General features: G+C 41.0%; 2 protein-coding genes and 1 long non-coding RNA gene across 6 annotated transcripts; 1 reads left to right on the plus strand and 2 right to left on the minus strand.

Moving 5' to 3' along the window:
* SCGN (secretagogin, EF-hand calcium binding protein) lies at positions 3,377-28,032 on the minus strand. Its single transcript, XM_021389149.1, has 11 exons — positions 27,894-28,032; positions 27,463-27,533; positions 20,267-20,359; positions 19,868-19,957; positions 19,066-19,122; positions 18,441-18,518; positions 9,084-9,139; positions 8,432-8,477; positions 8,262-8,321; positions 7,599-7,667; positions 3,377-5,950 (listed from the first exon to the last, which is right to left on the minus strand). The coding sequence occupies exons 1-11, from the start codon at positions 27,964-27,966 to the stop codon at positions 5,822-5,824; spliced, it is 822 nt and encodes a 273-aa protein (XP_021244824.1). The 5' UTR covers positions 27,967-28,032; the 3' UTR covers positions 3,377-5,821.
* On the minus strand, positions 31,581-209,365 carry CARMIL1 (capping protein regulator and myosin 1 linker 1). 4 transcript variants are annotated; one of them, XM_021385948.1, is made up of 39 exons: positions 209,213-209,365; positions 208,789-208,929; positions 205,583-205,680; positions 136,599-136,649; positions 133,068-133,127; positions 130,688-130,809; positions 128,380-128,477; positions 127,947-128,017; positions 127,734-127,807; positions 122,865-122,940; positions 120,246-120,334; positions 116,533-116,627; positions 112,225-112,311; positions 108,588-108,691; positions 106,668-106,745; positions 106,489-106,565; positions 105,392-105,496; positions 100,603-100,672; positions 96,096-96,177; positions 94,755-94,854; positions 94,612-94,666; positions 88,353-88,525; positions 86,314-86,382; positions 81,444-81,537; positions 79,229-79,327; positions 76,195-76,323; positions 75,829-75,960; positions 71,835-72,010; positions 69,965-70,052; positions 66,258-66,407; positions 51,683-51,749; positions 51,162-51,358; positions 48,731-48,837; positions 46,658-47,087; positions 43,378-43,456; positions 40,564-40,797; positions 37,403-37,537; positions 35,092-35,238; positions 31,581-32,637 (listed from the first exon to the last, which is right to left on the minus strand). In XM_021385948.1, exons 2-39 carry the CDS (start codon positions 208,826-208,828, stop codon positions 32,501-32,503), a joined length of 4,275 nt encoding a protein of 1,424 aa, XP_021241623.1. In that variant the 5' UTR covers positions 208,829-208,929; positions 209,213-209,365; the 3' UTR covers positions 31,581-32,500. The 4 variants fall into 4 exon arrangements, with proteins under 4 accessions (XP_021241623.1, XP_021241622.1, XP_021241626.1 ...); XM_021385947.1 differs by lacking the exon at positions 209,213-209,365 and having other exon boundaries at positions 208,789-209,121; XM_021385951.1 differs by lacking the exons at positions 208,789-208,929; positions 209,213-209,365 and adding an exon at positions 189,458-189,538.
* Positions 213,107-214,412, plus strand: LOC110392984. Its single transcript, XR_002434713.1, has 3 exons — positions 213,107-213,365; positions 213,468-213,622; positions 214,340-214,412. It is a non-coding gene; the product is annotated as an uncharacterized LOC110392984 (long non-coding RNA).

Genomic DNA, 230,048 nt, shown 5'->3' on the forward strand with positions numbered 1-230,048 from the left:
TTGCAGGTTTGGTGCCAGATTACAGCTGGCACCAAAGACTGATATATCTGAAAGCAATTAGCAAGGAAACTTCCTTGTCAACAGGCAGGGACAGTGAGGTGCTGCCATTTATTTACCCATGCTGTGTGTGCTATGGTGCCAAACATTTTCCCTGGGGAGAGACATCTGCTCTGCTACTCCCATTGCCCATGCAAGCTTTCCTGTACTGCAGCAGGGCAGGGAAAAGCTTTTTGAGAGAGCATCAGATTTGGCTTTTACATCTGGGACCAGGCAGAATCTCTCTGCAGGTGTCCCTTTGTGTTAGGCATAAAGTTCCCTTATTTTCTCTCGTAATGGTTGTAACTGGCACTTTTTTTTCCCTCCTTTTCCCAATCTCAAGTGTTCCTTGACATGAGAGGCAGTTCCTTCCCCTGTGGGATTAATGAAAATGTATGTGCAACTAACGGCCAAAAAATGGGGGCTTTTCCTTGTCAGTCAGGGTAGCCCTCATGCAAAAATGACAATCACAGTTGCTCTACCCCATGTAATTACCCAGCAAAGCCCGGTTTAATGTTTCACTACATAATGGCAACGTTCTGTTTCAAATCAGATTAATGTAAGGGTTACCCAGCCATTCTAAGAGATAATAGCTGTAATTAAGGTGTTTCTCATGATTGGTTACCATTGTAACGTGGTGGATGATTTCATGATCATCTTGTTGGCTGCATTAGCCACAATTATTTTCATTAATATTGACACTTTTCTTTTGCCATACAAACAGAAAAGCAGACGGATCAAAATATTGTGCTGGCTTCCTCTGCTCTGAGCCCTTCTTTTGGGCCTATGCTTAATTTGAGTAGGGAGAAAATGCAGTTTCCATAAGTCATGTGGGCAGCTTCACCTATTTTGTTTAAAGCCATGTGGTGAGAACAAAGGTAGAGAATTCTTTCACTGAAAAATGGAAAATAGAGCACCGATGAAACTTAAGCATTATGCTTTGTAAACACCTGATCTGGTTCCAGCTACAGCGTCAGTGATGTGAGACTGCTGAAGCGTGTTTCAGGCTGGGGAATGAGGCGAGTGTGTATGTTGGGGTTTGTTATTCTGGGGAAAAATTGCACAGACCGTGGGACAAGATGGAATGTGAGTAATCTGCGACTGCGAGACTGGTCTGTGAAATCATGCATCTCCAATGGCAGAGCTCCACGGGGGTGGCTTGGCAGGCAGTTTGTTGAGGTTCAGTGACATGAGAAAAGATTGTATCTCTATAACATCATTTCCAGGGAAATCAATGGAATTAAGTGAGGGATGGATTTGAATTTAAAAGCCCAATAAATGGTCATTTTCCCCAGTACGAGTTCTACACAGTCAGCTGAAGGTGTCAGAGACAGCATCCCCTGACTAAGTTGTCATGACAAGTCATCCGGAACGAAACTGCATCAGGTGCTGAAAATGAGAAGTGTCAAGGTGCGCAGGGAGCGTGACAGGAGACCAGGGCACGATCACCAATACTTCACAGCTGAAGGGAGGCAAGGGAACTGCCAGGCAACACCAAGGAAATTCAAAATTTGATTTCCAGGTCTCGCTGTTCACCAATTAAACAAGCAAGTGGAGAAAAAAAATATTAAAATGACAGATTTGGGAGTTCTGTGCGCATTGACCGCTGTGCTTGTCTCAGCTAAATGTCTCTTGGAAATATACCCATTAAATATGATGATATAAGTCAGTTAAAATTGATCTCAGTGAATTTGCATACTATGAAGAAATAGAAAACTGTGAATCCCTTAAACATGAAGAAGAGAAAAACATGAAAATACCAAGGGAAAAAATCTTGGCAAGCACTTGCGCTCACTTTCATTTATTAAATTCTACTTGCCAAGAAGCAAGCTCCCAGATATTATGAAACGGCAGAATTTTGTTGGCAGAGGAGGTACAGATTAAACAGCACAAAACCTTCCTTGTGTATCTTCAGTATATTTACAGCGCTGCAGGCATCATGGCCTGTAGATGCTTTTGGTTTTGTCGGCAATATGTTTTAATATAATTAATGCAAATGTAACCATTCAAAAGTGAAAAAGTATCTCATATTTTTGTGCATAAGGGAATCCACACAGCACATAAAAGTATTTTTGAATTTACAAATTGGCCACTAGCTATGTTTCATCAAAATGCATTACCTGCCCATGTATTACTTCAGAAGAGAACAATCACCGGTTACCATAGCCAAGCCAGAGGCAGGAGGGTCTTACAGATCATTCATTATTGAAGTGAAAATAATAATTAAAAAAGAAAAAAAAACATTCATAAAAGCAATAAATACTTTTTTTTTCTCCACGGGAAGCTCCAAATGACTTCCTCCTGAGATAACATTGACTTTTAGGGGCTAGACGGTTACAAGGCTATGGCTTGTTAATGATTGCCCTGCTGACCTTTGTAGCATGGGCTCCAGTCCCACCGCACTGCTGACATTATGTGTGGTTTATGGGGGACCTGCAGCTCACTGGGACGTGGCTCTCCCCACGGTCTTTGCAAACAGGGCAGCGCATAGTCCTGATCCTTCATCCCCACTCTGGACACAAACAGCAGCCTTATGGGAATGCAGAGCTACATCAGCTTACATAAGAAGTGTTCCTGAGGTCTTCATGTGAGCTTTTTGTCTACCATCCCCAGCTACTTTTGTTCAAGTTCTATAAAATGTTCTTGTAAATTCACTTATTTCAGGCACTTATTTTGCAGAATCACAGAATTGTAGAGGTTGGAAGGGACTTCAAGAGATCGAGTTCAACCTCTCTGCTAATAAAGCAGGTTCCCTAGGGCAGGTTACACAGGTAGGCATCCAGATGGGTCTTGAATATCTCCACAGGAGACTCCACAGCCTCTCTGGGCAACCTGTTCCAGCGCTCCGTCACCCTTACCATAAAGAAGTTCTTCTGCATGTTTGTACATAGCTTCCTACATTCAAGATTTAGGCCATTACTCCTTGTCCTGTTGCTACACACCACTGAGAAGAACCTGGCCTCATCCATTTGCCTCCCACCTCCCCTAAAGCTAACAAAACTAGTTGCATAAACTTACAGAGGAGGCTTTCTGCAGACTCAGAACTAAAAAAAATTCCCCAAAATTTGTACAAACAAAGCAAAATACATTGTACATTGTGACAACAGCATAAAAAATTCATTGCCACTTAGTGCCTGCTGAGAACACAATTGGCTCTGGACCCTGTGAAAAGCATAAGATTTCAGCAAAGACGCAGTGCTATGTACTGAGGTCACTCCAAAAGTAATGCCTCCTATTTATTTCTACGGAAATTATAACAGAGATAAAGAGCACAATAACACTAGTTGATAAAGCAAATTCTCAGCTACAAAACACTCTTTTTTCAACATAGTCACAACCAATAGCTATGCATTTTTGTCAGCAATATTCCTGTGTGAACATTCATGGGACATGCCCGGTGCAGACTTTGCGATATTTCAATGTTGCCACTATCATTTCCAAGGCACTGAAGCCAATATTCAGCTCCATACACAGTTCACTGGTCATAACCCACTGATTTGTGTGGATGAGCTGATTAAATGCTTTTCATTTCCTGTTGTGACAGCTGTTGTGACACTAGTCTTCATCAGCATTCAGAGTTGTATACATGAACATTCAGTGCTTGTAGACAGTCTTTTAGAGACTCTTTTCTTCTTAGATTAAAATTTGCAACATTTTTGATGAGGCAGGGCAGGATACTCTACAACTTATATTTTAATAAGAGAGAAATAGTTCTACTGATATAAATGGGATTAAACAGATGTGAAGCAAAGTGGACCCTTTATAACTGAAAAATGTAGATAACATAAGGATCATACAAGCAGAGGTATACTGTAGGGGATAGTGCAGAAATTGCTCCACTGTCTAAATTAATACGAACTGTTGTTCAAGAAAATGGAAATAACGATGAGATCAATATAAGGGAGGAGAGGAGAGAGAAAATGAAGAACATACTTAAAGGCATAGTTGTTTAACCTGGTAAGTCGCATCCCTTTTGAGGTGGGACAGAAGGATGTTTGGTAATGTGACCCACCAAATTCGTAGCAAGTTGTTGAGGATGCTGCTAACACACATCTGATAAGCAGTGGTGCATGGGATTTTTTCCTTTTAGCTTCCTCTCTGTTGTTGTGTGCTTCTAAACACAGCTCTTTCCTCAGAGGAATACAAGACTCAGGGAGTAAAGGTGCATCCCTGATGGCTTGTGGAGCTCTTGCTCAAGGTTTTTCTGAACCACTGAGAACTGCTGTTATTGCAGCTGTGATTTGAGTTGCTGAGATAAAAAACTGGTTAGGAGCTTAAAGCCCTAGTTCAGTGCTGTGTTTAAATGCACTTAGCACTTTGCCTATGAACTTATCATCGGTGTAAGTGGAAAATGAGCATCGCCCAAAAGTTGTGAATGTTCTATACTGCTGTATTGAATCAGCATCTCTATATGTGTTCTCTGAAGGCAATTTCTGACTAGTTTTTATAAAGCAGACTATAGAAGTAGTGCTTCATTACACTGTTGTGTGCGGAGAACAACTGGAAAGAAACTTGTAGCATCAAGTATGGGACTCTCCCCTGCAGAAGACATAAATGCTGAAATGTGGAAGCTTTGCTGACAAACGTTCCTCAGAATCCCTCTTTGGAAATGAAGAAAGGATTACTTGGGCATGATAGTGGAGGTGTGGCACTTACTGAAAGTGCAGTAAAATACTTTGGAACATGGAGGTAATTAGCACAAATGATGGTGATGCCGTTGAGCTTCAAGACATTAATGGCCTGGGAGTAATGGGAGGCTTTAAGTTCAATAAAACCTGCATCATTTTGCTAACTCCTATGGATTTTAAAAAATACACATGTGCTTGTGAGCTTTTCTTTCATTAGGTTTCTGTCCTTTCAAGTTTTCAATTTATGGAAACTTAGTTTATGACTTCGGTTTGGATTAAAAGAAGGGCTTCCTCCAGAAGTGACGTTTCTCTGTGGCTTCACCCTCCAGGCAATATTAATTTATGTTATGTGTGGTTTCCCCATGGAAAGAATTTACTATGTTTCATTTGCTGACAGAATTAAAAACCACAGCTGATAGGCATCATAAAGCCTCTTGCTATTTGATGGTTTTTATATGAAATGGCTACCATATATGGTCTGTCTGTCTGCAGCAGATGGCTTTCCACGAGTAACACATAAACTCCAATCCTACAGATTTGCTGTAACTGCCATTTTTTTTTATTTCTGCACAAATACACCCATCCAATATTTCAACTGCACAAACAAAGCTCAATACTCACCAAAGTAATGGCTTCACACAGAAGGCAATCATCAGAATCACTGAGCAGCAGCAGCCCACGAGCATCAACACAGGGAGATGCTTGTGTCTGCTCTAGCAGATGGGCAGGGCACTGTTTCACTGTTTCACGGGGGTAGGAGTAGGCAAGCAGCCCTTTTTCTGAGCAAATAGTGTGCTTGTGGGCAGAGACAGTGCTGAGGGGACCCACAAGCAGTGGCACCTATTGAACACCACCCATCAACACTTGTCACTGAATCACACAGTCACAGAATCACAGAACGACTGAGGTGGGCAGAGACCTCTGTGGGCATTTGGTCCAACTCCTGCTCCAGCAGGGTCACCCTGAGTAAGGTGCCCAGGTCCATGGCCAGGTGGCTTCTGGAGATCTCCAAGGTATTTACATACACTGATAAGACTGTCTGCCCCTTCATACAAATGCCCCCCTGTCCACCACCCACTTGCTCACATAGCACAGGCACACTACCAGGAGCAGCAGGCAACCTCACTAGGGAAACACAGCCACAAGCACCACCACAGCTATGGGTTCATTTTGAGCCCAAGACACAAGGCCAGTTCTGATTTTTGAATTTTCCCATCCCTGTTCACATCGCAGTGGTTGAGCAGAATCTGACGGAATTTGTCCAGGTCCACCCCACTGATGCTGGGCTGCAGGGAAAAGAGAAAACATTGCTGAGAGGGAAGCAGCTCTGGATTTCAGCATCTCTGTAAAGCAGCAGTCAGTGCAGCAGCAGGAAATGCCCAATAGGGTGAGTAACCAAGGGGCTGGACCCCACATCAGCTCATAAGAGCGGGGAACAAGGAAGGCGGAAATGAGATCCCATAAAAACAGAAGGGGTACGGTTAGGTGGATGTCTCATAAGGAAATGTAAGATAGCTTTTTCCCTTAGTCAGGTTGCTCAGTTTCTGATATGTATCAAACAAAAGTCTGCAGAAAGGTCTGGAACTGTGCTTTCATCCAGTTTCCTCTCTCAAACCTGCTGCACAAAGAGTATATGCCATTTCTGTCAGCAAGCTACCACTTCACAAGCTAGTCAGCAACTTAAAAATACCTTTAGCATGTCAAATGAATGTTAAATACATGTTTTACAGGCCTCTTTGCCTCTGTCTACTCTGCAAAGTGGATGTCGGAGTATAGGCATCCCTGCATAGGGTCACTTCACGGGGAATTGCAATGACTCAGGTGTGGGTGAAGCCAAAAGCTGGACTATTTGTGTCTTGGACTGTATCTGGAAACTCAAGGTAATCCAAAACAAGCAGACTCTGCTGTTGTAACTGACACATCGGCACAGTATTCTTGACTAGAGAAAATGCTCAAGTGACTTTCAAGTGTAACCCTGTGATGATGTAATGAACTATGAGATCATGCTGGCAAGGACATTATCCACAGCAAAAAAAGAGAAAAAAGAAGAATCTCTGATGAGCAATCCATGTCAATAAAGTTACAGTCATGAAATCACTGAGGAGGCAGAATTTAAGAATTTAAGCAACTGTTCTATGACATAGAAGCCTTTGTACTACTCTTACCTCCTCCTAGATATGAGTTGCCCTGTACTCTGTGCACAGCTGTTCTTCCAACTGGAAGACAGGATCATGGGGAGAGATGGTTGCTCTGAGCTGAAGAGGATTTCTGTAGCATAGGCAGCTCTGAGTAGTCCCGTGCTGAAGCTTCAGCCACTCACCCCGTGATCACCAAGGCATGCTGAGGACTGTCTTCCTCTAAAGCTGACTTTGTGGCCTTATAAAACCACAACCATTAAGGATCCCATGCATGAACTTCCTGATGTTCAAGCTTGGTGATGCTCTGAGAATCTTTGGTCTGTGCTGTTATCAGCTGGTGCTGAAGACACTCAGCTCTGATCATGGCTTTGCACTCAAATATGTGAAAAGGCAGAGGCACTTATCTCTCTTCCAGCTTAATCAACACCTCACCTTTCAGCTATTTTAACCTAAATACTAATTCAATAGGGGAAAAAATGTATGTGTGTGGGTAGACCAGGTGGTGACTAAATGTTTGTGATGCTATAACATCCGCCCAGCTCCAAGTATGAGATAGAATGGACTTAAGTACAGCTGCTGACTCAAGTTGTATTAATTTGTCAGGTAGAATTTCTGTGATAAGGTGAAATGCTCCACGGTGTCTATGCTGAGGCAATGACATTCTTTTCTGTCTGTGATCGAAGTTAAATTTGACTCTATGTTCCCACTCTTGCTCTGCTTACATATCTTTACCAGAATAAGGACTTTCTTCTTGGACATATAGGGTATTAATAAAAATTAAAAAACGTGAAGATACCTTGACCAGTTCCATCATGTCTTTGACAAACCCATCCACTTCTGGGCCTTCAAGTGCTCCCGTTTTACTCTGAAAGATGGAAGAAACATCAAAAGCCTCCAGTAAGTCAAAGACACAGCAATATTTGCTAGTCAGCAGATCCACCTGGTCACTGAGCCCAATAGCACTACAATCCTTTCCTTTTTCCCAGACCATCTCTTCCCCTTAAGTGGCAGTAATGTCTCCCACTGTTTTGTGAGGCTTGCTAGTCACCACACCACCTCATCATGTGAATGACAGAAATGGCACCAGACTGCTGTTTTCCAACGAGTGCTTGGGCAGTTCTGTCCATCCTGGGCCAGATTTAGAATAACTCTCGGTTCAGCACTAGAAGGGGTTGCATTTCTCAGGGTGATGATGTAGGTCCCAAACTGCTGGAAAACTATAGCTAAAGGCACCATCCTCTCTACAGTCCATGTGTCTACTATAGAAAGATATTGATGATGCAGCAGTACTGGCCATGACAATGGAAAAGTGAAAATGTATCCTTTGCCATGAGGTCCCTGAGCACTGCCCACCTCTGCCTCCCCTTCACATGGGCACGTCTGGCCCATGGGCTCTGGCACTGGCATATATTTAATCTGTGTCATGCAGAGACCACAAAGGAATGCTGCTGGCACTCACAACATCGTAGTGTGCAAAGATTTTCTCAAAATCTCTCCTCCTTTCCTCTGTGCTGCAAGCCTGCATGCAGGGAGAGCAAGTGAATGAAAAAAGAAAAAAAGTAGATTCAGGTTTTAGCCTAGGTTATCTTATCTGAGAGGAATGGGAGGAATGCATCAAGAAATACTTACATCCATTTTAAATTGAAGAAGGAAATTTTCCTGGAGGGCCAGAATCCTGAAGAGAGAGATTTAAATTAAGATCTTGCCACTTCGCCATCTACACGCATACTGTTCTGAACTATCCCAGTTTGTAAAGGGTGCTGTGCTGCCTTACAGGAAATAGTAATCTACCACTGTTTTCCTCACGAACCATTGTTGGCTGGAAAAGGAAAGGATGAAGTAATGCTGGCCTGAGTGCTGAGGCCTCTCATCCCCCAAACCAGTCTTTTAAGGAAGTTGTACCCATGTGATTAAAGTCCCACCGGAATGCACATGCATTATATATACAGACATGCTCTCCATCTGTATATAGGGTCAGAAAAGCGGCAGAAATTAAACCACCAATTTCATCTATAAGCATCTTCCCCTTGTGTCTCCAAATCCTCTCCTTCTGACATGGCTAAACCCATTGGCAGTGCCACCTTGACTCCTCAGCCATATCCTCACAGAATATTACAGTGGGAACCACGCATTAGAGACCCAGGATGCCTACATCAGAGTGCCTGATTTAATTAAGGATTCAAATGCATGTCTCCAGAGAGATATCATTGTTGAAAGTCATCACTTTGCCTGGATGTGTCACTGCAAGCTGAAAAACTTCATCAATATCATCGAAGCCTACCTTGCAAGGTCATTCAGGTCCAGACGTCCATCCTTGTTTTTGTCAAAGATTTTCATCTAAAAGTCAGAAAGATAGGGTTGCCATGAAATAGATAGGCAGATGAGGAGAAGACATATAAAAAAGGCTGGCAGACATTTTGCTGTGCCCTGTGACCCGGTAAGCAAGTGTACAGCAATGTCCTCCCTGTGTTGGCTTTCTTTCAGTGAGAGGCAAAGCAGCCAAACACCGACGTGATGAAGACAGGTCTCTGGCAGACAACTTAGGCACCTAAATACTGTCCCTGGAAAAAAACACTGAAGCTTCCAAACACTTCCAGCCCAGCTCTGTTGTTATCGTTGACTGTCAGTGTGGCTGCTCTGTGGCTGAGGTGCAAGTGTCATCTCCTGATAGACACTCAGATCAGGTCTGGATGCTGCTAGAGCTGGTAGGCTTGCTTGGCTGGATCAAAGCCTGCCATCAGGAAGTGACAGGACTGGGAAGATTCAGGCTGCAGGCACTGAAAGGTTAATCTGCATGAATGCTAAAGCTATCCTTTCCTGAATGGTATCCATTTCTTAATGTGATCTTTTTGGTGATTCACCACCAGATATTATCTATTCATTTAATGGATTTAGCGCGTTGTTTCTCTACAATGCACAAATAAGAGTCAGTTACAGGGGAAGAGTTTAATGGGTTGCAAAAATGAATGCCTTCAGGATCAAAGTTCTTGAAAAAATGTATTCTATATTGCAGTGGGGGGAAAAATCAATTTTTTACTAAGATGGATTACCATTCTTTGTCACATCCTCAGCAAAAGAACATGCATTAATTGTGCTTGCATGAACCTCATCCACTTATTCAGTGGCTACAAGCAGCTGCTGCCTGCTGGAGCAGACAGATGTCAATCCCCAACCCTGTCAGCTCAGAAGGAGAGGACATGCTGTGACACTCTGACCTGGTGGGAGCTCCAGGATGAGTGAGTCCATAGCACATCCTGAGGACTGCCCAGCATGAAACAGGGGCCTGACACTTGTGTGAGCAGAGGTGAGGTCTGGGAGCTGCTGTCTCTTGGGGTACCCACATGTAAATATGATGCCTTTTTTGTGCCCTCTCCTGTCCCGTGCTCTGATACCTGCGCTGAGGACTGTGAGTCTGTAGTAGCCCTTTGCTGTACTGGTTGTAGATAAGATTCTGCAACAGGACCTTATTGCATTAATTCTTCTGCGACTTACGTTATTGAGGTCTGGGTGGGAATTTTGAAGAGCACTCAGCATGGGCCCACTTTTCCTCCCATGGAGAGAAAGTGTAAAGCCTGTATGGATGACTGAAGTTTCATATTGAGATCACTGCAAAAATCATGCCCTGAAGTGAATGCAGATGTTGGCCACAACAGGACAAGACTGAAGGTAGGGTTAGGAGCTGGAGCTGCTCGTGCTGTGCCACCAAGGGGAGAAATGTCCTTGCAATGATAGCTTCCCAATGCCATCAGAGAAAAAAAAGGCTGAGCTTACAGTTCTTTGCTGATAAAGAAGTTATTCTGCAGGTGATAGAACATGGTTTCTTTTTCAGTGAAACAAATCTTATCCCCTTTATTGTAAAAAAAAAAAAAAGAGTAAATAAGCATCCTAGCGTAGCTATTTTTTTTCTTGTGACTCCCAAGTGCCCCACTGCCCTGCATCTTCTGTATGTAGTGGGCACAATGTATTTTCATGGTTTCAAAAGTCTCAAATACCTGTGAGAGGCTGAAGAGCTTTGTGCACCCTTAATGAAGCAGGCTAGATTAGAGGTAATGGTTTAGCTGTGAACACCTTTCTGTTTCATTATCAATTTTCTGACCCAGTGGTTTTCAACTTTATCCATTCCCGAACCCTTTTCTATTTTCCATCAGCAGTGCAGACCTCATTAAAACAAATTTAACTGTAAAGATAATGCATTCTTCAGTGGAACATTTAATGAAAAGCAACATCCACAGTCAGTTTTGCTCTATCTTTGAGCTTAACATTATACTTTCAGTGGTTTACTACATCTACTTATATCTAATCAGCTCCCCTATCTCTCTCACTCAGCTCTGCTTTTGCAGTACCGACAGAAAATCTTTGCATTTTAAAATTCTGTGGTTTTTTGTGTGTTTTTTTTTTTCCTGCAACAAGTATCCTGGAAAAAAAAAATCAAACCTCTGTGATTTTTTGATTTCCCATACCAGTCAACAGAGAGAAAATAAAGTCTTCCCGAAAGAGCTAGGCTGGGCTAATTCTTGCCTCTTGAATTCCACATCAAAGATGGAAAACATGTAGTGAAGATGGAATAGCGTTCTCTGAATTAGTTCAGGTACCACAGCTAATAAGATAGACCTAATCCTATTATTTGGACAACTGTAGCTCATGCATACACACTACATGGCAATCTCGAGATAGAAAAGCCTGGGGAAATGTTTATTAATTAAGCTTTCAAATTTCAAGCACACAATTGTTTGATCTGATCTGCTTGATTGTGTACATAAGTATTTAAAGAATGAGAGAGGGTACCCATCCCACATGATGAGACATACATAATGGGAGAAGTAGATATTTGATATTGTTATGAGATTGTTTCTAATTTAAACTTTTGCCTTTACACACCATCTTGATATGTTAAACTTGATGGATTTTTAGTTTACACACTTGGAAGGTATATTTATGCTGCCAGGCTGATACGGAACATCTCAATGTGGTTAAGGATGAGGTCTGGCATGTTTAAATAGCACACGATTTTATTAAAAGCTTTGTTGCATCCAGCAGTATGCTTTATAAAATGATGCATTTGTCTTACTGTCAAGCTACCCAGTGTTTTAAAGTGTTTGCACAAATTAATTCACCGACATTTTAATGGCCGCACACCAGGGAAGTCTTAGTTCTGTTTGTCTGAATTTAATGCGTGTACTCTGAGGCAGACAGAGCATAACTTAGAGCTGGTTTTGCAAAACAAGAGTTGTTACAGCTTACGTTTTAAATGCAAACTCAAAACAGCCATTGGCTTTGAATTCAGCAAAGGAAATATCTCTGCATTCTCAATCAGGTGTGGTAGAGAAGGCCAGTGAAACACCAAGATATGACAAACACACCCATGCTTTGAAGAGACCTGTGAGATTATAAATTGGAATTATTTTCTGTGACAGAGATGAGGAGAGAAGTAAATAACCAAAATAAATAGGTCTGTGATCAGCAGAATTACTAGGGTCTGCTTTTAAATGTTTTTCTGTCCCTTCTCTGATGTGTAATAAAGTGTGTCATCCCTGGGGGAAACATGGAGTTGCTTCCTGCCTGCCCAGCTGCCCTCACAAAATGTATGTCTGGACCATTTATATCATGTCAGCTACAACTAAAATAGCTGAGGAGTACAGCAGATACTGAGGGTATATAAACAACGACATAGGCCCAAGCAGGGGACTGCATATGGCTTGTTTCTGTGGGTAGGCCGGGGCCGACAGGCTTTTGCATAGCCCAGGGCAGCGACAACCTCTCTGAGCAACCTGTGCCAGTGCCTCACCACCCTTACTGTAAAAAATGCCTTCCTTATATCCAATCTAATATTCCCCTCTTCCACCCAGTACAAAACAACTTGCTGGCCCTGTGGCCAGCAAGTCACCCTTGGGACAGAAGTTCAGTTCTCTGCCCCACCAGGTGATAGTGCCTGTGTAACCTAGGCAAGTCATTTAAGAGTCCTTTGGTTCCTAAAAGACCAAACTATTACCTGCTGGGATTTTTGAAAGCTGACAGGCACCTGCATTCCACAAATTTTGTTCTTAAGAAGTGAAGTTTGAGCTGAAATGCAATTTTCTGCTTCTGCTGGCTTATGTCACAGCAAGTGTGGTGCAAAACTGGAGTTGACAGAACCACTGGGATTAAGTCTAGCACAGACAGACAGACAGACTTTTGCAGCCAAAGACATAGCCACTCTGAGCCTCTAGCGTTGTCCTTGCAGAGAGGACAGCCAGCAACTACAAAAGCACCAGAAGTCATAGAATTATAGAATAATTTGAATTGGAAAGGACCCTTAAAGGTCACCTGGTCTGTTGTCAGACTCTCCTGCAATGAACAGGGACAGCTACAGCTACATCAGGTTGCTCAGAGCCCCATCCAGCCTGACCTTGAATGTCTCCATGGACGGGGCATCCACCACCTTCCTGGGCAACCTGTGCCAGTACCTCACCACCCTTATTGTAAAAAATGTCTTCCTTATATCCAACCTAAACTTCCCCTGTTCCCCCCAGTGCAAAACAAAGGTAGAGCATGATTAATTCCTATGGACACAGACCACCTTCATGGAAAAGTAAGCTTGTTTCCCTTTGTGCTGAGAAAACCTAGAGCCCTCTCCTAGCCAGCTGCAGTTCATGTGTGGGGTCAGTGACTGCTTGAGATATGCAGCTCTATACCCAGAAATTCTGATGATAAGCACAGTTAAACCATGACAGTGTTACAGCTGGGAAGACTGCTGTACTGACTTCTCTGGAGAAAAGATTCATCCTCAGCCATATTCATATACTAATTTCCTTCAAACTTCATGACCAATGTCTGTTGCATTACTATTCACTGCACTTACGTTACTGCTTCCCCAGAAATTCAGTTTGTGGTGGGCAGAGTGTATTCTACTTCACAGTTTCGACCTTTTACATTTTGCCAAAATATAATAATGCTCAAATTAAAGGAGTTTTTTTTGCCGAGTCTGATATTACCAATATAAGGCAAGGCAAAAAGTGAATACTGGTGTCCTATAAGTGACTGTTACAGTGGTACATATAATATAATCTGCTGAAGTTTGCCTCAGGATTGAGCTTTCCCTGCAGGTGGCTTGCAGACGTTGAGATTACAAACCAGAAGTAGCATGCTGCTATCTGAGAAGCTACGAACCATCAGTGGTTCTGCGAACAAGGTAATCATACATGACAAAATGCAAGAGCTGAGTGAGAATTTTGTTACTGCAGAAGACAAGAGATCAATACTTAACTTCATCAGAAATTATGGTGACATCCATTTTAGACTCAGGCAGTTACAACATTCTGCTGAAGTACACTGCTATGTGCACACACATGCATAGAAGCTGTCACTCACGACAAAATACTGGCAAATGCAAGGATGAGCTGGGTATTTGTGGGCAGAAACTTCCCCAGGATCATGGGGAAGGTTGTTAGTGCTATGTAATCCCTCCATCCACTTTTTTGTGATGAAGTAGTATTGCGACATGTTTTCATTTCTCCATTTGTGTTGCTTTAAGAAGGCAGAATACTCTCATCATGCTGTTAAAAACCTCCACTTTGAACTATGCCCAGCTTGTCTCCCACAGAACAGTACCTCTGGGACATCTTCTCATTGCTCAGAGTGGCTCAGAGCAATATAAAGATCTGTTTCTGCCTCTGAGCACCTGCTCCCTGCCCACAGCAATCAGTCTAGAAGTTTGTGGTTTGTCTCTCCAAGAAGAAGACAAACACACAAACAATTTCCAAGGTTCAAGATTCAGAACATCACATCACTATCTTCTCATGCAAGCGCATGTGTGTAAGTAAACATTAATACACATTTAATGACTATTAATACGAGCATATATACATATGCAGGCACAAAAACTAAAACAAATCCTCCAAAGGGGCTTCCACAGCACAGAACTGCTGCTTTAATTCCCTCATCAATAGTCTTGAGCACTCGAATGTTCTTTTCACAGCTTTCCCCAGTGACTTGGAGACTGCTAAAATTTGACTTAACGAACTCATGGGGATTGTGCAATTCCAACATGCTCCCTACCTCATTTCTTCCCAGTGTTCATCACTCATTCATCCCCAATCTAAATCAGTGTTCTCTGAAGAAAGGATGTCAAGGTCATAAGGAAACAAGATAGTCTGCATACAGATGGCTTCTGAGCAATCCCATAAATACTTCTAAAAGGAATGCTGTATCCCTGTTTCCAGCTTCCTCAGTTGTTATTTATTCATTGATTGATTGATTTTGTATGCTGTATGATCATTCATAACAGCATAAGCAAACTGGAAGTAGTTGGCATTCCCTGGCCATTTACCTCCAATAAGGTAAAGCTGCAAATATCCAGCAAAGAATTGTAAGATTTTATTTTTTCATGCCTGGGCTATCTTCTTTAAAATGATAGTTTCTGTCTTTTCTCCTTTATCCCTGTTTCCAAAAAGCTCTAGGGCCCACTCAGTGTATCAGTATCTGCTTAAGAAGTATGCAGCTTCATACTCCAGCTGTGGAGTGCATGAAGAAGAGGGCAGAGATCTGTAAATGCCTGTGGAGACAGATGGGATTACAGCACCTTGGTACATAGCTTCTTTCAACCAAATGTTGTTACAGAGGCACGTGAAGGCCCTGAGCAGGATGGGTGGGCCACTATCAGAGACCTTGTAGCTGTGCACAGCAGAAACAAGTCCGTGTCCAAAAGACCTTGTGCTCTAAATAAGGGTAGAAGCAAAGATACGGGGAAAGAAATAGAACTATTTCCATTTCTGCAGTAAAGCATTTATTTACTGCATAAAGCAGTAAACCATCACTGCTGCTGGTTACTAAAGATGCAATAGAAAGCCTGTAAGAGCCTCAGGAATGAAATGTAAAATCCCTATTTTTGCAGCAAAGTATTTCATGGTTGCTCTCACCCTGTTTTCCCAGGCAGTCGGGATGGTGGCAGAGTCCCACCAGGACTCCCCTGCTCCATATGGAAAGAAGGGAGAGAAAGCAGAGCTCTCTCATTGCTCTGGACCTTGGCATCACACCTTAAATCTCGGTAGTTCAAGTCACTTCTTCTCTCTCTTTTTTTTTTAATAGTTTTTCCCCTTTTTAATGCACTGATAAAACAGAAGAGTGCATCTTTCTTCCCTCCCTGCAGTTTTGCACTACTGCTTCAGGCAAATTCCCATGCAATCTGTGGAGTGCAGCCACTTCTACATAGGTGTTGTCTATGTGGGACCTCTTTGCCATGATGCACAGAGTGCATATCCTCCATTCTAGTACAGGATATTGCAACATCTTATGTTATGATTTCACATCCTACCTTAGCTCTTGGGATCAGGTGTGTTTGTAAGCATCCCAATCTTGAGTTTATACCAAAGAATCATAAAGAAAAACAAATCATCTGCCATGGCACCCGATGGAACAGCATGGAGCTGTGATGGGAGCGGGTCAGATTGAATATTAGGAAAAAGTTCTTCACCAGAGGTCAGTGGGCATGGAACAGGCTCCCCAGGTCAGTGGGCATGGCCCCAAATGCCGGAGTTCAAGAAGTGCCTGGACATCACTCTCAGATACGTGGTCCATTTGTTAGTGGTCCTGTGAGGAGCCAGGAGTTGGACTTGACAAAGCCTATGGGTCCCTTCCAAATTGGGATATTCAACAATTCTATGATTCTCATTTTCTAACAACTTCTGTGATCCTTTTGGCATTGTGGCTTTGCAAACTTCTGTCCTCATGGGTCAGATTTGCATTTCAGGCCACAGATTGCCCAATATAGGAATCATCCTCTTTCCCAGATAAAAACTTCTTCTGCAGCATAGAGACTAAACTACTTCTTCAAAGACACAAAGCCAATCAGTAAAAACCAGGAGAATAGAAACCAGACCTCCTGGCTGTCAGCCCTGTGCTGCATTACCACATCACATTTCTTCCCAACCACACTATTATCTAGCTTCACTGGGGTGGCAGAAATCATAGATCCTTTTTGGGAAATTATTGGAAAGCGAAAAAGTTGGATGAAATGAGCTGCATAATACCTACAAGCTTCAGACTGCGTGTTCCCCAGAGGCACTAGGTCAGAGATGAGCCGCTGGCTAAGGGAACCTTAATGGAGCAGCCTAAAAGCTGTTTGCTACCTGCAAACATTGCTGGAAAGATTTTGTTCTGGCTGCAGCTTCTGGGTTTTTATTGTTTTCAAGCTCTTCCAGATGGAAAATAACTTCTGTAGACTGTTTTCCTCTCCCTTAACTGTCCTATAAACATGAAAAGATGCACACTCTTTTGTACACCATTAGGTACAGTTTCTCGCTTTGCTCTAAAGGGTCACATTTTTAGTCACAGATGCTACATGCATACATAACGTGGTATTGCAAAATACATGGGAAGCTCCTCATTTGCTTGCATACCAAGCTCTACTATAGGTGAAAACACAGATTTTGTGCCAAGGAGCAAGATAGTTCCATCTGAAAATCATTTAGAAAATTGCAGTGGTAGTCTCCTGGTGGAAGTGAAATGATAGCCTCGATAATGACATCAGAAATGGGCTTTTTTTTTCCTTTCTTGTTTTCAGATGGTTAGATATAATAAGTTGTTCTGAAACCCAGGTGACCGATGCTAAACTTACACCAAATATTATGTTGCTAATGATTTCAGGATAAAAGCTGCATTGTGAGAAGGCAGGGGGAGAATCAAAGCCTATGAGCCTTGAGATTCCCAGCCTTTCAGGGAAGCAGCAGGGAGCCAGCAGGGCTCTCTGGGTTTTGCAGAGCAGAAGTGACAGGTGCCAGCATCTCTGAGGAGCAAAAGGATTTGCTAAGAGGGAACGAAGGAGAAAGCTGGATGGAGTCCTGGCTGAGCCTGAAGAAGAACGCACCTCACCTATTGATTTGGACAGGTTTAGGGCTCAGTTTGCTGTGGCACAAAGTCAGGCTGCTTTCTCATAATAAACAATTCAAACCAAAAATGCTGTTCACAGCTGATGTCCAACGCAGTGCAAAGTAGCAGCAGCAGTGTGAGCTGTCTAGCTTCCCTCAGAGAACTCTTGGAGAAGAAACACCTTTCAAATGCTGAGACAGTGAAGGAGGTTTTTAGGCAGTATGTCATGGTTTTGTGATTTTCGGTTATTGGTATTCCACATCATAGCATCATGTAGTGGATGTACCTGGTTCTCAGAAGAGAAGGACTACTACAGTCCCCACAGTACTTTTCTCTTCTGTTACCATTTTCCAGCCGGAGGGAAAAGATAAAAGCTCGCAGTATAAAAACTTGCAGATCACGAGACCTTGTCCCTTTTTTCTGCCGTCTCTCGTCTTGGCAGCACCTCGCTCTCCAGCCGTCTTATCATTGGTAGTAGAGTAAGGCCTACCTTGATTTTGGGACATTCCTCTCTCTCTTTATTGGATTTATCAGCTTAAATTGTATTTATATTGTATTATAGTGTGTTGTCTTGCATTCTGATATCTTGTTTAGTAAATTAGTTTGTTTCTCCTCAGATTGTTGCCGCAGTTCTTTGCTCTCAGGGCCATCTCCTTACCCATTTCCCCTTTTCCCTTTTCCCGGGGCGTGGGCCCGTGGATCCCCTGTCCCCTTTGTCATGGAACCGGGCCGAATGCCCGTAAACCGTTGACAGCAGTACTATAATCTAAACAATACTATCGCTCTCTTTGCTTACCATTGTATCAGTATACTCTTCCAGCTTTGCTTCAGCAACCACCTTGTTATGCTGCAAGAAGAGATCTCGCAGGAAATCCTGTAGCCAGGAAAGAGTCAAATGTTACTCTTTAGAGTAAATTCAAGAAGAAACAGTAAGAAATTAGATCCAAATTCAGCAGTCACGTGAATCTAATTTCACATTCCCAATTAGTATTCAGGCCTTCAATTTCACCTAAAGTTCACATTTTGCGAATTGAAACATATTTTTGCAAACAAATCAGAAAATAATCAAATTGTCCCCAAGCAGCCATACCAGAATCAGCTGTAATGGAATAGTTCAACCACAAAATAGACAAGAGCTAAGTCCCGCAGTATTTGCTAACTGATCTCAGATCAAAATAGGCAGGGCAATGGGGCAGCGGGACAGCAGGGGGGATGGCAGAGCTTCCTCCCACCCACTGTGGTCCCTGCAGATATGCCAGAAGGCTGGAGGGTGCCCAGCCCTTAAATTGACTGTGAATGAGCTAGAAGTGTCATTTGTCATCATGCAAAAAGGCAGCAAATTGGTAAAGGTGATGGACAGGCTCCTGTTGACATCTGTGAGCTGTAGATCAAACTCAAAGAGACTGGTTAGAGCAACTTACTTTGAGCTCTCCAGCTGAAATAAATCCACTGCTATCAGCATCATAACTGCGCCAGATCTGGATGGGGATAGATTGATATGACTGTAAATGTTGCCATTAATCACCCGCACAGGAGATAAATCATAAAGATCTGAGTCAGGACTTCCCTAATGAGCTAGCTGCTGTGTTATCCAGCATTTAATTAATTGTAGACAAAATAAAATAAACTTTCCACACAATAGCATTTACTCTCATTTGGATGCTGTATGTGTGACATGCTGCAATCATACATTTAATGCAGACATGCATTCTATAAAAGGAAGAAAAGACTGAGAAACTGGGCCACATTTCTTACCTAATTTGTACATGCAGCTTCTCAAAGTGGTTATTGCCCTGAGTGCAGGCCAGTATGCAGTTGGCCATTGATCTACAGAAGCCCTGAGCTTGGATGTGAAATAAAAAGAACTGCAAGCAGTCCTAGAAAAGTCAAAACTTTCATCTGAAGCAATTTGCAGAGAAAAAAAGGAGTTTGTATTTTACAACTGTCCCTGTGCCCATCCTGACAAAGGTGAGTTTCTCGGTGTCCCTGAATAGGGCAGGGATGTGTCTGCGTGCCTTCACAGCCCAGGCTAGCTCATCAGCTCAGGGCTGTGCTTAAATGGTGGCTGGTCAGCCTTCCTGGTCTGTGCTGTGCTGGGTGAGCCACAGCTGCAGCTCACAGCAGGGCTGGATTTATCAGTGGTATAGAAAGGTAGGTGCTACAGAAAGGGTTTGGGGAAATCAGTGTGCAAGGGAATGGGCAAGGGAAGGCAGAGATACAGACCCGCATGAACTCCACACTGTTGTCCAGGGGAGTCTCCCGTCGGAAAAGCAGCAGGAAGTTTTCATCATCTGGCAAGATCATATTTGCAAGCTGAAAAACACACATACCAACTCCAGAATCATATCTGCAAACTGAAACAAAACCATGTGGGAAGGGAAGGGAAGGGAAGGGAAGGGAAGGGAGCTTGGATGGCTGCAGACACATATGGGAAATATCAGCTTGGCATGTAGCTGCCATGGAATGAACTCCAGACCAACAGATCTGGTGAATGTAGTCCTCCATGACTACACCTCATCCCCTCTCAGTCTCTATCTCCCATAACTGCCAAGTCTGCTCTAGGTCCCCATCCTCCTTATATCCATAAACAAATAAACAAAAAACTGGGTTGAGGAAAGATACCTCCTGGATTTGCAAGCGGCCATCTGCGGCAACATCATAAGCAGACATGAACTGCTCCTTCATCCTCTGAACTTCTTCTTCTGTGATGGTGTCCTGCCATGGGGAAAACAGCACACACATGAAAATTTCTGAGGGCAGTAGGAGAGTGCCCGGAGGAAGTCTCCCTCACAGATAAACACCAGGAAAATTGCATCCTTACAGCCAAGGGCTAGTGCTTCTAAAGGACCACAAATGCACTGTCTTAGATGAACTTTTGGTAGTTAGTAAGGCCAATGCGTAACTTTGCAGCAACTGAGCTATTGGTTGGAAGAGCAGTGTCTGGAGACTCTAAATATTTCAGTGATGCCTTCCTCTTTAACCAATAGTTGGCACTGGGAACTGTACTACTGGGGCTTGGTTTTGCTTGAGTTTGTATCACAGCAGTTCTGATGCTGCCCATTGTCATTGCTCATTGGTGTTTGAAAACAGCACGTGGAGACCTGGGTGTGCTTCATGCCCTAGAACCTTCCAGACAGTGCCCATATGCAATATGAGCCAGGCACCAACACCATTCCCAGCTGCTCTCAAACATTTTGGCTGCAGTGCATTCACATAGCCAGTGACTGGGCTGCAGGAGCACACCAGAATGTCATAGATGAGGTAATCAAAAAGAAAGTGAGATATCACATCTTCTGATTAATGTCACTAAACTAAAACCTGTTTCTGTCCAAGCTTTGTTGCCAGATTTTCCCACATGTTTAGAAGTGACTGATATTTTCCAAAAGCCTTAATTTGATGCCAGTAGTAACAGAAAAAAAAGTTATTTACAGATAGGAGAGTCAGATAGCATTATAATTTGGTTTGCCTTCACCTTACTTCAGAGCAGATTCAGAGCTCATGAGCACTTGCCTCTATGCAGTCATTATGGGCTCATACAAAAGTCTTTCATAGCACAGTATAATAAAAATCATAAATAGCATGGACCAAGCAGAGGATCCTATGATGAAACTAGGGGAGAAAGAGTTTAATTTATAAGCGTCAAGTCCCAATGACTGTGAGGGGACTCTGCTTAGAGCAAGTGAACCCTTGTCACTCTCAACAGGGATGTGCCGAATGATGGGACGTGGGGATCTGGGTGTGAGAATGGGAGGAGAGGGGCACCCATGAAGCTCTTCGTGGGCTGCATCTCTGGGGTGCATCCTTGGGGTGCAGTATAGCAGGGGAGGTGCCCCCAAGGTCCATCCCCTCAGCATTATCACTTGCTCTTGTGCTAGTTAAATTGCCTCCTGACTGCACCTTGACACTACCAGATGCTGCCCAGGCATTAGGCAAGCCTATCAGCTGCTGACTTCAATAGGCTTGCAAAGTACTCTGAAATTATCCTCCTCCAGGCCTATTAGGACAAGTTATTTCGGAAACTATAATCAGAGCTGATATTTGGAAAAATGTTCTGCAGAGTTCCGACTAGTCATTTGTTGAATACTCAGCTTTTGTCAGCTTTTAACCACTACTTCATGTAACTTTACACGGCCAGAACACTGTTATTTGCATGAGAATAAGACTGCCTTGTTTTCTTTTTTAACTGACTCAAGCTATGGGATACATCAAGTGAAAAACATAAAGCTGGAATGTATAAAGACATCTCCAAGGGGTCACACTACAGTGTGATTTTTCACATGGACAATCTATCTCTGCACATAAATATGTCACTTATGAAACAGAAAAGCCAGTGACAACTGCTAAGAAATTTTACTTTCAAAGAGTAAAATGGAACTAAACGATGCTGCACAAACTGGCTTTCCCAAGATGCACACTCAAGGCAAAATTATCTATTTCCTTCCTTCCTTCCTTCCTTCCTTCCTTCCTTCCTTCCTTCCTTCCTTCCTTCCTTCCTTCCTTCCTTCCTTCCTTCCTTCCTTCCTTCCCTCCCTCCCTCCCTCCCTCCTCTGTAATTATTAACTCGCTCTCCAACTAAAGGTTGAGGCAAGCAGGAAAACCTAAGCCAAACACAGTCTGGTTGCACATGCCTCAAGCTCGCACTCCATTTATTCAGTCCTCTATGGATTATAAGAGTATAAGGAAAAAGTCCAGCTGTGAGCACACCATTCTGCTCTGAGAAGCAGCTGTGCCATTGTTGAGCACAGACCTTTTCCTGCCTGTCTCAAGCAGCAGCTCCATTTTAAGCCTCCCTCCCTCCTTCCAAAGGCTTACAGAACTTTCAGAAGTGTTCATTGCGTGGACTAAGATCTTGCAAGATTTTTAGCAGTTAGATAAAATGCTTTTGTGAAAATTCAAGCAAATGCTGTTTTATTCGTGGGGAGGCTTTTCACTGAATGCAAGCTTCCATTCCCGATTTTCCCTGCTGCATGCACCCCCATGAGTTTCTGGAGGTGCTGACTTTGTCCATAGGTATCTCAGGGTCAAGCAGTAAATTTCTTATTATGGATGCTCTTCCATAGAGTTTTACAGAGAAAGGCTTCTATAATTCAAGTTGCCGTAACAAATGAATTTTCTGCTTTCTCCTTCCAGTTTTCATCTTTGTTTTGGTGGAAACCCGTTAGAAATATTTTGCATCACAAAGGTAATTTGGTTTTTAATCCTGATTGTAATAAAGGAAAGAGCATGTTAATTTTTTTTTATCTGTGTAGCATTTAATTTCTTGGTCATGGTTGGTTGTGACTTCTTGGAAACCCGGATGTAATCTGCCTTCTTCGTTAATCTGTATCTTACACACTGCTGTACTCTTGCCCCACGATTTCTGATGAAATTTTTGCTCCTTCAGGGATCCATGTGCTTGGCAGCAGCTTTTCTTGATGAAAATACAGCCACGAGTCATCTGTTTCAGGGAGAAAAAAGCAAATGCACGGAGTTCTGCGGAGACTTCACCACCTGATGAAAGGGAAAGTCTCATTTCATCCCTGCTGAGCAACGCAGCCTTGCCATACACTGATATTTTTTTTCCCCTTCTTGACATGATTTTTGGAATGCAGACACCACATTGATAACGGTGTAACAAGCAAGAAGAAATGAAACATGAGTGCTATAGCCTGTTTCTTGAAAAAAAAAATGAAGCTTATCTGAAAATGCCTGCTTGAACACATGTTTCCCTTAACAATGTTTCAGCCCACTTTGATAGAAGGGCGAAAGGTCTTAGAGATATCAAGTTCCTACAAGATCTGTGAAAATAAATTACAGCTGCCAAGAATGCCTGACAATTAGTACCATGCCAAAAGGCACACAGTAACAAAGGAAGGCCAGCAAAGACCAGATGAGACATCAGAAACACACACTTTGATTTCAGGAGAACTTCTTTTTGCCAAATATTTCTTCTCTAAATCTGATAGCATTAAAATGTATCCCTAGGAATGCTTTCCCTCCATCCATGCTGCCCACGGGGCCACTCTGCCCACACGGGCACAGGATTTCCCTGCAGCTCCTGTGCCAGCCCTGCCCACTGAACTGCAAAGCTAGTGCTGGAGGGTTTGGCCCTGTGCTTTGGCTCGGGTTTAATGCAGTCCTGCACGCTACGGTAGATGAGCCCTTATACCATCATCCCTTGCAGGCTTTCACTGTTGCTTTTTAACTCATTTATTTTGTTGTAGCTCTCATCAGCACATATGTGGGAAACACTTTTTTCACACAGAAGACACCAGTGTTGAACTAATTGTAGCCCTTCCCTGTGCCATCACATTTCTGTGGTTCGGCTTTGGGTGCGACCCTGGAGGTGTTCAAGGAATGTATAGACGTTGTGTTGAGGGACATGGTTTAGTGGGGTTATACTGGTGGTGGGTGGATGTTTGGACTGGATGATCTTGTAGGTCTTTTCCAACCTTGGTGATTCTATGATTCTATGATTCTTTGTTCTGCCCTTTCCACCAGGCTGAACGTTTTTTGACGTGCCTTTGGGCAAAGAAAACACATCTCTTTCACCTGTAATTGCCGTAGGTGCACTGAGCTTGCCATGATAGGTACTTCCAGTGCTTGCAGTGCTCTGCCTTAATGTGCAGCCTCTCAGCACAGTGGTAGCCTGCTTTGGCCAATATTTTGGTGATCAAACTTTGTTTGAGCACCTAGCTGTTGCATTCCTGACCATACTGTCTAACCACTAAGCTAAAGACATAATTTAGACAGAAAATACATCACGGAGGCAAGGCTGAAATGCAACAGAGGCCGCTCATCTTCCTTGGAAGCAGAAATCAAAGGCAAATCCTTTACGGCTGTTCAGCTGAGCTTCTGGAGATTAACTGCAGTCCCCTCCAGCCATAACCACCCAGGTGGTTTGAGGGAGCGGGGAGGTATTAGCAGCAAGGCTAATACCTGTCTTACCCAAACACATTTACACTTCAAAGATTTTCACACACGGCCTCTTACACACATACAGTTGGGTGAGGGCAACAAACTACTGTCTGAATGGCTGCTGTTCCCAAACCTCCGCCTAATTTTACTTGAATTGAAACTAAATGAAATGTCTTTCTGTAAAACAACACTGCAAGTGCAATGGTAACAGACAGTTCCTTTTGTATCTGCACAGATATCACTGATCTTGCAGAAAATTTCAGTGAAAGACCAATGCAGTGTAACAGGTTTACAGATGGAAAGGGGTCCGTAATGTAGAAGAAAGAAGTTTATGAGCAAGTAGGAGCACAGTGGCTAGAGAGAAGTCATGGCAGTGATAACCTCAGATGTAGGATGGGAGCAGCTCACAACTTTTCGTGGTGTTGGGCTGAATTGCCCCAGTCCTGCCCCATATACACCATACCATCAGCCCACTTCTTCACAGAAGCCCCTCCAGCTGATGGAGAAGTGACACCAACCGCAGCCCAGCGGTGTCATAAAAACACCGTATTTCACTGAAGCCTTCTGTATATGCAATGCACACCTGGAAGGCAAACGCATTCTCTTAGAACTGCCCCTTGCTGGGGGGAGGGAGATCCAGAAAGCAGCACCTGGGATCTGGGTCCGTTTATTATAAAGTTGAAAGGCATTGGCACAACTCAGGTCTACCTCAACATTTTCTCTTCCCCTGCTGTTTCCCTATGGAGGCATTGCCTCAGCCTCCCTTGCTGGATGGCGTTCCACGTTTCCATCCCCACGAAATCTGACTCCCAGTTTGCTGTGGCCCCGCTGTGCTTTGTTTTCCCAGCTGCTCCCATCCCGTCCCCTGGCATTTAGTGTCAGCTGGGGATGCTGCGGAGCTGCTGGAAAGAAAAACAGAGCTGAAGGACTACAGTGGTCATTAACTGAAATAACAGCTTAGGGAGCGCAGGCTGGAAAAATATAATTATGAGGCCATTTGCTATTCAAGCAGAGACAACTTCCAGAGCTGATAACATTATTTATCACTCATAGAGCACTTCAGACGCAGCCACTAATTAATCCTTGAGACACATCTGGAAGTCCCGCCAGCACACATTATTGTACAGGCATGTCAAGAGCCCAGAGAAGAAACAAGTGTCAAAGGGAGCACTGAAGGCAGTGGTGCTCAATGCCAGCTCCCTGCTTGCGTCACCACTGCCATTATCCCGCTGTGGGGCGGTGAAAAGCGCTGCAAAGGGGACCCTTCACCCCTCCTGCACTGATCGCAAGCTTGTACCAAAAAAAGCACGTGAAAAAAAGAGAGAAATGGCTCCAAACTGTTGCACAAACACAGTGTACAAAGAGGACAGGGAAGTTTGCTCTGCCTGGTGCTGCAGGTGATCTCACCCTCAGGGAGCAGGCTGCTCTGGTGCTGCCAGTCCCTGAGGGCTGGCTGTTTCTTCAGTCCTTTTGTGTTAAGCTTTTCCCCTTTATGGCCAAACCAAGAGAGCAGAAGCCAGCAAGGTGCGAGCTAGGTGAGCGTGCTGGTTTGGGCTGGAGTTATCTGAGTGTGGCTTTTTTTGGCAGTTGGTGGCACTGTTCTTAACAGTTTGGGACAGTTTGCTATGAGTGTAGCCCCATGCTGTACATATACGTGTGCCGACACCTAGCACAGTATAACGAGTTCATGCTGATAGCAGCAAAGCTACAAAACTTGCTCTAATGTACTGGGTTTGCACCCAGCTGGGGTGGGATTGATGCCAAAATCCCATGTGGGATGGGCAAGAAAAGAGTGGCTGTGGGATTGAGCAGGGATGGAGATTCCTCTGTACCTCTGCCCACAGTCTGATATTCCTGTCCAAACACAGCACAAGCTTTCCTACATAGCATAGAATCACAGGATGGCTTGGGCTGGAAGGACCTCAAAGCCCACCCAGCCCCACCCCCTGCCATGGGCAGGGCTGCCCCCCACCAGCTCAGGCTGCCCAGGACCCCATCCAACCTGGCCTTGAGCGCCTCCAGGGATGGGGCACCACAGCTTCTCTGGGCAGCCATGCCAGGGCCTCACCACTCTCTGAGCAAAGAATTTCTTCCTAACTTCTCACCTAAATCTCCCATTTTTACTTTAAAACCATACCCCATTGTCTTATCACTATTTGGCCATTTCCTGCAGAGCAGCCTTTCTGTATTCCTAGTGACTCTTGGTGCTTATCTTGGAATCTTACTTGATTTTCTTTAAACTGCTTTTATGCGCCGAGCCCTTCATGTAACCATACACATTCTAGAGAAACATTCCTGCAGAAACCGCCGGTGTTTCATTCCAAGTTCACTTTCAAAATAACCAAAAACTTGCTTGAAATAGGGATGCACAGAATCTTTTTCATGGTAGCCCGAGAGATCCAAGGCTCCTCATCACCTTGTGAGTGCAACTTTGATTTTGCATTAGATGCTCCTGAATTTATGCTTTTTGTTAGCCACCTTTCCCCTTTTCACTGATCACTCTTTGCATAAGGGAATTGTTTCATCTGTTTCCTTTCTTTCCCTATGGAAGATGCTTCCTCCTTTCCTCTTACCTCCTTTCCTCTTAGGCTGCGGGCTGCAGAGTGAAAACCAGAAACTCAAGAGCCAAGTGTTGACCTTATAAGCAACATCATCAACTCCTATAGGGCTTCTAGCCACTTTCAGCTATACAGAAATATTCTCCTAAGCATTATTTCAAATTAATGACCTCACAGCAACAGCAGATGTCAGACCGGCACCAAATGTTCGAGCAGCTGGTGCTATTGCACTTGTTGCCACACCTGCCTCATGCACCTGGTTGCTAGGAGCTCTGTGATCAGGCACCGACAGGGAAACAATAAATACACATATTTCCAACATAACAACCTTTTAACTTGGACTCTGTGCAGAGAGGTACTTACGTCTGGCCTCAGTTTCTCCAGGAGGTGATGGAAAAAGTTGTCAAGCTCCTTCCCTTCGATGTAGCCGTTGTCTAAATGCAAGCAGGACATCGAGAACGGGTGTTACGGGCTGAGTGCGGGGGCTGCAGGGGCCCTGCCCACCTACTCTGGCAGCCCAAAACTCAAACCCCCGACCGCGATTTGCTTCGTTTCCAGGGGGTGGTGGGCGCGGCGCTTTCCATACAGAAAACTTTTCAGGAAAAAAACAGCGGGGAACTCAAGAGAAGGAATGGGAAAGGCTTAGGGGCGAAATGAGGCTTTCGGACGACGGGGAAGAAGAAGAAAGCCGCGAAACACCGGCAAGACCCCGTCCCCCCTCATGCGGGAACCACCCGCACGTGCTCCCAGCAGGCAGCGCTGGCCCCGTACCCCCACGCGTGCCCCCCACTTGCCGTCGGCGTCGAAGCGGCGCCAGGCTCCCAGGAAGGCGGCCGCGTCCGGGCGCCGCGCCTCGCCGCTCTCCATGGTGCTGCCGCCGGCGGCACGGCCCGCGTTGCCCCGCGCAAAAGCCGCGCAGTCCCCGCGCACGCACTGCAGCCCGCCCGCCCGCCGCCACGGCTTTGAGAACGGCAGCTCCGCCCCGGGGGCGGCCCCGTGGGGACCGGGGGGAGGTCGAGGGCCCACGCGTGGCCCCGTCCCACCCCCTGCTGCCGCACCAGGGCGTCGGTGCGCGGGTATCGGCAGGAGGTGCTGCTCAGGGAGGGGGCAGTGCTCGGGACAGACGGGAAACTTCCGAGGAATGCTGTTTAGGGAGGAAAAAAGTTTGCTAAAACTTGTGACCCTCCTCTTTGGTTTGTGAAAACGAGGCAGCAGCAGGCAGCAGGCTCCCACCTGCTCCTCTACGCCAACCAAGAGGGTTCCCGTGCTGGAACAAAACACTACAGTATGGAGCTAGCTGGAGAACCACAGCCTCAGCCTCCTGCAGTACAATGCAAAAAGAACAGTGATGCTGGGGTCTGAGTGCCGATACAGCAAGGCTGGTGTTCGTACCCCACATGGGCCCACTTGGGGCTGCACTGTCTGTTTGGGCCCCTTTCTACAAGAAGGACACTGAGGCCCCAGAGCATGTCCAGGAAGGGGAAGCAAAGCTGTGAGGGGACTACAGCACAGGTCTTACGGGGAGTGGCTGAGGGAGCTGGGGCTGTTCAGTCTGGAGAAGAGGTAGTGATTAGACAGTGGCACAGGCTGCCCAGGGAGTGGTGGAGTCACCATCCCTGGAGGTGTCCAGGAAACGTAGATGTGGCACTGAGGGACAAGGTTAGAGAGATTTTTCCAGGTTGATTTTGGTTCAAACTCTGGTCCCGAGCTGCCAGAGTTCAAGGAGCATTTGAATACAGATCTCAGATGTAGGGTTTGAATTTTGGGCCAGGAGCTGGACTTGATGATTGATGAGCTTCAGTGCAGCCATCTTCACCTCCACTGGAAAGACACCGGGAGGTTTGTCATATACAAAGGGGAAAAAAGAAACAGAGGCCATGATCTCTTGCTCCACATGCATTGGTTATGCCTTTGCTCCCCCCAAAACCTGCCTCCAACATACCCCATAGATACTGGGGGGACACTGCAATGGGCTTAGATGACAACTAAGGATGGGGAATATCCAGTCTGGTTCCTTAATAGCATGAGCAAGTACTCAAACGTCCTTCTGAAACATCAGCAGGTCCTTCTCAATACAGACAGCACAGAAACGGTTTACAGCGTCATCAATTTAACAAAGCAGTCTCAATTAAACTCCATTTAAGATGAAATTAGGCATGGTAAACATGGGTTTAGGCTCCTCCAGATGCCTTAAGTTACTCAGCAAAACACAAATTAAAAAACAACAGGGCTCAAAGTGAGCTATACCGGCTCAGCAGGGCACTGAGCAGGGTGCAGTGAACCTGGGGAGCTCATTGAACTCAGGATCCATTGCTATGAGTATCAGAGCAGTGAGAGGAACATGCAGCTTGTGTGGCCAACACAGGCATTGCTCTGCCATGTGGGGATAAATAGGGATTAAAGGAAGGCAGTGTTCTAAGAAGTGGGGAATGCCCCTGATGAGCTTCAGCCCTGGCTTTGCACTGTGCAGGAATGCATGAGGTAGGAAATCTCAAGCCCTCATTTTGGAAAGCTGAAAATAGAAAGAAAATAAAAGACAATTGAATTCTTTTTGTTCATAGCATTATAGAGTTTTAAAGTTACATATCTTGAAAAACACACCACTATTCCGTTATTACAATTTTTTTTTTAAGTTCAGAAATGGCTTTAATCTAATAATATTTGACAGGATGATGTTTCCCATTAAGCCTTAGCGATGGCAGACCATTAGTTCAGATGTTTCTTTTATTGGTTTATTTTCAGATTACGGCAATTACACATCAAAGAATAAGAAATGTCTCTCTTTGTCTTCCGTGTGAACCTGGGTCAATAAAACAGGTTTAAAATAGTAGAAACGCTATTTCCCAGTAAACTCGTTTCCTTCATGACTCACGATGCTCCTGAAAAATGCAAACATCAATCCCAACATTTTGACTATAGGCAAATTCTGGGAACAGGGAGGGACGGCGCCCAGGAGCTGCGGGGTGAGTGGGGTGGGCAGCGAGCCCCAGAGCCAGCGAGGGGTCTGTGAGCACCACAGCAAGGGGGAATGAGGAGGAGCAGATGAAAGACAGGCTGAAGGGGAGACAAAGTCAAAATAACAGTTTATAACCCCCTCCTCCAATTTACATAGAAATCAATGCAGAGATAACGCTGTCTGATGCAGAAAAGAAGCATACGCTTATTTATTTCTTCCAACCATATTCTCAGCTAGGTACAAGCTGCTTATTAGGGCAGATCCCAAACCCCATCTTCCAGCACTGGTGCTGCCCCCCATCCCCCCCTCTGCCCGCAGATCCCATGTTGCTGTGTCACACAAGGTGCTGCCATGGGTATTCCCATCCCACCAAAGCTTGTTTTTTTCCCAGCTTTCCCTGTGCAGCCCCCCCATGTTGAGAGGCATCACCACTCCGTCCACTTCCCACTGTGGACAGTGGTTGGCATGGGAGGGGCCGCCAACGCTTCTCGCTGCCAGAAAGGAGGGTTGGGAGACAGCCCTCCCCATGGGATTTCTAGGTCCCTGAGTTTAGGAAAGAGAACCTAAGAGATTTCCCAAAGGAAAAGCCTCCCAGTAGAACAGAATCATTAAGGTTGAAAAAGACCTCTAAGTTCATATAGTTCAACCAACAACCCAGCCCCACCATGTCCACTAACCCTGCCCCTCAGTGCTGCATCCACACGGCTCCTGAGCACCTCCGGGGACGGTGACCCCACCACCTCTCTGGGCAGCCTGTGCCACTGCCTCACTGCTCTTTATGAGAAGAAATACTTCCTAATACCCGACCTGAACCAGCATTGCATCTAAAGGAATTTCTTGCCCACCTCCCCTCCGGGCCCCTTCACAAGCACTGCCCTGCAGATCACAATTAGACCTACATTTTGCATTTCTTCACTCAGTTTAGATGCTGTTTTTGGGCCCTTTGGTGCACAAACTGTACTGAGGAACTCCCAGAGGGTGTCCAGTACCAGCAGGCATCAACCCAAGAGCTCCACCACCGGCACTACTCAGTGCCCCCTTTCACAGCCCCAGCAGGACAAACTGGGCACCCCCAGCAAGCTCCAGTGGGAGAAGCACGCAGCAGCTAGAAGTGAGAACCTTATTATTAGTAGTAGCATTAATGCCACAAACCTTGCTGTTCAACAAGTTCTCTTAAATTCATGAAGCCAGCAAATCAGGCAACCCTTCCTGAGTACTGACACTTCACTTACACAAAATAGCCTTGTTCACTTTGTACGTGAGTAACAATTGAAGCAGGCTGGGTTGCTTATCTTTTCTAACATAACCCCAATTTCTCCTCCGCCCATTTGTACTTTTTTCCTCACTGATGTCCAATAAATAAAGAACGTACATATGTGTGATATGTGTTACTTTTCACCACAAGCAGGAAAGGAGGACAAGGCTTTTGTCTCAGCTGCACGCTTGGTCTATCTCACACTACGCTATCGTTCAACGAGGAGAAGCTGTCAGACCAGAACCAGTGCTATAAAAACGAGGAGCTCAATTTCAGTTGTAAAATCATTTTTATTGTTACAAATATACATATGAATAAAATCCCTTCAACCTGTAACGTAAGTGGATGCCTGCGAAATCTGCGCCCCTTCCCCCCAAAAGCAGAAATGTTTTTACAGATGTCAAACTATTGTTCTCGTAGAATTACACGTTGAAAGGAAGCTAATATGCAGACAGAACCGAAGAAGGTCTCTAGAAAACACCAATATTAATAAAATTTCCATTGCCCTCATTCCAACCAACTATATACATTAACATATGAACGTGGAAGCATAACAAGATTATACGTCATTCAGATCCTTCTCCGTTGTGCTTTTTGACAGTACACAAATGTAAGCGCTGGAGCTTTATGTACAGTACAAGAACAGGAAGAAAGAAGCTCCCTATGGGAGAATGTAAAAACCATACCCAAGCATTTAATATATATATATAATCTATACAAATTATTTTATTAGTGTGCTCTTAATATAATTACAATGTGCAATTGCATACCGCAAGAGTATATTTATAGGTAAGTCACGTGCAGATTTGACACATTTACATTCAGCAGTACAACACATTACCTGCTGTACAGTGTACTAGCGTAAGACAGTGTCCAGTTAATTTGCTTTGCTTTCCGAATGCCCTAATGCAGGGCATCCTTTGTAGCTGCTTCGGAGGAAATTCAAGTAGAATACATGAAAGGATCGCTGGCTTTAGCAAAGGCGTGGGAAGGAATGTCTGAACGGGACAGAACAGAAATGAAGGACCAAATCAACGCCGACTGATTGTACTGAGAATTGCGTTTGGAAGATCAGCTTTTCTGCATGGGGATGTACCTGTGGTGAAAGAGCAGCCGGCTGCAAGGGCTGTTGATTGCCGTACCCTGACCGTTATAAAAGCTCTCACACTACAAAGCACTCGGACTGATCGCTAAACAAAAATAAAATCTTTATCTGCCTCTTCGCCAGAGTCACTGGACTTGCTTCCCTGATGGCCGTCTTTACTTAAGGACCTCTGCTTCAGCTCCTGGAACTCGTGGGACTGGTGCCCAGGGCTTCTTTTGGCAGCTGTACAAAACACAGAAATGGGTCTTAGTAACGACTGCAGAAAGGAGAGAAGGAAAAACGTCATTCCCGCTTAGGGCACCTGCTCCCACTCCCACGGTATTCGCTTGAACTGGTGAGAGTAGCACAGATCCATGAATCCTTCAACCCAAAAGAAGGCAAGAGACAGGGAGAGAAGAAAAAACTGGAGCAAACTCTATGGCAGTGCTGGCTGATACGCAGACAAACCTGAAATATGAAACTCAGTACACCTCAGTGCGACACAGACGTACGTTACAGTTAGAAACGGCCTGGAAGCTTCCTCCTCATCACATCGCATCACGAGCAAACAGAGGACCTGGATTACAGATGACACCCTCCTGACTGCGCGGGTGCCTTGGCAGGACCCTCCACAGAGCAGCAGTGCACAGCCCAAACCCTTCTCCCCAAACAGACACCGAGCCCAGCCTGCACCCCTCTCAGCTGGGAGCATGGCTGTGTGTCTCAGCAGGAGAGAAATCAGAAGGACGGCCCTGCCTCTGTTTGTCTAAAAGCAAGCAGCACCCGCTCTGTTTGCCCAGCACAATTATTCTGAGGAAGGCCAGAGTTTTCCCCTAAACCTATAAACTTTGAAACGAAATGGAAAAAAAGGTTTTAAAACGTTGTTAAGACCTCTGATCGGGTAAGTGGTCTAAAATTTCTATGGAAACAAGAGTTTTATTATGCACAACAATAGGAGCGAGGTTATGCAAGGGTTGATGTCTACAGAAACCTCATGCTTCCAGTCAAAACACACCTCTACACAGATGGCAAACCTCTAGCGTGTCTTTGCTGTACCTTGTCCCCTGGATTAGGCCATGGGGCCACCCAGGTGTGCCAGAAAGCTCTGTCTGGCTTTATTTGGCACAGTCTTCAATCCAGTTCTGCATCTCTGCCATGGTGAGAGCAGAAGGGACACAGCCAGCACTCATCCTATAGGACCCACATCTTGTGTACACGGCACACTTCTGACCCAAGCAGTCCTCCTGATTCCAAAATACCTTTTTCCTCATGTGTGCTAGCCAAAACATGGGATGAAATAAGAGCCAGCAATTACACAACCATTGCTTTCTTATCCCTGCTTTGCAAACCGGAAGAGAAGAGAATAGAATTTTGATAAACTTTTTTTTAAAGCTATTTAACTTGACAATTTTAAGATACCCATAATTCCATTAAAAAAAAAGTAAAACAACATAAAATAACAAGTTAAGTATTTCTGCCTTCCCAAACACCACTGCTTTTCAAAGAAAAAGGTGCCCTGTGGTTCTGAATCATTCTTGATAATTATACCTGCAAATAATTACATGGCTGTTGTTTGAGCTTCCATTCACTCTTCAAATGAAACCCAGAACACATGCTTGAAGCAGCTGTTTGCATTTATGGCCTAATAAAACAAGATGGGGAGTTTGCCCCCAGAATGCCTGAAAAATACACTTAAGTTCATGCACCTCAGGTAGAGCCCTCATGAAACCACACCGAGGCGACTTGCAGAGATCTGCAGCAGCATCTCAGCTTTTGAAACTTATTTTATTGGAGAGCTACCTCAGAATTAACCAAAATAATTTGATTACGATGGTGAAAAGAGGTTCCAAATTTGAGTGGGCTAAGCTTGATTCCACAGTGTTATCAGAAAATCAGAAAATCTGGGTTGAGGATAAAGAGGGGCAGATGGGATGGTTCTTTCCTTTTCCTCAACAGGATAGAATGAGTGATGGGAAACATACAGAAGGAATACATGATGTCTTATAAATCGAAGAACTATGAGTAAATGCAATTGCATAAGATACTCAAATACCTCGCTAAAAGGCTGCAGAAGAAAAGCCATTTTGAATCATTGTTTAAACAAGCTAGTTATGAGGTACAGAGAAGCATGGAAACACAAACCATGTGGGAACAGGAGCTTTTACGTTTTAAAAACACATAATTCAACCAACTATTTTTATAGTTTACTGAATGAGTTCACTGTAAGTCCAAGCTGCTTTTCAAGAGGTGCAGCACAGTGCTGAGTTTGGGTTCTTCTGGTTTTTATTTTTATTTATGCCAGCTGAGAACAAAATGCTGTATCAACATAAGCTGATTCTTCCTGTTCTCAAATGGTTGTGAGACAGTACTGAAGCTGGCACTAACAATACTCAGGCTGAAATTTGTTTTGAAATACTTTAGTGCATAGAGACACAGACTGGCTCGGGTTGGTTGGAATGGACCTTAAAACCTACCCAGTTCCAGCTCCCTGCTGTGGGGCAGGGCTGCCACCCACTAGATCAGGCTGCCCAGGGGTGCAGAAAGATGATGAGTGTCCCACGGGACTTCCACCCCCTCACACTTCACTGACAGAGCAGCACCTTTTCAAGGCTTCTTTGCTAATGCAGCATCCTAGTGATTGTTAGTGCCAGCTGTTGAGCACCATCCAGATGAAAAATGAAATTGGAAACTGCTAACCAGGAGTTGGCTGAGCCTTCCTCGGCCCAAGCACACTGCCTTCCTCTTCTGCACTGGCACAGCACTGCCCCGAAGCAGCTCCCCCTCCTCCGGGTGGCTTGGAACAGTCATGGTCTGCAGCTCTTTTTTGACCATCTCCTGTTTGCTCTAGCAGGGAAACGGATCCATTTATACTCCGTAGCATATGGAGGCCCATATATAGAAAGCATTAAGTAGCATAAATAATTTTAATTTTTTATCCCTTCTAATCAATCATTCAAAGGGCAGCAATCAATACGCCAGATGCTCGCTTAAATCTAGTCTGGATATTTGTGTATGTTGGTAACTGCAGCCTGACCTCACAGATAGTCTGTGCAAAGAAGTGCATTTGGACATTGCCCCATGCAGTACAGTTAAACTCAGTAGCAAAGTAATTTTATTATTAAGTATCATCTAATTTGCAGCTTTCTTTTGCAGTAGCTATGATTTTGTTTATGAACTTAGGCAGATTTGCAGTGGTTTACCAGTTGCAGAAATAAATTGAGCATGCTAGTCTGAAAGGAAGCAGAATGCAAGGAAGGAGGAATGACAGAAAGTAGAACTGTAATAAAGAGAAAAGTTAACTTGACAAAGAATAAAAACCAAAAGAGACAGAATTTAGACTTTTCCAAACACCTCTATGCAAAGCATAGCAGCTATGTAAGGATCCAGAAACACAATGTTAGCCATTCCAAGCTATTATTTATAAAGTTCTCATAATGCAGCAGCAACTAGGATACTGTCTCAGCTTGGATGAGTCTTCGGCGTAGGCTAAATGTAAGTGAGCAAAGAGAGAGGAAGGCAGCATCCAGCCTCTTTTCTATAAGGATTTGTATACTGAGCCAATATATTTTTAAAATAAAGTGACTCCCTCCTCATATATAACCACCATGAACTACAGAAACTTGTCAAATCTCTGCTGCATTAGAGGTTGCTGTAGTTCAGAAGGATTGTAGTTACAATCCTGTATTTCCCACTTCTCCAGTGTCTCCTCTCATGTCAAGGAGACTTAGAAGAGCTAGAGCACAGCAATGGTGAGGCCAACCTCATGCAAAACGTGTCTGCAACAAGTCCCATTACACTGGGTATCTCCAGGTATGTAGCAGCAAGTTCTGTCTGGTAAAAAGCTGGCCAGGAAACAAGGGCTCTAGGACATGCATTTATCAGACAGCAACTGAAAGAGTCAAGTGTGGTAAGAGCCTTTGATTGCAACAGTTCTCAGCATGATGGCACCAGTTAAGTAAGCCTGGTCTCAGAGCTGTGGCTCAGTTCACTGGTCTCATCACAGGTTCTGATGGGACTAAAGGCAGGAATAAAACCAGGTTCCTCCCATCAGTGGCTAACAGTGGACTCTGTGGGCCACACAACAGCTCTTTTGTCACAACCCAGTGTGATATATCTGCTCTGATACATCTGCCCCAACCCATCCTGCAGGAAAGTGCTGGCAGAGTGTGAATGTGCACCCCTTTGTCCCATAGCTTATGTGATTTTTCCAGTCTGGATGTGATGGGAATCACCCTGAGATGGAAATGTAACTATTTTTTCTCACGGAGAGTCCAAAGGATGGAGGTCTCACCCTCAGATTTCAACATTATCTTTGTGCCAGCAAACACCGTGCTGAACAATATTTCTGTGGCTATTTCTCCACGTCCCACACTTTAGAAGGAAGCCTTAGCTCTTTTGAGAGCCAACCGTGGGGCAAGGAAATGCATCAGCAAAAGCAGAAATCCAGAGCACACATGAAAAGCAGCAAAGAGATGCCAGTAGTCTATTATTGTGGGTTAAAAGTACCAAGTCCTGCCTTGACACACAACAACATATCGCCCAAGCGTGAGGTGAGCCCAGTCGCATGCACTGATGTCACAGAAAATAGGAATACACAGAGCAAAAGGCTGGCTGCAAGGAACAGTCATGGCTGCTCCCCTGGAACTTTACTGACCAACAGAGCTGCATTTCACATTGTTATCTGTCACCCACACCAACCAGCACCTTGAATCAGACCAAACAAAAACATAACATACGTAATACAAACATCCCTTAATTGTTCAGCTACATGATTAGTAACAAGAAATTCATCTTCTTCACTTGGTTTGATGAAATGAAGAAAATGAAGACCACCAACCCATGGGTGGAGGAGTGAGAAGAGGTGACCAGATACACTCTCCTTCCTCTTGTTTCCTCAAAATGAATCATCCTCTTCCCTTCCAAGAGGAAACAGATCAGGGAACAGTGACACATTGATTCCTAGTAGGTGAAAGGCATGCTGGACCAACAGTTACACCAACACTCCTACCTTCTTGAGAAAATGATCTGACTGTGGGGCTGCTCTGACCATCCTTTTCTTTATCAGAAGGAACTTTCTTCAGCACAGGAGGAAGCAAGGCAACTTTTGGGGAGCTGGGGCCAGAGGGAGACTCTGGAGCATCCTCTGTGGGGAATCATGAACAAAAGGTGAGAGGTTATATTTGCACTGTAGCTCACAGAAAGGCCACCTTCTTTGGGACCAAAGTTCAACCCAACGTAAAACAAAGAAACAGAATCTGTATCAGAAAAAGAAGGAATTGGGTATTTACATTATGTTAAGAGAACAAATGATGGCCCTCAGTCCAAGTGAAAGAATCTTAATAGCCAAAATATCAATTTCAGCATTTTTAATGGGTGTTACTGCAGAAGCACAAATAGAAAACTGAACTTCATGCAAGACATAAGTATGCCATTTGTAAATAACAGCTAAAATTTTTTTGGATGGATTTTTGGAAATATTTGTTCAACTCATGTTTTTATAGTTCTTAAACATAATGAACCAATGAAGTTAGATGCCCTGTTTCACAGTTATAAGGCATAAAAGTGAATCAGGTAAAAAAATTCATAAATCATCTACAGAACTCTATACTTCCAGGAATAAATTGAGAGTACATGGCACGATAGTATCTGTAAAGGTTTTGCTTTTTTTTTTTTTTTATCTTTAGAAAACACTGACTGCTAGACTCTTAGGTTATCTGGAATTTAAATTCAAATCCATACTTTAAACCATCTGGATATTTTGTTTCTCTAAAAGGTTGGATAGATGTTATATATAGCAAATGGACTACCATTTTCACAGTCCTCACAAGAACACCTTTTCAGCCTTAAACCAGACAGCTTTCATTTGGACGGCAGGCAAGTACAGCTATAATGGGTTACCTAAACTACTTGTACATTTGCTTCCCAAACACTGGCATATGTCTCCAGCAGAGCAGCTAGGAAGTTATATTAGCGTTGACAGAAAAGGAACTCACATTATCAAGTTCCCCCCCCCATGAGGACAGGCTGAGAGAACTGGGGCTCTTCAGCCTGGAGAAGAGAAGGCTCTGGGGGGACCTTATAGCAGCCTTCCAGTACCTGAAGCTGGGGAGGGACTTTCTATAAGGGCATGTAGCGACAGGACCAGGGGGAACGGTTTTAAACTGGAAGAGCATAGATTCCGACTAGATATTAAGAAATTCCTTACTGTGAGGGTGGTGAGACACTGGAACAGGTTGCCCAGTGAGGTTGTGGATGCCCCCTCTCTGGAAGCATTCAAGGCCAGGCTGGATGGGACTGTGAGCAACCTGGTCTAGAGGGAGGTGTCCCTGCCTATAGCAGGGGAGTTGGAACTAGGTGATCTTAAAGGTCCCTTCCAACCCAAACCATTCTATGATTCTATTCTATAATTCTATAAGTAACATATATTATAAATTTGGAACACAAATTAATTCAGCCGCATATTAGAAATTAATAGGAATCTATCGCACTGTTAACACAAATTGGTCACCACAAAGGAGTCAATCTTGTTAATTTCAGCAAATGAAAGTGATGACCTTCCAAATGCAACTCAGTCTGAATGGGTGCAGTAATTCTCAAGACCTCCACATGCCTGTGAGGCCATTTGCGTTGGGAAGCTTGGTATCAACGTCAAGCTCTGTGCATGAGCACTGTGCTTGGCAAACACATCTGTGTGTTTTTGAACTAAAACTGATAACTCTTGTGCTTTACCAAGGAATCACTTTCAGTCTTTGACAATTTTAAGACATCTGAGCTGTGCTCTGTTGCCCTCGGATTACTTAGCAAAAATTTGCTACCATTATTTTGGTCATATCACCATAAACAACAGAAGGAGGAAGAAAGCAAATAGGATTATTGCTTGGCTTCCTCATCACATCACCTGTGTGACCCTAGCTAGCAAGTCAATATAAGTACTATGAAAGAAATAAGATTGCAGCAGAGAAGATGCTGCTTTTGCTACCACCTGAGGAGCTGGCCTATTACTAGCAAATATTAATTGCTCTCTGTAGTAAGCCTGCAGTAGGCTCCTCTCTGCAGGAAATATGAGCTTGTAGAAACAGATAGCTTAGGTCTGTTTGATACAAAACATTTTGAGATAACATGCTGCCTATTTTATAGATTAAGCATCATGAAATAAGCCATGCTTTCCTACTGTATTCATCTTTACAAGTATTTCACCCAACCCTTCTACAATCATTTTTGAAATGACCAATAAAACAAAGCCATCTGCAACCTGAAGGTGATTCTGTACTCAAACAACACTGCACCCACTAGCTTGCAGAGACAGGCTAAGTAATGTCAGGTACATATTTAAGGCAAAGAAGAGGCTTTAACATCCATTTGCTCCCTATCCCCCCTCAGACATATCATCTTTCTCAGGTCATTGGTAAGTATGGGAAAAGCCTAGAGGCAGTTCTCACATTCTTCAACCAACAGCAATAAGTTCCATTTGCTACAGCCACTAGGAGAGTCAGTAACTAGCATTTAATTCCTCTCAACTGCAATGGTTGTGCTTTGGGAAGAGGGATTTGTGTCATCAGCCTATTAAATAGCAGTGTATAGAAGATCTGCTTCATGATACTGAAAATATTCAGGTAATAGCTGGGTGGGAGGCTGGGACAGAGCAGAATTTAATAAATAGCCATTCAGCTGGCAGTCTAGCAGGGCTGTAAGATCACAGCTACAATTAATTCCAATCAAAAATAATAAGGAAAGAATCACAGGCAAAATGAGGGAAAAGAGAAACAGTTGTTTAGACTAATTATTAAGAATAACAGGCATTTGCTCAGGGAGCTAAGAGCCAAAAAACCCCAAGGGCTTCAGTATTTAGAGTCCGGTGCTCAGAGAAAATAGTATTGCCAGCACAATTACAACAGGTTTTCATTCTGAAGCAGATCTCTGAGCTCTCCTAAGAGAGCAGGCTAACTCAGAACAGCTCTGTCAGTGTCTCCATTGCTTCTCCTCAGATTTTACCGTCACAGGGCTAAACCATTTTAAATAATTGCATTTGAATTAGGGCAGAGGGAGATGGAAAAGAAGGAAGCGAGTCAAGAGCACATGACTGAAGAATCCATCTCCAATGTGTGGGCCCTGGGTGTCTCCTTCATGGCCCACACAAACTCCACTCAGAAGCACCCAGCAGCTCCTCACCGGTGCGAGAGGCAGAGCGTGGTTTCTGTGGCACCGTGGGCCGTCCTGCCAGGCTGGGCTTCGTTGACTGCAGCGGGGGTTTGGGGCTGGTTGGTGTATTGGAAGAACTTCTTGCCTTTGCCGCAGCTTCTGCCTTTGGTTCAGCTTTTGCATTTTTTTCAGATGATGCTGAGATAGAGTCACCTTTATTGGAGGCAAACCGACTCTCTGGAAGGGTCTGCGGGAGTTTAGGCACTAAAAAAAACAGACACAAATTATAGTCTCATGCAACATGGAAGGTTCAGTGTACATGTGCGCTTCGATAGAAAATACCTTTACTAGTTCACATACACAAAGAGCTGTGCAGTGCTGGTACGGTGACTCCTGGTATTTTGTTTAAAATCACCACAAGAGCAGCACCTAAACCCACCAATTCTTACATGTGCTAACATAATTCAATTGCCTCATAGGTGATGACATCTCCTGTCCTATTAATACATTTGGGTCGATGGCTGGCTGGACCTCATTCTCCCTTTATCATTCCGGGAGCAGATGGCATGGCCTACCTGCTGAGGAAGCAGCAATGGATCAGTAGAAAAGGCAGCCTTTGGCTGATTTGTGCCTCTACAGACAAAAGGTCGGCTGTCCAAAATCAGCAGAGAAATCCTGGCCCAGAAAATAAATCTGGAACGCGTGGTCAGCAGGCTACATCTTGTTATTTGTTGCTTTTAGCAAGCTCTAAAGAGATTCTGAAGCTCAGAGGAGATGAAAGAATTCTTTAGTTAATATTTTGATTGATTTAACAACACTGTGTATGGATTACGGTTTCTATGCATTAGCAAGTTTATCAACATATTATCCCAAACAAAGATCAAAGTATTTATGCATAAAACTACATTTACTTCCAGGGCATAAACCAGTTCTATTCAGCTATGCCAGCTGGTAGAAAGCCCGCTAGACATTAAGTTGCAAGTGAGCAAAATGCTTGCCCTACTTTCCTACTTTGAGGAGGATGAAAGCTTGTATGTAGCAGGTATAACGATAATCCTGAAACTTGTATGCTAGCTTGAGACATTCAACAATCATCACATCTTTATTCTCAGGAACAAAATGACAGACTAACTGAAATGCCTTGGTACCTGGCAAAGCTACAATCAGCTCAGACTTGACCTACCTACCTGCTATTCCCATTCAGAAATCCTGCTTCTTTACGGGAGTGTTGAGCACAGCCATTTCAAAGGCAGTGGGAGGGGAGTGTTGGATATAGTTTGTTGCAAGTCAATGTCCAATACATTTTTCCAGCCTACAAAGATGTTTTTCAGCCCATCTGGAGTTAAACTCTGGCTAACCAGAGGAGCTGTGTGCTTGCATACATATTTGTGTGAGCATGTGACAGGGAGAGACTGTGTCTGCAAGCATGCAATAGACCTCAGTGCTGTGAGCAAAACAGCAGGACTCTTTCTCCACCTGTGTCTGTATGCATACAAAAGAGCAGATAATAGCCAAGTGTGAAGCAAAGAATAAGAAAAAAATCACCTTATTTTCCTTCTGAATCTATCTATAGTTTTCGTGTAGCATCATCCAGCGATTTTTCCATTAACTTTCTTTCTTTTGCCTTCCTAACCTCAGGCCTGCTAATACTATTAGAACCCAGTAAGTGAAAATAAATTAACCCAAAACAAAGGCAAACTGTAGCTGCAATACTGAAAAGCAGCCTCAGGGAGCTCTCAAGAAAGAGTGACTAAGAAAGAACTGACAGTTGGAGGACAGAAGGAAGGGGCATGCACAGTGCAGTGAGGTGGGGTGAAATGTGCCTTATACAAAGACAAGGACCAGAGAAAAATTGGGGTCAGACATCCACAGCTATGATAATATCCCAAGTATAGGTGATTCTGGCTCCTCTGATTTGTTTGACAGTATCAGGAGACACAGACAGTATGAACAGTACTTCTCAAAAGACAAGCAGGCTGACCTAAGGTCACTGATTTATAGTTTGCTTTAACATGCTATGCATAAGCTGTCTTTTAAAACCAGCTTTAGAAAGGGAGAAATATTCATAATTGATTTCTGAAGTGCTCAACCAAGCTGCCCAATTTTGGATTTAGATTTCAGCCAGTCTGTGTGCCCAGCAATCAGGCTCTCCTCTTGCACCAAGATGCAGGTATTTAGGCACTGCCATTTCAAGACTACAGTTGGACAAGGGCCTTCAGCCAGTGCAAAGCAAGACTAGCCACAGAGTGAAATGGTGCTGTAAGTGCTGAGTTTATGTTATTTTGTGCATGTGAGCTGTGCCCTAGGGCCTCTACAACTCTGCAGACTGCCCTAGCTTCGTTCATGCCAGCTAAAGCCTGGGAAGAGCTAGTGTCCATTGCCTGTGAGAAGTCTCTTCTAAGAGCCCTACATGAGTGGTTACCTACACTGACTACTATTACCCTTGCAAACCAGTCATGCTGAAGCCTACAGATGTATTCGGGAGTTTCAATTCTATGTGTGAAGACATTTTTGCTGGCTCCTGGTTTCAGCTTCAGCTTTGGCATCTCCACTGCAAATCAGGACTCTTTCAAAGGAGTCCTAGGAACATCCTGAGTCCTTCCCCTTCTTTGGGATGTGTAGCACAAGTGTAATGCAACTAACAACGCAGACCTTGAGCTGGCTTCATGAGAAGCGTTGTCAAACACGGTATAAATGCAAACTTGTTTCTAATGCTGTTCACTCACCGTAACTTCACATTTTGCTTAAGCAATCGTTAGGTGCACAGTTTGGAGAGGGAAGCGTGACTCTGAGTTTAGATGTTTTGCATGTTCTAGAGTTTATATCAAGAGCCTCACACTGTACCTGTACCACTTCCATCCAGTCGTTCTGAGCTCACTGCTGTATCAGAAGGCTCCTTGGAAGGTGTGTCATTCCCAAGTTTCTGCAAGAATGAGAAAAACTCTCATGTTAATAATAGACTGGTATTCAATATAACTCTATGCTTCTGTTATGAAAAAGTGTTGATTCAAAAACTATGAGGCAGAGAAAGTAGCGTTAGTATCGTTCACTGGATGCACTTCCTTATTTCTCTTTCATGTCCTGGAAGTCCAGGGTGGGAAGTAAACTGCTGAGTTGATCACAAATATATACCTGCGTCTGGCAAAGCTGCAAAGACACCCTGCCTTCTACGTGACAGATCTGCTAATGTACAGAGGTCAAAACGGAGTGGTCAGCTAGAGGAGTTGAAACTAAGAAAGTCTTTTCCCCAAAGTCTGCTCCATATTTTAAAAATTACACCTCCAGGTTTAAAAGAAAAAGTCTTTTTCTGAAGATCTGTATTTTGAATTTAAGACCGCTGGATGGATTTCATGCTCCTCCACATACAAAGAAACCCTGTATATTTTAGATAAGCTTGCAACTCCAGAAGCAGCAGCACAATATTTAGCTGCTGTATTACATTTAAGAGCGCTTTAGGACAATATGGAAACTAATTTCACTGAAGTCCTTCTTCCCTCCAGATACAGGACTGCTAGGGAAATATTACCATGTAGCGAGGCCAAGTACAAAAGCAGGGTTGGCATTTAGTGTGATACGTAAAGGTGCAGTTAGGATGTCAGCATGTTTGGCTAGCTACCATACACACACTACAAACTGCTTGCAGTCCTGAGACAATACTAAACACTTCGTGCTAAGATGTACTCTGAGAAGCTGTCTGTCATTTCAGGTAAATGCAGACAAATTTACCACGTAGATAAATAATGACCAGGCTCTACTTTTAGAATTAATGTGCTTAGTAATTCTTAGTATTTAGTATTTCTCCTGGGAAATACTGACGTTGGGTGCAACGGTGAGTGAATAAATAGGTTGCAAATGAGCTTGATCTGCTTGTAGGCTTTGCTCGACTTATTTAAAAATTCAGTCTGTAAACACTAGATGGAGCTAAAAGACCTTGTTAGGTATGCGTAGCAGTAACACTAATTGCACATATTTATCTAGCAATTCTCACATTGTATTCTAAGCAAAAGAAAACAAAAAAGCATTTACCATCTTTCCCTCTACTGTGCACCTGCTCATCACTTGTATCTGTAACAAGACTGCAGGAGGGTATGAATAAAATAGTAAATACCTTCTGGCTTTGTTTTCACGTAAAATAGCTCAGAATATAAGCAGCCATCTGTAACTTAAAGGAAAATATAATCTTCTATCATGCTAGAATTCTGATAAATTTGAAGATATTGGGGAAGTTGGTGCCATATCCCCCCTACATAATTTAACAGTAATGGGATTCTTTCTTCTGTGGCTCAACCATCAAAATACTTTGTTTTTCAGCTTCATGAATGTCATGAATAAAAGTGCAAAACTGAACCATTTGCTATTGCAGTCTAGGATGAAGTATGCAAAAAATTCTTTTGAACAGTAGTTCAATTTGGTATGGTCTGGACAACATTAAGAAGCAAGCCAGTGCCCTGCTGTGTGTAAGCTTCAGCTTTCTTGTCATTACAAAAAAAAGAGACATCAACTTCTAAAAAACAACAAAAATAAGATCAATAACATCTTTTTAAAAAAACAATTCCGAATCAATTATCTTAAAAGTTTCTTTTTTTTTTCTTTTTAATATTCTTACATCAACAACAAGAAGAGAGCAGGAAACCAATGACAAACCTGAAAGGGGCATTTTTTTTTTCCAAACTGAAAAAAAAAAAGCAAAATGTGAAAAACATAGTAATACTGGGAAAAGGTAACAGCTTTCCTTTTTGAGAGAGGAAATTTGGGTTTTTGATCAATGATAGGAAAGCTAGTCAATGGAAGCAGATGCAGACTCATAGACTACTTCAAATGCATCATCCCAGATGTGACCAACTTCAGATAACAGGTGTTAAGAAATTGAAGAGCACCAAGCACGCGCTTCCTGCAATTGTAAAAATTTATATTAGCTGAAGTAAATCTGTTTTATGTTGCGGCAGACTCTAACACTTACAGTCATACAGGATTTTAATTAACTTGGTGTCTTAGAAATCAATTCGACTGTTCATGGGCACTACTCAGCACCAGTTAGAGAGGTGGGAATCGGTCATTTCTTTAGAGACATCATTTTTATGCTGTGGGTCACTTTAAAAAGCCATAGGCTTCTGGTTTAACTTGAATTTGCTTATTACAAGACCAGAGGGTTCGCAGCAGTAGTTCAGCCATCACAGCAATTACTGCAAGAGTGAGAAGAAAGGGAAAAATGACAATTGAATGCCTTACTCAGACACAGCAAGACAACTGGGAAGCATTTTAAAAGGATGAAAAAGAGGGCAAAGCTTATACATGAGCTTTGCCATAAAATAACACCTTCCAAGTTGTGGCAGGGTAATAGTGGGGAGTAGTGGTAGGGAGTGGATAGCACATGAGTACCTCGCATGCTGAAGAATAAGAGAGGAATATGCATTACTGATCCTTTGGTAATTTTAGAACGTGCCAACTGCACCTGGGAAGAAGCAGGGACAGACAGTAGGGAAGTTCAATGGGAAATGGGCATCAGGTAAAACAGTTTGGCACAAAAAGCTTTGGAGCAACATGAGGATATTTGCACATGAAGATAACTGGGAGCCCTTTTTTTAAAAAAAAAAAAAAAAAAGATTTTTTTTTTGAGAGTTAGTATTTGAAATACAGAAATCCAAGTCATGAAAATAAATTGAAGGGCACACACAGTGAACAGCCTTTCCTAGCTTTATACAAAGCATGCCTCTGTTATACATGAACAAATCACAGATCACATAGAGTAAAGACAGACTGTGCTAGTTTGGGTGCTAGTTGCCCCCCAAATTACTCTGTAATTCTTGCAAACAAGTATGTGTCCTCTTCTGCTCTTGCGTTGGCCTGACATCAAGTGCGATAGCTGATGCTGTCTCCCCAGCATGAGAAGAAAAAGTGCAGGCTTAAGGGCATGTCTTGTCTTCTATACGTGCAGCCTGGTCCTTGGCCAGGGCATTCACGTTCAACCACTACAACACAGAGCAATTCTTTTGCAGAAGAACTCTGCAATCCCTGGTAGAAAGTAGGAATGATATGACAAGCCCCAGTCCCTGTATCCCCTCCACTGAAGACACCTATTTTCCGTTCATTTTTTACAACTCAAGAGAAATCAAATTGCCCTCACCTTCTGAGCAGAGGCTGCTCTCTTCTCCTGCTTGGCTTTCATTTCTGCAAGAAGTCCACTGCCCATCACCTGGACGCCATACCTCCGGCCTCCTTGAGGGCTTCCTTTGCTGTCACCTCTCTCAGCCTTTGTAGCATCATCTGGCTGCATCTCCTCCAGCGAGTCTGGTGTCTTTAACTCCTCAGATCCTGTACCACCATTCTGCTCTGCAGCTTTTAGCTCCTTCTTACTTGTGTCCACCACTTGACTTTTTAGTGCAACTTTGGGTGAAGAGGGCTCCTCAGCCACCACGACAGTCTGAGGACGTTCAGATTTGGAGCCTCTTGATTTGATTAAGTTAAGGAAGCCACTCTTCCTTGAGTCCCTTTTCTTCTTCTCATCACCTGCTTCACTGGTCTCACTGCTCTCTGAACTTTTAGTCGAAGGTCTCCTAATAAAAGACATGGACATTTTAATCTCTTCCCTTCCCTATCTGTTCTCAATAGTACAAAATGACTTCTCCTGGGCAGAGCCAACCTTTTATATGATCCATACATTGCCTGAGGCTCAGTCTAAATTAAAACCTGATTAACATTAGTCATACTGTCCTTACAATTCCTGGACTGGCCTTAGGCATGGAACAACGAAAAGCAGCAGCCATTTCATCTGCACTGTGCACCTGTTTCCAACACCAGTGAGATCCTGCTCCAGCAGAGCTTGCCGAATCTGTTTCAATCTACCTACTGTAATAAGGAGGATAACTGATCCAAGCACACAACTTGCAGAGGTTTGGGGGAGGAACAAATAACTAATTGGCACAACCATCTTCTCTTAGAAAGGAACATGGAGACATTACCTTTATTAAGCAGAGGCTCATCCTCAAAAACAACACCCAACAAAACTTAAAAACAAAAAGCAAAAATAAGCAAACATACAAAAAAATACAACCAAAAACCCCACCTGCTGTTAAGATTTTCACAGACATCTTACAGGTAGAGTATTCATGCCTAAGGGATAGCTGAGTGCATAGTATTTCTGCATACAAGCACCCCAGCTGGAAAGACCCATCGATGAAGCAAATGGAGACAGCTCACGAGAGCAAAGATCCATGAACCAAGCACATGGCCAGGGATGAGCACACAAGGATAGTGAGAGATCATGGAGACATCTGAAATGAGTGGCTAGGGGAGCCTGAGGGAAGCACGGGGGAACACTGTAGCCCGCCAGTACCCTGAACTTAACCTGGTTAATCCATTGTTTCTAGCTACCATGATTTTACCAGTACATATAGAATATCACACATGACTTCACATGTCACTACGCATCTTTATACCATGCCGATTTTAAAACATTTGCTTTTCCTGACACAGTTATCACCTACCATTTCCCTTAATGGATGTCACAGACAGTACAGAAAAGGTCATTCCAAGTTGCCCAGAGTTTGCCTTACCATTCTCATTTAGTTATATAAACATTTTTGTGTGTATGTAAATGCAACCATGGATTAGTGCATGAACTTCTAGCTGCATGGTTCTGTAAGCATACAACCAACTACAAAGAATTATATAAGCTATTTTCTTCCCCTCTATACAAAGCTAAAGGAGATGTGTATTTCAGACAAATTTATAGCCTAAATCGGAAAATTTAAACTGCTTGAAAATATTTTTAACATATATCTACTGTTATCTATCACAATCCTGTTTGTGCCCGATCAGTCCTGACTACACAGACACACCTGTATATGTACTATTGGCACTGAAGGGAAGAGCCTCAACCAATACACTGCTTTGCTTTAGTTCTAATGGGCTCTGACAGGTAACACTGAGTCAGCTAAGTTATAAACATACCCACTAGTCAGTAATCCACACCGAATGGTATACTGAGGCAACTAATTTCAAAGTAGTCACTTTTAAGGGAGAATAACTGAATTCACAGTATCTTAGACAACTGAGGTATTTTCTGACTTTGCCTGGATATTGGGAACAGAATTCAAATACAACTTTGAGTAGACTTGATAATTTCCAAGCTACCAGTATGGATTTTAAAAAAAGAAATTAATTAAATTCAACAACAAACCACACGAAGTGAACTTACTTTGAATCCATTTTTGTGACTTTCTTTGTGAAAAATTCATCCACACCTTCATCTACTCTTCCCATAAGGCCATTCTGTTCCCCATCTGGAGGCACTCCAGCAGACACCTGACAGATGAAAATCTCTCTATAACATAAAATAACCTACATGTTTTTGTTTAAATGATAATTAAGACATTATTAAAGTTGTGTGCACCAACCAAACCTCAGTGCAAAGGAAGCACCACCAAAATGTCCATGTTACTGAGGCCAGTTGATGCACTACATCAAACGCAAAGCAACAGTGGCAAACTGGATATCACAGCTGGATACTGCATGAGGTCAGGAATTGAATGCCTTGGGCTTTTGAGAGTAGAGCACGCATTCAGATAGAAACAAAACAAGCAGCTAAGAAAAAATTAATCCTGATCTGTGCATTTACAGTGGTCACCTGCAGAGAAAGTGCTTTCAACAACTATCTGTTACCCTGTTGTTTTCCCTCTCTCTAAATGCTCATTTCAATATAAACCCTAACAGAACTTGAAATCTTTCCTCTGCCCACCCGCCCCAAGTTAAAAGTTTACATTTACCCTTTTGGCTTCCAGGGTAGGATATCTCACAAAGAACAAATAATCTTTCCAGCAAAGCCAGAGAAGTACACCTACAATCATCTGAGATCCACTAAATTAAAAAACTGAATGGCAACAGGAAACGAAGAATCCCTCAACCATTTGTTCTGGCTGGACATGAAGTCTGAAAGTTTTGGCTACGAAAATCGCAACTTGTAAAGTGAAAAACAAAATTGACTGAAACCTCTGATCCATGTCAATCAGTGTGGATCTGAGATTGTGCCTTTTGCATCTCAAGCGCTTCTCCAAACTACTGCTTTCTGTAGCAGCAAAGTGGCAAAAACAACAGCAAATCAATTCTGCAAACAACGACAGTGTCTGCTTGTGATTTTAGTCTTGAAAACTTGGCTGTTTCATTTTTTGGAAGCATGAAGCAAACATCTTAAGTCTTTTGAATTTTTGTTTAGACTTGCTATTAAGGTCAGAACTAGCGAGGAATTAAATGGTCCATAAAAAAGGCAGAGACAAATGATACTAAGTTTAAAAAGTTCCTTTCAATTTCTGCAACTAATTAAACTCCTTTTTCCTAACTAATTCAATGCAGAGGAGCATTCTGAGAACATTGCATTGTCATGGAAAGTAGCACTTCCTTGTTACAAGAAGTAAGCTTTTTCTTTCTGTTGAGCAAGTCATTTTATGTTCTGGTTGCCAACCTACCAGCAGAGCACTTGCCCTCCCATGACCCTACTCCTTTCCCCATCCCTATGTTGATGGCACAGGAAGCACTGAGTAAGTTCAGATGAGATGCAAGTTTAGCAATTGGGAAAACATGTGCGTTCTGCAGAGTTGGAATCGGAAGAAGTAAACACAGATGTGTTTTCCCTACAATGCCAAGCCCAGTCTGTCCTCCTGCTACCTCCATCTTTCCCTGTAAAGCACAAGGGAGTGGAAAGTTGGCTTGGATATCCCCCCCTGCTTGAAGGTTTCACCACTTCCAAGTGGTGCGAAAAAGTTGCCTGATGAGGTCTTTCCCAGCATTAAGGAGATTTTCAAGGATCCTCTCCTCTGACACTCCCCAAGGCAGAGAGGAGGCCGCAGACATTCATTACTAGGCAACATAATTCAGAGAAACAACAGCAGCCCCTTGATAAGGGTTATTTTATCACCTCAGCTCTGCTCTGTTGCCATGAGATAGCTCTGTAACTCCTTCAGATCTGTCCTTACATTCCCTGAGGATATACCATCAGAGAAATAAATCTTCATTGATGTGGTATGCCAAGGAAATGCAACTGTGGGAACCCCACACATGTATACTTGGGTTCACACCAATGTATTTTATAGACAGATAGTGCTCTGTTTTGCTTTTCTAAGGCAGGCTCCAGCATGAAAAGCAGATCTGTGACTATGCAGATTTGCTGGCTCAAACATCATCTTTAGTTAGGGAGCTGTGGGAAGCTGGGTGTCACAGGGTAGCACCTCTGAGAGCTGACAGAAATAGGAATTCATGCCAAGTTACCAAGTCCTAAAGCAGCCAGAAAAAAAGGTTTAAGACTTAACGAATCCTTGCAGTATAGCTGAAAAGTCTCATGGCATTTTCTGTGTTCCCAGCAAAAGGTGCATGTGCTATCAGAAAATGCTTCCACTGAAAACAAAAGCAAATAAGAAAAGGATAAAATCTATCCTGGTTTTGGGTTGCTTCAAACAAGACAAAAAGCTTGTAATAGGGATTGTACACTTAAATATGTGAATATCAGAAGAAAAATCAAGAAGTTGGTCATAGCCTTTAAAACTTCAACATTCATCTTCATTTCTTTCCAAGACCTGATTCATGGCAAAAAACAATCAACAGACAACATCATGAGCAAGACTTCAATATAGACTTACTGCTGCTTGGCTGGGCTGCTGTTTTTTATTCCTTTTGGGCCTTAACTTTGTGAAGTGTTCAAGTTTTCTCCCTTCTTCTGATGGCAACTCTGAAATGAATCCAGAAGTTCGTTTGTCTGGCCTGCTAGAAGGAAATGGTGGGTCTTCTATATGGATAGGTACTTCTTCCAGTGCTTTATCTAGATCAAATTCCATTTCTAAGAGAAATCAAAACTTTCTAATTAGATTTAACATGCTATTAAAAAAATAAAAAGACAATGCCATTCCTCTCTTTTGTGGATAACAGTTACAAATGCGTACACAGAATGTATTCAGCCACAACACGTTTGTGAGCAGACAGAGCATTATGTGCAGACATTTACTACCAAACACACTAGAAGATTCCCAGAACAAAGCAAACAACATGGGCCTCAAATGCAATCCAGAGGGAGGGATGGTCTTCTGTGCGTTTGAATAAAGAACCACCTAGAAGAATCTCAGCAAGCAAAGAAGCAAAAATGGGTTATGAAATTCTCACTTACCAAAAGCTCTGGACACTGGCCGGAGCATTCTACTGTGAATACTTTTCCTTTTCGATTTAGGAGTCATCTATCAATATAAAATAAAAGCAAAGAACTTCAGTGGATATAAGAAATGACAATGAACAGTTTTTCCTTTCCACACAGCAAATCTGTTCTCAAGATCTGATTGGGTTCAATATCAGGAAGGAAACGCTTTTTTTCCTCCCCTTCTCAAACATCCGTAACATTTTCTAAATTAGCATTACATTGAGCTGACTTCAAAAGTGAACCAGGGAGGCAGTTATTCTTCACATTAAAATCTCAGATTGTAAACAGGATGATTATTTGACTTGTTCAAGCACTAACTCATTGATCATCAACTGTAAAAACAAGGTAATTATTAATACCTCACCTTTGCATTCAGGATCATGAGGCACAGACAAATGAAGTAATTACTGTGTCCTCTATTGCATGGTTCATGACAACACCATCAGGGATGGTTCTCTTACTTGTTTTGGCTTTTATTTTCTATATGAAATATACCAAATATACCTCCTCAGTTAGCACCATACTACTGAGAATGATTAAAGTGCCTGTGCCTCTAGATACCATCACAGAGCACACCAAGCTTCCCCAGGAAAATACAGTGTGGAGCACATAGCCCTTCTTCAAAATACCAGAAATACCATGCTAGTGTTAGCAATATCTCCACTAACCACATGACTTCCCTGGACTTTAGATATACTAAGGTATAGAGTTATCTTGGTGTACATTCAAGGTATTTACTAAAAAGTACATGCTGTTACTCTTCTCACCTTCACATTACCAGAAATAAACGAATGTGTTGCCTTCAGAGCACAAATGCCCAGACTTCAGACCTGTTTTTGTTATTTCTGGAAGAAAGTTGTTCTTATTTTCTTGCCTGAATTCTTCCAAAAGTCTGCAAGGCAAGACTTTTTTTTTGCTACAGGAAAGTGTGTGTCATCAATTTTGAGCCTCTTAACATAGCTCAACATTGTAAGAGTTTTGAAAGAAAGTCTAAGCTGCATGTTTTTTAAGGAGTTAGTTTAAAATGACACGGCTCTTGAAAAGATGGGCCTTCTTTGTGGTAGTCAGTCATATGTGCTGGCTTTAGAGACATCTGTTCACTTCTACTTATTTTCCAGTCCTGCAGAATTGGCACCACATCTGGGGTACCAGTCAGGAAGCTGGATTTTGTTATGGCTCGTAACTCATAAACAGAATTGATAATCAAGTTTAGTTTGATCAGTTTTATGAGAGCCAGAAAAGGAATAGCTGGCTTTAAAACTTCAGACATCATGAACTGTTTAAGTATTTATTAGTTTTTCTTTAAGGAAAGTTCAGTGCCTACACTCACATATACTGAATTTATATTCCCACCTGAAGTAGTTAGGTGGATTATTAAGTCACTACTCACATGCTCAGGTTTATGACAAATTTTTAGAAACACGAAAGGTATTACTGGTCTTCTTAAGGTCAGAAAGGGCCACCAGACTACAGAGTGGGCAGTGATAGCACTGCTCGGGCAACAGAGCTGTGCTTTTACTGCCACAAACATCACTCGGAAAAAAAAGACACCTTCAGCTGGAGCAGGTTTCCAAGTCCGTATTTGACAAACATAAAAATAAAAACCATTTCATGATTAGACAGGAAATAGGTTGCCAACTGAGCAGACTTAACATGGTATTAATGAGAAGGCAAAGTGCTACTGCATCAAAGGGTCAGGCACTACTCTGAGAGCTACCAGTGAACCAAAAGCAAGGTTTACCCCATGATTCTGTACTAAGTGCCTGGAGAGGTGCAGAACTTTTTCAGCCAAAACTGCAGTGCGTTGTCCAAGGGCTAGGCAGCTGGATGGCCTCTGAAGGATGCACCTCAGCAGCTGCTTCTCTAGACCAAGAGAAGATCATGAGCTGCTCTCATCCAAACCTGGAATAGCCGAAGACATCTGCACCTCATGTAGTGATGAGCTGAAGTACCTCAGCATTCAGGGGGCAGCAATTAAAGTCACTATGAGCTGCTTTTCCAGCTGCAGCCTATTTCTCATGTTAACGTGTATTTGCATGTATTTTGGCCCACTTGCCACTTTTTCTGGTGGTGCAACTGGAAATTGCATCAGGATAATGCAGCAATTCATAAGCTCAAGAAGGTCAAAAAAGAAGACAGGGAACAAGGCTAATGGGAAGCTTCTGATAGCTCAGTAACTGCACAGCCAGTGGCCAGAGCTCTCTCGGATGAACACAGACAAACTGAGAGCGCTGCACTGCCCCAGGGCAGCAACAGAAAAAGCATGGGGCAAGTTTTGTGCACAGTGACTTGAACACTCCAAGATATTCCTCACAGCCAGGAATAAGATCATAGAATCACAGAATTGTAGAATCATAGAAGGGCTTGGGTTGGAAAAGATCCCAAGGATTATCAAGCTCCAACTCCCCTGCCACAGGCAGTGCCATGACCTCCAGATCTTGTACTAGACCAGGTTGCCCAGGGCCCCATCCAACCTGGTCTTGAACACCTCCAGGGACAGAGCACCCACAACCTCTTTGGGCAGCCTGTTCCAGCACCTCACCTCTCTCTCTATAAAGAACTTTCCCCTGACATCCAATCTAAACCTTCTCTCCTTGAGCTTAAAACCATTCCCCCTTGTCCTATCACTATCTACCCGAGTAAAAAGTTGATTCCCCTTCTTTTTGTAATCCCCTTTTAAATATTGCAAGGTTGCAATGAGGTCTCCTAGCAGCCTTCTCTTCTCCAGGTTGAAGAAGTCTAGCTCCCTCAGCCTATCTTCACAGAGGAGGTGCTCCAGCCCTCTGATCATCTTTGTGGATGATTTAATCTTCCTTCCCAGATAAGAAAATGCCCCCAGATGACCCTGCAGAACTTGAGCTGATGATCATACCTCAGTCTCTGGATCAGTGCTGGAACTTCCTACCAGCTTGGCAAGATCCATCAGCAGCTTGGTTGCTGGGGATAAAGGCAGAGGGATAGAGATGCCTCCCATTGGCTTTAACAGCGTGAATAACAGCTCTACATACACTTTTATTGGAAAACCTTCTGTTTTCCAGCCTGTTTAGAAAGTGCACAGATGAAAGGCTCCTTGCCAAGTGATCTTTCTAGATTGCATGCAGAGCAAAATGGGTCAGAGCATTAATTTAAGTAGGCCATTGTGCTCTTTCTACAAAATATTAGACTTAATCTCAGCTTAATATCTCAGTTGCTGTGCAGCATGCTACATCAGCACAGCACATATCACTACCAGAGGAGCTGGCTGAACTCTCAGGGAAAGATCTCTGCCCTCTCATCACTGAGGGAATCCCCTCAGGTTTGGCAGATGCACACCCTGTGCCTTCAGCCCCACAAACACAGCTCATATTTCCTGACTCACATTTCAGTCGTGTGTCTTTTACAGGGGGGCAGCTGTGGTATCAACCTCCTACCCCCAACTTCATCCACACCTTCCAGTGATTTTCTGTAAGAGCAGACCATCTCATTTTTCCTTGTTTCACCAGCTTTTCTGTAAGCAGGCCGTAGGCTGCCTGACAGAACAGCTAAAAAGATGCATATTCTCTGTTTCTTGGAAGATCTTGTGGAAGTCTGCATGCACTCATGCCACAGTACTCTCTGGAGATGGCTCCATGGAAGTACCCCTCAGCTGTACACAGGGGCCAGCAAGTCTCCACCATAATCTCAAATAAAGGCCAGGTTAGAGCTAGGCCGTCTAATGTGTCCAAGCTACATTTCAGCTCCCAGGTTCTCTTCTTAGGTTTCCTCTTCTGACTTCCTTCCTCAGAAAAATAGCTGAGTGATATATTACCAAACACGAACACCAGTATCTTTGGAATTAAAAACCAACAACTAAAATCACATTTTAAATTCTTGAACCTTTGTTTCCAATGCTAGAAAACAACATGCCTTTAGCAACATGGTCTTAGGCACTCTATGTTCTTTGACTACACAGATAATGGAAATTACTCTCGCTGCTCAGGAATGCACTCATTTCCATTTTTCTCCCTTCGTCCTCCAGAATCATTTATATTCAATCCTTTTAGACACAGGGATGCTCCATTCATTTTCTTTTCAAAAGATTTAAAACAAATTAATGAACAACTTCCTTCTCCCTCTTGATAACCAGCTCCCCAACCTGTCTCCCTGCATCCCTCCTTCCTGCAAATCTACACATGGAATTTCAGCTCTCAGAATGCATTAAGGGTGACAGTGGGTGAAAAGAGCATTCAAAAGCTCAAAGTGATTCAGTCAGACAAGGAAAACACAACTGGCCAAACTCAGAGATAACCCATGACATGTCTTCCACCTGGAACTTGCTATGTCAAGAAAACTCTCACTCAAGCTCATTTGTAAGCCATTGTTCCATCAAGCTGTGTGATGCCTGAATGTAAAACCCAAGCGATAGACTTTGTTTCTGAGCAGTAACAATGGTGCTTAAATCTCATCAGCACTCTGCTTTGGTTTAGTCTCAAAGCCAAGGAATGCTTTAAACTCAGACACTGTGCTAGCTGAACCTTCCTGTAAAATCAGATCTCATCTCTGAACTGCTGTCTATTTCTCTCTGTAAGTGCAGATGGATGACACTAGAGTCTCCCAGGAGACTAATACAGCAATACAGAGGCAAATGGAGCACAAAAATGCAAACAGGTAGGCCAGAAACAGCAGAGCTAAAAAAATACTTACACTTGTACAGCAGAGAGTCTCCATGCAGCAAAAAAGAAAGAAAAAAAGAATATGAATGGGGAAGACAAAGCAATAGCAGTTCTCAGGAAAGGAGGCAAAACCAGAAGTTACCAAAATAAAGAAAAACTAAAGCCAAAACACTTAAAAGTCTCAGCAGGAAAGGTGACATGCAAGAATGAGGTAAAAATCTTTTGCATTTCAAGGTGCTACACATTTTGTGTTTCCAGTGGGTAATCAGAGAAGGACATGGTCTTTCTTAATTCATCTATATTGGGACAAATTCAGATGTTTGTTTCCAGTGTATGGCACTCACCAATGGTGCCAACCTGCCGTCTTACTGTACTGTGTTTTTTTTCAATTTGCTGGCACCAGTGGTGAGAGAGAAGTGTAATTCTGCTATTTCCTAGTCTGAAGGAGGCTTCTGAATTACAGGACTGTAGCTTGCTGTGGAAAGCAGGAGAGCATAGAAAACAAAGTAAAGCCCCTCTTGAAAGAATGGAAAGGGATGTAAATCTGTTCTCTTAAGGTTTTAACAGTCCTCCTAATAAAGAGATCCAAAGAAACCGTATTTCTCCTTTCTGTAAGAAGGTTTAGAGGTGAAGACCTTTCAAGCACTTTTGGCACAGCAAAACGATGCTACGCCATTAATAAGGCATGACCTTTCCTCTCTGCTTCAAAATTTATAAAGAATAAAAAGCACAGCCATCGTGAAATGAAGCAATCCCATACGGCGTCTCTTGGGCAGCAGATTACTCATCCAGTCACGCACCTCAATTTAGAGTAAGACAAAATAATTGTTAGAAGTGTGACTTTGTGTTCAAGCTGAATAAGACTGCAGATATTTGTACAGTGGTTGTGGTAAAAGACAATATACATGGTATAGTTTAAAGTACTCTGCAAGGACAATTTGCATTTTTAAATGGATATTGCACTGGCGTTTAATTATCAGCACTGAGAACAGACTGCTCATAACATGACGTTCATCATTTATTTGTTTTGGGGGCACTAAGGTTAATTATAAGGTCAATTATTCAATGCTTTGATATTTTCAGCAATAACCATCTACTTGCCACAATTCATGCTTCTGAGCTTAACTGAAGCTAAAAGTTTTAAAGATTGGATGGCAATCTTTGAATAGCATGAGCAACATTCTTGCACACTGCTCCAGTGAAAGGACTTTCTCCCCACCATCCTCAGAGTTTTATTTTTATTTTCTCTTACCATCAGAAAATCTACACAGGAGTTCTCAGCTAACGGTGATTCAGGCAAATCTCCTCATGATTCCCGTTTTCATATGCTGTCCTCTCTCATTTTTATTTCCCTGTCAGAACCAACCTCTGAACGTCAAGTCTTGTCAGAAATGACTGTATCAAGATAGCCCCCTATTAAGATGGGGAGATATTTGTTTAAAGAATCAAAAAGAGGAATATCTTAATAGGGAGATATCTTGATAGGTTGGAACTAGTGAATATTCTAAAGACTCTGCATGGAAAGCAAAAATATTTGAGTAGACAGACATTTAGCTCTGAAACTAGAGTTTCTTCTCTAAAAGAAACTTATAGATGAGATCAGTCACAATTACCAAAGAGAGGATGACTAAACTCAAAGGCTGGTCTACACAGAGCTAGCACATAAATGGGATACATCATTGTAATGATGCTGGTTGCTCAGACAGCCCTGGGGCAGCTCACAAGCCTAGGAGAGAAGAAACATCAGGAAAGAAAAGGAAGACATCTGCCTTGCAAAACAGAACTGCTCGCCCATGGGTGAGGAATTAAAAGCTGGCTTGCAACAAGAGAGAAGATTCTGCAAGTGCTCAGAGCACGTAGGCACAAACTTACCCTGGAATAAATAAATACTACGGTATTGGAAATGACCCACAGCTAAAACGCACAAGATGTTTGGATCAGCTCTGAATGAAACTACCCTGTTGTTTCAATCACTTTGTCTTCCTATTTTGCTCATTATTTTTATTTTTCTTTAAAATATGTTCAAAGTCTGTTTGTTGTTTCATCAGTCTGTATGCTTTTGGTTTCAGATTCAATCTGAATTCGAATCCTGGCATCACTTCTGGCCTCAAAAATTCACAGTAACTTAATCTTTACTCCCACGAAGTAAGGCCTTACTGCAGAGAGATACTCTCCATTTTGCAATGAAGCTTTAACTGACCCAAGTAACAGCAGAAGAAAGAATCTATTTACCTCTAAATTTTCCTCTAGTCTGAAAGAGAGATGTTTTTAAAGTATGATAAATTTATGAATAGGATTATGTGACACAATTGTGTACGACAGCAGGGATTAGATTTGATGACTCAGAAGCTCTCTTCTATACTTTTGGCACTAGGTACACTTGATTTTCTTTTTTAACTTCTGAAGCAACTAGATTGTTGAAATCAATCTCCTTTTTGATGACAAAATATAACAAAGTCTAAAGGTACTCTGTAACTGCCTTCCTTAGCACTGACTCTCTATTCTCCTCCTGTGAGGCAGGTCCTTTATCCCCACAGTACAAAGTATCAATCTTGACAAGCAGAAAATCACAAGCTTCCTGTTTCAGATTAAATGAGAACCACAAAGCACTCTCAGTAAGGCAGAATTGTCCATATACTATTTTTGTGTGAAATCTAGATTTCAGAGTAAACAAACCTGCTGCATACAGCACAGACAGGCAGTCAAGTAACCTGGACCAAGTTAATAATTTGAGACACTGGAAGAATCAAAAAGCAGAACCTATATAAAGCACTTCTCAACTCCTCCTCTAGAAAGTCAACTTGCCAGATATTAACTGAATCAAGAAGCATTAAGACTGCAGGCGCTGTAGGAGCAGCACCATCAGAGCTTATTCTCAAGCTGTTTGCAACTGCCCCTCTGCCAAGGGTCTAGATTTCACCTAGATCTTCCAAAGGATCTCTTGTAACCTGCTATGGCAAATACCGAGCAGGTTATTTAAAATAGAGGCTATGGAAAGATGAGTTCTGGATCTATGTGTGCTGAACCTAGATGGATCCCACAGCTGTGTTAGTGATTACCCAGGTGTCTCCTAACCCACCTGTGTGGGATGTGACTTTGCCCTCACAGCCTTTCCCCAAAGTAGGCGAGTGAGTGCTACGTGATCCCTGCTGCTGGCAGTACAGGGAAAGTGAACCCAGTGAGGGACAGTCCCCACATCTTTCTAGGCCTGTTGGGCTGGATGTGTGCCACCAGTGTGTACAGCTTTCAGGAGGCAGCTGGGGTTGCCTACACGGCTCAGCTTGTGGCCTCCACATCCAAATCTTTGCTAGCAGCGGTGAATGGTGAGATGGAGCAGGCAAGGGTGTTTCCATCTATGGGCTGCACTGCTAACGTGGGAGAGACCTTTGTCTGCCACAGATCAACCTCTCAGAAGGAATGTCCCTCTTAAAACCACAGCAGTAGAGTTAAAATCTCAGGTTTCAGTGAGTGCTTGGAACTCTCCTGTAACTGCAACTTTTTCGTCACATGTGAAAAAAAATGATGGGAATTCAGAATCAGCAAGATAGCTACTGCCACAAAAGACAAAACTACACAACCTCCTTTCCAGCCCCAATACAAATCTGGGTCTGCTGAGACAAAACATAGCACCAGTATTATGGGAAGACAAGCAAACAGAAAAGTGCCACAATGCAAATAGCATCTCCAGCAGCTGCACTTCATGATTCTCATTTTAACCTAAGCAGAAAACAGTCTCCAATTTTACTTTTATTTATAACCACACACGTAGTGCTGTTACTAGAAGCAGCTCATCATATTCTTCATTGAGCTGATATTGCAGCAATAATGCACCCTAAATTGTGAGAAACAGCTCTGGTTTCTGACTCACAAATCTCAGTTAGTTTAAGAAAAATATACTATATAGCAATTATCCATCACCTCCTTACACTCAACGAGACTAAGAAATGGCACTGAAAGCCCGTAATTTTTTAAGTTGTTTTAGATGAGAACACATAACCCCCTCATGAGCCTGAAGGAGACTGGACTGTGGTCTGCACATGTAATAGGCATTGAATAACCACAGACAGGGACCTCTAAGGGATGTCAGAACACTGCAAAACTATACGTAAATGAGCCTGGGAAAAGAACGGTGAAAAATATTTGCAATTAATGTAATCATAATACTAATGGTTAGCCAACCATATAAGCATGCAACTTGCACAAAAACAAGGTATTCCCCGATTCTGAAGAATGATCACACCAGCTTCCTTTGTGTCTTGCTCACTCAGGCATAGTGTTGTATGTTTAGGGCTTAGGGAGCAAGCTCAGCCTGTGCTGTGTGCCTCCTGATGATGTTTTCATAAACTGTCCTAGATGGGGGTGAGTCAGAAATATTGCTAGTCAATAATCTACCCACTGAGGTAGATCTGCTCACATGCTTATGATGGAGCCTCTTCAGAAGATGAGAATACTCTCATATGCCATTATGCCAATTTCTAGCATCCTACACAGTATTGTATTCGCTATAAATAAACGGCCCTTTTCTGCTAATGTATACAAGAAAGAAGCCAAGGTGTCACCACCAATTCCATCTGGCATTCATCCAGGCTGCTGCCTTCATCTGTTGCTGCTCACTTCTGCCAGTCAGGTTTGTGCTGTGCACTCAGGCAAGGGTCTAATCACCCCGTAAACCAACCTAGGAGAGGAATCCTCTGGAAAAAGACCCATTTTAAGCTGAATCAAAACTCCTACACCCAGTTTGCAGTGTGGCTGCATAAACTCTAGTGAGAGTGTGTAGGTGGAGGCTGGAAGGAAATGCCCTGTAGTATTAGCACACACATACATACACATGTCTTCTCTGTATATTTCTCCTTCCACCAGTGAAACCAACCGGAGGGATCTTTGCTGTTCTAATTTGCTCTAATTCCAATTTATATTGTATTTTGGGTGGTGCTTTGTGAGTTTTCTTCAAAGCAAACAAACAAAAAAAACAAAACAAAACACAAACATGAATTCTGGTGAGAGAGTAAAATTTCTCACTTTTTTTCTGAAAACAATGTGATCTATACATACAAAATCTATGGGTTCCTAGCTCACATGCTAAATCTTTGACAGTGGCTAGTTAGCACATTCCCAGGAAAAAATACATGCCACCTCTCTACAAGTGTTCTGTTATTTCTGCAAATTATCATTTCCACTGTACAGGTGAAAACTACTATTCAAAAAAAACTAAACCATTGATATATTGTGCATGGATTATTATTTTTTTTTTTTGGCAGTGGCAGTGGTGTTTTTCTCCATTCAAGTCATAGCACCATCTCTATGGTTAAAAATAGAAATAGATGAGAAATGGCTAAGATTGAATATTCATCACAGGCATTCCTTTCCTATTAGCTACGTGCATTTTGGCAAATACACAGTTCACCATCCAATCTTACATCATACCAATCTTACAGTGAGATGCTTTAAAGAAGATTTATAATCAGACTTGTGACTTACAGCATACAATTCCTCTACATCTTTCAGACAATTTCCTATCATAGTCCTGTATAATGCAAAAAAGTGACCTCTGCTTTGCTCTAGAAGTGATGCTTACTATATGTTTGTTACTGACTGCAGTAATAACAATATAGTGCTGAAATCGATATTTTGAAGACAACAAATACACAGAATTGTAATAAAAAAAACTATTTCTCTTGAATATTTTCTTTGAGTAGTGGCTTAGCTCTGGTGATCTCCTTTTAGTATTCTGGAAGCCAAACATCCGTCTGGAATCTCAAATGATGGAGATACAGCAAACAAACAGGTACTGGTCTGTTTTAAAGCCTGTCTACATACTCTCAAGCTCTTGAGAATAAAACAAACAAACAAGCACCTTTAAAATGCAACTGTTAAACACAGTCTAACAAACATGCACCACTTCCTTTTCATGAGGAATTATGCACCATAACGCAAAGAACTAACGGCTATAAAAGAATAAAGTACAAACAGAAGTGTTACACCCAACTAAATCAATTATTATCTAGCTTAACAGTAACAAGTACCAAGACGCATGATTTTCAACTTCAGTAAAAAAGGGTATTTTATTTAAAATTAGTTTTAAATGCGTGCATTAGTTTAAAACGTCACTTGTCATAGTCTGAAAAAAAGTCCTCATTTATTAAGTTAATTCTCAGTTGAGTCTAAGCTTTGAAAAGCAGGCCATGGGTTTTTCTATGATCTGAGAAAAGGAATGAATTTTTTGCATAGACTTGGCATGCAAGTAAAATGGAGTGCAACTTTTATCTAATGACTTTTTTTTTTTTTAACCATCCATGTTTACATTTAATTAAAGCTGCAACTAAGACAGGCTGTAGATTAGGGAAGCAGTTTAAATGTACTGCGGTGCTGGGAAATCAGGAGCCCTCAGGTCAGTAACATTCAAGCTATCATGTCCCACACCAGACCACTCAATCACTCTCCGCGTTCTTCTCAACTCCTTTAACAGATGAGCAAATTCTGGTACAACTAACAAATTTTTCATATCATGGCCTCTCTGGACACAGTCGAAGGCTAGATGTGAATCAAATTCCACACTGAAGCTAATAAGCTTTAATTGCACAGTTACTGTATAGTACTGGATATGTCCTGGTTTTGACAACAAAAAAATACTAGAAATAACATTGAAAAGTCATTTTTCCCCCCCCAGTGCTGCATTTTAAAGGCACATTTTAATGTTTTACTCAGTCTTGTCAGTTAACAGACATCAAATTTACAAGTGGACGGATGGCAACTCTCTGCTCTGGCATGCAAACCCCTACCAGCTGCAGCCACTCTCCACCTTGCTTGAGAGAATACAGACAGGCTGTAAAACAGACCACTACTGGTTTGTTTGCTTCCTCTCCATCATTTGAGGTTTCAGACTGGAATTCTGGCAGTCCAGCTTCTATAAAAAAACATCTTCCCATCTTCCACTTTCGAAGAGCGTATAAGAACAAATAGCTCCTAAGCATTTTATTCCAAATACATCTACCTTGCTCACAATTATTCACCTAGTTACAGTGCTATACTATCTCTCTGTAACTATCGGACAAGCCAAGAATAAAAATTGAACACAGAAACAGATTTTCCCCAAATTGTTCAAATACAGCTTCAAGAGGGGCCGCTGCATAAAAACAGGCTGTTGCATACATTGCCTTAGTCAGAAAACTGTTCCTCAAAAATCTTGCTGAAGAAAAAAAGAACAGGCTTGCTGAAAATATCAGGCTTGCACATGAATCCAATTTTGCAAATGGAAAAACTGCACCTCCCCCAAAAAGGTGGTCCAAGCTCAGTGCCTCCCTCTGACAAGCCCCAAATCTCTTCTTGCTTAGACATTTTGACCAATAACTGGAGGAAACTGGCAGACATTTATGGAAAAGAAACTCTGTAGAATAGGAGAGTTTTCCCTTTCATCCCAGTGACACGATCAGTTTCATTGCATGTTCAATAATCTTTTGTTAATATGTGCACAAACATGCAGAGCAGCAAGCTGCAATTCAAGGTTTCACATTCGAGGTTTGCAGGATACACAGCCAGGTGCATCATCTACTCACACAGCAAAGAGGTGTTTAGGGATTTCCAGTGGCCAAACAAGGCGGTGTTCTGGACTAATGCCACTGTGGAACGCAGGACCTAAATAGCTATTTCTCATTTAAGATTAAAAACAATCAAAGGAAATTAGGTTCATAATTCTAGTTCATTAAACCATATGCTTCTCTTTCTATTGAAGTTTTCCAGCAGCATATCCGTTTCCTGTGCTGACCAGCTCACAAAGCATTCACTATTCCAAAGGGTTGCTCATCTCCATGCAAACGTCTGTATGACACTTAAAGGCTGCCACAATCCTAGTGAATTTCTCTTAGCCAGTATCTGAAATCCAAACGACTTTCCCAGCGCTAAAATACATTACACTGAAAGTGTTATTTTCCTGGGTGGAGTTAGTAACTTCATGTTAAAAAAAAAAATCTTAAGATTTCAAGAATTCTTAAGATGCTTTCACTAGCAAGAAGAGCACTATCTCAGTAAAAATCCCTTGGGGCTCTCTATTTATCTATGTGTTTTTACAATACCAACCAATATCACTTGCATCTAGGATGCAAAAAGCAGCTCTCAAAAACAGATTGCAGATTTTAATAAATGGATTTTTTAGCAGTGACTAAGATCACTGCCTTGTGTTTATTTGATTCCTCTTTCTCTCCAGAAATTAGGGATTGATGAGAATCAGGGTCACAAAGGTGTTTGAATCCCTGTGCAAGATGAGAATGTGAATGAAGAGATATAATCACTTCTCAAGGTAAGTACAGTTAGCATCAAATGCATCTTATTGAGTATAAGCATCATCACATTTCCATTATTTTAATATGGCCAAAGTGAAAGATAACAACACAGCAATATGATCCCTTCATATAACCATGGTGAGATGAGGTAGACAAGAGCTACTTTTGAAATTTTCAGCATTATTATTTTTTTTTTTACATGCTGCAAGAATAAATGTAAAGGGGGATGGTGGGGGTGAAAATTAGTGCTTAGTTTATTTTTCCTTATATGAAGTCAGCAAGACCAACTTAACAGTACAGAGTTCAGAAGCTACATATTTTACTAGAATGTTTCCCTCCCACAGGATTTCGGACTCCAAATGATAACTGAATGTTAGCTGCAGAAAGCTTATGGAACTTGATAGTACCAGTGATGAGCCAGATGATGCAGTCAACAACAACATGCCTCACAGGGATTTGCGATGTTCAGACAAATATTGCATCAAATCAGATCTTGGTAAGGTAGGAGATTTGGAAGGGAGAGAAAACTATTTTAAGCTTGTTCCAACATTGGTGAGCTTTTGTTGTATAGCTAAGTGAATCCAACAGACAGCTGCTGTGAAAAGGAGCGATCTCGCCGCTCCTTCCCTTCCCTGTACTTGTCTGAATCTGCAGGTAATTCGTGCAGAGAGGTAAATCAACAGACTTGATTTCACCTACAGAAAGATGCTACCACTTTTGTCTGCCATTTTACGTTCCTGTGAATGCACACAGCCAAGGAGCCAGATAGGAGGGCAGAGGAGAAAGACCATCACTTGCAGCAGTAACACCTACTAGACTAAGAAATAATGCAGAAATGCTCCCTCCCTCAAGTTCCTATTCACAATAGAATTCCATCATAGACCAATCTGAGTGGAGGGGAATGTGAAGTTGAAAACAGTTAGCAACCCATTTATTTGGAATTCTCTGGGTTTGCATCTTGTAAATGACAACACAGAGATATCTTTATATTACAGGTCACACATGGGATTTTATAAGGACTTCAATGATCTGTGTTCAGCATTCTTGCTAAATCCCATACTCCTAACTCAATTACTTTTGAATAGCTTGCCCTGTAGGATCATTTGCAGCCCAGACTTGAGGTTTTAGGAATTCCTCCACAGGTACAAAAAATGAGTTAAAAACATTTGCTTCTGTTCATGACCAATAATCTAAGTTTTACAGGCAGAAGCCATTTTTGTCATGGCTCAGAGGAATTCACCTCAAGTAGAAGGAAGACAAAAGCAGAAATCAGCATGTTGTCAGGAGGAGATAACATGGTCCAATTTATTCCTGCAACAGAACCTCTGTGAAACAGTGGCCTGTGAGAGACATTTATTACATTAGTGTTATTATAGCACTGCAAGCAAGACAATGACTCTTGTATATAGGTACTAGGCAAGTGGCAGTGGAAAAAAGGAAAAGCTTTTCCTTTGCTTGGCAAATACATAACTCTGACAAAACGTATGCAAGCTAACATCTTTTTTTTTTTTTTCCTCCCTAAAAGTCAGCTCTTACCTTCTACTTCCTAATACCATGAAATAGCCAAAAGGCACTGTGAAATACACTTTTCTTCCAGTAATCTGTATGTCTAAGCAAGCGGGCCATGGAAATGTGTCTTACCATACAGGTGTCCAGGTCCTCCAAACGTTCTATCTCTGTTAACTCTTCAACCGTGATGATAGAGCGTTTAGTTGGTTTTTCCTCAGCTAACTCAATTTCCAGTGATTCCTGCTGTGGAAGTGGTTTGCCACGTCTGGTCAAATGGTCAGCCTGGATCAAAATGGTCAGTCAGGATAAAGACAGGAACACATTAATCAAACTTAACACAAATAAAAACAAATCAGAAAGTCTGGGGAATTCAAGTGACCACAGATCCTAGAAGACCACTGACAAATGCAAAGTTTCCTTGTGTATATTAATCTTCACACAGTTTTGTGGTTTTTTGGGGGGCAGATGGAAAAACCCTTCCTTTACACATTGTAAGAAGGAAGTGAGAAAGTTCAACAAAAAAAAAGGTCAAATAAGACATCATACATCATACTTCTGACTTATAATAGCATTAAAAGGTTTCCTCAAAATTTGTCTGCTGTCTTTAGTTATAAAGAAAGTAAAGGGGTGGAAGAGCAGGTTTGTCTTGGATAATTTTTTAAAAATTGAATAATACAAAGACATGTACAATATCAGTTAACATCAAAACTGTAAGTATACTCGTAAAAAAGAGAGGCAAAGTAATTTGTTCTACACATAATGTATATTGTGCAAAGAAAGTTACTTCCTATTGGATAAAGATGAGTTTGTCATGGGACAGGGATGACAGCTGTTAAGAGACTGGTGACCGCAACCCAATTACAGTCTTCATTAGCAAGAGAGGACGATCCCAACCAGGAGTACACATTCCTACCCCAAGCAATGAGTATCTTTGAATAGAATGCTAAAGCCAAGGCAAATTATTAATGGCTTGATGGCAAATGATCAATATCCAAGTGCTAGCGGTAGAGAAGATGGAAAAAAAAAAAAGACTGAATAGCAGGAATTCTTTCATGATTATTAAATGTCCAAACTGCTATGCTTCCCTCTTCAAAAAATGAGACAGCTCTGCTAAAGAAAAAAAAAAAAAATCACAGAATGACTTAGATTGGAAGGGACATTAAAGCTCATCCAGCCCCCAACCAGCTCAGGCTGCCCAGGGCCCCAGCCAACCTGGCGTTGGACACCTCCAATGATGGGGCACCCACAGCTTCTCTGGGCAGCTTGTTCCAGAGATTATTAACAGACCTTGAATTTTATTTTTTTTTTAAAGTATCAGAGAGAAAAACAACAATAAAATGCCTTGTCAGACCTGAATAGCAGAAGTTGTTACTAAGAATACAGAGAATAATAGCATATATTATAATATATATTAATATAATAATAAGCCACTCCGGATTGTGCAATAACTATAAAATGTTTCCCAGTTCTGCTGGTAACTAGAGATTACTGAATAACATCTACTAAGAGCAAGAGTCTGAACATCAGCTGCTCCAAGTAAGTTGGTCATAGAAGCTTTAAACACAACAGCAAGGGAGAACTGTAGTCCACTGTTTAGCATCAGCAGAACTGCAGACAACCAGTGGGCTGTAGTTCTCTTAAACATCAAAAAGGGTAAATGGACGACCTGAGTAAATTATAGCACATTTAGTATAGAGTCTGTCTAGGCAAAAATAATTGAAGAGCTGTTAAGAATTTGCCTTTAATCAGTCTAAAATCTCTGGAATGATAACACGCTAATCATCATCAATTTAGGCAAATAGAAGTATTGTCAAATAAGGCTTCTTTCTCCAATTTATTTCAAATGCAACTCTGTCGATGTCACATACACAGACATTTGCAAGTGGCTGAATTAGCACTACATGGTACTCCAATTTAAGGAGTTAGTACAGAGCTGTACCAGTTCATTTAATCTTTGCTTTATTAAGAAGTAACTTAGCTCTCAAAGTACAGATGTCAATTGAAGATTAACACTAACAATTTCCACAGGCATTGGAGCATTTTTGAGTTCCATACTCTTCACTGTTGTCAAAGGAACTACCTGAAATAATCTGTAGACAGCAGAAATATGGGAGAATGCTAAACATAAGAAGGGCTTGTTAACAATGCAGGCCAAAATTTGTCACACTGTAAACCAATTCAAATCAAACTTACAGGTCCTTAAGAACAAAGAGAACTGGCCATTAGTTACGGACACAACCCTGACATTCAGCAACAAGTGCCCAGAAGCCACTGTTGCAGGGGAAATCTACAAAACCAACCTAGAAAATCTGCTCCCAAGCCCTCCCTTATACTGCAGTAGCACTTAGGCAGCTGCCATGGGAGCAGCTCTTTAAGAGCGGTGAGACACTGGAACAGACTGTCCAGTGAGGTGGTGGAGTCACCATCCCTGGAGGTATACAAGAAACGTGGAGATACAGCACTGAGAGACAGGGATTAGTGGTCATGGTGGTAATGGGTTGATGGATGGATTTGGTGATCTCACAGGTGTATTCCAACCTTACTGATTCTATGATTTTTAGAATGAGCTATCACTGAAATTCAGATAAAAAGAAGAAAATCCTATGGCTTTGACTGTACAAATTTGAGGAGAAAAGAATATCAGGCAAAAATAATTTAACTCTAGTGTTGGTTAAATACCATGTTGGAATAGTCTGTTCAATTCTGTATTTTGTAAGAGGCTGTTGAACAGCTGGAGAAAGTGTGGAAAGTTGTTGCTGAAGGGATTCTAAGGTTGGAGAAAATGACTTACTGTGCAAGAGTCAGGCTATGCCCAAGTTGTGCAATACCACGGGACAGATTCAGCCCAGAGCTCATGCCAGCTGAGCCTGCTCCAGAACCACCTAGAGCTAACGAGCATGCCACTCACACAGCAGTCTGATGCAGTTACATAGCTCCTGAGACCAGAGACCATGCCTTTACACAACGCTGCTCTGTGTCATGGAGACACACCCTTAAATAACTCAGTCTTTTACTTTATGTTTAAAAAACTGTTTAAGAAAAGAGTGATTTAATTTCTGTGTATGAGGACCATTGTAGAAAAGAAATAAAAAGGAATACACAGTTCTCTAACTATGTGGAGAAAAGCATCTGAAAAACTCATGACTGAAAGCTGAAGCCAGAGAAATTTCAATCAGGAGAATGACTACACAGTAGCTTCCTAAAAAAACAGCACTGGATTCTCCTTACAGAAGCCCGCTGCATAAGAAATCAAAATGTTTTTTTTTCTGTGGATGAAGTTGCTTATTTCTTCCTGATAAAGCAAATACGTTTATCACAGATAACAGTGCCTCCTGACAGCTCAATACCTTCAAATAACTCTCAGAGTGTTTCCTTTCCTACATTTCTATTCCTTTCTCTTCAAGCTTGATACCTACATTTCTAAAGTAATCTCAAGATGCATTCATTTAGGAAACAAGGTCTCAGCAATCTCCCTCTAAAAAACGAGATCTCATCTCTCATTTCACAAGCAACCAATCCCTATCATCTTGCCAGGACAGCTATGGGCACTTAACTGAAAGTAAAAATGCCTTTGGAATGTAAATTTGATCTTTAGATCTGATAATATTGCAAAAAGTAATATGGCAAATATGTAACACACTCTCTTTTGATGTTGTTTCCCTCTTAAAGCAAAGAAGCAAGAATCATATGGTAATTTTTGAAATTATGTCAGTGATAACAGTGAAAATACGATCTACTTCAAAATTTAACTGTGCCAAGGAGAAACTGAGTAAGTCATGAAAGTAATAGCACCGTTAAGATACTTGATATAGTCAGATATCAACCACAGAAATACTCACCAGTTTGTGATGGCAGTGGGAAAGTGCATCCAGAATTTCATCTACAACTCGGTCAGACAGGAAAGAAGCCACTGTCAGCTTTACTTCGCTGTGTAAGGATTAGAAATGAGACAAAATTTTAATTCATACTGGATAATTTTGTCGTTATTACACGTTGAACAGTGCAATGATTATCCCCTGTGCCGTCACTTTATTTGAAATAAAACATCAGAGGGTGTGAGGATACATGACTGCAGGTTTCAGAAATAAACTTATGAATCACGCAATAAACACAAGAGCCTCTGTACCATATTTAACCTGCTTCCAACATTTTTCTAACGACTGGAATGAAAACATCTGGGTAAGAGCTGAATAAAAACCACATGTAAAATGCAGTAAGGAACACTCCACCACTGATCAGAGAAACACAAATGTCAGATGTACAGAAGTAAGAGAGCGTTGCCTGTTTTATACTACTGCACTGAACAATTACAATCTGTTCACTCATTTCCTCAGCACCTTTCGTACTTGTCACTTGAAGGGCAATTGTACAATGCTGGTTTTACAGTCTTTGCCATCCTTATTTCCTTACACATTGCTTCCTCTTTTGTTTTAAGTAACCACCTTCTGTCTCATGAGTTTCATGTCAGCCATTCCTATTACGCTGACATACATAGGATACCAGCACATCGGCACACTTGACTGAGGTTTCACTTGTAACTTCCCATCAAGGAAATGCACGCCTTGAATTGCTCCCTTGGGATCCCCTCTTTGGACAGAGGGAGACTCCCAAGGGAGCAAGAGAGGTGTAATGGTGACCAAGCCACAGTGAGGAGAGAATGAGAGTGGAGATCTTCCTCCGTAATCTTAACATCAATTTTAAATAATATAAGGTAGGAAGGGTTATTGTGTGACATCCTTGCCTCACTGAGGATCCCAGCTTTTAGAGGTAGAAAGGGAAGAGGGATAGGGCACTATTACTGTCTTTGGCCTGATTTGTTTGATAGGATTAAAGTGAAGAAAAATCACTCCCAGAGCGGTTTTAAACACTCTGAAGGCATAGCTGAAGTATTTAACACCTGTTCCTGCCAATTTTCCTGCACCAGCAAAACTAAACTCAAAGTCTTACTGTTTTTAAAAATAAGCATCTCTTCCTCTTCTGCAAACATATCAGCATCACAATGCAAATTGACATGCTTTTCCATCAGATAGAAAGGATTTCTCAGCCAAATGATGGCAATTGTGAAGCTCAAAGTGCAGGCTAACCATGCTACGAGGCACAAATACATACACTGGTATACATTTAACGTGAAAATAAATATGCATTAGAGAGTCAAGTAAAAGCCTCCTCTCTCAGGAATTAGAAGCTGTTTAAGGTAACGCTGCTCCAGGTTTGCGGTTTGAATACCCAAGTTTCTGTTTTCAGTTATGTCTGTCTGCTCTGCACAAATCCCACACAAAAGCTTTAAAGTGATTGCCACAGCTACAGGGCAAGACCAAATGTAGCAACAGGCAAAGCACTGTCAATACCGAAAGTAAACAAGTGCAATTTTCTTCTATTACAGTAATTAAGTGCTACCTGAGGACATCAATAAGTTAAAAAATATACCAGTCATGAAAATGTTATTTGTGCACTGTAAACCCAAGTCTTATTACAGAAAACTGAAACACATACATTAATGGTTAAGTTAATGTCCCTATAGATTCCAAATATTTGAATTTCCTGAACTATGTTCACTGGACCCATAGAACAATTTCCTGCTCTTTGAATGACTTAATACAGTTTCTTGTAAGTCATCAAAGCATTCAAAAAATCTTCTACTACACAAACACACACAAAATACAGTCCTTTCTAAACCCTATAACTGATTTTGTTAGCCTTTTCAAATACCTGATTTTATTGAGGATATCAATTCCAGACTGTTCCAAAAGGACATTTTTCACAAAAGTGCGTGGGATGGAAATCTTCTCAGTGCTAGCTTCAATCAGGTCTTCACGGATATGTGCTTTCTTCATTACATTTGGGCAAAGATTTTCTGCTGCATCCACCATGGATTCAAGGAGAGTCTGCAGCACAGTAAGCAAAAGCTAATGTCAGGTATGGAGACTTTGATTAAGTCATAGATCATACCATTATTTTGTTGCATATAATAATTTTAGAATAGCAATTTTTACAATTTTTCTTCCTACACTCTAATCCATTTTGCAATCCAGCTGCAACATAAAAGGCTTTTTACAAAATTAAGCTTAGGAAAAACAACATACAATGGAAACAAGACCATGTAATTCTTCAACCCCTTCAACTTTTTTAAAGTAAGGCCTCACCTACCGATAAAACCAATTTCAGATTTTATTTATTTATTTATTTATTTTTAGAAAAATCTTTCATATGTTCCTCAATGAAGCTGTGTTATGAAGCATCTTTCAACTTTATTGGATTTATCGACCTACCTGTGCTTGTTAGAAAAGGTAATTCTGGTTTAAATCCAATTTTATAAACCATACATCCAGCTCCAACTGGAAGGTACAAAGAGTCCTCACTACACAGAATGATAAAATCATAAAGATTGGAAAAGACGTCTAAGATCACCAATCCAACCATCAGCCCACCCCCACCATGCCCGCTAACCATGTCCCTCAGTGCCACATCCACTCATTTCTTGAACACCTCCAGGGACGGTGACTCCATCACCTCCCTGGGCAGCCTGTGCCAATGCCCAACCATTCATTTGGAGAAGAAATTTTTCCTGTTATCCAACCTGAAAAGATGCAGGTGCACTACAGGTGCAGGTGGAGGCCTCACAGTCCCTGACTTAATCATCCACATATGAATTCATGTCATAAAAAAAAACGAAAGAAAGCAGTAAAGTTCTCATGCACATGTTAGGATGCGATACAAAAACACTACAAGTGTTCTTATCAGTTAAACAAACATCTTTCCTCTGAATACTTTCCACTTTGCAGCCAAAAGGGTTATGTAACACCACAGAAGGTATAAAACAGTCAGAGTCACTTGTAAGACTAAAACTTAAGTTCATACTGTTTTATCTGCATGCATATGTACCTTGTGTACAGTAAAACAGATTCTATGTATAAATGCTAAGCAGTATCTTTTGACCAGACTAGAAACTATCCTTTGTTCACGTTCGCTCCTGTATCCACCTTGCTCAATTTCTAATCCCAGCAGTTCAGAAAAACTGTTTGGTATCTTCTGAGGGCTGTTAAACCATCAGTTAATTTTTCATCATATACATTTGGGGTACTATGTAAGCCCCTTGAAAACTCTACTTATTTCTGTTTTCTCTTCAACCTTATTCCACAGGTTAAGTGACCTCAGACTGAGCTCCATTTTATCGGAGCTTTTCTCTTTGCATAATCCTACCATAACTAGCCATTTTCATGTGTAGATACTAAGAAACAAAGAAATTATTGCATGATAATTTTAGCAATCCAAAAAGGCGCCTTTCAGTCTGTAGGTCTTAAATGACAGATTCTTAAGAGCAGATACATAAAACTGCTGTGCAGTCCTAAAGCAGTCAAAAGGTACTGGGAGGTCTGATCTCTACATTTAACACACAGATGTAAGAGACAACTACCATTAGAGCCAACGTGGAGGTTGGCTTCAGGTTCCCAAGCTCTCTGCACACTCAAGATTCATCTCAGAAGAGATGACTTCTCTGAAGAGAAACAGTTTAAGCACTCATTCTGTCTTTACAAAACAATCTTGTCTTGCTTAAGAACCACTTGTCTTGCGTACAGGTTTCTCTCTGGCTTTTGCTGACTGAATAAACCATCTGTGGGTTCTGTACGTCAAGAGTGACACCAGCAGGAGAAGATAAATGTAAGAGTGATGCTACAATTTCTTCCTTGGCCAAACTCAACTCACTCTATGATGGTGCCTTTTCTTATTCTACTTCTCCCCTCACTTCTCTTCCATTCTTAAAGATAAAAACACCTCTTATTTATGTGAGAAGTGCTTCTTGACAATCCATTTCCAAACACACTTTTCCATAACAAAGCTAGCTGGTTTATATGGAAGCTAAAAATTAAAGCACCATTTACAGCACATACGACATTTTTACTCCTCAATATTAAAAAAATAACTGTACTTATGTGAGCTCCCTTATTTAGCTTCCACATAATGCTCTGAATTGGCCTGAACAAATGAAAAGAAAATCCTAATCCACGTTCAACTTTTTTGCACCACATAAAGCTCTTAGCATCACCACATGGTTTAAAAGAAAACCTTTTAGCCTTGAGTGTAAAATTAATACAAATAGGCGTTACTTTATAGAAAGGGCATTATGACCTTAGAGTTTTTGTAAGGCACATAAACTCTGATGTAGAAGATGTAAGAATAAATGAGAAAAGCTTAGAATGGTAGTGCTAAAGTGCCTTTTGCTGTAAATGCGTAATAACAAACAAAAGACCCATCAAATTAATCTTATGCCAGGAACTATAAATAACACTCCAAATACTAGAGAGTACTTTTTTTTTTTTTCCTTCTATAAGGCTCTCTGAAATGCATAGGACTTAAGTGTGTAAGATGTATGCAAAGGGCAGACCTCTTAACATCTGTCCCAGTAACAGCCTAGAAGTTACACCGGGAAGAATCCTGTGGTTAAATCGCTTTCATGTCTGCAGAAATCAAAGATGGGAAAGAATCTTCACCTTATTTCATACAGTAGAGGAAGGGGAAAAAATGCTACAAATTCAGCGCCATTTTCTTCCTCACTAACTTTTTAATTTATAAAAAGTAATTAGTAATGTGGTATTATTACTGTTCTTCATTACATTCCCACTGACTAAAGCCTTTTCATGTTGATTCAATTGAACTGTCCTATCTGCACTTTTGGATTCTTCAATAATCTAAATAAAGCAAAACACAGGGAAGTAGCTTAGTCAAACATAAGTACCTTTGAACTGTCTCAGAACCTTGCTTTTAAATTTATCAGCTTCCAGAAGATGCTGTAAGTTCCTCAAATTGCTCCAACCTACCTTCTTGTTGGATAGACGCCTTTCCGCATGCTGTATAAATGACTCTTCTTTATTTGTTACACAGTAAGACATAACATAACTGAACATAGAGGTTACTGCAGAAGTGCTGCCTGAACTTAGATGGGAATATTTACAGATCAACTACATCTATTTCAAGAACAGAAGTTTGACAGAAGCTTGTGAAAGGATTTCCTGTGAAGCTGCCTGTTGGAATTCTTGAGGCACTTTCAATACACACAAGTTATCCAAACTCAACAGTTTAAGCAGAAATTCTGCACCAGGTTCAAGGTAGTCATTGGGATAAAAATTCTGCAGTGGAGCCTACAGAAAAAAAGGCTTTCATTCCAGTGGAATACCTTAAATAGAGAGTACTTTTCTCCACGGCATAAGACTTTCTAGGGTGCTTTAGAGACACCTTTATTAAAGGCGTAAGGAGCAATCAATAAGTCTTCCCCTCCTAGAAGATTCCCAGAAGAGACACATGGTGTTTGTAGTCTTTTCATAGAATTATAGAATGGCTTGGGTTGGAAAGGACCTCAAGGATCATCAAGTTCCAAACCCCTACCACAGGCAGTGCTGCCAGCTGCTAGATCAAGAACTAGATCGGCTTTCATCAGGGAAATTCCATTTGATATAAACACTATATGCTCCTTCTGCTGTTGCAAACACTAAAGTAATTTTTTCATTCCAGCTGGGCAAGTAGCCAGATAATAAAGCACAAAGTTGTAAGAAACTAATAAGGAAAAGATAACTTGCGCACAAATATACTGAGAAGTTAAAAAACCACCCATAACTGTGTGGCTTATTTGCATTTTTAAATATCAACAGAAGACTCAAACATTAATTACTTCTGCATATGAGAGATGATAAAACAGCCACCCACAGACCTTAAGCTGCTCATCCACAACCCTTGTGACTTCTCCAGCCATGGATTCAAGGGTCTCTTGGATTGGATTGGAGAGTGAACCATTTGCTCCTGCCCAAGCAGCTCCACCAAGGTGGTACAGATTTGGTAAAAGCTGTAAGACAGAAAGAATACCTTCAGAAAGTAGGCCCTTTACCATCTGTCTTCAAATGTGAACAAACAGCAGGAAACCTCTCCACTAAATCAAAGTCTTTAAAAATATTAGCTGATCATCTAAAGAAAATACTAACTTGTGACACATTGTTACTATAACCTCCCAAAAGAAGAAGGTTGCAAGCACACACTGAGCTGCTCTCCCAGTATTATCAATTTGCTGAGAAAGGCTTACTGTTTTGGAATTCTTGGCATCTCGCATAAGCCTTTCTGCAGATTTGACATCTTCCTGTACAGCATCCACACCACAGTTTCTTAAAGAGTTGAGATGGTCTTGCACTTTAACACATATTCTGTCAATCATCTACTTGAACAAAGGAAAGAAAAAAGACAAAACATCAGGATGCTGCTCAAATGCAAATTGAAATCAGTCCAGGTAGCAAATCAATACTATCATGATGAGATTTGCAGCGAACATGTAAAGATCTGGAAATGCACGAACACTGCTCAGAGGTATGTCAATGCTACAGAAAGAAAGCACTGTGACTCTTAAAGACACACCCAAACACCAGGAAAATAACAAAACTTTGCCATTAAAAAATATTTTATTTAACATATTTCTCCCATAGTTAACTCTGGGATAACTACAAATAATGAAGAAGTTACCCATTTTAGGTTTTGTTTTGCTTTTTGGAGCAGCTTTAATACTGAAATTCTTTCTATATCTAAGCCTTTGCTTTGATGGTCTGTGAATTGTTAAGATGTTCAGACACTCAAAGAAAGCTCTGTCACAGTCCATTCAATAAACATCAGAGATTTCCCCTACCTAAGCAAAATAGCATTGTGTAGGCTTTGGGGGATTTCTTTCACAATGTAAATATTCCTAGTTGCAAGGGAACTATAAATGCCAAGGCAGAAGCTTCCATCAGATCTGTCACAGTGGGATAAAATGAACTTCATCTGCACTGATATCACATTTCATTCAACATGCTGCTAGGCTGAGGCAGATGGTTTATCTGTATCCTTACAAGGACCATGGAAAGGCTAACATATTGTCAGTTTCGATTAAGAAACACATAGAAGAGGCATATAATAGTTAAAAGTATTTACTGGCCTGAATAGTATTCAGTAGAACTGTCTAATTGAAATTTCAAAGCAACATCCGAGTGCATGTGTTATCAACATATCAAGCCTCAAGTTCTAACATCTTATATCATTATCAATGAGAACTGAAATAATTTCACAGCATGCTCCTTTTCTGCTCTACATGACTCTTCCTCTTGAAAGGGTTTTGGGTGTTTTTTTGTAGAAGGACAAAAAGCTAATTAATTATCAGACAGTGGAAGGTCTCACTGGGACATCTGGACTGAAAAAAATATATACATCCTGGGAATAATAATGTATTTCCATGATAGTAACTGAAGGATCTTTTCTAGCTCTCTTTTAAAACTGTTTTCAAAATCCATCCCTACAATGCACAATTTAATATAGAAATGAGTATTTTTTCTCTACTTTTGAAATAATAATACATTTCATTTACTGAAACTTGATAAGCATATGATTGTTGGAAGGAAAGCACAACTAAAATCACCAACATATAAAAAGATGTAAATTTAATTCATACAGAAATTATTAACACAGGATAAAAGGTGGCATTGGAACCCATAAATGTCTAAAATAAAACAACATTGCTCTTGCAGCTTTCAGTGCCCGTACATCTCCAAGTACCATTTTCTCTGCTGAGAGATTATAATAGAATTCCAGCCTGCAAATCAAATTTTGTCCCATTAACTTTTAATGATGCACGTAGAAAAAAGCTACTTGGAATTTAAATTCACTGAAAAAATGCAGACAACACAGAGAAATGTTATTGACTCAGCTGAAGAGCAAAACAAGTATTCCCCTCCTGTCTGCTGGAGTCTTCCATTTGAATGGGAACAGAACTAGTGCAAACACGCAAATAAATTTAAAACAAAGGCTGCGACAAGTTTTATTTTGTTTACGTCACCTTGCTTTAGTGGTGTACTGGAGCTGAAAACAGCCCTGGGGAGTACTGGCAAGAAATGCACTAGAACAAGAGAGAATGGTGAGCAACAACAGAAAATTCTGGTAGACCTTTCAAGAGAAGAGAAAAACAAAAACAAAAAAACATACTCCCCTACCAAAAGACCATGTTGCATTTCAGCAAACTTAGGTACTGAAGCTTCCCAGCTTTGAGCAGTATTTTGGACTGCATTAGGTCACCTTTTCAGCAGTCCACAATTTAGAGCAAAGAAGACTTCCACCTTCCACTGCTCCCTACATCTACGTAAAGCCTCCCATGATGATTGAAATTCTGAATGTCTAAGGTAGATGATGACTTGCTTTCTGGTAGTATCAAAGGGCACACTTACGTGGTAGCTCAGTGCTGTGTAGAGATACCAGAACTCAGACATCAGATGGTGACAGAGCCTTATGACGATACTTGTCACATTGACAAGAGCTTGCTGAAACAGTCAGACTTTTGACCACAAATTAATTAAACTGTTCTCGGTTCCAACAGAAGCTCACTTGGAGATACCTAGGGTCTTTCTTACTGTTCTTAAGACCTACCTCTACCAAAAAAATGTTGGTTTTTTTTTTTCCAAAAATAGCATCACTGATCTTTCTTATTTCCCACAAGGCACATTCTGCTTTAAGCTATTCTGACGGAAGAGCAAGAGAATTCTGTCTCCAACCAGATTTTAAAACCAGAGTGTCACGGTTTTATGATTTTCAGTTATTGGTATTCCACATCATAACATCGTGTAGTGAATGTACCTGGTTCTCAGAAGAGAAGGACTACTACATTCCCCAGGGAACTTTGCTCCTCTGTTACCATTTCCAGTCAGAGGGAAAGATAAAAATTTGCAGATGACAAGACCTTGTGTTCTTTCCGCCCGTCTCTCATCCTGGCAGCATCTCGCTCCCCAGCCGTCTTATCGTTGGTATTAGAGTAAGGCCTACCTTGATTTTTGGACATTCTCTCTCATTGTATTGGATTTATCAGCTTAAATTGTAATTATATTGTATTATAGTGTGTTGTTTGGCATTCCGATATCTTATTTAGTAAATTAGTTTGTTTCTCCTCAGATTGTTGCCACTGTTTTGTTTTTAGGCCCATCTCCCTACCCTTTTTCCTTTCCTGGGGTGTGGGTTCGTGGGTCCCCCGCCCCATTCATCACAGAACCGGGCCAAACGCCTGTAAATCATTGACACAGAGAAGTACCAATTAGGAACAAAGTACTCACCTGCTGAGTGGTACTAGTAACAATGCCTTGCTGCAACCGGTATGCTTGCTCCTGTAAGTACTTTCTGGTCTCATGATTTCGAAGCAAGTAGTTTTCTATCTAAAAAAGCAAAGCTAGATTAGGAAACTGATTTGCCTCTCTACATTGTTATTCGCTTTCAATATTGCCACTGTATCTAAAAGGAAAAATTGCTTTAGTATAGTTTTGTTTGTTATCTACAAACCTTATTTTGTGTGTCTCAATGCTGGACAATCACTTTGGCAGATATCCATTCAGTCAGTAGTGAAATACTAAAAATTGTGTTTTTTCCCAGTGTTTTCTGAGTTATTCATGTCCTTTGAAGAATTTAGTAACTTTTGTTGACAAAAGGAGTAGATACAGGTCTGAGAAATAGCTAAAGGGAATCTATCCTTACAGTTGTAGAGACCGTGACAAGAAAGCTAATTCTCTTAGATTCATTTGGCTCACGGCAAAAAGGTGGATTTAAACAGCAGCGTGGATTCAAGAGAAGTTATGTAAAAGTGCATAACTGATACAGGAGCCTCAGTTCAAAAGTTACATTTGCTAACCAGTCCACAAGTGCTATTCAGAAAAAAGTGATTTCTAACCACAGCTACTGGTCACAGCCCACTGCAGCTGTCACCAGCAGTTACTACCTACCCTCAGTCAGCTTAATAGAATATGGAATAACCCCCTAACTTGGCTCAGCCAATCTTAGTCAAGTCCATAACCCCACTAGTAAACTGCTTAAGTAACCTCTCAGTCTGCATCAGCAGCAAGAACTCAAACAGTGACCATGTCCCTTGATTAGGCCCTCAGGAGTAAAGCAGGGTTTATTCAGTTCATCCACACTGTAAGTAAAGCATGCTGTAGAGACAGTGGTGCATCTGGTGCTGGACCAGGGCCAGGAGCACCCTCGTGTTCGAGCTCAGGTGCACTGAAGCTTGTGGGCCCTCCTGAGATGCCAAGAAACCAGTTCAGGTGTCCCTTCATTGTGCTCCACAGCACAGTTTGTGTGGTGTTCCTGCATGCACAGAATTAGCAGCCTTCACAGCACCACTCCAGAAACTTTCACCTTCCTTTTTTTTTTTTTTTTTTGCAAGAGAACTGCCTGATATTGTATAAACAAAGCTTGAACAACACAAGTTTAAACAAACTGAGGGCGAGTGTTAGCAACTTTGAAATTAATAAAAGTACTCTTTGAACATAATGCCTAATTAGCATGTAGAATTAATGATATTTTTTCAGAGATGCATTTATCATTTCAGATATGAACTTATCTACAATTACATTAAACAAGATGTAAGAAAAACAACCTCCTGCATGATCCAGACTTTTTAAAGCAAAATTTAGATCATTTACATGCATCAAAGAAAAAGGGGCTAACTACCAGCACTTCCCTTTGAAAATCTCTTTAATGAACACTTCTTTACTAATAAGGATCATAGCAATTGCTTTTTAATCATAACTCTCTGTAATATCTATTCATATGGATTCTATGATTCTACCCTGGTGGAAGGAAAACTACTCATTAAAAGACTTGTGAAGCATGTGTTTTCCAATAGAGCAGAAGGCTTATTTAGAGCTTGAAAAATTTACTGTATTAAAACTCATCCGGGAGTTGTATAGCCCATGCAAGTGGAACAGATACAGATACTGTCAACATCATCTACATCCAAAACAACATGGTGCAGTTGTTCATTTATGGCAACACAGTGTGTTAACTTTATATGTATGGTATAAAACACAGGCAGTAAATGTTTTTATCCTCCCCCAAATTTAAGAGCATTCTTTGTCTTGTAGAATGCTGATGACACTTTTTGTGCCACAGCAGAAAAAATGCCTACCACTAATCCTGTGCACAAGAAAATACAAACAAACAGATCTGCAAAAAAAAAACCAACAAATCCATGAGTTGTAGACTCTCCTTTCCACACTTAGATCCAAAGAAATGAAAAGTCCAGATTGCACTGGTTTGGTTATGACTTTTTTATACTATGCCATTGCATTCCACCACCCTTCATTCCAATCACACTGGAATAGGAAGCTTTACGTGCCCTTGCAGCACTTGATTATCACATATATGCCCATGCAACTCAAACATTCAATGAAACTAGTCAAGAATTCTTATTCACTCATGCACAAAATCATGGTCACACTTAAAAAAACATTTTTTATTGGTTTTATTTCTGTAAGTGGTTGGTATGGGCAATACCTTCTGCAGCGCCTCTTCTGTTTTCTCAGGGTTTGTTTTGAGTGCTTGGGAAGCATCGTTCATAGGTATAGGCATGAATCTCAAAGTAAAATTCCTAAAGAAAAATTATATATATATATTTATTAGTAAAACTCAATCTAATTACTGTATCTCTTCATTGAGAATAAATTAGAAGGGAGAGAGAAGATGCATCTAGCCTGTCTGTAGAAGGTATAAAGAGAGCATTTTGAAATTTTTAAGTGAACTAACTGGAGACAAGCATGCTCCTTCTTCCTGCTATGCTTTGACACTAAATAGAGGTGGAGATTTCAAAAAACACAAAACACAGTTAAATGATCAATGCCCAGTGGCTGTCAATTAAAGGCCACGCTGTTCTTTGTGCCTTTGCCCACAAGGTTGGATTACTTTTTCCAATATCAAAACAGAACAGAGTTTCAGTGCCTACCGGCAATTCTATTAGATCTAAATCTAAATGGAAATACTCAGTGACAGATAAGACAGTGACCAGGAGACTGGGTTTTGAAAATTCAGTATTTAATAGCTTCTTATGTTTATAACAATTTGAAGACGCTGAATTATTAATAAAAGCTGACAGAACAAGTGTGGCATCTCCACACTGATCTATGCAAACAATTACTCCCTGCATTTTGCTTATTTGTTTGCAAAATATTTCCATAGCGACATCCATCTGCTGCAATACAAGAATAGAGTTAGAATTTTATCTCAAGTCAAAATTGCATTTAAACCTCTAAGAACATAACTTGGCTAGCATTACACAGTTAAATTTAAAATGTTATATGCGGTGGTATCACCACACACCTTTAGATTTCAATAAAGGTGTTGAAAAGTGTAGGAAGTTCTCAAAAACCATCAAAGAAATTATTCTGCCTATTTTCAATTAGCCTTCTTTTTCTGCAAACATCTCTTCCTCCTCCTTCAGCTGTCTGCAAACATCCTGCTAACCATCTGTTTCTATTCCATTCAGAGCTCCATAAATATGTTCAGAGTCCTCTATTTACGAGCACCTTACAGTTGACAGTTTCAGCTGAGCCTAATTCATTGACTTCACCAGATCCAGCCCTCAGTAAACGCACTAATTCAAACAGTAGATAATAGAATAGAATCATAGAATATGACAAGGTGGAAGAGACCCACAAGAATCACCAAGCCCAGGTTCTGGCTGGGCACAGGAACACCCAAATTCAAACCCTATGTCTGAAAGCAGTGTCCAAACACTCCTTGAACTCCAGCAGCTTGGGGCTGTGCCCACTGCCCTGGGCAGCCTCTTCCATGCCCACTGCCCTCTGGTGCAGAATCCTTCCCTAACCCCCAGCTGCCGCCCCTCCCCCCGACACAGCTCCATGCCATTCCCTCAGGCCCTGTCGCTGTCCCCAGAGAGCAGAGCTCAGTGCTGCCCCTCCGCTCCCTGTGAGGAGCTGCAGCCGCCATGAGGCCTCCCCTCAGACTCCTGAAGTATTTCAGGGGCTAAGATCTTGTGCGTTCAAACACATCTTCAGCACTCACAATGTTTACACCAGTCCTCCCTGCTGTCTGCCCCAGCAGGGCCAAGCTCGGCATTACAGTGGGGTGGGTGTCTGCCGCCAGTCTGCAACATGGGTATCTTAATTACTGTGAAACTCCAATATTCTTTCATTTCCTATTCCACATGAAACACAATTCCCTGAAGGACAGTGCTCTTTTTAGTTGCCCATCCTACTGATTCCTCATTGATACAACCCAATATTTCATACTGCATGCCTGTGCAAGGCTTCCGCTTCTCTTCCACACTGTTAACACACAGTGTATGGCATCAGCAGCAGTTACTCACATGTACCAGCAAGAGAGCAGCTGTGTGGTACTTTGCTGCTTGCCCAGGTCAGCCCACAACAAATGTCAGAGAGAGGTAATTACAGAACTTGCCGATTGCCTGACTACTCCCTGGCAGGTGGGGTATGTATTTAGTTAAAAAAAAAAAAAACAAAAACCAAAGGTAGATTTCCAAGAATCTCTGCAGCTGTTTGACATTTAATACATCACATTAATTGAAATCTATAATTGCTAGCTCTCATTCCAGTAATTATATGCTAAATTCAATTTGTCAAAGGCTTAGCGCTCTGTCCATCTCCCTCATGCACTGAAAAGGGGGAAATGAAAGACAAGGAGATTTCATGGTCACACAGTCAGAGAGGTAGAACATTCAAAGACCACTACTCAAGGAAGGCTCCATAACGGGTTTCCATTGCAGACAGCAGTGTACTGGAATGCTAGCCTATCTGCATCTGAAAATTAAGCAGCTCTTAGGGACAAATATCAAGAATTTAAAGCTTGATTTCAATTTCAATCATTACAGTAGTGTTTAACCTCATGCCCCATTGCTCTACTTTCCAGAATACTGCTCCATTCTTCTTTTTTTTTTTTAATATTCCATTTTTCTCATAATTGAGTACATTTCTCTATCAACTCAATAATCCAGCAACATCATAACACACCAATGCTCTCAGCAAAACGTCTATACATTTCGGAGAGGCACTTAGAGATCAGAGAGAATCTCTCAAACTCCTCTCTCTTCCTTTACATACAATAGTCATGTTTATATTACAATAGTCATGTATGTCAACACATTACTTCTCCTACAGTAACTTTTGCTCCATTCATGACATACACTCACTGCTGCAGAATGATTTTACTCTTTTTGTCTTAATGGCAACAAGATCCAGTACCTGAAGGAGCCTACAGGAAAGCTGGGGAGGGACTTCTTATAAGGGCATGTAGTGACAGGACAAGGGGAAATGGCCTTAAACTGGAAGAGGGTAGATTTAGACAGATATGAGGAAGAAATTCTTTACTGTGAGAGTGGTGAAACACTGGAACAGGTTGCCCAGCGAGGCTGTGAATGCCCCCACCCTGGAGACGTTCACGACCAGGCTGGATGGGGCTTTGAGCAACCTGGTCTAGAGGGAGGTGTCCCTGCCTATAGCAGAGGATTGCAACTAGACAATCTTAAAGGTCCCTTCCAACCCAAACCACTCTATGATTCTAAGACAATCTGTTTTGCAGGCTTGGGTATGTGATCTTTGCATTACTGGATTTCACATCTCCTGAACTGACACCTTTAGAAGACTACAGAAATCCTGTCCAGCACTTCACATCAGCTGGCGGGGATACCCCTGTGGAAACACTGTTATTGACCAAGCTTCTGGATTTCCTTTGTAGGAATAACATCTTCACAAAACTTTAAGCATATGAAGAAAAGATGGGAGGAGGAGGAAAAAAACACCAATATTCAGATTACTTCAGCCTGTTTTAAAAGTTTGTTACAATCCCTCCCAGTCCTCAGCCTCATCACACTATGAGAGCCTAGCTTCCTTCTCTTTTGTGGATTAGTATGTGATTATTTTTGATAAGAACAAAATCAAAACAACACACAACACACTCCCAAGCACCTTCAGTATATTTCACCAAATCTTGAGCAACAGTTATTTCCTATGGAATATTTGTGGTCTTACGTATACATAAAACATACGGTGAAGGATATTCTGAACATATCTTTAAGACAGATTGTTTAAAGGCTAAGTCTTTTCGGCCAGCACTGACAGTCAAGATTAAACTTCTGTTGCTTGTGACTCAGTTTGGGTTATTATGAATGATTTTAATAATTTTAAAATGTCAGAGGAGACGTAAAGTGACCTTAGCTTCCAAGCTAAATAAATGAGAAGTCACCTCAACAAAGTGCAATGTCACAAAATTAGATGCAACTTTTCTTTTTTCCCTGCCTGATTTCTCCTTTCTTATTTACTTATCCACACATGTCAGACCAGAAAAGTAAAGCTGATGCTAACAAGAAAATAAGCATACGTTCTTTTCTACTAGACTTTCTCATGAATGTGTATGCTGTTGCTTTCTGAAAGACAAATGCCTGCAAGCTGACAAATAACCTTTGCAAATTATTATGCGTTATTATCAATGAAATCACTCCAAGATAATTTGCTTAATTATACACTATTTATATAATTTTCCCCATCAGTGCAATCAAATTCATTTTGAAACAAAGTATATGAACAACAACAGTTTCATAAACCAAGTAACTTTATAAGCTCTGTATAGTTATGACTAAGGGTAAAGACACTCCCCATTATTAGTTATACTGTTTTTCAAGACACCTTGCCAGAAATTAGCAATAATATATTAGCATCACCATCTAAAGAGACCATTTGTTCTTGTCGGAGGGATTGACGATGTGAAACAGCTGCAACTGCTAAATTTAAATCCGTAATTTTTCCCTCTTAAGTAATACACATATTAAAAAAATATGATGGAGATTGAGAGATATGAAAGTCATTTATCACCTATCATTGGTAGCTGCTTCAACTATGAGTGAGCTCAGAGAAGCAAGAGGACCCAGACCACAGCGACTACACTGAACAAGGGTGATTCCAGAGATCATCGCCATTAGTTTCAACTTGCTTGGAGAAAGAAAAAAAGTCAGACCACTAAGGCATGCGTCAGTAATTTTCTGTTATTATATACAGCTTCTCTCATTAAGGAGAATGGAATTTATGCATGCTGTGAGGACAAGAATAAAGAAAAGGGAAAATATTCTCAAAAGCAGAAATTTGATGTCTAGAGCAGAACTCAATGGTCTTAATACTGACAGCAGAATATTCATGAAAGAGCCACAGAGTTTTTTCCCATTTTTTGAAGGGCGTGAAGTCACAAATTCTCCTTTAGACTAAGCACCCCACTACTTAAAATTGAGATCATTCAACATCTCCCAAATGATACCAACTGCAGTGAACTTCAGCAGCTCCTATCGATCAGGATCTAAGTGCTTGGCCTTCTTTATCAGTCATTCAGTTGCTTGAGAACTTACTTTTCCAGTGCCACAGCTATGTCCTGGAAGCCCTGAGCAGTGATGTTATTCTTGTCCCATATTACAGTTCTGAGAGGGAAAAAAAAAATTAAACTAGTATCACAGGCAATCCAAATAAATCTACACTGAAATTTTGCATATTGAAATAATGCAGTTGTATGACCAAAGCAGCACAGTGGTTGCAACATTTTAAAAAACTGTCTTTAGCCATTATGCTAGAAACTTAACATGACTAAAGCGAGGGACAAAGATATTACAAAACCCCTTTCTTCCAAGAGGTGCTATATTTTCCATTATTAATATCTGAATATAACTTTCCTAAAATGCTGTTAATAGAAAGATTTGAATATCAGATTTCTGCATCAAACCAAACTGACTTCTCTGCATGTTCAAGGAAACTGCAGTAAGCAAACAATCTATATTCCAGACAGGCTATATCGCTAAAGTTACAAAAAAGATATATAAATAAAATAAAAAATAAAGAATAAAAAATTCATGCTGATTGGTCATCAAAATTTTCAGGCTATTTTACATTCAATTCTCTACCTGGTTATTGCACAGTTCCTATGATTCCACATGCAACATAACTGCCAATATATGCCATTAGGTTAGGTGCATAAATTGCAGCTCTTTTAAATATGCAATTGTGATAAGAGTGATAAAGTCTCCCCCCATCTCCTCCCCTAGTTTAGGCCACTCAAGCAGACTGCCTGCCAATTTGTGAACACATGTTCAAAGATCTCATTAGCAGTCAGAAGAGACAGTCATGCAGATAAATCTTGCTTGTGCAAGTGCACTACTTGTAGCTGTTCTTTAAAAAAATAAAAAAAGAACAACAAAGAAGAACAAAACAAAGACTTTTGGTGTTCAGAAAAAAATTGTAGATGCAGGATTTCACAGGTAGTAACACCCTTCTGCTAAAGCAGAATGACTCCTTTACCCCTTGTTTTTTAGAAGATGGAAAGACAGAAGTAAGGAAGAGAGGAAGGCAAATTGCACATCTACACTCCAGAGAACAAAAATGTTTAGTGTCAAATTTTTGATACTTTTGTCACTGGAACAAGCGTTTATATTTCTATCAGGATGTGATTCAATAATATTTTAAGCACAGCCAGTTACCATCATATTATCCAGTTTGCTATCACACCACAGACTGTCAGCTATGACAGTCGGTGTACTGTATCACAGTATCAGTCTGCAATCCTGAATGCCCTCAAGGTTTTATTTCTTTAGGGACTGGTGGCCATTTCAGGTTAAAACATTCCAGAAACCCCAGTCACCTCTCCATTATGTCCTTGACACATTGGGAACAGCACAGCAAATGCTTGCTATTTATTTATTTTTTCATCTGAGCAGAACAGGCAGGACTGTTCTGGGGTACTTCTTATCCTCCAGGAAACAAATGTTTGGAGGCCAATCACAAAGTGGTCTCTTCAGATAAACAATACACTGTGAAAAGTTCATTTGCACGGTCTGACGAGGAGGAGTGAGTATTGATTTTCCTGATTATGGTGGCATATTTAGAGGTTCTCAATCAAGATTTGTGTTAATTGAAGGTTTACTGTTTGCTAATCGCATTCAGGATAGAAAAAATGTGATACTCCGAAACCATCAGTGCCAGCCATGTCCTAAAATACAGCGAAGCTGGCAGGTGGATGAATATGCAGAGAAGAGATGCCAAGGTCCATCAGCACTAAAAGTGGGAGGAGAGGGAAAGTAGGGATGGTCCATGCTGCTACTCATTCTAAATTCCACATGCTCTTGATTCTCCTACAAAGCAATACTATAGAAAGCAAGGGATCGTTTATTTTTATTTCCCACACGAGCATCAGATTTTTTTTTTTTTTATCAGTTTCAGTTCTGGATATGTTTTTGTAGAGAGAATCTCTTTTTTTTTTTTTTTGAGAAGTTTTCCAAATGGAGACTCTCTTACTTGGCTTTCCCAAGAGTAATCCTAGAGAGAAACAGCTTAAGAATAAGCCAACAACTGCAGTATTATTAAACTACTTCATCTTTTACTGCAAATACGTTTCTCTTACCTGAGCTTTGTGTTTATCTGTAGGGCTTTTGCCAGCATCTTTGCTCCCATATCACCCATGGCATTTCCACTAATATCCACTTTTGTAAGAGAAGTATTGCTGCCCAAAGCATTAATAATGATGGTGACCTCAGTCTTCAGCTTGGAATCTGCGAGGGACAATGACTGCAGAGGCTACGGAGGATAGAAAAGGCACAGATAACAGCAACTGATAAAGCATGCACATCCACAAAAGAAGGTCCCAAAATTCTTGGAGATGACACTGAGCATCAAAGAATGATTTCCATCTTTGCTGCACATGCTGTAACGCATGGTAAAGTAGAAGCTGGAAACTTACTGCACAGGTGTCAAAGACACACACAGATTAAGTTGTGATACCCTGAAAAAAACATTAAGAAACAATGACTCTTATTTTCTGTGTCCTGTTAAGTACTGAATATGGTGAGAAACTGAATAGGGGCAAGAAAGCAACAACCAGCTTCACAAGACAACCTCTGGTGAGATTTACTTAACCAGCACGCATCCCTGCCAGCGAGAAATAAAAATATCACTGACCTCACTCAGACTGGGAACTTTACACCAAAGGCAAATTAAGGTCTGAGACATCATTAAAACAAAAACAGTTCACTTAAACTGTTGTATTATTGTTACTTCAACTTTAGGAATTGATTTTGCCTATCTGCATATCTTCAACTAAGAGCATAAGACATCTAGGAGGGAAGCCACAGAAAAGTGTAACAGGTCTGAAATTAAAAGCACTAAGAAGAGGATCTACTAACATGAGTAGGTCAGTGGACATTATTCACAGCTATGTTTTGACAATTGTGACTGCAAAATATTTATGCAGCTTTTTATTTACAAACACACATTGTTCACCTGAAACAAGTTACCGAGCTCCTGCAAATTCCACAATAAGCCTTAAGAAAAAAAGCTTGTAATACTTGGCTCCGGGGAGACCTCACTGTGGCTTTCCAATACTTGAAGGGAGGGGGTACGACTGTTGACATGGGTGAATAGTGACAGGACAAGGAGGAATGGTTTTAAACTGAGACAGGGGAGATTTAGGTTAGATATTAGGAGGAAGTTTTTCACTCAGAGGGTGGTGACGCACTGAAACACGTTGCCCAAGGAGATTGTGGATACCCCATCCCTGAAGGCATTCAAGGCCAGGCTGGACGTGGCTCTAGGCAGCCTGTCTTGTGGCTGGCAATGCTACATCACAGGGGGGTTGAAACTAGATGATCTTTGAGGTCCTTTTCAACCCAGGCCATTTTATGATTCTATGATTCATAAGTAGAGTCTTTCCTCCAATCTTAGTGTCCAGTACTCAAGAGCCGGAGCCTAAGAACTGCAATCTATCCAGCGTTATGTCTCATGCATGATTGCAGCTGCTAAAATTGTAATTTGTCTTTGCTGATGTATGGTAACTCCACAAAACACTTTCCTCTGCTCAAGCATAAGCTCATACAGAGAAGTGCACTCTGTCACTACACACCTGCTTAAGCATTTATCAGAGGATGAATTTTAGTAGCCTAGAATCTCCAAATTACTAACATGAGAAAATCAGCACCTCATGAGGATGAGTTATGGCACTAAATTAGATGCCTAAGGCTTGGATTAATGTAAATACAGATATACACCTTCCAGGATCCAAGGTGCTTGCATGGTACCTGCTATACAATAGGACTCTTGCTTCCAGACACTGCTGGATTACAGTGATAACCAAAAAGCTTTCAACAATAAGAAATGCATTTATAAGTGAGGAAATACATACAAATTTGGAGGCACAGCAGGTTTATAATTAGAAAGTTTAAGAGTAACACAAGCCACATGCTGGTTTTATTTTATATTGACGATATTAAATTACTATGTTAATGCCCTTAATAGGTCTACGTTCCCCTGTTTTACTACATTACATACCCTAAAGAACATTAACAGCATATTAGAAAAGTATTTTAGAGTTTTTGGCACCAATTTGAGAAGACCTCCTGTGAGAGATTCACAGAAAAGCAGCACCACACAGCACTCAGACATGCATTAAGTTTGTGAAAGAGAAATTTCTTCAGCTTCTCATGCGTTGCTTTAGAAAGGGTCATTCCAGTAACTTGGCTGCAAGTGCTCACTCCCACATATCAGATTTTCTAAACTTCAAATACCTTCTCAGGAAAGGATTTCTCACTTTACTTATTCCAACACTCTTACAAAACAGAATATGATCTGGATAAGCTCCTTCACTGTTCTGCAAGGATTGTCATTTGTACATCATTATTATTACATAAGAAATGCACTTAAATAACTGTTAAAAAATGCTTGCTATATTGGCAGTGTCTTTAAAGGAGGTGAGTTGTAATTTTCTTGCATAGCTACTGTTATTGTTTACCAAACAAGGGTAAGTCTGGTCTGACTTGGTGCAAACCATAATCAGAACTGTGAATTAAGTCAAAGGCTGCTAACTACTCATGAAACTATCTGTCATTATATAAAATAATATGAAAAAAATCCTACACACATTCATAAAATCCCTCAAAAGGCCAATTCTTCAACGATGAACAGAAAACTGAATATATTCAGCACTGTAATAGTTCTCTACACCTATGCGAAACTGACTACCACTCTGAGCAACACTACACTCCGTACCTGCAGCCTAACAGCCATTTCTGCAAGAGGAAAAGAAATTGCACAGTACAGACACAGCTTCAGACATCTCTTGCTCTTCTAATAAGAATGCATTATTATAGACCGTACAGTACAGCATCTAGTTAAATAGAAAATAAATAATAATAAAAATGAGATAACAAAAAACAAAGCCCAGAAACCTCAATATTACATTCCTGTATATATTAAACACCTTGGAAATTTTGCTGTTTAGGTTCCTAGCACTGTTTTTAAGTTGTGTAGAATTACATTTGTTTCTAATTGTATTTTTCCAGTCGTAAACCCAAGCTATTGATTATGTAAATCATTTTAATCATTACTCTTATTAACACAGCAATGGATCTATTTTTAAGCATGGATAAATACATGAAGAAGCATTTGATGTATGACTCGGATTACAGTCTCTCATTCCGACTCTGCACGCAGATAATGCACAGTTCCCTGACTGCAGCAGCCAGCAGGCAATTTGCACCAGGCAGCGTGCGCTCTGGGCAGCATCATACTCTGCTCTCTCCAATTCCATTGTAACTTTTAATGGCCTATGGCAGTAAATGCACAGTAATGGTAGAGCAAGGACCACTCTTTTTAGGATTCAAAGCCAAACCAGCATAGCTAGAAGCTTAAAATCATTTCCTAAGCATTGTACTATTTCTTTGCGGAGCGAGAGCTATACTAGGCAGCTATCTGCAATATATGCTTTTCCCACAGCGCTACAGTCTACATCCTCAATTATTTGCCTGCTAGGAGACATTTTAGATTGATTTTAGCATCAGATGAGACAGAAGGAAACAAGATGCCTTCACTGATGAGCATTAACAAGAGACAAGAAAGTGGAGAGACAAAAGGCAGGGTAATAGCAGTAGGATCACATGCTATATCCCAAAGGTTAATGCAGGACATAAGGAAAAAACTTTTGGAGGGCTGCTCTGAAAGTAATGCCTCCTATTTTGTTATGTTGGCCCATGATATCAGAGGCAGATGTTGGTGGTATGGCAGTAGAAGTTGAACCTTCCCACCAATAATCTGTTACACGTTGTTGCTGTGTGACAGATGGCAGCAGAGGGACAGTCTGACAGACTGGAAGTGCATTTGGAGCTAAGATGTGTCAATGAATTCCTCCCTGCAGAAAAAATGGCACCCATCGACATTCATTGACACTTGCAGAACATTTATGGAGATCAAACAGTGGATATGAGCAAAGTGAACTGTGTTAGCAACATTTTCTCAGCAATGCCACCACCACAGCAGCGCTGTGAAACAGTGGGTCACCTCCACTGGTACAGATATTTAGGAACACAGCATGCAGGCTCTTGTTTATTGCTGGTGAAAATACATAGCAAATGGTGGTAACTGTGTTAAAAAAGAGTGTTTCATTGCTAAGAATTTGGTCTATCAAATAGTGTTAATGTGCTCTTTGTTGCTCTTGTATTTTCCATGGAAACAAATAGGAAGCATTACTTTCAGAGCAACCTATGTAAAATATCTTTGTGGTGGATTAATTTTAACATTTTGAAAGCAGGATGAAAATAAAAAGCATGTTTGCCTAAGTTAGCTCTGCAAAGATATAGCGAGTAGGAATTACAAGAGCCTATATGATTGTGGAGAAACAGGAAATGAAACAATGCTTAGCACTGCTCACACAATGCAATGAAAAGTAGCACAAAAACCTCAAGCTGATAATACAAGAGAGGGAGAGCTGTGAGAACCATACATCCAGAATTTAATAGTTACTTTCTGTGTGTCCTGGAGGCTTCAAAATTGGAATGAAGTTTTACTTTTCTGCACATATATTATGAACAAGATTGTCATATAAATAGTAAGAAAAAAATGCGTATTTGAAAAGGTTTGGATACTGAAAGGAAGCAGAGTGTGCTGAAGGGGTATTTTAGAATACAGCACATATAGGAAGAAATGTTCACCTGCAACAAAGCAAATGGATGAAAAAAGTGTCAATTATATTTGCTTACGATTCATCTGATTTGGCACAATAGCCTTAAAGGGTAGCTGTGAAAGAAAGACACTGTGGCCCTGGAGCTCAGAGAAGGGCAATGAAGTTGTGAGGGGTCTGGAGCACAGGCCTTATGAGGAGCAGCTGAGGGAGCTGGGATTGTTCAGTCTGGAGAAGAGGAGGCTCAGGGGAGACGTTATTGCCCTCTATAACTACCTGAAGGGAGGTTGTGGTGAGGCAGGGGTCAGCCTCTTCTCCCATGTAACTAGCAATAGGACTAAAGGGAATGGCCTCATGTTGCACCAGGGGAGATTCAGCTTGGACATCAGGAAATACTTCTTCACCAGGAGAGCAGTCAGGTGCTGGAACAGGCTGTCCAGAGGGGTGGTGGAGTCATCATCCCTGGAGGTGTTCAAGAAATGTTTAGATGTTGTACTGGGGGACACGGTTTAGTGGGAAATACTGGTGATGGATGGATGGTTGGACTGGATGATCTTAGAGGTCTTTTCCAACCTTGGAGATTGTATTATTCTATCAAAGACTTACCACGATATACAGGGCAGAACAGAGAAATGCCCGAAGAAGGAGATGATATCTGATGAAAGGAGGTGGTCATACAATAAAAAATTAAAAGGCTATGGTTTGGAACAAGAAGTAATACAGAGATCTACCAGCACACTTCTTAGCAAGAACGATCCTCCATTCTCCTTATGCACACAAGGACCTACTGCTTTCATTACTGTTGCTAACTCAATTAGAATTAGTTCTGTTATCCATATGTGACTCTTCACTGCATCAGAGAATGAGGAAGTAGGCAAAGAATCAAGAAAAAAAACCAGTACCTCTAATACCAACTACAAGGATGCGGGGAGGAGAGAGGGCTGGTTTAACAAATCATTTCAAAATGGTGACAAAAGATGAACACAGAATATGGGTCTAATAACCTCATATGGAAGGAGACATTGGAAACCGTAGTAAAAGATATTCCATTGAACTGTAGAGTATGGACACAGATGGTAAGAGAAACTATGAAAGGAGTGTAGACCGTGAACTTGGAGGTGAGACAATAAAGACAACACGATTATCAGGTGCTAAGAGAACTGGAGTCTACAGTCGGCTGTTTTTGGAGAATGAAGAAAGCAGAGGAGCTTGCATGTTATTTGCAAGGGGCATGAAGGAGAAAGAAAGGACTAAGAATGATGAATAAAGTTTGACAGCCATGAGAGTAAACAGTTGTCAGGAAATAGCACATTTTATTAACTAAAATAAATAAATAAATGAAATAAATCCACTATTTAAGGAATACCGCAACCCAGAGGACACTAACATTGCAATATCCTATCAGGACACAAAACATTTGAAAACTTGCGTGTACATGGCTGTATAACTTAAACCTAAAGCAATTTAGATTAAGCACATCGAACTATTTGGAATGAGTTGCTTTTCGTCAAGCACAGATCCTAAGAAACATGTACCTACCCGCTACACATAATTCAAGTTATTGAAGGGAAAAAAAAGCACCATGAAACACTGGATGTGTTTGTTTAGGATCTTGATAAAATGTTACACAGTAAATTAACACAATGAAGGAAAATTATTAGAAATGGGCTGTGAAGGTACAAATACACATGATGAAAGTAGGCAGAAAGATACTCACTGAATCCTCGTCTTGAATCATCTGAACTAAATTATCAAGTACTGGAGTGAGATTTCTGAGGGAAGAAAAGTTAGGAAGATGATGAAATCAGCAGCTTCTCCTCATTACTCATTCTCTTGTTATTTAAAAGAAAAAAGCCTTACTTGGATTTCATGTTGTTAAAGTTTTTGCCTAATGCCAAGTGCCTTATCGATCGGTTTTTACTAAGCCAGACTACAAGGGTTGAGAGGTCAGATTCTAGGCCTGTAAAGAATCAGATCAGGTTAAGAATTAAAACACTTTTTCACAGAAGTCCCAGAGAGGGACCAGTTATTAAATCTAAATTCATTCAAGTAATCACAGCAGTGTACTATTTCAAAGAGTTCTAGAGAAGTTTCTCTTCTTTTATTTATATATCTTTTTCATCTCCGTTTTTCATGAAAATGTGTCCTTCTAAAACAAGCCTTTTAAATCTCTGTCCTAATCAGCCATTGAAGGCATTTCTCAGACAGAAGAGAAATGTAGTCCCCTATCCACAGTCCAGTCACTCAAGAGAAAGTTCCTTGCACTGTGAGGCAAATGGTGAGCTGTGTACCAACAAGCTCTCAAAGCCTGCAGATGTAGAGGTTAACATAACAGCCAATGAATAATATGATTTGAAACAACAAGCCACACTTTATTCCACTACCAAGTAAGAAAAATAATTTGCCCTACTACTGTATTCCCAACCTAGTGGTAGATTTGAAAAGTCCACTAGTTAGATTACTAACAACTAAAACCTAGATCAATGGAATAACTTAGAAGTCAAATATATTCAAGTACTTACAACAATTGATCTCTTTATGTAATTTGACTCAGTAAACTCCTAAAGCTTTCCACGTGCCATTATGGCTTTTCAGCTGTACTGGGAATCTGAACTAATTCTGTATTTGGCTGTCAGAGAAGCAAACACAGCTAGGTGAGTTCTCCTATTCCATACATCTACAATTTGAGTTCGCAAGATGAGAAGCCAGTTGCTATTCCTAGCTAGGAAACACAGAGTCTACAAACCATCAATAGTCTAAGACTTTTCCAAAGAATTGAGCTGCGATCTGAAGCTGGTTGACTATTTGCTCCAAATTTTCTTCTCCTACTCCTTCAGAGTCACAGCTTCACTCCATTTCTGGTCTTCCTTCTTTCGCTACACTCATTTTCCATTTAGCTTCTCACTCTCTCTTATTTAAAACCACTTTGAACAAAATCCTGTTAATACGATGCTTACTGTCTTCAGTTTACTGTCGTGTTATAATTGTTTCAAACAACATAAACTTTTGGAGTTATTCTATTATTATTTCTTATACACTTTATAGTAATGAGGGTTCTTGATCTGAGACTTTTCCATAACTAATACGGTCAATAATCACAAAGCAAGCATAACCATCCTGGACTGCACTTTGAGCTGAAACAAAAGACGTATCTCAGATTTGGGACCTTCATGGTCCTGCATTCCTGTTCTGTGTACTTACCATTATCTGAAATATCTAGGCTGGTGATGTTGCGTATTTCTGCTATGCATCCTTCCAAGACTTGTGCACCTCCCGATCTTAACTAGAGACAAAACATCAACCATTTTTCACTACTAGTTATGGTTTTGAGATCACACAGAAAAGAGTAGTAGAAGTAAAGATACTACTAGCAGCAAAAACAACAGCAACAGAGGTCAAAGACATCAAAATGACTACGCGCACATCCCTACTATTCTCATTCCCATCCTTCACTCTCGCTATTTACACACAAGTAAGAAAAAGGACTATATTTCCTTACTATTCTGCCGTTACACAGGGAATTATGTAAGTGGTATAGACAAAAAGAATCCTTTAGAACTCGTGCTAGGCAGTGACTGCAGGTCTTTGGTGCAGGTTCTCCACATGAAAGGGCCAGGATATTTCCAGTTTCCAGTAAGAAAAAAAAGCTCGTCCAAGTACAACAAGCATGCACCACTGTAATTTTTGAATTCCATTACAGTCAAGTCTTAGAGCTGGCATCTTGCAAGCTTCATGTTACAGCAAACACAATGACAGGATGCCCAGTTAAAAGATAAGAAGCCAAATAAAAATCAATGAAATAATGTTTCCCTATTACAGAAAAGAATGTTAAAATAATGCAATTGCAAATCAGTCACAAAAACACCCTAAGCAAGAAGAATCGTTCATCTACCCTATTAGCTTTAAACTAGGAATAAGAGAGAAAAACAGAAACAAAAATGTATATCTGGAAACTATATTATTAATCTGAAATAGTAAATGAATATAGAAGAAATTTCAGGATTTAGTGGGAAAAATAATGAAGTGGCCTAAGGGAAAATGCCAACATTAAGAATCAAAGATATGAAAACCTACACACTAAGTTACTAATGCTATTGAATTAAACAACAAAATCTTTTTTTCCAGATAAGCAAAAACATTTTCTTATTTCTTTCAGCTATGCAAACTATGTAAAATACATTTCACTCCATGATCATCAGCAAGAAAAACAAAATAAGCAAAACATTTTACTAAAATTCAATTATTGCAAAACATTTTCCATTTTCAATTTCATTGCTTCAAAAAAAAAAAGCAAAGCTTTTTCAAACATTAAGCAGCCATTTCACCTCCTGTGCATAAAAAATGAGTAATATTTCACTTAGTTCTCTCACTTGTCCAAACATCCTGAATCAACCTGTTGACAGTTCTGGGAGAAGTCTTTTTAACCACGCTATAAATGATGCAACCACAAATACTTTCTAGAGGTATTTTTCAATAAAGACTTGATTTGGCAGTTTTTAGAAACTTGGAGATCTGTGATTGGTTAACAAACAGTTCAACATCTTGGCCTGAGCATTTTAAGAACAGTGGTGGTTAAAGGCAGCATATAATGATAAATCACATCTGGAGGCATAAGATACAGAACATAAGATGCCCTTCCTCGTCTGCAGGAAACAAAGCCTGCTTAGTCCTATCCTCCTCTACAAGTGGTCTTACTGGAAACCTGTATTTGAGCTAAAACTGGTGTTGTTTCTCTAAGAACATTTGTAACACTTGCTGGCTGTATGCATGCCAAAATCATTCGGTTTCGCTCTCTGATTCTCTCAGGGTTGCCCACTACAAGACAACCATTTCACACAGACTGCCACATCAATTACCGCAGCATATACAGAACTGGCAGATTATATGTGGTCTTGTTAAAGTTAAAAATAAAAAGACTGTTTACTTAAAAGCTATTTTCATTATGTTGCAATTTGTTTTCCACTGTAGCCAAAACTCTAGCGTGGCCCAGAAATTATATACTTTACCATAAAGGAAATGCAGATTTAGTTCAATAAAAATATTCTAATATTTATACTAAAATGCCAATGTTAAAGTTAGTTTCCATGACAAGAATATTCAATTGTAGCTAAAAAGGTAAACACATGGCAAGGATTGGTTATTTGTATATTTATTGGTATGATACATGTTCTATACTCATAAAAAGTATACATACATACTTCAAGTGTTTAAGCAGACAATTTTTTGCAAGCGACTTTCCATCTTGTACCAATAACACTGTATCAAAAATATTAAATACACATTTATTGTGTGCAAATGTTGATATCTATTTAATCTGAAGGTGATGGTAACTACTTGACTTTTAGGATCCATTTTTATTGCAACTGTAGGGAAGTCATACACATAAAAGCAGAGTCTAACTGAAGGGCTACATGTCAATGCAGATTGTGATAGTGAAAACAAAACTCTGCAACATCTATATGGTATACCAGACTACAAATAAAAGCTTTCATTTAGAAACTGTAGAACAATCCCTTCAGCAATTAAAAAAGCCAAGTGTGTTCAAAACTAGGAGGTATATGGGATGGAGAAACAAAGCTGTCTATTGATTTACAAATTAAGGTAAAGCATGGAGGGTACTTACACAGTGACCAAGCTAAGGGAAGCAGAAGGGAAAAGAGTGAAATACATCAGTGCTGAGCAGGTAGAAATAAAAATGTAACTTTCATAATAAAAAATAAAAAAACAAGCAAGCAATATAAAATGATTAAGCTTAGAGTTAATATATCAGAAAATTATGGGAGCAAATTAAAAGTGGTGAGAGAGGGAAGGAACTGAGACTTTTCCTTCCAGAGTTGAGTGCAGCTTTCCTGGCACAGGCAAGAGGGCAAAGCTGGAGCATCAGCTTTCTGCCCTCCTGACAGTGTGTGCTTGCAGGAGCTGGAAGAGAGGCAGGGCACAAGCTCCAAGCTGCCCACTGCCCTGTGGTTGGGTGCAGCTCCCAGCAGAGCAGAGGTCTGCAGTAGTGGGCCCATGGCAAGTACTTCCAGCTCCTGGCACAGCAATCTCCTGCTAGAAGCAGAATTTCTTCTTTCTAAAGCATGTGAGAATGGATAAAGCTCAGTGATATGAAAAAAAAACGTTGAGGGAAGGATCTAAGGAAGCACTGTAAGTTTGGAGGGACCTGCTATAGATTGTCTCCCCTGTGTATGTTCCCATTTGTCTTTAGAAACAGCTGTCTCTCCTTAGCAAATGCTGAAGCAACCAAACCATGGAGGGCAACACAATACCTCACACTGGGCATCTCTCCTTTCTGCCACGACTGCTTTTGCTTTGGTGTCCAGTGCAGCTAATGACTCATGGAGATTATCCGTGAATGGCATTCAGTTCCAGGCCTTAAGCATTCACTCCTGTCAGCCCTGCTTGAGTTACATACTAATTTATACTTTCATTACTTATGTGTTTTATTTATTTATGGTTATGATTATAGGACTTCATTTTTGCTACTTTAATCATTCCTCCCTTTTCCTGTCTCCCTCTGAAAGAAAAATTGTCATCCTTCTGATCTATCTGCTCAGAAGTCAGAATCACATGTACCTGACTTGAAAGCTTTTGTATTTGGTATTTATATGTAGTGCCCCTCAGAGTAAAACCACTTTTTAAAAAGTTTACAATATCAAAACAAACTACGGAATGCATTCACAATGATTTGTTTTTTCTTTTTCTACTTAAGGAAATCAATGCACATTCCAAAAGCAATCAACCATGAACTTAATGATTGCTGCACCCCATGTTCATCAAATTGCATGCTTCCAATTTAAAGGGAAACCATCACACCTGAAAGCCACTTGTGGAACAGCTGCTACACAGGTGATGGACTTGGAAATATCTGCCTAACAAGTAAGCAGCTTTCTTTGTAGCTTAAAAAGGAAAGCTTTGGAAGGCTGGAGCTTTGTTTTTGGTAAAAGTGCCCCCCAGTTCTTTATGTAACTTTGCCTCGCTAGTTCCCAAGATCTTGGCTGATTTCTTGTCAGAATCTGTAGCCATACAGGTATCATCCTGCAAAAGCATGGACAATCCTGAGAAACAAAGCACATAGCAAAGCACAGAGAAGGAAGAAGAAGCAAATCAAGGCTCCCTTTTTAAATTTTTTTTCTAATTTATTGTTGCAATACTTAAAGCCATTTGTACAATGCTTTTCAAGTTAATGGCACACTTCTATCATCTCTTACAGAAGTTCCCTATTGGCCTGAGTTGGTCAATTGATTACAAAAGCAGAATTTATCCCAAGATTTAAGTGAACCTGCAGGAGAGGATGCCTGCCCCGAGCGGAGACATTTTGAAGGAAGATGTTCAAACTGCACCTTCAAGGTCTACAGCTTCCTGTGACCCATTCCAATGCAGACACCTTGGAAAATCTCGCCACAGGGTGCCTTACAATCAGAGCACCAGAAAGCAGAATCTGCCAAACAGTGAACAGCACACTGCCTCAGCATCTACAGTTGCTACTGCAAGGAGCATGATGACAGCATGCTGCAGGTGCTCTGAACCCCTGTGCTCCTCATTTATGGCACAGCTACACACAGCAAATCATTTTGCCACAACTTCGACTTCTACCTTTCTCACAACTTCTGGTTAGAGGTAGAATGCCTAAGCCCAGCAGACTGCATGAGAACTCTAATTCCATATCATTGCATCTTCTGAATACATCCTGATAAATTATCCTTACCTCACAGCTACTGAGATCTAAAGACACCTCCTTCAGATTGTGATTGCAAGCCAGGCCTAATAAAAGCGCTCTGAAAAAGATCAATATTAGAACCATTTTTTTTTTTTAAAGGCAGCTTTACAACAGCATATTCAGTAATTACAGGTTAATACACATAACAGCGCAAAGAACCATTTCAAAACAAAGCCACACCGAGTTTAATTCTTAAACGAGAATGCAGTACAAACCTGCTGTGCCATATCAAGAACACCCCAGCAGCATCAAAAACAGGGATGAAATACAAATAAGCAAACTGTAAAACTAATTCTACGTCAACATTTAATAAGATTCATCAGAGACTGTTTTTCAATATTTGCTTTAAAAGAGCATCAAATGATTACAAAAAGAGTGTTGTATTTACAACCATACTTGGTCTCAAATCTTCCAAAAAAATCTGCAAAAAATTGGGATTTTAATAAACGTTAGACATATAGCAGTCAGATATTTCAGCCAGGAATAGTGCCTGTCAGCATCCAACCTCTGGATTATGTTGAAATATCACATCTTTCTCCATTTCTGCAACCCGAAAAATAAATACGAATTTCAAAATGATACTTTCAAACCATGGTGCCGCCCTTTGTCTGTAGGCAGAATGGCAAAGAAATGTAGCTATGAATGATTATGATTTTTATAAGCCCATCTTTAAAGCCTTACAGAAATGTATTTCCATGTACAAAAGTTAGTATTAATATCACATTTGTATTAACACTGCCAAATCAACAAGTACAACAGTATTGATCTTATAGAAGGAGCAAATACAACCAGTGAGTATCTTCTAGTATCTTTAGAATAGGCACTGCTATGAATTAGATGCTGAACTGAGAAACAGGACTTCCTTCCCAAGCTTCATTTCAGCCTAACAGTACTTCAGTGACCTATGCATAGCTGTAAAGAGAAACAATGCACTTTGCTGAGCTATTTGCCTAAACACTTGCTATGCAAGCAGTGCGCAGAAGCTGTACTTAGAATGCATGTGCCTCAAGAATATTTTTCATTTAAGCCTACTGCATCTGCTGTGCAGCTACAAACGATAATCAGCCCTTCGCTGTCAATAAAAGCAAATGTCTTGTACCTCTTTACTTCCTAATCCATTCGAATACAGACTTTGAGAAAAATGTGAAAGCTCTGCAACAGTTTTTAGAAATTTTTAGATCATCCTCATCTATATGTCCTTCCCAAACATGATTTTATATAAAGTTATTGGACTAACTTTACAAGTAACTTCCTTCATATATTGAGGCAGTATAAAAAACTCAGTGCGTTAATAAAAAGGACATATTAGAAAAAAGCTAGAAAGAGAGAGACACTTTTGTGACTTCACGTGTAACCCTCTTGAGAGGAAGAAATAAGTTTTGGTCCCCTTCTTTCCTCACCCCAACTTATTGACCTATAAACTAAGAAAACCTCATGATTTCTCACTTCTTTCTCCTGAAACGCCACCAACAGTCAAAGGCACTGAAGGCAGACATATCTGTACAGAGTCACTCTGTTTAAATCACATGCATGGCAATACTTGGAAAAGTCTTGTCCTTGTAGTTAGAATTTGGATGAAAAGCATGTCAGCAAGTTGTCTTGTTAGTGCTCTGACAGATCAAAATAAAATTTCTGGCAATGGCTGTAAGTGAACAAAAATGCCAACCTATACCACAACAAGGAAAAGAGCATATAAACTACTTCACTCGGTTAAAAAAAGTAAATCAATCAAACAACAACAAAAATCCCTGCAATGGAACATTAACTATATTACCTCTGCATGAGAACTAAAAGCAGCCTTTCTCCACCCACTAAATGGCATCTCCAGCAGTACAGCTTTATTAGCAAATCTCTTTCCTGAAAGGCTTGGCTTATATTAAAAGGTCCACTGCTTTACAAACAAGCTCATCTCCCTCCCTGAGTGCACTGATTAACCAGTATCTTTAAAATCACTGAGTCAGCAGATGTGACTAAATGCTCTGAAACTGCACACCTAAATGAAACTGCTAAGAAAGGAATCAAATTACAAAATGAATCAAAGATATCAGGTAATAAATTGGTTAAAACGAGAAATTGAGACTCACTATGCCAGGTATCTATATTTTTATCTGGTGGGTTGCTTTTTTGTTTAGTTTAGTTTCCCAGAGGCAAGCTTCATCTTGAATCATTTACTCAACTCTCACGTCTGGTTCACGGACACAAAACAGGAACTTCTCTTTTGTCAGAGGACAGTTTCAAGGCCCAAGTTGTCAAAAAGGCTTTCTGACAAAGGCACTGATCAAAGATGCTAAAGTTGTATTATTATTGTAGACTGTATTAGTTTTCCCTCTAGAAATCAGCCTTCATCTGCTATTGCAATCATTACTATGACAAATAAGTCTGTCTGAAAACAGATGTTTCCATCTCCTCGTCTTTAACACTGATTGATCTGCAGTTTTTTTAGTTTCTTACAGTTAAGACAAAAATGCTAAGCAGCTGCCCCAGATTATAGTACGTCTTCTTAACACCAAATTAACATCTACGTTACGCTTTTGACAGCAAGCCATATAGGATTGCTTTGAGATGGAAAACAAGGTGCACTGCAGATCATGGTTCTCTGCAGTATTGAGAGATACACTCAGCTCAGACTGAAGAAAAGCTCATCAGTGAAACTATATTAACAGCTCCCTGCTAAACCCCAGGGAATGATAAATACTACCATTAGGGTGAAACAAATGAAGCTTATGGCGAAACGTCAGCTAAGTGAGAGAAGAACAGGTATTTTCAGGCCATCCACATCCAGGTGAATTTTGGACAGATGCTCCTTTCTGGAGCTGTCTGTTCTGGCAACACAGGTTACTGCTCTCAGCTCATTGTATTCTACTTATCACTGTCTCTTTACTTTTATCAACAGCACTCATGCATGTAACTCCCTCTAACTCAACTCAGTCAAACTGAGCCAGATTAATTTAAATATTATCAGCAGAGTAGCTTTTTGCTAATACAGATCACTGGCTGAAAAGGACTAGGAAGATCTCCTATTTGGTTACAGCTGGCAGATCAAGCGGTCACAAGGATTTGGGATATACTCATGCAACATCCACGTGCACAGATACCTTCCAAAACTCCTCACACCATGGGAGATACTCAACATGCCATGGAGAAAAGCTAAATATGAACCACAGTGTCTGAGATGTCTCATCCTTCCTGATGTCTGTAGAAATATTCAGTGCCTCATGACATTCTTTTTCTCCTGCACTACTGAGAAGATTGACCTGGGTGTTAATCACACACAACTTCTGTTCTTCTAACTTCATTAACGTAGATTCCTGATGCCCTCTACCACAGAATCAATATCCTGAAATTAATCTGAAACAACCAAAGTGCTTCCCACTAATTATTTTCTGTGACCATCAGTCCATCAAAAACTTACTTCCCTAACCCTAGCAAAGTCTAAGCAAGCAAGACAGCAGCCAAGAGCACCATATGGAACAGTGAAAATCAGAGCTAAAACAACAGGCTCCTGCAGTTGGATTTCAATCCATTGCATCTTACTTAAATATCATATTGTACTGTCCCTTTCCAATGTCAAATCACATTAAGAAAAAACATCCCAAACCAATATGTGTTGCTCTTTTATGTGTGGCACCTGTAACTTTGATCTCCCTTAGCTTCCCCCAGATCAAAATGAAAATTTTCCATCCAGTACTCGCTCCAACATGTTCTGTTTTGCCACCAACTGCCACTCATTAGCTACTTCCTTGTTGAGTTTTTGCCTACTTCACTTCCCTGTTCTTCCTCAGGAGGCAGGCTTCTATCCCCACAGACGTAACACACAGTTATATTGATATACACATATACAAGCATAGGCATATATATGTATATACATTCCTATGTCCTGATCAGGATTTTGGAGATGAGTTCCCAGGACTGGTTAGTGATCACATCTAGATTTCTACTACGGATTGGGTTATATATGTTCTAATGCACAGTAGCTGGCAAATTGAAAAGTCTCTCTTTAATTCAGCCAATAAAGACAAGGATTCTGCCAGAATCATAGAATGACCTACTGAGATTAAATCTATCTATCTAGATTGATCTTGATTTTAAAGCACTCCCTTTAAATTCCACTTCACCACCGTACACAAATGCACACATCTCAGGAAGGGTGACACAGTGCTACACAGTTTCCCCTTGCCTGCATTATGCTACAAGAGTTTTTCCTCCATCACTGGGGGGTCCATGGAACTGCCCAATCCCTATAACAAGGGCCTGCTATCTGCAGGATGGGCAACATACAGAAAAGCAAAGCATTACTCTTAGCACTCCTAGAACTGGCTGCCATCATCTCTCTCCCTAAAAGGAGGGCACAGTTCTGGGCAATAGGTCTCTTCCCTCAAGCATTACAACAGCTTCATATGCGCAATGGCTCTCGCAATAGTGCAGCCTCAAAAGAATGATGCTCACACAAGTACATAATCCCATCCTATTGCAAAGCAAAAGTTTTGTTTGTAAGCCATAAAATAAGAAATACATCACAAAACATTGATGGAAACAAATGGCTGTGACACATAAACCCAACAATGATTAATTGCCTCAAACATGAGATGGAAGCAGCATTTCTTTCATGTGTGGTCATTATGAAACCCACTCTTTCAATATCAGTAACATACAAAGGGAAAAAAATGCAAATAAAATCCTTTCCTCTTCATTTTTTTTTTTTAAATATAAAAGCACCACGTAATAACAATATGAACTAGGTTTTAGGCAACTGGAGAAAATTAAATGAAATTCTTACTTCAGAGGCTCAGGAGGGAGTTTAGTTCCCGAGAGATTAATCTGCGTCAAAGCAAGTGAGCTGCTGAAAAACTGTTTGAAGGAGGGAGGGACTTCTTTTCCTTTTCTGTAAGTAAATGAATTCATTAAGTAACACCTAGACACTTCTCATTCCAATAGAGAATACTGAACAGTGTATACTGAATAGTAATAGTTACAATACTATAGTAATATTATGGTATTATAGTAATAATTGAATATTGAATAGGGAATATCCTATAGTGAATGTAGGCCGTCAAAATTGTAACAATCATTTACATGTTGTTTAATTTGCTGTACCTTCAACAACTCAGTAGTCGGTGGCTCTCAGTTAACTTAGAAATATAATGCTATCATAACGCTGATTCAACAAACAATTCTCACCATTGTACTGCTGCTCAGAAGACATTATTATCTTGCTTCTGTTTTGTGAACTACCACGAATGATCATTTAGGTCTCATTAATCATGAATATACTTAAATTTTATGTGCAAAAGATCAAACAGGCCACTACAAAACACTGACGTTGCCTTTTCACTACTAGAGATAATTACTGAACACTGTGGTTGCTTATCCCTTACTAGTTGTCACCCCTGACAGGTGCTCAAGCCACTGATTTGAAGAAAAGGGAAGCTAAGTTTATTATTTCCTCTACTGCAAGTACTCTACAAAGTCTCAGTCTCAAAGACATTCTGAGGGACGACTTCTCAGGAAAGGAAGAAAAATTTTTTTAAAAGTACATTTTTAACAATCAACAAATCATGAAAAATAAGTACTTTAAAATCAAATCTGAAGAAGAGTCAAGATAGACTTCAAAGTCTGATATTACAACAAAGGATGTATACAGACATTCTGCTGCATCAGGATCATAAAAAACTTATTAGACAAGGTAGCTTATATTACAGCTGTCTAACAAAGAATGGAAAGAAAATAACTTCCTTGGAATAATGATATTTTCTTTGTAGAGACCTTTTAGAAAGTCACACATTTCTTCTTTAAAAAAAAACATTCAGCACAAAAATCAAGAAAGCGTAACGCAAAATAAAGCAGAAGTTGAGAGAAAGGACATTTAAACTGTACCTGTGGGAAAAAAGTGTCCTGGAAAGACTAAGGACAGCTAGATGCTGAAGACATCCACGAAGGAGGGCTCCACACACCTGATTTAAGATAAGGAAGATTGATTTTACTAGGTATACAAAGTACAAATGTTTCCTTGGTATTTGAATCTACATACACACAGGAAAAAAAAAAAGCATTACCATATCTAGAGCACACTCTGTGTTGGATAAATCCAGATGCACAAGGGCGTTTGGCTGGGCCAAAAAATTGTACAGGCTCTATAATTAATGGAGTGAGAAAAAATATATATCAATGTTATTTTTGATACTATGACACAGATTACTTTTCAAATACATTTAGGCTTGTATAAAACTGCACTACAAGTGTGTCTGAAACTTTTCACCCAACCAAAACAACCTGCTTTACTTTTTAAGGCTATCATTTTCTAGGAACAAAAGGAATAAATGGTGCCCAGAGCACATCTACCAAATGCTTAGTGTACAACTCTTGAGTTACCTTGTAACACACTTTCACAGAAAATGATAATTTTGTTAAAAATACCTCACAGTGTGACAAGGTATATATTGACATTATATTTTCTAAAAAGGCTAGTTGGCTTGAAAGTTTAACACAGCCCCTCTAAGCATGAGCAAATCATTTACATCTGAAGACTATGGCTAATTTTTACTATTGGCAGCACATAAGAAGTCAAAGGCAGAATACAGAGCTAGTAGAAAATAAATTTAATATTGATGACTCCAGTACTACATAGACTACGTTACTGTACATAAAACTTATTATACAATGCATTGTTTATATTTTTAGTCTCTCAGAACAATAAAGATCAAGAAGAAAAAAGTATGATAATTCACAGAAACATGGAACACCCAACTCCATCTGAAATCCACCCAAGCTGAGCACATTCAATGTTTTTAAAATAGATTTGTCTTTCTAAAAATTGGGTCATTTAGCTGATATACCTAATAGCAAAAGAAAGGTTCCTACTCTAAAAATCCCCATCCTTTGCTCAAGTTTATTTTAAATGATAAATAACAGGATTTCTTTACTCCTCCTGGAAAAATGTTCCACAGATTAAGAGATCTCAGTATTAAGAACGTTTTTCTTTGAAGCATCTCTCCCTCTCTGACAGGCTATGAAAAGAGTTACTTTTTGTATATATGTCCCATAAAATATTGCAGGAAGACATCAGACTTCTTTAACCATTGCCTGCCAACATCACACTTTCTTATTTTTAGTTTTTATATATTTCTCCTGTTATTCCCTCTTTGAGAATAATTCATTGTGTGTCTTTCCTTACATTAGACAGTGCATTTGCTACCTTTTAAATCCTCTTGTTCCACTGAAACTTTCATTTCACATCTGAAAAGACTAGTTCTAGGAATATGCTGATAAATCTGAAACTAGTTAAGTTTGTGCAAAATGTCACGTGAAAGTAATAGGCAGATAAAGTCCAACAAATTTAAATCATTGGATTAGCTGTCTCCAGTTTTTCATGTTTTAGATGCTTCATACTGAGAGATTTCATACTCAAAATCTGACAGTTATGATCAAATATGGATGTGGTTGTCAAAAGGTGAATACATACAAATTGAAAACATAATGTATTTTGTTACAAAGAAAACAGTTGCAGCTTAATGGCAACCGATGAACTGAGTGACAAAATTTCAGACGAGATTTTTCAAAGAATCATGAGTTTCAACAGGAAATACACAGATTTCTTTATACAGACAAAAAATCTCAAAGCCAGAAATGTTTCCAAATCCAAGGAATTAAATTGCTTCCAATCTTCCAGTGAAAATTTTGTAATACATTTATCATTAAAAAGAGGTTTTTTAAATAGTGTTTTGGACACTTTTGAACAGAACTCAGAGAGCATGGAAAGTCTACTGAAACAAGACCTATTTGCATGAACACATTATGTGGATCTGTTTAGTTGTTTAGGGCACTTTAAACCTCTAAGCATTTGCAGAACAGTAGAGATCAAAATACTTTGCTTTTTATCCCTACTAGAATTGTTCTGAAACAAAAGCAAAAAAAGAATCTAAACAAAATGGCTCTGCCTTTCTTCTAACAATAAATTAAAACAGTCATGTGCTTACTGAGAGATCATCTCCACGGAGAGCGTTCCCTGAGAGGTCAAGATAGACGAGCGTGTTCGCTATCAGCGAGTTGGCACTCAGTGACTGGGAAAGGCTGTTCACCCCTGCAAAAAAAGGTCAGTATTCACCTTATCCAGCACCACACAGAACTAGCGCAGACCCTACAAGAGCACAATTCCAGAGAACACAGTCTTATATAAATGTTTAATGGCCTCCTGTTACCATCACTGTTCTACAGCAGAGGAAGATAGATCACCAGGGAGATACAAGACTTCTTTGTCACAGAAGACCTGCTTTAGTTATGGCTCTCTGTCCCTGACAAAACAGGCCTCAGTGTGCTACAGGTTTCACGAAGAAATTTGCCATGTCTGCAGTGGCTTTAACTGTGTAATCATATTTTGTAACAGATTTTTAAAACAGATTTTACATAATAATGCTAAGACAACGTCCTCTCACAAACAATAATATTTAGATAAAAGTATCTGTGGAAGATCAAGCATATTAACAAGTATAATTTGCCAGAACTTCAAAAGCAACTGACAAGACCTAGAAGTTAAAAATACTTCAATTATGTATTTGCCTGTAATTTCAGAAAAAAATAGCTAATTAAAGTATCAAGAGATGCATAAAGATGCTCATTTCCTGTTGAGAAAAAAATACATATTTTTTACATTAAAATTAAAAGGCTCACATTGGGAACAAGTCAGCCAAGTTCCAAAGTTCTTCAGCTTTTCGAAATTCAAATTAGGATGTGGCTATTTCCAGCAAAACTAATTTTCATCTGAGGGCTCTTGTAGCTTATTACCAAGTTCTTAGTATATTGCATATGGCTATTACTGCCTGTATCACTGTGAACTTTAGCAAATACAGTGATTTTCTCATAAACGCCTAGCTAAAACAGTGAAGCAGGAAGGTGTTTTAATCTGTTACACATTACAGCACAATTTCTCAAAGCTCCTGATCAATGAAAGTGGACTGGCATTCAATGGATGGAACACATTCATTCTTCATCTAAAAACTATAAGAAGTGGTTTTACCATTGGAGGAAGCAGCTAGCAAGCCACTAGAAACCAAAACACGAGGCAGTGCTTTAGTTTTCCAACCTTTCAAATATTAAGAAACTCTCCTATGTTAGTAGCATGGCTATTGGTTCTAGGAAATTTTTGATACTCAAAAGAATTGGAGAACAATGACGTCTTTGCCAAGTCTTGAAACATTTCTGGTCAGTGTAATTTATCTTAATGTTGCATTGTTGAATCTATACATTATCCATAAAGGTAAACAGCAAATGAAAACCTTTTGAAACTTTGAAAGATCTAAAAGTCCTATTTAACCACCACGACTTATTGTTCTCGATCCACTTTAGTGAGTCTTCTCAGTAGCATTTATAAACAACAAGTAGAAATGAATGCAATATACTATGAACAGTTCAGCATACACTACTGAACAACAATTCTGAGAATTCAGGAACTGTGACTGAGCTTGAGGAAGAATAGCTATAAAACAATGTTAATGCTTGTATCATGTTTAAAACAGGTCAACTACTCAAAATCAGCCACATCATTGAAGCCTTTGTCCAAACGATGCAAATGAGGGATTTTTTTTAATTAGCCTTTGGCTCAGGTTCAGAAAATCTGATCCTGTCCTTGAATGAGGATACTAAAATTTTCCACTTAACCAGAATCTTCAAATCAATAAACTTTTGTTTGAACTTCACCTACCTCGTTCTATACTTTGACAGTAATCTCACTTTCATTTGCAGACAATCTATCATGCTCTTTTACTGCTCTCAGGAGGCTCAGAGTGTTAATAGCTCTTAGGAACCTTGAGATACAATATTTGAAGAAAGATCAGCTGAGAAGTTACCTTCTGAACGTCACTTCTCAATCTTAGAAACTTATTTTGAATAGAAAGCACTTCTAAAATAAGGTCAAAACCAGTGAGGGATTGTACAGAATTTCTGAAATTGAAAAAGCCAGGCTTCCCCCAGCTATAGAAAATAGTCCTCAATATTCCAAGTTCAAAAAAAACTTCCAAGTTAAAAAGCAATTCAGCGCTGACTTCTTACATTAAAGAAAAACTGGCTAACACAGACGTCTTTGCAGACAAGCAAAGATGTAAAGCAGAAAATCTTCAGGTACAGAGAGCTATAACAGTTCCAAATTTAAGACTTCACTATACTTTTTAAATGGAATTTTGAAAAGCTCCCATCAGACAATATCCACAGTCACACACTGCTCTTTGGAGAACAGATAGTTAAGGGCTAGGGTGAACTATGCCATCTGGACTAGGATTCGCATGAGGCCAGTAGTAGAAATGACAGAATATATTTTCAGCTTTTGTTAAAAGATTATCTTTACAAGGAATGTTAAAAATCTTTCAAATTCTTTTCATAACCTCAAAACTCACTTTTACTGACAAGAATTTTGTTGATGAGCTTCATCAAGCTGGCATTTGTTCTTTTTAGAGGCGGACGTGCAGCTAGAATATTCTCTTGACTCAACAATCAAGAATTGCTGAAATTATTCATAGTACATGTAGGAAAGTACAGGGTGAACAAACATACCAGATCTGCAGGATTTTCCGTAAAATTCATGAACATCTACTCTCAAGAGTACATGTAAGGCTAGTCAAGATTCTTAACCAGTTGCTTGTCACTAAAAATGGAGTTAGCAGTGGAAAAGAGAAAAAAACATTTTTTTCCACAAGTCTTTTTAATGAAATGATGAGTGAGTAAGTTCACTCTAGGGCTTACTATCTAGTTAAACATTACTAGAGCTACAGAACACTCACTAAAAACAACATCAAAATACCCTTCTCCACCATCATTTTGCCCCAGGTCAATTCCTAAAGCTTAGGTGAACACAGAATCTTCACAGAGCAATAATAAGGATAGAAGGATAAAAGAATATAGATTACATCTGTCATCCTAGGTTACAATGCCCTTCATTGACTGCGCTTCAGTCAACATCACCTGAAAAAAATACTGTGATAATGCTTTTTTTTTTTTTTTTTTTAAAACACTCCACTCATGCTCTACTCAGTAGAATCCGGTTTTGTCCATTCTGAGATTACTGGGTCTATTATATGTAAAACAACAATGAAAAAAACCTGAAAGTTTCAGACTTGTGTTTCAGTATTATGTAAAACATATGCATCTATTTCAGTTACTATATCAAGTCATAGGTGTGCAAATTATAAAACAAAGCAGTTTCAGGGCAAATCAATTAACAGCTTTTGTTGAAACACTTGATTTCATGAAGTAGTCAAGTGAAATAATTGCATGAAAAACATTAGAGCAGTTTTCCAAATGCTATTTTGAAAATTCCCCACACATTTTTGCCTCAGGCATCTTTTGAAGCATAAATAAAATGTAACATTTGTTGCAATTTTGAATTAAATCTTGCTTTATGGTAAAGGTTCCAGCTCACACGTGGGACAAGAATTTTCTCAAACTGGATGGGATACAGAACCCAACCAGCAAACTCAGGGATTAAAAAAGTAGCTGCACTGTTTAAAATACACATATGAATCAGTTACAGAATGGATTAATTTATAACCTGGTAATAAAAGGTATTATTAAGATGAAAGCCTGAAACTTTTACAAGAGAAAAATACACCTATTTGTGGAGCATACCTTTAGGTGACAAGGAGGTTTTAGATAAATTTAAATGTTTCAGTCCCTTTGGAAGTTTGGCGAACTGGATGCTTAGAGATGATACACCTGTTGGGGAGCAAAGAGAAAGGGGAAGTTCTCAGAAGTCAGTTCAACCACATGGTTCCAGGTTTTCCAAGCCCTTCCCAGAGCAGCCAGCGATTACCCAGACATCAAGTACAGAGCAAGGCAAACACTGTTAAAGCAGGAACTGCTCTCACTTGTAGGGATGGGCTCAAAATTACATTTTTTATGCTCATAAAACTTTGAAATGAGTGATGATCTCAAAATCTCTTCTTTGCTAACCACTGAACACACATGGAACTTTGTTATTAACTATGAGTGAGGCACTTTAAGTAGTCTAGAAACTGCGTAAGGCACACGCACAGCTGAGAGAGGGTTGAAGGGAATTTATTATACATGTCCAACAGCACACGGGACATTCTGAACACTTTCCACTTCAGCCAGAAAACATATAAGTAAACAACACCCAACAGCGACAGTTCACATGAAACTTCACAACTTCTATCTTATAAGAAGAGAGATGTACACATTAGCCCACACTGGTCTCTCTTCAAGTACACCCCTTCTTTATTTAATAAAGGAATACAGATGTCGTTCAAAAAAACACAGCAGAAGTGAGCTGAAATATTTCTGTGGAAGAGTATCCACTTCACATAAAAGAAACTACAATACAGGTACAGACTTGCCCTGAAAACCTGAAACCTCCACTGAGTTATAACGGCCACTTACCTCACTTCATTACAGCAATCTGTAGGTTACCAGCTAGCACACAGACTTGGAAATGCTTGAATTGTTTGGGATTCCAAACAGTAAAAATGTATTAGGATATCGACTACCTCAGCACAAATCCAACAAAAGAAAACAATATTCTTTTCATTCAAGTGCTTTCTCAGTGTATCCAAGTTCCACACTCAATAAATTTAATACCCCATTTAAGAAAAGGATTGAAATTTGATTAAGAGGGCACATCTTAAATAACGATTGAAGCAGTTTATGAAATATTTATTATAGGAATAAATCAACATAGAAAGTCAAATCTTAACCTGAGCATGAAAAGTCATCCTCTATAGAAAATTGCTTAGCAAGAAAAAGGGAGACATGAGAGAAGCCTTTTACTTGCTCCGAAACACAATTAAATAAAAAAGCTGATACTGTTCTCCACATAAGCAGACACCAAAGAGTCCAGCAGTATGACACATACGTACGTGTACTCTGCTTCTATAATGGAAGATCAGCTACATTACAGACGTAAAAGTTGCAGGAGTGTTTTTTAAACCCTGTGTAAAAGCCTATTGTATAGGCTGGTTAGAGGTGCAACTTCCACGCAGCTTAAAACAACATGCCGTGTTTTATTTATGCTGCCAAAATATTTGATTGATGATGCCTTGCCATCATTTACAGTAAATCATAATGGCAACATCTTCAATCTTCTGCAAGAATGCATCAAGTCACATCAACAGAATTTTCATTCCTAGATCCACTACTTAAAAAAAGAAATAGAACAACTTTTTAGCTCCTCTGAGGAAGGAACGTCTTTCACAAGATGGTCTCAGAATTTAAATTCTGTGCATGACTGTTCTTCTTTGTTGAGTTGGCTTAGTCACAATACATAGTTTCATACTCAAGGTAGGGTTCTGCTGGCAATAGAGGAGAAAAATGAGTACAAAGAGAATCACTAAGGACGCCACCAGAGCAATTTTTGTTGCAAAGTATTTTGAGTAAGAGGTGCAGCAAATGATTTTACCTCTCCATCTTCACAATTAGCTAACGTTTATCACTCCAACAAAGCTGAATAATTTTAACATCTTACTAGCATTGGAGAAGAAATACCCACTGAGTTTTAAGATAGGGGAATCAGATGCAGAAAAGCGTAAGTACCTCTTGTAATTCAGACCCTAGGATGCTCTCTTTGTTGATCTCGGAACAGAGCTGAGCTCTAATAGCAGAAGCAGACTTTACTGCATCCACGCATACAGATTTGATTTTGACTACTACCAGACTTGAGCTTATTTGGTTTGCATTATTTTTCAGAAAATAAGAAATGAGATTCTGATGCCAGTTAAGCCAAAAGCAAAACTTCCATCACTTCAGCATGACTAGATTTTAGAGCCAAAATTAATAACAAACTTTCCACATGTTAGACTCACAAACACTGACAGTACCATTAAGAGTTGCCAGTCACAAATTAAGAGGCTGATCTCAGTGCAAAACCATATCACGTAAACACTTATATTTCAGCTGAAGCCAGGCCCTGTGTCTCAGCTAAGAACAACACTCTCCTCATGTCACTGGACTACAGGCAGCTGCATTAATATAATAATACAATGCTTCTACTTTTTGATACTCAACAGTATACAACAGCTTACTGGTGCAAACAAGGGACAAGGATAGGTTCTTTCCCATTATTCCCATTATTATATGTTGTTCCCTTTAGAATTACAGTATGATCTGGTCACGCTCCTAGTTCCTGCAGAGATGACATGTTAAGAGATATTTTCAAAAATGTGTATGTTAACATGAACCTCCATTATGCCAGCTTTTACCCGAGGAAAGCTTGCTGATTCTTCAGTTCAACAAAGTCAAATTTAACTTTCACTCAGTGGATAGCAGATCACAGAACAGATAAATATTCTTTAAAATACTTCCAGATTGCGATTATAGTTAATTTTTTTCAAGTACCCATATAACTTAGCTGATTCTCTAATGAAAAGGTCAAACTTTAATTGCACATGATAGAAGACACTGAGATAATGATAAACTTCTACAAATTTCTCCAATTAGTATCTTCTGCATTTCCTTTTTTATTTTATCTTGTATGTAGCTACTCCAAAATGGCTTGAGTGCATGGCTTCATTGTGAAGCTTGTACTCACACCGATACGCTTAAAATAAAATAAAAAAAGCCTTGCACGATTAAAAAAAGTTATTTAAAAAAAAAAGCACAATCTAAACACACTTATTCAAAAGTAGATTCAACAATGTGACAGCCATTTTTTCAACTTAAACAGAAAATTCTGATTAATACAGATAGGCCTATGGCACACAGTAATAATAACATTATATAGCAAAACACTGGCTTTCACGTGATAGTTTTCAGGAACCACGCAAAAGGTAGCCAGAGGAGTTTAGCAATTCACGTGAACAATTTTAAATGAACAACTATTCTGAATAAGTTAAAAGCAAAAATATTTTCAAATATATTTCTAGACAAAAGGAGAAGAGATACAGAAGAGGAAGAGGAAAAATACTCTTTGCATCTTTCTACCCCCTCACTGAAATGGGGTAAAAGGAGACATACCTACAAAATTCTGTATCAACAGGACTCTGGATCAGGTTGTAACCAAAATTAACAGTTTTTCCATTTTGAATCGTGTCAGACAAAAGACAGAAAATCTCCCCCACATAAACCAAATAAAATAAGAAAAGGCTCACTGCATAAAATTCCGATTTTATTTCTGGCTCAACAGGAGCACAAGGTAGTCTGATCCCAAGAACACTGTGTGCTTGGAATGTATTAAATGAATCAAATGGAAATCTCATGTGGGCAGCACTAAAGGGTCAACACCAGACTGAAAGAACATAACCTTATTTTAAAAATAAATGCTCCAAGTGAAAAGAGAGTAGACAGGGGAAGGGAATGACTTGACTCAACATGAAATCACGCCTAGTAGTGCCTAGCTGGAGGAAAGCTAGGCTGTTCAGTTTTATTTTTCATCTTGCAGCGTCAACAATACTTAGCTACATCAGGATGCCAGCTATGCCAGTATTACAGAGCATTGTGAAGAACTGGCAACACTACAGACTGGAGCAAAGCTGATAAAGGAACGGCTTCAAAACTAGATCTAACTACGGGATTATAGCTGAAATAAAATACAAAACCTTCAGGAAAATACAATCCAAACAATAAAGCTGTCTTGCACTTCATCTTATATTGATTGTATTGCCTTTAAAAATATACATCATTTTCTTCTCTCTCTAGCTCTAAACATTCATTGTGTTCTATCTTCCTTTAAAAGAAACCTCAGTGAAAGCATAATGAAATCTAATGAAATCCATGGATGGTTTAAGACATTTTAATACTTCTCCACAAGCTAATGGAAATGTGTTAATCAAAAAGAATAGCAATTCTCAGTCATTTGTGAACAACAGACATTCACAGTGGCATTACAGACAGAATAATATCTTGTTATTTCGGCAAAGCGGAATGCAGAGGCAGTAATCCCCCTAATACATCTGGAGAAAGAGGAAAACATTAACATTACTGTACCTCGGTCTTCAAGTGGATTGCTAGCAAGGTTGATTGTATGGAGTCCTGAGTTGGGATTATGGGATAGGGCACTGGCTAGTTTCTGTGCAAAATCTCTGCAAGAGAAGAATACAGAGAGACAGAGAATTCAGTTATCTTCTCTGTCAAAAGCATGTTCAGAGGCTTAAAAGTGTCAAAGGATTACTAGACAGAAATAGCCAACTTATACTATTGACTTTTTGTCTTTTTAAACAATCTTATCTGACTAATTTGCTGTCTTTCAAAGCAGGTTATGTTACTATTTTTTAATTCTGTGATTTAAGATACTGAAGAGTATTCAATCAAAGCTCAAGCTACTTTTGATAAAGATCTAAAAGTATAAAATACGGTTTAATTTAAAATTTAAAACTCGAGCACATCTCCTCATCACACACAGGTGGGATATATACATTAGCTTGCATAGCATTATCTCCCTCACTCACAAAGCTAAATTCTGACACCATCCCCCTAACTTGTTACAAGTCTCTGCCAACAATCAGTCAAACAGATGGGCTTTGCAACATATCATAGAATCAACACAGCATCTGTATTGTGATCTTGTAGAATAGCAGGAATAACTCTCTCAAAGAACAGCAGAACACTGAAAAACTAGTCTCTGCTTGCTTCTTGCCAGTTTCTCAAACCCATCCTTGTACCTACTGGAAAGCGTTCATGTATTAAGAGACGAAATCTATTGTGCAGTTCAGTGAAGCAGACCATGCTTTCAATGGTTTTACTTTACCTAAATTAGGAAAAGATGTAGAAATCAAATAATATCCCTTGAGCTTCCTCCCAGCATCCTTCTCTCTCTGCTCTGAAGTACAGTATCTTACTTCCTGGAGGGCAGTGTTAGAGAACTACTGGATACATTACTAAAAGAATGGTAATTAACACTGTTCCTTTTCCCTGGGACAGATACTTCCTATCACAAAAGCTGTCAGCCGGTGTGCTGAGAATTGCAGTGGAGGTAGCAATGTTTTCTATACTCTGGAAAAGAGTGGAGGTCAGATAGGGATAACCTCAGTATCTTTTGTCTATCTGTTGTTGCAAGGTGTACAGAGATGCTCCATGAAATTTTAGTTCCCCTTTGAAATTCTGTATCATTTTCTTATCCTAAAGAAGAAAATATTCTTATCCTATATTCTTATCGTATGCAGCATGAGAACATGAACAGTCAACAATTCTGGACTTAAATTTGTGCCACCTGACAGGTTTCAGGGTATCCTCCTTTGCTACCTGCTGCTGCTACTGCAGATGACTACACATCTCCTGTAGGTAATCTGTTTGCCAGCACTCCAGATACTGCGGGACATTCAGGCTTGGAGGGAAAGCTTTTAAAAAGTCTGATATAACTACGTGTACGGGAGAGGAAAAATGTTTCACCAACGGTAAGAATAGCACAGATCAGGAAATCTCAGACAAAAATTCCTCAAGATCAGTCTAGACAACATCTCTGTAGCAGAAAAACAGAGGACGTGTGTGGGAGGAACTAATGTGATTACATGCAAGGACATTCAGAGCCCATCCTGCAGGGAAAGATGAGCTGCAGAATCTCTATCAGAGGCCCTCCTCGTATCATCAGCAGGCATGTCTATTCCCCGTTACAGCAGCTACCCCCCTTGGAACAGGGTGGCAGCGGTCAGTGCAGATGGCAATAGAGACATTCTGCCTGCCAAATTTCAGAGTATTGAAGCATAATGAACAAATCATTTTCAACAGCTCCTGCAAACACTCCTTTTCAGACTCGAGACTCCACCTTGCAGTTCCATGGAAATGAATATTCTGAGTATTGCAGGGTCCCCCATTTCTCTAAAGCAGTTCACAGATATAATTCTCTTTTCAAATTCATTTGTTCAAACCACCTTAAACTGGATATCACCTTCCTCAGTCAGAATCCTAACACTTATCAAAACATTTATACTCTCTTTTTTCATCAAAGACATCCAAAATAATCTAGACAGCAACCTTTTAGTCTGCTGAAGAAATACCAATGGGCATAAAATTTGCAAGAACCTAAACTGGCAGAAATGTTATCGGACAGGGGGGTTTGTTCAACAACACATTTTTCCCTAACAGCAAGTCCCCACTTCCCTATGTCCAGCATCCATACTACAGCTGCTACTGTATGATAGCTTGCAGTCTTATCAGCTGGAAGGATAACAACTGTTTATGGAGCTACATCCCATACCAAATGAGAGAAATGAATGGCTGGAGGTAGAAAAAGAATGGAATCCTCTTAAATTGACCCTGCTACAGAAGGAAATATGCTCATACAGCTGCTCAGGTATCTCTGAAAGCATAGTTCTTGGTCGCTCTTTCTCAACACTGGTCTGGCAGTCTGTCACGACTCATTAAAAGTGACTGGTCTATAAGCTGTGTGAAGATGCCCAGTAACAAGAGAATTTCCTCCTAGCAAGAAGATATGATAACTGGCAAAATTGACAAAAGTACCCTTGACAAAAACAGACAGACAATGCTGAGCACAGCAGATGCACACCAGGGCAAAATGCCAAATATCATGCATGTAGACGGAGGCACAAAAAACAAAGTCATAGGTTGATTATCTGTCAAGTCCTATTAAAATTGAAACCAGACTTGACTGTTAGAAGTTAATGTAGACAGTGTACTAAGGTAGTCAATGTATCTTCTAATATTCATGATCAGCGCTATGTCTCATAGCACAGAGTGCAGGAAAAACAAGATCAAAATCAGTTGTTTATGGCTGAATGATAGCTATTAAAGACATTGTGATCAAGAAGCTTAGGTGTAATCCCAATATCCCCACAACTTTCCTGAGCCAGTTAGGTAACTTTCTTTTAAACATATTTCAGTACTAAACCTATTTAAAAAAAAAAAAAAAAAAAAAAAGGAAGAGGAGGCAAAAAAAAAAAAAGCATACCACATAACTTCCCTGTGCTTTTTTCTCCTTTTTTATTTTTTCTTCAGTTTAATGCTCTGCTCCTCTCATCCTTCCACTGTTTTATTTATTAGCACAAAAATTCATCAGCACTAGAGCTTATCTCGTCCACATGGTCTTGGACGCTACTTTAATACTATATCAAGCCACAGATATTTCCATCTGGTCTAGTTTGTAACTTGAACTTTGCATCTATTTGCACTGAAGAAAAAAATACCTAGGCTATAAGTCACTTAATACATGCAAAGATTTAAAATACATACGAGGACTAAAATTAATCATCTACTTCCTTACTTCTTTAGAAGAAAAGTTACTAACATAATAGTATTACTACATTACTACATCACCGCAAATGCAATACACAAAAAGAAAAAAAGAGCCCTTTTGGAAATGAAGCTGTATCTGCTATCCAAGATGGAATAATACGCTTTTTTAACAAAATCCCCATCACTTTTGTTCATATTTCTATTAGTAACCCTACTTGGAGAGGATCTGTGGAAGTTAATTTAGGATTTATGCACTTATCCAATTCATTCTTCTTCACTTTACCCAATTCTTCAAGCAGAATCTTAAAAACAGCAGTGTATTAGGATTTTCTGGATTATGAGGAATCTCTGAAAAACTTGATGACAGGCTCGTGTCTAGCAACTCCTCAGAACAAGCTAGACACTTGAGCATGAGTTTCTGACACTCCAGCTAATACACATCACACCTTTTTTTTTTTTTTTTTGCTAGGAGTAAGCAGTAACTAATGCAATATTTTGAAGAAATTACTTACGTTCTAAGCCCAGCATTCTCTAATACCAGTTCTTCCAATCGATTGGACCTACTCACCACTCGCAGAATCTGCTCACAGACATCAGTGGACTGCCACAGAAAAGACAGAACAGTGTTAAAGAACGCAAACATAACTAAACAACCATATGTTCTAAGCTGTACATCATAACGGGATCCAGGCCATGAACTGATTCTTGTCATACGTAAGTAATAACTAAGAATACCAGGAACATCCCAGGGAGAGTTGGATGACAACATCTGGAAAAGACTTTGAGAAGCAAGAGGTAAAAGAAGTAATTTATGAATCTGGCCACCTAATCTCAAGGGGCAGAATTATTCTAATATTAGTAAAAGACATTAAAAAACACCAAACTGCAGACCCTATGCGCAGAAAAACACACATGCTTAATTTTAAAGAACTCTTTTTCATATAGATACTAATCCCTCAGAAGAAAACAGCAACTAACGCAATGGAGAATAAAGCCTGACAAAGAATGACAGCTAAACACAGAGGAAGATGTTATAAGGCAAAGAAGAGAAAAAAAAATATCAAGGGTAAGAGCACTTTAGCTGCAGGTCCAAAGACTGCTTGGGGACTAGTGCTCAAGGGTGAGTATATTTCAGTAGGAGCTCTCCCAACCTACACAGAACAAATCACATCTCATGATTTCTACTGCTGCTGGATTCTAGAATTTGCAGAGGCATTTGCAAGTACTATGAACAAAATGTAACAGGAGTTTGCTTGACATGCTCAGGGATAAAACTTCAATGTTTCAAAGGCCATACAGTGAACTTTGTTCACCTTTTATTCTAATACCTTAATTTGCTTCTTGTCTTTTTTTCACAGCATATAGAATCTCACATTCACATGAAGTCCAAAGTAGAACTTCAGTCATGATCATGAACTGCTGAAACTATTCTCTTATCCACCCTAAAAATGACAGTTTGGCATTCACACTTGGGATATCTTTATCTCTAATGATAGTCTGGCATTTTCTAGGATTCTTTTAAACTAGTTGAATCTTGGGAAAAAAAGAATGCTCTAGCACATACGTGTAACTCTTTTTAATCCTTTACACAGAAAAGGTGACAATGCATTCTGAAGATGGCCAGTTCAGCAATATCTCAAATACTGTCCTTGCCTTTCACATTTTAGTAATTCAGAATATTATCACAGGGCTACTACATCACTGTGATTGCAAGTGGAAAGTTTCATGCATGTACTGTAAAAACATGACAGATCATGTCTGTCCAACACAGTGTCAGAGTGGGACTCACTGAGTACAACACATTCAACAGCCCCTGGATATGTCTGACCTCATACTGACCCTCAGCAGAATCCCTGTGGCAGGGATTTACTGTCCAATAGTTTATATTTTCCTGACATTTTTGACTCAAATTCAAATATATGGAAGATCTTTATTATTATTACTGATGCTCTTTCAAGACTGATAAGGTTTATTTGTTTTCCACATTAGAAGTTGTTAAAAATTCTCCCTCAAAATCATATTACCATTAAAACAAACAAAACAATAGAGCAACTGAAAAAGCAGTTTCTCCAACCACTAATTCTACCTGTAGCTTTCAGGTTTGGTAGAAATGGTATATAGTCATATTTTTATATATTTAGAATTACTGATCTTCTTGGCCCTTTCTTCAGTAGTTCAGCTTGTTTGTATTTGCTCCCTTTTTGCTTTTCAAAAGGAATGCTGCTGTGAAGAGTGGGGAATTTATCAGTGCTTATAAACATCTAAAGGGCAGGGCGGGAGTCAAGTGGATGGATGGGGCCAGGCTCTTCTCAGAGGCGCCCAGCAAAAGAACAAGGGGCAGTGGGCACAAACTGGAACACAAGGAGTTCCATATGAACATGAGGAAAAAATTCTTTACTGTGAGGCTGACAGAGCACTGGCACAGGCTGCCCAGAGAGGCTGTAAAGTCTCCTTCCGTGGAGATATTCAAAACTCTGCCTGGACACTTTCTTATGCAACCTGTTGTAGGGAACCTGCTTTAGCAGAGGGTTGGACTCGATGATCTCCAGAGGTCCCTTCCAAACCCTACGATTCTGTGATTCTGTGCATAAAATAATTGCAACGTGTCACTACATACTTATTACTTTAAGGGGCTGGCGTCAGACAACTGGGGAAAAAGAAAATCAAGACGAAATGAAAGTTAAGAGCAAAACTTGTTTCATAATGCGAGAATAAAAATAAAAATAAAAAAACAGACTCCTAGTATTTTCCTTCCACCTCCAAAAACCAACAGATATTTCTAGCCGCTTTAAAATTTTTTCCTGTTTAGTCAGCAAGTATTGTTTGTGTGAGCTGGCAACACCTGACAGATTAGTTTTATGGGCTACCATTATGGCCAAATAAACTTTTCCAACTGTATTTGTGTGAAATTTTGGCAAAATCAGCTCCCGGCAGTGTTTCTATAGTGTGAAAGAACTATCCAACTGTTTAGGTTTTCCTCATATAATTAATGGAAAAACAATTATCTGTTTTCAAATAAGACTGCCCAACTTATTTACCCAAAAAAGTTCACCTTGAAAAATGCAATAGTATGGTCCAAGACACAGCACAGCCCAGTAAAAGTAGGTATACCATTTCAATTTATTACTTACTAATTTCAGATCCTTGGAGGACAGCTTTGTAAACCACTGATTATACTCCAGAGCAGCAACTATTGGTATTAAGTCTCTAGAAGAAGAAAAACACTTTTACACACACTTCATAAAACTGTCAGTTTTGGTCATTTGAAATAATCTCGTAAGTGCTCTTCTGTATCTAATTTCCTCTGTTTCTGCAATGCTAATTGACTGCTGTCACCATTACAGAAAGCTCTGTATTCTCAAAAAAAAAGAGCACCGTGAGCAGCTGCGCATCTTGCCTGTATTTTAATAAAAATTTTTGACTGGCCAACTGACATCCATTCTAGCATGAATTTTTAAACCAGAAATTTGTCTGTGCTGCCATTCCTACTTTTTCTTCATCCAGTGACATATTTAAGCTTCTTAATCACCTCTAATTATAATTGAGTGTGACGCTAAAAAGCTTTTTGGCAGTCTGATGATTTAATATAATCCCATGACTGAATGCTTCTAGAGAACATCTCCTTGTCTCATCTCTATAGTTAAATTCCCCCAGGATGCAGGAGACCTGTGAAAGGATAATGCAACTTTCAGCACAAGCCATCCTTAATTGTAAAAGGGATTTCACAAATGAAATTCTAAATTATTCTCATTTTCTTTATTCCAATCCTCTTAGTTTGATCTGCTCTCCCTCTGTTGAGCTCCACCAATAAAAGACATTGATAATTGTCATGTCTGCACGCTACCCCCAGCAGAATCATTTATTGAGCACAGGCACATCAGTTAGCCTCAACAGTTACTTAAAACCTCTTTAGAATGAAACAAAGAGACATAACATACATGTATCTGACTAGAAAAAAAAAAAAGTTATCTCAGCCTTAGTCTTGTGGGGAGAAATTTAAAAATACTAGCTTTTATAAGCTACTATCACCCCTAGCACTCCATTCAGGATATACGCAGGTAGGCATGGATCCGCACCAAACATGCAACACCTTCCTCACATCTTTTCCTTCTTCCTCATCAAGGTAAATGCCAGACGGGCTGAAGGCTCCACCATCACATCAATGGAGCAACACTTTATGCTACGATAGGAACCCCTAAAAGGGACAGATAGCACCATTGGTGCTGTTCCTTCAAAGGAAAAGAGAGACAATGAGTAGTGACAACTGGGTGTAGGTGGTTACACTGCCAGGGAGCTGGTAAGCCACCCCAGACACCAGCAAGAGCACAGTACCCTGGGGGCAGGAGGAGGCTGCAGGCAGAGGGTGCCTGAGGCTATCCTTCTCTCTTCACTCCTCCCCAAGCCAGGATGAAAACAGCTGAAGAAGCCGGGGATGTTTAGATTTAGTGGGAAAAGCTGCTGCATTTTCAAGAAGTTGAAGAGACTGCTACAGCACGATGAGAATATTTTAAAATAAATCAAGCCTGCTGATTTGCAAATTCTCATCTTTAAATAGTTTAGTCTTCTGCAGTATCCAAGGCCTGTTTGTTCAAACTTCAGACAAACACAGATACTGACATAGCTGTAATACCAACAGCTAAAAAAAAAAACCATATCACACATCTCCCTGCCTTCCAGCCCACATGCCTGAGGATAGTGGAACATCAGCCTTGTCTGTAATATTCTGTCTGGAAACTTCCGTCTATCAGAGAACAACTTCAATTTACAATCTGATTTTACTGAGGAACTATATAGTTTAAAGTTTAGTTTTTCATTTCATTTAAATTTTTGAAGGTGCTTCTTACCAAGGATGGTCCTTGTGGCACTTAGCTCCACTCCTTGTGTTGCTTTAAGCTTACCTAACCTCACTGTACTTCTCTTTAAGTTTTCCTTTTGAAAATGGTATGCTGTTTTTTTTTCCCTGCTCTATTTCTATTAAATCCTACATGTCTCACTAATAGTGATCAGAATTATTTTGCAATACAAGAAGAATTACGCCAATGACCACTTCAAAAAGCAGGGCCTTCTCCTAACTTCCTTTCACCAAGTTACATTAAGTTGCTCACATTTGTTTGCTTGCTAAACTATCATTTAGAATAAAGTAAGATTTACAGAATGTATATCTTTGCCATTCTAAAATGAAAACAGATTCTGTTCTTCTGGAATGCAGAAAATCTCTCTGAGCTTTAACAACACTCAAGCTTTGCCAGTGGCTTCACATTTTTTCAACAATTCTGTCCCCCTGTGTATTTAAGATGATGCAATCTAAATGGAGCAAAGAAAAAAAAACTAACTAATCACACATTTCTGACAATATAACATTTTCAGTGTCCAAATTTTTGAAAGCTAAAACATACAAAACAGAAGAAAATTGTGCTGCACAGTTAAACAAGCCCTATTTACTTTGAGAGGTTTTTTTTTGTTACTCAATTATATGGTTCACAGCACAATATAACTTCAGATAAAACCTTAGAAGTCGTGTTCCCATGTGGCAAGCCATGTTATGCACTCCAAGTGTCAGACACACTGGGAATTTAAATTCATCTATAATTCACTCCATCCTATGCTGACCTTTAACAGAAATACTTTACTAGGAAAAACACAAATCGTTTATTTTTAGCAATGCATAGCTCTTGTATCTAGAAAATTAAAGTCTTCATCCTGTCTCACCTCAGAGCTGCTACACAACACAAAATACATTATTTCAGTAAACTCAAAAACTATGTGGACAAGATATACAAGTTTCTCAAAATCCAAAACGCAGGGGCATGCTGTTAACTTGTAGCATTATCACTTTGTTAAATATCTGACAAAACACTTCCATACATTCTTGAATTGATTGGGATCTCAGAGCCCAATTTACTGAATAGCATATGTTTTTGACTTCCTAAAAAAACTCTGTCTTTAGGATCATTTCAATCTAAAACCTTTTTCTCAGTTGCAACCTCAACACTAAGAAAATGCCACCACAAGAAGGATTTTATTGTATAAGGTTCTAAAATTGTTTTGAATCTTTGGACTTACACAATCATGCAATACTTACTAAAGATTCTATTAACAATAAGTTTATTTTCTTGGTGATGCAAGTTTTGCAAGTTATACTTCAATTAAAACATTCACTGAACCAAACTCACAATTCCATTTTCCTAAAGCGAACTATATTGAAGCAGCTGAGATGTGATAAATACTTAAAACGCTTCTATTTTTCATTAAAAAGTAGTATTTTCACTCCTAATAACTTGTTCGAACATTTATGTTTCATTGAAGTTGAATGTCCCTAAATCACTATTTCAAAAATAACCCACGTTCTTCTCAGCTCTGCCAACTTACAATACATCTAAGCGTTATCAGTTTCTTACTCCACTGTTACTTGTGATATAGAAACACAAAATGGTTTGTGTTGGAAGGGACCTCAAAGCCCACCCAGCCCCACCCCCTGCCATGGGCAGGGCTGCCCCCCACCAGCTCAGGCTGCCCAGGGATGGGGCACCCACAGCTTCTCTGGGCAGCCTGTGCCAGAGCCTCACCACCCTCTCAGTGAAGAATTTAATCCTATTATCTAATGCAAATCTCCCCCTCTCAATTTAAAACCATTCCCCCATCCTAACATTATCTGACTGCATAAAAAGTCGGTCTCCCTCCTAATTATAAATCCCCCTTAAGCACTGGAAGACCACAATGAGGTCTCCTTGGAGCCTTCTCTTCTCCAGACAGAACAACCACAGCTCTTTCAGCCTTTCACAGGAGAGGTGCTCCAGTCCTCTGATCATCTTTGTGGCCCTCCTCTGAACGTGGTCTAATAGTTCGACATCTTTCCTATGCTGTGGGCCTCAGTACACTTAATCCTTTCCTTATCTTCTCTCAGCAACTCTTAACTGACCAGTCTGGCTGCAGCTGTCATGCACTAGCTGCAGCCCTGTAGTCTTCCTTGAGTTGCCTCGGAATAAACCAGTACAGGTAGTAAGTTCACCACAGCATTAACCACGGTGACTATGAAAGTCAGCACAGAAGCTGAGTAAATATATGAGTATTTGTTTTTTCTTTATATTTTTGCAAGTTTACATACTAGCAACCTTACAACTACGAAGAATGCTGTGCCAAAATACTCTCATTTACTTACCTCCAAGTTCAGCCTGTTATATTTTATCACTATACCTCAGACAGATTCTTAATGCTTCCCTTGGGCTTCCTCAAAGAAGAAAACACTGTCTTATTTAGTTTCTTTAATTTGTCATTTTTCTTGTATAATGATGAATTTTAATTAAGACTCCTTTCCATTTCTTCTTAAATATCTTCAGATTCAACTTTCTTAGAATCCAATTTTCTCAGCCAGATAAATCCAGTCAACAAAATACAACACTTAGCTAAGTTTCAGCATCTCATAGTAAAATTACCCTCAATTAGTTCCTTTCTGGAAGTACACATTTTTGATAGCATCTTTTGTTAGTGGAGAAACTACTGGCTGGGATTCAGCTGAATAACTTATACCTTCCACTGATTTGCTAAACAAGTAATTTCCTTTAGCGTATATGCTATGAGAAAGATTCTGTAAAAGCAAAGGCTGCCTAATTTCCTTTTTTGCTTTGCATGCCAGATGTAGTTGCATGTATTCTCTGCTGAATTTGAGCTCCTATATCCGCCATCACAGGAAAGAAATATAATCATAATAACTATCTGCTAACTTTTTGGAGTGCTTCCAATAGCAAGATATATTTATCTTCAAAACAAAATGTGCTCTTCATGGGGTTTTTGTGCAAAAACAGCATCTTTGTTCTGAAAACTATAAACACTATAGATGGTCATTTCAGATGTCCAGATATTTAAGAGACAGCTTTTATGAGACTATCCCCCTTCGGCAAGGGCAGGCAAAAATCTACTGGAAGGACAATTTAAGGGTCAAGTTTTTTTTTGTTTGTTTGTTTGTTTTTAAAGTATTAACATGATTATTGCATATTGTTTACCTGTGGTCAAGATGGCTGAAGTCTTGCAAATTCAACTCTCTGGTATCTTGTGTCAGATAAATTGTGTCAACATCCTGTTCAAAATACATAACCAAATACGTATTTATCCTATTTTTTTCCCTTTATCCTATTTTTTCCCTTTTTTTCCTTATCTGCCCCTTCATCATTTGTACAGTTAGCTGAAATGAGCCCCTGCACAAGACATGTACTTACCCACTGCACTTCTTCTCTATATGGAAATCCAAGCCAATCACACACACAAGCATACATCTGTGAAAAGCCTCCTAGAAACAACACAAGAGAGTATTTAACATAACTGTAAAACAAACAGATATCTAAAAGCATACTTTAATACTTGAAGATATAACGAGCCTTTCAAAACTCACTCTCCTTTTCTCTCAGAAGGGCGTTCATTGTGCCGCTGAAAGAAACTAAAAGAAACTGAGACTATCCTATCTTTGTAATACCCATCAGGTTGCAAGAAAGCTTAAAATAGTGCCTTCACCTACCAATCAGAAGTCTACTCCACACTAATTACACCTTAAAACTAATTACACCTTTACAAGCTTCTACCAGAAATAGAATTAGACTTCCTGACACTGCTATTCCAAGCTTTTTATATTTGAGCATTCAAATTCATTCTCACCACAAGGTCCAAGTTCTGCCACTGTCTGACTGTCCCACAGCGCCTGGAGATTAGCCAGTCTTTCTGAAGGCTCCATTGTTACTTTTTTCAGAATCCTCCTAAATGCAAAGGGGAAAAAGTATTCATGATTTTAGAAGTATTTGGAACCTGTATCACTACATGCACTCAATATCATTCATTTTAAGCATGATTTTAAGTGAGTATAGAGGAAGAATTATTATCTTTAATACAACTCAATTCTCTGCCTAGAAGTCAAGCACATCATGGTGCAGACTAGCAGGAGTAACATTTGTTTGTCTCTTCCTTCCTTCCAATAATTAACACTGCAACTACTGGCTGGAGCAACTAAGCCCAGTGCTGTAACAAGGTCACTCAAGTTAAGTCAACCTAGGACTCTCAACTATGACAAGGTTGCCAAAAGAGAAAGGGACCATAGAAAAGCTTGGGTTGGAAGGGACCTAAAGATCATCTAGTTCCAACCACCTGTCACGGGCAGGACTGCCACCCACCAAATCAGGTTGTATAGGGCCCCATCCAACCTGGCCTTGAACCTCCAGGGATGCGGCACCACAGCTCCTCTGGGCAGCTTGTGCCAGCGCCTCACCACCCTTTCAGTAAAAAATTTCCCCCTGACATCTCATCTAAGTTGCAGAGACATGGCAGGAGACATGGCATTACTGACTACACACAAAACTACTGCCATCTACCCACATGCTTTTATGCAGTAAAGTAAGTATGCTGCTAAGAGTCACAGAGCATGCTGAGTAGCCTCCAGGCTGCACTTGAGATACCTAGCTCTAATCCTTGTAATTTGATAGTGTTCTTCCTCCTCTGGTAAAACCACAACCACTTCTTGGTTTTAAGAAAAAAAAACTGCTATTCTGAATGACAGAACACCCTCAAATTCCAGAATTCCATAAAAAAAAAAAAAAGGGGAAAAAAGGAGATACTAACAGGAGAAACCTCCTTCCCCATTCTTGCCTGTTCTGGTCTTATATTACCTGCGTAACTCCAGTGCCCTCATTCCAGAAAGCTATGCTATCGGAGAGGAAAGCAGTCTATGCTGCTATACAAAACGCTCCAGCAGTGTTCTCCAGAAAGCCCTGAAAAAGCATGTGCAGGGCTCAAAGCTTCCACAGACACAGACAGAAACTCTCACAGCCTCACTGCCCTCTTCACTCTCCTTCTTTCATATTTCTCACATCATTACTGAGGTTTTACAGCAACTTGGTTCACAAACATTCACTTGTGTGTGTGTTTTTTGAAGGAAGAACTCCACCTCTATTGGTGCAGTTAATAATACTGAAAGAGAGATAATGTGGAAATAAAAACAAATTGCCTACTGGAGTGTATGAACTTAAATTCCTACTACACCTACAGGAAAGATGAATAATAAAGATACACACTCAAAATGAAACATGTAAATTTAGTCTGACCACTTACATCTAATGCCTGTTAAAAAAGTTCACTCAAAAATAAATGTGTTCTGACAAACTCTTTTACGTGGACCACCTTCTATAATATTGCTAAAAACTGGAAGCTGAAGAGAAATAGAATTAGAGCTGCATTATCTTGTAGAAAGGGATGAAGATGAGGCAAAGGCAAAGAGAAGAAAATAAAACAAAAAAAACCCACAACACTGAGAATTGCAGCAAGATGATAAAATTCAGAGGCAGAGGATAGCACAAAAAAAAAAAAAATCACACAAACAACAGAAGGTGAAAACAGTGCAGAAAGAAGGGGAAGAAACCTAGAAAAGCAGATGTTTGATTCAAGGAGGCAGCTACTCCACAGAAAGTATATGATGATGCCCAGGGCTGAGCACCGAAGAGCAAGACTCCCAGCTGTGTGAAACATTTCAACAATTCAAAAACTCAAAGTAAACAGAAACTTTCCCTCCAAAAAAAACCAAAAAAAACAGCAAACAGAACACCACAAAACAAAACCTACTGAATACTGAAGAATACTGAATGTCACTGCTGTTATGGGGAAAGGAATAAACTAAAAGAAAAAGCTACAAACTAATCTGTATCTGAGATTGGAGAGGCAATATAAGGAAAAATAAGAACTTATGACCTGAATGACCTGTATCGACTGTTAAAAACAAAGGCTCTTTTGGCCCCTCAGAGCATGCCCTAGCTGTGATGTGCACTGCATCATGGTTCTGCCATATCCGTCAAAAGGCCTAGATAAAGGCTCAGTGCTTGCCTTCTCAAGGTGTTTCTTCCTGATGCAAGGACAAAAAGCAGTGGCTTGTCACCCTTACACACAATCTGCTTGTGCTACAGTTGCCCTAGAAGACACTTACACTGGAGAGAGTCCAGGGAATATCTTCCTGAGGCAGGTTCCAATGTGTGCCAGCACCTCATTCACATCTTCCGAGGACGCCATTTTCATGGAGATGCTGCATTTCTCAGTTTCCATAATCAGCTGTAAACAAGAGGGCATGAGGACAGGGACTGGGTGTCATCTCATTCACATCCATTCAAAAAGGTCAGCATTGTGAATGCCAGCTGAATGTTTTGCATGCCAGCAAGGATTTGCTAATCTTTAATACATGACATGACAGTGTTCCTGGTAGAGCTTCTGAAGTTCTTAAATGTATCAGAACTGCATTCTCAAACTTTGCTTTTCCTAACAGTGCCCTGCTTCCCACGGGAATAAAGGCTTCCAAGGATCATGACCTCAGTTAGCACTTCCAACACCAAGGACTTTTCACACTATTGTTCTGTTTTGAAACACTTCCCAGAACACCAGGAGAAGTGAGCACAGCCTGACAGGAAACTATTGAGCAAACAAGGACTGCTTCATCAAGTAAAAAGTAAAAGTCTTTAAGAGCTGCAATTCTCTGGAAAAGCTCTCATGCTTTGATCCATGCTGTTTAAGAAAACGTTAGGGTAATGCAATGTCTTATTTTAAAAGAGGCAGTAACTGAGCTAATGTAACTGCTCACTGTCTGTGGAATACGCGCTTCAGCTAGGGGGAGAAATAAAGCCTCCTACTACTGGTCTCTACTATGTATGAGCATTCAGAATCACACTGGATTACTGTATGAATGACTCATCAAGTGCGCTGCTGCTCTTGGCTGCATCACAGGAAGCCATGAAATACTTCTGTCTTCTCCAATAAGTCGGTATCAATTTTTTTTTAAGATTAGATACAGCATAAACAGAATAAGAAGCCTGCTCCTAGCACCAGAGTTGTCTCTATACAATTTTGTCTTCATCTTAGAGGGAACACTGCACAATATGCAAGAGAAATTAATTTTTTATTGAAAACAGTTCCTGAAGCTCTCTCTTTCAGTTCCAAATCACATCCAGGGTTGTCATAAGGATAACTCTAGAAGATGCTGCATTATCCCAGAAGCACACAGAATCTTCACACCTTTTGGCACTAATGCAACTCCTTTCAGAGAGTTGCTGTCACTCACTGAAGATGAGCCAGCAGACGCACTCCAAATGTTTTCCCTCACCACCAATACTGCCACATCATTTCCTCTATCACTCTGTCCAATTGTCATCTTAGAGTTGGAACTACTTCATGGCTTTCTGGGAGATGCCTAGCATGAGAATAAGACCTTCAGATACGGGGAAGGTAACATGATGTTTGCAGGAAAGCTGCAACACCACCATTTGCCCTGCAAGGAATCATCACAGATCTTACCTGCCTTCAGTTATAAGCCTTAGATGTTTACAATACAAGTGGATGTAGACATGCAAAACCTTACAAAGCATTTTAGGAAAATTATATGCAAAACGAGGCTGCTGAAAATCAGGACATTTTATCATAACACCTGCCGCAACTGTGATTGACTATGCCATCAATAATAATTAGCACTAGTTACCATGGCCTTTTATTGCCTGAAATAAGGCCACAAAATCATACATAGAGTTTACTAAATGTCTCCCCATTTGCAAAGTAAAGACTTTTTTCCCCTTTAAAGAAAGCTTCAAAAGCCAGGTTGAAAATGTAATGTTAAATACAAAGAAAGCTTTTCAGAGTTCAAATAAAGTGCCAGATGTTCCTATGTTTTAAACTCTTTAAAAGCCAAATATACCCGAAACACACAAAGTCTTTGATACAATTGGACTGTCATATCTTGTCAACATGTTCATCTTATGAATGAACAATATATTAAAGGCATTGTTCTTTCCATTATCTTCCCTCTGACATTCACTTTTTTTTGAGCACATAACCAGCTGTCAAATATATTTTGAGTTATATACAGAATAATACATAGAATAGGCATCAAAAGTAGTTTCTGTCTGCAATCTAAGCAGTGGCTTTTGGTTTCATCACAAAGGTGTATATCACAAAAGCCATTCAAGTTTGCATAGTGATGATTACAATACCAGCCACCACTGTTTTATCATCTCTGAGAAAAAATACACAGGAAAAAAAACGAAAACTGCTCCAACAAAGCTTTGAAAAAACAGTATTTCTTACCCCACCTGCGCAACAGATTCTGAAAATGGACTTTCTATATTCTTATCACTGTTGTCAGACTTCACAATTGATATGAGCCTAAGAATTCAAACGCGTGTGTGCTCTCCAGATGGAGACACCTACGTGATAGAGTACATCTACTCAGCTGGAACAGATTTAGTACTGAGTACACAAGTACTTTTTATCTAGAATACTGCTGGTGGTAACATATATCAGTGTGTCACATTTTCAAAAACACTCACCTGACCTGGCTTACAGGAAGTTATTCCTTGGATTTCCAAGTAGCTGAAAGTTAGTTCTAACTGCAGTTAAAAAAGAAAATGCCACATTAGTACAAATAGCATCTTGTTTTTAAAAGCACTGATACTTTCAGATGAGGTTAAAAAAAACCTTGATCAGTGCTACTGTTGTCTTACATTGTTTTCTGTAATTGACATTAAGTATTTGTTAATATTTGATGACATTTTGTACTTAGAGGACGTGTTTGCTTGTCATCGCTTCAGTTGTTAGAGGTTAAAGGGATATCACATTGGACACTTACTCCAAGCACATGAACTTAACAAATTTTCTGACAAAAATTTATTATAAAAAGCAACAGTTTATATAATATCCTACTGGACAATTCTTGTGACTGAATAATCATTCAGTAAAATACAGCATCATTTTTATTCTTTTATTAGTTACACTGATGACAGATGGTTTTTTTTCCTGCAGAGAAGCTAAAGGGACATACGCACATACTATACATTAATATATTTATGCGTAATGCTCAAGATCACTGTAGAGCATCAAGAAGTTTGACAGGAAATAATACACTGTTTTTTCTTGACTGAGTTATCTGGAGAGCAGTCAAGATACGCAAGGAAGAACAGTGATGATATTTAATCCAAATGGACCTTTGATGAGGTAGAGGCAGAAAAGCCACTGCCCTGACGGCAAATTTAAGGCTACAGGGAGTTAGCCAAGACCTGACCTCACAACCACATGGACAAACATATCTTGGCAGCACAGATACATGGTAAGCAATAAACCGCTTGGACTGAATCAAAACTATAGGCTAAGAAATCAGCACGGTCATTTCCTTTTATCATTAAAACCATTGTAACTGTGCAGCTTGTTTTAATTGTGTACATTAAGTCTCCTGCACTTCATGTTACTAGGTTAACTGTCAGGGTACTTTCAGGCTAACTAACAAACACCATGCTATAAAGGCTCTTTTTCTTCAGTGCTAATTAAACAATTCAGCATATCAGAGTATTTGACACTTACTTACCCAAGTCACAATGAAATGCTAAGAAAAAGACTCGATGATTGAAATCCTTCATAATTTGCAAATTAAGTACCAAATTTAAGGTTCTGCTTTTGCTAATGTGCAAACACACGTGTACACACACAATCAAAAATTTGCTTCTGCTCCTAAGAACAGCTTGCACAGATTCCTCACTCACAAATTAATTCTGCAAAAGTCTTCTTGACTAGAATTAGCAAATGCCAGAAAGCATGGTCATCATACAACTACAGTCCTTGCTTTCCAGAAAAACCGCTGAACACATTCTACACAATATCTATCTGAAATTATGAAATACTTATTTTTATAGATTTTTACAATGGATAGCATAACATTATCTAAAATCCTATTCTAAAACGTTTTTTCAGAAGTCTATGAGTATGTCTCACTTAGGGAACCTATAGTCAAAAAAAATGGCTAATTTCACAGTTTTCAATTTTTTCTATCAAAACTTACTGAAAGCTGGCACCAGAAGTATGCTTTAGAAATACTGTGGGCCTATGACATATCCAACTTTTATTAATGTCGCAAGTATATTTTATATAGACTATAGCAAGAATTAGTAGGCATTGAACGTTACTATTCCTTTCCTATTAATCCATCTAGATTAGTGGAAATGAACAAACTGGGCCACACTAATATCTGCGTTCTAAGGATATTCATTTAAATGGATATTACACTTAGTCAGACTTCATCCCTTTAAATTTCCATCCTTGCTTAGTAGATTAAACAGGGCTCACCAGCAGTGTTCAAGAAAAGGTGAAGCTTGCAATCAGATTTAGCAGCAACAGTCACTCAATATCAGCCATCTCTGAGCATGTTCAGTCATGCAACAGTGCTTTGGAGTAACAGTGTCTTTGCTGTATGTTCTCAGCCATCTTGCTAGGAGTGGCAGTGTGCCAGTCGTGAGGAAGCTCTCAAGCTAAGAAAGCTGCTGAGCAGCTTCTGAAAATATTACAGACCTTAGAAAGTTCAGCAAATTCTGTTAGTTGTCCTACAACTAACAGAAGTCACTCTGGGCCCATCAGGTCCCAGTCCAGCTCCAGCAGGGTCAGCCACAGCAGGGTGCTCAGGTCCATGGCCAGGCAGCATCTGTGCCAGTGCTTGGTCATCCTCACAGTACAGAGGTGCTGCCTGGTGTTGAGACAGAACCTCTTGTCTTCTAGTTTGCACTGATTGGTTTCAACTATCCTAATAATTGTTGACATACACAAAGTTTTGTTTCGATGCAGATCGTGAGCAGACAGTTTCTTCTGATCACCTTACTTCTATTTATTACCACTAAAGTCACAATGTTGTGAATACAGCATGTGTACTTTAGATTTTCATGAAAACATAATTGAGTTCTTCAACTAAGTAAGTAACTTAAAAATAAAAAGAAAAATTTAAAAAAGGTGTTTGTAATTCTGTAATTATAAACTGAGCCTTCACAGGCTTTCTCATGAATTATGACGGCTTTGTTATGGGTTATTTAATAGGGTCACCACCAACCCTGTCCCTCATACTGCCATTGCACTGACATTTGAATTGTTCATCATGGCTCTGTTTTCATGCCACCAGTCACCAAGCTCTGTCTAAAAATCAGGCCATAAATCTGCGATCCCAGACCCAAGAGACAACCAATCAAACACATCTATGGTGCAGGGATGGGGTGATCAACTGAGGGAAATAAATTTCAGCAATTTTTCACACTTTATGTGTTCTTTAAGCTATAGATAAAGGCTGGTCACATTTACCAGTAACCATAACTGAAAATCTTGCAACAGTACTTACATTTATTGATCCATTTTTTTTTCTACTAAGCATATCTACATATACACATGCTTTTCACACATGCATGTGCAAATACAAACGCACACCTGCACACATATGTAAAATACAATACATGTCAAATTTATATTCACTGATTACAAACTGGACAATTCACATGGAAATAAGCTTTCTCTGCTACAATCATTAAAAATTGTTCCAGGAATAATAATAATTCAGTATCTTTGGTGAGGCGGGTTGTCAAGATGCTTTCCAAACTGAACTGTAATCCCCACAAAAGTCATTAGAAAATAGTGGAATTTAAAAAAAAAAAAAACAACATAATTTCTGTCTCCACATCAACTGTATTCCTATTTGAGACTAGAAACTCTACAGGGCACAGTGCCAGTTAACTTGTTTAGACATAAACCGTCCCACTGTAAGGGTCATCGGGCTCATATTGCAGTTCTTCAAGTTGAAATTTCCAGCTTAATTTTTCACCCACCTGAAGAGAATTTCTAGAAATTAAAATTCTTCTGACAGAGTTTATGTAAAGTGACAAACTCATTTAGGACAGGCATCAATGGAAGCATCATTTTAATAAACTTAACAGTATGCACCATGCCATTCATTATAATTTTAAACAGATGCACAGCGTAACTAAAATGTGCTAAATTTATGCAACTCACGTTTATATCTAAAATACAGAATAGTTGTAGAAATACAGTAGCTTTACCTTGGTGGGAATGCGAGATGTTAAAAGAAATGCCCGACATGATGCCAGCACCTGTGAAAAAAACAACAAAATTCATAAGAAATATTTATCAGGAGTATTATTAAATAATCTCTTCTACAAAAATCCTGAAACCAGAGTAGAAAAAGTCTTCAGTAGCGAGCGTAAGTGACAATTCCCTTTGCTGTCATATACCAAAGGAAGCAAAACTGGGCTCTGATCCAGTACAGCAGGGTGAATAGACTGCTGCAATCTGGTCATCTGTAAACTACTTAGTGTGGCATCGAACTGGAAGAAATTTATTTCATCAGTCTCTTGAGAACATCTAATAGCAATCCTAGTGACATTTTAAAAAGAACTGAGGATAAGAAGTCCTAGCAGGAACACATGATGTACTTAAACATAACTAAAATATGCAACATAAACTTGATGTTATTAGTCATATAAGAGACTATGAGCAAACAATTTCTTTAGATACATGTGGTGTGTTTCTAGAGTAACAATGCAAAGATTTTGTAGTGACACCAACAGCATTTCTTCTCTGGTAAGGACAGAAATGCTGTTGGTGTCACTACAAAATCTTTGTTGTCTGGTAAGGACAACAGGAAAACGTGATTAGATTAGTGAGAACAGTGAGTCCAGGGAGAAAACACAGTGGTACTGAAAGATTTTGGATGTTACTGCCAAATCAAATACAATGATATATAGAAGTACCACTTCAATTTCCAGTAGCACAATCTGCTCGCAGATCTCAAGCCCTGTAAAAGCAATGAATCACTTCACAAAACTACAGTAGCGCTTCTGATTTACCTGCCTGTGGAATAGGTTACCATTGGCCATATTTTTTTCCAGCCAATAAAAGTGAATCCAGTTTTCAAACCCAGGTTCAAACATAGCTGCCCATAATATTTTCACACAACTCTCCTGGGATCCTCTGCAGAGGATTAAGCCCTCAGCCACAGCCCAAAGTGCTGCTGACAAAGGGTCTCTTTAACGTGATTACACTAAAAGCGAGCGTTCCAAGTAACCAAAGTGCAAACCAGGTAACCAGAAGGCTAGAACACATTTATATTGGAAAAGGATGTCCCAGCAGAGATATTGCAGCATATCCCCATGTGTTGGATGTCCCAAGGCTCCAGGAGCGATCCTGCCAATACTAACAAAGCTGAAGCATCCATGTGCCTTAAAAAGATGGATTTACATTCAGAGAGCTGCTGTAAGAAGATACTCCTCATTCATCCTGTAAATATTTGATTCTTGAGCAATACAGCTGTACAAAAAAAACCAACCACATACACCAAGTTTTCTTCAGTTTTCATAATTGGGACTGTCACAAACTAATAGGAGTTGGATTTTTACAGTCAGATAAAATCAACTATCTCTGCAAAGTCAATGTTCCATCTTGACAACAGGCCTAGAGTTTCTTTCAAAAATGCTAGAATTGCCCAAGAGGAACCTTGGCATTCATCACAGCTTCAGCTGCTACGATCCATGAATATGTATCCTGACCTCTGACAGGATCTGCTCTAGCTCATTGCTTCTTTGCTTTTTCATTCTTTTCAAAATGTTACGCGGCATCTGCATTTTAACGTCAGTGTTTTTTCCCATGTTCAGAAACACGGTAGCCTCTACTCCAAAACCAGCCCAGACTTGTTTGATAAGCTGAGAACACTAACAGTGTCCTGGGCCCTCTTTCTTCTTGGTATGGGCATGGCTCATAAACAAATAACGGCTATCAAGGCACTGGTTAACCTGTTTTGCTGTGGATAATGCTCTGCGTCACTGATATTATTTGCAAGGGCAAAAGAACGCCTATCATGGGCTACTTAAAAGAACCTCTCACTTCCTTTTCCTTTCCCTGTGAAATATGACACTGATACCAAAGGCAGAGGCACCAAAGGTGTTCTCACTCTCACAGTTCAAGTCCCCATTTAAGAGCCAGAGTTATTTTGTGAAGGAAGTCCCAGGTCTCTGCGCATTGCTCTAACATGAATAATGAATGTGTGCTTAATTGCACAATTGTCAAGGGCTTTCCAAAGTATCCAGCGGTGCTGGATTCTATGAATAGCTAGGTTCTAGATTTCCTGGAGTTTCTAATTTCTTCATATAAAGAAAACAGAAAGCAAAAGGTAGCCCCTAGCTACTCTCAAGCAGTTCTCAAGCATTTTACTAAGAGGATTTTGCTTCCCTTATGTTTATTTTACACTTGGGGCACCTTAAGTACAGGAGAAAGAATGTCTTGGTCAAAGTCATACCAAAAGCCAGACGCTCAGAGGAACAGATCACAGAATGACAGAATGGCTTGGGTTGGAAGGGACCTCAAAGCCCACTCAGCCCCATCCCCTGCCATGGGCAGGGCTGCTCCCCACCAGCTCAGGCTGCCCAGGGCCCCATCCAACCTGGCCTTGAGCGCCTCCAGGGATGGGGCACCCACAGTTCCTCTGGGCAGCTGTGCCAGCGCCTCACCCCCTACATAAAGAATTTCCACCTGACATCTAAACTAAATCTCCCCTCTTTTAGGTTAAAGCCGCCCCCCCCATTGTGCAATAGCTCTGCACAAAGCACACCCTTGCTTAGAATGCACTGAAAACACTGACCAGGCACGGTGTGTAACCTACGTTACTTTGAGATAAGAAAGCATCTACATGTTCAGCTCCCTAGGCTGCAACCCCATTCCTTCATAACTGCTTTCCTGTGCATCCCATTCTAGGGAACCTGCAGGGGGTTGGACTAGATGACCTCCAGAGGTTCCCTTCAACCCCTACAATTCTGTGGCTTTGTTTGGTTACAAGTAGTATTCAATCATTAATAACATTAAAAGACCCCACCAGAAAATAAATGCATGTGGTGTAAAGAGATGCTCCCTTCAACACACCTGTATGCCAAAAGACTTAAGTGACTAAGGTGACCGGGAACAAGGCATGCACATATACCCACATATCCTCCCGTGTGAATGGGTCAACAAAGGAGAAGTATATTCAGTGTACAGTCATTTCAGCTTACCTTCCTACTCTGCCTTTTTTCAAGCACAAAGCGGTATTATCATTGGAATGTTAAATGACTCCTACCCAAACACAGATACCCACAAGTTCATGATTTCTTGATGTTTTTGGTATTCTTAATTCCATAACATTCACTACACCATTTGATGTACATGAAAAAAAGTTAAAATTCGAAAAATAATTTGGCCACATTCATCAGCAGCTTCTCTTGCAAATTATTTCTGCAGAGATCCGCAGCCTAGAAGACCGTGTTCTGTTTACCAGAATAAGTAATTTTCTTCAGTAAATAAACTTTGAACTCAGATCCCCTGTGAGTACATCAACAAAACAAATATACAGATGCTTTTGTGATTTATTGTCAAATACCAGCCTGTCACCCACTCCCATCACTGTACATTTAATTACCAGGGCTACACTGGGTTAACCCATTCATCAGTCTTAGGAAGGCTGTTAGTTGCCCTAATGCATCTGTTTTGCCAGACAGGCCACAGCAACCCCAGCAACCTCATCTATATTTAAAGTTGTTTCAAATTCACAAGCAAATGAAATAAATCTTTTACAAAACGATACCCTTTTCCAAATGCCTTGGAATAAAGAGTTCTGGAAAACACGCTGATGATGTACACAGTGATCACATACATGCCTTTGCAATGAAACAAAACAACACGAAACAGCCCCAGCACTTCCTGGGCCATGAGGAGGTGTGTGATGCACACTCCATTCATTAGCACGTGTTTGGAAACTGTACTTTGCTGAAATACCAAACATATATATTAGCCAAAAGTTTTTAACTTGCTGAAAACTAATTGACACAAACATCTGGAAAAAAAAAGAAACCTTCATGCTTTCTTTGATTGAATACTGCAGTTTTACCTTTTAAGATACACTGTCTGATCCTTTCCAATCCATTTCCCCCCAGCACTTGCCATTTTGTCAGCCTCAAACTGCTTCAGTCTCTTCCTTCATAATTTACTTGAGAAAAATAAGTATTTGTGACAGGTTCTCTTATTTAGAAAGCTATTGTTTAGAGAATTCCTTGTAAAGAGTTGTTTGTTGTTCTTTTTTAATATACCTTGTAGTTATATCACTATTTTTGATCATTATTACTATTATCCCAGATATGACTTTTTTTTCCAGCTTCCATGCTTACTAGGTCCTCTATGATTTCTATCACTAGCATTCCATTACTACTACTAGTTCAATATCTAAAGCATGCATAATAACATGAGGTAAACCAGCAGCATTAATACACGTTTTGTTAAAAGGCGGATGAATCAATACGTGTTAGGCCATCCAGCCTCTTTCAGTCCCTCTAGGACAGACGGTTCATTTCCTGTGTTGCATGACTGCTTTTGTACATGCCTCCATCTCAAAGTGACTGAGTTCGATCAGATAAAAGGCCCTTTCCAGCACTAGAGATTGGAGCTAGTCTGTGCTAAAAGCACTGAACTTTTTTTTCTTTTTTTTTTTTAGGGGGACTGGACTAGATGAACCCCAGAGGTCCCTTCCAAACCCTACAATTCTGTCATTCTGTAACTGCCCTGTTGGAAGATGCTAGCTGACACCCTGCAGGTCTTTCTGGAGGGCTGACTAGTGGAGGCTCACCACAAACCCGTGTGCTACTTGGAAGTGGCGTCCCTGGGCACACAGTGGTTTTCTCCACAGAGCACTGGCTGTAAGCTGACCGCAGGGCTCTTGGCAGCACCACCATCATCCACCCACAGTGCTCTAAGGCACCCCAGGCCAAACTGGACTCTGACCATTTGGTCTTGCCTACTTTTGAAGTGTCATCTAGGAGTTGGAATTGATGATACTTACAGGTCTCTTCCAACTCCGGCTTGATCTATCATGACCCAACACTTTTTCTCCTCCTATCTATACTTGTAGACAGCAAAGGATGGTAAGGTAAAACAGTTGTTAGTCGAAATGGATTATTTTTTTTTTTAAACCAAAAAGCGGGGTCAGATGTCAGAATGGCTGGTAATAAACCCACTATGTTTCAAGAGAAAAGAAGCAAGTTTCAAATTAATTTGCCGAACAGGTCAGGGAACACCACAAGATGGCACAATGGAGTGCTGCATTCAAATTCACCTTTCAGGCTAAGTTTAGCAGAACCTTTCAATACAGATGCTTATTTTGCTATTGGAGAGCTGTTCCAATACTCAGAAAAGAGTAGAGCAGCTCCAATGTAGCTGATCTACATCAGAGGTAACAAAGACAGTTAAGAAGATGTACCCTTCTTTCAAAACTCACAAAAATCAAGTCATGAGTACGGATAAACAACAAGGCATGAATGCAGATAGTGGCAAAGCTAGAAAAAGAAGCTCGGAGTAAATGGCTGCTAATTCAAGAGTGAGAGGGGAAACAACGTAGCTTGGAGGTTTGTCAGCAAATTAAAACAAAATCTCCCACCTACAATTTTTTTTCCCCATTACCTCTTCCAACAGCTGTAACAACTCAACTACTAACACTTTTAGGCAGCATCCTAGCTCTGAGAACCATTTGTAGAGGGTTTGTCAATCACATTGTGCTTTTTAAACACCTGGAGTATGAATAAATACATGCATTTGCAATATAACCCTGTCTGCAATGTGTAACTGCTGCGATGGGTGCTCATCTTCGGAAAGAGATCACCTGTGGCACTCTGAGGGCAGCCCCTGCACTGAAGCAGCTTAGGATGTGGTCACTTGTGGTGCAGACTGGACTCCTCCAACTTGGAGAGCTCAAGAATTTTGTACCTTATCCTCTCATTTTCACTAACCACAGAGCTGCTTGCACCAGTCGTGGCATGGATTTTCAGTGTTCTGAGAGAGGTCCAGCAAGAGCACTCAAGCCATGGCAGTTGTCTGCAGACTGCAAAACTTCCTCACCGTTCTTCTCACCACTACACAACTCCCACCAAACACCAAAAAAGAACAGTGCTGCAGAGCACCAAACACCTGAAGACCTAACTACTACTCTGACTCCAGAAAATAGGAAACAGAAAGCAGTGGCATTCCACAGCTGGCATAGAGTAGGGGGAATAACATACATTACTTTTGAACTTAACAGTGAGGCATATAATCCGAAAGGGATTTTCCTCCTCTGTGTCAATGCCACATATAAATAGCTCACCAGCACATTTGTGTGACTACATCTTCATCTTACAGTATTTCCCACTTTCGCTCACCTCTGTAACACAGACGCGATACAAATTAAATGCCAGATTCACTTTACAAAGCACAGTACCAGAATCATCATAGCAAACTGTAGGTCAAAAACATTTGGTCGACTTGTAATTCGAAAGACCCTGGACTCCAGCATCCTCTGTGTAAGAATTTTTTGTTCTTGCACTACTTCTCTCCATTAAAAAAGAACATGTGAGGCACCCTCTTTAGAAAAACACTAACAATACCCATTCCTGGTATTAATAGCAAGTTTTCTTGCACCCTTTTGGGGAACTGCATTTGGTTTAAGCCTCTGAAGATATAAGGGACTGAAGAACACAAATATCTGCCCATCTTTCCCCTTCCCATTCTCAGCCTTTTTTCTGGGTTAATGGACAGCAGATAAAACTGGAAGCAGTTTGGTGGGCTGTATGTGACACTGTTCCTATGCAGAAGAAGCTGGAAATAGATTTTTCTACTTTTAGTATTTTTATTCTTATCTTCTTTAACTTCATCATTTAGAAATGCCAGATTAAATATTTCGCAAACAGCGTGTTCTGAGGGGAGAAGGTTGATAACTTTGTAAGCAAGCTAGACACAGCCTCCAAGCAAAATTTTAAAGATCAGAAAAAAAGAAATTTCAGGGGCAGGAAAAAAAGTAACACGATCTACAATGTGAGTATTTTATACGAAACTCTTCTATGATCATTGGTAGTTGCTTTTACTTATCAACAATTAAATGAAGATTCATTTAGTGAAGTGCACTTAGCTCCACTTAATATTAAGATGTATTTTAGATTGTAAGCTAAGATCTATTTAGATTGCAAACTACATTTCCCCGAAATAAAACAAACAAGCATGCTAAAACAATTTTCCACAATACTCACTGCCACAAACCACAGTCTCAATAACCTCAGTCTTGGACAACACCAAGAATTAAGAGCCAGTGAAAGACATCTGCTTAATAAATCTGCAAGAATATATCTCCTCCCACTCAGTGCCCTAGGCAAACAGTCATACCGAACAAAACCAATGGGAGGAGAGTTATGAAAACTTCCAAGCCAGGACAGCTCTTTCCTAAAGTAGCCAATGTTATGAGTGAAGGACAACACCCTCTTCCCAACTAGCTCCAGAGCAGACTGCTGAAGATCTGCACCTCTATATCACCTCAGCAACCTCAATGCAGGCCTCAGGTGTACCAATTTCCTTTTCCTCCTTTTACTTCTCCACAGAACTGCTTTTATCTCTATCATCTGTAAAATACAAAGTACACATCGGCACTAACGTTGCATTGACAGCCACTCCATTCTTAATTATCTGAGATATGCTGCAAGTTTATCTTTTTATGTACTGGTATCTTAAGACTGTCAGCCTTTCAAGGGAGGAATGGTGCTTAGTGCTAGAACCAGCCACGTGGTTGTTGAAAAGCCTTTAAAAGCCACTACCATATTCCCAATCTCCAAACCTGGATTTCTGTTGAACTGTTTCACATTTCATAAGAAAATCTGTTTTTGCAGCTATTTTATTCCTACGGTGTCACATTTCCCCTCTGCTAAAGAAACAGTTTTATTTTAGAGCTTAAACATACCTTCCAGAAATGGGAAGAAGAGAAGGAACTACTCCCTTTCATTCCACGGGGAAGGCAGAACCAGCAGGGTACTCTCCGGGTGCCCACTGCCATCCCCTCAAGCAACTCCTTTCCCACAGCTCTTACAACTGCTGGGAACCAAAGATGGTTGAGACATTCTCTGCTTGCTTAACCAGTGCTGACCATTCAACCCAGCAGCTAAGCTGGTCAGTAACTAGCTTTTCCTGGGAAAAAAAGTAAAACAACACAAAAGCTCCATTGTCTGACACTTCACTCTTGCAACCATAAAAACAAGGTGTGAGCAATGGCCCCACTCTCATCATAGAGCCAACCCCATCAGACAGGCATGTTGTCAGACAAGAGAATTTCTTTCTGATGAAATTCTGCCCCAGACGGATGAACTGTCCCGTTCTCACTGATTCCACCTGCTCCCACTCTGCATACAGTTCTTGAGAAATCCACAAGCAGGAAACCTGGAGGCTGGGCCAGCATTGCAGATTCTGGCAGTGACACCGCTGATTGCACCTGTCTCCCAGCTAGATGGAAATTCAGGAATTGCCACATTCCAGAAAAGCAACTTTGCCTCCAACATTATATAAAAAAATACTTGCAATTTCACCTTAGTCCTCTCTCTTACACTATTCTGTGTGCTTAAGAAGCACTAGTTGCACAGGCTGGGCAAAAAACAACAAGCAACTGCTGTTAGATTGTTATAAAAAAAAGTACATGTAATAATAAGTCACACTATGTCAATTATCTAACCCTGTTTACTGTTAAAAATGAATATGTTCCTAATATAAAAGACATTTTAATGCTTCCTAGTTTTGTGAGGATTCTTTCTTAAATGTCACACTAACATTACTAGTGTTTTTTTCATACAGATCCTTATAGAGTATATCAACCTGATAAATACATGTAGTGACAAAATATCCCTATTCATCCAGGAAGATCAATTTCTAAAAGCTAAATGGGCATCAAACTTCAAAAGCCAGCAAAAACTACTCTAAAAATTAAAAATTGCTATACATCAAATACAAAAGCAACAAGTAGTTCTGTTCTTAGAACTTATAAATATAACATGTTGCACGTGTTACCCCCGAAAAGTCAGTGAAGAGTCAGCAGTGCCAGCTATACAGAGAGCACTAAGAGTTTGGAAACTACCTTTATATCTGAAAAAAAAAAATGAGAAAAAAATTCAGCTTGCTTCCAATAAAGCCTGCATGAGGTTCCGATGTGCAGTCTGCTAATTCAAACTCTCTCTCAGAACATTCCTGTGGGCCGATTTTGGTTTTATAAGCAATGAGCCACATTCTTGATGGCTCATAATCATTGTTCCTTTCATAACTGTGGCACAAGAGTCTTGAACACAAAGAGAGCTATTTATTTTAAAAGATTCTTCACTACTGCAACCTTACGCCACAGACTCAACTTGTCAATACAAGTGACAAAAGTGTAAGGAGAATTAAATCCTTCTGGGCTTTATCATTTTATCTAGAATCATGATTTACACGCTCTTCAATTTGCAGACTCTTAATTTTTGCTATGGGGGTAGTACAGACTGCCGAAACAGCAGATAAACCTGAGAACAGCTTGCGCCCTTTTCAGGCAGCAGTTTCACAAGCACCTTGCTGCCCCACTCTCCAGCCAGCCAGGCCTTTGGTTCTTCCTCACCAACCCTCCCCCATCAGGTCTGGAACTCCTTCAGCTCTTATGCTGACCTCTCCATAGCATTTGCATACAGCCTAAAAACAATCCTCAGGCAGCAACAGCAGTAGAGCCACAGGAGCATGGTGCTCTAGGTGAGCTAACCACATAAGAACTTCTACCTGTGGCCTTCCAGGCAAGAGTGAGCTCTGCACTACTTGAAGTCATCCTGTTTTTTTGACATACAAGCTAGGAAACTTATGGTTTCCTGAAAGAAGACAACTGACAATGCCTCCTGACACAGTTCATAGCCTGCCCATTCCAGGCTTGTGTTTTTCCAAGCATCGCACTATTGTACCGACACAGCTCCACTAATGATGAAAACAGAGATAATTCAGACAGACAAACCCTCTAAGAAGCCAGGATATTTAAAACTTCAAAGATGGGATCCCTAGGACTGTTTTCACTGCCTATTCAATAAGATGGCTAAGAACACTGTCCCTCCTGCCACTGGAGATGTATTGCTTTTAATAAAGCTGGGAAGCGTTCAAATGAAATTCAACACTTCACAGACAAAATTTTTCATACTGTGTTTTCAATGCTTTGCTTTTTCATCTCTGACATGGGACATTTACACAGATTTACATATTTACAACTTATGCCTTTACTTTGTTCTTCAGGTAAGCTGTTCACTGAGCCACCGGTATTAAAAATATAAAAATACCCCCAAATATGCCATCAGCTCATTACAGAGATAGAGGGAGACCCTTAAACATAACTTTAAGCCCAACATGTTAAAACTGCTTCTTTAAAGGCAATATAAGTGGGGAAGAAAAAAAACTACTTGAGACATTTGAACCATATTAAATAAGCATTGCTGTTATTTTTTTTTCCTCTTCAAGTTGTGGTTTCTTTGATTCTCAGGGCTGGTGAATGGGGTTTTTTAACTGCAAAACCAAAACCAAATGTTGGTAACAATGCTTCACAGCAATGTGGAAATGCCCTCCCTTAAAAAAAAAAAACCACAAGAAAAACCACAACTGCCAGTGTTCAGTCTTCAGTGTACATTCATTTGCTTCCAATGTCTGTCCTTACCACACTTTATCTCCAGGTAAGATTTTTATACTTAGTTTACATAGTTCAAGATCTCACAAGCAAAGTTTTAGTTTGATTTAAAGACAATTCTTCTCCATTTTTAAGAGCAAAACCTCTAAGTGCAAGTTTAAGTTTGCATCAATTATAAGAAAAATGGCACTAAGATGCACACATCGGTTTAGCTAAATTTGCTTCCAATCTAACTGTCATCCTTAGTCTAACGAAGTTCACAATAACATTGATCAGCTATTGCTGGAGTTATACACTATCCATCATTCACTTAAACTTATCTTGATTCTGTCAATTTTTCTCATCTTCTCAAATGAGTCAGAAAGGAAATGATAACACATTTGAGCTGTCTACACTGCTGATCAATATATGTAAGCCATGACATTTCAAATCATTTATTTTTTATCTCTTCAAGATATTTTATTGCCTCAAGTTCTAAACATGCTTTTTTTGTTGAGCTTCGATTCTTATATCAAGACAAATGTTGTACCAATAAAAACAGAACTTAAAAAAGTCACTTCTTTGAAAGTCTTTAAATTACACAGGTAAGCTTCCAGACACACTGTGAGTGGTCGATCCACAGTCTTGTTAACAGGTTCACAGGAAACTGTACCCAGCAAAATATCAGATACACTGAGGGTTCGAACTCTACTCACACACACTCCCTATTAGAGGACTACTAACTGCATAACTCAGAGAAAACCATCAGTAATGTCTGTAACCCAAGACCTTCTACTGCAACAGAAACACTGAAAGAAAAACCTCACAGCCTTGTTCTACCTTCTGTTTCTTACATCAGGGTCCTGCAGTCCCTCAGTTTGCCCACACCACCATTTTCCCCCTCAAATCATGTTTTAGAAATTAAAAGATCTGTCTCAGATATAGATCATATAGTACACACTAAGTTTGTGTAAAAGGCCAGTTTTTACTTAAGTACATTTGGTAGATTTTTAAGACCACTCCCACCTTAGAAGCAATTAGTGTACACAGATGTGATTAAGGCCAAGATTAAAAAAATGCAGATGCCAGAAGCAAGTAGATGCAATCCTTTGAAGAAAAGATGCCCGACACAGAATTTTAACTTAACGTGCCCCCTCTATATCCAGTTTTTGTGTAACAAAGATTGTAGCGCTCCATCTAAGAATACTATCACCAGGGCAGTAACTTCAACTCCTCTCATGCCCCTTGCACACCAGGAAATGGTGTGGCTGTGGCTGTCATTAATAAAAAGTCTGAAGAACTTCAAAATATGCAACAGGAACAAAGGATTCACTTCAATTTTCCTGGAGTCCCACAAAAACACCTAAGAGCTTTCAAAGTATGTCACTGACCCCTCATGGCACAAGCCTCTTAATTCCATGAATTCTGAATTGCCAGAAATTAGCTAGGATAGGAAAGCAGAACATCCTTCCCAATGTTCACAATTTATGATATGACCCTGGTGTAACAATATCACTATGAATATGGCTTTTATTCATTCAGCATATCTAGAAGCACCGGTAATTGATAACGCTCCCTTCAAAAGGGTGAAAGCCTAAAGATCACAGGCTTCCAGGAACCCTGCACAGGAGCAATGCTGCAATTGCCTGATGTGTCCATATCAAACGAACCGGTTTAGCAGCCTCAAAAAAGTAAGCTCATCAGATGGAGACATGCTGTAATGCACAACAGCCCCACATGGCCAAAACTCAAATCTTGCTCTTCCGGACATCAATCCTGGGGAGAAGTAAGTTCTTGGGACCTAGCAGAAAGAGAAGTTAGTAGAACAGAAATGCTTCTACTGAAGAAGAAATTGCAAGAAGGAATAAAAATTAAACCAAAGCTGACCAACCTCCAGTTCTGGCTCAGTAAGATTTGCTCTATGTAGAAACAAGAAAGATTGCACTTACTGTTTAAGTCCAATGTTTCTGAACAGCTTGCTTGCTATACAGCCTGCAAACAATAGCTGCTCTGCTCACACAAAGTAGGGCCAACATCATCAGGACACACTAGGCTTCCTAACTGTGAGGATACAACTCATGAAGGTCATGTCTGACTCCAGCTATTGAGTTAAACTACCTCTTGAATAGATGAGAATGTGATCTCCATAGGTCCAAGATACACTTCAGATATAAGTTTCTAACTAGACCAACAGAGGACAGGAAATACAGGAGAAATACATCACACCTTCAAAATTTCACCAAGAATTTTTTCTTCCCCATCAGGTGAAAATAGATAACGTGACCAGAGAAACCCGAACATGTAGGTGTTCCAACACACTGAGAAAGAAGGTTCACAAAAGGGTTAATCTGTGCCAAGTCAGGCTGTCCCCATTCAAAAGCAGTGAACATGTGACATGTCCTAGGGACTAAGCCCTCTCCCAAAGCCAAGTTTACCCTGGGCTAAATTTGTCACCTTTCATATGCCTGCATTTCAATCCCAGTGCACTCAAGTTTTAATGTTTTCAAATGCACAGCCTGCCCTTTTGTCTGCAGCTGCTTCAGTGCTATTCGCACCAGGTTTGTGCCTGGAGGATCGTCCCTCTGTTCCTATGCCCATGGCTTGAGAACCTTATGATTGACAGATCTGGGACACTAAATAATTCTCACAGAAAAACTAGGAAGCTTCTGAAACCAACAAACAAGAAAAAAGAACATCTCTGTGGGGGAAAAATGAACAAAAAACAGTGACAACATAAAACTTCATGAAAATATTTATTTCCAGTCCACTTTGTTGTTGTTATAAACACACTCCTTTTCAGTAGCAAACACATAGATAGTTGCAGAACCACAGCTAAATTCATACCTCATATGACTACACAGAACTGCTTGCAGCACAACAAGCACTAAATCATCCTCAGCATCTGTATTTTAGGTCACACTTGCATGAAGCAGGAAAGATAGTGAAGGAAATCAGTCACAAGTGAAATGTCTCAGTACACAACATGTGGTCTTACCATGCCATTTCATAACACAGCTCATCCAGTGTAACTACAGGGCTGAAAGGGCAAACCCCACCATGCTGCTCTAGTACTAGCAATTCCACCACCATCCAACCACCTACTTGGGTCTATTCATCCAAGCAGGAGCTACCAAACACATGCACACTAAATCAGTTCTCTAGGAGAGGCAGATACTTATCTGCAATTAATCCAGATTGAATGTGATATAACAGTGCAGCTTAAACTGCTGCTGCAGTTCCCAAACAGCTCTGGATACAGGTACGCATGCCCAAATCCACACCACTGACCCTGCCACAGGAGCAATAACCTCTGCTGAAGGGCAGGTGACAAACAGAAGTTGAAATTTCCAAAAATTGGCACATTTAGACCAGTCAGATACTAAACATTTTGTACTGGAGGGAGGATCCTCGATAACAAGCTGGACAAATTCCATGATTTTAAATGCCACCCTTTTGCTTTTTTTGCATGTTCTCAAGAGGACGCACCCCCAAAGAGGTAAGAGAATCCTAGCCCAGTTGTTGATTTGTTGGGGTTTTTTTTTGTTTTTAAAGAACAGATATAAGGTGGGTATTGTTATTGTAGAGGACAGCAGAAGAGGGAGAACAATGCAATTAAACCAAGCAGCATGTCACAGCTGGAGAACTTTGAGTCATTCTGTGATTTAGGTATATAAACCAAGCCCTGGCAGTCCTCCACTTCGGTAATTACCACCTGACAGTTCACCCCTAAGGAGCATAACAGACACGGAAGCCTCATATAGAGATGCCTCTGCTGATAAGTCTTGCAAACCTCTACCATGTCCAAAGGGCAGCAGCAGCACCATGGAGGTTCCTGAAGGAGTAGCAGACGCTGGAAGCTGGTACCACAGGTCACAAGGACACTGAGGAGCACCGGAACAAGCCCATGCAGGAAGGTTCATGTATTTGTTTAACCACTACACTAGAACAATCACCAACATTTGGGGTGATTCATCTTAGAAAATATATGTGTATATTCATATGCACACATATATCTTTCCCTTTTCATATAGCTTTTTCGTTATAGAATTTACACTCCACACTTCAGAAGCACCAGACTGAAATCCAGCTCTTCTGACACCATTACCACATGACATTCATTAAGAGCTAGCAGCCTCTTGCTCTCCTTTATCAGGTATCTGTTCAGAGTATTAATAGGCTGAGCTCTGAATTTCAATTAAAGAGTTAACTTGAGTGCAGATGGGAATACTTGTCCTGTCAGTCCTTGCCCATTCTTCAGAGAAAGGAAGTGCCTCAGACATGTTGCATAACTGCTCATTGGCACAATCAAAGATCTTGGGCAGTAACTGGAAGACTACTACCACTTCTTCAAATAGGTGCAAAAATATATCTCAAAAAGCCCATTAGTAGCATAGATGAGGAGACATTCAACTCCTCTCATTGTGAGATCTTCTACATTCTTCAGAATAATTTAGTGCAGGATCCAAAAGAAGATGTCCTCTCATGTGTATTGATGCTAATTCACAGAATTAGAAAGCAAACTCAAGAAAACTGAACAAAAGAAGTGACTTGACTGTAAAATAAGCTTCCAGTTTCAACTAATTAATCTGGTAGCATGCCTAGTTCCTACGCCCTAACACACATAAAGCATGTCAGCTTGGTCAGGTTGGTTGTAATTCTGGCACTCCTGACAGTTAACAATGCATAAGTGGTTTCTAAAGTGCCCTTTCAGCTTCCATTTAGCTATCACTTCAGCCAGGATAAAAACCTTCACATTTAAGACACTTTTCTAAAAGGTTTATGCTGTTAAAAGAATATATATATATGTTTTAAGACTTAATAGAAAAGACTTGTGCTTGACTATGCTTATATAGTTTGTTCTGCTTTCAAATTGAAAAGCAAAAATCACCTATATGGTACCCTCCACAGCATTATGGAAGAAGACATTACATCTACTGAGACTAGAAGGAAAGAACTTTTATGCAAAAAGTAAAATCGAGAGGAAAAAGCATGAAGATGTACAACTTGGTAGTCCTCTAGCTTCTAAAGTAATAAACAAATGGAAAACAAAAATCAAGACATTTTTCAGTTTTTTTTTCTTGCTGAGATACATACATATAAATACACAGTAGAATGCAAAAGTAAACAAAAGTATACACTGACATTTTTCTGCAGGAGTTCTTTGGTACTAAATGAGCTGAAAACACCATCAAGAAAGCTTAGAATATTCTTCACACCAACTCAGGCAGCTGTCCATTTGTATCGTATACTTAGTAACTCCTGGCACACTCCAAAAACAGAATTGTAGCAAATAAAAGTTAACATGCTTGACCGCATGAAACCTTACACAGTGTGTAACAGGGTACCCCTAGGTTAGTCACAGCACTTTGCACTGCTGTAGCAATACCTCTTTCCAAGGAGATCAGCAGGACGGAAAAAAAAAAAAAAAAAGCCACACCTTACTCTCCTCTTTAAAGTTCTTGAAATAAACTGCAATCTAAAACTAAACATTTTAAACACACGACTTCCTCCAGGGCTCTTTCTGGTAGATTCGCAGAGCACCAGGGAGGATTTAACCCCCATGGTGCCCAGGTCTGGCTGCCAGGGCCCCACACACCCTGAAAACACCCAGGGGTCTGGGCCTTGTCAGCACAGCCCTGGGAGCTGCCAGGCCCCTGCTGCTTCCCCACCTGCCCAGGCAGGCCCCACATCCCCAGTCACCCTTCTTGGCCCCATGGCCTGTGTTACAGGGCTAAGCACACTTTGCCATTCCTTATTTGATCTTGTCAGCAGAAAGCAAGCACAAAAGAAATGTGGCTTCGAAACAACAAACACACACTGAAAACCCAGCTTATCTAAATGGCCATCAGTACCCAGTGTGAGGAACCCAGGTAGAATCCCACCTCTTTCCCTTCCAGGCTCTCCCCATCAGCTGCCCAGGCTCTGTCAGAAAGGATCTCTTCAACTGTCTGTAAAGCTTTGGCTCACTGATCCTCACCGCTGCCAGACAAAACAGGTTTTGTAACCTGTCTAGGACTGAGAGCAGAATTTTTACAGCTAAAAACTCAGGAATTGTTTATTAACCACCCTCAAGGCTCTTCCAGGAAGTATCTTCTTTCAGTCTCTTGTTTACTACTGCAGCCTGCTGTCATTATAGCACATCCACAAGCTACACACGAAGAGTTAAATGAGCACTGCAAGGCAAGGTCAGCCAACCACACCGCAGATGAATGAGGAGTTTGCTTAATTAATTACAGAGCAGCTGTACATTAATGCTTGCATTTAGGAAAGAAAAAAAACACCTCCAGAGATGGTTTCTTCACCAAATAAGAGCCTTGTATAAATATAACAGAAATATACCACTGCCCTACATCCAATATTGCCCCAAACAAACCAGAGGTAGATAATAAGGATGGTAATGTACCAATAAAGAGCAAAGATGTAAAACTGCAAGGCTTTCATTGCTGGAGGTCAAGTTAATGAGATGAGCCATATCCCAAGGCAGTAGCCTCTATCAAGTACATCAGGGCTGCATCACCAGCTTATTTAGCAATCCAGACGTTTTCCTAATAGATAAAAAATAACGACACTAATTGTATAATCTAAGATGTTAACCATACAACAGGAGAGATTGTTATATTGCTTTCCAACACCATAAAGGAGCTAGAAATTCAGTAATGAACGTTCACATGGGTAAATGAAATAGTTAAGGAACAACTTTGGGAATTAATCCCTCTCTGCTCCCTCGGCAGCTGTCAGATTGCAATGATGAGCCATTTATCTTCCATCTACAACACTGTCAGCAGACAAGCAGAGTCACTGGGGAAGTCAGCTGCAGTCCACACCCCTCACAATATCAAATTCGTGCCTCTGAGGAAGGAGACACGAGGGAATGTAGTCATTTGCCCAGCCACCGCAGGAGTAGTGAAATACTTGCACCCTAGAGGTTGGGCAAATTCTGTCCATTCACTTATTTGACGCTTGTCTTGAGCAGAGAAGAGCTGCTGCTCTCCACAAGGGAAAAGATAAAGATACGTCAACTATCAGCTACACTTTCCCATCACCGACTCTGCACCAGCTGCGAGAGCCCCTACACCTTTGAATCTAGGTGCTCCCAAAAGAGTACAAGAAGAGCACCTGGAACACCCAAAATACCATGCTGACTCCTGATGCTGATGGCAGCACAGAGAAGCAGTCACACATGTCCAGCCAGAACACCTAACACAGTCCTAGAACTTACTCCAAGCAAGATGTGAAGAAACAACTTCAAATGCACACGTGGGCAAGACAGCCCCAGTGAATGGATGCTGTTGCTAAGTACCCGTAGGCAGTAGGATCTCAATTGCAAGGGCAAGAGAGTACACAGCTTCCCTCCCACATCCACAGCAACTTCACCGACGAGACCTGGTGATAAAATGCTGCCACCAGCCTGGCTGAGGAGTCAGGTGGTCTGCACAATTTTTTGTTTTTGTTTGTTTGTTTTCTTTAAACCTGGCACTCAAAGTAACCCCCAAACTCCTTTGCCAGTCTCCTCCGCGTCCAAGCAAAAGACAATAGTGTGTGTCTTTTGTTTCTTCTGTATCCTGTATTTGTTTCCTGCAAATCTGGTAGGTGAGCAACTGGAGTACGTGCTGAGTCAGGCCAGGCCTTATCAGTTCATTTAACAATCCCATCCCTCATCTATGATTAAATCACAACAGTTAACAGCCTTATCTGGCTGTAACCTGGATCAAACGCAGCAGCTCACCGTTCCGTGTCAGCAGTGACTGCAGAGGACATCCAAGACATTAGCAGAATAAACTATCCAAACCACGTGGTCATTTTTTACTAGTAAACCCATAACAACTCCAAAAGCAAATCAGAGTCCATCCCCACAAACAACTAATGGTGCATGAACTCCAGATGTTTTCCACAGAACCACTCCATCCAACTTACATTTAGAAGCACTACCGGCATGCTTTTCAGCCATGAGTCACTGCTCAAGATATAAAAGAAATTGCTTTGCACCCTTAGGAACAACAAAATAGTTCTGGTTGGTGGCCATGACTCACAGGTATTTGAAGTATTGTCTGAAACCAGGAATCTGCTAAAACGGAAAACTTCAGGAATAGGCTTGTTTGTTTGCCTAGGGTCACATATGTATTATGTATTCCAATTTTCATCAGCGATAATTAAATTTACTCAGCAAGAACTTCTGTGAATTAGAAAAAGTTAACAGCAGAAAGTTCAACTCTTTGCCATCCTCCACTGCAGAATGGAAGTTTACCTCAAAAACTTGAAGACTTCTGGAAAAGATTACTGCCCAACAGATCAGCAATGAAATCTCTTTCCTAAAGAGAGATGACCAGTATTCCAGGTAGTACACCAGCTATTCCCCCGTGTGTGTGTGTCAGTGTTCTTATATTAAACACACATGTCAATTCTTTCATGTGTTTACTTTTGTTGAACTGCCACGGTTTCTCCCTCAGTTCAGCAGGCATATAGGCTATATATGACAGCAATGGATATTTGCAATAGAAAACTGGATGAGAAGTGCCACTAAAAAAAAAAAAGCAGTAATTTACTGTTTACTGCTGGACACATTTTTTGTTTTCATTTAGATACCGTAACCAATATTAGAACTACTGCTACTCACTATTATTGTCTCTCAGGAAAAAAAAAAAAAGAAAAAAAAAGAGGATGCTTTCTTTAATAATGATGTTACTTTGAAAATTCATTACTGATTGCGGGAATTTCCACTGAAAGTAATTCCCAGCCAAGACCTGTAGTACTTTCTCCTTCCAGAAATTTGTCATAAAGGTGGAAAAAAAAACAAACAAGCAGGCATTGACTAGTAAGAACTCCTCTGTGATTCTACCCCACCATTTTCACATCTAAACACGGATCTGACAGGGCTCTTCCTCACCTTGGGAAACGCCTTTTAACAGCAAAAACATCCCACCAGTGTGGTGTGGGACCTTGCTGATGCCTGAGTTTCTGAAGTGCCATTAGATCGTCTCCCTTCCTTGCTCTGCTCTGAAGAAGGCAACGCCACGTGTCAGTTCAGCTCCAAGCAGCAAGCAGGAGAAAAGGAAGAAAGCCAATGGAAAACAGTAAGACTACAGAGAAATAGCTACACTACATTCCAGAAGAGGAAACTGAGACAGGTAAGAGTACAAATTATCCTGAGAACCATTAAACAACAGCCATCTACTAAATAAAATGCAAAAATTAATTGAAGTTCTGTAATGCAATGAGTGTGGCTATGGATCGTAAGCCAAAACCATCCTTCAACTACAGACGTGTCACCAGCTGTTTTATGGAGCTTAGACTCTACTCACAAAACACTTCTGTCTGTGTGCAGCCAAGTACCACCAGGACTCAACATTTCCCATTTCTAGGCTTACATGCTGCCACCTTCCAACTCTCATCCTCAGTTGGCAAGCCCACTGGCCAGCCTCCAACAATCCCTGGGGCACCAGGATACCCAGCTCACCTGGGAATGTTGTTTAATTCTGGACATATTTCATTTAGAAGGAAAAACATTTTGTTCCAGCAATGCTGAAAAAAAAAAAGTGTGCATGTGGAAGAGCAACAAGTACCAACCCAAACAAAAAGAGCCTGCGGTGTGCAGCGTAACAGTTTCCTATCTCATGTTAAACAAGCACAGCAGACAGAACCAGCTCTCGGGAAACAGATGATTATTTTTGTCAATGATCAATCTGCCATAGCTTAACCAGATCTTGTAAATGTTTAGCCAGGCATATTAGTCATCTTTCTGCAACTTGGTCTCACTGGGACAGCGCAGCCTGCGTGCACACAGCCACTGATCAGTCCATGCTGATGCCTGGTTTGTGCCCTGTTCACCAGTCACAGCATGCTTTGGTGCTTCCTCTCCGGCTCCCATTGCTGGCTGCAGCATAACTCCTTCACTTACTACGATGCTAGTTCAAATGTGCATAATGCCAGGCTACAGACATTCCCTAAAGCACTGAGGAGAGGAGGGGAAGCAGAAGCAGAGGTCTGGGAACAGCAATGAGCTGTTCGTCTCGGAGCATGCACACGAAGTTAGCTCTCATACAAAGCTTGACTGTTTGTCATTTGCACTCTGTTCTCACCTTCCAGATCTGGGAGTTCACTGTTAAAAAGTCTAAAAGCTGTTGTGAATCTTCTCACTCAAAACTGAGCAATCCCTGATGGCTGCATGTACCAATGCACAGATCTCGCTCTCTAAGCAGTGAGGTACAACTACAAAGCTGGATAAGGCCATCCAAGATGATTTCATGTGAGATGGGGCTTTTCCCACAGCACACCTCTCAGCAGGGCTTTTATTAAAATATAGAAAAGTTGACAGAATAACCGCATCACAGGAAGTAGCAGCTGCCGCAGATATGCTAATAGTACTAACTTCTTTGTGGTGAGCACAGCATTGGTTATAGGGCCACAGTGGCTCTTGGCTGTACAGTGCTGCAGTCCAAACATACCATCACACAAATCAGCACCTACTATAAACGTTAACAATCCTAATTACTCTGTAACGGAAAGAGCATTATTTTGCAGGGGATCTTAGCCATCCATGGTGCATGAATATCCTGAGATAGGTAAAATCCAGCAGCGTTCACCTAAACTGAGTTCTGCCAGAACAATCTGGGCAGTCATTTTCTCCAGCAGATTGTACCTGCTGAACAGAGCTGAGGAGTTACACTGGTTTGGAAGGGATAGCTATCAACAGCCAAGAGGAAAGAAGAGTGATAACCAGGTAACACAATTTCTTGGGTTGGGTTTGCAGCCAGAACTGCATCCTGACTCCAGCCTCCTGCAGAACAGGGCAGGCATCTGCTCTGAAGCACTTCAGCTTCACATAAATATTCCTAGAGCAGGAACAAATCATCAATAAATACAGTATTTCATTCTGCAACACTTGTGCAGACTTTTTTTTTTTTTTAAAAGGTATCAACCCTCTAGAAAGGAATGTGGAAATTTTTATGTCTGAGAGCAAAGTGTGGTGGGAATATGACCCAACAAACACAATCATTATGAATGAAAATACAAGCCACATTCTGTTTTTACACTCAGAGTAAAAGCACTTGGATAGCTATATTCAATTGATTGAGTTTCCCAATCGATCTAAGCAAGAAAATATGTGACACCCAAGGGACAGAGGAAATAGAAAATCATGACCACCCCTCTATCTGCACTTACCATTTTCTATTTAACATAATCTCAGTGTTTGCCACTGCTGGAAAAAAAAAAAAAAAAGCACAAATCTGCTGTCCCTCATCATAGTAAGTGTTTTTTATAAAAAAAAATGATTACCATACTACATCAAGCTCTTTACTATACGAGGCATGCAGAACTAAAGAAGGAAAAAGATTTTCAGTGCATCCTCAAAGAGTTCTGTGTGTCTAGATCAAAATGCACCACCAGCAGACACATCTAGCGTGTGTGCTTCAAATGACAAACAGAGAAAGACTGTCTTCGTGTGTCACAGGATGCACAGATTTGCCACCTGTGACAGAGCTGTTGGGGTACAGAGTTAGGGTTAGGTTTCTGGAGTGCATGGACACTCCTCTTTCAGCTTCACCTCCTGAGTCACAAATCAGCATTTCCAGGTGCTCTGAGTTCAAACACTGGAAAGACTCTGAATGCACACATATATTATACATATTTATTCTAACTACTCTAAATTTAGCATCTCAATGAAGTTGCTATTCCCTCCTTCTCCCTTCCACAAGATAAAAGAATGCACTGAAAAGGAACACACAAAAATCAACCAATCTGGCCCATGAAACATGAGCTACATTCACAGGACAAAAATAGAAAGCTTTCATCTTTCGTTATCAGACACTCTGCCACACAGCACGGGAAGCTACAGCTTGAGGCAACTAGAGGTTTCAAACACTCTTTAAAATGTGAGCAAGGCCTTCCTTTTCTGTACTGTGAAAGGCTAAAACAGGTTGGCTTGACAATGACAAAAACCATTAGAGTGGAACAAGCCTCTTCAGTAGCAAAGAGAAGGGTCCAGGGACAGGCAATTGTTTAAGCAACAGCATCACTCCCACTTCATAACTTCTAACATTCAGAATGACAGCCCTTGCCTTCTCATGTTTGGTGTTTCTAAAATTGTACATTTTAAAATCAATTTCTAAAATCGTAAAAGTTGTATGATTTCTAGCTCCCAGCAGAAAAGGGGAAGAAGAAAACACCATTGCTAGAGATCTGATGTTTCATGAGCTTCAAAAATTTTACTTGCTCAAAGCCCTCCAAGCCTGCCTCTAAAGTCAGCAAGCTGAATTTAATGGGATTTTAACTGCTTCCTATGGTTTGGAGTCCCGTCAGCCTCAATCTTTATGGTCTCAAAAACATATGCGGCCATCTGCCAAGCTTCAATTTTCTGAATGTTTTTATTTTAAGAGCAGCACTCAGTGAAAAAAAATAACCACACAAAAATCACAATCCTTCAGATACAGTTTTTCTGGTGGCTTCATTCTCCTACCTGCCTATGTCTACTTCATAGTTCTGCAGTGACATCAGACGCTATTCCAGGTCCCCTCACCCCACTAGTTGGGAAAATACTTCTATGAACCTGAAAGGACTTCAACATGCCATGAACAAAGCCTGCAATGGAAACCTCATAAACTCAGCAAATTGAGTCAATCTGGCTCTTTCCATCACTTGTGTCTCACCCACTTCAAGATTTACTCCATGCACCCAAAAGGCATGTTTGGGGAAAATGGGGGTAATATTCACATTTCATAACCCAGCCAGATGCTTCTGCCTCTTCTATCCTTGCAAAATCCTGAGAGACAGCAGAGAAATTGCTTCCTTTTATATTGACAAAGTTTCACAAAACAACCTGATCCTGAGCAAAAGGAAGCAGGGCTTAGAGGGAATCACCTGCGGCACAAAGAAACTACACAGGAAAGAGCAGCAGCTTCCAGCACAGGGCACAGTACAGAGGCAGGAGGAAGAGTGGTACAAATAAAGACTATTTGTTTTTCTACAGCATCACTGTTTTTTAAATAGTGAAATAGAAATTTCACTTAGGCATCCCACAACAGTTGCACAGAGAATCTGACATCAACGTGTCCTACAGACAGCTTCCAACAGTTTCCAAATGGAATTATCCTTCTTTTACAGCCTGGAAAATCCAAAATGCCTGTGAGGCACAGAGAACGAAAACAGGAGCCAGACCCAAGGACCTTAACGCACTCTGAACTAGAAACACCTCAATAAACACCATCTATGGATTTTTACTGGCAAATGAAATAGCAGGGGTAGATGCAAGGGCTTCAGTAAAACCATTGAGAATCGGGAGGTATATGATTTGAAAATCTTCAAACACAGTAACTTAATTAGAAAACAAAAACAGCAGAGGAAGTGGAAAACAAAAACAACTGCTGCTAATAAAAATCACCTCAGCAGAAGCATATGGCATCAGAACATATTGTAATAGGAGGCATAATTAAAGAAAGAGGTTAAGGGAAAACAGAATAAAACAGCACCCGTTTGCCAGCGCCAGCAAAAAGCCCACACAGACCAACATGACGCTCCTTTTAAACATAGCAGCTCATTTTCTAGGCAAAGGAAATAGGCCAGTCCTGATACAGCCCAGCACCCAGCAGAACACGGGGTGTGTTAGAGTGGAGATTGGAATTAAGAGAAGAACTTCAAGGTGGGTAGGACAGCCATTGGGAAGGATAAAATGCAGAGCATACAGAGACCAGACTGCTACACAGGTCACCTTTTCATCTAGGACACTATGAATTGCCATAATATCCTCATCATTAAGTGGTTCAGGGGAGAGACAATCACTTCTGTGCTAGAATAACAAAGAGCTCCATGTATTTGCATTCTGAGATGATTGCATTTCATGTACTCAGCAATTCTTGAAAAAAGAAAAAAGAGCTACTTGAACTTACAATGATTTAAACTGGCACAAGAGGAAGTATGGCTCAACTGTCTGTGAGTGCATGCATGTCCAAAAATCAGAATGCTACTCACCTCGAGGAAAACTAGACATCACATGGGAAGTGGAGACAGGAACACTAAGGTGGAGTTTGGTTAAACAATGAACCCTATTATATGGCGGGGGTGCCTGTAACAGCTGGGACTGGACTCAGTGAAGCACTCCTCTCTAGCGAGGATTTCCCTCATTCTTAAATATTCTAAGGTGTCCCCTCCTCTTCCACAAGAACTTATTCTAATAGGTGCTCATACAGCAGTGCTTGCCAGAAGACTTCAAGATTGCAGTTGCAGTACTTTTTCAGTTAAATATTCCAATAACATTAAAACTCTCTGGAGGAGAATGGGAGCAGCTTTGTTTGTTTTAAGCTATACTATGCCTCCTTGCTCTGAACAAGTCTCAAAGGCACTGAGCCTCTCTGCGGGAACAAGTTCTGGGACTGGGTTCAGGACAGCTACACCTGGCACAGAGTCCCTTCAGAAGGGCAGAGCACAGAGGGTACGTAGCAACAGGTCTAGTTAGTGTTTTATATGGCTGAAATGTAACAATCACAGACTTAACTGAGAAAGAGTAAGATTTATTAAAAAAACTATTCTACTTACATATCCATAGTTATTACTCCATACTGATTCACCTTTCCTATTACTATCCAGCTGTCTGTCTTATGACTAGTGAGAGAAAGCCTAGAAGAATTTAGGCTGATAAATTCCTCTGCAATCCCACTAGACACTGGGGACTCTGCTAGTCTAATATAAGCAAGGGGAAGCCTCAGCTTGAGGTGGGATAGTCTGGCATCACGCTCAGTCCTCCTCCCTCAGCTTACAGAACTCATTTCAGATACCTATGAAAGCCAGATTCTATACTCTACTTAGGTTACACAAGAACGTTCCTACTAACACATCTCATTACATCTGCATTTCTCCATCTTCCCAATAATGAGAAAAAGGTTTAATACAAGCCATTAAAAAACAATAATAAAAAGCTAGCAAAAACCACCCACTCACAAACAATGGATTGAGAACATCATGATATGTAAGAAACACACAATTAGCTGCCAAGATGCAAGCAGTAGAAGATACTCAAGAACAACAGCAACAACAAAAAAAGCCACTGGAACAGTTAGTGGAATTAGAGAGAAAAATCAAAATATCCTTAAAACAAGTCAGTAAATCTGACCTTATTTCTTCCAGTAAGTTGCAGTAACATGAACAGCAGAGGCTCAGGGGAGACCTTATTGCCCTCTACAACTACCTGAAAGGAGGTTGTGGCAAGGTGGGGGTCAGCCTCTTCTCCCAGGTAACTAGCCATAGGACTAGACAGGATGGCCTCAAGTTGCGCCAGGAGAGATCCAGGCTGGGTATTAGGAAAAATTTATCTTAAAGACTTGCCAAGCACTGGAATGGGCTGCCCAGGGAGATGGTTGAGTCACTGTTCCTGGAGTTATTCAGTAACCATTTAGATGTGGTACTAAGAAACATGGTTTAGTGGGCAATATCAGTGGTAGGTGGATGGCTGGACTAGATGATCTTAGAGGTCTTTTGAAGCCTTAATGATTTTATGATTCCTGAACTGGAAGTCATTGTTTATTTATATAAATACTAAACTTCTACTCATACTAAAGTTCTACACAGAATGTACCTTAGAAGAAATTAATGGCTTTTATTTATTCATTACTGAGAATTAAAACATAAACAAGATACATTTCTAGACTCCTGTGCAGCAGAAAACAAGCAAGGAAACTAACATAATGAAATGAACACCTACAAATCCAAAACAGCTCACAAGGAGGAAGAAGAAAAGCAAGAAGGTAAAGAAGGGGAAAATCATGCTCAAAGAGTAAGTAGATTTCTATTTCTTACTAGTCTTGCTAAATAAAGGCTCCTGCACATTCCTGGACAGGAAGTCCCTGTACTTCAGAGTACCCTTTTATCATTTTACCTTACTTCGCCTATTTTAAAGTTTATGAAAGGGATAATGCCTTGGGCAATAAGTACATAGTGACGCCTTAACTAGATCACGTTGCTGGAAACTGCCTGGCCATGTCATGATGAAGCCACTGCTGACAGCTCACCATTCTCCCTTCTGTGCTACAGAGCTCCCAGTATCCAACCATGTGTGGTCAAGGCTTGCCAAGGAATCTATATTCTCACATGGAATCCTGTGGATAACCACATTTCTGGATTTCTAGACACTTACAATTATAAATAATGGAAGAACAGATTGCACTGAAATATCTTGGGTTTTTCAGGCCAAGACAGAACAGAGCTCAGTCAAATACTCTGCTTACTTCCCCCTTAGCAAAGAAACAGCCTCATGGCATATGGGCATGGCTGTGATTCATCCCATCAGCTTGGGCCGCTACCTCAGTTTACAACTCCTTCTTACCTGCTTTGAGTAACCCAGAGCAGCCACAAATCCTGCTCCAGATGAAGAACAAAAAAACAAAACAAAACAAAACACACAGCACAGTCTCCAGCAAACCAGGCACTTGCACAGAGGCGGCTCCTCCAGATTGCCAGCACTAAAGCATGCCAGCGATGCTTAAAGGTCCTACTCTAAGGCAGGAACTGCTTTTATTAGTATGAAAAAAGTTTCAACGACATTTTTGTTTATCATAAACCTTCAATTTTTCTTTTTCCTTATTTGAACTTCAGATTTAAACATAGTCCAAACACATAATTACTTGTTTTGAAACCCTAACTCAGGGGATGTCCAATTCACAGTAGAACATTAGGACATACCATATATATGAAACCTGATTAAAAACCAGAAACTTTTTTTTTTAAATCTATGTTAATTAGTACCCCTTGTGTTTGGTTGATACCTTGTTCAGCTGAAATATCCGGACATTTTAGAGAAATGCTGATTCTTCTGAAGGCTCAAAGACTTCATAAAGGACCCAGCAAAAATATGGCATCATATTCCTTAGTATTTTTATCCTGAAGAACTTTCAAGTCCCAGTCAAGATCACAGCTACATTGTGCTAAAGCTGAGAAAAAGTATATTTAGATCTGATCTCTCTCCAGTGCTTTTGCAAAGAGACACGCAGCATATGGCAGATGAAAAAAAAAAAAAGCTGGGGGGGAGAGACAGGAGAGAAAAGAGAATGACAATTAAAAATACTTCAAACACTTCAAACAAAAAGCTTTACCAAAAAAAAAACCCAAAAACTACCTTGTAATGAGCTCAGCATTGCATGGGAATGTGTAGAAGCACAGAAGTTTTTAACTATAATAAATTACAACATGTCATTTCTCTGACAATTGCTTTGCCCTCCATTTGTTTAATAACCAGAGTAGTCATGTGCCTTATTTCTAGCTAATAATTTAAACAATTTAAAAAATATATATAAATTCATACCATTATTGAAATTTAATATTTCAATGGCACCCCAAAAATAGAATCACAGAATGGCTTGGGTTGGAAGGGACGTAACAGCCTACCCATCCTACCCAACCTTTAGTGCCTCCAGGGATGGGACATCACAGCTTCTCTGGGCAGCTTGTGCCAGTATTTCAGAACTCTCATCTTGAGAATACTTTCCAAAATACTGGTGTGAGGGTTTTTCTTTTTTTTTTTTTTTTCTGATTTCAGATAAAAAAACATTAATTTCCTGTTGCAATGCTAGAACTTCCAAAAGGACAAAGTAAACTACAATACTATCACAAGCCAATGACTCATACTGCATCATGCTGACCTTTAACAGGTAACTGAGAATTTACATGGGCTCACTCCAGGCAGAATTTAGAAGGGATATTAACTTACCTTCTACCATTTTAATGCCAAGTCACATAATATCAACTGCTTTTTGTAAATTCTCTAAAACCTCCTTAGCACAAGACTTCAGGCTCACAAAGAGAAACCTGAATATGCTATTGAAGTTCATTCTAAAGGCTAGGAACCCGGAACACAAAAAACCTCCAGTGCTTCAATGAAACATAACAGAAACTAGAAACACTGGCACCTTAAGTCTAACCATAGTCTGATACCTACAGGAAAAAAGAAGTTTTAAATTGAGCGTGGTGGTGGCCACCAAGAGATTATTCTGCGTACCCAGGACAGACCTCTCCTACAGAGGAATCTCAAGACACCCAAGGAACCACCACCATATCCTCACAGGAAATCACCCCTTGGCACTCTTCTCCCCCCACTCCACCCCACTAGGGCGGCCCTCAACCAGACAAAGACTTTGACAGGCAGCTCATGCAGCAGGTAGGACAATGGGCAGAAAGGGCAGCAGTTGTCTGCTTCCACCCAGCAATGGTGCCCCATTGGTGACTGCTCTGAGGAGCACAAGAGAAGTGGTGCGCCCTGGGGGTTAGGAGGGTGTAGCTGGTAACCTGGCATTGAAAAGATTCAGAATGTGAAACTTCTTCCCCTGCTTCCCCCTTAGTTCTATATTTATTTTTCTTTTTTATTTAAGCAATCTTAGATTCTTAGGGAGATAGTGACAGTGATTTGCTCTCTCGGCAAATTAACCTGCAGCGGCCCTGCTGACAGCCTACAGACCAGGTCCCACTCATAGATTAATTCTGCAAGAGGACAAACTATGAATAAACCACAACATTATGACAGCCAACAACTTCTGCAAGTCAGTGGCCTTTCAGACATAATGGAATTATTCTTCCTACCCTCACCATCTCCACCCCAAAAATCGAGGGCAGCAGGTGAACTGTGAAAACAGACACGTTCCCCACCACGTACCTGCTAAAAAGTAATAACGCATTAAATACTATGGGTTTTTTTTTTGTTTTTTTTTTTTGTTGTTTTTTTTTTAAGTGAGGAACTGCTGTGCCCAACAGGCAATTACTGCAGCTGTGTACACCCTACGCAGCTGCAGGAGTCCTCTTGAAAATAACAGAAAGTAGATTGCACTCATTCAATGAGAAATTACTTCTCAAAGGAAAAAAATTGAAGACACATCTGTCAACAGGCCCAAGAAACAGAAGTTACTTATGAATCCCCTCTCATGTTTTTGGCTTTCCTTCTATCTGTTTGATAGGACTTTTTGGATAGGTGCAATGACCACTTGGGATCCACATGACTGTGCGTGCACCCACCTAGCCCTTGTTATTTATCTCAGTCTCACTTCAGTGCTCATTCAGCAAGCTGTTACACTAAGCATAAAAACAAGCAAATTATACTGTAGATAAAATGCCAAGCTTTTCCTGCACTGCCAGCTTCATTAGAAAAAAAAGTGATGAAGTATGCATGCATATAATCACAATAATTAGATGCTTGTAACCAGCTGAATATCAGCATGCATGCATGCTTACATTAAAATAGCAGATTTTGAAAAACATAAAAGTGCAAGATCTGTGCAGTCCAATGCTGCAAAAGAGAGACGCAATTTTTTTTGGCTTCATTCAGCTCCATCTCAAAGAAAGCTCTGTAACATTGGCTTTACCATCTACCGCTCACCACAGAAGGGCTGTTGAGTTTCTTGTACATCAGCACTCTTGCTGTAAATATTTTGTGACTGAAGGAATTTAAAACTTAGCTGTGATTGTGAGAGGCCAAGCCTACATTTGGCCAATTTAATCATGTTGCGTAGTTTGGATTTTTTTTGTTTTTAAATTTGACTCTCTTGTTTGTATTAAAAATACCTCTGATTCTTAGCACATCAGTTTTCCCTTAGCATGTTTTGTAGCCTCTCACTGACAAAGCCACTTGAAAGCCTTTGCAATTTAAATAAGGATGAGGAGCCTTGCAGTTGGTTAGTTTTTCAGTTTAATAGTTGTCAGAAACAATACATCAACAACTGCATAAATCCGGAACAGAATCAAATCTTCAATATTAGCATGTCACATAAGTTAATCCCTTTAAAATGTCTGCTTATCCCAAAGACACTACTGCTAACTCAAAACATCGAAGTCAGCCCTATTCAGAGGGCTGAAGTAACTTCAAAACTGTAAGCCCGCCCTACATCTCTTTTCAAAAATTCCATCTTTTTATGTATTTTAAAAACACATATCCGTGAGTCTTCCCTTCTCCCTGCTAAAGCAATGACTTACAACTTTAAGGATAGTCCTTGCTTGCTGGAAAAACAAGAGAGTAGAGAAAAATGTCCTCTGTTCACAGTAACATATTCACTAGTTTTCTCTAGACACGTCAGCAGAGTTCTCCTGCAATTAACACTGAGTAAAGTTGAGAGCATTCTATATTCATGTTCTTAATACAAAAAATTGCTTTTTCACTTTTCATTTCCAAACATTATTTTCCCATCTAATTATCAGAATGTCTTGTGCCTACAACTAGGCTTCTAAACCCACAGGCTATACATATACCTTACTTTGTACAACCTATGGTGAGCCCACTTCTCCCTCTGAGATTTTGCATGACAACTGTTTGAAACAGAATTTAAAAGGAGTTAAGCTGTAAGAGTGAATCACTAAACAGTCACGGAATAACCAGGAAGAGATGAAGGAGAGCAGGAAGGTGGGAATAATTTCAAGTTGTTGTACTTCACTGTGTAAATATATTACAAATTGTTATGTGAATTTAATCTTCAGGAAGTAGACAGAATAAATGCAAGATTTCTGTCACGTGAGTACTATGGGATTTAAATATAATGAGAGACATGATTATCATGGCTGTTCTTGCTCTACTGTAATCAACTCAAGCATACAGTTGGTGATACAAGAAAGAAAAAGCTACCATGGGAATAAGAGAATGATGGCTCTTTAAAGAATGTATCTAATCAGCGCCCTGTTTGATGAAGCTAAATGAAAATAGTTACTTATGACAGATATTACATTTTATTCTCCAATGACTAAAGGGTGGTTTTCTCCACCCTCCTAGAAACTTCACCACTGCTGTGATAAAAGCTCCTCACCTGTTATTAGATGACTTTGCAGTGTATCTGAGATGTAAAAGGGTAGCTTCCTGCAAGCATTTATCATTTACATTTCTCATGAAAAAGAGTTTTATTTCTCACATCTGTAAGACAAACTTTCCCCAAACGTAAAAATTACTGCTCTAAATTGAATCCTGGAAAGTTCTTGATACTGACTTTATTTCATTCATTACTGTTTTGCATTCTTTCTGTAACAGACATTTACTTCACGTTTTACCACACTGTTTCCATAATAAGTTTCTACCTAGCAGGTGTTATCATATAGGAGGAGTACTTTAACGTGCAAAGAAGAGAATTCAATTTGAAATTGCCAAAATACAGCTGCAGACATGAGTCTTTGTTAAGGAGTATTTTAATAAACCCTGCAGGACTTCTGATTGTCGAAAAAACTAGTACTGCAGAAAAGAATCTTCCAGCTGAAAACAAGACAGTACTAAAAATCACAGTCGACACCTCACACACCTTCATGAACAGAAAGGGCAATGGCTTTCCTCATTAGACCTCATGTAACCCTTCCAAAAGCTTGGCTGCTGGACAAGCCACACGCGGGAGAGACAGCTGCACAGGAGATCCTAGCCAACACGCTGAGAACTGAAGGGAGCTGGTGCTGAATGTGAAGTGGTTAATCAAGCAGCTGCTAACAGCCCCCCATCCTTTGGGTGAACATGGCCACATACCTCATAAATGGTTGCTTTAATGAAGTGTCTAAAAGCCAGTGCTGCAGAGCACGTGTCACTGCCAGGATAGAATCATTAGGAGCTCCTGTGGCCCTTCTGCCCTTCGGTGCTGCCCTGAGGACATCTCTGGCAAGCTGTCATTCCTACACTGCCAGCCTCCAGAAGATGGTTGCTCCCATCAAGGCTTCTAACAGCAGAACACAGCTTTCCTTCTTCACATAGCTTGTTTACATGAGGAGATATTAACGTACCAGCAAAAAAAGAGCAGAGCTAATGGCTGCACACCAGCAGCAAATGATAATAACTGTGCACTGGCGAAGCAGCCACACCTCACACAGCAGTAAGGGTGCTACATGATTCTGTCAGCTGACACAACACATGGGACAGGGATGAACTCTACAGGGATGTTAGCTTACACAGGTTCTGTAGGCTAATGAAAAGCTTTAGTACATTTATGAAACTGCTCTAGACAAATGTTTTGTAGTCAGATGATTTCTTTTAAACATCCATCAGCACACCCCAGACTCAGACAGTACTTTGCTTCCTGCATGTTTCTTTTGCAGGCTTGCCAAGAGCCACCCAGCATTGCCTGGTCCCTGCCAGACAGCAGCCCTAGCAGACAAAGCCTTCTGGAGCCCAACTCTTTAGAAGTTATTTGGGAAACTGCAGGATGCCCCTTTTCTCTGGGTTTGTGTTGTGCCTCAGAAACAGTTTCAGTGAGACAAAGCAGCTTTGTACAAAGTCAGAGCTCTGCTACTCTCTGTTCTAAAACCACCAATGTGCTCCTCTGACACAGATGCAGAAAGAAAACCTCTGGTTCTGTACTGTTGTTTCTTCACTGAAGTAGAAACACACTTCAGCAAACGTTAGGTAATATTGGAATCTTTCCTCACATCCATCAACCAAGAGAGGAGCTTCAGCACTCCAGAGGAGTACCACTTGACCTACCTTTCCTTTTCATCCAAAAGCAATTCAGCAGACAAGTCCAAATGGCTTCTATCACTTAAGAAGACAAATGGTGTTTTCCAGCTGCCCAGAAACAAGTTTGCTCAATGCCAAAATATCAATTATTAAATGAGACGTTAGACTGTTCATATAATAGCTGCACAGGGAAAAAAAAATTGCTTCCAAACAGCCATAACTACTAAGATACTAAGAATAAACCTAAAACAACTCGTACAACACACATAAGTCTCTAGCCACACAGATCCTTTTGAAACAAAAAAAACTCAAAATTCTTTAAATCTTGATTGAAAATCCACGTGAACATACAACTCTGTATGTACTACCTGAATAGCTGGATTTAGGCATGTGCTTACCAACTTTCCTAAAACGGTGCCCAGATAACCTACTAGTTTTTATACTTTATTATATGTAAACAATTCTGCAGCATAAAAACCATGTACTTCACCAAATACCCAAGCTTTACTGTCTTTAGACTTAAAAGAGATATCTGCATCTGTTTAAGAAATATCAGCAAATGTTTAACTTGCCTCTGATTTACAAGGTCTGCAAGTTATTTGCACCCCATGAGGTTGCATGCTTTCCTTCAGAAGTTTAAGAAAAAAAGAGAAAAAAAAGGAGGGATATGTATCACAATGTAAATCATATAAACTTTTCCAGGAACTTGCTCTTATAGCAGCATAGAAAATACTTAAAACAACCTTCAAACAAATGATGGAAGTCAAACAAAGGTCAGTTAACCATTACTATCAATAACAGGTATCAGCTATTTTAAATTACATTAAAGGTCCAGTCCAGTTTTCCATTCAGACAGTTCAAGGTTCATCCAGTTTTCAAGCTTCCCTAAATCATCCCTCAACATTACAGCTGGTTTAAAAACCATACGCAGAGAAATAACCTGGGCCATATGTAAAAATATAGCAAATACCCACTTCAACCCAATGCCATCATTCTCCAAAAAGGGCCACAACCCTCAGCAGTAATGCAGAGTTTTAGATTCACATTTTGAATGCCGAGCCCGAAATAGTAGGACTCCTGCTCGAAGAAGGCACTTGAAGTCACAAAGGCAAGTATTGCTGATTACATATGTTTAGTAATAAATTTCCTGATTTTTTTTTTTACCTGTCAGCAAAATTGCTTAATTAATACACCCTAAAAGCTTGCCACTCAGTGTACAAAGGTATAATGATTTTTCTTAACAATACAGGATGGCAAGTATGGCTATTTCCATCCAAGTCCTGCCAAGCCAGGACGATGCTTTCCTTGCTACCTACTGCCTTCTACTTTCAGAACTTTCTCCTTGATGACCATCTCATCCACCTCCCAAAGCTCCTTCTGGTTTTCACTCCTCCCAGTTAGAAGTTATAATAAAGGCCCAGTCTAGAAACGAAGACTACTGCCTCTTCACAAAGTATTCCCTTACAGACACAGACAGCTTATCTCCGGTCAGCTGTATGGCAGAGGAAAAGAGACATTATCCTAACTTGAGCAAATAAGGATCAATCATAATTTACTCTTTGGGATTTGAAACACAGCTGTACCATAGGTACGGATGTCCCCAGCAAAGGAAACTACGGTGTCTATATAACTCAATGAAAAGTCTGATTTTTCGCTGGAAAACTCTAAAGCAAGATATTTTCTCTTATTTTTACAGCAGAAAATCTACTAGTAACTGAAATTATGAAATAAATGTATATATACACTTATCCAAAGGTCTATTTGATATGTTTCTTGCAGCGCTTTTGATGCCTCATTGTGAAAACAAAAGATATAAATCAATACAGCACATGTAACAGATACATAAAAACTTGATTTAAGAGTCTGGGATCATTTTACAGGAACTTACAAGAGACGCTCCCATTCCAAAATAAACTGTAGTAATTGTACACCATATCACCTCACAATTGCTTCCTGTTATTGTATTAGCTTCGTGCTACATATTCCAAGTAGACATATAGCTGGTCTCCAGATGTATGGTAGTGATTTGGTCTTCATTATCCTAAACACACAGCTATTTCTCCATTCCGAAAACATGAAAATGAGGTTCAAGAGCCGAAGGCTCATGATCACACCTGGGCTTCCAAGGACAACATCCACAACCAGCAAAGAGGAACGCTATGTCCCAATAGTTGGGCCTCCCATGACACAAGTCCACCTCCCTCCTGACTCCGATGAATCTGCCTGGCTGAAAATGACCTAAGCCCTACTTGTCTTTGCTCTGTTCCTGCTGCTCTGATAAAGCTGGCACAGGATGCTGGTGTAAAGAGTGTAAAAAACAATAACAGGAAGAGAGACAAAATTGCCTTTTTCTTCATATTGAATTTTTCCAACTTAAGTAAAACATGTAAAAAAAAAAATCTTCATTAAAACAGCCAGCAAAAACTCTCCCTAAAATAAGCACTAAAACAGAAAGGGAAAAGAGCTGGAAGGAAGAATTCAAATCAGAAAAAGATCATAATTGTACAATACTGACCCAACAACAGTGCTCTTATTGCCACCCATTTAGTAATTTAATCTTTGCAAGAAATGAAAGTTAAAAAAAAAAAAAAACCTGCTGGACAGCCAACATATCACCTTCTTTCCTCCACAGAAAGCATGAAATTATTAATTCATGAATTCTGCTAACCATACAAGCCTGGTAGCAGAATGCCTAATTAATTCAGAACTCAAGCATACCAGTGCTGACACATCAGCTTTAGGGGGAAGGCGAGACTGCTGGGGGGCAGCACAAGCCTGGGACATGCTGCAGATTGACACTTATAAACTGTATAGCTCTGACAACTTTGCACAGAAATCTATATTGCAGATTAAACATGTTCAGCATAGCTACATCATAAAGGCTATATTTAAAAAGAAAATGACATCTGGAATCACTGTGAATCCTTTTTTCTTTTTCTCTCTCTGTTCTGTTGTTTTGTTGTTTGGGTTTTTTTTGTTTTTTTTTTGTTTTTGCTTTTCCTTTTTAAATTACTGATGGCACTAAGCATTATTACATATGATCATGATAGAGATTGCCCAAGAAGGATGGATAGCACTGTGATCAGCTTGCTAGGTCTAAAAGGAGTCTTGTTTGATGTAGAGGAGCAGTGACTTGCCAATTTGCAAAATACTCTTTGTTTGCATTGCAGTCAAAAGGATCAAATAATGTCCACAAGGAACTTCCAATACAGTGGAAATGAATAGAGAGGCTTAAGCCTTAATCTGAAAGGGCAAGGGAAAAAAAAAAAAAAAAAATATATATATATATATATATGTAGTCATATATATATATATGACTACAGTAAATGACAAAAGGAAGAAAGGATAGCCTGGTATTCACAGAGCAAAAACAAATGCTAGTTTACAACCAAGAGACAGGAAGCACCTAGCAGAAGGATCTCAAAAAAGAAAAAAAAAAACCCACACCACCAGACCACTACCAGCATTTAACACAACACCACTTATTTTTTTACCCGATATATCAACGCTTTATAACAGAACAATTCTCAAAGTCACTGAGCAGTTGATGAACTTAGAAAAAAAATGTCGTCTTCTTCACATGATAAATCATTTGACCACAGTCTTTTCTTAATTGCTAATGTCTAATTTGCTGGATTTTTGTCAAATTAATTTTAAGCCTAATATGAATCCTAATATGAACTCTAAGAAGTTCTTTAACTGCTGTTTATAGAAACTAATTCTTCACTGCAAATAGAACTTAAAATCTTTTACGCTACACCAACACCGTACAATGTACTTTGCTCATCTTGTATCATGTCCCCTTTAAGGCAAAAATACACCGCAAGTTTGTGAAAAAAGCTTTCTATTGCAAAGAAATATATTAATATAATATTTAAAAGACCTTCTTCTAATGGTTAATAATGCAGCAGTGACTATGAAAAGGTCAGTAGAGCACATAACTTCAAGCACATGGTTATTTAAAATAATTTTTAATCATGAGTTATGGAGCTGTCTTTCCCACAATAATTAGAAATACTTTACAGAAATACATAAGCTTTGCTTTTTTAAGCAATGGTAGGTATCCCTGGATGCTTTTTATACACATTAGAAGAGGCTGATTCTCTACACTACCAATCTGATGTCAGATTTGAAAATGAACTGCTGAAGAAAGAAAAAGGAGACTCTGAATGGCAATAGTTGTGGCTATGCCATACTACAGATGATCCACATGCACAGCAACACCTGAAAGCTCATTTCTGGGCTATCTCCAGCCTTCAGCACACCGGCATCAAATGGCTGCCACCACAGAAGGGATACTGAGAAGTAAGTGTTTTGGTGTTTATTGCATTGTTAATCTTTACAAGGTTTATTTTACACGTTCAGAAGGGACGAGCAGAGGAGGTACCCAGGCAAATTTCATTTCAACTTTATTACAAGAATGCTTATCTTGGTTTTGTTGAGAGAGGCAGTCAAAGGCTTTGCCAATACCAATAAAACATGTGATAGCCCCCATGGAGTGCAGGCCTGCCTCTCAGTGCTGCTCCTCACTCCATACCAGCATGATGGCTCAGTGAAACAACAGCAAGAATTAATGTAAGCTTAAAGGCCACAGCCTGCTCTGGTCAGCAGAGAGGCAGCAGGGATGCGCAAAGGGAGGAGGCCATAAGGAGGCCTGCAAGCCAGCACACTCTGCCCATGAGGCACACCTCCAATGGAGAGGCACAACAGAAGGTCTTCCAAAAATTTCTTAGTTGCTACGTTTCTTCATCAGAAGCTCACACACCATCGCCTTACACAGCAATGCAACTGCATGAGTCAGCATGTCTCGGCGAAACCTTGGTAAGCCCGTCACTGGCCTGGAAGGCATCTCCTCATCACTCTTCTGTCACAGATGCTCTGATAAGGTGGCCCTGTGCCTAAGCCCCATCCCTTACAGTCAGTTGCCATAAACTTTCACAGGGGAACCACCTTGCACAGGCAGCTCTTTCAGTCTGTTGAATCAACACTACCACAGAAATAAGACTCGAGCTCAAACAGTAAACTGTAGAAACAGATCCACACGCCTGCAAGCCCCATTTGTTTATGTTCCATAAGAAGTATTTTTGGTGAATGTTTCTCAACAGATCAACGGAATGCAGTTCTGCTCTCCCAGGGCCAGCAGCCCAAGCAGACACAAAGACAGCAATTCTCTGCCCGCTGCCGGAGCACTCGGTTTGGCCTTGTTACTGCAGGAAGAGGAGAATGAAGCATGCCATTTTCTCTGAGAAAAAGGAAAAAGCCTGCATCTTTAACTAGGCGACTCCGCGTAAAATTAAATTTTGTGTCAAGGAAAAAAAATAATTAAGATACAGACAGACACGCTAGAGTGGATTAATTAGACAAAGCTCCAAAAGGATTCAGCCTCATATTTTGTTGCTATCTCAAAATTCTCCCTAGCCCCTGAGCCAATTTCTCCATGTCAGCTGAAGCACGGTTTTCTCTCTCTCATCCTGCTTATGCCAGGCTGCTGGAAACAGTCTCCCAGGCTTTGCTCATTTTTTCCAACCAATATTCAGACTCTCAATGGATAAAGAGGAAGCAAGACTGAGACATCAGGCTTGTTACTGCAAGAATGGAACTGATGAGAGTTCCCTAAGCTGTATTATAGCCTGTGTTAAACACCTACAGCCATTATGTCCTATAACCTCTCTTCCCTGACTTCTGCAATACTCTCTCATATCTTCACCTTCTGTAGCAATACTTCACCTCCCGTCGCTTCTGCTACACTGCAAAATCTTTTGCATTATTTTAAGAAGTATATTCAGTACGGTCACACAATTCAAAGGTTAACGTGTGGAACAAAAAGTGCTTGTCATTGCTCTTCCCCCAAATTTTTCCAAATTCTTCCTGTATGGAACTAAAACACATCAGCACTGTAGCTTCTCCAACCAATTCACAGACTTAGGAAGCACCTTCTAAGATCTCTATCCCAATAACTTACAAAGTACACAGGAAGGATGCTAAGCACCTTGACTTTCAAAGAATGACCTCATCATTACTCTACCTCTTATCACATGAAAATCAGCATTCCACAAAACCACAGTGCCCTGTCCACTCATCAAGTACTTTGCAAACTGATCAACAATTTACAGATCAAATCCTAAAAGACACTTAAATATTTGCAGTATTTTACGTGTATTATTTTACCACTTTCAATCCACATGGCAAATGCACAGTCCCACAGAGCTCAATGTATTAGTCTAGGCTTTTTGGGACTCAAACACATAGAAGACATGCTCCTTCATAGACATACAATTTTCTCTGAAAACACAGGACTTTGCACAGCAGCTCACAACAAGAGTTAAGACTAGGAAGGGAATATTGCTGCTCCAGCAAAAACTGCCAAGAAACCTGTGAAGCCAGGATGAACAGCCCATCAAGTTCTCCAAGAGGCAGTACCATGTCCCTGGAGCCCTGTCACCAGCCTACTGACACTGAAGGAAGCGTGACACCCATCAAACTGCCACTCTGGCTTCTCAAGATGCTTGTCAATCTCTAAGGCTAGTAAATTGCTCTTAACCTTCCTAACACGCTTGCTGACAGAACTACAGCACAATACTACAATTGTGCCTGCTAGGTGGAGTCTAATTAATAGCAGGCAGTATCAGTATGGAATTTCTGTGCTGTCATTAGTTTGTTTCAGACCCTCTTCTAATGCCTTAGGTCACATACCTAACTGTGTTTGTTGTAAAGAGCAGTAACAGAAAGAGAAAATTACTTTGCTTTACTATTAAAATGTGTGTATTTTCTATTTTAACATGATTTTAGAGTGTAAAAGCAGAAACCCCCTATGTATAAGGTGTGAAAACACACTGATTTATTTCAAAGGAACCTTGTTTGCTACATTCATCTATCTCTAGCTCTCTTCCTGCAAGGCTGCAAAAGCTACCCCTGCTATAGGACACAAGTAACTCCCCATTCTGTTTTAAGCACTCTGACAATTTAAGCACTCTGTAAATAATTTATATCATACATAGTTATTGCCCATAAGCAATCAGCTCTTCCTGTTCCTTTTGAGCTGACAGCATTTCTGCTGAAGTCTTCTAAATGTTTATTACAATACAGCCTCTCACCAGAATAAGAGTTGATCATGTTAATAATGAGAAAGTACCATTCTCCTTCAGGAGCCTTTTCATTAATTCCTCTCAGTTTTTGGTCATGTCCCATCAACATTTCCCTTACCCAAGAGGCAACGGCACAGACCGGTCATGAAATGGCAAATTACTGTGTGGGTTAGATACCCATACAACTTTAAAAGGGCAAATCACAAAGTGCAAAGCAAAGAATGGGTAGGTTGCACTACTTCAGGTTACACCATTAGTTTCAGCTCCAAAGTGTGATTTCAGAAGTTCATAAACATATGACTTTCGCTTTAGAAATTTATTGTCAAATAACAGCAGTTTCTTAGAATTAAAGCAATGCTATCAATTTAGTCCTGCTATATTAGTTACATTAAATGGTACTGTTAGTGCTAAAATGAACTGCTGAGTGAGTCCCATCTTAAATATGAAGGCAATGAGCATTACCAAACAAACACAAGTTTCTTTTCACTTGGTGATTTTTATTTGTATTCCAGCAGAAAAATTCAATGAGGCAACTGCAAACATACAAAGTGAAAAGCCATAAAAATATGTATTACTTTCAAAGAGGAAAGCTGTGCCTACTGTTAAATGGCAGTTGCAAATAAGTAAGTAGTGATTTTCACAGCAAAGTTCATTAAGAATGGGGAAATCCCTTGAAATAACCTTAAAATAGGCTTTTTGTAAGAGCGCTATGGGCATCCATATTCTGAAAGGATGGAAAATGAGGAGCTAAGTGACAAAGAAATGAGAAAATGGTAGGAAATCAGGAGCCAATTCAGCAACATGAAGACACAGCATAGAGACTTGCTTTCAACTCAGTCAGCTGACAGTAAATAAACAAGAGACGTCCACCTTAGTGACATATTTTGCTCCCTTGTTGGGAGCAAATTCCTTGCCTGAACAAAAACGTTCAGATTCCTCACTACCAAACTGTTAGAATCACTCATAAGTTTGATGCAAAGGAACAATTAAAGAATTCCCATTCCTCTAGAAAATGACACCAGCTAATAAAGGCAGGTTTCAACAATAGAAAATAAAAATGAAAAAGCAATAAAAGTGGGCAAGTCAGTGTTCCTTCGTGATCTGAACGTCCTGTTCTGGCTGTCCACTGTTGATCACAGACCTGCATCACTTCCTGACCATTAGCTTGCTGCAGCAGCAGGGACTACTCTTCTTCTACAGAGAGAGGCAGATAAACCAGAGCAGACATGATTTGGAATGATTTCAGGGATTATTTCAACCCCAAAACAAAAGCCTTAACAGTAACCAATTCTGTCATTTTTATTAGTAATAACAGAGAAGTCGAGCCTGCTGAAGTGTATAATCCTCACCTGTGCCGCTCTTCCAAGATAAGAATCTTTCAAACCTCTGCATACATATAATGACATAGCACCTGACACCACACAACTCAATAGCCCAAACTCACAGGTACTACTAACACAACACATGCATATTTTTGAACAAACACCTTCTCCAGAAGATTTATAGTACCAACAAAGCGCAAGAGCAATGTACCTCCTGCTAAATACAAGCCTGTAACCTTACAAAAAGCAAATCAGTACCAGAAGTTTAAGACAAACGTGGCACTAAACATCCCCTTTGTGGGGTGGCAGTCGTGTGCCAGTCTCCAGTATTCAGCATCAGTACTGGCCTTGATACTGTAATGCTATAACGTGATGGAAAGTATAGCAATAATAGTGAGATAATAAAGTCTGCGGCTACAGCAAACAAGGACAAGCTCAAATGCAGTAGCCATGGATGCAGAAACAAAGGAAAAAAATGTGCTCACCTTTGGAATGCTGAAGTAGGCAGGTATCTCCAGCAAGATACCTTTACTTCCACTGCCAACCCTTAAATGAGGTCTGGGAAGGGGTGGATCCTGGCCCCCCCCCTTCCTGACTACTCAGGTGCACTGCATGCATCTGAGCTCCCCTGCGTTGGCCCTGGTGCTCCATCACTGGCTCAAGATGTGACTTAGCATTTCATCTGCAGATACCAAGAAAAAAAAAATCACAGAATTCCTGGATAGCATAGCTCCTCCTCATAATTAATTATCAGAAAGGTCAAAGCTTGGGAGCCAGGGCAACTGTATTATATTCCTTTTAATGAGCATTAGCCAACATCTCTCCAGTCGGATAAATAAAAACCTCAATGATAACAAATTTTAAGGACATACTGCTGCTGCATTTCTCCCTGTGCAGGTAAAACAGCTGTGGGCAAACATCCCACGAGGTACATTCCTGCAAAACTCTCCTTTTGCCTGTTTCTGCAGGTGGCACATCTAGTTCCCTGCACAACACACCACTGTCCCCACTTTGACCAAATGATTCACCCTATCCTTTGGGAAAACTGCAATAATCCAATCTCTTCTCAGCTATGCCTACCATGCAGCAGTCCACTGGCATCTCCTAGCATCACCTGCTCCACCAAAGCAGACTTTTTTATTGTTTCCTTTTATCACTTTTCCTCATTTTTATTAACTTCTCTACTCTAGAAGTATGCACTGTTTCAAGACTGCTTCAAGTTGTATATTAGGAACAATTTCTTCTCTCATAGAGTGGTGGAACAGGCTGCCCAGGAAGCTGGTGGAGTCACATAACCGAAGGTGTTCAAGAACCGTGTGGATGTGGCACTGAGGGACATGGTTAGTGGGCATGGTGGGGACAGGCCAATGGTTGGACTAGATGATCTTACAGGTCTTTTCCAACCTTAATGATTATGTGACTCTAAGACCTTATCTATAACTAACAAAACACAGAAATAAAAAGTAATCAGAAGCATCACCCTCAAAATGCTGCAAACCCAGTTTGCAGACAGCTTTTATCAGACGAGACAAACACTTACCACACCTGAAGAAAAATCAGCATCTCAGCTGCAAAACAAGATAAATTTATCTACAACATCCACTTGAGGAACCCAGCATAATACTACCCTGCTCAGAGCCTCTAAGAGGAGAGGATGGAGAAGCACAAAAACCACCCAGTCCGGAATTCATGCCCTGAGCCACACAGGCATTGCTGTACAGGCAGGAAAAACCTGGGTCCCCCAGGGATGAAAAACACCCTTCATCCTACAGTGAAGCTTTGTAAAAACACCTGGATTAGGGTGACTGTAAAGAATTGCTTCTGGAAACTGAGGGCCTGCTCCAGCTCTGGTCTCTGCCACAGCTGAGCTGCCTAGAGTGTTTTGGCAAATTTCATCTTAAAGTACAGCCAGAAAACCCCTCTCATAGTTCTGGACTGTGATACAACCCTTTCCATGACACAGCTTTTGCAGGGCTCTCCCCTTCAGCCTGGCAGTACTGCTAAGGTAGCATGCAGGGCCTACAGGTGATGCTGGAAAATACTGGCCCAATTGCGCTACAAAGTGCAAAAGAAGCACTTCTGTAAAGACTTAATGGGAAGGCTAACACAGATTCATTGAGTAGTTTCCTAGATCAAGAACCACACTTACTGATAACACCATTTAAATTAAACTGATAGCTTTTTATTCTAACAGTAATAAATGGCGTCTTCATTATCCGCACAGACGTGATATCACACTGGTTGGGCTCCTGCCAAACCAGGAGCAATAAAACTAAGGAACTGTCAAGGCAAAACATTCCAAGGAAAGTTTAATGCCCCACATTTGACACCATAGGAAATATTTTACAACTATTCCTCACACTTATTCCATACTGAAACCCTGAACCTCTGTGGTGGTAGAAGAGTGCACTTGGGGTATCCCCTCCCAAGCCACATCAGCCCTCCCAAGTCACTGCTTTCCAGGTCACAACAGCAGAGGATAGACTGATGGCTGAGGAGCAGCCAGGTAATTAAGTGTCTAAATTCAGAAGTAAATCATCAACAGAAAGATACAACAATCTCCACATCAAGGTTGAGAAGGGGAACTTAATCTGCATCCTCTGCATCATTGTCAGGAGAAGCCCATTTAACAATGATAACAGAGATCAAAGCTGAGTGGCTATATTTACCCCTCCTGCTCCAGCCTTCTGTCACAAGTACATTCATTTTCTCTTCTGATTTTTGGTTATCATAGTCACTTTGGATATTATTCTTCAGGTTATGGCAGCAGCTTTATTTCTGCATTTATGATATTTTCAGAAGGATGTATGAGGCTTTCAGTATGCATCAGGAGTCAAGAAGCAATATACAAATAATTGACAATAAAAAGTTTTGGTTTTCAAGACTTCATCCCAACATATTGGCTAAAAAAAACAATAACTACAAGCATCCTTTCATGGTTCCCCATAAAAAAACCTTTCTAATTATTGACTCTCACAAATAACACCAATGAATGGTTTTTCTTCCCTAAATTTCTAGTAGTTATCAGCTATCAAGTATGTATCCAAAGGCATTCAGAGACTTATAACTGCAGCTATGAACAAAGAAAGATTTTCAAAAGGCCTAGGTAAGTTAGGTCTACCACGTGCTTTACTTTAAAAGTCTGAAAATTCCACTCTTGTATTCAAAAATAATTAAAGCAGCGGGAATTATTATCCAAGTCATATCCACACATATCTAATGCCAGTTAACTAATAGCCCTTTGTCTTCTACAAAAAAGAAAGTGATCTTTGTTTGCTGTACCATGGTATACAGTAAATCTAATATACATACCTCTTGGAAATACGGGAATAATTGGAAAAGTAGGACTCAACAGCAATTAGAGGTAAGGTGATGAACAAGAAAACACTTTAAGGTCTTCCCATGGGGTGAACATTGACAATGTAATGGAAGATGTGGCATTAAATGATTTCTCTACTATTCAGATCCTAACTGTGCCTTTCCAAGGACACAGACGCATTCTGTTCCTGACAGTTTTCTTCCTTTGAGATATACCAGAATTAAAACAGAATGGCAGGTATGCACTGCATTTCGAACCTGAGTTTAAAAACAGCAATTTTGTATACAACCTTGAAAGATGAAATTTTCCATCACTGAAGCCGATGGGAGGTGGCCATTCATTTTAGGAGGACTGCATGGTGCTACACACACTAGAGTAGACATAGGGCCAGCTAACACTGTACACATATTTAAAAATAATGTATAGCAATTTGTAACAATCCTTGTCCTGGATTCCACTGCTGTGCTAATAGATCCTAGCTTACTTGGACCTTGTTGTGTCTAACTGTTACAGAGCAACTGGACACTCAGTGTGTCCAATAGAGATTTTAGCGAAAGCTCCCTTTGCCATTTGCTACAGTGAGCAGCACTTCATTTCCCACACGCCTTCCAGGCTGACCTCTTGCTCCCATATTAATTAGCAGTTCTGTTGTGTAGTAGCACAAGGCAGGCTCTGTTACCCCCACTCCAGCTCTGCTCTTACACTGCAACTCACCTGGCAACTGGTTGCTGGTTCCCTACGGGGATCCTGTCCTCTGGCAGTTCCACTGTTCCTCCTGGGAACAGGGGCGTGGGGTGGGGCCACAAGGCGGAGAGGCGTGACATGGAAGACTTCTGGGCAAAAGGAGCAAATTCCCTGGTTTCACTTTTACCTTTCGGCTGAGGTCCCTGGGTTGGCTCAGCCCAGAGCAGAGGAGGCTGAGAGGAAGCCACATGGCGGCTGCAGCTGAGCTCTGCTCTCTGGGGACAGCGACAGGGCCCGAGGGAATGGCATGGAGCTGTGTCAGGGGAGGGGCAGCAGGGGGTTAGGGAAAGGTTCTGCACCAGAGGGCGGTGGGCATGGAACAGGCTGCATAAGGCAGTGGGCACGGCCCCAAGCTGCTGGAGTTCAAGAAATGTCTGGACACTGCTCTCAGACAGAGAGTTTGAATGTTGTGGAGGCAAGAGCTGGACATGATGATCCCTGTGGGTCCTTCCAATTTGGGATATTCTATGATTCTGAGATTCACAAAGGGGTCCAAACAGAAGCCACTCTCTCTCACCCTGCTGCCATTCCTATACACTTAACAACACCTGTCCTGTTTGGAATATGTTAACCGATAACAAGAACACAAACACTGGATTAGGAATTATCACAGCTAACCTGTCCACAAAGAGGCAGGCTCATTTGCAAACACACTGATGGAGATACCCCCAGGCTCATTCCTATGGTGCTAATATCTTAGATGTGCATACACTCTATGCTTAGCTGAAAAAAAGTAAAGTTCATCATTATTCATTTAAATTAGGAACTGGCTACAATTTCTACTAAAGTGCACCAAGCATCACTTGCAGCTTAGATTTGTTCAGAACGACATAATGTAGACAAGAAACACAGAAAAAAAAGTTGTGGGAAAGGTGCCTAAAGATCAAATCACCCAGGCAGCTTCAATAAACAAGTCATTACCAATCTAACCTTATGAAGTCATTCTCCAAAAGAAAGGGAGAAAAACAAATAACAGTTTGTTCATCTGCCTGCAGTCTGGTTAGTCAGAGGCCAGGCAGAAGCAGCTCTGCATCTTGTATGCACTCTGCTTGCCCCTCTTCAGCAAGGGTTTGAGGGCTCAGAGGGGCGTGTATGGCTCTGGTCAGTTGGTCTGGGGATGGGTGTTGGTTTTCTTTTTGTTGTCACTTTGATACCAGCTGATTCTAACCCAAATCCTCCAGAAAGTGAGATGAAGTGTCAGAACATCACTCACTGAGTTACCACATCTGAGATATACGTGAAAATGCTGAGAAAGAAAAAGAGAAAGGAACAGATCTGCATGTCATGTGAGCATAAAGAAAAAAAACAAGACATTTCTTATGAGCCTATCAATACAATAATAAACTTATCTATGACCAAGGCATATATATAAGAAATCATTTGCAAGCTGCTTATATTTCTATTTCCAGAGGAAGAAACATATATCTGAAGCACTCAGGAGAAGGAATCAAACGTGTAAATGCCCTACATATGTGGCAGCCTTGCAGATCCAGCTGCAAGAAGAAGGACCCTTGCTCAGTCGCCTCTCACTGCAGTCTCTCCAGCTTGCTTCACCACCACAAGCATTGCGTACTTATCACTGCTTGGTCCCTGAAACATGCTGACCATCTGACAAATGGCTGTAATTTGCCCATTCACTAGAAGGCTGTGACATTCTGGTTGTCACCATCATATCTGTCAGCTGCCTCAGACAACAGCAAAGCTTAAGGTCCATTTTTTGGTGCTGATGAAATACCAGCCAGAAGCATCACATGCAAGGAAAAATGCTCTGGATTCCAGACATTTTAAGTTTTTGCAAGAGAATGTGAGGCTTTTTTAACAGTTATTCATTGAAATTCTCTCTCTTTTATATCCCAAACTAAAGATATTGCCAAGAGCACATCATTTTATTATTTCAACTCAAGCACTGCCTACAAAACCCTACTAGGGCTGAGAGCCCATTGTCCTGCTTGAATATCAACATCACCTCCCAAAGCTTTCAGCATCTCAGAGTGGACACTACAGTGCAACAAACAGCAGGAGCTGCGAAAGGAAGGAGGGAATACAGAAATAAATCCACATTTACAGACAGTGACTGCATGAAGATGCCAGAAAAATAATTAAAGTTCTTGGGGGGGAAGGGAAAAAGACAAGGAACTCCATTAAGCAAGGCATTCAATGGCTGCGTCATATTTACAATGGATTATTAGCCTTCCCAGGATATTACATTTAAGCAAACATTATGTGAATACAAAATAGGATCCCCTAGTAAACAGAATAAAGTAGGCTCACAGTTGGACTTTCAAAAACTGCCAAGATAATATTCAGAGCAAAGCAAGTCGTCAGTTCAGAAGCTGCACTTTGAGAGCGCTGCCTGCTACCAGCACAAGAAATAACTGCGTAAGGGAAAGATGACAAACTTGGGTTGTTGCCTGCACTGACTGAACTGCTCATATGAGGTTGTCCCCTCACGACTGCTGCTATCTAGTTAAATTCTTTACTGGTGATGAGTTAGGCAACATTTTATTCTATCTATTTTTTATTTAAAACCATTTGCCTCACCTCTTCTAAAAGCAGCTTGACAGCTGTATACAAACCCTCATCTAGCCTCTTGCTTCTTGCCCTGAGCCACTCTCCATGGCCACTCACCTCTTGCACAAGATTCTTAAAATGCCTTCTGACAAGACAACTCTGTAACACTAACTGCTTTTCCCACTCACATCAGGACAGGAGGGCATTGAAGGTCCCCACCAACACAGTTGCAGAGAGCATCAGCAGCAGCAACCCAGAGAACTCATTCTTTATCAAATCCATGTTTTACAGGGTTGTTCCTACAGCACATCTCAACATACTTCCCTCACAACCAATATTTGAGGCATCACTCACTTTATCCAGGCTGTTATCTGTCCTGCAGTACTCTAGTACTATCCTGCGCCCACACCGTATCTCTGAACACGTTTAACTTGCGCAACCAACTTGGTCCCCTCCTGCTTGCCTCTAAGCTACGGAGAGAGAAAGGCAGAGCTGGACACACTTCAGAGATCATGGTGAAGTGGAAGGGGTGTCCAGCAGACTCCACAAAGAATTGCTAAGCACATGTACACAGACCACAGCAGGCCTCCCCATGCACCATTACAGGTTTCACTAGAAGACCAGAAGCCACAATTACAGCATGCCACAGTAAGACAAATGGAGAGAGCAACAGGACAACCAAGTATTGCGCAGCCATGGAAATCTCCGTCAACAAAGACATCCTTTGAGAAACAAGATGCATCATGAGAAGCAGAAGAATCGTTCTGTGAGGCGATGCAGGGAAATTTTTTCATTTCTCAAATGGAACAGCAAAGCCCAGAGAACTGAGGCAAAAAAAAAATCATTTTGTTAGATTTGAGTCACCTAAAAGACAGGCATTTAGCCTAGGTGCCTCCTTCGATCCCTCTATACTCAGAGGGTGATTCCCCTCACCCGTCTCAGAACTACCCTCCAGCGACTTAGTGAGCTCCAATGACACCCTTTGCTTTCATCCAGGTAAACATCCCACAGGTTTCACCTTGCCACAAGGACTAGCAAAGGGCTGAGCAGTGGTCCCTTCAACAAGCTGAGATAGAAGGTTATAGGGCATGCGGCAGCACTGCGTAGGACTGGGTGAGTTACCCAGGGCTTCCCATGGGTACGAGCAGGCCTGCAGACAGACACCAGCTGCAGCAAACATGCTAGAAATCTCAACTCCTGTAACTTAGGCAGTTGTTTCGGTGGCCCATGGCCAGCATTTTTAACCTGTGTACTTAGGCCTTGACATTCCACATACTTCTAGAAGAAAAATGATTTTTAAAACAGAAGTATACTCCGGAAACAGCTGTTCAAGACCTCTACACAAAGGAAAGTCGGGAAGTGTGGGTCCCTCTCTAAAGCCTGACCCCAGCAAGCACTGCAGAGCTTGGCTCACATCTCCACTCTCTTCTACGCGATATGCAAGCCAATGGGTCTTGTTGAGACAGGGATGTAAAAGCGATGCTGAGCAATTGTTTCACTTGGCTCTGCAATTTCTGATCTCCTTTAACACCTCCCATTCCCTACATCCTCCGTTTTAACTGCAAATTGTGCAGTGGTTTATATGTTCATTCTTCAAACACACAGAAAACCTTCTGCCAAAGCAAGAATTTCTAAAAAAAGCAGCTGGGTTAACCAAGGCAGTCTGCAAGATCTTTTAAAAATGAGGCTCATTAGGCACCTAATGCTAGTGCAGCGTAATCCGTTCATTCAGTACTCAGCACACAGGCTTCAACTGCTAACCGAAATAAAAGATCCAAGAGACAGGAATGGGGAGAGAGGAAATGCCCTGAACATTTCAATCAGTTTTTCCCTTCTTGGCACCACAAAGCTGACTAGTTCCAGCTTCCAAGAGCTAATCCACCACATTGTGGTTTGAAACCTGGCTTTAGTTGACACTAGCATGGCAAACTGTCCTCCAGCAGCCTCAGTCCATTCACCTTGCTCAGTGTCCATCCCTCCTGCCATCATGAAACCTCCTTCAGCAAAACAGAGCAGGCCACAGGACTGTGCAGTCACTTTCTGGCTGCAAAGCTTTTCACCCCTGGTGACCAGGGAAAGACAAACGCTCACTACAGGCAGCCTGGTCTCTCGCATATGGCTAGAAATAACAAAAAGGAACTACCATGGTAGGGAAAGTGTTCAAAGTTATTTCTGTGGTTTTATTCTTTCAGAAACACACACAGGTTGTTGCTTTTCTCTCTCTCTCTCCCTTTCTCTCCCACATGGGGGGATTACGAAGAAATTAGCACTTTTTACTTTTTAAACAGGTAAGTGAAAGGCCACAAAAACCAAGCAGGGCTTTGACATTAGGTCACTCTTTCTCAGTCAGAAAAACATCCGCATCATCATGGATACCATAGGCTTTTTCCTTCCAGTAAAGCATCAACTTTTCAGGAGATCAATGGATTCCCTCACACAGGAGAACAAACCAAGTGAGGCAGTTTATGGATTGTATTACAATGAAATGGAAACTATCACAGAGCCCACAGAATTTGGTCTTGCTGCTTATGTCGCTCAGCAGAATAATTCTGACAGAGGCCCCAAGGTTAGTTGCAAACAACTTTCCAAAAGTATTTTTAAACATTAATGACGTTTTAAATGGAAACTTCTGAAGAAAGAATTATACCACATATTCCCCCATACATACGAAAAGTTTCCAGACCAAGCAAAACTGTCTAGTATTCAACAAGTCAAAACTGAACAATCTCTTACACAATCACACATAAGAGTCAAGGTCAGTCAGATTATTCAGCACACACACAGACAACCAAGAAGTGCAAAGAAATGAAATACTTCAATACTCATGACCGTTCAATAGGGCCCTTCTTCTTTCTTCCTACAGCAAAGCTCATCCTGGGCAAATAAGTACCGTTTTTGCTTTCTATTTAATTACACAGAGTTGGTTGCCTCTATCCATTTCAGGAATCAACCTCAAAACCATATTGTGGTTAAGAAGCTAGAAAATCTCCAGCTTCATCCAACAACAATTTCAGAAGCTCATGCTCACTACTTAACTAAGAGGGAGCAAGGGCTGCTTCTTCAGAAGTCATATTGCTTTCACACTGCTTTTTTCGCACTGAAATCCCTTCCCCAGACTCATCAGTCAAAACCAGATAAACACTCACGGATGGTTACCAAATCATAAAACATCTTCCTAAAGTCTGCTTCGAATCTGTAGATCATTCCACCTCAGTCTAGCCAGATGCTAACATCTCCGGTCATTATTTTCAGGACTTTTACTTGCAAGGATGTGAGCCAGCCCGCACCATACTCACATTTTTCAAATGAAAGATCCTCTGACATTACTTTAACAAGAACAGCTGCACTTCAATATTTTCAAGGTCCTTTGAAATACTACCAAGACCTGTAGTACTATAAATATTTCTTTCTTGTCTTTGCATACTGCTTATTTATTAAAATCTGTTAAATTCTTGTGTTGCCTTGCATTATGTTTTTTCCCTACTTAATAAATCTGCGCAGTTTCACTTCAGGGAAGAGTTTTACATCTCAGTTGTAGGTGATATTCCCAAGAGACAGAAACAATTCCTTTCTGGTTCTTTTCTTTCCTTTTTTTTTTTTTTTTTTTAAATAAATACATTGCAAAATATGTAGTTTGCTATAAAGATTTGCAACAAATCGTACAGATCTTCTACGATATATTAGCTTTTTAAAAACAGGAAAATCCTACATTAGTGTAAGAGAGAAAATTTTTAATTACAGAATGCTTTTTATTTATTTGTTCTAGTCAGTGGGTATGCCTGCCTCAAACTCCCCAGGAAATCACAGCTCATCAGGGCAGCACACAGATGCTAAGTTTCCCTTCAAAGAGAGAACGCTTGTGCAGGAGAGCTTACCACAAGGGCTTCACTGGGGAAGGACAAACTAAGAGGCACCAAACTACACCAAAATCACCTACATGAAAACACAGACTTCATGTTGGAAGAGAAGAAAAAAAAAAAGTTGGCTTGTCAAGCCCAACTCAAACTGCATTTTTTGCTTGATATGTGTTTTCCCAGCTGCACAGTAAGTGGAGTCTTTCCAAAAGAGTCTGCCTTCTTATGAAAATAAACAGCTGTTGAAAGCTCCCAGTATCATTTATGACTGCAGGATTCAAGATCGTAACCTCCTGTCATTAAATCATCCCCCTCATTCAATCCAACTAATCACATTTTAAATCTGGTGAGGGAAAAAAAACCAATACGCCAACAACAAAACATTTATTTAGTTTGAAGGTGTGGGGGAAGACTCAAGGTCCATGCCCAGTGTGAATGGGTATAAGATGATTTATGTGATGGCAACAGTAAACTGACTATCCTCTTTCATTATTGGATGCTGCTGGTTAGAGATTTTTATATATCTCCACATAAGTATTTAATGCTATTAAATAATCATACTTATCATTCACTCTGTTATCAATATACTTCTCAGAGCTTATGTTCAGACATTTTTATTACCGTTAAATCCAAAGAAATGAATGCAACAGCAGACATGACTGCCAATATGACCTGAGGTAACAGATTATCCTTCTGGCTTTCTGTTGCTAGAAAGAGCCATTATAAATGATTGCATGACGGTCCCAACTTTCTAAATCTTCACTCATAAACACAACAGCCAAAATGCATTTTTAATTCAAGAGTTAATGCCATTCTCATGTACTCGGATATAACAACATCTGAAACAAACACACGCTAAAGTTTTATTTTCAAGTTTCAATGTGCTAACAATCATCCTCCCACACCCCAACTTCGCCCCCCCCCCCCAAAGAAAAATCAACAACAACAACACGGCAGGGAGAACAGAAGGGAAGCAGAAAAATCTCAGCAAAGCCTGATTTTTAGAGAGCAAGGCTAAGCCAACAACCACACACCATCCTCAGCAACACAGGCTGGTATTCTCACACATGCCCACACTCCTTCCAGAAATCTTTGAGACAGCACTTACTGAAAAAGCACTGGCACAAATAACAGCAGGGCCTTGCCTATGTGAGTCTTTGTAGGAGATAAACACTAATATTTACATCAGCAAGTTTGGGTGTAGGAACGAAGTTCAGACAATTACCCATCAAGCCACACTCAAGCATCTGAACAGTAGGTTCTGCACATGTGTCTGAGATTTCCAAGGAAGAGGTGTCAAATCCACCTGGAAAACAAACACCACGGCATTTTTGTAAACGCACAACCAGCTGGAGGAAATAAGACAACAAGGTTTATCCAGTTGGTTATTTCTTGCAAATGGCATGCACAGATCCAGTTAAATCTCCCAAAACTCATGTGAGTTTTGCCACACTGAAATAAAAAGGAAAGTTTGATCCTATGCCCTGAAAACATAGCATTCCAGTAGATGTAGTGTTACTGAACAGAAGGAACTTGTAGCAGATAATCACACTTAAAGCACTGAAGCAGTCCTTCAAATACTTGAAGGGAGTGTAGAAGCAGGAGGGAGAACAATTGTTTACGAGGGTGGATAGCGACAGGACAAGGGGGAATGGTTTTAAACTAAGAGGGGAGATTTAGGTTAGATATTAGGAGGAAGTTTTTCACTCCGAGGGTGGTGACACACTGGAACAGGTTGCCCAAGGAGGCTGTAGATGCCCCGTCCCTGGAGGTATTCAAGGCCAGGCTGGATGTGGCTCTGGGCAGCCTGGTCTAGCGGTTAGCAACCCTGCACACAGCAGGGGGGTTGAAACTAGATGATCTTTGAGGTCCTTTTCAACCCAGGCCATTCTATGATTCTACGACTCCTTACATTTGGTGCCAAACCAGCACTGGCGACATGCTTACCAAGAGCCAGGTCCTCAGCTACATGCTTACCCAGGAACCCAGCATCTCTTCTCTGAGGAGATATTATGGCCCAAAAGGAATCACCCCACAACTTCAAGACAGGCAGGGGACTAAGAGTCTGCCACTCAGAAAGATAAATTGTTTCCTGGCACCCAGCCTAGTTTACAGCATTTTGAGGAGACCTGCATGCCACCTGCCATCCTATGGCTATTTCAGCAACTATTTCACCAGGACTCGGCCAAGTAGACTGAAACTATGGAACAGCTAAGATGGTCATAATTAAGACTGGATAAAACCCAAGAGTCTGAGGCACAAGTAGACTTAATTCCTTGGACTTCTTCACTAATAAGGGCCATAAAAACAGTGTGTGTGTAGCCTGACCAAGTCCTCCAAAGCCACTTGAGCTCTTTTCAGCTTCTGTTTGCCCAATTATAAAGACACAAGTTGACCCCCGATGAGGAAGGGAGAGTGTGCCTTTCTATCCAAGGCCTTCTGCTGTGTGCAGAAGGACATGGCTCACAGCTGCAGTCTGTCAAGTACAGAAAACAAGAGGGAAACTCCCTGCACAGCAAGTAATTCTTCTGGCCTTGATCTCCCTTTCCTTGGTCTGGTTTTCAAATACTCTCCAGGCAGCCTCCTATCTGCTTCTTTGCTCTTTTCAGGAGGAAGGGTCAGCTCTACCTCCCTTAGATATTCTGGCAGTAAAAATGATGTCTCAGGCCACTGCTGCTGTTATATCCAATTGCATGAGGAGTCCTGAGGCTACATCTCTTGACCCAAGAGAAAGCTCTTCCAAAAAAACAGTCTCAAAATAGATGTTTTAAAAGCAAATATTTACATACATACGTTTTCTTGGAAGATTTAGCCAAGGTAAACTCATCACCAAAAAGTCTGTATTTGAAAAGGTATCTTCTTATCAAATTGTGATCTCTGTTCTTCTTCCTTTACAGGAAAAGCTAGTGTCGTGGGTTAGAAACAGGTAGTTATAGCTCCCAAATATTCGAATGTTCCCATAAGAAAGAACAAATAAAAGGACTCTCTCTAACGTAATAAAAATGAGTCAGAACACGCTTAATAAAAGCAGAAAGACAAGCCAGTGCTTACACAAGACAGTTTAAGAAGGAAAAATAAAGCCTCCATTTGTTTGTTTACTTAATGATAAAGTTTAAAATAAACCAAAAAACTGCAAAACTGGATGTCTAAACTGAGTAGTTTAAAATTAAAATGTCAGAAAACTTGAACCCTTGTAGTTCGTGTTAGTAAAGCATGCCCTTTAGTTTTATTCAGTGCTCATTTTAATGGGAACTGCTTTCAAGTTGTTTTAATACAGCAGTACATATATCAACACACATACTGCACAGCATGAACTCTCATTTTTACATAGACCTAATGTATTACCAGACCTTCAGGAACATTTTCAAACACAAGGTATTCATGTTTTTATGTTAAATAAATACCTGGAAAAATTTAGGACTTCATTTTTACATTAATCCACTGCTTAAAGTACTCTTCAGAGAGAATCTATCAGTCTTTTAAGTGAGCTGTTGTGAAGAGCACTTAGTGGAAAGCAGAAATACACAGCATTTGCATTAAACAAAAATTAATGACCCCTCCAGACTCTCAGTGAAGGTTCTTGGGTTCAGCCAGAGTGAAAGGGATTTTATAGCACTTGTCAAGTATGCATTTAATAATGAATAACGAAGCAGATAAAGCTACAAGCAGCACAGAAGATGGGCCAGACTCAGGATTTTCACAGCATGTGTTGGCAGAGAGGTGTTCTCTGGCTGAAACAAACAGGCAGTGCAGAACCTGCAGACACACTGGCTGTCTGCAGAAACCACACGTGTAGCAGCTGAACATCACCTTGATGCAAGAGGCAACACGCTGAGCTCAGAAGATTTGATTTTATTGCCTCTTATTTTGCTTACTCTACTGACCTTAAAATAAAATAAGACCATAACAAACTTTGAAACATATATAATCTTTGTGCATTTGTTGAGTAACATGTAATAAAGTGGCTCTTTAAGACACAGTACAATCTAAGCACCAATGGGTATAACATCATGCACATCGGTACACATTCATGGGAGGGGTCGTCATTAAACACCCTTAGAAGCTCAACATTAATTTTACGCATGAACTCTGCCTACAGGAGATGAAAACATCAATATCCCCATTTCAGATGCTTGAAAGCAACCTTGCCACACAGTGGTATACTGATAACTGCAAACCGCTGGGAATTTTTACCTCCATGTAATGCTAAAATCAGCTCAGAACAGATTTTTCCATTACATGGGAATTTAAAAAAAAAGAAAAAAAAATAGAAAAGAAGCTTAATGCTACTGCCAGAGGCTACCCTATCCAAGATACTAAGTTTCCTCATGTCAGTGCATGCACAGGGCCTTAAGAATTAACCAAATGTCCAGTCCCACTGCCTGGATCCACCACACCTCAACAGACCCACTAACCCTCAGGCAGTGCGCAAAGCCCTGAACAGAGCAATCCAATCCAGTCCACTCCTCACCCTGCAAGTCTGGGCTCCAGACACCACCTGGGAGCACTGTAGACTTTGAGCTAAGAAACCAGAATTGGGTTTTGGTCACACCTTAAGTAGATATAGTTCAACATATCTGAGCAGCTGGGTTATTCAGAAACAGCAGAAGCATGGCAGAACCGTGTTTAATGGATTTCCACAGACAAAGTTAAAAAAGATGGCAGGACAGATTCAGTGTGACCACATGAAGACATATAACTTTTGAAGAGTGTCCAAAGGAGGGCTACAAAGATGGTCAAGGGTCTGCAGGGCAAAATGTGTGAGGAGCAGCTGAGGTCCCTGGGTTGGCTCAGCCCAGAGCAAAGGAGCTGAGGGGAGGCCTCATGGCGGCTGCAGCTCCTCACAGGGAGCGGAGGGGCAGCGCTGAGCTCTGCTCTCTGGATACAGCGACAGGGCCCGAGGGAACGGCATGGAGCTGTGTCAGGGGAGGGGCAGCTGGGGGTTAGGGAAAGGGTCGGCACCAGAGGGTGGTGGGCATGGAAGAGGCTGCCCAGGGCAGTGGGCACAGCCCCAAGGGCCGGAGGTCAAAGAGCATTTGGACATTGCTCTTATAGAGTTTGGATTTTGTGTGCTCCCATATGGAGCCAGGAGCTGGACTCAATGGTTCTTATGGGTCCCTTCCAACTCAGGATATTCTATGACGTTATTTTTTTGTTGTTGTTCTACTAGACAAAGCAATCAGATTATCCAAAGGTCAATTATGACAACTCTGCTACCCCAGGAAGGGCCATCTGATACCGATGGGTACAAAGCTCAGTGTCCTTCAAGGCATGAGATGGTAATAACTGTGCTGCGCCAAATAAGTCAGAAAGCTTTCCAAAGACACATCTAGATCCTACATCTTTTAGGGATTTTCTCAGCATACTTCATTATTTTAAGATTTAGTGCAGAGATCAGGACCTCAAAGGTAAAGAACAGCTTCAAACACAGTTTTAGGAGAGGGAGGAGCACTGTCTGTACGCTGTCACAGGTCCTATATATTATTCTGTAATTCTCTCTCAATTTGTTTAACTTATCACAATGGTATTCCTATAGAAACAATGCCCGTGCAGTTTGTGAAACCCACAAAAACTTTTCTTTCAATGGTAACTGCAATGGTGTAAATAAACAAATGTATTGAAATAACAGTCTTTTATCAGATCTGAAATTATTGAGAAATAAAGCCCTGTGAGAATGGTAGGTTACTTAGAATCAAACCCTATGCCCAATCCATGGAAAAACGTATTTCAAGAGAACACAAAAACACAAGAACAATAAGGCAGTTTGCTTAATTCCTGCCAGGCTGAAAGTCTGATGTCTGTGCCAACTCTTCTTCCATGTTCCAGAAAAAGCTGCTGTTACCACTTCAGAAACACAGACACAGGAAGGCAGAGAAAGTTACTCCTTTTTGCCAGCTCCCTCAGACTGTATATCCCTTTTTGCACAAGCAGAGATATTATTATTTATTTTAGAAATTATTTAGGAATTATTTTAGATTTCTTGGAGAAACATTTCCAATATTGGCTTCTCACAGGGTGCGTACATTGTAAGAAAATGCATTCCCTCTGATACAAGTCCCCAACTTCATTTTTTTTGGTGCTCTGAGAGCAGCACAGCTAGAAAATGCCTTGTTCCCGTCCAGTCCTGAAGTCAAGCAGCACCATGCAGATTCATGCATCCGGCTTGACGCAGTGTTAATTTACTCAGCCAGAGAACAGCAGCAGCAGGCAGCTCTGGCTTCCATGCTAGCAGCACCTGGGAAGGCAAGGAAATGAGGTCCCTGAAGTTCTGCATCAAGCACAAGTGCACTAACCTCCATTCAAGCTTACTGCTGCTCATGGCTGAAGGGAGAGACAATGTCAGCAACATACAGTTCGGATCCTGGGGAGCAGTGGAAGGCCGCCGGAACAGGGACAGAGGTGATGAGGGAGGCAGAATGGCTTCTGTAAACCATGCATATGTTCTAAAGTACAGTCTTGATTTCAAACCATTGTCTGCAGCTTTTTCTGTATGGCATGAGTAAACAGGCCCACAAACAACATGAGTAGTCCCCCATCCCCTTGCCCCTCCCCTAAAAAAGCACCAGAAAAATATACAGGGAAATAGAATAATAATCTGTTTAGGCAAACTTGTTAACCATTCAGGTTGAACAAAGACCTACTGAAATTACATTAAGGCTACATTTGTGATAAATGAATACCATACAAAAACCTGCAGGATTTTAATTTCACACAATTTCACGCACATACAAACAACAGCAGATCGATCTAATCGTGTTACAGGAAGGACTTTAAAAGGATAGCATTACATTAGATATAGCACATGAAACTAACTCAATCCCCAGCTTTTGTGTTTGGAGCTGTTTTCACATTATTTAAGGGAGGAAAATATATTTCAAAGGCTTACAAAAAGCATTTACTAAGTTAAATAAATCTCTGTATGCTGATAAAAGATCACAGTTTAACAGTAAGAAGGCAAAAAAGCAAGGTGTTTTCAATGCTGGCATTAATCCTACTGCCACCTAAAATGTAATCTGAATATGCATATTTGAAGAGTTGAGACCTGTGCATCTTACGTTTTTTAAGTGCTCAGTGCAGGCAAAAACAAGCAGCAGTTTCCAGTTGAAACATATATCTCTGTTGGATTAGGCCATTTCTGAAGACTTCTCTTAGGATTTGGCTAAAGACTGACCACCACTCTTCTCCAGATAAGCAGTTTTTCAAATCTTGAGTTGACATACCTATACAGAAGCCTGAGAACAATTGGCATTCAGCTGTGCTTTGCAGCTTGCCTATGTAAGGCACGTAAATGGCGGAAAAGTGGCTGTGAAATTCTTTGTGAAGGAAATGGTACAGATTGCACAAGGTGCAGTTAAATCGCTTAGCATTGTCAATTTTAGAAAATGTCTTCCCAAAACAAAGAGGGAACTATAAAAATTGGGCAACTCAGCATTCTGTTCACAGAGGAAATCATTTTAAAGCTTTTTTTACAAGATTTTAGACTGCTGTGGCACTATCCACATCATCAGCTAATTGCATTTAAATTGCCATGTTATACTGCAGCTCTATTTACTGTTGTTGTTACTCTTTTTTTTCTCCAACACATCAGTTCATCTACCTAGAGAGATGGAGAAAGCAGCACCAAGCATGACTTGTAGCCATCACACTGCCTTGTGTCCCCTCAGGACTTGCATATTCTGTACAATACCCTGTTGAGATGCTAGCAATGTATTTATTTCTTTTCAAATCAAAGAAAGCTGCTTTGGCAAATGTGGAAAGAGCCTAAGCCAAATTATACCAACAGCCCATAATGCCTGGTATGAAACAAACTGCTCCCATGACATAAGTAACATAGAACTAACACTGATGAAACCTGAGAACAAGAAAGCAGAGAATGTTCCTAGAAGGATCATGTACAACCATATACAAACCAAAGAAGAAATTGGTAAGTCATTCATATTTTTTCTAGCACAGCAACATTAATGTCCATCATCATCATATTGGTGGGATTACAGATACCTCCAAATACGTCAGTATTATCTCCATAAGGAAAGGAAGTAGAAGAAAGAAAATACACTACTGGGAAAATGGGATGCTAGTATAAGAGCAGGGGCAAACTGAGAAGCAAATGTGAGTCCTGAGAGCAATCCACACAAAGGAAAGTGTCCTGGGACTTGCTGAAGAGAAGATAAAAGATAGCAAAGAGGGAGATGGGAAAGGTAGGAAAGGGAGAATAAAGATACCCACAAAGTATGCAACAAGCATACACAGCATACAGTGATGTGCTTCACAAAACCTGCAGGCATTCCAGCACCTTTGCAAGATGAGAGAACAGAAAGTCCAGAGCCCAAACAATGTGTTTCTGTGATGCTCGTGTGAACAGTGATGCAGTCAAGAAAAATGTTCATTATATTTAAAACACATTTTTCACGTGATGTGTTTTTAAAACAATAATAATACAACGTGTGTGATTTAGATTTGTAATATGAATAAACTTGAGGAGACATCAGAAATTATTTCTCATTAATGCAGTAATGCCTATCAAAGTTAGCATTTCCTCCAATATTTACTACCTACACTGTAAAAGCCAGAAGAGAAGATCTTCAGCTGAAATTTGCTGCGCCACAAGCCCAAACATTAACCTACCTTCACTACTCCACACCTAAGGCTCCTCCAGCTGCCTCTTGGGCTATAGGACAGTATTATTCTTAAGCACCAGGCTCAAGTGCTTGTCAGGAGATGAGCCTTTCTAAGGTTTCCCCTTTATCAATGGATTTGTATGATTAGTTGTAGTCTAGCTAGTGGCCTCGAAGGAAGAGATAGAAGCCTCTTTATTCAAAGGTCAGCCCTGAACAAACACAGCAGTGCCCCATCTCCAATTCAGATCAGGGTCAACAGCCATTCATTTCTCCTAATCAGATCTAAGTAGAAACCTCTCTGTAGCAACTACATTACCCTCTTTTTTTCCTCTCCAGCCCCAAGAATAAGTAGGCATTGATAGCTTAGCTCAAATCCACAAAATTTCACGAAGCCCTACAAAAGCAAAGGATTGTCCAAGTTTGATGTACAAGTGGAGGATGCTGTTCAGTCAGAGAACTGAGGATGTGTTTAGAGGAAGAGGCATGTACCTGAAGTGCATACTTCATAAACATGCGTCTCTGGCATGCTTCTTCCAAACATTCAAGAGTATGAAATGGAAGCGGCTTGCTCCAAGCGGCCTCAGCCTCCTAAACAGCAGCTGTTAAGAGAGCTCCCAGTGATTCTAAATACACTGCTGCCTACTTTGCAGGCTGCCTGTTCCTTGCTAACCACTGCTTTAACTGCAGAAAGAGGAAAAAGTTGAATGTGCCTTTTGGCCTATCCAAAAAGCAAGGAAACGAGGATAGACACCACTTGAAAAAAGCTATACAGGAACTCTTAAGGGGAAAATAGGCCCAGCCTCTAACCAATTATTTTCCAACCCCTCACGCACATATTTAAGCTATTGTCCTGTCACAGAGGCCTTCTACAACATGCAAGGATACAAATGCCATCTATCAGCCCAGGAAATAAGCTGCAGAACATCCAGCACCCATAAGCCAAGGCCATGATTTCCAACTTTTATAAGAGTCACTGTGCAAAGAAGAACCAGAAACATCACCTGCCCAAGTACAAGCTGTTCCTCACTTGCTTTTGGTTTCTATCCTGCAGACATTTTAGCTGTGACCTTTTCTCATTTTGCACCAACCTGCTAAAGTTAAACCCCCAAGTTGCAGAGAGCTGGACCTTGTTCTGCTACCCTGGTTTCCCCTAACCCGAGCAAGCCAATTAACTTCATTATGGCTGTTTCAGGAATGCAGGGTTATTGGGCCCTGGCTTTTGTAATTAAATTTTCATAGTTATAGTTTATCATCTTATATGTTCAAATTAAGGAACCCATCATTAACCAAAAGCTATCACTCACGAGTTGTGGCAGAGTGGGTGTTTCAGAAATAGGGAATGATTAGATACAAACAAGGGCAGGAATCAGCTTGGGGACTGCGGTAGCAATATAAAGCACATTTAGCAGCAATTACATTTAACAAATAATTTTACATACTGGGCCTGTAATTACCTTACACAGATTTAAATTACTTCTGCCAGGATAAAAAAAAAAAAAAAAAAAGCAGCAGAATTGTAGGTGATCCCAAGTAAATATTTTAATCGTCAGACAAATTGGATGCGTTCCCAAATCCTCCACCACAGCAATGGCTGAAGAGAGGGACTCTTGAGCAACAGACAGCATTTTTTGCCATGCATTGCACTGGCTTTTCAATTAGCAGACCTTGTGGCCTTTTTCAAGCTTACCGCATCCCCCACATCACTTACAGTAAAGTGAGCTGCAATTCTTTTTTTTTTTTTGAGTAAGTATCTCCAGGCAGACAAAGCAAGCCATGAGAGAAAAAAAAATATAGGCAAGATTTTTGCATTTATACTGGTCCATCAAATAACGCATATTCTGTTCCCCCCTCCCCGGCCCCAAGCCTTCTCCTTCTCAAAAAAAAAAAAAAAAAAAACCAGCCATCATTGGTGAAGAGCAACAAAGACAAGAATTTGACCCTAATGCTCATTTTATATTTTTCATTTCGAGCTTTTGGAAATTACGTGTAATATTCACTTCTCTGCCACTTTCATGCATAGATTTCAATGCAAATCCATACTTAGGAAGGTTACATTTCATAAATTATGGTGGCAGGGAGTCAGGCACTCTGGAAACAAAAGTACATTAGCAAACCACTTTGGTACATTATAAATTCAGCAAAAGAAATAGAGTATGATGGTTTAAAAAAAAACAACAGATTCTTTTATTGAGTTATGAAAAATTGATAGAAGGAAAGATTCTACGTGTCATTCAGAGCCACAGTGGAGTCCTTCCCACCACTCCTGGTTTCCTGAGAGCTGTGAACAGAAAACCAGAAGCCACTAAGAGTGATGCAATGTTTACATTTCCTCCTTCCAGAGCACAGATAAGGACACGGGTGCAGGTGAGTGCTAAGTACCTGAGGCAGAACAAAGGCAGCTGCTTTCCCGGCAGCGGAAACAGAGTCACCTTTTCTTACCTTTTCCTAGGTGTGCCAACTGTCCAAAATTAAAGAAACCAAGTGCAAGCAAGCTGATCTTCTGATGAAGTCATAATACTACCCTCCCAAAGCACGCACTACAGGGAATATAAGAATGCACTACGCTCTCAACGTGCAAGAAATCTTCCATGCCTGAATCACGTGTCAAAGAAAGCACACAACTTGGGGTAGAGCTGCACTCAAAAGGACACAGAAGAGCCAGGGCTGTGGAAAATTTGCATTTTTTCTTGGGTAGCCAGAGAAAAAGGACTGTTTCGGTTTGGTCAAAGGCCAATTTAATTAGAAAGTAGATTAGTGCTTACCCTTAAGGCAGACAAACCTGAGGGAAAGGAGCAGAATGCCCAAGCACTGCCTCGCAGTTTATTCCTATTATTATGCTAAAAAGCTATACAAGTGTGTCAACTCTGATTTAAACGCAAGACACATGGTTCTTCCTGCAGTACGTGTCTTCAGTAGGGGAGAGGTTAGAAATAAGGAAGGGGAAGAAAAGGAAAACTGGAAGTAGCAGTCATAAGCAGAAACTGAAGAAGTAACTGCAGTTCCCAGCCCCAGCAACCCACAGGGAAGGGTGCCATTTCTCTACACTTGGTTAATTCTGGATTCTTTTCCTAGAAGTGGAAGCTTCTCAACAAGGATGATTTTAACATTTGCATGTACTATCACACCATCAGAATGTTAAGTGTGCAAAACCTGCCAGGCATTATGGGGCAGTGTATGATTTGTATGTAGATTTATTTAAAAAATTCATTTCTGTGCAAGTTTATAAAACATTTCTTATTTTGGGAATATGTACAACAGCATTAACAAATTTATATACAACTGCATTAATAAATTAACTGCATAATAATACAACTGGATTCATAAGTTCTCTTTCCAGCACTCCTATTCTTTCAGTTTTCTGCAGCAATCTTATTGGCCACAGTTCAATTGTTTTAAGATGCATCTTAGAAACTGACTAAAATATATTTTCACATATTTTTTATTACTCTCCCTTGCTTTATTTACGTTTCCCGACACGAGGGATGTACCAACACCTACTTCCTTTCATATTCATAAATACACACTGAAGATATATGTCATAACACTCAATGTTGTGGGCTCGGAAGAGGAAACACCATTATTCTACAAGAATGTCCATATTTAAGATCACATTCACACACCAGCTGTCATGATATAAAGTGCAAGATTGCCCATGTTTTATGTAAAACCAACCTTGGACAACCCTGTGAGCTTCGTGTCTTAGTGATTTAATAGAAGTGAGTATTTTTAAGGCGAGATGCTTGCACCTAGCTGGATACAGAAATTCATCTCTATTCAGATGGAAAGCTATAGATGGATCATGACACAAGATGAGCAATGGGAAACAAACGCCAGAGCTTTTAATCCCAAAATAGTTTTGGCTCTGCAAAATATTACTGCTTCCACCCTGAGACTGCTATCCTTACAGTTGAACGGGCATGGCAGCTCAGCTTTACTCAGCTGCTTCAGTAAATTCAGCCAGGTTCTTCACGCCGCCACATGGACAGTGCACAAGAGGGCTATAACTGATCCTTTAAAAGTAAATACAGATATATATACATACATATTTTAATAAAATTTCACTCTTTAGCTGTGAGTCTTTAGAGGTAGACCATGAAATCTCACACCATGTGCACACAATAAATATAAACCTATTTGACAGGAGTCAAGCAGCATTTTGTTTTAAAAGTCTTTGGCAACATACGCCCCCCAAAAAAGTGACAAGGACACGTGAATTGCTCTCAGTAAATCCATGTTGAGCATACAGAGTATTTCAAGGGGAGCCACCTGCCAAAGCAACTGTCATGGTTCCAGAAGTAGCACTGCAATATTTTAACAAGGAGAACGTAAATGACCCGAGGGCAGCAGCGTAACTGAGATTCCTCGACGGGATTTCCTAATAAAGTGCTCTCAGTTACTATCTCACATCACACTGTTCTGACCTTAAGGTGAGGAAAACGTTAAAACAAAAACAAAATCACAACAGAGCAGCCATACAGAGAGTATGGCTGTTTGCCCTAACTATGAGATTCATTTTGGAAAGCAAAACTAATCTAAAAGAAACTAGGCTGTAATTATTCCCTTTTACTGTTAATAAGGCAGACTATAAGTAAGAGGTACCCTGGAATATTTGTCCATCATGAATCACTCCTAAAAACAGAAGTGTTTTATAATAAGATGGTCATACGTACTTACGTTGCCTTTATCTTACAGTATGCATTTTTCAATGACTTGCTGATAGGAAGAAACTGCAATGGGAAGTATTCATCAAAACACTACAGATACCTTGGATTTTGAGGGGAAAAAAGAGTAGCGCCATGAACACTGAAAGTAAGAAGCTCAGTCTCCTACTGGAGATTGTCTGCAGGTGGTCATCTGATAATCACCAAGGCCTCTGGGTTAAAAAGCAACACAAGAAACAAATTTTTCTCCTGGACAGGGCACCTTACACAATTCCTTATGGTGCCAAAACAGAACCAACAGTGTTAAAATTACAACTTAGACTTCTACATATCCATCAGCTGTGTTTGAAACCAGTCCAGTCTTGCAGCAGCACTCTCCTCAGGCAGGAAGGACACAGAGCCTATTACGGGTGTGTGCCAGTGGTCCTGCTGGGGTTCAGCTGCCTGCACCCATCCTGAGGTGGCACAGGTAGGCTCTAGCTGCTGACAAAGGGTTGGCTAAAGCCTTGACCTGAAGCAGGACCTCACTATTCCAGAGCAGCACTTCAGCACCAGCCTTTGGTCTTCGCTTGAACCCAGCCACTTTCCTGGCTGACCCCAGCCCGCTGACCTGACTCCTTGGCTCAGCCTTGGTCTGCCCCACCTCTATGGACCTGTTGGTGGTCACTGGTGTGCAGCTGTCCCTGGCCACCACCCACAGCTCCATTCAGGTACAGTGGGAGCCCCTCATGGCTGCCTGCCCTTGCAGCTTGTTCAAGGGTTCCACTACACCTGGTGTTTCCAGATCCTCCCTCCTAGCTGCTTGGCTCTACTACAGCAATAGTAGGACAACTTGGATAGGGCTGCAGTTTCACCCTATTTGCTTGAGGACTCGTCTGAAGCCCAGGGAAGGTGGTCAGTGGTTTTTCAAGTTGGTTATTGGATTTTTCAGGGTTGGACACCAGTTTGCAGCCTCCACACCTGTGGCCCGTCACAACACAGCAGATCAGAGTCAGTTAAGAGTCTTACCACGTTTATTGGTTTGTATCATTATGACTAATTGAAAAACCAAATAACTGCAAATTGAGATTACTGAGGCAGCTAGCTGGTTATGCAGAGTAAGAAATACGCCTTGCATCAAAACTCCCAAGTCATAATTTCTAAACTCTGGCACCCAAATCTGAGATCTTAAAACTACTTTAAGGCAGGCATGGACCTCATTCTCCAATTTCACCATCTAAACAGTCCTCATCACAAGCACTATCCTTTTTTTTTTCAATGTTTTTTCTTTAGTCTCAGATTCCAATTTTCTTCCTAATTATAACAGAAGTTTGCTAGAGCATACCAATGACTGAAATGAATGATAATATCCATATTCTAGCGCTTTTTATCTTGAATACACCATGAACACAGGGCCAGAGGTCAAGTGTTTTCACAGCTACACGCAGAGCACAGCCTTTTAAAAATAATCTCCTTTTCTTGAAGTGTCACTGATGTTGCTGGTTTTACTTAGGAGGAAGGACGAGAGACCATTCAGCCTCTGTGATCAACCTCCTCTAAAGCCTTGAGTGCATACCACCACAATGCTTGGGGTAGCTAGACCAAGTGCAACAAGATTTTCTACTCATTAAGCGCTGAATCCATTGCATGCTGGTTAATTTGCTTCTAACACTCAACTACTAATAAAATTTAAATCTATATCTCAAAACAATTAATTGCTACACATGAACTCAAGAGGCCTTGCTCAGAAGAGCATAAGCATCTCAAAACTAAGCTTTCAGGAGTCAAGAAGCACTGGCATGAAGGCTGTCCACGCAATCACATTTGAGCCCTCTGGTGCATGCACTTAAGGGTACAGACTTTAATTACTGAATTGCTTCTGCCACCAGCACTTCGTTCAGCTTGACACACTCACTCAAGGCACGGCTACTCAGTACTCACTTTTATCTGTATTGGACAGTGTGTAGACATATGTATAATTTGCCAAATACCATCAAATCCTAGCTTGGAGTACAAGAATTCTTTATTTTGTTGTGTGGTTTTTTGTGCTGTTTATCATAAAGCACCTGCATGTTTCTGAAGCAAGGTTGTTTATTTCCAGAATCTTTTGAGGAGAGGAAGGTTTATCTCCTCCGTCACAGGCAAGAAATTAGAGTATCTAGACACAGTAATGCCAAAGTCTCCACTAATTTAAGACACTCGAGGTGTAGCTGGTATCATTTATACAGATAACTCTGCATCTCAGAGAACCCTCTGTACTAGAAAAAAACCACAGTCTCCACTGGCTTCAGCCACTGCAGAGGACTCTCAGCACTTCTGCAAAGAAAACCACATAAAATAAAGGTATACATACATAGGTAAAGAAACATTGTTAAAAAAAAAAAAAAAAAAGACAGTGATTTGTACTGCTTCACACAGGGACTCTGTAGCAGAAGAAAATGAAATCCAGCCTCAGCAGTCAACAGTCAGTTTCCCTAACCCTGAAAGCACTCTCTCCTCTCTTGTAATACAAGTCCTCTGCATGGTTGCATCAAAGACTAAATGTTTCTACCAGACAGCACCCCCTTTCATATCCTTGAAAGGCTTATCCTGTACACTGAAGGCAGCATGCAAGCACACAAGAGCTACTCAAGAAAGTTTAGAACCTCTTAAAACGGTTCCTTCCCTTTCACTACCTTTCCAGACATAAAAAATTAAAGCCTCCTACCTGAGAGCTTCAGAAATTACAGGGGAAAAAAGTGATCTGAGTCATCACATTTAGGCATTTCACCACTGAATACTACATACCTCAGATGCTACACTGAGGATTCAAAGCTTGACATTCTTTTGGTCCCATTATATCAGAACAGCACTACAGTACTTCCACAGTGTATTTCACTATTGATATCAGTAATGATCCTCTTTAAGTCAAAAAGTCAATCAAGTGTTACTGCTTCAGTGAAACTGTCAGCCTTCCCTGTAAATGTGGCTTTCAAGTGAATAGAGATGGTCAATCAACATTCACATACTCAACTATTTCCAGTACAGAAACAAACTGTTAACTCAGGAGCTATAAATCATATGGGTAGATACTAAGCAGAAAATACTTCAAATTCCTTTAGTAGCTACTCTCACTGAAAGATAGACTGTTACCAACTTTCTTGCTGCCCTGGAATAAGCAATATTTATTTTATGAAGATAATTTAGAACTGATTAATACGTTGTGGTTTTTAACAAGAAAACAGACTATCAACATGGAGCAGGTCTCTAAAATCTCTAACAAAGTCTCGATGACGAAACTTTCAAATATGCAGTAACATTCTTATTGATACAAAGCACCAAGTTTAAAACATCTTGCGAAGCATCACAGCAGTACTGTAGTTATTTGCATTTGTTATTCTCCTGATAGAGTGGTATCAGAAGAAAGAAGAAATGAAGTTCTATCTCCTTTTGCATATCCAAGTATTTGAGACAGTATGCACGCAAACCAGCTCATTACTGCAGCTTTCTTCTTATCAAAAGAGGACAGCAAAACTATTCTTGATGAAACAGGAAAGCATACTTAAACGAGATTAATTTGACACTTTCCCCCACTACAGTTCCAGGAATGACAATGGAGGATCCCACACAGTAAGCATTTCTTTTAAAATGCAGATAGTGACTTAATAATAAAAAGTATAAATAGCCATTTGAGTTTTAAAAGCACAACAACTTTACAGTCATTCTTCATTGCATAACAACTTAAAAAGATTCTCAAAAGATTAGCAATTCTGCATACTTCCTTTCTCATTTCTTGTCCGCTCAAAACTCTTACTGATGTAAACGAGAAACCTCACCAGCGAAGGAAGCAAATTATTTTAGAACAAGTTCTAGTAACACCTAGTCTTCATGTAATTCCACAACACCAAGCCCTAACTGTGAAGAATAACCCAGCAATAAACATGCATACTGCACACCAACTTGCTACACAAACTAGTAAGAAAGTAAGAAAATTAGTGGCATTGTGTATCTAACCGTACACAAAATTTCAGAGAATTTTTCAAGAGAAGAATTAATGCCTTCTGGAAAGACGCTGGATTTTCCTCCACAAGTTGAACCCACTATTGCACTCACCAATATTTTGTTATCCACTTTGTCTCCCTTGGTTTCCAGCTTTACTTTCTTCTTGACCGAAATTTTGATTTTCCTCCCAATAACATCCCTGATGCTTTCTGAAATTGAAGAAAATACATTAATTAAGTCCTTTCAGTGCTAACATAAGAAGTAAACTGATTTCATAGTCACATTTTCAGGAAGACTCGCAGCTACATTTCTTGCACTTATGCCTGCGCAACCATACTAACCACCACCCAACACATACAACTTTTATTAAGAAGTACATCAGCCACACAGTAATTTACATCTATTATGGTAGGATTAGATATTTCATATGCTGGTATTCTACACATAATTTTGTATTTCTTTCCAGCTCTATACATCAAAAGCATTCCCAAGACAAGCCCCAGCACTGCTTAGCTCTGCTCAGGGAAAATGCAGCAAATTCCTCACTTGCTATTATTTGTACCTGAAAAGCTTGCTAAAGCCAATTAACTTCTTGTATTACAGAAATACTAGCCCTTTATTGTTACTATCAGGGAGCTAAATGGGTCAGATGATGGGAAACCAAGCGTTGGCACATTTTGTGCTTTGTACATTCAAGATGCAAAGCACACCAGCCTGACCCCCAGCCACCAACGTCTGACAGCTACACAGCAAGTGCTATGCAAGGCAGCGCTGGTCTCAGCCCAAGTCCTAATGACAACACAGCCACCTCACGGTGCCAACAAAGTTACATTAATTGCCATAATTTTTCACACACACAGGCATACACACATACAGACTGTCTGTGCCAAGTACCAAGTGAACCACCCTTTCCCCTGAAGACTTGAACCCTGGTCTGAAGAGAACTTACACACATGGAATCATGTCAGAAAGCTTATACAATGACTAACACTGATGTAAGTGGCAGATAAACAGAGGAGTTTGTCTGGAAGGGCCAATTTGGCACCTTCCGTATGTTTTGCTCCCCAGCACCCTCCGACAAGGAATGAGAAAGAAGTGTTTTAAACACATTAACCTATTTGCCGCAGGAAAAAAAACTCAAAGGCAATTCTCCACCTTCCCAGGTGCACACACTTCGCCCTTGCACAGGCTAAAGTTGAAAGGCTAAAATTGAAGACTGCAGGCTCTTTCTAGGGCTTTTAATTACAGCACTCTAGCTTTCCCGCACAATTTCCTTCTGATAGCCTGACTACATTCATGCAAACATCAAGTCTAGGAGTCCTGCCTGCAGGGCAGAAGGGCGCACAGGTCAGAAATAAGCCTGCTCAGTGTGACTCTCCACCAGAAGGAGCTTTTTCTGCCAAATCAGAATGTTTTCCCCAGGAATTTTAATTTTCCTATCAGGAAACAAGAGCTCCTCAGTAGCAGCCAGCCCAGGAAGGCAGCCCATGGCAGGCTGCCAGCATTCTCAGGCTTGGTAGGGAGCCGGGGAGCCAGCTTCCCAGGGAGCCAGGTAGCAGGGCTAGGGGAAAGTCCGGTCCCATTCTCCCTCCCGACAGGGGGATCTGTGTTCCGAGACTTCCTCTCGCCTGCTTCTGTGGTTATTTCAGGCAGCAGTGCAGAGAGGAAGGCCCTGGGGCTCAGCCAGGCGCCAGGGTGTCAGGCTGTACCTGTCTGAAAGGGCTGGAGAAGTTTCCATGAGAAGATTTCAGTTTCACAGGTCTTTTCCACGTGACTGCAAACTATTCTGTACACACTGGTGGCAAATGGACTTGCAAAGTAATTTGTCAGATCAGGTGCTGAGACACGAAGTTAAAGCTCTTAGTTTCAAGTGCTCATTCATTTTCTATACCAGTGGCAACCTTCAGACACCAGCACCTTGCAGGAGCAAATCCACAGGGGGGCTCTTTGAAAATTATGGGGGTTTTTTGTGTTGGTTTTTTTTTTTTTTTTTTTTTTTAAGATTATGACCAACTTGACCTGACAAAGGTCACACAGGAAGTGAGTAACAACAAAAGCTTCAGCTCAGACATTCCTGCTCCCAGTTAAATGTGTGTTGTCCTTCCCTCACCCCCTCAACACACACAATCAGTAAAGTTTAAGGCATATCCTTCTGTCCTGCTCTCAAAGCAGAAAGTTATTTCCAAAAGTCTATTTATAAAGTTACCTTTTAACACGCGGACACCAAAATGCTACAGGAAATCAAACCTACCCACATGAACAGCTCCACACACCCCACAGAGCGCAGACAGTGTGGTGAGTGAGCCCGGGGCACCAGGATCAGGGTGAGGGGGCATTTCTTACCATTGCCCAAGGCCATCAGAGGATGGAATGTGTTATGATGCTCAAGGATGCTGAGCTTTGCTTTTCCATGTAATACACACTGCGCCCTGTCTGTGGTGTACTGGGGTATAGTACGGATGCACAAATATTACCATGTCACAACTGCAACTTTCCAAAAGGATTTTCGCCAATATTTTGTCAGTGTTGTAACTGTATCCCAGCAAAAGCACTCCCTGACTGAAGCAATGGAAGTCAAAGTAACAGTGTCAGTGAAGGAGGGTATCTTATAAAAACTGTATTCAATGCAACACATACCTCCTTGCCTAACAAATTTCTTTCCATCTGCCATTAAGGCAACACTTTAAGTTATTCATTCCCCAACAGGTGAGACCCTCAGCTTGCTCTTCAAGAGGCAACCCCATCTCTAAAACCAAAGGACACCTGAACAGGGTGACATCAGGTCTTGAAGCATCAGACCCATTATCCCCGTATGACACCGGTTGCCAACGATCCATGCGCTGAGAGCTCCCAGCCGCAGCGATGACAGCATTTCCAGGAGGTCCCCCGTCAGCAGCTACAATTGCTTCAGTGTACACCATGAAGCACGGGGGGGTTGTTTGCGTGCAACCATGAAACTTTAATTACAAATAGCCTCTCTCCCATATGCGCACATACACAGGAAAAAAAAAAAAAATGAGTTTTGAACTAGCCAAAGCCCAGGGGGAATTAAATAAGAAATGTAAAGCCTCCGTAGGGTTGTAAAGAGCTGCTGCGAGGCTCCGGGACCTGATGACAGCGCGGCTCCCCCCGGCTGAGAGCCCCCCACGCCCGTCCTTGCCCCCGGGACCCCCGCCCCGCCCGCAGGGAACCCCGGAGGGGCGCAGCCCGGCCTCCCCGCAGCCCCCGACCCCCGCCAACCGCCCGCGGCGCGGCCTCGTCGCCCCCGCGGAACGCAGCAGCCCCCCGCTCTCCCGCCGCCGGGCCCCGGCCCTTACCGATGAGCTCGCGGGGGAGCTCGGCGCTCTCCTCGGCCATGCTGGCGCTGCCCGGCGGGGCTGTTCAGCGGCGCGCCGTCCCTCCGCAGAGCCAGGCGAGCATGAAATCCGCGGGGCGGGGGAGGAGGGCCGGCCCTGCGCCTGTGTGTGTGCGCGCCGACGGAGGGAAGGGGGCAATTCACCGCCCGCTCCCTCCGCGCGGCACGACTGCCCCGGCGGCCGGGAGGGGCATTTCCAGGGGAGGAATCGCCCGCGGCCAGCCCCGAGGCGGGAGGGAGGGAGGGAGAGCGGGCGGCCCCCGCCCCGAGGCTCCCTCCTTCCCCCTCGCCGGTCCCTCCGCGCCGCCCGCCTCCCCCCGCCCGGCACCCGCGGCAGAGGAGCGGGCAGCAGGGCCGGAGCCCTCCTCCCGGCCCGCCCCGCTCACCTCGCGAGAGCCGCCCGCCCGCGCCCACCGGGAGCATCGCCCTCACGGAGCCATGGCGCCCACCCCCGCCAGGGCAGCGCGATCCGGGGCGGCCCCTCCTTCCCCCCGGCCCCGGCGCTGCGGCGGGCCCGGCGGCCACGGGGGCCATCTGCCGGCGGCCAGCGGTCCCGGCCGATCCCATCCTCCCCAGGGTCCGGGCCGCCCGCCCCCCGACCCTGTTTTGAAGGTGGTTTTCCCTCTCGATTTTAAGCCGAGGGGTCTTCGGCCGAGCGGGGGTCGCTTCAGTGCCCCCGAGGCGTTTGTGCTGTTCCGCAGCCCTCACGGGCTTTGCCCCCCTGGAATTCCCCTTCTAGTGCGTTCCTTTAAAAAACCACTAATGTAGTGCGGGGAGTGGCTGCCATCGAGTGAGCCCTCGTCACCCGGCTCCCTTCAAGCCCCGCGAGGACAACCTTTGATCCATCTCATCTGCCCCTTCCGCACTCCGCCGCTGCGTCTCCATAGGGACAGCAGTCGCCGTAGCACCTGCTCCGAGGCAATGCCCTTGTTACAGGTGGCTTGGCACCCTCTCTGCGAAATGAAAGGCGAGTTCCTGAGCTTATACCACACTGGAGGGAGCCAGAAGTATGCCTCCTTTCCCAGGGCCATAGAAATATCCACCAATCGCAGCGTTCTGCTTGTTGCACTTGGCGTAGCAGCCACATTATAGAAACACGGCACGTGTGCTGCCTAATTGCACCTATAAAATGAGGAGACGAAGATGCTTACTGGAGGAGAGGGAGGGAAGGAAGAGGTGAGACAGCCCTGGAAGTGCTGGGCTTGCTCTGGCAGCAGTGCACAGTTTCAGTAAGGATGGCTTTCACTGCAGCAGGACTGCCACTGGTCATCCTGCATCCTGAGGGATGGGTGGCTGCACCAGCCTCACCTTTCAGCACTCCACAAGCGGATCTGCAAGATCAAAGTCGTTAATGCCTGGTTAAGGCACCTGAAATGGGTTCAGTGAGAGCAACAGCAGAAATCTGAGAAAAAGACCTTTTTCCTGGTGAAGTGCCATACTGCTGCGCTGCATTTCTCACAGACTACATATGCCCTGGTCTTCAAATACAGATATGATTACTACAGAAATGGCCACAGTTTTGTCTTTCCATTTTGCTGTTTAACTACACAAAGCAAATGGAGACAGCTTATATTAGTAAAAATATATATATAATAAGGAAGCTGTGTGCTTTTAACATATTGCACTGCCAATCAAAATGTATCTGGATATGGATGTGTATACAGAGAGAGAATGCTCTGTATTCATATTCTGCTGGTGGTCCTCTGCTACCCTTTCCTTGCTGTGTCCACACACTTTTCTCTTTGCAGGATACTTGCTGACCTACTCCTGCCGACCACTTGTTCCTTCAGCTCAGGTTGCCTAGAGATGCCTCATCCCTGGAGATGCTCAAGGTCAGGCTGGATGGGGCTCTGAGCAACCTGATGTAGCTGTAGGTGTCCCTGTTCATTGCAGGGGAGTTGGACTGGATGACCCTTAACGGTTTCTTCCAGCTCAAAAGATTCAATGGCTCTATAAAACTGCATTCATGCGATTACTTCTATACGGAGCCTTGTGTTTGACTGAAACTTCCAGAAAGGTATTTTCTCTTCCATCACTGGAAAAGAAATGTGTATTTTTGGACCTATGGCTGCTCACAAACAAATCACGAGCAGTTTCCTCATCTCATTTCTATCTGATACAGTATTTGAAGCTTAGGCCTTGCTTCCCTGGCTCCTGCCAGGCAACCACAGGGCTCTCAGCATACACCAGCTGCAGCAGCGAGGTGTTCCTTCAGGCCTTCAATGTGCTGCTGGGTGCTGCAAGCTTTTCTCCATCCCTGCTTCCTACCATGCAAGCCAGCACAGCAAAGCCAGGATATGTACCAGAAAAAAAAATGAAGGGTGGTAGTGGACAGGGATTTTGTTCTGTTCAATTTTTTAATCATCAGTGTAACAAGCCAATGAAGAAGCGCTGCCAAGGTTACTGCATAATTCTTTTTTGGGCACCTATGAAGCTGGACCTGGTTCGAGGTAGGGAAGGTATGGTCTAAATTTAGATGGATCAGTGCCCCCAAGGCCAGATGCAATGAGCAGAAAGTGTTGTTTCCCATTCCTTATTCCCCAGAGAGGAGGCAGGAAATAGTTGTTCAGGCAGGCTGCTGCCTCTTGCTCCTGCAGCTGTGCTAACACTGAGATATCGGTTCTACTGCAGCATCGGCCTGCCTGTGAAAAAGAGGATGCTTCCACTCCCAAGGAGCCACCTCCCAGAGCGGAGAAGCCTGGACCGCCTTCCAAAGGTCTCAAACATTCAGCTCCCAGAGCTTTCCAAGTGGAAGTTTTTCTCTACATCTTAAAGGGAAAGCCACACCATGAAGGCTTTGTAAGAGGGCGTACTTTTCATCCTTTCTCACTTTTCTTTACTCTCCACTAGTCAGTTCAGTAAGGATGCTGTTGTCATAGGCATCTTTCCCAGCAAGAAGGCCACTACACAAGTTCTGCCCCTCTGCAGAAAATCATCCTTGCCCCTCAAGGCTGTTTACCACTTTCTGTGTTGTGCCGATGTGAGAGAACAAAATACCATGTGATAACCTCAATCAGTGAAGGTTTTCCTAAGGGGAATTTTTGTCAACTACAGCATTTTCATCAACTAAATTTTAGTTTTATCTTTCATCCCTCCTTGCCCAACCGCCATTCCCATTAGAGGCATATAAGCACAGCTGAGAAGAACAGAGGTTCCCAAGTTAAACTGGGGTCACTGAGGCAGGCTGAGCTGGGTTTCTGTCCACCCTCAGCAGCATTCCTATAACTCCAAGGTGCTGCTGTGTCTGTCAGTGGGGCCTCCTGATCTCATGTTACCTGCAGTGGTGAAAATGATCACAGCTTGGGTGCCTGGCTAGGATCACACTACAGAGGTCACGTAGCATTTGCATATTGCATATGCAGCAGGCCTCTGAAAGGGAAAGAGGTTCCATTTTCTCCTACCAGAGCAGATTTAGGAAGTCATTTTCCTAGAATCACAGAGTGGCTTAGGTTGGAAGGGACCTTAAAGTCCATCCCCTGCTGTGGACAGGGCTGCTCCCCACCAGCTCAGGCTGCCCAGGGCCCCATCCAACCTGGCCTTGAGAGCATCCAGGGATGGGGCACCCACAGCTTCTCTGGGCAGTCTGTGCCAGCACCTCACTGCCCACTGAGTAAAGAATTTCCGCCTGACATGTAACCTATATCTCCCCTCTTTAGTTTAAAGCCATTCCCCTTTGTCCTATCACTATCCGACCATGTAAAAAGTCAGTCTCTCTCCTGCTTATAAGCTCCCTTCAAGTACTGGAAGGCTGCAATGAGGTCTCTCCACTGCTCTCTCTTCTCTAGGCTGAACAGGCCCAGCTCCCTCAGCCTTTCTTTTCTTCAGAGGAGAGGTGCTCCAGCCCTCTGATCTTCCTCTGGCTTCCTCCAGACCCGCTCCAACAGCTCCGCACCCTTCCTGTGCTGGAGGCTGAGGCACGATCACAGCACTCCAGATAGGGCCTCATGAAGTCAGAGTAGAGAGGGACAATCACCTCTCTCACCCTGACTTTTTAAAAAGCCATTCAAAGAATAACCAGTTTGCCTGCCACAGAAGTGGTTTTGTTGCAGACATTCTTTCTCTAAAGATTGCTCAAATGATTGTAGCTTCTGGCATGATTAAAATTCTGATGAGAGTAGTGGGCTGGATTGTGTGTGAGCTTGTTTGCTGCAGGGAGTGCGGCAGCATGCACAGCTTATTCGTTATTACTTATTCTGACAGTAACAGAGCGGGAGGGAACCGAAGGACTTCAGGAGACATTGATCAGGGAGACATTTGAGACAGAGAAAGGTGTGGGAGAATGTCCTCAGAACTACGGCATTCGTGCATCATATTAGCCATAAATTACACAAAGCAGCTTGCCAAGAACTTCTGACTGCACTTCTCTTGGGTCTCTGTATTACAATTGCACCTTGCAACCTGTATTGCCATACACTATTCTACATTCCTGTTTTTCAGCCTTTCTGTTGCCTGCATCCTCTTCAGCTGAAATCCTGGGTTCTCCTGCAGATCAGGCAGGTGTCAATGCAAGCTCATGCCAGCCACACACACTGCCAGAAGGTAGGCTGCCTGTAGTCTCACCGGGTGAATGTCCTCCCTGCTAACCTTTCTGCTTCTCGGTCTGTGGCTTTAGCACTGAAGAATCTTAGTCCTTTTCCTTAGGAGCAATAGCACGATGCGATCAATAGGATGATGTGACCTATAGCACGTTCCTACTCCTGCTGAAGCCGGTGGAAAGATTTCTGTTGCTGACAGCAGGTGTCAGACTGACATTCAAGTCACACCATGGAGTCATCCTGTTGCAGAGCAGCATTGTGGTAGGAGGAATCAAATGATCAAATCTGATTTGCAAAGCTGCCTTGCAGTGTGCAGCAAAAGCTGAAAATGTCTCAATGAAAGACAAGACAGAGAACAGCTATAGATGTAGATGATCCTGCCTTGCTAGTTGCAAGGTTTTATTTCTAAGAATACACTGAAAAGAGTGCATTCTTCCCCCAGCTATGCCTTCACATCTCTGTAGATATTATTTACTGCACTGGTTAACTGCAGACAGATTTGGGCCATACTCTCTCACATGCCATCACATTAGCTAGTCAGGCTTAAGGAAGTGTTAGTTTTCAATCACTGGAATTACTATGGGCATTTTAAAGACAAAGAGGCATCTAACCTGAGGCTGTATAGCAGTATGTGAAGTCCAGCAAAGTCAAATAACTTCCAGTTATGCCTGGGCTCGGGAATTCTACCTACCCATGCCAGCTCAATTTCCACTCAGCCTAAAAATGGTGTGTAGCTCTTCCAGTTGGGGGATTTCTCCAGATAATTGTTTTTATTTTTTACCCAATATTTATCTTTAAATTCATTGCTTGTGTTTAGTGGTAATATTAAATGTGATATCTGGGGCCCAGACACTAATCACATCTGTCCAGAAACCTGTAAAAAAAAAAAAAAAAGAAAACAACTAGCTAGCTAATTGTAAAATAATAAATATGTCATAGATTGCTGAGTGATTGGATACTTGCTTTTCATTTCACCAGTTGTGACAAACTCGATAGGGAAAAATGCACATCCTCCATCTATCATGAGCTCAGCAAAGGAAATGACACACGTGTGAGTATCCTCTTGTTATCTGTGACTGAATCTTTTCAAACCCTTTACTCTGGGCTGCTGTATGCTCTTACAATTATTTCGGTACCCTGTACAAAATAACATTTTGTCTCAATTTTAAATGGAATGACTATAAATGCAGCAGCAAAGATGCATATTTTGATAAGGCATACTTTGATGGTAATGTTAAGAAAAGAATTACAAAGAGCAGCTGACGCCTCATGAAAATCTTAATAGAAGAAATCTATTCAGAATAATTCTGGTTACTCTACTGTATTATCATCTATTTCCATATTTCTCTTCCCTCATTCGCTTTTAGCAGGCATATTTGCATAAAACCGGGATCATTGTTTCTTAAGAGCTCATCTGCTTCTGCTACTTAGCTCTCACGTGAAAGCATAATCCTTTAAATATCCCATCACATTTAGTTAGAAACCGTTACAATTTCTATGACTTCAGATGTGGAAGTGGAGAGCAAAAGCAAATGACTCTTAAACACAGAGCTTAATTTGGGATCCTAGCTTTTTCTGTTCTGTATCAGCATTACTAGTGACATGTGGAATATGCTTAGCAAGATACTGAATGGAAATATAACATTTAAAATCATTTAAAACAGGTCCGCGAGTGTTGCAGCTCTTCAGCTCATCTGTCACTAAGGCAAAGTGCCCCATTTTTGTGAAATCCCATTTCTCCTCAGTACAGACTTTCATTACTCTCCACGTCTCAGCAAGTCCCTTTTTCTTGCTGTTGACTCTGACTTAATCAAACAGCACGCCTTGATTGGGTTTCCATCAGTCCTGCGAGATTAACTGTCCCCTGGAATCGAGGTGGCGAAACATGCTTTGTACACATTATTTGTATTGCCCAAAATAACTGAAAGAGAAGGCAGTTTTTTTTCCTGGCCGGGAAAGCAGGCAAAAATGAACCTGTACAAAAATAAATCTGGAGTAGTTCTGACCTAAATTTCAAACCGAACATGATTCTTTCTCTCCCTTTTAAAAGTTTGAGCTTCACTCTCTGCCTTTACTATTCTTACTCCTTTTTCCACAGCCTTCCTATCATTACCAGTATCTTTCATTCAACCTAAAAACCTCTGCTGCAAAAAGTACGTTCTTTAGTTCTAAGCAGTACGTTCTGAAGAGGTCACTGACCATGCAAGTTATCAACATGAGCCTTAAAAAGAGCACACTAAGCCTACGTGGGTAGAAGAATAACCCTCCACCTCACAACATGATAGCCCTGGGGACAGGGAAGAGAGGCTGAGAAGTGAGGATGAATAGTTATCTTGGACTGTATTGCCCTGGGAGCAGACAATGTTGAGTTTTGGTTAATAAATAGAAGACTGGCAGTAGTTACAGGTAAATTTTAAGTACCAAAAAGCTTTCTAGTTATACTGAGCTAACAACCTTTAGTGTTTCAGACACATTTAGGGAAAGACTGGGATAAGGCTGGAATGCCTGACTGCAAGAGTTTCCTCCTTTCAAACAGAAGCTCTCTGAACTCTGACGTGGGTTGTGCCAGTAATGTTTTGTATGGTATTTCTACTTTGTGGAGGAACCTGCACAGCATATTCTGAGAATGGTCACGCATCTGTATTGGTAAACCATCTACAGAGCTCTGGCTGAAAAGTGTCCAGCGAAGTGTTGGTCTTTTTCACAGGCTGGAGTACTGTTAGGCTTCATTCAGATCTGTTTCGGGGAATTCCCTTTTCTCCACTCAGTCTTGCAAAACATGATGAACTTCTACTGATATTGTGAACTTTTCCTATCGTTTGCTGAAGGGTACAGTAACTAAATGGGGTATGAAGTGAAGCCAGCTGGTTGTTGATTTTCCCTGCTGCACTCTGAAGGGCCACAGGGAATGGAAAGAACAGTTTCTTGCCCCTTCAGCAAACCAGCACCTCTCACAGAATCTGGTTTAGTGATGGCAGTAGCCCCCAAATATTGGCCATCTTTAGGAATTAGACGTGGGGCTTGGAGTTAATAGCTGAATGACACTTCTTCAATCAGACCGAGTAAATGGCTTTATGTGGAGACAAATCTGCACAGAGGAAAACTTGCATTTACATAAGTGAAAAATACCTCAGTGTGAGCTTAGCTTCACTGTGTTAATCAGCCCTGTGTCAGCATCCTGTTATGGTCAGGCCCAGCAATGGCTATCTCAGTTTGCCAGTAAATTCCTACCACTGTTTTATATTAGGGAAACGCAGCTAGGCTGTTCATGCTGTTTGCTCACATTACTTCCCTCGCTTGCTAATTCCTCTATATGTTTCTAAAACAGTCATAAGTTGTCCAGATGACAAGATGACTGATTTTCCTTGTTTTGTTCTATAAAATATCTAGGACAAGTCTGGACACTACAGAAATGGCAAGGATCCTCTAGAAGGATCTTGTTCTCTCATTCTGAAGCCAATAAGGCAAGATTCAAGTAAAAAGTATCACATCAGTGGAGGCACTGCCATGACACGTATGCAAAGAGAAAGGATGTATTCTGTCCTGGTGCTATTCCTGGGTAACAAGAGTGAGGAGCATGGCAGGGCTGGGCTGCCCCTGTGCTGATGAGCTCCTGCAGCCTTGAGAGGGGTGAGCAAAGCATCTTCTGGGTGCACTCAAGGGAGAACTTGACACTTGGACACTGCGCAGTGACAGAGAACTGTTTGCGAGGTGGCACTTGGCAGTGACACCAGGGAACAGCTCTTTGGTGCAAACATTTGCTTTTCAGGGTCTGGGTATGGCTCCTGGTATAGTTTGTTTCAGGCTCTGTGTTTCCTCCTCTGCGTGAGGACGGTTGCTCAGGACTGCTGTGGGACAATGAAAACACTGAATGTTTTGCTGCAAAGGCAACAGCATCGAGGCAGCAGTGCCAAAGGAGCATTTTGGGAACAGTAGGATGAAAAACACTTGTAGAATTCCTGAGATAAGCCACAAATATGACAAGGTTGCAGAAGGAAAGGCTGTGTTGCAGATCCCTGGAACCCTACCAGTAAAAACACCCTGAGATGTTTCTGTTCACCCTGTTGCCACATCTCACAGCCCCTTGACCAGGCTGTTACAACTCTTTGCAGAGCTGAACTGCAAACCAGATGAGAGGATTCAGGTAAACAACAAGTCGATGTACTGTAGTAATGAGATCATATTCAGGAGGGCAGATGCTCCAGATGCTGATCTTTTAACTTGCTGGGAGTGCATTAGTCTACCCTTTCATTTCTCTAGTCTCGAACTACTTTGGAAAAGATCACAAAGTTACTGGGTGTATGTTGTTACAAAATAAGTATCCATATACTTCTCCAGACAATAAGCAGCAATTTGCCAAACACAATTTTATGAATCAATCTTTGCAGTTTTTAATTGCCATCTCACATTTTGCTCTCAGTTACAGATGCCTCCCAGCTAGGGGAGCAGTAGCAGGATTGGCTCATTTAGGCCAGGACATAGAGGCGGTAAATACGGAACTGTACAGCTGACTGTAACATTAACAATTCACTCTTTTCACCAGTGACACAGGTCAAACCATATCGTTTCTTTTCCCCCTCTGGATGACTGGCATAATAAACCAGCACACCAAGAACGGTGTATTTCACAATCAGCTTGAAGCTTGCTTTTAGCATACAAGCGCCAGTTCTAATCAAGTTCAAGTGTTCAAATAATCTCTGAAAACAATTACGAAATGCTTACTCCCACAGAGGACTCAAAATCTACTCAGGAATTTGATTAGAGATTTTTGGAAGCATTTTCCCCAGCCACCAGCCTTGGCTGTCATTTCCTCTAACACAGTTTCTCAAAGCACAAATATAACAGTTTATGATGATTATATGTGGTAAAACAGAGAGGTATTGAGGATGACTTCGAATTTAATTTTTTTCATCTTTGTTCCTACAGAAAGGGTCCAGAAGAGTTTAGCAGTCTTCAGTCCACCCACAAGTGGTTAATTTACTGATTAGATCAGGTTTTTATTACCTTCCTTCCTTTGCTGCCTCACTGCACAAATGCTCTTTTTTTTTTTTTTTTTTGCAACTTGATTTTTTTGGTTCCTTTCACTGCATATTATCTGCTGCTGGCAGTAATCTTAGCTCTTCAACTGATAGCAAAATTATGAGGTGCTCAGTGCAAGATGACAATTTTCCTTCCCTCATTCTAATTCATTTGCAGCACCATCAAGGAATCAGCGTCATCTTTTCAATGCATTAACAGCTCTCTGCTGATAGAAAGCATTAGCTCCACATTCTCCAGCAAGAGGTCAAAACCAATTTTTGTTTGGTAACAACCCATTAAATTTTGCACTCTGAAAGATTCCATTGCTCCCTGATGTCAAATACCTTGGCTGTTACCTCGGTTAACACACAGCCAAAGACGGGGTTTGCTGCGAGATGTTGAGTGGGTCTGGCAGCAGAGAGCCATTGCAAGAGAGAATTGTGATCTACCACTGCCCATGCCCAGTTAATTTCTTAATGTCTGCTTCTAAGAAAACTTATTTCATAGAATCATAAAGGTTGGAAAAGACCACTAAGATCATCTAATCCAACTGTCCCCCTACTACAAATACTGTCCACTAATCCTGTGCCACATCCACAAGTTCACTGAACACCTCCAGGGATGGTGACTTCCCCACCTCCCTGGGCAGCCTGTGCCACTGCCTCACCATTCTTCCTGAGAAGATGTTTTTCCTAATACCCAAACTGAACCTCCCCTGGTGCAACTTAAGGCCATTCCCTCTCATCCTATCTTTGTTCTTGTGCACATAAAGACTCCTGAGATAATTTTATTATCTTTTAAAAAGCAATAGGTACATGTTGCTATAGGCTTCTTTGATATGCAGAAAGATCTGGTCTTACCTGCTAGCAGCCAAATCTGTGCAGCATCCTGGCAAAAGCAAGGCCTATGTGACTCTAAGTACATGTATGGAAACACCTTTCTATATACATGGCATACCTTTATTTAGTTTTCTGTGCAGAAGAGCTTATTTGGGTAGGGAGCTGAGTTCCCTTGTCCCCAAGTTACTCCACACTGGACACCTGGGGTAATGTTACACACACACTCAATTACACTTTACTCACATAAAGGTCAGCATGACAGAAGCCTAGCACCTTTATCAGACTGCTTCCATTGGGTTGTTTGGGCCAGTTGAGTCTCTGATGGGTGTACATGCTGATTACAAATGCGACAGTAAATATGCCTATGTGGTAGACTGGTGGCCCATAGAAAATGTGAGGCCACAGTGGCTGACCAGTTCCATTCAAGGCTGCTCTCTGTGCTGCAAGCAGACAGATGGGCTCTGATTTTTTCTACTGCTCCTTCAAGGGAAAGGAGCAGTAGAAAGGGTAAAGCTTGCAGTAACGCAAAAAGAAAATCTAGAGAATGACAGCTGTAAATAAGCTTGTTAAAAATAGCCCAAAGTCTACAATACGATCTACATACTGTAATATTTGTACGTAGGGCTGAAAGGAAGCAGGGGTATCAAACTATGGTTTTGGCTGAAAATAAAAGTTGAGGAGCTAATTCAGCATCCAGCCCAGCACAGCTGGTGCCCTGGCAGAGAAACCAACAGCAGGGCTGCTGATCTCTGCAGCAATGATAGCAGGATGCCTGAAGGGCTGGATTTGGAGAAGAGAAACCTGTTCACTTGGGGAAAGAATGCTCTGCTTATTGCAGAGAGCTTGGACACAAGGAAAAAAAAAACCACAATATTTTGAAAATACTGGGGAGATTCAGTGTTCTGCTATCCCAGCTGCAAACAGAGCAGCCACACTTGCCCCCACAGCTTCCTCCTGACTCAGGGGAGCTCTCTGGGCATCCCCTCCTCTTGGCAGAGCAGCAGCAGCTTGGCACAAATCGAGCTGGCTACTTTGCAGCCCTGTCTGAGGGCAGTGCTGTCAGCATGCTCCTCAGCATGCTAGCAGCTCCACAAGCCCCTGTTTTACTGCTGCTGCTCTGAGAGTAGCTGTAGCTATTTTCAGTTTAGCATCAGATGGCATCTGAAATTAATGTTCTTTAATAAGCAGCAAAATACGTGTTGTCAGCATCTCAGTGCGAACACAGATACAATTAGGCTTTTGGCAGAGCTTATTTATGCTTTACCTGTGCATAAAAGTGTTCTTCAGATTTTGTCCCATGTCTCTCCTGGCCTGATTTATTTATTTAGCCCAGATTCAACAAAAAGAGGGGGAAAACCGCTGCTAACACAAAGGCTTCACTCCTCCTCACTCTTCCCAGTTGCACACACCCGACCGACTCATTTCCTTTTTCAGCAAAGGAATTAGGCCCCTGTGATGCAGTATTTCCAAAACAAGGATGTTCAGCCACAAAACCTTCGCCTCTGCATTAGGGAAAATGCGCCAGACGTTCTTGCCACACACACAAGGGGAAACAGCCCAGGCACTAGCACACAAGGCACATGGATTAGCCTGGGGAGGTGCAACACATGCCAGAGCATTTAATGCAACGTGTGCCAGATCATTTCATGCAATGCATTCAGCACGTGCCAGTGCTGCTGAGCTGAGAGACAGCAGGAGAGGCTCAACTCTCCAAGCACAGATGCTGTGGTCAGAAAGGGGTAGAGGGAAATGGCAGGGTGTGGAAGTTGCCTGCTGAAGTCCTTTGTGTTCACCATAACATTTGCACCCAGCAACTCCTTGCTTCTTTCAGTTTAGGAACATTCTTCCTTTACCAAGGGCATTAAATTATCATTTTTTTCCTCATTCTCTTAGAAGACCCATCTAGCTTTTGCTGCTTCCCTTGCTGAAGTGCAGCTCTGCTTTCCCCAGAGACCCTTCACAGCATTTGCTGAGTCTTTATTTTCTAGTGATGACTTCCACATGAAACAGGCTGCATTTGAAGGAGAAAGTTTTCTCAAGCTGTCACCTCAGCGCAGCAGTTGAGCTGGATTTCTTCCATCATATGCGTCACTGTTGTTGATAGAGAGTCCAGCAGGCAAGCTCTCCATCCTGGCTGTGCCTGCAGAGTTGCACGGCCATCAGCTGGTGCTCTCAGCAGCAGCCTGCTGACCCTGATAGCTGTAGTATTGTCACACAAGGGAATGTATTGCATTGAAGCTGGCAAATCCGATGGCCATGCATGCTGGAGAGCAGTGCCAACAGGCGCAGGAATCACTAAGGACTAAATGATTAATGTCAGCAGACAGCTACCTGGGTGAGTAATCATAGCACATGGCACCACTCATGCTTTTTTAAAAATCATTTGTTTACCTGCTATAGACGTTGTCATGGTACAAAGAGCCCTAAACATCTCAAAGTTCATATCAAGGCATATGTGATCAGCTTCATCTAGGGGGAGGTGTCTCTGCCCATGACAGGGGAGTTGGAACTGGATGGCCTTTAAGGTCTCTTCCAACCCAAGCCATTCTGTGATTCTATGAAAAGATGCTGTCGTCAGTCTTTCAGTTTTCATAGAATAGCTTAGGTTGAAAGGGATCTCAGAGATAATCTAGTCCCTGCCATGGGCAGGGCTGCCACACACCAGCTCAGGCTGCCCATGGCCCCATCCAGTCTGACTTTGAACACCTCCAGGAATTAGGCATCCACAGCTCCTCTGGGCAGCCTATGCCAGCGCTTCACCTTCCTTTGGGTAAAGAATTTCTTTCCAACATCTCACCTAAATCTCCCCTCTTCTAGTTTAAAACCATTTCCTCTTCTCCTATCACTATCTGGAGTACGGGTGCATAAGGGGACTGTCTTGCAGTGGATTGGACAGAGAAAGTTTTCTTTCCTTTTTTTCCAACCCAGGAAAGAATCCTTAAAGAGACAAAAATGCTTTCCTATTCCTCAGAAAGGAACATGACGTGGTAGAAAGTAAATTCATGCATATTCACACAGTACTAACAGTCAAATAACACACACTTGTTCACAGTGCAAAAAAATACAACAAAACTGAAACAGGCAGTTCAAAACACTGCTAAATTACACATGTTGTGTAATGTGAGTTTTCCCATCAGGGCAAATCAGTGCTATCCTCCCACGCCAGTACTCAGGGTGAGCACTTGGATGCAGAGGAAATGATGCTCGCTGCATGAACCTGGAGGAAATTCATTGTCCATTAGCTATGGCAGAAGGGAAAAATGTCTCTGGTACGCTTAGCTGAATTATCAGGACTTCATCAGGATTTCTGAAGACAAAATGCTGTTTACATAGCATCAGTTGGCAAAATGATATTTCATTAATGAAGCCCTGTTAAAAATCTGTCTATCTGACATTTAAATGGCACCAAGTTTTTGTAGGCTTTGCTTTCCCTTTACTGTTCTGTGACTCATTACTCAGAAGCATTAAGAGTTTCTGGATGCATTTCTGAAGTCCTCTCTTGCTTACCTTTTCTCCATTTTTGTTAGAAAAAAATATTTTTGAGAAGAGTACAGCTTTTAAACATCTCATATAAACTGAAATATTGCAGAAAGTTAATGATGGAATTGAGATTTGATTTAACCTATTAATTAGCTATGTAGGAGCAGCTGCATATCTAATACTACAAAGCACGTATGACGTCCTTCCAAGGTGAAGGGAGAAGATTTCGCACATGAGGTCTATGCTTACCCTTTGCATTTATTACCTTTTCATTTCCTGTTTCCCCAGCTGCCACTGCTCTTGGAAGAGCTATAAATGTTGCTGCAGTTCAGATTGAGAAACACCTACCAGCCCTTAGTTTTTGTGAGTGAGGATTGACACCTTGTGGCCAGAAAGCATTAAAGAAAAAATGGTCCTGTTCTATTTTGAATCATCTAGCCATTCCCTACAGGACAAAGTTTTCTTTAAGTAATGTTTATTTAGCTCTTCAGAGAGCTGAAATATCAGCCTAAGTGCAGGTTTGTCCTCTTTCCTTTGTGTTTTTATATGGTTGCATATGACTCAATTTCCTTTCTTCCAAAGAGAGAGAAAAGCACTTGAAGGATTCGCTCCTTCAGCAGTCAGACAAGGAACTTCTGCTTCAGGCAGACCATCCCTTCACAAGAAGACAACTCAATGGTCATCTTACTGGGAGACTTCACTCCAGAGGACTCTGAAATCTTTTTCGTTCAAGCAAGCTGAAATGTAATAGACTTGAAACACCTCTTACTGAACCCAGTGTTCCTTGCTATGTGGAGGTGTATTTTTTATTATTTAAATTACCTTGATTCCTAGGTACACAGCGTGCTGGGGATTGTACCAACAAAGTACTCAGAAGGTAGTTAGACACTGCCTCGCATCCTCGCTTTGTGGCAGACAAGAAGTGGCAGCGAGGCAAAACAGATTAAAGGCAGGAGTGTGGGTTGAGAAGAACAGACAATAGAGTGAAGAGGAAAAAGCAGACATTCCTGCTTATCCACTGAGTCTGGCTGATGTCAGATGAGAACAATTTGTACATCAGCCTGAGAAAGGTGAATTTCAAATGAAGAGATCAGAGAGGATATGTTTACCTCCTTTAGATCTTGACTAGAAGCTTTTTGCAGGAACAGAAGACAGAGAGGAAAAGAAGCAAAGCATCTTCTTGCTCTTGAAAGGTTTCCTGGGCTAGTTCAGAGGCTGACAACAAAATCATTAATTGACCCGAGGTCAATCCTTTTTGCTTGTGCAGAGCTCACAGCTTCTTCCAAAGTATAATAATCATCTCTTTAAAGATTGGAAAAGTCCTGGAAAAACGTTCATTCTCTTCTACATGGATAGCCATTTTAGGGATTCAAACAGCCATTTGCCCAAGGTGACAGTGCAGAGATCTTAACATCTGCAACATACTGAAGTTAGTTACATATTCCCAGCTCTGTTGCTATATGGGCTATAAGATCACTTGTGTGAGAACTACTAAAAGCTGATGGGCTCATCTAAACCTATTTCATAGCTTTCCAGTCTGGGAGAATTTGTTCCCCTGGACATCATGTGTCCCACTAGTATACACCAACCATGTTTCAGGTCTAGCAGCAGTAACAGTTCTGTTTTTATGCTGCGAGTCATTCTCTTTACTTTCTTCTCTCTGCTAGGTGACAGCAGCTCCTCCTCCAGATGCACCTATCACATCAAAAAATCAGTCTTCCTGGCTGAAGGAGTATTTCTGTCAAGCCATCAGATGGATTGATTCAGCACCAAGTTAGTACAGTCATGTTCTGTGATTCTATGAAAAACACATCCCGAGTTGCAAGAGACCCACAAGGATCTTGGAGTCCAGTTCCTGGCTCCACACAGGACCACCCAAAATTCAAAACTTATGTCTGAGAGCAGCATCCAAATGCTCCTTGAACTCCAGCAGCTCGGGGCTGCGCGCACTGCCATGGGAAGCCTGTTCCAGGGAACACCCTCTGGTGAAGAATCTTTTCCTTGTATCCAGTTTGAACCTCCTCTGATGCAGTACAAGCACGTTGTCCATTTTGGTTATGCTACCCACCAGGAAGTTAAAGGGAAGAGCTGCTCAGGAGAAGTTGCACAAGGACAGACTCTAAAGCAGCAGAGGGCACCTGAGGCTCAGCCACCATGGCCCATGGGAGAAATGTCACCAATTTGTCACATGCAGTTGTGCTCCCACTGAACACAACCAGGAGAAAGCACAAAACACATCCTGATGGGTAGCTGAGGATAAGTGTCTTGGTGAAACTTTACACAGAAGTTATAACTATGACCAAACTTGATTGGGAAAGAGCCCTAGCATTTCAACCATGAATTTTTAGTTTCCATGACTGAAAATCTCGAGGGACAATTAAAAAAAAACAAACAAAAAAACACTATTTTATTTTAAAAAGTCAGTATAGGACGTTAGGTATTTGGCTGTGTTTTCATAGTGAAACACATGCAGCCTTTCAAAGCTCAGCCTGAGGGAGCTATGAGTGACCCTTTTAGATTTTGAAGCTCAAAGCATGTGCTTGAAGCATGGGGTGAACAACATGACCTCCAGAAGTCCCTTTCAACCTGTCTTTTCCTATGATTCTCTGAATTATGGTTATCCCAGAAATCCTTGCAAGATGTCAAACCAAAATGTTTCTATTCTGAGGTTTAAGACAGCCATGATCAGGATCCTCACTATGAAGTGAAGCCCAAACTCAACTCAGTTTATTTCCATTTTGAAACCTCAGCCTCTCGTGGTGAGAATGCCACAGTTCCATCAGAAACCAATTGCCTCCTTTTGCGTTTTCTATTGCAAATATTTTTGGTATAACTTTCTAGCTTCACCTTTGTAGCACAGAATCTTAGAAAAAAAGCGATGGAGCTTATAGCCTATAAGATTGAGGAAAAGCATTTTTGAAAGATGACTTTGCAGACTTAATGATTTTTTTGTATTTACCAGATGACAACCAATACATCTACACAGCAGCACACTGAATTCAAGTGTCTGATTTTCTCTGCAAGTCCCTGCAGTATGCCTGAAAGATTTTTTTTATAAAACAATCATTTGTTTTGGAAAGGGTGAGAAACAATGCCCAGCAACACTTCCTCAGGCATGCTTTTCTAAGACAGTCATTGAGTAAAAGTACCTGAGCCATGAAGGGAATTATTAATGTGAGCCTATAGAGCAATTTGAGCCCATCTCCTACCACATTTCTTGTGCACTCTGTTTGAAAACACAGTAGTTTAGAATACAGTTTTACACTTTTCTTTGGCTTTGAGTCATGCCATTAAGGTTTTTATCAGCTTTACAAAGCCAGAAATCATGAAGCCAAATGACTGCAGTGGGACTATATAATATTAGTAGCAGTAACCATGGATTCTTTGTTTATATCCATTCCAAAAGTGAGCCATGCCTTCCAACAATTTTATTAAAAGAGTTTATTTACTTTCATCTAGCTCTCAGATTAAGTTATATCTCATCTTTTAAAATCACAGAATCATAGAATTAGTTAGATTGGAAAAGACCTGCAAGATCATCCAGTCCAGTGTAAGGATCATCCACAGTCATCTGTGGATCATCCACCTACCACCAATACAACCCTAGTAAACCACGTCTCTCAACACAACCATCTAAATGTTTCTTGAACACCTCCAGGGACAGTGACTCAACCACCTCCCTGGGCAGCCCATTCCAGTGCCTGACCATTCCTTCAGAAAAGTAGAGTTTCCTAACATCCAGCCTAAATCTCCCCTGGCACAACTTGAGGCCATTCCCCCTCTCTCCTGTCACTAGTTACAAGAGAGAAGAGGCCGACCCCCAGCTCACTACAACCTCCCTTCAGGTAGTTATAGAGAGTGATGAGGTCTCCCCTGAGCCTCCTCTTCTCCAGACTGAACAATCCCAGCTCCCTCAGCCGCTCCTCATAAGGCCTGTGCTCCAGATCCCTCACCAGCTTCATCTCCCTCCTCTGAACACACTTCGTGGCCTCAATGTTTTTCTTGCAGTGAGGGGCCCAAAACTGGACACAGTATTTGAGGTGCGGCCTCACCAGTGCTGAGTACAGAGAGACAATGACTTCCCTACTCCTACTGGCAACACCATTTCTGATACAAGCCAAGATGCCATTGGCCTTCTTGGCCACCTGGGCACACTGCTGGCTCATGCTCAGCCGAGCATCGACCAATATCCCCAGGTCTGTTTCCTCCACACAACTTCCAGCCACTCTGCCCCAAGCCTGTAGCGTTGCCTAGGATTGTCATGGCCAAAGCGCAGGACCCAGCACTTGGTCTTGTTGAACCTCCCACTGGCTTCAGTCCAGAGATCCAGCCTGTCCAGATCTCTCTGTAGGGCCTTGCTACCCACAGGCAGATCGACACTTCCTGCCAGCCTGGTGTCATCTGCAAACTTACTGAGGGTGCTCTCAATGCCCTCATCCAGGTCATCAATAAAGATATTGAAGAGGACAGACCCCAGCACCGACCCCAGGGGAACACCACTCGTGACCGGTCACCAGCTGGATTTAACTCCATTCACCACCACTCTCTGGGCCCGGCCCTCCAGCCAGCTCCTTACCCAGCAAAGAGTGTACCTGTCCAAGCCACGGGCTGCCAGCTTCTCCAGGAAAATCTTATTATTAGTGCTGCTGCTTTTTCTGGTATAAGGCAATATAGTTCTGTGAAATTTTATGAAAATTATCGAAGCATAGCAAAAACCACTTCCATATAAATATAAAAATCAGAATCCTAAAAAACAAGTTTACTTACAGAAAACCAGTTATGAACACTGAAACACAAACAGGATATGAGTTTCTCTTGTGATACAGGGCTATATCCTAAGGGACTTACAAAAGCATAACTGTACAACAGGGAATAACATTCCAGCCTTTATAGTCCTTATGAAGCTCTTGTCGTGCTGTATTTGGCGCTGGAGTTACAGTCACCAAAAATTAATTTCAAGGAGAAAGATATAGAATAATAAAATAATAGTGATGAGTGTTAACACATCAATATGCAATTAAAAAGAATAAGGAAAAAAACTATTTAGAAAGATACTGAGTAGAGGTAGGACTAAGAGAAGTAATATGAAATTAGTAGAAGAGATTATTAAGAGGGCTATCAGAAGTAACACTTTAAATAAGTAATGGAAGTAGGCTTGGAAGATTAAGATAAAAAGCATCTCAGCAAGTCTGAGAAGTAATATAACTTAAAAAACACACTTATTTTGATTTATATTGAAACCTACGTCTTATCTAATTACAGCATAGCTACGATATCTTAATAAAGTGTTCTTACCAGATAAAAATCATAGAATGGATTGGAAGCGATCTTGAAGCCCACTCAGCCCTGACCCCTGCCATGGGCAGGGCTGCCCCCCACTCAGCTCAGCTGCCCAGGGCTCCATCCAATCTGGCCTTGAGTGCCTCCAGGGATGGGGTATCCATAGCAACCTTCACCACTCTCTGAATAATGAATTTACTTAAGTCCTCTGTATCCTTTCTGGTGTTTTGCTTGGATGCCTCTTTTCTAGAGGAAAACTATTCTAAAGTTGTTCTAAAAGCTTCCATATAAGCTCTGTTTTCACAGCAGTTTCCATTTTACGTCTTCTCCCTAACAGAAGGACAATTCCATTCAATCTGACTTTATCCACCTGAATTAACAGGTTAACCTGAGTTAACAGGTGATTTAACTCCTACTCCTGGGGAAGGCTGGGTAGCCTGAAAGTTTGCCTTCACTGAACTGGCTTTGTTGAACCAGGTAGCTGTCTGTGAGTGCTGAAGTGCAAGTTTAGGAAAATATAAGGGAATCAATGGAACTGTGCCTTAAGTACAATATTTATTTGTTGAGCCATAAGTGGTGCAGCTGTATTTTCAATATCCAAGCAAAAAATGCTAAGCTAAATATTTCAAGGGCTATGACTGTTAGCTCTCCTGCTGTTATTCTGTCCCAGCAACATACTCTGAAAGCCCTTCCTTGTCAGAGCAAGCTTTCCTGCAGTGTTTCTGACTCAGATCTGTGTATGGCAGTGGGTAGTTTTTGCTTATTTAGAAGCCATCTACTTGATGTTTTGTGCAGGTTCTATCTGGAGGGGGTGTCTTAGGGACTGTTGAGAACAGAACAAAAAAGATATGAGTTACTTATGAAAGTTTTTTCCAGTACAGTGATGTGACAAGTTTGTTGGTTGGTAAGATGACCCAAGTGGTTGCCAGCCTCCAAAATTTTTTAATAAAAATATTTAGTAAACACATGATAATCATGTTGATATTTTAGAATACTCAGAAATTAAGAAGATACATGCAAGAAAAACATTAATTAAGAGCATATACTGAACTTTAAATAATTTAAAAGAAAATATGGTATTCACAAACAAAATTTATTCATGTTCTCTTTTGATTCTTTGTCATCTCTTTGCAACAGTATGTGAAATTTTCACTGTGCTTTAAAGTGAAGAAGTGTGTCATCTCAATTTCCTATTTTTACTTTTCTGCTGAATAAAAAGTTGCAAGAGGCAGAGCAATGAAGAAAGCTGAAAGCTTGTTTTGCACATATTTTCAGAAGTACATGGGGAGATCATGGCCCTACTGAAACATGCAGCTGCAGAGCATGAGTAGGAGGCAGCAAACACAGCTGGAGGAAACAACTTCCCAGCATCATGCCTTGGCCTGGCAAAGGTTGCTTTGGCTGCAGAGCAAAGTGACCATTTAGGATCATATGCTCAAAAGGTGATCCAGATGCACTTTTCACAGAGCCACAGCATGGCTGAGGCAGGCAGAGCCCTCCGGGCCCACCAGGTCCTAGCCCAGCTCCAGCAGGGCCGCCCAGAGTTGGGTGCCCAGGCCCATGGCCAGGTGGAGTCTGGAGATCTCCAAGGAGGAGACTCCACAGCCTCTGGGCAACAACTGAACCTCTATCACTTTCCTTATGAGAAGCTCTGGAAGGACTACTTGATTCCATTGCAACCTGTACGGTCCACCAATGCGGTTATTCTGGAGAAATTATTTATTGAGGACACAATCATTTAAGACCCACCTCCCCCCAGTCCCAGACTCCTTACATCCATGTGCTATTCTTCAGCCTGTTACACCAGCTGGCAGCACAGCTCACAGCACTAGGCAAGGTGCCACTCTGTGCCAGAGTAGGGTGGTTCAGTTCTAAAGCTTATTACCATGACCCAAAGACTGACTCTATTAAGCAGATATCAATTACTTAGGCAAAATCCAGCAACAAATATTTGGATTTAAAAATAAACGGAAAGATTGTTCCAGTTTAGGGAAACAATGAATTGAAAGATGCAGGGAACTGGTCAGTAGGTGGCATAAGAACAGCACGGGACTTCGCTGTACTGTGAG

This window comes from Numida meleagris, chromosome 2 (assembly GCF_002078875.1).
Source record: "Numida meleagris isolate 19003 breed g44 Domestic line chromosome 2, NumMel1.0, whole genome shotgun sequence".
Taxonomy (NCBI): domain Eukaryota; kingdom Metazoa; phylum Chordata; class Aves; order Galliformes; family Numididae; genus Numida; species Numida meleagris.

Bases quoted from the DNA above. Each gene is read 5' to 3' on its own strand.
- SCGN (XM_021389149.1), bottom strand. From the start codon at position 27,966: ATGGAGAGCGGCGAGGCGCGGCGCCCGGACGCGGCCGCCTTCCTGGGA. The intron at 19,958-20,266 runs GTATCTTTCCTC...TGTGTTTTTCAG, and splicing joins GCCGCTTGCAAATCCAGGAG to CTTGCAAATATGATCTTGCC. The intron at 7,668-8,261 runs GTGAGTGCCAGC...TCCATCTTTCAG, and splicing joins TCTTTGCACACTACGATGTT to AGTAAAACGGGAGCACTTGA.
- CARMIL1 (XM_021385948.1), bottom strand. From the start codon at position 208,828: ATGGCCGAGGAGAGCGCCGAGCTCCCCCGCGAGCTCATCG. The intron at 136,650-205,582 runs GTGAGTGCAATA...TTTTTTTCACAG, and splicing joins AAGTGGATAACAAAATATTG to GTGCTGGCATCATGTCGGGC. The intron at 112,312-116,532 runs GTACAGTAATGT...GCTCCCCAACAG, and splicing joins CAATCCACTTGAAGACCGAG to GTGTATCATCTCTAAGCATC.